This window comes from Phycodurus eques, chromosome 9 (genome assembly GCF_024500275.1).
Source record: "Phycodurus eques isolate BA_2022a chromosome 9, UOR_Pequ_1.1, whole genome shotgun sequence".
Taxonomy (NCBI): Eukaryota; Metazoa; Chordata; class Actinopteri; order Syngnathiformes; family Syngnathidae; genus Phycodurus; species Phycodurus eques.
Window position 1 is genome coordinate 206264 of NC_084533.1, and position 288358 is coordinate 494621.

At 44.0% G+C, this 288358-nt stretch overlaps 7 protein-coding genes and 1 long non-coding RNA gene across 28 annotated transcripts; 2 read left to right on the plus strand and 6 right to left on the minus strand.

Annotated features, from left to right (window-relative positions):
• Positions 1-4308: 4308 nt before the first annotated feature.
• On the minus strand, positions 4309-34459 carry atoh8 (atonal bHLH transcription factor 8). The gene is made up of 4 exons (XM_061685701.1): positions 32917-34459; positions 32561-32716; positions 29248-29439; positions 4309-4888 (listed from the first exon to the last, which is right to left on the minus strand). Exons 1-4 carry the CDS (start codon positions 33556-33558, stop codon positions 4862-4864), a joined length of 1017 nt encoding a protein of 338 aa, XP_061541685.1. The 5' UTR covers positions 33559-34459; the 3' UTR covers positions 4309-4861.
• A 4017-nt stretch (positions 34460-38476) lies between these two features.
• rnf103 (ring finger protein 103) lies at positions 38477-47856 on the minus strand. 4 transcript variants are annotated; one of them, XM_061686203.1, is made up of 7 exons: positions 47297-47856; positions 43825-43973; positions 43383-43498; positions 41896-42318; positions 41678-41810; positions 41493-41579; positions 38477-39888 (listed from the first exon to the last, which is right to left on the minus strand). In XM_061686203.1, exons 1-7 carry the CDS (start codon positions 47520-47522, stop codon positions 39070-39072), a joined length of 1953 nt encoding a protein of 650 aa, XP_061542187.1. In that variant the 5' UTR covers positions 47523-47856; the 3' UTR covers positions 38477-39069. The 4 variants fall into 4 exon arrangements, with proteins under 4 accessions (XP_061542187.1, XP_061542189.1, XP_061542190.1 ...); XM_061686205.1 differs by lacking the exons at positions 41493-41579; positions 41678-41810; positions 41896-42318 and adding an exon at positions 42767-42813 and having other exon boundaries at positions 39864-39888; XM_061686204.1 differs by lacking the exons at positions 38477-39888; positions 41493-41579; positions 41678-41810; positions 41896-42318 and adding an exon at positions 42899-43286.
• A 1631-nt stretch (positions 47857-49487) lies between these two features.
• On the minus strand, positions 49488-67161 carry abhd18 (abhydrolase domain containing 18). 11 transcript variants are annotated; one of them, XM_061685443.1, is made up of 14 exons: positions 67036-67161; positions 66367-66527; positions 65337-65421; positions 65141-65241; positions 60446-60521; positions 60278-60364; positions 59913-59938; positions 58744-58882; positions 54551-54640; positions 54185-54286; positions 53853-54091; positions 53577-53713; positions 52946-53108; positions 49488-50000 (listed from the first exon to the last, which is right to left on the minus strand). In XM_061685443.1, exons 2-14 carry the CDS (start codon positions 66456-66458, stop codon positions 49841-49843), a joined length of 1497 nt encoding a protein of 498 aa, XP_061541427.1. In that variant the 5' UTR covers positions 66459-66527; positions 67036-67161; the 3' UTR covers positions 49488-49840. The 11 variants fall into 11 exon arrangements, with proteins under 11 accessions (XP_061541427.1, XP_061541433.1, XP_061541428.1 ...); XM_061685445.1 differs by having other exon boundaries at positions 49863-50004; XM_061685449.1 differs by lacking the exon at positions 66367-66527 and having other exon boundaries at positions 65141-65237.
• Positions 67162-68609: 1448 nt separating this feature from the next.
• igbp1 (immunoglobulin (CD79A) binding protein 1) lies at positions 68610-73605 on the minus strand. The gene is made up of 3 exons (XM_061686005.1): positions 73119-73605; positions 70243-70572; positions 68610-69383 (listed from the first exon to the last, which is right to left on the minus strand). Exons 1-3 carry the CDS (start codon positions 73593-73595, stop codon positions 69111-69113), a joined length of 1080 nt encoding a protein of 359 aa, XP_061541989.1. The 5' UTR covers positions 73596-73605; the 3' UTR covers positions 68610-69110.
• Positions 73606-74669: 1064 nt separating this feature from the next.
• Positions 74670-100287, minus strand: ccdc142 (coiled-coil domain containing 142). Of its 5 annotated transcripts, none has more exons than XM_061685087.1 (17): positions 100203-100287; positions 99857-99931; positions 97520-97744; positions 96534-96748; positions 95869-96096; positions 94295-95421; positions 91344-91633; positions 90738-90824; positions 90044-90226; positions 88707-88873; positions 87695-87847; positions 87333-87447; positions 86626-86803; positions 86425-86535; positions 79465-79565; positions 76177-76345; positions 74670-75585 (listed from the first exon to the last, which is right to left on the minus strand). In XM_061685087.1, exons 2-17 carry the CDS (start codon positions 99912-99914, stop codon positions 75477-75479), a joined length of 3516 nt encoding a protein of 1171 aa, XP_061541071.1. In that variant the 5' UTR covers positions 99915-99931; positions 100203-100287; the 3' UTR covers positions 74670-75476. The 5 variants fall into 5 exon arrangements, with proteins under 5 accessions (XP_061541071.1, XP_061541073.1, XP_061541075.1 ...); XM_061685089.1 differs by lacking the exon at positions 100203-100287 and having other exon boundaries at positions 97520-97565; positions 97710-97744; positions 99857-99942; XM_061685091.1 differs by lacking the exon at positions 100203-100287 and having other exon boundaries at positions 97710-97744; positions 99857-99948.
• Positions 100288-104311: 4024 nt separating this feature from the next.
• On the plus strand, positions 104312-112474 carry slbp (stem-loop histone mRNA binding protein). 3 transcript variants are annotated; one of them, XM_061686454.1, is made up of 8 exons: positions 104312-104551; positions 106255-106374; positions 109577-109690; positions 110410-110481; positions 110679-110801; positions 110894-111049; positions 111130-111238; positions 111959-112474. In XM_061686454.1, the coding sequence occupies exons 1-8, from the start codon at positions 104493-104495 to the stop codon at positions 112028-112030; spliced, it is 825 nt and encodes a 274-aa protein (XP_061542438.1). In that variant the 5' UTR covers positions 104312-104492; the 3' UTR covers positions 112031-112474. The 3 variants fall into 3 exon arrangements, with proteins under 3 accessions (XP_061542438.1, XP_061542440.1, XP_061542439.1); XM_061686456.1 differs by having other exon boundaries at positions 111130-111200; XM_061686455.1 differs by having other exon boundaries at positions 110416-110481.
• A 2806-nt stretch (positions 112475-115280) lies between these two features.
• immt (inner membrane protein, mitochondrial (mitofilin)) lies at positions 115281-139557 on the plus strand. Of its 2 annotated transcripts, XM_061685276.1 has the most exons (15): positions 115281-115498; positions 115758-115825; positions 115898-116087; positions 117918-118059; positions 119993-120013; positions 123030-123122; positions 123263-123427; positions 123525-123658; positions 127439-127542; positions 128648-128783; positions 130218-130347; positions 134023-134246; positions 134331-134462; positions 136572-136701; positions 138572-139557. In XM_061685276.1, exons 1-15 carry the CDS (start codon positions 115457-115459, stop codon positions 139177-139179), a joined length of 2319 nt encoding a protein of 772 aa, XP_061541260.1. In that variant the 5' UTR covers positions 115281-115456; the 3' UTR covers positions 139180-139557. The 2 variants fall into 2 exon arrangements, with proteins under 2 accessions (XP_061541260.1, XP_061541261.1); XM_061685277.1 differs by lacking the exon at positions 119993-120013 and having other exon boundaries at positions 115299-115498.
• Positions 139558-188582: 49025 nt separating this feature from the next.
• On the minus strand, positions 188583-203567 carry LOC133407999 (uncharacterized). Its single transcript, XR_009769235.1, has 3 exons — positions 203373-203567; positions 189817-189991; positions 188583-189011 (listed from the first exon to the last, which is right to left on the minus strand). It is a non-coding gene; the product is annotated as an uncharacterized LOC133407999 (long non-coding RNA).
• Positions 203568-288358: the final 84791 nt, after the last annotated feature.

Below are 288358 nucleotides of genomic sequence, written 5' to 3' on the forward strand. Positions count from 1 at the left end.
AAGAGGGAAGAAGCTGTTGGAATGTCTGCTGGTTTTAGTTTGCATTGATCGGTAGCGCCTACCTGAGGGAAGGAGCCGGAAGAGCCGGTGACCGGGATGCGGCGGGTCCGAGAGGATTCTGCACGCTCTTGTCTTAGTTCTGGCAGCGTGCAAGTCCTCAAGGCTGGGTAGGGGGGTACCGACAATCCTTTCAGCAGTTTGGATTGCCCTTCGCAGTCGGAGTTTGTCCTTTGTTGTAGCAGCACCAAACCAGACTGTGATGGAAGAACGCAGGACCGATTCGATGACCGCTGTGTAGAACTGCCTCAGCGGCTCCCGTGGCAGGCTGTGCTTCCTCTGAAGCTGCAGGAAGTACATCCTCTGCTGGGCCTTTTTGAGGATGGGGTTGATGTCGATCGCCCACTTCAGGTCCTGAGAGACTGTAATTCCCAGGAACTCGAAGGTCTCGACGGTTGACACAAGGCAGCTGGACGACATGAGGGGCAGCTGTGGCGAGGGATGCCTCCTGAAGTCCACGATCATCTCTACCGTCTTGAGCGTGTTCAGCTTTGGTGTGTCGGCCACACCAAAGCTCCAGCCGCTCCGCTTCCTGTCGTTATGCGGACTCGTCACCGTCCTTGCCGCTTCCATGCAGTGATTTCTCCAGATTCTCTGAACCTTTTGATGATATTATGGACCGTATATGATGAAGTCCCTCAATTCCTTGCGATTGTACGTTGAGGAACATTGTCCTTAAACTGTTGGACTATTTTCTCACGCACTTGTTCACAAAGAGGTGAAGCTCGCCCCATCTTTGCTTGTGAATGACAATTCACAAGCAAAGATGGGAAGCTCCTTTTCTACCCAATCCTGGCACCCACCTGTTCCCACCTGTGGGATGTTCCAAACAGGTGTTTGATGAGCATTCCTCAGCTTTCTCAGTATTTTGTGCCACCTGTCCCAGCTTTTTTGGAATGTGTTGCAGCCATAAAATTCTAAGTTCATGATTATTTGCTAAAAACAATCACGTTTATCCATGTGATTGTAAAAGGTGGGATGCGGTGGTATCGGAATATATGTCGTGTCGTGTTGCCGCTGTCTGCCCGAGATACGCCAAGATTTGATGGCAGTAGTCTGACATAGTGCAATCGTGAAAGACCAAATTTGTCTTGTAGTCTGATCCAGGCGTAAGTATGTTACAAGCAGAGGCGGGTAGGAAGGTGGTACATTGACTCCGTTACATTTACTCAAGTAGCATTTTGGATCAATTGTACTTGTCAGAGTAGTTTTAATCTAGCATACTTTTTACTTTTGCTCGGGTATTTATGTCAAGAAGAAACAGTACGTTTACTTTGTTACAATAATCTACATTTAGCTCGCCACTTTTATTTGTCAATTATTGCACGCGCGATCTAGTTTTAGACTTCACCTTCGACTTCCGCATTGGCCGCTGTTGCGCCAATCCAACGAGATCACTAGTCTCATTTGAATCCAGTTCCCCAATCAAACGGCACAAGGCAGCGACGACCGCACACGTCGTCTTCCTTCTATCGGGCTTCGCGGACATCGGTATGAACACTAGATATGCCAGCCAGGCTAATCGACATGCTAAAGTGGTGGCCATGTTGGGAAGGTCGTCATTCCCATAGAAGGCAATGGCGCGCAACTGTCTTGGCATTTCAGATGACAAAAACAACCGCTTTCATCATTGTATTATTTGCCTGACACTGTCTGTCCAAACGTGGCTATTCCAGCCCACTTCTTAGTTGACACACACACACACACACTGCACATTCACATTTTATGAAGTTGCGGTTTTAGTTGTATTTTATTTGACGTTCATGCTCTGACAAATCAGAAGTTACTCACCATTTACTCAGTACTGAGTACTTTCTTACACAAGTAATTTTTGGGAGGACTACTTTCTTTTACTTGAGTCATATTACTTTCAAGTAACAGTACTCATACTTGAGTACAGTGTTTGGCTACTCTACCCTCCTCTGGTTACAAGACACGCAAGGAATTTTGTAACTTTTGTAATTTTGTAGTTGGAGCCACTCTAGTACAACAACAAACAGCCACGATGACGAAATATACATTTCGGACATCAAAGACACGAGTGTGGAGAGTCATTGAGCAATGAAGGTGTACCACTAGTGTAGTGGTGCTGATATAAGGGCATTTGTGCAAATGATCCAGAGTCCTCAAGCAATTAATGATTAATGTGACTAATAGTGCAATGATCTGCCAGTGACAATTGTGCAAATGGTGCAGAGAGTTCTCGAATGAGTGGCCAGTAGTCATCAACAACAGTGTGCAAATAGTACAGCGTGATAAAACAGTGAGTGTATGAATGATATAGAGGTGTCCCGACAGGGATGTGCAAAATGCTGCAATTAAACTGTAAGCTAACTGTTTAAGAAGTTAATGGCAAGAGGGAAGACGCTGTTGGAATGTCTGCGTGTTTTAGTTTGCATTGTTTGATAGCGCCTACCTGAGGGACGAAGCTGGAAGGTGGTGACCGGGATGTGAGGGTCCAAGAGGGTTTTGCGTGCAAGTTCTCAAGAGTGGGTAGCTGGGTACCGATAACTTCTTTTGGCAGCCTGTCCATTGCGGTCTGATTTTGACCTTCTTTGTGGCAGCACCAAACCAGAGTGTGATGGATGAACACAGAATTGATTCAATGACTGCTGTGTAGAACTGCCTTAACAGCTCCTGTGGCAGGCCGTGCTTCCTCAGAAGACATAGGAAGTACATCCTCTGCTCGGCCTTTTTGAGGATGCAGTTGATGTTGGTGTCCCGTTTCAGGTCCTGATAAACGAATTCCCTGGAACTTGGTTTCGACAGTTTCCACAACGTGAGGGGCAGCTGTAGCGAAGGCTGTTTCCTGAAGTCCACGATCATCTCTAGAGTCTTTAGCATGTTCAACTCCAGGTTGTGTTGACTGCACCGAAGCTCCAGCCACTCCACGTCCTGGGTGCCATTATCGGGGGTCCTTAGCTAAACCGATGCACATACCGGAACTATATACCTACTGGGGGCGTGCCTTTAGCGTCCTCTGTCACGCACACCCTTTAACGTCCGCATGCTGTCCTCAGTCACGTCCGCCTTCCTCTGTATAAGCAGCGTGTCGGCAGGAAATGCTCCCAGTCGGTCAAGCGGAGCTCTCATCGAAGTCACACAACAACGTTTTCAGATTTTGGAACGCGGCGCATTATAAGGCGCCCCGTCCATTTTGGAGAAAATGGAAGACTTTTAAGTGCGCCTTATGGTCGTGAAAATACGGGAAAAATAAATATACGAAAAACAAAACTAAAAATCACAACATATTGCACAGGCCCGGTGTTAATGTGAAGCTGTTGTAAATGTATAAACACGAGACAGTATGTCAACATGAGACTATATAAACATGACTCTGTCAAAAGCGGTCTTAAAGTGCATTAGATCAACTTAGCAGCATTTAACATGGTAATGGCAGAAGGATATAAACTGTTTCTTAATCTGTTTGTTTTAGTCTGTATGGACCGGAAACATCTGCCTGAGGAGGCGTTCAAATAGTTTGTGTCCAGGGTGTGATGGATCCTGGAGAATCTTGACATTCTCAAGGCAACAGGAACTGTGCAGATCTTCAAGTTAAGGGAGAGGGCAGCCGACTATCTGCTGGGCGACCTGTACGACACTGTGGAGCTCTCTTTCCTTTGTGCTACTGTGCAGATGGTGAACCAGACAAAGACAGTAGGCCAGGATGCTCTCCACTGTGCAGCGGGAGAAGTACACCAGCAGTTTCTTACGGATGTTCTTCCTGAGAACCCTCAGGAAGAAGAATGTCTTTTGGGCCTTCTTCACTCAGCTCAGCAGTGTGTGTTCTCCAGGTCAGGTCCTCCCTGATGTTGACTCCCAGGAAGTCCGAGACCCTCTCCGCATTTGACATCGTCTTCGCCGTTCCACTCTTTGTCCTCCCTTCGTGACACTTGTAAGAAGCATGTTAAGATGTATACAGTTGCTTATTCGCGACCATGGAGGCAGTGATCATTGACTTACAATACGTCAACACCAGACGCAAAGAGAACTTTCACCTCCACAGCTTCGCAGGTGGGGGTCGTAATAAAATAGCGTGCACCAAGCAGCTGTTGAATATGGATGCGCTGGTCATGCCAGACTGGATTTTCTATCCCCCCCCCCCCCCCCAATATCCTGAACAATGACTGTTACAGCCGTGATGAGTCAATGTTCAGTGATTTCCTTAACAAAATAATGATGTTTTGTAACATTTGAGAGCTCTGGAATACTAATGGGCAATAATTCCCATTGAAACAAACAACTGTTTTGTTTTATTTTTTTATTATTTGCTTTGCAGTCGAGTTAATATAGTGTAAAATACTGCCTTTTGTTGTGAGGCTAGATTCCAATTGAAAAATTCATCCTTTTAATTTACATGAGGAACGAGGATGTTTTCTTTAAGTAGTGCATAACAAAGGGGAAAATGAAACATCATCTATGAAATATTTGTTTTCTGTTATGTTAATGTTTATATACAAGTAGAAAACAATGTTGACGCTGCTAGCTTAAGTACAGTAATTGATGTTGTGATGTTGGGACAAAGCTTTCCACAGAAAAAAAGTATTTTATATCGTCATCATCACCAGCTACCAGAACATACAATCAAAATATAAAAACAGAAAAATATTACACATAACTGAAAACAATGTTGTCAGATCTCTTTTCTCGAGAACTGTTGTGACTTAAATAAAAATTCTTTGAAAATATTCAGCTCATGCATGATTAAAACTGCCAGTTGATACTGCAGATGGCTCTGTTCACATACAGCAGTAATCAAACTGTGCCTTACAGTCTGCATGAAGGAGAGAAGCTTCTTATGTCTTCAAACGTCCTCTGGCAACCTTCCAACCTGTCGGGATAAAAATCACAGAAATAAATGGAAACATGGGAACAAATGACCCACACTCATTTCGACACACAACGCAATAAGCGCCGACAAAGTGTTTTGAGATCATTCTTTCTGGTATATTTATGGTTCAAACTATGAATATAGGTCATTATAATCACTTTTAGGGGAGTGGAATTACTCAGGGAAATTGGCTACGCGCAGTCAAGCTCAATCCCTATCCCTTGTGAATGGCGGAGATCCACTGTACTTGCGCAACTCGTAAGGCAGGCGCGTCAAACTCATTTTCGTCACGGATCACACCGTCGTTACGGGTTTTCCTCAAAGGGCCTTATGATCGGTCCCCTTCGCAAATTCTTAGATTTTGGCATAGTTTCCCCACTTTGTTTAAGCGAATCAAACAAATGTAAATATCAGACAAATATAACCCAAGTGAACTTCAAATTCTGTTTTTAAATGGGGATATTTATTCAGGAAAAAAAAACTATTAAAAGTTACCTGGCGCTGTGGGGGAAAGGTAATTACCCCCTTGTTAAATCATGATATAATTGTGGCTAATCACAAGTTTTGGTTATTTTTCACCGATCACACCCAAGCCTGACTACCTCAAGACCTGTTCAATCAAGAAACCACTTCAACAGAATCTGTCCCGACAAAATCAGGTCGGACAAAAGATGTAAATAAGCTCCTACAAAATGACACCATCCAAAGAAATTCCAGAACAGTTGAAAAAGAAAGTAATTGACATCCATCAGTCTGGAAAGCGTTACTAAAGCTTTAGGATTCCAGCGAACCTGAGGGAGAGCCATTATCCTCACATGGAGAAAACATGGAACAGTGGTGAACCTTCCAGAAGATTAGCCCAAGAAAACAACAATGACTCATCCAGGAGGCCACAAAGGAACTCAGGGCAACTGAAGAACTGCAGGCCTCGTGACACAACAATCAGGAAGAGACTGTGCAAAAATGGCATTCATGGTACAGTGACAAGGCGAAAGCCACCGCTGACCAAAAAGAACATAAAGACGCATCTTACTTTTGCAAAAAAAAAACATCTGAATGATTTCTGAAAGACTTTTGGGGTAATATTGTATGGACTGACGAGATGAAAATTGAGCTTTTTGGGAGGTCTGTGTCTTGTTACATCTGGCGTAAATGTAGCACAGCATTTCTGAAAAAGAACATCATGCAAACAGTCAATCATGGTGCTAGTGTGATTATCTTCGGCTGCTTCTCCCCTTCAGAGCCTGGACAACATGCTGTGATTGATGGAATCACGAATTCTGCTCTTTAACAGAAAATCCTGAAGGAGAATGTTGTGTGAACGCACTTCGGTTTGGCAGCAGGATAACGATTCAAAACAAACCAGCAAGTCAACTTCTGAATGGCTTAAAAATACAAAATTAAGGTTTTGGAGTGGCCTCATCAAAGTCCAGACTTGAATCCGATTAAAAAGGCCGTTCACGCTCGAAAACACTCCATTTTTGCTGAATTCAAACAATTATACAAGCAAGAGTGGGCCAGAATATTTCCACAGAGATGTGAAAGACTCATTGCCAGGTAAGGGGCCTTTGCTTATTTATTTTTTTCCCTCTTAATAAATGAAATCACCATTTAAAAATAACATTTTAAGTTTACTTGGGTTATATTTGCCCATTTACATGTGTTTAATGATCTTAAAACAAAGTGGGGAAACTATGCAAAAATAGAATTTGAGAAGGGGGCCAATACTTTTTCACAGCACTGTAAGTAAATGTTAATTCCTCCTGTAGGCGTCACCTTATCGTGGTGGAGGGGTTGATGTTTCCCAATGATCCTAGAAGCTAAGTTGTCTAGGGGCATAAAGCCCTAGACAACTTAACTTGGGTGACCCTGTCCATGGGTGACCCTGTCAGGGGTCACCCATGGCAAACAGGTCCTAGGTGAGTGTCCAGACTGAGTGTCCAGACAAAGCACAGCTCAAAGAACCCCTAGGAAGAAAACAACTTTCGAAACACGTTTTCCCTTGCCCGGACACGGGTCACCGGGGCCCCCCTCTGGAGCCAGGACAGTAGACGGGGCTCACTGGCGAGCAACTGGTGGCTGTGCCTGTACCTATGGGGGCCGGCTGGGCACAGCCCGAAAAGGCAACGTGGATTACCCTTCCCACGGGCTCACCACCTGTGGGAAGGGCCAAGGTGGTCAGGTGCTGTGTGAGCTGGGCGGCAGTCTTGGCGGCTACAGAAGCTGGCTTTCGGGATGTGGAAATGCACCTCTCTGGCAGGGAAAGAGTCTGAGCTGGTTGGGTGTGTGAGGTCGAGCATTTCCGACTGGATATAGTCAGGCTGACCTCAACACACAACTTGGGCTCTGGTACCAGTCTTCTCGAGAGGGATTGGACTCTCTTCCACTCTGGAGTTTCCCACAGTGAGAGGGGCCGAGCAGGTGTAGATATACTGATTGCCCCCCAACTCAGTGCCTGTATGTATGTTGGGGTTCACCCCAGTCGACGAAAGGATAGCTTTCCTCAGCCTTCGGGTGGGGAGACGGTCCTGAATGTTGTTTTTGCCTCTGCACCAAACAGCAGCTCAGAGTGCCCACCCTTTTTTGAGTTCTTAGAGGGTTTTCTGGAGAGTGCTCCTGCTGGGGACTCCCTCGTTCTACTGGAGAACTTCAACGCTCACGTGGGCAATGACAGTGAGACTTGGAAGGATGTGATTGGGAAGAAGGTTGGATCATAAGACTTGCGGGCGCATGTCTTTGACACTCAGGTGAAGAGAGGGGCGAAGCTTTCAACCGATCACCACCTGGTGGTGAGTTGGCTCCGATGGTGGGGAAGATGCTGGTCTGACATGGTAGACCCAAATGTATTGTGAGGGTCTGCTGGGAACGTCTGGCAGAGTCCCCTGTCAGAAGGTGCTTCAACTCCCACCTCCAGCAGAACTTCGCCCACGTTCCAGGAGAGGCGGGGGGCACTGAGACTGTGCGGATCATGCTCCGTGCCTCCATTGTTGAGGCGGCCGACCGGAGCTGTGGCCGTGAGGTTGTCGGTGCCTGTCGTGGCGGCAATCCCCGAACCCGTTCGTTGACACCAGTGGTAAGGGATGCTGTCAAGCTGAAGAATGAGTCCTCTCGGGCCTTTTTGGCATGTGGGACTCCGGAGCAGGTGATGGGTACTGGCTCGCCAAGCGGAAAGCTGCTTTGGTGGTCGCTGAAGCAAAAACCCGGGCATGGGAGGAATTCGGCAAGGCTATGGAAAACGGCAGACGGCGTAAGGAAATTCTGGTCTACCGTCCGACGTCTCAGGAGAGGGAAGCGGTGCACCATCAACACTGTGTATAGTGGGCAAGAGGCACTGCTGACCTCATTTTGGGACGTTGTGAGTTGGTGAGCCGAATCATTCAAAGACCTCCTCAATTCTACCGACACGCCTTCCATTGAGGAAGCAGAGTCTGGGGACTCTGAGGCAGGTTTCCCTATCTCTGGGGTTGAAGTCACCGAGGTGGTTAAAAAGCTCCTTGGTGGCAAGGCCCCAAGGGGTGGATGAGATCCGCCCAGAGTTTCTGAAGGCTCTGGATGTTGTAGGGCTGTACTGGTTGACATGCCTCTGCAACAACGCTTGGACATCGGGAATAGCGCCTCTGGATTGACAGACCAGGGTGGTGGTCCCCCTTTTTAAGAAGGGGGACCGTAGGCTGTGTTCCAACAATAGAGGGATCACACTCCTCAGCCTCCCTGATAAGGTCTATTCAGGGGTTCTGGAGAGGAGAGACCAGTAGGAAGTCAAATCTGAGATTCATGAGGAGCAGTGTGGTTTTTGTCCTGGACGTGGAACAGTGGACCACCTCGACACCCTTGGCAGGGTCATCGAGGGTGCACGGGAGTTCGCCCAACCAGTCTACATGGTCTATCGGACCCCCTGATACTGTTCGGTCCCTGTCACTGGTGTGAGAGTTTGGCCCGCATTGCCGGCAGCAAGTCAAATACAATTCCAGTGAGGGTTGGACTCTGCCAAGGCTGCCCTTTGCCACCTGGACCCCTCCCCGGTGAGGTGTTCCGGGCACATCGCTCCGGGAGGAGGCCCCATGGACGACTCCGGACACGCTGGAGAGACTACGTCTCGCGGCTGGCCTGGGAACGCCTTGGGATCTCCCCGTAAAAGCTGGACAAAGTGGCTGGGGTGAGGGAAGTATGGGCTTCCCTGCTTCAGCTTCTGCTCCCACAACCTGACTTTGGATAAGCAGATAAGAAGATGGATGGATCCATCCATCCATTTTCTGAGCCGCTTCTCCTCACTAGGGTCGCGGGCCTGCTGGAGCCTATCCCAGCTGGTTGCCAGCCAATCGCAGGGCACATACAAACAAACAACCATTTGCACTCACATTCACACCTACGGGCAATTTCGAGTTGTCAATCAACGTACCATGCATGTTTTTGGGATGTGGGAGGAAACCGGAGTGCCCGGAGGAAAGCCACGCAGGCGCGGGGAGAACACGCAAACTCCACACAGGCGGGGCCGGGGATTGAACCCCGCTCCTCAGAACTGTGAGGCAGACGCTCTCACCATTGTTTTGCTGAAATAAGCAGGGGCGTCCATGAAAAAGACGTTGCTTGGATGGCAGCATATGTTGCTCCAAAACCTGTATCTATCTTTCAGCATGAATGGTGCCTTCACAAATGTGCAAGTTAACCATGGCATGGGCACTCACACACCTCCATACCATCACAGATGTTGGATTTTGAACTGTGCTGATAACAATCCGGCTGGTCCTTTTCCTCTTTGGCCCAGAGGACCTGACTTTTTTCAGCATTCCTCAACTTTCCAAGTCTTTTGTTGCCCCTGTCCCAGCTTCTTTAAATTTGTTGCAGGCTTTAAATTCAATGTTTATTTGGAGAGGAAAAAAAAAAAAACAATCACTCCATCAGTTTCAACATTAAATATCCTCTTTGTCGTGTATTCAATTGAATATAGGTTAAAAAGGATTTGCAAATCCTTTTATTCTGTTTTATTTACATTTTACACAACATCCCAACTTAATTGGAATTGGGGTTTGTACATATTACAATTTAAAATTTTGGTACAGATTTTTAGCAAGAATCATAGAAGTAGATGCATACTATTTGCCTTCGCAGGCCACATAAAATGATGAGACCAGACCAGAGCTGGCCTCCAAGCCTTGAGTTTGACACCTGTGTTGTAATGTGACCAATGACCGAGTCCTTAAGATGCATATGGGCCATTTTCATATTATTTGATCAATAATAGTCAGGAGAAGAAAAAAATCTCATTTAGCAATTTTTTTATGCCACCTTAGTTTTTATATGAGTAAATGCTTGAAGTCCTGTTTTCACAAAGTTATTGATGATTGAAAACGTGAGGCATTCCTACTAAAGGTTATCCTTATTGACAGAGCAAATGGTGGGGGCCCACTAAAATACACTTCTCGCACAATGGTGAAGATATAAAAAGCTTCATAAAAATCGTGTGAGTTGCACAATTTACGTGTTGCTCTTCAAACGCTGCGAATACAAGTGCATAAACGATCCTAACTACTCATTAAAGGCATGACACTTTTTTCTTCCAATCCTAAACGTAATAGTGGTAAAGACGCAATAGTTCCGACAGTTTCACAAACACATACATATTCATTTGTATCTCAGAAAGAACGTGTATTTTGCGGTCTGCTTTTGTGGGAATGCAAAATGTCTGCCTTATCCTGGCACTTCAGCTCATGATGCGCTCTCCAGTGGCATTACCGTTGAAGACAGATTGAGGGACAGAGAAGAGTTAAAAAAAAAAGAGAACTTTGAAGACATTAAATGCATTTGTGTTAGCTTTCATGGAAAAGGCATATTAAGCAATTGGAGAAATTCCTATTGTAACGGTTTAGCTGTTGCAATGTTGTGTTTGCATGTTCCTATGTTGACCGTTAGCACCCTCCAGTGGTGAAATGTGTGGTGTACATCAGATTGTCTTGAGTTGACTGATGTCAGTGTTCAACGACATGTCCAAAGAGCAACACTAACTGGTGAACTCTTGGCCCACGTAAGGCTGTAAGTGACAATTTGTGACAAAACGCGAAATTCGCTGGAAGCTATAATGTGTTTACAAGTAAATCCATATGTTTTTGAGGATGCAAATGTTGCAAAAAACGTGTTAAAAACTAGTTATTTAAGACGTTCGCACTTGTTAGCATCTTATGCTAGCGGACCTGTGTTGTGCTAATTAGGCTAACGATGCTAGCGTACCTTTGTTGTACTATTCACTTGAATTCAGAATGCATGTTTTATAAGGAAATTCACGTTTTGTTGTTGTTCAATTTAGAGTCTCCCATTAATGCATGTTTTTGGGATGTGGGATAAAGGTTGGAAATCACTGCTCTCGTCAGGTCATGTATTCTAATCAGTCAGGTCAAACCAACATGACAGAAATAATGGGTGCTAACTTACTGTAATTAAATGACTTCACCCATACCGAAACTTTAGAGGATGATTTGACAGAACGGCAGCATGTTTACGCACAACCGTTAGTGCCCGCACTAGCTTCCTGGCTACGTAACGTTTTGTTAGCTGCTTGCGGGCCGTATCGTATTCAAAGTAAGGGAACATACCTCAAGCAAGCCTTAAACGAATGTCCTCTCCTGAGCACAGGTGACCACCAACACACGTTTTTTTGCCCATTTTGTTCTGATAATACAGTCGACGCGATCCACTCTTGTTGTCTTCGCCACGGTAACGAGTGTATCCGGTCGCATTTGAGTTGACAAGATAAAGCCCAATGATAGTAAAAAAACGGGATGCGGTGGTATCGGAATACAAGATTTTATTGCAGTAGTCTGACATAGTGCAATCATGAAAGAGCACATTTGTCTTGTAGTCTGATCCGGGCATTTGGTGTTGTCTGTCACACACCACCGACATGTTTTTTTTTTTTTTGTAATAAATCAGAATTATCTTTATTTGTCAAGTATTTCCAAAAAACACACAAGGAATTTGTCTCCGGTAGTTGGAGCCGCTCTAGTACGACAACAGACAGTCAATTGACAGAGAACACTTTTGAGACATAAAGACATTGCCAAAAAACAGTCACTGAGCAGTAAAGGGTTAATAGTTATCTGGTAATGCCGGTAAATTATTATTATTATTATTTTTTTTACATTTGTGCAAAAAGATGCAGAGTCCTCTTGCACTTAGAGCAGTTCGAAAGACTGCTATTGCAATAGTCCGGTGCAATGACCATTGTGCAAAGGGCGCCGCGGCTTCAATAACTTCATTGGCCGTCAGATATTTACAGTATTGCGTCAAAAGACACGCGACAAGGCTAAACATAATCTAGCTTTTGGATTAAAATATACTGTGCACGATGGCGATGTGGAGTAAATGTTTTTTTGCCTAGCCGATCAATGGGCGAATTATGTAACATTAAAGCCGATCAGCATAAAATGCTAAATATTGGCCAGGCCGATCAGATCGGTGTAAAGTCTATTTAGAAGTCATGCAGTCCCAAAAGCATCAACAGAGCTACATGTCTGATCCCAGTGTTCTGCCTATTCAAAATACTCTTCAAGGTCCTCTGCAAGCGTAGCAGCTTTCAAAGCGCGAGCCAAAACTGCACAAGCGCAGTTGGCCTATGCAGAAAAGGAAGCTGGAATTATGAGACAACAAGCTCAAATGCAGGCTCAGCTACACGCCTTAAAAGAAAAGAAAGAACCGGTGGCTTTGTCTTTATGTCTCCAAAGTGTTCTCTGTCAAATTGACTGTCTGTTGTCATGCTAGAGTGGCTCCAACTACCGGAGACTAATTCCTTGTGTGTTTTTGGGACATACTTGGCAAATAAAGATGATTCTGACTCTAAGCAAAAGGTTCAAGATTACATTGACCATCAGCTACTATTACAAGACAATCAAGAGCTGACACAGCCGCAAATAACCAACACAGACCCACTCTCCCCACTGTACCAAGGTGAAATCAAGTGCTGACCTACCATTGCCTTGCAATAATCCTGCAATCAAACAGGAAAACCCACAGCAAATTCAACAAGTACAAGTCTACAACTACACATCAACACCCCCAGCCTAATATAACCTATCAAGTTCCTGACCTACAGCATCATTACAGTTCATCATATGCTCATCCTCAGCAGATGTCTTCAGTAAGTTATGTATTTAAATACTTCATAAGACGTGAACTCGTGTCAGCTACTCTGACTCTAACCCACAAAATTATCGTAGCAGGAAATCCTCCGTTCTGAATACCACTAAAGACTTGACTTTGTCTCCTAAGGAAGAGCTGGATCTTCTTATAAAATGGCATGGCCCAAAATCAACCGAACAAGCAAAGAGAATTAGTGGAGCTCAAATAAATGATGTCCCTGCAGCACTCAAACTGATTTGGAAACGCTTGGAAGGAAGCGACGGAGCTCCTGAGATAATTGAACATACTCTTTTTTTAAAAGGTGGAAAACTTTCCCAAAATCACAGCGAGAGACTCAATGAATTAACCTCTTACTTGAACTACAATTAGCTAAAACAGAGGGTTATTTTCTGGGGCGAGCCTTTCTAAATACAGCTCGTGGTGTTAATCCCATAGTGGAGAAGCACCCTTATTCTTTGCAAGACAAATGGATTTCTCGGAATCCAGATACAAAGAGCAGTTTATTGTCACATTTTCTAGCTTTGTACCGGAACAAGCATGCATAAGAAATGATCCTAGCTTCTCCTTCTTGTCAGCAGCTCAGACTAAATTTGACAAACCTGTTAAAAGTAGTACTCGCCGTATGATTTCAGTAAAAAGAGTAGTAGTAGTAGCTCAAAGTATAGAGCCAGCAGATGACATGGAGGATCCTGAAAAACAATGTCCGCTGCATGAAAATGCCGCAGTTTCCATAGTAAGCCTGTAGAAAAGAGAAAACCATATCTGAAAGATAAAAACATATGCTTGAAATATTGTGCATCAACTAAGCACCAAGCCAAAAACTGTCAACTCAAAGTCACATGCAAAGAATGTGAGAGCGGCTTCTCTGCATCCAGGCCCACCCTCTCCAAACGACAATGCACCATCGGCAGAGGTGGAACGGCACGGCGAGGAACGCAAACTCACCACACCATCAATCTCTGCTACAACAATGTGCACTGAGGTATGTGGCAAACAACGTGGCCTACGGTCTTGTGCTAAAATGTGCTTGGCCAAAGCTTATCCAATGGGGCAGAGGGATAAAGCCATAAATGATCATGCAGTTCGGGATGAGCAGAGTAATCGGTCTCTTGTACACTCAAGACTTTTTTGATCACTTCAGTGTTAAAGGAAGCACAGAGGTGTATACCTTAAAGACATGTTCAGTTGTTTTAGAAGTGAGAGGAAGAACTTCATTATTGAGTCTATGGATGGTAACATAACAGTGCCACTGCCTCCAATGTTAGAAAGTGATATGATACCAGAGTCCGAGATGCCCTCACCGGAGATTGCGTAGTCCCGCCCTCATTTAAAGGCACTGTCTCACAAGATACATCCCATTGATCCAAATGCACAAGTTCTGCTGCTCTTCGGTACGGACATCCTGAGTTTGCACAAAGTGAGAGAGCAGCGCAATGGCCCCAACAATGCACCCTTTGCCCAGCGCTTCGACCTTGGCTGGGTCATCGTGGGTAACGTGTGTTTAAAACCAGTTTCAGTTACGACCGACAAAACTAACACGTTGATGAACGGTCATCCATCGTATCTCAGTCCATGCACCAATGTCCTGCAGATAAAAGAAAATGCAGTAAAGCAAATAAAGGACATTAAAGACTCCACAGACAGTTACCAAGCAATACAAACACAACCTTGGTGACGCAGTCTTTATCAAGAGTATGAATGATGAAAACCTCGCACCCTCACAGCAAAATGAACAGGTTCTCACTATAATGCAAAATTAAATGGTTTAGGATGAGACAAACAGCTGGGTTCCATCCCTTTTCCTTCATTACTCCCAGACAGCGCTTACCAAACAATAGAGAGCAGTCTTTAAAGAGACTGAATACACTCAAACGAAGTCTAGACAAAAAACCTGGTATGAAAGAACACTTTGTGCAGTTCATGCAAAAAAATCCTTGACAATCAGTAAGCAGAAGTTGCACCCCCTCTAAAGCATGAAGAGGAGTGTTGGTATCTCCCAATGTTTGGGGTGTACCATCCACGAAAACCTAATCAGATTCGCGTGGTTTTTGACTCAAGCGTCAAACATGAGGGTATGGTACTCCTCTGAAGCGGCCCAGATCTCAACGTCTTGCTCGGGGTACTCATAAAATTCCGCCGAGAGCCTATTACAATAACTGCTGATGTGGAACAAATGTTCTACTGTTTCACAGTTAGAGAAGATCATTGCAATTTTCTGCGTTTCCTTTGGTACAGGGACAATGACATTACAAAAGAAATTATAGAGTACCGCATAACAGTTCATGTGTTTGGAAATTGACCATCTCCCTCTGTTGCAATCTACGGGCTTCACAAAGTAGCTTAAGTTGGAGAAGAGGAATACGGCCAAGACGCAGTGCAGTTTGTTACCAGGAACTTTCATGTGCACAATGGTCCAAGCTCTCTTCTGACCAAACCAGAAGCAAATGAACCTCTACGAAAAACATAAAACATGTCAAATCTCCGCTTGCACAAAATTTCCTCAAACAGTGGCAAAGTCATGGAAGCCTTTCCAGTCAATTAATTCACAAAAGATATGAAAGCCTATTCAGAGAAGTTTAGGCATCAGCTGGAGTCTGGAATCAGATATTTCACTTTTCAAGTGTCTAAAGAGCAAAAACTGTTCACCAAATGAGGCGTATTATCCACTGTTAATAGTTTGTACGACCCCTTGGGTGTTGTCGCAGCCATAACTGTACAAGGAAAGGCACTCGTAAGGGAACTCACCTGTGAAACATGCGACTGGGACGACCCCCCCCTACCGGCAGTTAAAGAAAGATTATGGTCAGCGTAGAAAGATTCCATCCAAGAAGTAGAACAAATACACATCCACAGTCCTTACATTCCAATGTCTCTCTCTTCAACTCGACATATAAAGAGCTTTGTGTTTTCAGTGATGCTTCATCCACAGCGATAGCAGCAGTCGCTTACCTGCGAGTTATCAATGACAGTGGACAGTGCCTTACTGGATTTATCATGGGAAAGGCCAAATTAGTACCAAGGCCAGCTCACACAATCCCGCGGCTCGAGCTATGTGCCGCTGTCCTTGCATTAGAATTGGCAGACCTCATATGCCAAGAAATCGACCTTGAGTTCCACACTGTAAAGTACTATACAGACAGTAAGATTGTATTAGGTTACATCTACAACACCTCAAGAAGATTTTGTGTGTCAAACGAAATCTCTCCAATTGGAAAATCTTCTGTTCCCTCTCAGTGGAGTCATGTCCCTTCAGAAAACAACCCAGCAGACATTGCTCCTCGTGCAATAACAGCTAGTCTATTGCCACAAACTTACTGGTTCACAGGACCCCCATTCCTGACACAAGGACTGTCAAAAATGCCCAGCTGCAGCTGACAGCAACGAGTCTGAACTTATTGAACCAGAGCACGATCCAGAGATTCAACCAGAAGTCAACGTGTTCGCCACAAAAGTCAGCATCACACCTCTCAACCCACAACGATTCGAAGGATTCTCATCGTGGAAACATCTCATTTAAAGTATGTCACAATTGCTGGTGTTATGAGTTGTGACATACCTCGAATGAGATGTCCGAGTCCAGAGCGTCAGCGCAAAACACTACAAGGCCTCAAGCACAAGCTAAACTGGCCGTTGTCTCAAGTGTTCAGCGATATGCTTTCGGAGGGGACATTAAAACAATTGTGGAAAGGAGATCAAATCTCAAAGAAAAGCCCCTTGTGGATTTTGAACCCCTTTATTGACTCAGATGGACTGTTAAGGGCGGGAGGTCGAATGTCACTATCACTAGTTCATATGACTTCGTCATATGAACTATCTTTCATATGACGAAAGACACCCACTACTACTCCCAAAAAAACATCACGTGTCAACTCTGTTAGTGAGGCATTATCACTGAGCTGTTGCTCACCAAGGTCGCCACCTTACTGAAGGAGCGTTCCGATCTGCAGGTGTTTGGATAGTTGGAGCCAGAAAATTTGTCTCAAGTATTAGCTATCAGTGTGTCACTTGTCGCAAGCTTAGCGGTAGACCCTTGGAACAAAAGATGGCCAACCTACTTGAGGACCGACATAGAGAGCCCATTCACCCGAGTTGGTTTGGATGTTGTTGGGCCCTGGAGTGTAGTCACTCGTGAGACCAGGGGTGGTGCCACAGAAAACAAACGTTGGCCTGTTTTATTCAGTTCCTTCGGAACTTGTGCAGTTCACGTTGAATTTATTGAGTCAATGTCCACCTCATGCTTCATAAATGCGCTCAGAAGGTTTTTCGCCAGTAAGGCCTCTTTATACTCCTGCGCTCGCGTGGCCGACAACGCCCACACTGCATCACGTGACCGACGAATTGGTCCGCGCGGCCCCCCTGCGTAGCTTGACGCGCACGTGGCAAAAGTTGTTGCTGCGCCTCAAACGCCGCGGACATCATCTCTCGTGATTGGGCCGTTTTAGTCACATGCTGTGATGACGTACTCAGCGTTCCCCTTGGTTCAACATACCATCTACGCCGCTGCCTTCTCGATCGAATTTGCAGCATCATTAAACGCATCGTTTGGTCATCTAGGTCCATTTGTTCGAGCAGACTCTGTTCCACTGTTGCCATTGTTGTTGCTTTGTTCCTTGTTACTGAAAGAAAAGTTAAAAGCGGCTACCGGAAATGGCCCCAAAAATGCAGAGGAAACTCCACCCTGTGGTGTCCTAGCCAACACCAGCCGTAGCGACACGCCCGACTTGGAGGTGAACTGCAGTACATTTTCAAAACTCCGCGCGTGGGTTGCGCTCAAGTATGAAGGCAAACTACGTGCGAGACAGCCGCAGTGACGTCACCGCGCGAGTTTAAAGAAGCCTTTAGAGGGCCTTCCAAAGTTTTCGGGTCAGATCATGGCACCAATTTTATCGGGGCATGCAGTGTTAAAGTTTTAACAGACAATTCTGACATTTAAAATTACCTCGACAATGAAGGCTGCACATGGACATTTAACACGCCACACTCATCACACACAGGTGGCTCTTGGGAAAGAATGATAGGCACGGCACGCCACATTCTAGATGGAATGTTATTGCAGTCAGGTCCTACACGTCACACACGTGAAGTTCTCACAACGCTAATGGCTGAAGTTATGGCGATCATCAATGCTCGGCATGCTCATGTCCAGATTCACCCACTGTGTTGACACCCTCTATGCTTCTAACGCAAAAAGCAACGTCTATTGTCAGCTCCAGAAGGAACATTTGACATAAAGGATATGTACAAAAAGCAATGGCAACACATTCGAAGTCTCACAGACAGATTTGGGTTCAACAGATTCAAGAAGGTGATGTTGTCTTGTTAAAAGATGACCAAGCTAAACGTAATATATGGCTGATTGGGCTCATTAATAAAAGCAACCTGAGCGAAGACAAGAAGATCAGAAAGGTAGAGGTGAAAGTTGTCAAGCAGGGTATTCCACATTTCTACTTGCGTCCTGTCACTCAGCTTGTTCTCCTGCTTCCTCGAAATATTCACAAAGGACTGGTTTGTAATGAATAGTGGTATAAAAGTTTTCATACCAGGCGGGGAGTGTAATGGTTTAGTTGTTGTAATGTTGTGTTTGCATTTTATTATGTTGACCGTTAGCACCCTCCAGTGGTGAAATGTGTGGTGTACATCAGATTGTCTTGAGTTGACTGATGTCAGTGTTCAACGACATGTCCAAAGAGCAACACTACCTGGTGAACTCTTGGTCCACGTAAGGCTGTAAGTGACAATTTGTGATAAAACGCGGAATTCTCTGGAAGCTAAAATGTGTTTACAAGTAAATCCATATGTTTTTGAGGATGCAAATGTTGCTAGAAATGTGTTAAAAACTAGTTATTGAAGACGTTCGCACTTGTTAGCATCCGATGCTAGCGGACCTGTGTTGTGCTAATTAGGCTAACTATGTTAGCGTACCTTTATTGTACTATTTACTTGAATTCAGAATGCATGTTTTATAAGGAAATTCATGTTTAAACAATGCACTTTATAGTGTGATGATTTGTACTTTATTTCTTTACATCTTGACATGGATGTATGCTAGGGTAGCTAGAAAACAATGTTAGGCAGAAATTTTGATCACTTCTAATGTTGTACTGTATTTCTCGCTTTTACAATTGGTACAAAAAGAAAAGAAAATTAAGGGATTCTTAAATGGACTCTCAAGGCCATAACAAACATCTCGTCTGTTAACTGCCTGTCGCGCTGGATAAAGCAGTCAAACATCTAGTGAGGCCAGAACATCTATATATCCAACAATGTAATTAGCATTTTCAGAAAACATGTTGCAAATCATAAAACTTCATTTCTACACATAAGGGTAAAGACATTTCGGCATAAAAAGTTTGAGAAATATTACTTTAAAGTTTTTTTTCCAGAGTAACAATTATGACCTTTTGATGGATAACAACTGACAATAATTAAAATAACTGTACTCATAACAGTCAAATTAATTCTTTCCAAAAGGAAATTCATTGGGTCATGCCTTTACTGTTACTGATCAAATTTGATGAAAATGACCCATATACAGGTCAACTAAAAACACACAATAGTTGTTTTCACCAAGAACCATTGCGCCTTGAAGTTTGAAAAAGCTTGAGGGAACTTGTGAGGCAGCAGAGCATGTACAGGTTTGACATTTGACCAAAAGCCACTTTGCCCATCTTTCAGTGGATACCATTAAAAATGAGTAGGGATCATTATTAAATGAAGAATGAAAAGCCTTTCATTCTTGAAGAGACTGTGGCATCCTCTAGTGGTCTGACAAACGTCTGTGGTCCAGTGCTAAATCCAATGCAGTCCTACATGTATGTATTTTGATTTTGTATTGCGTGTAAATAAAAAATCTTAAATTGAATATGGAGGGTGAAAAAAAACAAGTTGAGACAGCTGTCAATCATTGACTGTGTCATACAATGTCAGAACTAAATTGCACAAGCCCTAAAGTAGGAAAATATAAGTGTCATTTTTCCAAGTTAACCAATAACAGGAAAGACATATCCTATTGAATTACATTTTGAAAATCAATAAATTTCACTGATTAGTTTGTTTTTCTCATAAAAGTTAAATACATTTGCATTGTACTGCCATGAAATTTGTGTATTTACCTCTTGATTGTCTTTACTACTCTGACCTAAAATTTTAAATCATCAACTTTGAAAACAGTACTTAAAGCATGGCTGTTTCCGCATAGAAAACATACATATAAAATCAAGGCGGCATGACAAAAATTGTTAAATTAGAAAAAAAAAAATTATTCATCCAATTATATGAAAATACCCCAGAGGGATAAAAAAAAGAATTAACTGGCCATTAAAAAACACACACACATAATTGACCTCGGGGGTGCTATGGAAATGATGTTGCTTTTTATTCAATGAAAATAACCACACACTACATACAGTCCTTAGTATATACTGTAAACTGTTCTAATTCCTCGTGTCAATGATTGCGTGAAATCAAAAAAGAAACAAACGTGTTTTTCCTGCTCGCCGTGTCCGTAGACTTCGAGTCTCTGAGAACATTTGAAAAAACATTTAATTCTTGCCAGACACTCACTCAACTCCTCATCACACGCGCACACGCACACACCTCTTCCTCCTCTTTCCACCAGCTGCTGCTGTCTGACAAACTGATGATGACTGTGTTTTTCCTCTCCTTGTTTCAAAGTATGCTGGAGCAGATGGCTCGGAGAGGCAGAGTGGGGGAATGTGTTGGAAAGGCTGCTGGGGAATGTGCCAAGTGTGTGTGTGTGGTTTCAGTTCGCGTGCCTTTTCACTGCCCTCTGCCCTTCATGGCGCCAGCTCCACTTCCCTTCCACTCTAAACATCTGGTGTCTGGGACTTTGAGAACGCACATACATGTGCTCACTCTCTCACACACACACTCATTGGCATGCACGCCGATAGACAGCCCTCAGAGTTTTCGTCTTGCGTAAAATATGAAGCTTGATGCTAGAGTTGTACTATTTGATAGATTATTGTAATTTTGTGACCGATATGGGTTGATTTTCACATAATTTGATCTATAGTGGTAAAGGCATGGCCCACTGAATTTCCTTATGACAATCAATCAATTTCACTATGAGTATTTGAATTAACGACAGTCGTTATCCATCAGAAAGCGTTGCTACAAAAAAAAAAAAAAAAAACATTCTAAAGTAATATTTTTCAAACTTGTAATGCAAAAAAAAATGTATTCACTGTTAGGTGTCTGAAATTAAGTTTCATGATTTGGAGTGTTTTCTGATGATGCTAAGTACATATGTGGAGACAGGCTTTTTCTCGCTTTGCTTCATATGCCGTTCCCATGAAAACGAACATAAATGCCTCTTAGTGTCTTCAGACTTCCTTTTTTGTTTCTTTTGCAAAACGGTCCTTCTTTGTCACTCAAGCTGTGTTTTCTGTTCACGCCACTGGAGAGAGCCTCATTATGTTGTTGCAATACACCAGAGGGATCTGTGAGCTGAAGTGCCTGGATGAAACAGTCATTTTGCATTCACACAATCGCAGACAGCAAAATAAAGGGTATTTCGGAGATATGAATGAATTAAGATTTTTTTTGAAAGTGTCGGAACTATTGCATGTCTTTACCGTTATTACGAATGTATAAAGACAAGCGTATAATGAGTTTAAGTAGTAGTTAGGATCATTTATGCACTTGTATCTGCAGTGTTTGAAGGGCAACACACACACACACACACACACGTATATTTAGGGTTATATATATATATATATATATATATATATATATATATATATATATATACATACACCGTAGCGGCTGAAATAAGTATTTAACATGTCACCATTTTTCTCACTAAATATACTTCCAAAGGTGCTATTGACCTGAACATTTCACCAGATGTTGAGAACAACCCAAGTAATCCACACATACAAAGAAAGTACAACAAATAAGATCGGAAAATAAGTTTTGTAAAAATGTGGAATGACACAGGGAAAACGTATTGAACACGTGAAGGGAGGTGCAAAAACGCATGGAAACCCAAGAAAACCCCTCAAGTCTATCAATAATCAAACAGCAACCCAGCGCCTTGTTAGTGCAAATGAATATCAGCTGGTTCAATCCTACTTGATGGCCTTCAAAAAGGTCTCATTGCCAAGGTGTGAGTCAGGACACATCTCATGATGGGTAAGAGCAGAGAGCTGTTTCAAGACCATTGCAAACAAATTGTTTGCGAAACATAACGATGGCATTGGTTACAGGCACATATCTTAGCTTCTGGACGGTTGGGGCCATAATACGCAAGCGGAAACCCAATCATACCACCATAAATTTGCCTCGAGCTCGTGCTCCTCGCAAGATTCCTGACACGAGTGCAAAGAATAATCAGAAGTTCTTCAAGAGCCAAAGACCACCTGTTGAGAGCTTCAAAAAGATCTGGAATTAGCAGGTACTGTTCTCACAAGGAAAACGGTGAGTCATGTACTCCGCCGCCACGGCCTGCATTCACATTCACCACGCGAGACCCCATTGCTGTAAATAAAGCATGGCAAAGGTCGTTTAAAGTTTGCTGACCAAGATTTCGACAAGCCAGTTAAATACTGGGAGAATATAGTCTGGTCGGATGAGAGCAAAATTGAACTGTTTGGATGCCATCATGCACACCACGTTTGGAGGAGAAATTGCACTCCACATCACCCTAAAAACAGCATTCTAACAGTGAGGTTCGGAGGTAGGAACATGATGGTGTGGGGCTGCTCATAACAAATGGTACTGGTAAACCACATGATTGAAGGAAGGAAGAATGGGAAAATGTACTGAGACATTCTTGACAAAAATCTGCTGCCATCTACGAGGATGAGGAAAATGAAATGAGGGTGGACATTTGAGCAGGATAATGATCCAAAAGCCAATCGTCTGACTTGAATCTAATCGGAAATCTATGGCAAGAACTGAAACTCGAGGTCCCTCAAAGAAGCCCACGGAACCTTCAAGATTTGAAGACTGCTTGTGTGGAGGAATGGGCCAAAAAAAATCACACCAGCGCAATGCATGCGACTAGTTTCTCCATCTTGAAGCAGTCATTGCACAAAGTATTACATAAATACCAGTTGGTGTGTTCAATACTTTTCCCCTGTGTCATTTCACCTTATTCCACACTTAATTTCTGAGCTTATTGGTTCTACTTTCTTTGTATATAGGAACTACTTGGGGCGGCACGGTGGACGACTGGTTTGAGCGTCTGCCTCACAGTTCTGAGGACCGGGGTTCAATCCCCGACCCCGCCTGTGTGGAGTTTGCATGTTCTCCCCGTGCCTGCGTGGCTTTTCTCCGGGCACTCCGGTTTCCTCCCACATCCCAAAAACATCCGTGGTAGGTTAATTGAAAACTCAAAATTGCCCTTAGATGTGAATGTGAGTGTGAATGGTTGTTTGTTTGTATGTGCCCTGCGATTGGCTGGCAACCAGGTCAGGGTGTACCCCGCCTCCTGCCCAAAGATAGGTGGGATAGGCTCCAGCACGGCCACGACCCTTGTGAGGAAATGGATGGATGGATGGATGGGTGAATTACTTGGGTTGTTCCCAACATCTGGTGAAATTTTCTGGTGAAAGCACCATTGGAAATATAGTTAATGAGAAAAATGGTGACGTGTCAAATACGTATTTGTACGTATTTCATCCGCTGTATATGTATGATTCCCAAGACTTTTGGGAAAATCTGCCGAGATGAAAGTTGAGCTTTTTGGAAGGTGTGTGTCTCGTCGCATCTGGCATAAACGTCGCACAGCATTTCAGAAAAAGAGCATCACAGTAACAGTCAAACATGGTGGTGGTCGTGCGATGGTCAAAAATAACCCCAAGAGCACAGTGATGACTCATCCAGGAGGTCAAAAAGGAACACAGGAAAACACGGAAAGAACGGCAGGCCTCCCTCGCCTCAGTTAAAGGTCCCATATTTGGACTATTTTAGACCTTGATCGACTTTCTATGAAAGTGTACATTTCATTTGAAAAAACACGTTTTTGTCGTAGGAGGAAACGCCCCTCGAGCATCGACTTCTGTTTGACCCAGGTTTGTATCTGTGTTGTCCATATTTGGCTAAGACCGCTGTGGAAAAGACCCACTTGTGAGACCACAAGTGTTGGTTATGTTAACAGCGCTGGCTCGGGAGCGGAGAGGTAGGCGGAGATCTTCGCTCGTGATGTAGATCAGCTGGAGAAATTCAAATGACCTGATTTGAAGCCTCTCAGCAGAAGAAAAAAAAAGTCTCGAACTCCTGAATGCGTGGACGATTTTAATTAATATTTCACGTTTACTGAGGCACCATAGAGCCAATATTACATCCCAAATACTAGAAAAAGCTGGTTTGGTCAAATATGGCACCTTTAACGTCAGTGTTCATGACTCAACCCTAAGGAAGAGACTGGGCAAAAATGGTTTTGGTTTGATTTCTGTGTCTTCGCACACAGGTACGCAGTGACAGATGTTTGAATTGTGTCGGTACAGTTTCGTCGTTCTTCACGACAGCCACTTTGTCCTCATGTTGTGTCTTTGCCACGACATCCAACGTTTCTCGATACTCTGCCAACTTTTTAGCACATGTAAGGAGATCGGACTATTTATAAAATATCTGATATTAACTGATTGCGGTTAGACAGAAAGTCAAAGGAACGAAAATGAACAAAGGTCAGTTTAGTAGACCTACAATTTAACTATTTTAAAAAGCCTCAATTTCATGTTGAAGAATGATGACGAAAACTGCTGTGATAGTCCATCATTTGTTTTGTTGCACTGTATGAGATATGATAATCATTACACAGTGCTGTCACTGCATTAGACCAAGACATTGATATTGCAGTGGTAGTAAAACGCATAATTGGATAAATATTTTAGAAATTAGTGCTCATTTATACCCTGATAGTACAATTTGAATTGTTTTAAACGTAGGGGTTTTTAGAGGCTCTACTCAGCTGAAGTAGCTTTGCTGGAGTAGAGCTATTCTGGGAATTTGATTGGAGCTGAGCTGGCTACATTTTTCGTGTTGGGTAGGTTCAGTGGAGTTCATCTACACTGAATGTTGAATAGCTTGCAGCTTAAGCTAACCAAATTTTCCAAGTAGCTTGCCCAACACTGCTTGTTTGACAGTTAAGACTATTTAAATGTTACTTAAAATATTAAATGTACAGTTAACCCATTATTGGGCTTTTGCCCTATTTTATAACTTCAATTCAAGTGGAAATGGATGCTACAAATGGTGAAATTTGTCTTAGTGAAAAGAGTGGTTGAAAAAGTATAATATTTGTGTAGTATTCATAAAGAAACGATAATATTAAGTCTAGCAATGTATTACAATCATTTATGGAGATACACATTTTTGTTTCATATTCTGAGTGCCCCACCCATGTTTAATACAAGTTTTATGATGAAAAGTTGACCCCTTGATATATATATATATATATATATATATATATATATATATATATATATATATATATATATATATATATAAAATCATAAAACCTCATAATTTTATGTGGCCCACGTAAGCAAATCATGCTCGTCAACTTCCGTGATTTTTGCTCAAATCTGATTCCAAATTGTCATAATAATAAACAATAATGTCGAGATATTGCATTTCTCTGTTACCAAACAACCTTAAACAATACTTGAACAAACTATTATCCTTGTCTTCTGATTTCAAGACGAGTTATCCCTCAATTTGTTGTGTCATGGTAATATGTTTTGGTGATGAGTAAACATTTGTATGGTTTCACTGTTCTAACGGCCCTCTGAGGGAAATCATAACGACGATGCGGCCCGAGACAAAAATATGGTTTGACACCCCTGCCTTCGAGGTTCCACTGCAAATGAAAACAACTGGAAATAGTGTGCAGTGGTTGTGTATGTGCCATGCAATAGTCCGAAGGTCCCCTTTGTGTCAACGCATTTTCAACGTAAATTAGAATATCATGGAGAAGTTCATTTATTTCCATAATTCCATTCAAAAAGTTAAACTTTCATAGATTATAGATTCAGGGCCCACAATTTCAACAGTGTCAAGTATTTATTTGTTTATTTTTACAGAATTTGGGTTTGCAGCTCATAAAACCCACAAAATCAGGAATTTAAAAAATGTAAATGCTGTGAAGAAATCAGCCCAACTTTGGCAGGCCATAAATCTTATGTATGGAGCGTGTCACACTCATCATCTACTAAACTCAAAGCGCCTGCACAGTTTTCCCCGGGTGTCATTCAATTGCTTCACTTTGGTTCGACTGTCTCGGCTGGGTGCAATATGGGGAAGACTGCGGACTTGACAACAGGCCAGAAGACCGTCATCGATACCCTCCATAGGATGGGTCAACCGCAAAAGTTCATAGCCGAGGAGGCCGGCTGCTCACGGAGTGCCGTGTCCGAGCTCATCGATGCCGAGTCGAGCGGAAGGACAGAATGTGGCAGGAGAACACGCACCAGAAAAAGAGATGACCGTGGGCGTCAGCGGATTAGCAAACAGAGAAGATTCAAGAATCTAGCGGAGATCCCGAAAGAGTGGATTGAGGCGGGAGTCACAGCTTCAAAAAGCACTCCATTCGGACGCATCCGGGAGACGGGCTACAACTGTCGGGTTCCTCGGGTCAAGCCGCTTCCGAGTCTGAGCCAACGCAGGAAGCGTCTCAACTGGGCCGAGGACGAGGACTGGACTGTCGGCCAGTGGTCCAAGGTCCTCTTTTCTGGTGAAAGTAAAGAGTGCCTTTCGTTCGGAAATCAAGGTCCAAGGGTTTGGAGGAAGGCGGGTGAAGAACAGAACCCAAGCTCCTTGAGGTCCGGTGTGAAATATCTACAGTCAGTCATGATTTGGAGTGCACTGTCCAGTGCAGGTGTTGGTAAACCTGTCCCAGCTAGCATCTGGCGGGAGGCGGGATACACCCTGAACTGGTCGCCAGCCAATCGCAATCCCAACCAAGTATTGAAGATTAACATATCGTTTTGAAAGTACCCTATTTTGATTGATTTAATGTGACCCTCATTTCTTTAAATGGTGATTTCTTCACAGCATTCATATTTTTTGAATTCCTGATTTCGTGGGTTTTATGAGCTGGAAGCCCAAATGAACAAATTGTCAAAATAAACAAATAAATACTTGAAATTGTTTAAATTGTTGGCCCTGAATCTATAATCGATGAAAGTTTAGCTTCTTGAATTCTGGAAATAAATAAACTTTTCCAAGATATTCCAATTTTTGGAAAGTGTCTGTATACTGGAACCACTTCACAGGTGTGTTGAAGAATGGCATGATTTCATCCTGCTTGTCTGATGCTTGCTGACAGACCACTTGGTCTTTTGAGATTGATATTGTTCATCTCAAACGGTACCCGGGGGTCTGGAGCACTTCAATGTGTTCACCCAGACTGTGTTACAGTTGCACCCGCAAGGTTGACGAGATTATTCTTACAACCTGCTCTCAGTCTTTGATATCATAAACGGCACCATTTGAGAGTGTGATGGTGACACCAACGAAGAGGAACTTCGACGATGAGAATAACCTCAGTCCCAGAAAGCAACTGGCTTATGAAGCATCATTCAGTTGGTCACATGGGCTCATGGAGCTTGAAAATGGTGAAGATGAGCTCCACTGTACAGTTTTGAAAAAAGGGACCAGGTGTTCAGTTCACATAATATATGAAAATGCCCACGGGGCTTCAAGATCGATATCTAGGCCTCTATTTTCGTGAATGGGGTAAATCCTGCATGATGGGCGGGGCAACTGTGCGCCAGAGACGGATGCGACGCGTTGGTCATTTTATGGACCAGCGCAGGCCGGCGGGTCTGAGGGTGGCGGGCTGCGACACTGTGGGAGTGTTTCCAGCCAACTTCAGTCGGCGCCTATCAAAGCAGCTCCTCTCGTATTCTTCAAATGTGGCGCAACTGACTGACGGAGACACGGCGCCGTTCTCTGTGCAGAAGAGGACGATGCGTAATCACAGAGATCGGTATATGAGTGGAGCGTTGTCAATGCTCTTGCCATGGTGTTGTCATGGGTGTGTGTTCCGAAAATTTAAATACAAATAAAAAAAGAAATGAAATCAACCGAAAATTCCAACGAAGTTGGGGCGTTGCATTAAATGGAAAAAAAAAAAAAATAATACAATGATTTGCAAATCCTTTTCAACCTATCGTCAGTTGAATACACTACAAAGAAAAGATATTTAATGTTCCTACTGATTAATGTGATTGTTGGTTGTTCTTTTTTGCAAATATTCTCTCATTTTGAATTTGATGCCTGCAACAACTTCCAAAAAAGCTGGGACGGGCAACAAAAGACTGGGAAAGTTGGGGAATGCTAAAAAAAAACAACAACAACAAAAACAAAAAGAGAAACATGGCATGAACAGTTTCTACATGCTGACATCCATGTTTAATTAATATGAAAGTGATTATCATAGAAAGCCAAGGATTTGTTTTCTTCCTGTTCCAATCTTATGTTCAACTAACACAGAAGTGACAATTCTCTGACAACAGCAAGCAACGTCTTGAGTTCAACACAAGCAAACCCAACAGCACTGCTATTATCAGTGGTCCAAAAAAGGGGTTTCAATGGAAACCAAGAAAGAGATGTATCACATCGGAATTGAACCGAATGGTACTAACCCTTAGAGGCTGTATACCAATATGGTTCTGGTCCCCCGCTGCCCAAAGACAAAAGTGTGATACAAAGTACTCCCGTTCGCTCAAACAACACACACGTCAGGGCAGCGGCGGAGGACACGTGATGGCAGCGGACCTGGTATAAGTATCAGAAGAAACACTACACTGCAGCCAAGAGGTTGCTGATCCAGGATGAGGCGCAAGTGGTAATCAAGGAAGAATGAGTCAGCTGGAATGCTGCAACCTGGACAGGAAGTGAACAGGCACGAGCAAAGATTCACACGGGCCAAGGTTTGGCCATTGAGTAAAGGTTTGTGTTCATTCTTATCCATTATTATTATTCAGCAATTAGCCCCCTTTTAACGGGTAAATGCTGAAATACCACCTTATCCTGAGTCCAAAAAAAAAAACAATTAGGTTGCTAGATTGTGCATGGCACAGCGTTCATTCTCTCATGAGCCCATGCCTGTTAAAGTGTCGTGATTATTTGTGATTTCTTTTGTCGATACTTAAAAAAAACCATTCCACCAACCGACCAATAAAAACCAGCATCATCCAAAAACATTTAGTTTTCAGGATGTGAGACTCCAGAAAACTGAGAATATAAATCCTCACCTTCCTCTTCTTGCTCCTGCCCTCAGCCTGCAGGGTCCTAGTGCACTGCTCCACACACTGGGAGAAGCTTTGACTACCAAGGTCAGGGCTGTAGTCCAGCTCAGCCAGTTGAGCCAGGGACAGGATGTAGTTGCATGCTATTCGTAATATGGCCAACTTGGACAGCTTCTGCCCATAGGAATAGCAAGGCACCTGGAATTAAATAATGGGAGAGGAGTAGAATAAGAGATTTCCACATTTACAATACACAAAAATGGTAAGTGAACTCATTAGAAGTGAGGACAAGTTGCAACCTGGAGAATCCTGATTAAAACCATAGACGCTAATAACTTGTTTATCGCGGAGGTTACGTTCCAGAAAATCCCTGCAAAAGATGAAATCTGCAAAGTACCAACCATTTATTTGATTATTTCTATACATTTTAAAGCTTCATACATGCAATTCAAAGTCAATAAGTGACACCTCTGAGCGGTGCTGGTAGGCCTGTCACGATAATTACTATATCAACTGGACACGATGGTTTTTTTTCGGAATCGCTAAGTTGTCACAGTTGCGGTGAGCCAGCGTGCGGATCACTCGGTGAGCTGAGAGAGTCGGACGGCTGCGTCGTTAGGCACGAGCGGGCTCATGGAACGCCTGCCGGTGTTGGAATGGTCCGGTCCTCCGCAGCCTTGCCCCATGTGCAGCGCGTAGATTCGCACAACAGAGACACGCAAGGGAAAGTGAACTGTTTCTTCGCAGGCTAACGAGCTAGCGAGTTAAGGAGCTAAACGGCTCGCTCCGCCGCGCCGATGTCGTTGAAAACAGCAGCGCTTCGTTCCGGGTTGTTGCGTGTGTTCGTCCCAATTAACACAAACGCAGGAAAGTTAACCGTTTCTACGCCATAACCTCAGTGGCACACGTTATTCAGCCAGTAGTTGACTCCAGCGAGCGTCGACGTATATTTGATTGACAGGTGAAGGGTTCGTTTTCAGCTGACCGACCACACAGTAGCTGGGTTTAGATGGAGACCTTTTTGTCATCGTCATGCTTGAAATCATTCGGATTGAAGATCCCCGGTCACCTGTTTACATGTGATTTGTCCTATTTCGATTGGGTGAATACGTGTGCGCTACGTTTAATCGGAACAGCCGTATGACACGCGCTCTTCGTCGTGAACGTCACGTCATTTATTAAGATGGAGGTCCGTCGTCTATTCAGCGCAGTCGTCGGGATTGTTGTTGTGTATTTATTAACGGTACGTACCAAGCTGAGTACATTCAAATGAATGGAGTCGGCGAGACTCCTTTTAAAATATCCACACTCGCTTTTATTCTCACCCACGTCCTCTCTCTTTAGCAACCCGCTTCTTCCTTAACGATGACTCTATCTTTTTATGGTTTCATAAATGTGATAAAGTACAGCATCAGACGCCTATACGGGCTCTCTGTTCAGGGAGTCATTATATCCAATCGCTCAATGTGCGGGAGTGCGTTGGCAACTCTTATTTTTATGCGGTGGTTCGGTCCAATCAGGTTGGACCGCGTCGCGCAGTGTGCAGCAGGCCTGATCTACCAAATGTAAATTGAAATGACAAAGTAAGGTTCTTTCTTCTGCAAAGAAAAAGAGCGATGTTGCGCGTCATTGCTACCACGTTGTGATCAAAAAGTCAATCATGCTCTCTGTACCAGAGACGTACAGGTGAGTAACTGGACTACACTGATCCATGTTTAAACTTTAAATTTTTTTGTAGAGACAGTCGGTTGTTGCTATATTCCAATATTTTCTGATGCTCTCTCACCATTAGGTGAGCGCGGCCTGCTCAGTAGCACAAGCCTGCTATGAGTAACAAGACCAGCAATCAAGATGCCTCCCTTTTCCACTGACTGCTGCAGAGGATGTCAATCCCGGAAATGAAAATCCACCACGTGGGAGAAAAAAAGGACGCGAGTCAATGCAAAACATTGACATCAGACTTACAAATAGATTTGAGCCACTTTTACAAGGCCCTGGCCAAGAATGCTCATCCCCCAGCCACCCGTGAAAGGTATGAAACTAAATCATGCAAGAAAAAAATGGCACCCCAAACATTAATAGTTGGTGATGGAGCTGTCAAGGATGGGAAACGTTTTTGCAGTGAGAAGAACACCAATGTGCTGTGTTTCGCCCATGACATGGTGCCAAAACAAAAAAGAGATCCCTAATTGGCACACAACTGTGAAATGTGTCATTATACACACTGGGGCCCTGGATGTTCTCAAGCAGCAATCACAAGTACTGAAGCGAGATTTCCTTGATCTCCTAACAAAAGTGCAATGTTTGGTTGCTGAGGTTTTTATTCGTGGATCTCTCCAACTTCTACGATTTGGAGATGAACGTTTCTCTAGGCTCAGTCAATTAAATAGGCGAAGAATTTATTTAATTGAAAAAGAATTGAACAGCTTTTGCCACATTTTTGGCTTCACTTCAATGGACATTGTGCTGCTCCATTGTGCCTTGGCCACCTGCGGGCAGAGACAGTCCACAGTCAACTGCAGCTATATTCGCCCTTTTCAGAGAGGATAAAGAATATTTGCCTGGGAGTATTGTTATACTGTCTGTCAAGATGTGTAGCTGCACCCTTTGTTGTCAAATAGCCATAACCACAACACCGATGCTATTCGTTAGCCAGTCGGTATCGTTTTGTATGGTTTGTTAGCATTGAGCTAAACAAACTTACCAAAAGCAAAGCTGTGTGATTTATTATTTTTTAAATACACAATGCGCAATTCTCTTTGATTTAGGTTTAATTTAACAGGAAACTTTCAATTTGGAAAAATTGCCCCTTTAACTCCGGTAAAATAAATTGTAAGTTTCCCACCCGGATTGCTCTTGCATGCGGTTTAAGTATTTAGAGTCGAATGCTTTACCACTGCGGAAGATTCAATTCACTGATACTTTGCTTCATTTGCATGACTAAATGACATGTATTGCTCAGGATAAACATGCACATCCTCCCCGTTACAATCACGTTCATACAGTTGAGCAAAGTCCAGGTTTTCGGATGTAAAAAAGGGACACCACGAGAAATCATTTCAAAAGGAATCATTTGAAAAAGACTCTGAACTCTAACCTGTCCAAAGCCTGCTTGTGCCAGTATTATTTTTCCTCAACTAGAACTTGTGAATACTTCCAAATACCAGCCACATTTTTTCGTGTTAAAATCATTCATTGAGATTTGATTTGTATTTTTGCGGGGGAAATGTGGTTTAATAGGTGCGTGTTCCCGTTCGGCATTCACTCGAAGACCCCGTATGAGCGTTTGTGTGTTTCCAATATGCACTCTTAATCTCACCTGTTTCCTCAGGGCCTCAAATGCAGCACTGATCGTGTGGACGCGGGTTCTCTCACGGGCATTAGCTAGGAGCCTCCTTGTCTGCTGGACGGCTTTGACCTCCGGAAGACGTCCGGTTCCGTCGACGCCCATTCCGACCCTCTTCCTAGAAGACTCCTGGCGTGAGGGGGCGAGAGAAGATCACGGGAGATGGTCCAGCCCTACTATTTAGCAATCTGGTCAAAACTAGCATCAGCAGGCCCATGCACACATACTGTAGCTCTTTTGTGGTGCTCAAGCACCTGCCTTCTTGCTGCAGCAAAAAAAAAAAAATCACACTACAGAAATAATATAGACATTCAAGCTTTTTACCGTACCTTAGGCGAGTGGCCCTGATGCTCTACATGTTCACGGCCTTGAGAGTTCAGAGGGGTTTGCGAGACGGGCCGAGGTGTAGCTTGGCCTGACATCGATGGGTCCGCGGAGAAGGTTTGGTGGTTGGGTGAAAGGCTGAGAACGTTGCCGGATGACATCGTTACGGGGAAGGTGGAGCGGGGGCCCGCTCTGAATCGGTTTGAGAGGGGCTGAGATATCGCCGCGGGCCAGTGGACGATCTCTCGATTGGGCAACGAAGAGCTGGCTAACTGAGACAGTTCGGAAGTGACGGCGCTCCCGATCCTCATGTCTAAAGCGCCGCTCTGCGGCGGCGCTAGCATGACACCCGGTACACCCGATAGGATCCCGGTGGCACTCTCCTCATGTGACACCGCGAGGTGTCGGTGGAGCGGAGCCGACCTGCTGACATTACGAGGCTCCGTACGAGAGTCCTCCGGCGTGTCCCCATCTGATGTGGCCACTGTGTACGCTTTCAACCTTTCAGGTTCAAAGCCACTGAAAAGTTTTTTAGGCTCGCGAGACTTTCTCTTGAACTTTTTGTGAGAGCCTTGCATCGGGATAATCACTGGGTCCTTGCAGGGGGATTTAATCCAGTTATTGGCAAGTGGATGGGGGTCCTTCATTTCTCAACCAATTACCGTAATGACCCAAGAAAAGCGTAATCAACGCCAAATGCGACACTTGCTTTGTCTTTTATGGAGCTCCTGGTAACACCGTGAGCTGCGCCGCGCTGACAGTCGTGTGTTACTTGGACTTTGCCAGCAGGTTTCGTGTGGCTCCGCTCTGTCTGCATAGCAGCATCCTGAACAAGCCAGCCTCGTACACAAAGCTGTGGAACATATGCGATTCGCCTGCGAGCACAGCGTGGAGAAAGAGAGACATAGCTCTCTCGTCAGTGTGAGGCGTGCTTTCTTTTTGTTTCTCTCTGGGAAAGCAGTCCGGGCGATCACACACACACACACACACAAACTAGAGCTACAGTGAAGTTGTCTGAGTGTGGCTCCAGCCAGTCTGCATAGCAGCACTGTGAATAACCCACACAGTTGCGTGCGCACACACACACACACACACACACACACACACACTCATACACAGGAGCCGTAGTCAAGCTGCAGCTGCTGGCCCGAATAGAAATCAGTGCAGCAACACTTTTCGAGAAAGTTGATTTTCTTAGTCAAACCACTGAAATTACAAATGAAGAAACTAAACTGCATTCAGTCATGCAAATCCCATGACGGTGTCATCACCAGTGACAGGTCGGAGTGGTGTGACACCATTCAAGTGAACTTAGCTCCATACGGCGTCATCCGGCACACGAGGCACTGGGTCTACGTCCCCTGTGGATGGTCACCGACGACAAATCCGTTAATAGCGCCGCTGCCTTGAAGCCGACTATCCAAGTGGTCCACGTAGGTAGAAGCCCACCATGAGAAGAGCAGCATGTGAGCAGCGGTCGTGCAAACATTGAACCTGAGGCTGCCTTGGCGTCTGACTGACTGGCGGGCCTGGCTGCAGCTCTCTCTCTCTCTCTCTCTCTCTCGCTCGCTCGCTCTCATATTTTTTCCTGAAGACCTTCCACCAGGACGTCACTCCTACTTCCGGGTGGCAAAAGCCAGAGCTTCCTCCATGGCACCGTTCGTAAACAAACCCTTACATGCAGTGGGCATTCAATCAAAGTGTGAATAATGTCCATGCCTGTTTCTGATCGGGAAAAACTGTCAGCACACGCGGAGTCGTGTATCTAGTACATATAGTATAGTACATGTTATTATTATTATATTGTCTGGACCAGGGGATCCAGACCTTTTCCTCCGAGGGCCCCATACAGAAAACACACAGTTGTGCTCATATGTTTGATTACCCAGGCAGAATTTGTAAGATGGGTACAATTACAAAAACATAACCATAAAGAAATTAATGATGGTTGTTGTTGAGTCATCAGTCGTATTAAAAAAGCAATTTTTCACAAATTCTGCCGGGGTATGTAAACTTATGAGCACAACTGTACATATATGCAGTCATACATACCCTTGTCATATTGGAATGAAAGTGACGGCTCCACATTTTTCCTAGGCTCGAGGTGGCGGTGGCATATTAGAATGAAAGTGTACACCTCTCATAACCTCTTGGTGGCGATGACATTTTGGAATGAAAGTGTACAGCTTTTTCATAACCTCTAGATGGCGGCATTCATTTATAAAATGTGAACGTTTTTTTTGCCTTTTTTTTTTACCTACACCCTAGCCAATGTGACGCCCTAGGCGAGGTTTTATACGGCGCCACCATCCATCAGTCTAATTCCAATATTTTTAACATTGCCTTTCATTTCTATGATAACCTGCCACACAATTTCATCCATCCATCCGTCCGTCTTCTGAGCCGCTTCTCCTCACTCGGCAAGCTGGAGCCTATCCCAGCTGTCAACGGGCAGGAGGCGGGGTACACCCTGAACTGGTTGCCAGCCAATCGCAGGGCACATATCAACAAGCAAACATGTTTTTGGGATGTGGGCCGCCACACAATTTAAAATATAAAATAGAACATTTTCTTCATTCGATTATCGTTACTGCCAAACAAATCAAGCGAGTAATGGCTGTTACGACAGCTAATGGGACAAACCGAAAGTTGCAAAAACTTGACTGTTCATTCTCCCCTTCCCCCCTTTTTGTCTTCTTCTTTCCTGTGTTCTGGACAGTTGTGGTCGTTTTGACGTTTGCAGAGTTCTCTGGAGTGACCAGTGTACCGATAAGCCAGAGGAGAGAGTATTTGCTATTATCATTTGTCATCATATGAATTGGGCATTTCTTGACATTTGAATCTATGTTGTCTGTTTTTTCCACGTTAAAAGTTACGGCAAATAAGTGGCGCTTCCCCACTCGAGAGAGATTGATTCAGCGATGGAAGATTTCGTCTGCATATTCCTCAATGACCAAGAAACATTTTCCTTTTGTCTCATTTTAATTTCGTTCAGTTCCTCAAGAAGTTTCATTCCTTACATTTGTCTCTCGCAATGAGCTGCTTGTAAGTCAGTGCATCTGCATTTTAATTCTATTTAGGACTTTGAGAAATAGCTACAAAAATACGAGAACATGTTCTTGTGAATAAGTCGTTACGCGAGAGAGAGATATTCCACAAATTTGTAATTTGATATTTTGACTTGTTTTCCTCCTTCACTTTTCGTCTTTTGCGGAACTGTGCGCCCGAGGGCTTAGCTGTCCTTTTCACGATGGAAAAAAATTGCCCATAAAATCTCCTGCCCCGTTCCGACTGATCGCTCGTTCGCCGACTTGAGATGCGCCACCCACGTCATGTGACGTGACTTGCCGAGTGACAAAAGCAGATTGGCGCCCTCGGCGACCGCCTACGTCACCTTCCCCCCCGGGGCCCGCTAGAATCGAGGCGCCCTTGCATCGAGTTGCTCTCCGCATTCGGAAGCAAAACGAGAGCAATCTGAAATAAGCTGACATTTTTCTCGGATCAATAATTGGACCTCGACAAGGAGCAGAAAGTGGAGGAAACCTTTTTTGCTTATTATCTCTGCGAAGAGAAAGTTTGTTCCTATTTTAGTTGTAAATACCAGTCGTTCCTTTCCTTTGATGTGCGAGACGATCATTAGCCGCAGAGCATAGAAAGCATGAGTCATGATCAACTGACTGTCGCCATATCAATAAAAAAGACTTTTTTCTTTATGTTTGTGTGAATTGTCAGTCATCCGGGTAATGGTGAGCCACAAAGGCTGAATCTGGGTAATTACTCTTGTTGTTTGTTGACTGTCGTCGTTTTATTATTATTTTCGCAAAATGTTAAAAACGATTGATTATTTACGCTTTGCACTGGGTTTCGGTCTTGATTTGGTTGGCGCGTTCATCGTTTGCTCAACAAATCCCTGTGCTCACCTGGTCGCGTCAGTGTGTTTCGTGCTCAGCCTATGGGCTCGCTCCAATCCTCACGTCCAGGTCTGATCACGTTTACTCGTCGGTCTGTATTTCCATTATATTGTCTTCTGTCACATGTTCGTTAAAAAGCGAGCAATCAATAAGATTGACAATTGCCAGAAAATGTACTACATGTACCCTTTGACTTCTCTGTATGAATGTATAAATTGGTCCGAAAAAGTGATCTAATCATCTAAATCGCCAAATACAATCTTCTTAAACTAATATGTCGGAAACCATCACGTTTCCGTGTTTTTATTAGCGACGCCATGGAAACGTTAAGAGTGCAGGTGGGAAACGCACGCGAACACCTTGGCGAATGCCTTCTCAAAGAGGTCATCGGGGTCAAGTGTCCGCCAACCTCGAGTCCAATCAATGTGACGAGATGAGGGCCCGCAAAAAAAAAAAAAAAAAATATATATATATACATATATATATATATATATATTTTTTTTTTTTTTTAGGCTGATGCTGATTCCGATATTTGGCAGAATAAAAGTCACATAGGAGATTCATAAATTTAAAAAAAAACAAAAACATTTTTGGGGGCTTACAATAAAGTAAAAGAAACGTGCTAATATGAGCCGGTCGGGCCTATTTTTCCTACAGTTTCTTGTAACCGTTTTTCACGGTTTCTGTGGACTCCGTCTCCGCTCATTGTCATATGGCCTGTGTGGTCTTTTGTAAATCCGTCCCCCCGTGGAGTTTCGTGCTCATAGAATCGGTTTTCTGCTCTCCACTACATTCGCTTTGTTAAAAAAAGATATAAAATACTTTCTCCTGCCTTGCCTGCGCTCGGGTCCACCTGACGATTCGCGGCGTCACGCTGACATTTCTTTCTTGTCGGCAAGCATCTGAACTGATCTGTAGTCTTAGCTTTATAGTCAACTGTCATTTTTTTTTTTTTTTTTTTAACTAGAGTCCGTAACAGCACGCGCGAGATTCCTCTCAGATCATTTTGAATCCAAAACCGTCTGCCTTTCTCTCGATCGAGCAAAAAAAAACTCTCATACTGTAAGAGAGTTTGCCAAAAACGTTTTTATTGCGTCTCGTAGTTTTTTTGTTTTTTGTTATAGTACTTCACTTTTAATGACCAATGGTGGGGGCTACTGCCATCTCGTGGGGTTTGTGCAGCACTGCACTGCATAAAAAAAGAACACCCATCCCGTACCAATAAACCTAAAACATTGTCATTAAAAAAACAGACACTTGAGTGGTCTTGTATGTTCAAGGTCCCCCAAATGTTCGACGCCTTTTGCAAAGGCGGATTTTTTTTTCACACTTGCATCGGCTCGCCGAATTGTGAAAGTGTACCCAAGTGTGTTACATTTGTGATAATTCTTTTGAATTTCATTTGCATCCAGGCGCTCCATTTCAGGAATTAGATGTCGCCCATACCCGACTTGATTGGATTTTTCGGAATGTTTATCGTCGGCCATCTTGACTCGCCGCTCACCACGCGTAGCACCACCCGCACTCTCCGTTCCGGCACTTTTATTAGCCTCTTTGGCTCGATCGTGTCGATTTCCTGCCCCAAACGACTTACCTCGATCATCCCAATATCCTTTCACAAGTTCGTGAGGGATACTAAACATTACCACTGTCACAGTTAGTTGTTTATCTGTTTTGTTTTTATTGTACTTATTGGTGGTATTCACAATGTTCAGCACAGAAATGGAAACAAGCAAATCGGTAGTTGCGACCACCGCTCCGGTCGCACAGACAACGCTAACTTTGGCAGGTCTCATCTTGACCCCAAGCAAGTTACGCTCCACACTTCTTGCGCCAGTGAATCAAAAAAAATCCCGATTACTCTGCAAAACATGCAAAATCCTCCCAATCGACCGTATTTCGAGAGAAAACATAGATAGCACTGTACCTCTTTTAAGACAGTTTTGACTTTTTTCCCCGAAAGACAAAACGACTTGTTTTAAGATAACAACTTGGTTTGGAAATCCGATCAATATCAAGTCAACTCATCGTCCCGCTCCACTGGTAAGATTTTTTTCAAACGAGACTTTTTGTCCCTACAAGAAGGGGAAACATCTTAAATTGTTAAAGTCAGTCTTTTTGCCACGCTGACCTTTTTGAAATCAAGTCAAAGCGGCCTGAACATCAGATCAATTCACTCGGTGAGACTTTGCGTTTTTGCAACGCCGAGATGAGAAAGACACGGAGATAAGGGAGGCAGGCTCCTTTTCACGAAGTGTCCCAACCGTGCACGTACGGCTGCCGCTTCTTCTTGTAGCTGGGCCAGCGACACACCGGGCAGCAATGTCGCCCCGCGTCCAGCCACACCACGATGCACTGCCGGTGGAAGGCGTGGCCGCAGGGCAGACCCATCAGCGGTTCTTCGCTCGCAAAGTTCTCCAGGCATACGACGCACTCCGAGCACCGCAGAATGTCACGGGGCCATCCCGACCGCCGAGCGAGGCTTTCCGGCACCCGGTGGGCCGATGGGGCGTCGCCGTCCCGGTCGTACGATGCGCCCTCCCGCCGCTCACCGCTTCGTGAAGGGCGGTCGCTTGACTCGCTGCCGTCCGTATCAGAGCGAGAACTATCGAGCTCCTCTTCCGGCTCGTCCGCGCCGCCGCGGCCGAACTTCCACGCGGGCAAAGCTTCGATGTAATCCGTGCTCACTAACGGACGGAGCCAGAGGTCAGGGAAAGCCAAACGGTCAAAAAGGAAGTTGGGGTCATCCTCCCAGTCTGACGGCACCCGTTGTAGCGACGCAATCGGGCGGAGCAGATAGGATGTGTACCACTCCCACAAACTGGCCAGCCACTCCAAGTTAGTGCTGCTGTCCTCTCGGCTCCCATTTCCACAGCGACGTTTTTTCTCAAAATAATCGACCAGCAGGCCGTGGGCCAGGTAGGTGGACAGAAAGAGAGCCGGGTGGGAAGAATAGAAGGTCCAGTCGGCTCTCACCACGCTAGCCAGTGCGGTGGTGTCGGCGTAGCGGAGAGCCTTCAGGCTGTAACCGTAGAGACCGTCCAGGTAGGACAGCTGCAGGAGAGCCTTGGCGGAAAGAGGGGACCAAATATGAAATGAAATGTCAACTCCGGGGTCGCTTTCATACCATTTGATCGAGAACGGTAAACGCATGGCCCGCTGGATTTCCTTTGGAAAATCCCTTCATTTTTATTACTTGAGCGTTTGTTTGAACGACCGGCAGGAAAACGGCATCGTTGTTTTCCGACATCGAGTCGGGGTTTTTTTTTTTCTCCCACTTTTACTGCCAAAACATCTTTACCATATGACGTTACCATATGTTTTCTGAAGATGACATTTTTGGAGACAGGATGTTTCTTCTCTTGGTTGATATGCCCTCTGTCCAAGAAAACTAACGCAAATCTGCATCTTGGGCAATGTTCACACTTGCGGGTCAATTCGATTTTGGATTTTTTTTTATGGATCTGAATTTTTCATGTCAACGCGAACAGTACAATTCCCGTTTTTTCCCCTATCCGACTCGGGCCTCTTTGGTACGTGGATCGATACAGATAAGGAGCCGACGCGAGTGCAGTGCGGATGCTCACGTCGCGCTCATCCAACCTATACATCGAGGGTGTCAAACTCATTTTTTGCCACGGGCCGCATCGTAGTGATGACAACTGTGAACCCATATCAATGAAAGATGACCTCCTATACTGGAATCCCATTCGGTAGACACAATAGTCAGTTTTGACATCAGAAGCCTATAAAGGCATGTTTTTCCAACTATTACCTCTCTTTTCAAAGGGGGATCGGTCACAAAAAAAAAAAAAAAAAAAAAAAAACGCTTGCAAATATCTCAATTGGTATTACACCACAACACAATGAGCAATTTCGATCTGCTTTCGCGGGCCACATCACAGGATGTGGCGGGCCGGATCTGGCCCCCGGGCCACCAGTTTGACACCCGGGCTGCACATCGTCAAAAACGATTCAACAAAACCGACACGGCGCGAAAGCAATAGCGGACGAAGGAGTCGAAAACGGTCAGCGGCGACGAGAAGATGCTGAGAAATTAGAAGAAACGGCAAAGTTAGCGGCGAGTTGCAGAAAACGCGCGAAATTGCTGCAAACGCGTCATGACGAGAAGCGCGCGAGGGGCCACGCTTGCTTCTGGAAACGGGTCGCCCGGTGTTCGCGCACACGTGCAGTGTGACACACGCGTGCGACGTCACAGACTCAATCCGTCCACGGTAGAAGTGGCTTGTGTTTCGGTAACGCGGACGACGACAGCAAATGATCCGATTGAACCGACATTACGAATGGGCGTGAACGTAGCCTACGTGCATCGAGAGGGGGCCTTTCTTTGTCACCGACCATCGCGTTCCTTTCAATTTCACGTATCAAAAGTACGAGCGGGATGGGCGAGCACTCGAGAGCGAATACTGGTACCGGTGCGGGGGGAAAACAACATGGTATCGAACACCCCCAAGGGGGTCCCGTGGTTTTTGGCCAGGCCCGTTTCGTTCAGTGTGTTGTTTAATCGATGGCTTTCGTCAGTTTCAAATGATTTCAGCGACCATTGCGGGTTTTGTCTTTCACACGCGTGTACCCGTCATCGAAGTAGAAGCCGTGAAGGGGCTACGAATGCGCAACGAGGGGCTTTTTCGAATAATACATTTTCCTACCAGAAACGGAAGCCAAGACACCAGCAGGATGGAGTTATAGGTCCCGAGTGTTCGGATCAGAACGACAAACCGTTTCACCGTTGCTCCCTGCGCACAAAGGTTTTCACCGTGAATGCACACATAATCGATCGATCGAAACAGATGGCGTGCTAGGATCACGTATTGTGGAGCAGAGGTCCGTCTACCTGAGTAATAAAGAGATCCAGCCAAGCCAACAGGTTGATGAGGACAAGACTGAGGACGAAAAGGTCATTGACCTCCGGCTGGACCGAACGCAGGAAGGTGTCCATGGCCGCCACAGACAAGAACTCGCCGGTGCTGCCGAGAACCGACGGACAAACCAAAACATGAAAGAGGAACAGCGACGTCTTTTTTGTCTCAACCGCGTCATAGGATCGATCACCTGTTGCCATAGTGATATACGCCCTCCGGCATCTGCAGGATGTAGGCGGGGCTCCGCGTCACGCCAATCTCCAATAGGCTGCTGCGGTTGTCCCAGTGACTTACGTCCACAAATATAAACTCGATCCTGCCGGTGAACTTGACAGACAGCGAGGAGAAGAAAACCGGCGGCTGCGGCAGCGGCGCGAACAGAAACATCTTTAACGGGTGCAGCGGGTCAGGGCGCCACTCCTCCAGCAGCTTCTCCGAACGGCACAGCGTCTTCATGTGGTGAGACATATGCGAGGTCATCCAACGGAAGATGTGCTCGGGTTCAACGCGGCGGCCGTTGTATTCTTTCAGAACGACTTTGCCCTTCGATGCCGACGTCTGCGGAACGGACATGACGAGCGTGGAGCGTTGCCAGCCGCGTCTGACACACGACCTTGCGGGAAGAGCAGAGAAGAGTTATCGCGCTCGGAAATTCCTCTTTGCGATTCGACGTGCGGAGAGGAGACGGGGCGCTCCGCAGTTACCCGTCTGACAACCGAGACGCGTGCGGCGGATGGAATTTGGGGAAACGGAAAACACTAAGCCGATGTTTAGGGACGGGCGACTACCGCCGATACCCGCTACCAATACTTGAGGCGAAAATATTTGGACATTAAGTCCTCCTCGCCGCCACACTGCAGCGGTTCGACACGTCGACAAATCCTAATTTGTTTTGGGGTTTTTTTTTTTTTTCCAACTGATTTCGGACAATTTTGCATCGCCGAATCCGAAAATGACGTCCGTTTCTCTTGTTCGGGTCAGCTTTTCACGCCAAGTTGCAAACGGTTTATCGATCAAAGGTTACAAACTTTGCTTCCTGTAAACTGAATAGCAGAGAGTACCTTTAAATTGAATGTTACGTCACCATCGATCCGCTGTTTATTTGAACCTGGAAAGCAAAAAAACGCGTTCAAAAGTAAACTTGATTGGATTCAGCACATCAAAACTGTCCTCGATCGGCTAAAAAAAAAAAAAAAAAAATCTTCGGCAGTTTTTTTTTTTTTTTTTTAGTTGAACACTGTAAGACTTCAAATGCCTCTGGAACACTCCATAATTCTATTCCAAATCAATGCCAAGAAAAGGAAAAATAGCAGTGTCTGCAATTGTCTTTTCAATGCAAAAAGTGAAGAACTAATGCTTTCCTGTGAATCACCGTCCTGAGATTTTCTTGGGATTGCATTGAGTCGACCGGCTCCTCACCAAAAAAATGTCCTGTTGTGTGGTTCATGTTTTGAGTTGCTAAAGTATAATGAGACACATCTTTTCTTTTTTTAGTCTGATCCCGAGTCATCGCCAAAGAAGCGTCTATTGCTTCAACGTGTGAATTCTGAATTGTTCGGTTCCGATAACCATGATTCATTTCTGAGGAAAAAAAGTAAGAATGAATCAAACATCGGAAAGAAGAAATGACATCGCGCTCTTGAACGTTCGCCCTCGTCGTAACGCCGCGGTTCCCACCTGCGGTCGTGGGAGCAGTTGAACGTTCCAGTTCGGATTCCGAACTGTGACACTTTCTGGACCATCTTCCCCCAGTTGGACTTACTGAGCAGAGCCTCTCGGTCCTGAGCGATGACCTGCACAGACACGCGACCGTATTTCAAAACAGAGTCAGCACGGTGGCGTACGCAGGGCATCCGAACGGGTGCGGGCGGCCCGCCGAACCCCCCCCCCCCCCGATGGCGAACGCGTTCCGATGGGGAAACATTTTCCTCAGCGCCCCTTGCACAGTACACAACAACGAAAGGTCGCGCGGTCCGACCCTTGCCCGGCAACGGACCCTCCGTACGCGCCACGTCAGAGGTGGCACCTCGTCGCGCGCCTTCTCCCCCGCGCGCACATAATACCGGACCGGCATTCGTCGAGCAATGTGCAGTCAAACAATTTCAATCATTCGGTTTACCTGAACCAACCAGATGCCGTCTTTAGTGTCCTCCACTAATTCATAGAAGTGCATCTCTCCACTGAAATGCGTGCCGCTGCCAGCGCCTCCCTCGGTTTGCTCGGTCTCCTTCTTGATGGCGGAATACAACTCCCCGTGTGTCAGCTCTCCTGTGGTTTGGAGAACAACTTCTTTTCTCATCAAATGCTGTGGAGCTCAACGATGCGTGACAATTCAACAATGGACGCAATAACTGGTTGTCATCATTTTGTCTCCCGACCAGAAGCAAATCAGCAGGCCTATTGTAGAAAAGTTTGGATTTTTAACAACAAGAAAGAATCTAAAATGGAAAATGAAAAAACAACCTCTTTCGGTTGTTTTTTGTGGAGGACACCCCCGAGGGTCCGCTTTAGTAAGAAAATACACGCTCTGTCGGGTTTACGTCTGGCGATTGACCCGGCCGGTTTAAAACAACTTTTGCGCCCGATGCCTCGGCCTGGCCTCTGGCTCGGAGGGGCATGGACCTCTTCTGATGGGGCCCTCCTCCTCTTCCCGTTATGCTGTGCCGGCTGCATCCCTGTTGGGGGGGGGGGGGGGGTTACTGGTTCTGGGGGCATCGGGTGGGGCATTGCTCTGCCCTGCTTGCAACGCAGTTTTCATACATTACTTATTTTCTGGAGTGGGGCTCAGAGGGTGCAAGCAGTGTCCTGCAGCCTTCTTACCCGACTCCCACGGGCTTTTCCTGGCACCTTTGCACTGAACTAGACTTGGGAGTCCAGTGGTCGAACGTACGCGTTGAAATGACAACCGATCTCCGACTTTGGACCATCAGTAGACAACAAGCACTGAAACTCTGAAGATCAGTATTAAACTGTACCTGTGAGGAAGCTGACAAGGAACACCTAACACGGGCTTTCTGACCTTTGTCCTTTGTGACTGGAACTCAAACACGTCAGAGATCATTTACAAACATTTTCTTCATAAGATTGTGACACAAAAGAACAATTCCTGAAGGTTTAAAGAGGAGCTCATTCCTGGATGAAACTGTAACAAGTAGGAAGAGACTTGTAAACTAAAATAAAACTACTCTGCCATTACATATCGTTTCACAGCTATGGTTTGAAGTAATGTGTGTGTGTGTGTAGTGTATAATAATGTGACTCCCGCCTCAATCCACTCTTTCGGGATCTCCGCTAGATTCTTGAATCTTCTCTGTTTGCTAATCCGCTGACGCCCACGGTCATCTCTTTTTCTGGTGCGTGTTCTCCTGCCACATTCTGTCCTTCCGCTCGACTCGGCATCGATGAGCTCGGACACGGCACTCCGTGAGCAGCCGGCCTCCTCGGCTATGAACTTTTGCGGTTGACCCATCCTATGGAGGGTATCGATGACGGTCTTCTGGCCTGTTGTCAAGTCCGCAGTCTTCCCCATATTGCACCCAGCCGAGACAGTCGAACCAAACTGAAGCAATTGAATGACACCCGGGGAAAACTGTGCAGGTGCTTTGAGTTTAGTAGATGATGAGTGTGACACGCTCCATACATAAGATTTATGGCCTGCCAAAGTTGGGCTGATTTCTTCACAGCATTTACATTTTTTGAATTCCTGATTTTGTGGGAAGCCCCAATTATGTAAAAAAAAAATAAGCAATACTTATAAGCAAATTGTTTAAATTGTGGGCCCTGAATGTATCACCCATGAAAGTTTCACTTTGTGAATGGAATTCAGGTCATTCCAATTTCTCAAGCTTATCTTTCCGCTCCCGAGCCAGCGCTGTCAACATTGCAAACGCGTGCTCTCACAAGTGGGTCTTCTCGACGGACGCAACAGATCGGAGGAAAGCCAAATATGGACAAAGCACATACAAAACTGGGTCAAACAGAAGTAGCTGTCAAAGGGGTCTTTTCTGGACACTCGTATGACAAAACCAATTCAACGAAAGTGCCACTTTTATACGACGTCCATGTTAGCGAGTCACTAAATAGCCAAAATTTAAGTTTCCATTTTTGGTCGATGGTGATCATCATCTCTCGTTTTTGTGTCGCGCGAAATGTGGAGGCTCCGTTTGTTTTGCCACGTCTAGTTCTGTCGCATTTTGAAGCTTCAAACCTGGAGGGCTTCAGCTGCCCCCTGCTCCAGTGTGTCCACTAACGTGTATGTGTTCACTGTGATGGGTTCAAATGCAGAGAACAAATTTCGTGTGCATGCATGCGTGCGTGTTCATGATAATAAAAGGTGATTCTTCTTCTTCTTCTTCTTCTTCTTCTTGTAATGTGGTTTGGGGTTGTCTTGCTGAAATAAGCTGGGGCGTCCACGAAAAAGACGTCGCTTGGATGGCAGCGTATGTTTCTCCAAAACCTGTATGTACCTTTCGGCATTAATGGTGCCTTCACAGGTGCGCAAGTTACCCATGCCATTGGCATTAACACCCCCCCCCGTACCATCACAGATGCTGGCTTCGGAACTTTGCGTCCATAACATTCCGGATGGTTCTTTTCTTCTTTGGACGCAATTTCCAAAAACAATTCGAAATGTGGACTCGTCGGACCACAGAACACTTTTCATCAGTCCATCTCAGATGAGCTCGGGCCCAGAGAAGCCGGCGGCGTTTCTGGGTGTTGTTGATAAATGGCTTTTGCTTTGCATAGTAGAGTTTCAAGTTGCACTTCCGGATGTCGCGCCGAACTGTATTTACTGACGTCGGTTTTCTGAAGTGTTCCTGAGCCCACGCGGTGATGTCCTTTCCACATCGATGTCGGTTTTTGACGCAGTGCCGCCCGAGGGATCGAAGGTCACGGGCATTCAATGTCGCTTTTCGGCCTCGCCGCTTCCGTGCAGCGATTTCTCCAGATTCTCTCAACCTTTTGATGATATTATGGACCGTAGATGATGAAACCCCTAAATTCCTTGCAATCGTACGTTGAGGAGCATTGTCCTTAAACCGTTCCGCTATTTTCTCACGCTCGCCCCATCTTTGCTTGCGAATGACTGAGCAATTCCGGGAAGCAATCGTGGCCCCCGCCTGTTCCCAATTCGCCTGGTCACCTGTGGGATGTTCCAAACAGGTGCTTGATGAGCATTCCTCAACTTTTTTTGCCGTTTGTCCCAGCTTTTCGGGAACACGCCGTAGCCATCAAATTCTAACATAATCGTTATTTGCTCAAAACAATCAAGTTGATCAGTTTGAACATGACATATCTTGTTGAACACGATTCGCAAATGATTGTATTGTGTTTTTTATTTCTGTTTAACACAACGTCGCAACTTCATTGGAATTGGGGTTGGTACGGCAGGGCTGGACCGCGAATAGCCAAAATCTGCAGATAACTGACGCCCGTCATAATTGCAATGATTTTTTTTTTTTTTTACCCAAACAAGGGCTTGAATAATCCGGGATAAACCGCCAATAAGCATGTTCGAAAGAAAGAAAAAAAAGGTGGCGACCCTTCCCCAAGCCTCAAGGAGGCTGCAGCGCACTTCGCGCAACGCGTACCTGATTTGTGGAGCAGCTGGCTGACGTCCTTCTTCTCGGCCAGGCCGGCGTAGCCCAGGCCTCGACACTCCAAGATGGTCTTGAGCTTCTTGACGCTCAGCGAAAGCGGGTCGACCAGCTGCGTGGCGAACACTCCGGCCTCATACCAGACCGCCGCCTCGAATATCCGCGCGAGCGTAAACAGAAGCACGAAATACAAGAGCAAGAAGAACAACTTGAGCCACATCGTGCGGCTGGACCGGGCCGCGGCGCAACTCCTCCGTCGGGCGCGGCGCACGTCCGCACATGGGCTTCGCGAATCGGCCGGAGCCGCCGCTTTCTCGGAAGGAACTCCTCGCGCCCTGCCCCTTAGCTTAGCATTAGCACTTAGCCGCTCGCGGGCCTCGACGGCGGATTCTCGCGTCGGCTCGCGCGGCGCCCGACCAGCGACGCGAGCGCACTCAAGACGGGGACGCAACCGAGTCCGGCGCGCGCATCCTCCAATCAATCGCAACGCAAAACCAACGCAATTGCACGCGTGGACTCGCTCCGATCAGCTGACGTCGGGGCACCGGCGTCACTTCCGGCCGCGGCATCGCATAAAGGCCCTTTCAAAATAAAAGGTCGGGGCCCGCCACGAAAACCAAGTGGTTGTTCGTATTTCGGCAGGCAGAAAAGCCACTGCACCAACATTGAGCATTGGCGAGGAGGGCAAATCTTTCGGGGACCTTTGCGGTTTCCCCCCCAAATCATGTTGCCATTTGTTCCAAGTGTCCTGGACGAAACAGTGGCAGAAGAGCATGATGAAAACAATTGTAATTGTAATTGTAATTGTAATCTGTGGTTTCTGGCCACAACTTGCGCCTCTCATGTGATTTGCAAGAAAGAGTTTGGCAAAAAACTCTTTGGCTCCATAAGAGCATTGAAGATGGAACGTAGCACGACAATGACCCCGAGCCCGTAGCCTGGGCAACCGGGGTTACGGCTGCAGCCTCGAATGCTGTGGGAACAATCGGGGGCGTCGAGCAGGGAGGGGAAAGGGTCCGACTCTCCCGGGGGGCCCCGGCTGTCCGGAGGGCCGACGACCGGAAATGAAAGTCACTGACAAAAACCAGAACGACAATGTGGTCCATGTCGCCCCTGAGACTGTTGTTGGATTCCAAAATGGAAAGGGGGGGGGGGGGAACCAAACCAAAACAAAACACTCATTAGCCAAAAGAACAGGAAGTCCAGACTGGAATTTGATTTCAAAATGAAAGTAGCGGTAACTGTAGAGAGTCGCGCGGTTCAAAAACTTCTTTTACAATCGGATAACCAAAAAAGGACGTGATGGAGAATATGTTTGGATAAAACAAGCTTCAGCAAGTTATTGAGAAACCAGTGGCTGTGAGACAGCTATAAGGCAATAAATATAAAGATGAATCTTTTTTTTTTTTAAATGGTATTTTAATACGGCCAACTGGTTAGAGCGTCCGCCTCACAGTTCTGAGGACCGGGGTTCAAATCCCGGCCCCGCCTGTGTGCAGTTTGCGTGTTCACCCCGTGCCTGCGTGGCTTTTCTCCGGATTCGGAAAATGAACAGAAAATGAAATTTAATTCAAATGATTTGGTTTTTTGTGATTTCCCCAGTCGGGTGAACAACATCCTCACGAACAACAAATCCTACCAGCAGCTCGATGGACGAGCGAGTCATAAATCGGAACGTCTTTCGATAGTCGACTCGGTCCACCGTAGCGCCAAAGGGCAGCACCACTCCCGAAACAAACGTGAACACGTTCCCGTGGATTCAATTCGCAAATTTGAAATGACGAGTCACGTTAGGGCAAGATGAGGATTGGCGCACTGCAATTACACTGAGAGCCGCTGTACAGGAACAGCACGTTTGTCGTCGAGTGGGAGAACAAACAAATACGTTTGGAACACGCAAAATCTTGAACAGAGGGTACCGAACAACAGTCGTTTCCGGCCTATGCCGCGATGACAAGGATTAGCCTTTAACAACAGACGAAAGAGGTAGTAGCATGGTATTCCACTTAGGGACGGTACCAAAAAAACAAATGCCATCAATTGTAGTAAAATAGCTTTGGACTTCTCAAATTTCTATGGTTTCCAAATGAGTGAGGGTCAAATTCAGACCCTGACTGAAGAATGTTTTTGTTTTTCCTCAAATTTAGTACAGACTCCAAAAAAAGCGGGTACTTCAGGTGATGGTTTAAAAAATGTGATTTATAGAAATGCAATTTCAAATACTTAAAAAAAAGGAAATAAGTACATTACATATAGCCCCTGCAGGATAAACTATTGGGACTGGTATGCAAATACGGACCTTAGGGGTAATGGTATACTAATCCTAAATGGGTGTGATTACAAATGGGCTTGAGGCTCAACAAGAAAGTGTTGGGGGGGGGGGGACATTCCCATCAGTTGCCATACAAGTTACACATCAACAATACAGTCAATAAAAAGAAACATGATGCAGTCATTTACATGTGTATTCCGAATCAAATGTTTTAAAAAAAGCCAAGGAAGCCATGTTTTTTTCAGTTGGCAAAAAAAGCTGCACAATCACATTTCCCTTCTACAGGCTGAGAGAGGAGTTGCACACGGACGGACACACACGCGCAGCGCAAGTTGCTGTCGCAGGAGGGTGAGGGCGTCGACACTGCCACGGCTAGAGGAGGTGGGGATACTTCCGGCAGAATCGGTTGAATGCATCATAGATAGCCTGTCTAGAAAAGAGAAGCGAGTCATCCATTAGAATACCACAAACAAGTAGTGACTATTAGTAATTCGCAAGAGAAGCGTAAAAATGGAATTTGTTCAACACCATTCCATTTAAAAGGAGCACCTACTCCATAGCTCTGGACGCAGCAGAAACCCCCCCCCCCCCCAAAATAGACTCCGTAGGTGTGAAGGTGAGTGGGAATGCTTGCTCGCTTGTATGTATGTATGTGCCCTGCGATTGGCTGGCGACCAGTTCAGGGTGGACCCCGCCTCTCGCCCGCAGATAGCTGGGAATGGCTCCAGCACGCCCCCGCGACCCGAGTGAGGAGAAGCGGTACAGAAAATGGATGGATAGACTCTGTCGTCATTTTAGGCTCGTTTTCTGATGACATTGGATTTTCAGCGATAGTTTCACCCCGGCCACATTTAGGTCCAAAACTGCGCGAGCCTGCGGGCATCAGTAACCGTGATAAGAGCACATTTCCTTCTTCAACTAGTACGTAATTGCCATGTATATCGAAAGTCTGGATTGTGTATTTAAGACAATAACGAGCGAAAATCGTGAAGTTTGACAGTACAATTGAGTCGGCTTGTTTTGTTGAAATCCATCGTTATAATGCTTCGTTGCAGAAGGAGGGCAGCCTGAATGAGGTAAATGCATGGAGATTCATTTCCGCATAAACACACACACGCGTTTTGTCGGCTCAATTATGAATCGATTGCTTTGCTCACCTTTGAAAAAGAGTTTGTGAAGAGGACGTGACACAGGCATTTGCTTTTGTGAACTTAAAAAGGTTTTTTGTCCGGTGGTAGTGTTGTGTGACCACGGCTGACTTTGACGCGCAAGGCAGGCTGGCGATATGTTTGTACCATTTCAATCAATTACACCGTAATGAATTAGCATATTAAATTAGCGATTGAGCATAATTTTTGGAGTGACGTGTCGATGTGAGTGTGCAATGGTACAGTGGGTACGGAAGGTTTTCAGACCCCCTTAAATTTTTCACTCTTCGTTATATTGCAGCCATTTGTCAAAATCATTTAAGTTCCCCCCCCCACACACACACAGCACCCCATATTGACAGGGAAAAAAATGTAATTGCTTACATTTTTGCTGATTTATTAAAAAAGAAAAACTGAAATACCACACAGCCATAAGTATTCAGGTCGGGCGTTGTCCATTTCTTCTGATCTTCCTTAAAATGGCTCAACACCTTCATTGGAGTCCAGCTGTGTTTGATTCTACTGATTGGCCTTGATTAGGAAAGCCACACACCTGTCTATAGAAGACCTTACAGCTCACAGTGCATGCCGGAGCAAATGAGAAGCATGAGGTCAAAGGAACTGCCTGAAGAGCTCAGACACAGAAGTGTCAAAAAAACCAAAAACAAAACAATAACCCAAAGCACAGAGCTAAAATACCGAATGAGTGGCATCAGAACAACTCTGTGACTGTTTCTGAATGGCCCAGCCAGAGCCCTGACTTAAACCCAATTGAGCATCTCTGGAAAGACCTGAAAAGACCCATTTGCACATTCTGTTCATAACTTTTATGGACAGAATTTCAAGGCGCAGCCGAGGCGTAGAGGGGGTCCGGTTTGGCAGCAGAGTGTGAAGCGGCTGGGACGACAATCAGCACCTCCAAATCTGAGAGCGTGGTCCTCGGTCGGAAAAGGGTGGCGTGCCCTCTCCGGGTCGGGGACGAGATCCTGCCCCAAGTGGAGGAGTTCAAGTACCTCGGGGTCTCGTTCACAAGTGAGGGAAGAACGGAACGGGAGATCGACAGGCGGATCGGTGCGGCGTCCGCAGCGATGCGGACTTTGTATCGGTCCGTTGTGGTGAAGGAGGAGCTAAGCCGAAAGGCGACGCTCTCTAGTTACCCGTCGATCTACGCTCCTACCCTCACCGATGGAAAGAACAAGATCCCGGATACGAGCGGCCAAAATGAGTTTCCTCCGTAGGGTGTCCGGGCTCTCCCTTAGGGTGAGAAGCTCGGTCATCCGGGAGGATCTCAGAGTAGAGCCGCTGCTCCTCCGCATCGAGAGGAGCCAGATGAGGTGGCCGGGGCATCTGATTCGGATGCCACCCGGGCGCCTCCCCGGCGAGGTGTTCCGGGCACGTCCCGCCGGGAGGAGACCCCGGCGACGACCCGGGACACGCCGGAGAGACTACGTCTCTCGGCTTGCCCGGGAACGCCTCGGGTTCCCCCCGGAAGAGCTGGATGAGGTGGCTGGGGAGAGGGAAGTCTGGGCGTCCCTGCTAAAGCTACTGCCCCCGCGACCCGACCTCGGATAAGCGGTAGAAAATGGATGGATGGATGGATGGATGACTGCTTTCTGTCCCCACTGTATATGATAGCAATAGAAGGTATCATATCAACCAACCTCAAGCAATGTTTGGAAACTTTAGCAAGTTGTTTTTTTGTGTTTTTATCCTGGAAAGCTGTCATTTTGGAGCCACTTCAGAGTAGAGTACATTCCTTTGTCCACGCCAGCCGTGTAGTGAATTTACTCCCCAGTTCTGTCACTGGCGTCACCCCCAAGAGAGGGTGGCGGAATGTAAAAGGGGCGTTTCCAGGGCAATTCGTTATTGACAGATCGCTATTATTGAAACGTCCTGCCAGTTTCATTTTCTTGAGCGAAATTACATCAAGAGAAATTGTTAGTGAAATATAGACTATCTGGATGCCATAGGCCCTTTAAAGGGAGCATATTATGGGAAATGGCCTCCCGTTTCGGACACGGTTCCATTCCTCACCTGAATGTGCATGCGATTCGGAACGTAATCGCCAACAATGTCGTGAAGTCATAATTACAATAGATATTTGTTGAAAACACTTCGAGGCCATGAATATAAAAGAAAGGAAAAACACTCAGGTCGGTGCTAACATGCAATTGACCTGACCTTACACTTCATTTGATTTTCTTTGAGTTCGTCAAGTGTTACCTGAAGACGTTCTGTTTAAATAGATAAGCGCTGATATGTCCTCCATTTAGATAACGGACTTCACACCCAGGCCAAATCTCCTGCAGACTCAGGACCCCTGCACGAGGGATATAGGCATCTTCCTTGGCCTGCACCACGATGATCAGACTGGTGTCAACAGGGACTAGGAGGGAGAGAAACGGAAAGAGCATTTGGCAGTTGTGACAACGGGATGAAATCTTGTTGAAGTCAAAGTGTGGCACGCAGGCTCCTTCCGGCGGAGCGGCAAATAGTCACGTCGGTGGTATTAAAATGCAAATGCGCTGCATTGTACCGAAACGTTCGGCTTCGGGAACGGTTTGGTTTTACGCACGAAGCGATACTGAAAAAGATGCCCTCTATCGCGGCCAGCCGGCCTAAGGCGCACCTGTGCAATAATCAGCACCTTGACGTGCCACACCTGTGCGGTGGGATGGATTTTCTCGACAAAGGAGAAATGCTCACCATCACAGATTTAGATCGATTTGTGAATCATATTTGAGGGAAACGGCCTTTTGCGTGTGGAGAAAAAGTTTGCGATCTCGGGAGTTCAGCTCACGGGAAACGGGAGCAAAAACTGTCTGTGTTGCACCGTACGCACCTCGACACTAACCAGAGAAGTTGGCCATGTGTGTACACTCGTCCATCACTCCCTTCATGAAGCTTATCGACTCGCCGTGTAATGACGGCCGGCGGATTTCGGCGGAATCTTCCTTCTTGCCAGTCAGCGATTTGTTTGCTTGGAAGCCACTGATTTAAAACAAAAGGGTTGAGAGAAAACCGAATAAACTACAGCAACGATGCATTCCAGCGGTACACCGTTCAACATCCTGGATCATCACGGTTGACTCCAACTGACAATAAAATCACATGAGCAACAAGCGATCACCTCGGTGAGGGGTCGAAACGCGTCTTGGCGTTGTCCACCGATAACGACGTGTCCAGTTCGTGTGCAGCCACGCCCTCTCCGAGCCACAGGCCGGGCCCAGTTGCGGCCTTTCCTCCCGCCCTCGAGTAGCAGCCCATTGACACTCCGTCTCCTCTTGGCTGGTCTCGTAGATGGTCGAAAGAATCCCCTCTCCCCGAAGAGGGTTTTACAAATTCTTGAGCCATCCTGAAGGAGTCAGCCTAACAGATGAACACACACCTGATTATCTTCCGTGTCTATATATTAATTACTCAATCGTTATTGGATAATCTGGGGGGGGGGAATAAACAAACCCCACAATACTCCAACAGCTTAACGATCTCTTCTTCATACACCGAATTAATGGCATATTGCTTCTCCAGCTCCGACCAATTCACTGCTTTACTTAGCACACCCTATACGAGCACGAAACACACAAAAAGGTTGAACAGTTTTTCAAAATGTATTTGCATTTGGCTTCCCAGGAAAAGATCATGACTTCAATATCTCAAAACTCTTTAATACCGTACATGTAAACGAACCTTTCAAGAGTGACTTCAGCATATTGATAAAATGTCAAAAGAAATTATTCTGCGGCACGGGAACGAGTGCATCAAAACTGAATAATCCATGAATAGCGTCAATGTTTCCACCTTTGCTCATCAGGGTGTGCGGATTACCGTGGTGAAGACACTCGAGGCGGTGGACCACGACAGGCAGGGAATCAGAGGGATCGGCTTCGGCCAATTAGTCGCTGCTAAAGACGACATCTTGAGACAAACAAACACAATTATCTTTCAAATATAAGCATTTGTATGTGGAGTACTATGTGATATTGCACACGCCATTAGAGAAGTGGAGAAATAAATCCTGGTCTCATTTGTCCGATGCTTCCCAAACAAACGGAAGGTTTCGTCTCGGTGGTTTTCCTTAAGCTGCTGCCCAACTTTTTCGTCACGATCCTATTGAGTCATTTTCGCACCGGGCATGTGGATATGCTCAAACTATTAAACGTACCTGTACGGTCATGACTCAAAGTATCAGCACCCCACGGGTGCCAATGTTTTGGACCATCAAAAGACACAAGAGGCCCCCCCCCCGACTGTCTCACATGAAATTAGACTCAACTTTTCCTGGTTAGGTCCATTAGGATTACCCAAATTATTTCGATTTGCTAAATGCCAGAATAATGGGAGGATTTTTTATTTATTTTTTTTAAACACACACACATCATCATCATCATCATCTATCCACCGCAGTATGAAGGCCTCTTCACGTTTACAACTACAACCCCAATTCCAAGAAAGTTGGGACGTTGTGTTAAACATCGATAAAAACAGAATACAATGATTTGCAAATGTCAATCAACGTAGTCTGTTTCTATCGATGTTTAACACAACGTCCCAACTTCCTCGGAATTGGGGTTGTACGACGACATTTTGTAATTTGTTGCTAGTGTATTCGGGTACGTTTAATGATTTCATCTACACATCTACTTTTAGGTCTTGGGCGTGGTCGCTTTGTGTCCAGTGGTATCCAGTTGACAGTTTCTGTGGTCCGCCTCTTGTCGGCTCTTCGGGCAACGTGGCCAGCCCATTTCCATTTAAGGCTTTTTATTTTTTGAATGACGTCGGTAACTCGCGTCTTATCCGACCGCATCGTTTCTTGTCGCGAATGCTTATTTTCGACATTTGGTGTTCCATGTTCCTTTGGGTCACACGTCGTCTTTGTATAACTTTGGCATTCGTGGTCGAGGTTTCACCACCGTGAGTGAGGGCCGGGAAAATACATCGATGGAAACCTTTTCTTTTCAAGCAAATGGGAAGATTGTTCTTGAGTATAACGCGAAGCCTTCCATAAGCCTGCCGGACGAGCTTTCTTCAGTGCTTGTATTTCCATCCATTGTCACAAGTTGGCCTCCACAGATGTAGTTGTCGACGGCGTCGAGGACGTAGTCCTCCATTTTGATATCTTTTTGTGGACGGTAACGATTGAACATGACCTTCGTTTTGCTCTCGTTCATGTTCAGACCTGAGCGACGGCTTTCCAACTCTGATTCCCGAATGCGACGCCGTAGTTGTTCGGCATCGTCGGAGAAGAAAACGACGAAAGGAAGATGGCTCAAATAAGCGCCGTTCATTTTGAGTCCTCCTTTTCCCCAATGGAGATTTTGAAGTATTTCTTCCAGGCGCGCTGTAAATCGCTTCGGAGACAGTTTGGCGCCTTGCCTGACCCCTTTGCACTCTTTCATCGTCAGTTCGTATTGAACCTGAAGAATCGCCGTCTCCTGATCGTAGAACGTTGCTGTAGGTCGGCTCTGTCCCCCGATTTACTAGCGCCTGCAGTTTGGGAGTGGCGGTGACTGAGTCAAACGCTTTTTCATAGTCGATGAAGGCCACACACAGGGGCATTTCGTACTCGTCGTGTCGTTGGGTTATTTGTCGAACTGTCTGTGTGTGGTCCATAGTACTAAAACCGCTACCAAAACCCGCTTGTTCTGTCGGCTGTGCTCCGCCGAGTTTGATTCCAATTCGTTTGTCCAATATCTTTGCAAAGGCTTCAGAAATCGTTGAGAGCAGGCTTATTGGGCGATCATTTCTTCGGTCCAGTTTATCGCCCGATTTATGTAGCAAAACGATTTCTACGTCTTTCCATGTCGCCGGTAGTCCGAGCAGCGTTGAAATAGTTTTATAAGGTTTGTTGCCTCCTGCTTTAAGCATCCATCCATCCATCCATTTTCTTGACCGCTTCTCCTCACTAGGGTCGCGGGTATGCTGGAGCCTATCCCGGCTAACTGCAGGCGGGATAGGCGTGGTACACCCTGAACCGGTCGTTCTCCTCTTTCGTCTTTTAATCCAATTCCGTAGGATCCAATTGATTGAGTCCAGAGTTAAGGCCAATGTTGGCATTAAAGTCAACCGTGACTCTTAAAAATGTGTGCTTCGATTGACTATAAAGACGGGATAAATCTTCGTAAAACGCTGCCACGTCATCGTCGCTGTGGCTGATGATCGGCACATATTTGCATCAATTAACGTGAGTGACGCTTTCTAATAGAGACGGTACATGTGGCGATTCTGTCGGAAATACGTTTGACGCGGGTAGCGTAATTGGGGGGACGTTTATTTATAATGAAACCAACTCCACCATTGCGTCCGCTTTCTGATCCTCTGTAATAAAATGGATGTCCGTTATCGAGAGTCAACATAGCTTCATCTTTCCGACGTCCAATCACCAAGTCCAATTCCATCCCATTTGATGGCTTCTCGCTCATGTTTTAGCTCTTTTAGTTGAAAATCGTTCGTTTAGCGTTCGCATGTTGAGCGTCCCAAAAATAAGATTTTGTGCGTGTCTCTCTTGTTTCTTTCTCGCTACTTCCAAAGATTGTCCTTTGGTTTGACTTGTAATGTTTGGAGTACCCGTAATTCTGGGTCTAGCACAGCCAAGTCCGTTGTCCGTAAGCAGCCATAATTAACCCGGTGATTCTTGGCACCCTCCGTCGCCAAGCTTGTCGACCCGCTGCCGTAGGCAGAGGCTCTTTGGCCTCTGGGGAATGATGGCCATCTTTTTTTGTTGTACTGCCATGAAGAAGGTAAGAGCCCCTAATCTGCCATGCTGGCCCAATCCGTGTTTGACAGAGATATTACACATACACACACACACACACACACACACTGAGCACACAACAGCAAGGTCAATTCCTTCGTTTTTGTTGTATACTGAAGACATTTGCGTTTCAGCTCAAAAGATGAATATGAGACACAAGTTCAGAATTCCAGCTTTCCTTTCATGGTATTTGCATCTGGATGTGATAAACAACTCAGGACGCAGCACCGTTTGTTTGAAGCCACCCACTTTTCAAGTGAGCAAAGGTATTGGAACAGACATGATTAAATGAACTTCGAGTGAATAACATTTCATATTTGGTGGCATAACCCTTACTTGCAATAACTGCATCAAGCCTGCGACCCATTGACTTGACCAGACTGTTGCGTTCTTCATTTGAAAAGCTTTTCCAGGCCTTTTTCTGCAGCCTCTTTCAGTTCTTGTTTGTTTCTGGGTTGTTTTTCCTTTCAGTCTCCTCTTCGGGAGGTCAAATGGATGCTCTATTGGGTTAAGGTCCGGTGATTGACTTGGCCAGTCTAAGACCTTCCGCTTTTTCCCCCCGATGAAGTCCTTTGTTGTGTTGGCAGTGTTTTTTGGGTCATTGTCTTGCATGACTCACAGAATGAGTCGTACCGTTGATGTTTTGTATTACACGTCAAGTGGAGCTTCAATAAAACGGACCCCGATATCACGGATATCGGCGTGTCCAAAAATGGTTTCCATTTTTCACTTAAACTGCCGTTGACAAAGTCTGTTAGTTCCAGAATTGGCCGCTGTTGTTCACTGGCGCTGTGGCGCAATGCAGGCAGAGAATGGGACTAACGTGTTTCCGGGTCACAGATATCCCAAAAATAAAAGATCCAATTCCAAAAGACATGCCTCCCGTGCAGGCTACGTGGAATGTTGGCCACTGACAGAGCGGCCACGTCACGATGGATATATCTACTGTCTATTGTACATAGACTCGCAGAGTCTATGTACAATACAATAACAATAACTACCGTACCGTACTGAGCGTTTTAGGCCACGGAAAAAAAAAAAAAACCTACAGAATAATTTTGTACTGTACCGTAATATGGGTGCATACGGCCTAAAAAAAGTGCTTCCACGTAGCAGACAATCGGCTACATCGGACGACCCCCCCCCCCGTCCATTAGTAGTTCCAATGTAGTTGTATAAATGTCATTTCATCAAATGGTTAGTAAAACAAAAGGAAATGATCTTCACCGATTCCAATGACAGAATGTGGAATGATTCTGTCACTTACATATCCCCCCATGGAAATACCGGTCATTCCAACAGGTGAGTACCCCTCAGTCTCCAGCCAATGGAGAAGCACGGAGGACTCCAAGATCAGAGCTCCACCCATCACAAACAGGTCTGACACATTCTTTAGACAGGATCGTCTGTAAAAAAAAAGAGAAGCAGAGATCATGTGGTTCTCTATGAGCATAAACATCCATTCGAGTCTTTGTCTTAGAAAAAACTAAAATACAGTGAGTAGCCAATTCAAATATCTCATTCACTGCCATGGACAATTATGTTCATCAACTGGAAACCGACTATTTATAGGCTCGGGGTGTTAAGAGGGTCTTCGCCCATCTTGTCTGCGAAATGCAGGTTTGCAGACCACTGTAATGACTGACAGATCCCTATAGATGGCGGTGTTGCAGCGATTTCAAGTTCAGAACAGCACAGCTTTTAGTAGGCTCAGCGCTCGCCTAATCGATCAGTCAATTATTTGGGAGAGAAATGCCAACAGGTTGGCAGTCAGACCAGTTTAGGTACATGACACTTGAACAGAGTACGTGTATCTAGGGTATAAACAGGGGATGCGTTTCAATTGTGAGAAAAGATGATGCAGTGGCTAATACAATGTACAAAATAGAACACTGATGTTCAACTTGAGCAATGGGTGTGTCAGCATCACTCACAGTGCATTTCTTAGCTGCATGTGTGTAATTTTTTGTATTTTTCCATCACAAGCCCTTTTTCAATCTTGTTTCGTTGATTCATTGCTTGAGGTGTCACAAAAGCAAAAAAAAAAATAAAAAAATATATGAACGTCAAAGTCACTGTTCTGCTTGTTTCTTTTCACACAAAAAAAAGCGCATTTCCTCAGCTTGGTGAGAAACCAGTATTTTTGATGAAACCAACCCATGTTCGGCTGCTGATTAGAACAAAGCAAAAACAGAACAAGCTGGAAACAAACTTCTTTTTTTTGTGAAAGAAGAGAGTCTACCCTTTTTTTGGGTAGGTTCACTGCTTGTATTGCCACAGAACACAATATTTGGGTCTTGAAAGATCAGTCCAAAAACTCCAACGGCACAATATGGCGATCTAAATTATGCCCACACTGCATTGCTAACTGGCAATAGAGGTGTGAATGTGTACGGACGGTTGTCTGTTTCAGTGAGTGAAGAGGTTGAAACTTACAACTGGTCTTTAGGTTTTCGATAGCCATGTGAAAGGGGGAGTCAAAGGATAACCTTTTTGGAGGCGGAAAGACAACGGGACAAAGACACACGACCAGCAGAAAGAATTCAGATGGGGTGATCACATTCACACCTACGGGCAATTTAAAGTCCTCAATGAACCTACCGTGCATGTTTCTGGGATGTGGGAGGAAACCGGAGTACCCGGAGGGAAAAAACATACAAGCTCCACACAGGCAAGAGCGGATTTGAACCCGGGTCCTCAGAAGTGTGAGGCGGATGTGCTAACCAGTCGTCTACCGTGCCGCCTCGCGTTATCATGAGGTTACTAAAAACGTTGCCAGTGTGCAAAAACAACAGAAGGATATAATAAGGGTTCTCCAAAAGCAGGGAAGCCATTCCTGCTTCTTTGACCATGGGCCTGGCCATCAGGGTCCTTCGGCGCCAGAAGAACTACAATGAGCAGATCAGGTTCAAATGACATGAAAGCGTATGGGCATTTGTACAAGTCGATTCAAAAATAAAGGCGCTTACATGGTCCCCGGTGCCGGCCAAGTGAATACATACTGGTCTGTTGCTTTGCCATCGTTTAGGAACTATAAACTGGAACCTGAAAATGCGCACAAGCATCAGTGGAAGGAAGAGTGAATTCGAGAACATCCGTCCGTCCATTTTCTGTACCGCTTCGCCTCACCAGGGTCGCGGGCGTGCCGGAGCACATCCCAGCTATCTTCGGGCGAGAGGCGGGGTACACCCGGAACCGGTCGCCAGCCAATCGCAGGGCACATAGAAACAAACAAACAATCGTTCGTTCGCACTCACATTCACACCTACGGGCAATTTAGAGTCTTCAATCAACTTACCATGCATGTCTTTGGGATGTGGGAGGAAACCGGAGTGCCCGGAGAAAACCCACGCATTGTAAGCATATTCAAGAAAAAGAAAGAAAGAAAAAAAGAGGAGAAAGAAAGTCACATCTATCAGTCTTCATGACTTACCAAAAATGGCATCCAGTTCCAAGGCAAAAACCACTGCTGACCAAAAAGAACAAAGTTCTTGTCTTACTTATGCGCAAAAAAAAAAAAATAAAAAAAAAAAATAAAAATCGGAGTGATTCCGAAGATCTTTATATCGAATATTATGGACTGACAACACAAAAGTGGAACTTTTTGGAAGGCGTGTATGTCTATATATATATATATATATATATGCGTATACATCTGGCGTAAATTTAACACAGCATTTGAGAAAAAGAACATCCTACCAACGGTCACACACGGCGGTCCTTCGGGACGGACCACCGTGTTCGTCGTGCTCTCACGAATTACTGTGATTGACTGAACCGTGAATTCTGTTCTTTACCGGAAAATCCCGAAGGAGAATGTTTTGGCCGTCAGCTCGTGTCTTCAAGCTGAAGCGCACTTGGTGTTCCGCACCAGGAAGAGGATCCAGAACACACAAGCAGGCCAACGTATGAATGTCTTACGAGAGAGAAAAAAAATTAAATAAAAAAAATAAATGAAAAATGAAGGTTTTGGAGGGGCTGAGTCAAAGTCCGGACTTGCATCTGATTGAAAGGCTTTGGCATGACCTGAAAAAGGCCGTTCATGCTCGAAACCCCTCCAGTGTGGCTGGGTTGGAACAATTCTGCAAGGAGGAGTTGGCCAAAATATCTCCCAAGAGACGTGAAAGACTCATTGCCAGTTCGAGAAAACGCTGTTTTCAATTTCAGTTGCTGCTGCTGAGGGTGGCCCAAGCAGTTATTGGGTTTCGGGGGCCATTACTTTTTGCACAAGGGCCAGGAAGTTTGGAATGGATTTTTCCTGAACACATAAAATCACCATTTCAAAATGTTGACTCGGGTTATCTTTGTCTGACATTTGAATTTGTTTGATGATCTGAAACATGAAATGACGATGTATTTTCCACAGTGTTTGATAAACATTTCTGGTCTGTACTCGACCCACAATTTCTCAGAACGGCGACAGAGATAAAAGACGAAGGCCTCATCGGAAGCCATATGAACAGAGCCGTAATACAACTGCGACCGAAACCGGGGAAAGACCCCACTGAGCCACCTCGTGAACGACCGCTGTCACTAATTCATTCATACGCATTTCAAAATTACTTCGCAGGCTTTAGCCAACAGACGACAAAAAAAAATAAAATAATTCGCCCGTCGATAATGCATTGTGACCAAACAGGTTTCATTGAAGGTCTGCGCGCCACCGACAATGTCAGGTGACTGATAAACCTAATCAGGATGTCTCAGCGTAATAATCCGAAAGCAATTGGTCTCGATGGTCTTGGGTTTGCAACACTTCACAAATTTGGCTTCGGCGATTCATATGTTCACCGGATCGCAACGTGGTACAACTGCCGCCACGAGTGGGGTCACGTCACAGATGTTCACTTGACTCCCTGGACGCCCAACTCTCACCCCTGCTATTCGTACCATCGATCGAACCACTGGCAGTAACGATCCGGCGGAACACTAGTATGAAAAGGTATCTGCTCTTCTGTGTCCAAACACAAAATCAATGATCTCCTCCTTTATTTCCAAGAACACAAGTCATCACTTCAAACAGTTTTTGAGCTCATTGAGACATTTTCACAATTATCAGAATATGCCATCAACCCGTCAAAATCAACCACACTTCCGATAACGACGAACTCACAAGAGTCCTGCGGACCAAAATCCATACTTTCCAAGTACTACGGGGAATATCAAATAGCTACGCATTAATATCTCAGATCATCGAAATCACAGACCTCCAACGGTAAAAAAATGACGACTTAAAACGTCGGAACAGCTTCCGCATCTCACTTCCGAGGGTGTATTGCTACGGTAAAAAGGAAAACCGTACCTCAAATTAACCGTTTATTTTCAATGATCCCATTCAAACCCGCGTTAAAGCGGTTCCAAAAGCTAGACTCTGCCATTTTACATTTTTCACTCTCAAAATTTCAAAAGTAGAATAGAATTAGCCTATGTACCCTTCAGAAAAGTAAAACCGAACTGGGACTTGAAGCACCTCACTTCAAGCACAAATACCTCATGAAACGGTTAGGTTCAAATGTTGAACAACAATCTTGGCTGGAACGAGAACAGGTAAGACTGCAATAGCGCCAAATTTTCAGACCTCCCATTTAACAGCACAAGCCTCAAACGCCACAATTGTTTGAACAATCAGATTATTGCAGCCACTTCGTCGGGTTTGGTGGAAAAGTCTCGAAACCACACAATCTCAGTCCGCGCCACGTCGTTCCTCCCCAATCCTGATTTTGAGGTGAACAAAATGCCCGTTTACTGCAAAACATCGGAACTCGGGGGAATTGACCGCCGACGTCGCTTATTCAAAAATAATCCATTCATGTCCTGTGAAAGACGATTCCAAGGATTTCTAATTAGACGCGGTAACGTCCGTCAACACGACAACGTAAGGACAGCAATCCTAAAAAGATTCCCAACACACGTGAATACGTTAGTAGAACATCCCGTTTTTGTTCAGAAAATGGTGGCACTCGTGCCACAAAGCAAAAATAACTAATTAGACAAATTAATCAAAGCAAACAAACGCAAATGTATTTATATAGCGCATTTCATACACGAGGTAACGCAATGAACTTTACATGATGAAAGGAATGGAAAGAAAAACAGCCTATAAACATTGAAAACAAAGAGAGGAAGAAAAAAAAATACAATTAAAACAGCGTACAGTGCAAGAAAGATCATTTCAAAGCGGAAAATGCTCTAAATAGCATGAGAGGGGGGGATATGGTTTTTAACACGGACTCAAAAACATGCACACTTGGGGGCCGACGCCACTTCTGTTGGCAACCTCGCCCGTTCGTGTGCAGCATCGTGCGTTGGCTTGGACCCGAGCGAGCGAGTCTGTCGATGACAAAGCCCTTCTGGGTTGATATTCCGTGAGCGTTTCTTTCATGTCTTGGGGGCCGCAACCATTTTGTGATTCATAGACCAGTGTGAGAACTTTCAAATCGATTTTCAAACTGACTGGGAGCCAGTGTCAAGACTTTGCAATTGGAGTAACATGCTGTGACTTCGCAAAATGAGAAAAAGACAGAAACTCTCGTCAGTTTTGAATCGGAGGATTCCAATTTCTCTATCGGGTGATTTCAAAGGTATCGATCGCTCTTCCAAATAAACATGCTCGACCAATACTTGGAATTTTAGCACTCGCTAAAAAAACAAACAAAACAAAAAAACAAGCAATATTGTTCAACTGGAAAGATAAACTATCAACATTAACCAATGGTAAAATCTTTGAGGGTGCTGGGGGGGGGGGATTAGCAGCTAAAGGAGGGCCGCCCCCCCTTTTCACCGGGATCTTCCAGCCGGTCAGGCCTGGCAAGGCCTGCAGGAGTCTCGCCTCTTACTTCACACACACACACACACACCGCACATTTGTAGTACTCGCACTGAACATATTCGGCAAACTGGGCACATTCGCATCTCATTCCGATATGATGATGTGGACACCGGGCCGGGTCCCGGATTCTTTTCCGTTGAAAAGAAAGCTCCCACTCTCCGCCCCTGCATTGACGTCCGGGGACTCAACGACATCGCTGTGAAAAATAAATCCCCGCTCCCCCTTACTGACCCTTCATTTGAACCCCTCTGCGACACCCCCATATTCACCAAACTGGATCTAGGCAATGCATACCATCTCATCCGCATTAGAGAGGGGGACGAATGGAAAACTGGTTTCAATACCCCCCCCCGGCCATTTGGAATATCTTGTCACGCCGTTTTCTGTCCTCTCCCGGCGGGACCCCAATCCGAGAAACTACATCCTTGTACCTTTTTTTCCCCGTCGAACGAGATGAGGCGGCTCGGGCGTCTGATTCGGACGCCTCCCCGGTGACGTGTTCCGGGCACGTCCCGCCGGGAGGAGACCCCGGGGACACGCCGGCGAGACGCCGTCTCCCGGGCCGGCCTGGGAACGCCACGGGATTCCCCCGGAAGAGCTGGATGAAGTGGCTGGGGAGAGGGAAGTCTGGGCGTCCCTGCTAAAGCTACTGCCCCCCCTGACCCGACCTCGGATAAGCGGAAGAAAATGGATAGATAGAGGGATGGATGAATTTAGAACTTGATGTTTCGCTGTATTTTTGCATATTGCAATATACATCGCTACATTCGCCAGGGAAAAAACATATTGCAGTGTTCTTTTTTTTGGTCCGATACGGCGCAGCGCTACGGAATACCTTGCTTTCACAGCCTCCGTCGGCAGGATTCCAGGAACCAAGTGCTCCAGAGGTGAAGTGAAGACACCGTCATGGATGAAACAATCCGTGTGCGCCTCTGTCTGGGCGCAAATGCAAAGAACACCCTCATAGCTCCAGTGAAGGCAACACATGCGCCACAGTTGCAGAGTGCTTGAAGTGAACAAAGCCGGAGTACCTTGTCTATGTGCACCGGATAGTCCTTGGCCACCAGAGACTTGCATCGCTCTCTGTCAGCAATGATCTTACGGAACTCAAAGATTCTGCAAGCACGACCCCACAAGTTTAACATCAGTCCAAATCGATCGGCTCCATTCCTGATGATCAGTAACATCTCCAGAGAACTCATTCGGTGTGTGTAACATTGTAGGTTCGTTAAGAAATGGGTACATTTGTGGAACTAATAAAGGTTAGCGGCGTCATCCCGGCACGTGGCCTTGTCATTTCTCATCAAAGTTAGGAAACTATTGACTGTTTTTACTTCGGGGCGTAGCTAACGTTCCCAATTTGGTTCGGACTGCTGCGGGGAACCTCCGACAATGATATTTACGGGGGGCTGGCGATGTATTTTGGTCCTAGCCCATCCAGTGCTTTCGAAACAAGGACTTTGAAGGCACTTGCGAATGTGAAACCCACGTAGTGCGGCCAAAACCGCACCGATGTGCTCGCTCCTCTTGGTTCGCGTGAACAACCCAACGGCAGTTTCGTGCGGCGGTCGTTCGATGACTTTCCGTCTGACGACGTCACCAGGCGGCAACGTGTTTAACGGCGATAATAAGGGACCGAGACGACGCCTCATGACAGTCGTTTTCACAGAAAAGGCCTATCGAGCAGCGGGAGGAAAATCCTACGTATGCAAAAACGGAATCGCCATCGTCACAAAACGGGTTGCAAATCATCAAATTCTTTTCAGACACATAACAGTCGAGACATTTCTGCATTAACAATTTGAAAAAGACGACTATTTTTTTTCTTACCATTTGAACGATAGCACCTGCCAAGAATTCAAATACTCACGTCAGTCAAATGAATTGAAAATGGACAAATTGTCAATTTCAGTGCGCTACGTCTTTCGCCAATATTGCTCCGACGAGATGAAAATGCCTCGCGTCATTCTCGTCCGACCCACTTTGAAAGCAAATCGGGGTGAATGTTTGCCAGGCGTGGTGCGGTTAGGGTTCGCGACGGCGGAGAGGGGCCTTCGCTACCTCTTGAGGTCTTCGGGCCTTCCCCAACCCCCGATGAAGAGTTTGCCGAGGAGCAGCCTTCTGTAAAACGCGTCCAGTCGACTCGCACCCATGGACCAGCGGCGGGCATCTCCACACACAAACACACAAACCCGCAAATGTTTGCTGACTCCGGGCCACTTCTATATGGGTGAGCCGAAACACAAACAAACAAACAAACAAACACAATCATCAGTAGCCTCATCACCGAACAAAACCCTTAGACGCCCTTTTTCTTTCGTGGCCAAGTGGCCACCTTGAATCTTGTCCCCTCCAAGGTCAAGGCAAATACCGGGTGGGTGACCTTTGATCGCCAGTTCGTGCAACTACCGTAACTAGGCAAACATTTGCGCAACGACAATCTATCTGCACTCCGTGTCTTTAAAGAGGAAAATGCTCGGCAAACGCACTCGCAAGTGTGGCCGCTACTTGGAAAAAGGTTATCTCGTCGCAAAAAAAAAAGAAAAAAAAGAAAAAAAGAACGCTCGCACATAATCGCCACGTCAGGTGCAAATATGCTCCTTGGCCAAAGTTTCATTTTTTTCAGTTAGCACTAGCTTAGTTAGCATTGCTCATTCATTCTTGACGCTTTTCGCTCGGATAAACAAACACGCTCCTACACTTCGAGTACGAAGTGACAATTAACATTACCTCACTCTGTGCGCGAACGGTGCTGTCTTTGCTGTGAACCGATTGACAGTAACCCTAAAGATAGATAAGATGTCATCCGTCTTATATTCACAGTTACTAGCTTGGCCTCTGTGTCGTACGTCAACGTCGCCGCCATGTTGGATGTGGTCATGTGGAGAAATTAGCTGCTGGGAGACGTACCAACTATTTTGCTCTCGGACAGAACCAGTGTTGGCCAGCAACTAATTACATGTAACAAGATGACGTATTTTCATGACAAAATTGATGTAATTGCAAGCCATTACGAAACCTGTGCGGTCATATTATATAGTAGCGGAAAAAGGGCACTCGTAGGACACAGTTGTTCTACTAGTGCATGTGCATCCTAGTTGCTCTCCAAGTGCATTGATGTATCTTTCTGGTGATGACAAAGCGCCGACTAATTGTAGGACAACTGGTCCTCAAAAGTGCAAAACCAAGGAATAGGACAACTGGTCCTCAAGGTTACAACTTTCAGACATTTTGATTTCATGAAATTTCACCTTTGAAATTCGAAATTGTTTTAAAAGAAAAAAAAAGTGATTTCTTAAATTTGCAAAAAGAACGAAGTGTCGAAAATGTATCGCGAGGACTCGTTGTCCACATTTCCGAGGACCAGAATGCACTTTTGAGGACCGGTTTTCCGTCCACTGAGCATACTCGTGCATCGACCTTACGCTGGGTCTCAAGTATATTGAATAGATGCTTCAAAAGCTTTCCATGACATTGCCCCGAACGACTGTGTCCTTAGTCGCTTCGCTCACGTTTCTCACACGATCGAGGTTTCCCGAGGAGAAAAAGGGTTGAGGAAACGGGCAGCTGTCATAAGAAAAGGCTTTTCAGCTCGTCATTCTCCGGTGATTGCCTTTATTTGTATACGTTGCTATGAATCATGAAACATTTCAAATCAAGAGATAAGAAGTTCAAGAGTGTTTAGGTCAGTCTTTATGGGCAGCTCTGACACATCCAATGTGGCGGACGCGCTGACGTACACAGAAGGCGGGGTCGATGAAATATGATGTGTATCGCGCTCAGGCCACACCGTTGGAGGACTTTCACTTGTCTCTTTTTTTCTTTTTTTTTTTCCCCCTGAGCAGCTAACGTTACATTACTGCCATCTTCGGGTGTTACTCCAAAACTGCACTGTGCATTCTGACCCCGAAATGTCAGAATTACAGCAAATATTCGAATGAAAAACACTTCATGTAATAGTAAGAAATGCAAATGTAACCGATGGTCAAGTCGAACATCCACACCTCAAAGTATCAACGCTTGAGGCACCTTTCTCACAATTCGCAAGAGCGGCGATCGGTGAAACACGCAACTCTTATGTCGACACATTTGGTGCGACCCCAAGCCAACTCATCGCAATTCCAATGATAATAAAATCGCCTTCACTTCACTTTGTGTCGCATACCATCGACGCAGATTTACATTTCTCTTTCTAAAAATGTTAAAATGGGACTTTTTTTTTTTTGTACGCATGTGTGACAGGGTCTATAAAACCAGTGTTGCATACAAGAGCCGTGAAGCAATTCAGATACAATACATCGAGTTGACTGCATTTATTCTCATTTTAACAGAACACATTTTGGCACAATTTCATCGTGAATGTGACAAATCAAAATAAAAGCATTTCATGTTTTGGTTGGACATATCTGCTAGTGTTCTCACATCATTGTTAAGTGCCTCACTTGGAGGTATTCTGGAGTCTGCTCTGCACCCACACAATCTTAATGTAACGGAGCTGCTGACGGTGTCTCACTGAGGGCTTTGAACTTTGTGGCAAGACCATGGTACACATTTGACAAAGTTAGGTTCCATTCAGTCAAGCCAAAAAGTGCAGTTTAAGACACGTCTATAATTGAACAAAAGTCCTTTAAAAGGACCAAAACCGGAAAGTGTCGCATGAATAACTCAGCGGCACATCTCGCAATCCCTTAAACAAACCATGCACGATCCGTTTCGGCGATCCATAAATAGCAAGAGTTCTTCCGAGAGTTTACGATGCGTGCCCACAGACCAAGGGGCGTTTGGCCACTCGGCGTCGGGACCGATCAGCCCATGTTTTGGCGGTTTCCAGAGCCTCTGCGATGATCGTCTTTCCAGTCGTCCCACTTCCTGGCTTTCATCAACGACTCCTGCTCATCCTTTTCAGCCCGTTTCTCTTCTCCTTCTTCTTCGCTCTCCTTCGCGTCCGTGTCCTCCTCCACTGCGACCCTTCTGGGAACTCCCTGATCTGGCAGGACTGCGTGTTTCTTGTGCTGATCATACCAGTCATCCACCGTCATGGTGGCGAGGCTAGGATAACCGGCCCCAAACACCTGAGCCTGTGGAACGGACAAATACGGTAATAACATACAGCGTGCTATGAAATCAGCTGCAAGTGATCCTGTTATTTTAGCCGCATCACAAAAATATGGCTCATTTTCATGTAATTTCATTGATAACGGTAAAGACGTGCCCCACGGAATTTCCTTTTGAAAATCAATGAATTTTACTGACACGAGTCTTGGAATGATTGGCACTTATCCATCAAAAAGGTCATCGTTGTTTCTAAGAAAACAACATTACAAATGGATATTTTCAACCTTTTCAAGCCAAAATGTCTTCCGTTAGGTATCCGAAACGAAGTTCCATGATTTTCACGTTTTCTGACAATGCTAATTCCATTTTTTTGAAACACTCTATAGGATTTAGATCCTATCCAATAGCTTAATGTGCCTTTTCCATAAAAACTAAAAGGTGTCTTCAGAGTTCCTTTTTTTGGTAAACAGTCCATCTTTGTCATTCAAGCTGTCTTTACCGTTAATGCCACTGGAGACAATAGCAGAGAGCCAAATGAACGGTGCTATTTTTGAGACACGAATACATGAATGTGTCAAAGTGAAGGAACTATTGCATATCTTGACTGCTATTGTGAATGTATAAAGACAAGAGCGTAATGAGCAGTTCGGATCATTTCTGCGTTTGAAGGGCAAATTGTGCAACTCACACAATTCTTATGACGCCGTTTGTCTCGACCGTGATAAAAACTATTTCAATAAGTAGCCGTCTGTACCCAATTATTTGTGGCTTCAAAGCCTACTGCGCAGTTAATGCCCGTTTGTGACCGCATCATTCAAGATGCTAACACCAAGTGTCAAGTGTCACGCTGTTATTTTTGGATCGCTCCACACCCAAACTAACCTGCAGAGCATCCTTGGTGAGGATGAAAGGCTTCATGGGGGGCCTGCTCGGTCTCGCAGGCTGCGGCGCACTAAGCTGCATCTGATCCATACTCTTCAGTATTTCCATCTCCTGGTCGATGCTCTGTACTTCATCCAGGCACAGAATCACCCATTTCCGGACATTCAGCAAGTAAAAATCTCTGCTGGTTTCATCATCGGCCCGTCCGCTCTCCACAGATGTCCGCACATCCGACAGTCTGGCCTCCAGCTTTTTCTTCTGACTGTATCGCTCAATTTTAGTTTGTCTTTGTGCGGCCATGGCAACCAAATTCGATGTACTGGGCATAGGCTGGGGGAAAATACATTGCATATTAGTTCATCAAAATACAGCTGAATAAATGAATCACTTTATGATAATTGATCACTGAAAACCGGCCCGTTACAAATCAAAGTAAGCCAGCTGAAACGTGTCTTGATAAAACGCAGTGGTGAAACAACATCAGGCCCAGGAAGGCCTTCTCTGCTGGCCGAAGCACGATGAGAAGCATTTACAACCTGAATTCGTTTTGTTCCATGTAATTGGATCAATTTATTCCCAGCAGTCGATTCTCTTCATTTTGGTGATGTTTGTCTTTGCTGCAGTTTTTGTCCAATCAGATTTCAGCCTCTATGTGCCGTCATGTTAAGCTAATCGACCCCGAGGCCTTTTGAAACAGTAAAGTCCCGGAGAGGGCACGCCACCCTTTTCCGACTGAGGACCACGGTCTCAGATTTGGATTTGCTGATTCTCATCCCAGCCGCTTCACACTCTGCTGCGAACCGCTCCGGTGAGAGTTGGAGGTCACGGCTCGATGAAGCCAACAGAACCACATCGTCTGCAAAAAGCAGAGATGCAATACTGAGGCCCCCAAACCGGACCCCCTCTACGCCTCGGCTGCACGTAGAAATTCTGTCCATAAAAGTTATGAACAGAATGGGTGACAAAGGGCAGCCACGGCCAGCCTTCACCAGAAACGAGTCCGACTTACTGCCGGATATGCGGACCAAACACCGACTCCGGTCGTACGGGGACCGAACAGCCCGTGTCAGGGGGTTCGGTACCCCGTGCCCCCGAAGCACCCCCCACAGGACCCCCCGAGGGACACGGTCGAACGCCTTCTCCAAGTCCGCAAAACACACGTAGACTGGTTGGGCCATCAGCTGCCTCAGGAGTCCCACATGCCAAATAGGCCCGATAGGACTCCTTCTTCAGCTTGACTGCATCCCTCACCAACGGGTTCGGGGATTGCCGCCGACCACCTTACGGCCACATCTCCGGTCGGCCGCCTCGGCAATGGAGACGCGGAACATGGTCTACTCTGACTCGATGTCCCCCGCCTTCCCCCGGAACGTGAGCAGAGTTCTGTCGGAGGTGGGAGTTGAAACTCTTTCTGACAGGGGATTCCGCCAGACATTCCCAGCAGACTCTCACAATACGTTTGGGCCCGCCACGTCGGACCGGCATCTTCCCCCACCATCGGAGCCAACTCACCGCCGGGTGGTGATCAGTTGACAGCTCCGCCCCTCTCTTCACCCCAGCAGAATGACGGAGTCCCCAGCGGGAGCACTCTCCAGCACCCCCTCCAAGGATTGCAAAAAGGGTGGGTACTCTGAACTGCTGTTTGGTGCATAAGCAGAAACAACAGTCAGGACCCGTCCCCCTCACCCGAAGGCGGAGGGAGGCTACCCTCTCGTCCACCGGGGTGAACCCCAACGTCCGGGCGCCGAGCCGGGGGGCAATAAGTATACCCACGCCTGCTCGGCGCCTCTCACCGTGGGCAACTCCAGAGTGGAAGAGAGTCCGACCCCTCTCGAGGGGACCGGTACCAGAGCCCAAGCTGCGCGTGGAGGCGAGTCGGACTATATCTAGTCGGAACTTCTCGACCTCACACATCAGCTCGGGCTCCTTCCCTGCCAGAGAGGTGACATTCCACGTCCCTCGAGCCAGCTTCTGTAGCCGGGGATCGGGTCGCCAAGGTCCCCGCCTTCGCCCTGTTTGCCATGGGTGACCCTGCCAGGGGCATAAAGCCCCAGACAACTTAGCTCCAAGGATCATTGGGACACACAAACCCCTCCACCACGATGAGGTGACGGCTCAAGGAGGGGTATAGAAGTTTATTCCCTTATGATGAATATTAATATTATGAAATCAAAAGCTTTAATAATCGAATTAGAGACATAGTGTGAACGATACCTATGTGTACGTAAAAACATTTAATCTTCATTGCCATTTATTTTAAATATGTGTCCTTGTTTTGATTCGCTCGACTTTAACATTCAACATTAGCCGTAAGCTTGAAGAAACGGCTGCTGGTGAAAGCTATCCCCGCGAGGACGTCAGGACTTGCGGTTCAAATCACTCACGAGTACGTTCATTGCGTACGACGTCGTTCCTTGCGCCTGGACATCGCTCCTTAGCGGATCGCAAACGAAAACGAATGACTCTTCGGTTCCTCAGTATACCAGTTTACTGAACGAATCACTCAGTTGACGTAAGTCCCTCCCCCACCTGCACGGCGCTGCCTGACGCTGGCTGCTCATTGGTCATTCACCAAAGCCGAAGATTCAGAAGCGAGTGACGGAACGCTTCAGCGGTTCCGTTTCCGCTCCCAGCCGACTCGCCTGGCGGCGGGTGGCGGCCGACATAAAAAAAAAAAAAAGACCCCAATCATTTCATAAACCGATTCGGTTCAGTTCGTTCACGACAAAGATTCGCTCTTCTGAACAACACTATTTACGAGTGGAGGCTGGCTTGACCGCACTCCGATGCTGTACTTTGAATACGACGGCGCATTCATCAGCGTGTAGTTTACGGATACAAGCCCCCTTCTGTCCCCAATGGTTTCCCCCACTTACCACACAGGCGGAGCGGGCATTGTCTGTTGCTTCGTCAGGAACTGTGCTGTCATCCACGGATTCCGGCAGACTAAACCGCGATATGTTGTAGTCTTTACATCTGTTGAGGAAATCCATAAAGTAAGCCCGGGCTGTTTGGACGATCTCCAATCGTTTGTCTCGACCTGAGAGTTTCATGGTGAGGGCTCCTAAGAGAGCGGGGCTCAGCAGATATTTGAGGTCTGCAGTGGCGATCTCCTCCAACTCTTCATTGGGACTGAACAAGTCCAGCTGAGCAGCCATTCGGGAGCTTTCTTCTAACATACTGATAGCACGTTTAACTCGTACCTGAACACTGTTCGAAGCAAGAGGATCGTTTGTATTATCTACCTCATCAAATATCTTCCAGCCACGGTCAAATAAATCCGACAATTTGGGCGCTTCAGCATCTGAATGCGAGTCCTGTTTATCACTGCCGCTTGTTTCGCATTCCGCCATGTTGGTACGATTTCCGGTATGTCTTCTTCGTTTCATGGGCAGCTATTCAAAGGATAATACTGCCACCTATCGGTCCAAACGCATCATGTTCCACGAGCACCGAAATTAGTGTGCTGCGGCCTACCTACTGCTTTACGCGTCACAAAAGAAGAATGCAAAAGTTCGGTGTCGCGTCGTGTTCAAGCAGTTGAAGTCTTATTGACGTTATTCAGTGTTAAGGAGTAACTCATGACACGTAACGACATTATGCATTCGAATTACTACATGGAATTGTAATCCATTCGACGAATGGGAGAAAATGCATCCATCCAATTTCTGTACCGCTTCGCCGAAGGCGTGCTGGAGCCGAACCGAGCTATCTTCGGGCTCGATGCCGGGCACGCCCCGAACCAGCCAATCGCAGAGCACACAGAAATAACCAACCATTCACACATACGGGCAATTTACAGTCTTCAATCAACCTACCATGCATGTTGAATTAAATTACAATTGTTTTTTGAAATTCCCATGATTACAATGTTATATACATTTGAAAAATAGCTGCCAAAGCTCTTCATTTGTTTTCATATCACTTCCTCCGAAAGCCGACGCTTGTGATTGGCTCGCTGTGGTCATGAGCCAGTCGGCTCTCGTCTCGAGCATGACATATATTTCTAAAAATGACCTCGAAGCACCACCTTGCCGTGCAATCTAATTAGTTTGTCTGACATTTTGAATAGGTCGTATGGAGCGCTATTGTCTAAATTGTGCACATTTGTCATTAGGTCAACATGGCATGGTGGTTTTCCACATGCTGTACACATAACACAACAAAGCCTTTTTTTATCATGTATTTACATTTTACCATGTTTTGTTATCAGTTTATTATTTGTGTCAAAAACGCATATGTTAATTCCAAAATAATAATCTATGGTTTTAATGCACTTTTTGGAGCAGGGGTGTCAAACTCTTCTTTTTTTTGTCTCGGGCCGCATTGTTGTTACGATTTCCCTCAGTGATACCATATAAATGTTTAATCATCACCATTAGACAACAAATTGGAGAAGAATTGAAATCAGAAGACAAGGATAATAGTTTGTTCAAATATTGTTTAAGTTACTGTAGAAGAAGGGTTTGGGAGCAGAAAAATGCAAATCTCAACATTATTGTTTATTATGATGACAATTTAGAATTTGGGTCCAGATTTGAGCAAAAATCACAGAAGTTGACCACCATGATTGGGCCTTGAGTTTGACACCTATGTTTTGGAGGAAACATCCAAAGGTCCCCATTAATTCAATATTCAGAAAAGTCAGACTCTATTCTTTCTATTCCAAATCCTGGTACTTGTGAAAATGTGCTGTTTTGTCATGCATTATCCTGATCTCCTAAGTTCTGGATCTGATCCAGCTGTGAATCCATGTACCTAAAACAATGTTCCTCTCTGGCCATAAATGTGTCTTTTGGATGTCAAAACCAAATGTGTTTGGTCGAGAGCAATTTTGTTCCAATACGTCTGGAGGAAAACAATTTTACATTCCCAGACAATCTAATTTACTGTAGGCCCTCGACACAAAGGCAATGCTGATTGGGCAGCATGCAACACACAATTTTAATAATTGGATTACTAGAAATTTGATGAGTTTTTTTATTGGATTTTCTTGAGTGGACCTGAACAAAATACGAGAAAGAAAATTGATGGGTGGGTGGATTTCACAACACAGAGCGACTGGTTTCAAATATGTATTCATGGCTCAGAGAAACCCAACTTGTGTGATGACTCGATCAACTCATTATTTCAAAATAACTTTCAAAACAGTGCTATTGCTGATCAAATAGAGTGTCCCATTCAATGAGTCGGTTCTCTTTGTGAAACCAGAGAATGAGTTCAATGTTTGTTGATTAGGGTTCAGACTTGGAAAGACACCGCAGTCCCGGGAACCTCCAGCGGCGAGAACTGGTACGGATCCTCAAGTCCAACCAGTCCTGTTGAGAAGCACCCAGAGCTAAACTGGACGTCCAAAAGGGAAAGCACAACATGTATTTTAGTAGCTCGAAACACCGGTACTATGAGAAAATGCAAATCTGCAAGTCATTGACACCCACCATAAAATGTTTGTAATTATCTGCAGATGGCACAAGATAGAGACAAAGCACTTTTTTCTCGTCGACCCTTAAGGCGCAGGAAATCGTTGATAAATAAGCAATAATTGAGAATTTTGGTTGGATCTAGTTATATTGTACATCTGTGACCAGGAAGTACGCGTGTCCCAGTCTCTGCCTATATTGCGCCACAGCATCAGTAAACAACAGTGGCTAATTCTGGAACTAACAGACTTTGTCAATGATCGTTTAAGTGACAACTGGAAACTATTTTTCGACACATGTTCTGTCCAGACGGTCCGTTACTTCTGATATCCATTCAATCAGGGTCTGTTAAATTGAGGTTCCACTGTATTCAAATCGCTTCAATGCATAATATGGAAGTTTGGCATCATAAGAGAAAGCCTTGTCTGTCTGGACATTGGGGACCACCTTGGTAAAAATGTTATATTTTTCAAACGATAAAACATTCAACATGTTAATAACATTGAAAGTGTACCTTGGCGCAAGGTAGGGCTCTCCTGGGATAAACGGGTCTACTGAAGGGATGTCAGTGCTTCCAACAGAAGGATTAGACTGAGTCATGTAGTCCCCTTCCATACCCCTCAGGTTGGTTATACTGCTCCCCACCGCTGCATGTAAGCTGTCTCCGCTGCTCTTAGTGGGACCTGGAAATATGTACACACACACACACACACTGGTTCATCCCATTAATATCTGGTAGTGCAAACTACCAGATATTATTTAAACTACGTCAAATATTCCAGCGTTTTGTATGCAGTACAGTATATTGCGAAACTCTGGAAATTACAGACACCAATCCTCAAGATACAGTATGCCCCTTCATCATTGAGCCTCAAAATCAAAACCTTGACAAAAGCCAAAAGAATTCAATGTGATTTGTTCGAATAATACCGCATGTGGCCAAAGAAACGATGACTGAATAAAAAAGAAAGTGCTATTCTAGTAAATAGGCTACCACACGTTCAGGGCTTGTCTACCTTTCAGGTCAGGGTGCAAAGATTTTATGGGTTCGGTTCAAATTCGTATTTGCATTGTTAAAGTTGCGTAATGGTCCAGCACACCCACGACCCTAGTGGGGATAAGCAGTACAGAAAATGGATGGATGGATGTTTTGTGATACATACACATTTCCAGCAAGTTGTCAACCTGAACATTCGTGATTCTGAGACGTCCTGGGTGCAGTTACTCTTTCCACCGCAAGGACTACCCGAATTGATCTAATGCTTGTCATTTAATAACGTGCTACGCTTGCATTCAATGGGTGAGGACGTTGGGGAATTAGAGCAGGATGAGGATTTCAACACAAATTTGCCGACTGGAAGTAGACTTGTCGTCAAACCCTACGTTTAAGCCCATCAGGAGGTCGGAGCCTGACTTTGATGATGGCTCGTGACTACTTAACAGCCACAAAAGTCTGACGTTGAAAGGTGGTCACGACTGAGTCGATGCGACGGAGGACACTGGAAAAGGGGGCGCAATATCACGTGGAGTACATTTGAAATACAGACTGCCAGAGCAGGATCTCATCCCCACCCTGGAGAGGGTACTTCCAGCCTTTTTCGACTGAGGACCAGGGTATCAGATTTGGAGGTGCTGAAATTCATTCCAACCAAACCGCTCCAGTGAGACTTGATGAAGCCAACAGAAGCACCTCAGCAAAAAGCAGAGATGCAATACTGAGGCCACCAAACCGGACTCCCTCCACGCCTCGGCTGTGCCTAGAAATTCTGTCCATAAAAGTTATGAACAGAATCGGTGACAAAGGGCAGCCTTGGCGGAGTCCAACCCTCACCGGAAACGAGTCCGACTTACTGCCGGATATGCGGACCAAACTCTGACTCCGGTCGTATAGGGACCGAACAGCCCGTATCAGGGGGTTCGGTACCCCATACTCCCGAAGCATCCCCCACAGGACTCCCCGAGGGACACGGTCGAACGCCTTCTTCAAGTCTACAAAACACACGTAGACCGGTTGGGCGAACTCCCAGGCACCCTTGAGGACCCTGTCGAGGGTGTAGAGCTGGTCCACAGTTCCACGGCCAGAACGAAAACCACACTGCTCCTCCTGAATCAGTGATTCGACTTCCCGACGGACCCTCCTCTACAGCACCCATGAATAGACCTTACCAGGGAGGCTGAGGAGTGTGATTGATTCCCTTGTAGTTGGAACACACCCTCCGGTCCCCCTTCTTAAAAAGGAAGACCACCACCCCAGTCTGCTAATCCAGAGGCACTGTCCCCGATGTCCACACGATGTTGCAGAGGCGTGTCAACCAGGACAGCCCCACAACATCCAGAGCCTTTAGGAACTCCGGGCGAATCTCATCCACCCCCGGGGCCTTGCCACCGAGGAGCTTTTTAACCACCTCGCCGACCTTAACCCCAGAGATCAGAGACCCCGCCTCAGAGATCCCAGACTCTGCTTTCTCATGGGAAGGCGTGTCGCTACAATTGAGGAGCTCTTCAAAGTATTCTCCCCACTGACTCACAACATCCCGAGTTGAGGTCAGCAGCGCGCCATCTCCACTATACACCGTGTTGATGGCGCACTGCTTCCCTCTCCTGAGACGCCATATATTGGACCAGAAATTCCTCGAAGCCGTCCGGAAGTCGTTCTCCATGGCCTCATCGAACTCCTCTCACACCCGAGTTTTTGCTTCAGCGACCACCAAAGCTGCATTCCGCTTGGCCAGCTGGTACCCATTAGCTGCCTCAGGAGTCCCAGTCAGAGATCAGTTGACAGCTCCACCCCTCTCTTCACCAGAGTGTCCAAGACATGCGGCCGCAAGTCCGATGTCACGACCACGGCCTAGGGTGTCCTAGTGCAAATATGGACACCCTTATTTTTGAAAATGGTGTTTGTTATGAACAATACGTGATGAGCACAGAAGTCAAATAACAACTCCGCTCGGGTTCTGATCAGGGTCACCTTCCAGGTCTCACAGTCATTACTCACGTGAGCATTGAAGTCCCCCAGCAGAACGATTGAGTCCCCAGCTGGAGCGCTCTCCAGCACTCCCTCCAAGGACTCCAAAAAGGGTGGGTACTCTGAACTGCTGTTTGGTGCATAGGCACAAACTACAGTCAGGACCCTCTCCTCCACCTTTCTAGGCAGTCACAGATGTGCATCTTCCCGCCGATTGACTTTCACAGATCAACTAGTCATGTATCCCTTGGAAAGCTAAAGAAGCTCTTGCCACTGCCCGCATCATTAGTACAACCAGCTGCCACACAATAAAACTTTGTGAAATAGCAAAACACACGGCAATAAACCAAACAATAACGTGTGTGCGTGTGTTAACGACCAGAGAGGTTGGTTGCTGTCACATCACAGCCGAAAATTGCTGATGATAGCTGAAGACGGGAAGGAGCTAGATTCAAAATGCAGACGACACATCCTGAGTTATATTAACACTTAAACTGCTATATACGTAACTAATCACCTCAAAATGGCAGTTATGGTTTGTAAAGGGGTTCTGGAGCTACCAAGAGGAATGTTTAAATCTTTGCACCTTAAACCTCAAGATATTCAATGCACTGTAAAACAGTACTCTTATTCACCCACTGATTCCACAGCACACGAAAGAGGAACTGGAGGTTCAATATCTTGCTCAAGGACACGTTGGTCACTGGAGGACTGGGGATTGGACCTGCAACCACTGGGTTGTGAAACGGCCGAGTCTAGCCGCCCCACCCAGTTTGTGTTATCAAAGCATGTATGATCTCACGTCCTCATCAATTGACTTCACAGTACACAACTCACAGCAGCGTGTGAAAGGCTCCCATGCTCTCCTTTGCAGATACGGTCTGACTTGCGGCTGCTGAAGCAAGCATAATACTGCAGAGTCCACCTGTTGAAATACTCTGGAAAAAGACAAGGGAAATAACCACGCTGCTCATCAAAACTGTTACAGAAACAATATCAGTCAAGTTTCATATTATATTATGATTTACCGCATATATGTGGCGTTTATATATCTGTTACTTCAAGTGAGACAAGGAATAAGCCTTGGAGCAGACGTCAAGAATTTTTTTCTGGCTCCCAGAATCAATTTAAAATCAGCGTGACATTGACCCCCACAACGGCATCAGCCAGACGTCCACGTAATTCCATGAGCATATATATATATATATATATATATATATATATATATATATATATATATATATATATATAACACTGATATTTAATTAATATGTATACATTATGGCGGCACGGTGGGTGACTGGTTAGAGCGTCAGCCTCACAGTTGTGAGGACCTGGGTTCAATCCCCGGCCCCGCCTGTGTGGAGTTTGCATGTTCTCCCCGTGCCTGCGTTTTCTCCGGGCACTCCGGTTTCCTCCCACATCCCAAAAACACGCATGGTAGGTGAAATGACAAGTCTAAATTGCCCGTAGGTGTGAATGTGAGTGTGAATGGTTGTTTGTTTGTATGTATGTGCCCTGCGATTGGCTGGCAACCAGTTCAGGGTGTACCCCGCCTCCTGCCCGATGACAGCTGGGATAGGCTCCAGCACGCCCGCGACCCTAGTGAGGAGAAGCGGCTCAGAAAATGGATGGATGGATGTGTACATTATATACCGCATTTATAAATTTCATATTTGAAAATCCATAATTAATCAAAACTGTAGCGAATATCCAACCTCCACATGAACAAAAATACAACTATTCCTTTGGACAAGACCCTCATGTCACTGGATATCTGTGTCAAGTCACATTGACATTTTCGGTCTTTCCCCCTCGTAAAACCTAAGAAGGCCAAGGACACTGTAGAGACACGCAGTATGACCTAGAAGGTCTGCAAGTCTCCTCATGACTCCCACAACGCGACTGGGGGAACAAATTAATTGCTGACTCTTGAACAATGGAACATGGTCACTTACTCCTCATTAGTGGAACATGATCACCCCCCCAATGGTGACACTGCCACTTGGACTCCACGTGATGGTGTACCATGTGGTGGGAATGGACAATAAAATGACATTGAAGAAATCCCACGTTTGCACCAAACAAAAACAAACCATGAATATTCTAAATGTATACCTTGTTTTCTGTGTCAATGTGTTGATTCCACAGTTCTGACTACGAGACTACTTGAGAAGAACTGTGCCTCTCGGTTTGAAGCCAAACAGTACGAAATGATGTTGTATTGAATAATAAGTAGTTGATTTGCCAGAACTAAAGTTGAAACAATCATTTTGTATGCTTGATCGCTGCGTGAGACAGTTTCAAAGTTGGCAATCGTTTATTTGAAAGCATGCTGAGTTTCAACCTCTGCTTCGGGGGTGACTCACGCATATAGAATGAAATTGAGCAGGGAAACCCGAGTCGATGGGTGTGGTCTCCTTCTCTGCCTCAGGGGTCTGACCGGTCTTCAATGCCGTAAATATGACTGATATACACGAATATAGCCCTTGAACCCCTCCCATCCCCTAAAAAGGTTACGGCACTGGACGGGCGACTCATCTCCCCTGTTACCCACCAGATGGCACCACTCACCCTTCTCATCTCAGGAAATCAGAGTGAAACCCTCCAGCTGTTTATCATTCCCTCCCCGGAGACTCCATTAGTCCTTGGTATCCTTTGGCTTAAGAAACACAACCATGCCATAGATTGGACCCACCTGTCAATCACCGGTTTGAGTCACTTCTGCCACTCCCAGTGTCTTCTTTCGGCCGTCCTGACCTCCAGCAAACCTCAGCCACCTGTTCCTCCAATCGATTCCTCCTGGGTCCCAGAAGAATAGACCTTTCCACTGTTTTCAGTTAGGATCTTGGCATTTCTTTCCCCCCCCCACCACCCCTATGACTGCGCCACTGACCTCCTGCCGGGAGCCCCTCCAGTCGCCTATTGAACCTTTCCCATCCTGAAAAGAGTGCTATGGAAAACTATATCCGTGACTCCCTTGGCTCTGGACTTATTCGGCCCTTCTTTCCCCCCCTTGGGGCTGGGTTCTTCTTTGTCGAGAAGAAGGATACTACTCTCCGCCCCTGCATTGAGTTCCGTGGTCTCAATGAGATCACTGTTAAGAACAAAGCCCCACTGCCTCTCATTGACCCCTCGTTAGAGCCCCTCTGCGACGCCCAGATCTTCATAAAGTTGGACCTGCGCAACGCATATCATCTTATCCACATTAAAGAGGGGGACGAATGGAAATCTGTGTTTAATACTCCCCTTGGACACTTCGAGGATCTGGTCATGCCCTTTGGATTAACCAACGCCCCCACAGTTTTTCAAAGATTCATCAATGACGTCCTCCATGATATGTCGTCTAAGTAGACAAAGACAAAACTGAACCGGTTTGTCTTTGTCTACTTAGACGACATCATCATCTTCTCCCGCTCACTGGAAGATCATCATCAACATGTCCGCCAAGTCCTTCAGCGCCTACAAGAGAACCGCCCGTTTGTGAAAGCAGAAAAGTTTGAATTCCACCTCCCTTCTGAGCACTTTCTGTGATACATCATTGCCAAAGGACAACTACAACCGGACCCGGCAAAAAGTCTCACCTCCACCAGCTCCCCATTCCATTGGACCGCCGCTGCATCTCAAGCATTCGAACGCCTTAAGGAACTATTCACCAGAGCCCCCCCATCTTGAGACACCCCGACCCCTCCCTCCAGTTCGTTGTCGAGGTTGACGCCTCAGATACGGGAGCTGGGGCCGTCCACTCCCAGTGGGATCCCGAAACCCAGAAACTACATCCCTGTGCCTTCTTCTCCCGTCGCCTGTCACCATCCGAACGCAATTACAATGTAGGAAATCGGGAGCTGCTGACCATCGTTTGGGCTTTGGGGGAATTAAGGCACTGGCTGGAGGGTACCGGAACTCGTCACATATAGACAGACCACAAGGACCTTGCCCATCTCCACTCTGCTAGGCACCTTAACCCCAGGCAGGCTCGTAGGGCCTTATCCCTCAGCTGATTCAACTTGAGTCTTTCCTTCCGCCCTGGGTCTCATAACAGCTAGTCTGACGCCCTCTCTTGCCTCTATTCACCCCCCTCCAGCTCTGTTGAACCGGATCCCATCCTTCCCTCCTCCTACTTCGTGGTTAACAAGGCTCAAAGATCCCAACTTGACGCCAAGACCGGACCTCCAGACCGACTCTTCCCATCCAATTCAGCCCGCTCTGAAGTGGGCTCATAACTCCCAGCTCAACTGTCATCCCAGAATCACCCGAACCATCCAATTCATCCCACAACACTTCTGGTGGCCTATCCTGGCTACAGACACCCGTGAGTTCGTGAGTCTGTGCCCGAAGAAAAACTTTGCATCTGTTACCCATAACGATACGCCCCTGATCCCACATTGCTTTGGACTTTGTCACCGGCCTACCCCACTCTGAAGGTAACTGTCATTCTTACCGTAATAGAAAGTTTTTCCAAGTGTGTCCACTACGTACGCCTTCCTAAGTTACCCTCTGCCTTCAAGACCGCTAACCTTCTAGTCCTTCACGTGTTCAAACTTCACAGTATCCCCATAGACTTTGTCTTCGCTGCATTGCCGCATGCAATCCCCCCTCCTGGAGCACCTTTCTCCCGTGGGTCGAAAATGCCCTCAACTCCCTCACCAGCTCCGCCACAGGTATGTTTCCCTTCATGGCATGCTATGGTTTCCAACCCCCACTGTTTAAGGAACCGGAGCATCAGGTGGCGGTGAGGGAGCACCTGAGGCTGATCCAAACTATTTGGAAAGACGCCAGGGCAACACTCAATTGGTCGGCCGAAAGAAACAAGCGGTTGGCGGATCTTCATTGCTCTCCTACACTGGAATACAAGGTGTGTCAGATGGTGTGGCTCTCCTCCCGTGACCTCCCTCTTCAAACCAAATCACGTAAGCTCACGCCACGTTTCACTGGACCTTTTCCTTGTACAGTAGAAGCTTCCCCAATCTCTCAAGCTCCATCCCACATTTCATGTATCGCTGCTCAAGCCCGTCTCCACCAGGACTCTTCGGGGATGCGGCGCCAGGGTATTCTCGCTCCCACGCGGTACAATGGCCTACGCGGTACAATGGCCTCCTCAACATTAAGATTGATTTGCTGACTCCCGTGCTTGAACGTACTCCTTGTTGTTCCTCCTCCTTCAGTGCCCTTCAGTGTTTCCTGCCACGACGCTCACTCCGGCCGCTTTGCCAAGTTCTCTCACCTGCTCACACCCCACCCCTGCTCCGAATGACCACAATCATGCCTTGGAATTCCTGACGTCGCGCTTATCCCAAATAAACCATTCCCAACTGCTTCTTCTGCCTCCATCTGCTTTTGGGTCCAGTCCAAAAAACGTTTGATACAAAACATGACAGCTGAGCTCATTCACTTATAGTCATCACTGGATAATAATAATAATAATAGTAAACACTCCTACACCCATAATGGTGTTTTTAGGGTGATGTGCAGTGCCATTTCTCCTCCAAACGTGGTGTGCATTATGGCATCCAAAGAGTTCCATTTTGCTCTCATCCGACCAGACTATATTCTCCCAGTATTTAACTGGCTTGTCCAAATGTTGTTCAGCAAACATTAAATGAGCTTTGACATGCTTTTTTTTCCAGCAATGGGGTCTTGCGTGATGAGCGTGCATACAGGCCATGGCAGCGGAGTGCATTACTCACTGTTTTTTAACAGTACCTGCTAATTCCAGGTCTTTTTGAAACTCTCCACAGGTGGTCCTTGGCTCTTGGAAAACTCTTCTAATTATTCTATGCACTCCTCTGTCAGAAATCTTGCGAGGAGCACCTGATTGAGGGAAATCTATGGTGGTGTGATTGGCTTTCCACTTACGTATTATGGCCCCAAACGTGCTGTTTGGAAATATATGCAGTGAGAAAAATGGTGATGTGTTAAATACTTATTTCAGCTGCTGTATGATACTAATGAGGACACGGGAAACAATTCTGTATGCATTTACTGTATCTCTCTTCTGAATGTGACGAACGAATGCATGTTGCAACCGATTACACTTGGGAGGAGGGGGGAGAAACAGCATTATTGAAGGGATAAACTTCAGGTGTGTACAACAGCGCATTTTGCTTAAACTAATGCATTCAAATATAGAAGTACTCATGCATATGTGGCGGCACGGTGAACAACTGGTTAGCACATCTGGCTCACAGTTCTGAGGAATGGGGTTCAAATCCGGCCTCGCCTGTGTGGAGTTTCCATGTTCTCCCCGTGTCTGTGTATGGTTTCTCCGGGTACTTCAGTTTCCTCCCACATTCCCAAAACATGCATGGTAGGTGGACTGAAGACTCTAAATTGCCCATAGGTGTGCATGCGAGTGTGAATGATTGTTTGTCTATGTGTGCCCTGCGATTGGCTGGAGATCAGCTCAGGGCGTATCCTGCCTCTCGCCCAGAGTCAGCTGAGGTAAGTGCCGGCACGTCTGAGACAATAATGAGGAGAAACTTCATGTCCGGCTGGACTATTGCTCAATACTACAGTGAATTTAAACAGGTAGACTTTATACAAATGACTCCATATTCAGCTACCAGCCCGTAGAAATTCCTTTCCAGAACTATTTGTCCAAATTTGTCTGAATTTCCACATTTTCAAAATTTTGTCAAGAACATTACCGCGTGACAGTCATAATAATAATCATTAATAAATTATGGCTTCAATATGTCATTTTAATGTTTCTATTACATCAACCTTGTAATGGTGGATACAGTTGGAGCCTGAATCAAAGTACCAGTATATGAGACTTCAACGTTCCATCAAAAATATCGGTGTCTATGGATTAATTCACTTTTGACTATTCTGTCTACAACCCTGGTAGTAAAAAAAAAAAAAAAAAAAAAAAAAAGTCTATTAAAGCAGATCTCAAACGTCAAAATTCAAACGCGCACGTTACATGCAAGAAGAAGAAATGTAATTACGTCTTCTCTTGCATGCTATTTGTACTACATATTTATATTTCCTATATCCACAATTGCTGCTGAAACGATGCAAATGTCCCCATTGTGGGACTAATAAAATGTTATCTTATATTACAAATATTTGTTCATCATAATAATATACTTTTAACCTGCCTATGTTCAGAAGTGACGTGTGCAGTGACGTACTAATTCATTAAAAAGCGGTTCCAGTCGACCAACGTGACAAGTGTGTTGTTTTACCAAATCAACACGATAGCTTAGCAATTAGCATGGCTTTGACATCGTCTTCGCCTAGCCACTCCACGTCCTCCCCTTCGTGACACTTGTAAGAAGCGTGGTAAGAAGAGTAGCTTATTTGCTACTATGGCGGTGATGATCAGTGAATTACAATGCGTTGAAACCGGACACAAAGAGAACTTTCGCCTCCGCGGGTTGTCAGGCGGGCAATAAACTTGCGTGCACCAAGCAAACTGTTTAATGTGTACGCGCTTGCAATGTCAGACATATTTTCCCAATATCCGGAACAATCAGTGTTACAGTCGTAACGAGTCAACGTACAGCGCTTTCCGTAACAAAATGTGGACGTTCTGGAACATTTGGCAGCTCTGCATATATCTTTGCGCTCTGCTGAGCACAGTTTTTGTAGAGAGGGGGGAAAAAAAAGAAATGTGTGCTGGTTTTCACGTTAGGTGTATGTTATCCTGTATTTTTTTAACATCGCAATATATATCGCAGGGTTAACGAAAATCCCAATGTTATTTTTTTCCCCAATATGCACGCAGCCCAACTTCATATCATTACAGACTGAGTTGGTTAAGATGTAAGATACACCAGGGCATGACGACACCTGAGGCTGAGGAGACGCTGAAGGAGTTCCTCTGGTAGGCCATATCTGTCAGAGCAGATAAATTCTCTGACCGAATCAAAGTCCTGCTTCAGTTGGAGCGCTCCCTGCACGCTGAGGAGGAAGCACAAGAGACAATAGATATTCTATAAGTTATCTATCTATTATATTAATGTTACTCACTTCTTTGTTGCAGGAATATACCTGAATTTTATCCGTTGTTTCAGGATGTGCTCCATCCACGCCTCCATGAAAGCAGTCAGGGTTAAACTAAGAGCCTGGATGCGGATCTCATCAGACAGTAATGCCACACCATCCAAAACCTGACCAATCACATTCTGTGCAGCGAGTGACGCATACTCGCTGGGACTGATAGGAATGCCTGAAAAAACAGTTGATCAAAAATAAACGCATTACAACCAGCAAAAGCTCATTTGGAGAGATCAATATTGGATGAAATGGAATTGATGGAAATTACAACCGCCAAAGTGGTCTTGAAAAAGGCACCAAGACCGACTCGGAATCATGACGTATCCTCCCAGTAATGAAGGTTTTAAATGTATGCAAATGTGCTGTATAACAGCAAAGGTTTTTATTTCATATACGTGGCTGCTCTCGAATGATATAAACTATTTTGACTGAGGGGGAACAGACGAAAAAAATAGATATTGTGCCAGACAGCCAATCGAAAAGGTCTGAGGCATGATGCCATGACAGTACTTGACAATGAGAGCAATTCAAATTTGATCAAAACAAACATTGCACTTTTGAATTTTCTGGATCGCATCACCTGTGGGTTTAATTGGAGAAAATTATATTCTGTAGTATGAACATTGTGTCAAATCCTATGAACATGTTTCTGAACAAAGAGGACGGTTGTATCAATTTGCAGTCATACTGAAGTACAGCACCTGGCCTGGGGTTGAGTCTCCAGTGTGCAGCAGAGGGCATGGTCTGCTCGAAAAGAGCCGCAGACATCCTTTTGCAGTCATCAGAAAAGGTTTTTAGCACCAGAGAAGAAAAAGCCTGATCAAAAGAAATCAATCAATCAATCAATCAATCAATCAATCAATAACAGACATCAATGTCTACATTGTGCGGTTTGCTTATCGCCATCCATTTACACTAGAAAAATCTCACGACACACCACCAAACAAAAATGTCTCAAAAAGTAGGACTACTGGAAGAATAAGGCTTGTTAAGGATGCCATTCATTTCATGTTCCGAAGAAGAAACGCTTTGCATGGAAACTCCAGAGGATCAAGCATGTCACCTGGAGCTCAGAGGAAGCTGCATCAACCTTTTGGAGCTGCTGCTTCAGTACAAGTGGATGATGGCTATGAGGAGTGCAAAGACAATTACTGTACGAGTTCATCAGCAAAGATTTCGTCCGCTGCACCATTTTGTCCGACGACTCGCTCAGCACCTGTAGAGAATCAAGAATTGCCTTCTTATTCTAAGTCAGGATTGAAATCTCATCGCCATTTCACGATATGCACATACAGGCTGAATAAGGACAGCAGCGAGAGAGACACACGCCTTAATGACCCAATCAGGTACCGCGGTTGACCCCTTCACAGGTGTCAAATGCTAGGCCTGCGGCAAATCCAGGCCGCCGGCCGCAACACATTTTGTGGCCCAATAAAGAAGATAAAGTGTGTCTACTTCGTGTTTCTTGCCAAATGGATTTGCTCTTTTTTTATTTTGACATCAGTTCTGGACAAAAAGTTCAACATTTTCGTCAATTTCTACAGGTATTGCAAGCATTTTTGACCCCTCCTCCCACCAAATCCCTTCTTAACATACATTGAACAACAGTATTACGATTGGGTCGTCGGACATTTCCGTGACTCAGGACTTCAGACTAAATATGCTGTTAATAATATATATTATGTACATTATAATAATACAGATATGGCAATCATGTATAGGTAATGACGAGGTGATTATACATTTGCAGTATGTGACTTTCAGTCAGAGTGCCCCTCTGAGGGAAGCTGTAATTACAATGTGGCCCGTGAGGAGAAGGAATTTGTCACCTCATCTTCATGCTTTCAGTACAACGAGGCCTTTTGGAAAACGACCGTGCAGAACTCTAATTGCACCCCATCTTTTGGACGAACAACAATGCAGAAAGAGTCAGGTCCTCTCATCCAACATCAGTGAACCGGGCCCTCGCAATTTTTTCTCTGGAGCACTGTTTTCACAGGACTTCCCGTTAAAGTATTGTATATTGTTCTACAGTGTTGTATCGGGGTTTTTTTTTTTTTCGTTTAACGGCTTACTTTGAGGTCTCCTTGTGTGATGAGTAAGAACTTGTTGAGGCTCCACGAGGAGAGGAACTGGCAGGACTTGGACATGACCCAGACTGTAGACAATTGCACTGTAGCTAACGTCAAGCTAAGAGTCCATCTGTGAAAAGCGGTCCGAGATGGGAAAAGGCTCAAAGAACCTGAAACAGAAAAGGTACTAAAAACTGTGCTGCCATCGATGGAATTCAACAAGCCAGAGTGATTGATTTTTGTTTTGCAGAGTAACATCATCAAAGTTCTTAAAGGTCAGAAAATACAAATTTACCAATTCTCTTGCAATTATATAACTGTGACAAATGGGATTTGTTTTCCTATACTAAAGTTCTTTACAAGGTGACGAACTCAGACTGGCTCTTCTGTTGGATGTACCAAACCTTATTGTATTCCTGCAATTACAGTAATCCCTCAGTGTATCACGGTTCATTTATTGCAGATTTGTTTTTAAATTGATCAGATTCAATATAGTAATCTTTGGGGAAAAAAAAGAAACTTTGCTGATTAATTTCATCCTACATTTGGTTGCTCGAGGAGGCAGTGAACATGACTCGATGCCACTGTTGAACACACGAGCCGCAGTAGAGAGACGCATTCAATACATTCATAAATACCAAACTCGCCTGACGAATAGCGAGCTCATGGACACACTCAGAACAATTGCAAATATAGAGCGACGTTTAGCTTGATTTTCTACAACTACAACACTGTAGTTATAAACATCACCACAAAGAATTCTGGAAAGCAGCAGGATCTGCTGGCCCGACTTCCCATAATGCTTTTGGCTGACTATATCGCCTAAACAATAGCACGTCGACAACACGTTTGCATGGATTGATATTCAAGGTCACTAAAGCAAGGCACATCCTCCTGTACTCGTGGAACATGTGAGGACGGTGACCCCCAAGTGGACAAAATAAGTGTTATTTATTGACATTGAACTGCATATATGAAACTTTTACCGATCGCTGAGCAATCCGGCCTTCCAGTGTGGTGTTTGCATGGTTAAGCGAGAGAATCCATTGAGAATGGATGGATAAATAATACAATAATTGGTCGATATTTCACAGATTGCATCTATTGCGGGGGTTTTCGGGACCGTAACCCCTGCGATATGAAAAAGAAAACTGACAAGAGTCCATGCTTTGGTTCACACTTCTGTTGAAGTTGCTTGTTCGGTTGAAACGTTTGAAGTGTTCCCTGGCGAAGATTTAAGAAATCTGACCTGAAGTCATTTCAATGAAACCAACCAATACAACAAATCCTTCAGCAACGGTAACAGGCTGCCACACTGGTATTAACAGCATTATGTTTACCTGGTGCTTTGCAGTGAGACAGAGAGGACAGTAGAGGAGGAGTCAGCTGTAGCAAGTACTCTGCGGTCACAGACATCATCACACCGTCGTCTTGATTTGATGACGGCGCCATCGACCTGCTGTGTGGGTTTCGCTCCGTCAGACACTTGTCTTTCAAAGCTGCACCCAGACCTCTGCAGACCACTGACAAAAGAGTGGAGACCGAGGACTGCGTGAGGTGATGGTACAATATACAGTTTTTATCCCCCAAACTATTCTTGAGGTATGCAACGCGCCTTTCCTTTTCGACTTGCACCTCACGTTCCTGATTTCCTCGATGTATTGTTGCAATCAACAGCGCCTACTGTTGGGCTTTTGAGATAATCCACTTCGACCAGAGAATCTTTGAAAAAAAGCTGTTCCTCAATCAAAAAGAAGGATCATTACCCTCAACATGATTGTGAACGAGGACAACCACAGACAGGGCCCTCCTTTCACCAATATTCAAGGATGCACCTGAGGATCTTCAGCAAGTATGATTGATTTACCACCCATAGTCAAGTAAAAAGTGACAGTCAAACATAGCCCCGTCCAGGGCTTTGCTCTAACCTCATAACATGGGATAAAATGGTGGAAAGTATACATTCCCTCTGTTTGAATTGCTAATGAAAGTTAAGGTTGCATGAGTGTTTGTTCATTTGTATTAGACACTAACCATAGTCCCACTGAGCATGTGCTGCACTGACTAACATACTGAGACTGAACTCCTCCAGCATGGCTTTGCACTCCCTCGGAAGTCGATCTGCAATCAACAAAATGTCACTTAGACACAACAACAAAATCGGCTTCTGAATGTAAAATCATTCTTGGTTTATGAGGAAGAAACATTGAACAAAATAAAATTTTTCTAGCGACTTTCATCATTCTTTACAGTATTAGACAGGTGTACAAAGATCCATTTGTTGACCTATTCGAATACTCGGCGTACGGACGTACTTGTCTCAATCCATTCTTCTTGGACATAATAAATCAGAAATGCAGAGTCTCTCTGGATTTAATTCAAATATTTTAAAGAGTAAATTACAACACATACTCCTTTTTAAGCATGCTTTAATGGCTACGTGTCTACAATCAACACAACACAACTGGGCAACTTTTGACTCTCAACACTCACGCGATATGAATTCAAAATGACACACAACAGCTAGTTTGAACAGTTTTTAGTTTGGACCGTTCTCTCCAAAGTCACATCATCTGACACATTTCAGAATGTCTGTCGCAGTGCACTATGCTACGTGCGGCACAGAAGTTATCGTTTCACCTGTCTCCGAGGCCTGGTTGATTATCTGAAGGACTTGGAACCTCCTGTGGTTGTCGAGGAGGTTGACGCTCCCTGTACTTCTGGCTCTGTGTGGCACACGCATCTGCAGCCAGAGGGCTTTGCTGCAGTGAGCCCACAGCAGCGTACGGTACTGTCCCAACAGATCATCGAACAGCGACGACCGGCCGAGGTCCAGCCACTGAACAGACCGAGGCCGCTGAACGCATTCATCCTCAGCTTTTTGAACATCTCCTACAGCCTCACCGGGACCTTGCTGACCAGCACCTGAGCTTTATATAAAAAAAAAAAAAGGCACAGACAGAAAACCACTGTCACGCAATAGTTCAACAGTATGTTGTGGTGTGTGAGGGCAATTGGCATATTTGATCTTGTGCCACTTTACATATGTTTGAATGAAAAGAGTCACGGCGCGCATGAATGAAAACATCTCCCAAATGGAGGGCAGACAAGCTGTACACTACGACACTTACACTACAGAAAAGTCCTATTTCACTGACTTTTTCCTCCGTCATGGGAATCTTTACATTTTATTTTCAATAAAAAATATGAAAACAAACAGTATCATCGTTTGGGGGGGGTATTAGTTTAAGCTAGTGGTGTCCAGAGTTTTTCTTCCAAGAACAGCGTACAGAAAACTCTAAGGATGCAAGGGCCACATTTATGTTCTTAAATGTATTAAATACTCTCAAACCAAACCACTAGTGTAGTGTTGGTAAAAGATATGCAAAGAAATTATATATCCATCCATTTTCTACACCGCTTATCCTCACTAGGGTCACGGGTATGCTGGAGCCTATCCCGGCCAATCGCAGGGCACATACAAACAAACTCACATTCACACCTACGGGCAATTTAGAGTCTTCGATTAACCTTCCGTGCATGTTTTTGGGGTGTGGGAGGAAACCGGAGTGCCCGGAGAAAAGCCACACAGGCACGGGGCCGGGGATTGAACCCCGCTCCTCAGAACTGTGAGGCCGACGCTCTAACCGGTCGGCCACCGTGCCGCCTTTATTTCATTTTTTTTTTTTTTTTAAATACGACTGATGACTGAACCACCACCACCATTAATTTCTTTACGGTTATGTTTTGTTTCATGATAATGCTTTTCTGAAATGCTTGACAGTTCAATTTGAATCCCATGAAAATAAAATTAAATGGGTTTCGTTTGGTCCTTCATGTTTTCTTTAAATAATTGTACCCATCTTGCGAAATTCTGCTTGGGTAATCAAACATGAGCACAACTGTGTGTTTTCTCATTGACTAAATAAAAGAAAGTATTGCGTGTTCAAATAAAATGCTTAACTTCAGGGTAATTATTTGAAACAACCAACAAAATACAAATAATACGTAATACGTTTTGATCATATGGGTAAAAGCAAAATCACGCACTGTAAAAATGCATTCTACATAGGTCGAAGGATTTTTTGGGGCCGTGCGTATGATACATGAAAAATGACAATCCTCACATTGAATATTTAAATACATCCTTTTAGAAATCGCCAGCTTATGCTATAAATCCATGGAAAAGTCTACTGACGGGCTAGCTAATATTAGCATTAGATCACAGGTGGGATTTACCGTCAATATTCATATTTCTATATTTTCATTGCGACCCAGTGTACAAAGTGGTCAAAATGAATAGCGGCGTACGACTCGGGCCAAGTCAATCGTGAATGTCACTTCATGCAGCGGGCGGGCCGCTACAAAACGGACGACGGGCCGCAAACGGCCGCCACGCCGTCATTCGGGCATCGCTGGTTTGAGCGCTCTCTTGGTTTAGTCTTGTGATTTAGATGACGACCGGACCACATGACCAATTTATGCAAACATTTCAGAACTTCCAATGGGTTCGCATACTTCTTCCTCCGGCTGTTGATTAATTTAGCAACCTAAGACAAATCGTGACGCCTGATTTTGCATCTTAAACTACCACGTTCGAAGGGCACGTGCAAATAGCACAGCTGCCCACAACCACGATGAGGAGGCGGAGCCACAATGACAGGTGATGTGGAGGTTGGATCGTTCCCATCCATCCATTTTCTGTCCCGCTTTATCCTCACAAGGGTCGCGTGCGTGCTGGAGCCTGTTCCACAAAAATGATCTACTCAGCAATGCAATTTTGGAACTTCTGAGTGATCCAAGGGCTGACTTGGAGCCAGTTACAAGGAGTCATACCATATCACCTATGACAAAAACACTTTTAATTCTGCATTTCCTAGCACCTTGTTCATTCCAGCGCAGTGGCAACTGGTACTGGCCTATCCCAGAAGAATTTTTTGGGGTGTGCTGTTCAAGTTGGACTGATACATCCACACGGAGCTTGTTAAATCAAACAAAACATGGATTTTATGCGATTGTTGGCTTCCCCCAAATTATCGCATTTCTGTAACTCAGTTTGTTTGCCTCCTCCAGTAACACTTCCAGTCCTTTTGTGAAAACTTGAATGGCTTTCTACAACATTTAGGAGTGCTTTTTTTTTTTTAACAGTGCAGTGGTGAGGTCAGTGGTGATGTTTGACATAAGGATGTGGCTCACAACACCACTTTCATTTCATCCCAAAGCTGTTTGCTGAAGTCAAGGTTCGCGCTACGTGGGGGCCAGTCAAGCACTTCCATACCAAAAGCATTCTAATCATGCCTGCATTGCTCTTACTTTGAACACTGGGGATGGAAAAGAAAATAACCTTGCCCAAACTGTTGCTGGAACAAAAACTAAGATGTCTAGCCCAATGGACCGATCCATAATAAAGGTGTGTGTCTCACTACACATATAACTGATTTTTCGCCCCCATGGGAACCTGATAGAAAAAAACCGCATACAAAATTCAAAGGCCTCAAAGAGAGTTATTCTGATTCTCTCATCAGAAAGTAATAACATTTGAAAAGCATGATGATGGTGGATGGAACAATTAGCTGAGATTGACTGCTAACCTGGTGGTTATGTCCAGTTCAATAATCTGCTGGCAAGTACCCTCCGTATCGCAGTCCCTGACCCTGCGGTTTGAATCAGCCTTCCCATTTGGCGGTAGCGGGTCTATTGTTACAGAGGGCGGAAACATTTGTGTCGTCGGGGTCAATGGATGCGATACCGGTGGAGCTAGCAGGTCATTGGAGGCAACAAGCACATGCAAAAGTAGCTCAACTTTGGACTGGTCCTGTTGGAAAAAGCCTGACAGCGAGATGGTTGGGAAGGTGGCGGGTGGACTTGACTTCTGCAAATGCTGACAGTTTCTCAAAGGGCTGTTGTGGTCTCGAGCTGTCCGTACAGGAGCAGCGCTGTAAGTACGTGTTTGGCACTGAAAGGATAAGTTCCCCCTATTGGTATCGTGGATTGGGGAAAATGTTGCCTTTTCTAAAGTCGGGTGACGCTGACCATTTTCCTTGCTAGTGTTTTTCAAGTTAAGTTCAGGAGAGTGGCCGGTGTGAGAAGAGGAGGGGAACATAAAGAACTGATCCCGTAGCTGCTCCCAGGTTAAGGTCGAGGGGAATCTGGACCGCAAACTGGTAGGAATCCCCTGCTCGGTATGGAATTCGGATTTACACACACACCGCTGGCCGGTCCACGAATGGAGCCGATTAGCTGCCGAGTTTGCATGATGCGCTGCCAAACCATTCAGCAGGTCTTTCACTGAGACAACAACAGGATGGTGTCTCTGACTGTTTGTCAGTGTGGTAAAACAAATCTGTTTGAATATTTTAGTCCACGGATGGGTGTTGTTGTGCTGTACTCTCTGCTCCTCCAACACCTTGTTGTACAGGTCTGTACAAGCTACAATATCTGCCATGACTTCCCTTGGCATGTGGTCCAAATCAGACTGTCCCATGGCAAACAGAACAGCATGCACGTAACGTTCCGTTAAAACCAGACCCTGCAGGCCGAGCAACTTAAGAGTTTGTCTCATTTCTTCCAGCAACTTGTTCTGCCAGCCCAGAGCACGCCTGAGGTGGTGGTCGGACTGGACCTTTGCAGACAGACAAGACCAGTGATTGAGATGAATGCGGAACTCCTGGCACAGGGAGACAAGCTGGACCTTGGCTGAGGAGCAGAGGTGTGGGCTCTGCGGTGGACAGAAAAAAAGGAAAAGACAAATTCAGAATCTACCACCTCCAATATTCAAGTAAGCTTTTATATCTTGACAGCTTCATTACAATTATGCTCAGTTTTGATTGACGCTGATAAGACAATCGATTTCAACAATGTCTATTATTGTGGTTGGAAAATGTGTGCCCAATATTTTCCATTCTTGTGTAACTACAGGAAGTAAACAAAGTATGAGCAACAGCTCTCAGTATGGTATCGGACAGTTGCATTCCTATAAACTATAAAAGCAACCCATTGTTCAATAAATAGCGGTACGCGTTCTTTGGACACCATTTGTAAAAGCAGAACTTTTGACGCAGTTACAGAAATGCCCATAGAGTAATAACATGCAGCCAAGTATAGCCAGAGAACAAAACTGTGACAACCTAACAAGAACATTGCTCATTGCACATTCGGGACCTACTCGGCTGGATAGGAGGTGTGACTTCCTCAAGTGATCGTCAAGCAGGTGGGCCACTTTGGAGATGTACGCGGTCGTTGAGTGAACCCTCCTGGTGTACTCGTGGATGAAGAGCAGCAGTGACCTCTGCTCCACGAGTCTCCACAGAGACTGGTAGTGCTTATTCAAGAAGGGGGAAGCGGGCACAACGAGAAGACCGTCACCTGGCACAGTCCTGCCCTTGGCGCAGACCTTGACCAGGATCAGAGGCGAAAGCGAGGATTTTGACCATGTGGAAAAACAAGCTCTCGCCCCAACTTTAATTCCACATCCGTTTCATTAGTTTGACGTCTGTATTTATGAACATCTTTCACTTAAGGGTTTTATTTCATCACTATCCAGAAGAGCAGCCCCACAATAATGTGTTAAATTAGGAAAACATAGCAAGTCATCGGACGCCATTTATGGGTCGCAACCCCAACGGGTGCCTCGGACACCGATTTCGATCATCTGAAGCACGCTTGCGTTCATTTGTGCTTTGGGATCGGGATTGGCCGAGGCAGCAAGCAGATCAGGAAAAGAAAGTCTTTCCGTTAACGTTTGAAGAAAGGAAACCAAACGACGTCAAGGAGTGCGGTCCCGACCTTCGCACACACCAAATGACCGTGTGTCGGACTCCGGCAGCTCACCTCGGGAGAACCCCTTTGTGCCCCACCAACATGTTGCCACTGCACTGACACACGCCGAATAGGCGCCGACGGTCCGGACGCCAGGTCGCAGGCTCCGACAAAGTTTCTCTCTTCTTCCCCGTCATCATCTCGACTGTGACCGGGTAACAGCCGCTTCATACGGGGATTCAAGGTGTTTCTGAGTAAGCGAGAGATAGTCCTTTGTGACCAAGGACCTGAAAGCGCAAATAAGGAGGCGGAGAGGGAAAGAGGATTGTTCACAACTCAACACAAATAGCGCTTTTAAAAACACCAATAGGCTCAAACTAATCTACGTCAACAATTGCACTTCGAGGTTCTTCTTGCCATTTTTTTGTTCATCGGGGAAATGGCCTCTTCCCAGGAACCGTGTTTCAAAGGCCCGCCAAAGAGGCCCAAAAAAATGTCTGGGAAATTTGACACACTCGAGAGAAGTGTTTTTCAAAATCCTGCCAAAATTTGCAGCGGAGACGTCCAACTTGCCATCGGTGTGTGTCCCCACGACAGGAAACACAAAACAATTCAGAGATGATGTACTTTTCGGGTTGTAGACCTAGCTCGATGGCTAACTGCGCGATGTAGTCGTGGCGGAAATGGCTACGCTACGATGGCCGAGTAACTGGCCATTCTGGCAAATAGCCACAGTCGGTGCTCGCTCGTTACATAGCGGGGGGGCCGACTCACGGCGTTCCTTGGCGACGTAAGCGCGACCCCGTTTTAGCTCCGCCCCAAAAACTTGGCAAGCCGAGATGGCTGTCGCGCAATCATTCGGTACTACATTGCTGTCAGTCTTTGCACGTGTTCACCACTCACCTTCAAACCATATTTCATGTTCTCAGAAATGAAACACGACAATGACTTCGGGGGGGACTTTCAAGTGAGTCACTCCCAAAAAAGAAAATGAAAATGAAGAAATTGGACTCATGGTTCCTCTTAGCGAGTGTATGGAGCATACGTCCACACTGTACCGTTAGTGTTCAGATCTTCTTCTCCTGCACTGGATATGCACGTCTTCTGTAACATAGGGGAATTCAAAACGAGCGTCTCGTAGTACGTTGAGGTGTGTAACCCGACTGCTGACAACGAGGTATTGCACGCGAGACAGATATTCTGAAATGTCTTCTCTCTTTCGTTCTTTTTCAACAAAAGCCAACCAACCTTCTCCTCTTCTGGAGCGCATGATCCGGATTTTTCTGAAAATGAGAACAAAAGCAAACTGAAAACAAATCTTAAACAGGGTCCCCCCTATTTTACCAAAATAACCTTTTCGACTATTTAGAGGAGTGGCGGGCGTTTGTCTGCCGAGAGGCCTGGAATCATCATCACGTGCGCCCCCAAAATTCGATCCCGTATTAACAGCATCGTTACTGGTCAGTAGTGGAGGTTAGCGATTGTCTGTTTTTAGCCGGTTAAATTACAGCTTCGGATCTAACGAGCCCCGGATCGTCTCCGTGTGCAAAGAACTCAAGTTGATAACCCCCGTGCGTAGTAAAGTAAGGAAAAGTCCAAATCCGCCACACCTTTACGCCGGTGCACCTCTGGATTGTATGGCAACAATAGCGCGCGATGCATCGAAGTCGTATGTAACAGAAACGGACGGACTGGGACGGAACCGGGCCGGATGCGCCGGTGACCGCCGACGTACCCTCCGTGCCTGTGACGCCGCAGACGGGAGAGGAATCCTCCGAACGTGTGGCGCGCAGCGAACGCTTGTCCTTTCCTAGGTTTTAAAATCAGAAATTGAGTCATGAAACATGTCACGCTCTTTGATATGCCGGCACGCTTCTATTTGAATTCAAAAAAAGATCGCTTCCAAACTCGATACATTTATGCATGAACCTTTATGTCATTGGGATGAGTTGCGAGTTCTGAAAAATACACGGTATTTACCTCGGGGGTAATCCGAGTCAGCCCCCCGGGAGAGCGGCGTCACCCACGAACGGCATCGGCGGCCGTTCGCTCCTTTGTCTCTCGTCGTCCGCACCAGACGTGGGCGTGCCGGACGGGACGTGGGCGCGGACAGGGAGGGGTCGGCTACTCCTACGTGCGCGCTCAATTCCAAGTTGATCGGGACGCACGAAGGAAAGGCGCTCGGATTGGCGAGTACGCGCACTTTCATACATCTGGATATTTTGTACGTACGACATTTTCTGGATTTCGACGTACGCCATGTTTCAGTAGGAAATCCACGCAAGTCTCCGCACCCGAGGCCCCTGGGGTCCTTACGGAGCGAGTGATCCCAGTAAACTCTGATCGCAATCTCGGTAGTTCCTTTTAATAATCCTTTTTTCGTTCATATTGCACCGATGCCGCACGTTATGTTTGCAATAAGTGTCATTTGGTGTTCAATGGTTAGCATTAGACTTTTTGTTTTGGCCATCGATGGTACTTTGACCTCGCTGTAGTGCTATCACAAAAAAGCACAGCCATCGAATAAGCAAAAAAAAAAACAAACAAACAAACTGAGCTGAAGTCCAACGACATTTGTTGACATTTGACGTGATGATTATGTCCAATCTGTTTGACGATTGAGGTATATTTTTCCACAACATTTTGGTTGAAAATCTGACCTTTGCGTTTGGGAGTTTTCCTGTCGAACCCATTTGCGTTACCGTAGGCTCCTGAGGTGCTACTGTTTGTGACCTACTGTACATTATTTGTAATTGTGAAAATTATAAAACGCCTTCAAGTTCAAATAAGACCGCAAAAAGGTAGGAAGCGAAATGTGCATAAAAACGATGAATTTACTTCTCTTTTTGAAACGCAACAATTGTGTGTTAGCACATACAATATAGGCTAGAGCGCAGGTGTCAAACCGGTGGCCGGGGGGCCAGATCCGGCGCGCAACGTCATTTAAAGTGGCCCGCGAAAGCAAATCATGTGTGTCGACTTCACGTTTCTTGTGAAAATACCAAAATTGGTGTCTTTGCTTGTATAATGTTGAGATATTGCAAGCATTTTATGTTGCCAATCACCTTTTTGAAATAAATGTAATAATAGTCGATCTTTTTGTTGTATTGGCTTCTGATCTTGAAACTGGCTATCCATCAATTTGTTGGGTATATGTCATTATATGAGACAATATTTGATACGGGTTCACAGTCATCACGGCCCTCCGAGGGAAGCCGTAACTGCAACGTGGCCCGTGACAAAAATGGGTTTGACACCCTTGGACGAGGAGATCCCAGTTTACAGAATGCAAACAAGTCTATCGAGGGAAAGTCAGAATTACCGTAGATGTATCACAATTATAAAACGATGAAATGAGCACAGTATGTGCGTGCGTGAGTGAGTGTCAAGATCACCTGCTAGACCAGGCTTTCCAGCAGGGTCTTTCAGTATACAGAGTTTGTCTTCATCCATTGCAGTCTCAACTGTGTCTGAAAAGGAAGCACATCGATTGTGTTTTTCACGCAGTTTGATGATTGAAAAAAAGGAAAAGGTAAACGGTAAAACTACACGCAGGGCTTCAAACTTCAGTGGCCTTGATGAAAGCGAGTTCACGCAGCATGACAATTAGCAATGCATCCACCCAATTTCCGACGTTGAAAAGCAGGAACAATCCTTGTGAAAGATGTGATGTGATTCGATCGATGCTACAACGCATCCAACATCTGACATGAACAATGCGTATTGGACTCCCAACCTTACATCTTCCCGAATCGGCACCAGAAACTGCTTCCTTAGTTCCAAGTGTGGTACAACCTTGTGAGTCGCAGGACGCAGTGTTGGGCCCGCAAACATGTCTTCGTGGTGAAGTGAGCTAACGCCACAAGCAGATGACGCTCGTCGGACAGCGGAGAAACTCGCGGTACATTTCGAGAAAGCCACAAATGTCATCTTTTTATCTGTGCTAGTGAAACAAACCGCAATATTCCTTCAATAGCGTGTCGAACGATAGTCAAGCATTGTAAAATGTCCATCCATGTATTTGTTCATCCTCGCGGGTGTTAAAAATAGTTGTTTTGCTCGCGAGACTAACTCAGATCAATAGCCAATCCAAACAGGCGTTTGCTTCTCGGTTGTCATAGAAAGCACGAAGGCTTCCGTAGTTTCTTCTTCTTCTTCTCTTCTTCTTTCTTCTTCTTCTTCTCTTCGTCTTTCTTCTCTTCTTCTTCTTCTTCTTTTCTTCTTCTTGTTTTTCTTTCTTCTTCTTTTCTTCTTCTTCTTTTCTTCTTCTCTTCTTCTTTCTTCTTCTCTTCGTCTTTCTTCTTCTTCTTCTTCTCTTCTTCTTCTTTTCTTCTTCTTTCTTCTTCTCTTCTTCTTTCTTCTTCTTTTCTTCTTCTTTTCTTCTTCTCTTCTTCTTTCTTCTTCTTCTCTTCGTCTTTCTTCTCTTCTTCTTCTTTCTTCTTCTTTTCTTCTTCTTGTTTTTCTTTCTTCTCTTCTTCTTTCTTCTTATTCTCTTCGTCTTTCTTCTCTTCTTCTTTCTTCTTCTTTTCTTCTTCTTGTTTTTCTTTCTTCTTCTTTTCTTCTTCTTGTTTTTCTTTCTTCTTCTTTTCTTCTTCTTCTTTTCTTCTTCTCTTCTTCTTTCTTCTTCTTCTCTTCGTCTTTCTTCTTTCTTCTTCTTTTCTTCTTCTTCTTTTTCTTTCTTCTTCTTTTCTTCTTCGCTTCTTCTTTCTTCTTCTTCTCTTCGTCTTTCTTCTTCTTCTTTTCTTCTTCTTGTTTTTCTTTCTTCTTCTTTTCTTCTTGTTTTTCTTTCTTCTTCTCTTCTTCTTTCTTCTTCTTCTCTTCGTCTTTCTTCTCTTCTTTCTTCTTCTTTTCTTCTTCTTCTTTTCTTCTTCTCTTCTTCTTTATTCTTCTTCTTCTCTTCGTCTTTGTTCTTTCTTCTTCTTTTCTTCTTCTTCTTTTTCTTTCTTCTTTTCTTCTTCTCTTCTTCTTTCTTCTTCTTCTCTTCGTCTTTCTTCTCTTCTTCTTTCTTCTTCTTTTCTTCTTCTTGTTTTTCTTTCTTCTTCTTTTCTTCTTCTCTTCTTCTTTCTTCTTCTTCTCTTCGTCTTTCTTCTCTTCTTCTTCTTTCTTCTTCTTTTCTTCTTCTTGTTTTTCTTTCTTCTTCTCTTCTTCTTTCTTCTTCTTCTCTTCGTCTTTCTTCTTCTTTTCTTCTTCTTTCTTCTTCTTTTCTTCTTCTCTTCTTCTTTTCTTCTTCTTCTTTCTTCTTATTTTCTTCTTCTTTCTTCTTCTTTTCTTCTTCTTGTTTTTCTTTCTTCTTCTTTTCTTCTTCTTCTTCTCTTCGTCTTTCTTCTTTTCCTTTCTTCTTCTTCTCTTCTTTTCTTCTTCTTCTTTTCTTCTTCTTCTCTTCTTCTCTTCTTCTTTCTTCTTCTTCTTCTCTTCTTCTCTTCTTCTTCTCTTCTTCTTCTTTTCTTCTTCTTTTCTTCTTCTTTCTTCTTTTCTTCTTTTCTTCTTCTCTTCTTCTTCTCCTCTTCTTCTTCTTCTTTTCTTCTTCTTCTTCTTGAATGTGCCGGCTGCTGCACTGCTGCCATCTTATGGAGCCACGTAATTACTTCAACGTCTAACCCCTTTGTCATCAACATTTTAACCTTTATTTTAGAATCAAAAGGCACATGTCATCCACCATTCTCAATACCGCTTATCCTGTTCAGGGTTACGAGGCGCTGGAGCCCATCTCAGCCGACTTCTGATATATATATATATATTATATAATATATATATATATAATATATATATATATATTATATATATATATTATATATTATATTATATATATATATATTATATATATATATATATATATATATATATATATATATATATATATATATTATATATATATATATATATATATATATATATATATATATATATATATATATATATATTATAAAACGTGAAAATGGGAGATGGAAGGATATGTCACAGCCGCCAAGCAATTTTACGAGTTCAAGAACTTTATACCAACCTATACAGTGACCCTCACCGAATGATTACTGGAAAGCTAGAAGCAGACCCAGTTCCATGTATCCTGCATGAAGAGGTTGAAAATGCCATTAGTTCACTTAAGGCCGGAAAGGCTTGTGGTCTGGATGACATTTCTGTTGGAATGCTTAAAGCACCGGCACGGTTGACGACCGGTTAGCACATCTGCCTCACAGTTCTGGGGACCAGGGTTCAAATCCCGGCCCCGCCTGTGTGGAGTTCGACAGACGGTTCGACAAATAACCCAACGACACGACGAGTACGAAATGCCCCTGTGTGTGGCCTTCATCGACTATGAAAAAGCGTTTGACTCAGTCACCGCCACTCCCAAACTGCAGGCGCTAGTAAATCGGGGGACAGAGCCGACCTACAGCAACGTTCTACGATCAGGAGACGGCGATTCTTCAGGTTCAATACGAACTGACGATGAAAGAGTGCAAAGGGGTCAGGCAAGGCGCCAAACTGTCTCCGAAGCTATTTACAGCGCGCCTGGAAGAAATACTTCAAAATCTCCATTGGGGAAAAGGAGGACTCAAAATGAACGGCGCTTATTTGAGCCATCTTCCTTTCGCAGGCGACGTCGTTTTCTTCTCCGACGATGCCGAACAACTACGGCGTCGCATTCGGGAATCAGAGTTGGAAAGCCGTCGCTCAGGTCTGAACATGAACGAGAGCAAAACGAAGGTCATGTTCAATCGTTACCGTCCACAAAAAGATATCAAAATGGAGGACTACGTCCTCGACGCCGTCGACAACTACATCTGTGGAGGCCAACTTGTGACAATGGATGGAAATACAAGCACTGAAGAAAGCTCGTCCGGCAGGCTTATGGAAGGCTTCGCGTTATACTCAAGAACAATCTTCCCATTTGCTTGAAAAGAAAAGGTTTCCATCGATGTATTTTCCCGGCCCTCACTCACGGTGGTGAAACCTCGACCACGAACGCATATATATGCGCCGCATTGCATCGCTGGCATTGCACTGTGACGTGGTGCCCTCTGCTGCTGTGTTCCCTTTCTTCCCCACAAACCCCCGAAAAATACAGAATATCGTGGTGAAGTCTCCATTGTTGGATTGTTCTATTTTGAAAGCTATGTTCCTTTATCTCACAATTCAGTTCCGTTTCCAAAACACGAGGGTAATACATGTTGAAGTTTTGTTCTCCATGAGAATATGTCGAATGAAGAACGATGGCTTCAGGGTGACTCCCCCTTTTCTGATAACAGCCAAGGCCAGAGGTACCTTCTGCTCCACCTTTGATCAAAACCTTCTGCTGCACAGTCCTAACGAAACCTCCTGACGTGTACAAAAGGAGTTAGCTCAAATAAACGAGGTGTGTCGTTTCAGTGAACCTGCGCGAGACTCAGCCCTCTGGAGTCTTATTTCCCCCTCTCTTTTTGGACAAAGAAAACGAACACGCAAGGACGATTGAAGGTTCCGTGATCTTTTGAACATTGACATTATATTACGTCCTTAGCGCCATACATATAGACAAATGCACGAAAACAAAAATATGGAAAAGAAAGTGGCTCGAGATTATTTGATCGTCACCGCGTAGCACCTAAGAAGTATTTTGAAAGTGACCTCTGACACGGTTTTCAATTCAATATTTTCGAGGAAAAACGCCAAGTAGTTTGACAGTCTATAGCTTCATATAAGTTATTCCAATAGAAAAGTGTGTGTGGGGGGGGGGGGGGGGGGGGGCATCCCTCACACAACGATTGGAAGCTTCATCACACAATAGTGAACATTTATAACCGATGCTTTGTTCCTATCTATATGCTTTCACTTTAAAGAACGAGCTGTGACGCGAGACCCGCCCTTTCCGGTCATGTGACGTTTTGTACAGTTTGGCCGCGCGTCTACCAGTGTTGGCGGGTGTTTGTTGCCTGCCAGACCCGGGAAGCTTGCACTCACTGCTGGTTTCTGGTGGATCATTGACAACCGCATTCACTTCCGAAGAAGAAGAAGAAGAAGAAGAAGAAGAATTAGAAGAAGAAGACGAAAAAGAAGATGTCTGACTTGGCCAGAGGTGGAGGATGTGACGGGAACATTACCGAGCCAAGGGACAGGTAACTGTATCGGCTGGCCCTTTATCGGTGAAATTGAAACGACAAGATGGGCATCTCCAGTCCTTGTCGCCCAGTGACTTTCCGTGTCAGTGTGGTACACGTGTATTAGCCACACGTCCAACGGATCTTACTTTAATGGCCGTCTTTTCGGCCAGTTGGGCTCGCTGGTCCTTTTAGTCTCTGAACACATTTGCTCTTCGATTGAACATTCGTGGCCACTGAACACGGGCCGTTGTGGAATCGACTATGGCGAGTTGAGAGTAACAGTGCTTACCGACGGCGAGCACGGAAGGAAACGACTTGCGATGTGAGCAAATGCTCAACATGGCCGAACAGCAAGCCGGAAGTCCCGAGCAAATGGCGGGACAAACAAATGGCCGCTTGTTGTGTCCGACCAAACCAAGCGCGATGTACTATTTTCTTAACATCCTCGTATACAAATGCATGTGCTAAGAATTGGAGGGATTTCAAATGGTTTGAACCAACACGTGGCTTTTTCTGCAACTATGGCTTGTGCAGCTAGTGCCGTGGTATGTTGGCACCGAACTGCCATTGACCCCCCCCCCCCATTAATTATTCTCCCGTCAGCCAAGGAAAGTGTGTGGAGAATGGTTTACAAACGGCTGACATTGGAAGTACTATATATAGTGTAGAAAGTTAGATTTTCCATGCTCACTGTTTTGTCTCGTCTTAAAATTATTTTTAAAGCGTATTTTTTAAATAAATACATACACATCATCGTGAATGCATATTGCTCATAACATTAATTGGACAGGCATGGGGAAAGAATGATGACACCACCCTTATTTCTTCAGTTTCTTGTTCATTTTTAAAGCCTGGTACAACTAAAAGTGCATTTGTTTGGACAACTATGAGCGCAACAAAAAGCTCATAAGAGCTTTAATTTAAGAGATGATATCAAGCGTCCCCCCCCCCCATATGGTTTCCCTGATAATAACCAAAATCACTGGGAGTAAAATTAATCTTAAATCAAATAGACAAAGTATGATGGAATCAGCTGCATCTTTGTCACATTTATTGTATTCTTCAGGTAATGTACTTTTAGTGGTACCTGGCCTTTAAATTAAAAAGGAATTGAAGAATCAAAGGTGGTCTATGAATTTTGGACATGACTGTATATGATAAACATACAAGAATTACCCCCCCCCCCCCGACACACACACATACACACCTACCACATGCATATAATCTATTACTTCTTTGCAGGAAATTGTAACATGATTGGTAATTAACCACAGCTGTTGTACAAGCTTAAAATGGGTTAATTGTAAACCTTTATCAAAAGTTTCTGGATTTGAAATCCTAGCATTTGAATACTTGGCGATGAATAGTTTGGCGGTAGCTTCTTAAAGACGAAAACAATGCAGACCTTTTCACATAGGGCCAGATAAGTAAACTGAAACGTTTTCCCCTATAATAAGTAAAATCATCTTTTAGAAACTGCTTTTTGAATTTACCTGTTCTCTGTGAGATATTAAAATTGGCTTGATGATATGAAACAAGCGTTTTGGTCAATATGCAAAGAAACCAAGAAATAGGCAAAGACCTTTTAATGGCATGGTATCTTACCTCAGCATATTACTGCTTGTTTATTCATATGATTTTTCTACGGGTTGTAAATGTATATACGGTTGTGATATAGTGAGGGCAAACTTTTTTTTTTTTTTTTTTTTTTTTTTTAGGTCTCGTGGCTCATCACATTGGTCCCACTGCAGGAAACGAGGGATTGATGGAAGCTTGCGCTCTAGGAGCGATGATGTTAATGGTGAAGATGACACTGAAACGAACAACAGAAATGCCAGGTCAGCGTGTGTGTCTGCATTCTATAGGTATACTGTATATACAGTCCCTTCCAAAAGTATTGGAACGGCAAGGGCAATTCCTTTGTTTTTTTGTTGTATACTGAAAACATGGGTTACGGATCCAAAGATGAATATGAGAAAAAAAGTTCAGAATTCTGGCTTCATTTCATGGTATTTACATCCTGATGTGATAAACAACACTGGACAGAGTACCTTTTGATTGAAGCCACCCACTTTTCAAGTGAGCAAAATTATTGAAACAGACATGATTAAATTAACTGAAAGAAATTTGCATCGTTTCCAGAGCAATTGTGGATAGAGGAAATAAATATCTAAAATAAATAGCTTGCAAGCGAAGACGTAATTACATTTCTTCTTCCATGTACTTGTAGGCGTACAAGAAGTGCATCACACAAAATACAACTCCAATTCCAATGAAGTTGGGATGGTGTGTTAAACAAAAAAGAATACAATGATTTGCAAATCGTGTTCAACCTATATTTAATTGAATACACTACAAAGACGGCGGCACGGTGGACGACCGGTTAGAGCGTCAGCCTCACAGTTCTGAGGAGCGGGGTTCAATCCCCGGCCCCGCCTGTGTGGAGTTTGCATGTTCTCCCCGTGCCTGCGTGGCTTTTCTACGGGCACTCCGGTTTCCTCCCACATCCCAAAAACATGCATGGTAGGTTAATTGACAACTCTAAATTGCCCGTAGGTGTGACTGTGAGTGCGAATGGTTGTTTGTTTGTATGTGCCCTGCGATTGGCTGGCAACCGGTTCAGGGTGTATCCCGCCTCCTGCCCGATGATAGCTGGGATTGGCTCCAGCACGCCCGCAACCCTAGTGAGGTGAAGCGGCTCAGAAAATGGATGGATGGACACTACAAAGACAAAGATATTTAATGTTCAAACTGATAACCTTGATTGTTTTTAGCAAATAATCATTAACTTATAATTTTATGGCTGCAACACGTTCCAAAAAAGCTGGGACAGGTGGCAAAAAAGAGTGAGAATGTTGAAGAATGCTCATCAAACACGTGTTTGGAACTTCCCACAGGTGCACAGGCTCATTGGGAACAGGTGGGTGCCATGATTGGGTAGAAAAGGAGCTTCCCTGAATTGCTCAGTCATTCACAAGCAAAGATGGGGCGAGGTGCGCCTCTTTGTGAACAAGTGTGTGAGAGATGTTTGGAAATTGTGGATGTCGTGTCCTCTGAGCCAAAGGGGAAAAGAACTACCCGGAGTTTTATGGACGCAGAGTTCAAAACCCAGCATCTGCGATGGTATGGGGCTGTGTTAGTGCCAATGGCGTGGGTAACTTGCACATTTGTGAAGGCACCATTCATGCTGAAAGGTACATACAGGTTTTGGAGAAACACATGCTGCCATCCAGGCGACGTCTTTTTCACGGACGCCCTTGCTTATTTCAGCAAGACGATGCCAAACCACATTCTGCACGTGTTACAACAGCGGGGCTTCGTAGTAAAAGAGTGCGGGTACGAGACTGGCCTGCCTGCAGTCCAGACCCGTCTCCCATTGAAAATGTGTGACGCATTATGAAGTGTAAAATACGACAACGGAGACCCCGGACTGTTGAACAGCTGAAGCTGTACGTCGAGCAAGAATGGGAAAGAATTCCACCTACAAAGCTTCAACAATGAGTGTCCTCAGTTCCCAAACGTTTATTGAATGTTGTTCAAAGACAAGGTGACGTGACACAGTGGTAAACATGACCCTGTCTCAGCTTTTTTGGAATGATTCTAAGTTCATGATTTTTTGCTAAAAACGATAGTTTATCAGTTTGAACATTAAATATCTTGTCTTTGTAGTGTATTCAATTGAATATAGGTTGAACATGATTTGCAAATCGTTGTATTCTTTTTTTTATTTGCTTAATACAACGTCCCAACTTCATTGGAATTGGGGTTGTAGAAACCAAAACTATTGTGCATACAAACTATCCAATTCAGTCTATCAGCAATGTTGTTTTTTTGCAAAATAGAGTGCCGAGTTTTAATTTTGCCATTTGAGAGCTGATTACCGTATTTTCATGACCATAAGGCGCACCGTATTATTGGGCGCAGGCATGGTAAAACATACGCTAGCTTAAAACATACGGTAGCATGCATGCACGCTAAAACAATGTTTTTAAAAAGGCAGCGGGGGCAAAACTGAGTTCGGTTGTACTTTATTGAAGTATTTAACAATGTACTCGCGTTATTTTTTGATCCATCCTCATCCACAAATCCATCAAAGTCCTCATCTTCTGTATCCGAAATGAACAGCTGGGCAAGTTCTCCGTTCCCTCTCGTCATTGTCGGAGTCAGTCTCGTTGCCGCGCGGCTCCTCAGAAATGATGCCGGCTTTTACCAAAGCTCGAACAACAGTGCAAGCAGACACGCTAGCCCGAGCATCCACAATCCATTCACAAATTGTGGCGTAACTCGCCCGGCGCTGCCTCCTAGTCTTCGTAAAGCTGTGTTCGCCATCGCTCCCACGCCGCTCGCAACTTCACTTTGAACGTCCTGTTTACACCGATGTCCAGCGGTTCGTCAAGCCTCCCGGAATGACGGAAAGCGCCGAGGTATTGCCCTCAGTCGAATGGTGACTGTAGAGACGCTTCTCCCGGCTGTTCTTTGCTCATGAATCCGTCTGCCACCTCGCCTTGTTTCCGCGGAAACTCCGCTTCGTCTCGTTTTCCTGCTTCCTCCACTTGCGAACCGTGGATTCGTTGATCTCGAATTCTCTCGCGGCTGCTCGATTCCCATGTTCCTCCGCGTAACTGATAGCTTGCAGTTTAAACTGTTCTTCATAAGCGTGTCTCTTTGTAGGTGCCATTATCGGGGGTCCTTAGCTAAACCGATGCACATACCGGAACTATATACCTACTGGGGGCGTGCCTTTAGCGTCCTCTGTCACGCACACCCTTTAACGTCCGCATGCTGTCCTCAGTCACGGCCGCCTTCCTCTGTATCTGTATAAGCAGCGTGTCGGCAGGAAATGCTCCCAGTCGGTCAAGCGGAGCGCTCATCGAAGTCACACAACAACATTAACAGATTTTGGAACGCGGCGCACACACGAGGCGCGCCGTCCATTTTGGAGAAAATGGAAGACTTTTAAGTGCGCCTTATGGTCGTGAAAATACGGTAATCTGCTTTACTTGACTAGATGTTAATTTGTGCCTTCTTTTTCTTCTCTAGTTTTACAACTCCAGAAAGCAGAGGCCCAGTGTCTCGGTGTGCCCGGCGGGCTGACTGGGGCAGCCAGGTGGAGGATGATGAAATGAGGAGAGATGTGCAGAGAGACATGCAGCGGTAACATACTGCTTCTCTTATCTCTTGACTCATGTTTTGCAGGCCCGCTTGTGTGTATTTACATAACAAGTTCCAATTCCCTCTCCAGTTTTAAGGTGGATGACATGGTCCGTAAAGCAAATGTAGACTGACTTTTACTTAGGACCTCTCGTAGCTTTGCACAGTGTACCGGTACGATTAAAGTACTGCAATACCGCGCGGTCAAAAACGAAACGATACCACATATTTTTTAGTCCTGGTACTTCTGTGCAGTTGAATGTGACATAGCATAGAATTGGCAGATAGTGAACGGTCTCCCTCAAAAAAGTCTCCTTGCTTCTACCTTTTTATTAGTCCCTCCTATAAAATATGTCCAGTAATTGTATATAGATAGCGAGTGCGCTGCGGTCGACTTTAGTGTACGTTATTCAGCCCATGGAGCCCCACACAATAACAGCGCGGCAAGATTCTACTGCTCTTACTGATGTTTGAGCTTTTTCACATGGTATCGTATCCAGATACTTTATACAAGTTTAGTATTAAAGTCAGTATGTTGATATCGTAACAACACTTAACTCCTTGTTCCTTTATGAAATATAGCGCTTCCTTCAACTCCACTTGGATGGGTAATAATTGATGATCATTTTCAATGCTTGAGCTGCGCCATTATACATTGGACTGATTCAGCCGTCATGTTACACAGTCAGTCCTCTCTCACCCACTTTTTGTTTGCTGTTCAGTTACAGGAGGAGGATACTCGCTGCAGATGTCACTCAGAGAGAGAGAAAGACATCTTCTGGCTCTTCTGGCAGGTGTGTTACTCCTCCAATTTAGTTAACTTTTTTTCACTCGTTAAATTCACTATGAATGATTTCTGATGCATTTTTGTAATCTGAATTTGCAATCAGATTTGTGCTCGTGTCAACAGATAATTAAAACCTTTTTTGCTCGAATATGTATTTGGCCATGTCCATCCATCACGACTTAATGTTTCCTGACGATTCTGCAGCTGTGACTCCAAAGAGGGTGAAAACGTAGAAATGGATGAGACTGTGTTGCTCCGACGACAGAAACAGATCAACTACGGCAAGAACACATTGGCCTATGATCGATATATCAAAGAGGTTCCCAAGTAGGTCCATTTGAAAGACCCCCACTTTAAATGACACAGAAACTGCAGCTGCAACCTGGTATTACCGTAACTATTTTCTCTACCGTTACCAGGCACTTGCGACAGCCAGGTGTTCATCCAAAGACTCCCAATAAATTCAGGAAATACAGTCGGCGTTCCTGGGACCAGCAGATCAAACTGTGGAAGGTCAAACTGCATGCCTGGGACCCCCCAGCAGAAGAGGGAGGAGAAGCCGATGCCAATAACGTGTAAGCAAATGTTTTACTTTTAGGTTCCGAGCCAAAACTATTCGTATTCTTTTCTTACGCGTTCTACTTGACTCTCGCAGTGAGGAGCTCCTCCGTGAGGACGTGATGGACATCGAGCTGGACTTTCCGATATTATCAGATTCTGGGAATGGTACATGCTCTTTCACCACGCACAACCTGTCACTGGAGGTGAGATTCCGGCACCGTGCCGGAAACATGGCGCTTTCGTTTCTCTGCCCGTGGTCAGGGGCTGGGAAAAAATTCAGGAAGAGAGGTTCATTTTTGTAGAGGTGATTTTTTTTTTTTTTCTGTTAGCGGTATGAAGGGCTTAGTGACACAACTTTAGATTTCTTCAATATTTTTCAAGACTTCAACAATAATGGAGTTGAAAAATGAAACTATTAGACAATGTTTTATTAGTTGGCGAAAAGACTTAACTCGAGTGCTACGTGCATGTTTCTGTGATGTGGGAGGAAACCAGAGTACCCGGAGAAAGGCAAACTCCACACAGGTGAGGCCAGATTTGAACCCAGGTCCTCAGAACTGTGAGGCAGATATGCTAACCAGTTGTCCAGCGTGCCGCCTTAAAAGGATTATTGATTAAAAACAGAATTCAATGGACAATGTAGGGCACTAATATCAGCTCACTGACTGAAATATGCTAACCAACATGAGCCCATACAGTTCTGGTGCACACATCATTTCAAGTGTGCGTTACTGTTTGGGCAGAAGGCGACAAACAAATGTCTGAAAGCTTCAATTCTTCAGATGTTCTGAGTCCATTTGTTTTTGCGCTACCGTTTACATTTTGTTGGGCACAAGAACTGCTCATGTAGTTCATATTGATGATGAGTAGATGGCCATGGGTTCCTGTATGTGAAGGATTTCGTGTCGAATGTGTTGTTTCAGGAGGATGACTGCGCAGGAACTCCAGTCAAAATGCAGAAGACCGAAACCACAGCAGAGCTTGACATGGCCTAGCTAATTGCTCACCCTGTTGTTGAATGTTCATGCACATCTCAAATATTTTACTTTGACTCCCTACAACAGGAAAAACTGATATATTAAAAAAAATAATAATAAAAAAAAAAGCCTCTGTTCCAGGTAAGTTCTATTCGACATACACGTTGTGTTACAAATATACACATGACTCAGGGATTGTTTCTTTACAGTATTCTATCCATGTAATTGGTTGATATGTTGGTGTTCAAAGAAGCACTTGCAATGCATTCTGTTGTGGAATGTGGGGGAAGTTCAAAACAAATGTTTTCATTTTAATGGTTCATTATTGTCAAAATGTGTGAGTAGTGTACAATTTTAAAAGTGAAACGGCACTGGGCTGTTGTTTTTTTTAATAGAAATGTAACGTTTTGCGGTGTTTGTTTCTTTGTAAAGACTTTGAAATAAAAAAAAAAAAAAAACTTGTATGCTGTGCCATCTTTAATACAGTAGTTCAGAATCATCTTTATTTGCCAAGTATGTCAAAAACACCCTGATTTTGTTTCCGGGAGTCGGAGCCGCTCTAGTACGACGACAGACGGTCAATTGACAGAGCCGCAGGAAGTACGTCCTCTGCTGGGCCTTTTTGAGGATGGAGTTGATGTTGAGCTCCCACTTCAGGTCCTGAGAGATTTTAATTTTAGCAGGGGACCCGTGACGCTCTTGAAGCGGTCCAGCGCGAGATGTTCAAAGGACCTCATGACCACAGATGTCAAGGCGACAGGCCTGTAGTCATTGGGACCTGAGATTGTTGTTTTCTTGGGGACTGGGATGACGGCGGAGCGTTTGAAACAGGGTGGTACTTCGCACAGTTCCAGAGATCTGTTGATCTGTGTGAAGACTGGCACGAGCTGGTCCCCGCAGACTTTGAGGCAGGATGGGGACACAAGGTCTGGGCCTGCCGCTTTGTTAATATTTGGTTGTTTGAAGATGCGTCTCGCATCCTGTTCGTGGATGGTCAACGCAGACGTCGGAGGTGCGATGGTGGTCGGTGGCGTGGGGTGTGAAAGGGTCCTTTTCAAATCTGCAGTAGAAGGTGTTCCAAGTCTTCGGCTGGTGTGCTATTGTCAACTCGGGGCGGGGGGGGATCGTCGCTTGTAATTGGTTAGCGATTGGAATGCATGCCAGACTGATTTAGTTTTTGAATTACATCTGAGCACCACCGCCTCCGAAGTTGGAAGTCTTTTTCCAAGGTTTGTGGTAAATCACCCAGTATGATGTGAGGAGTAACATTTCTCTCTGGAGTTAGTCTCCACTATGTAGAGCAAACTATTGGTAGTAAAGAAGTACAATAGCCGTTTGGAACAGATATTCATTTGCAGTAGAAATTAGTTGTTAAAATTTTGAATAATGAAAACACCCAACACTTTGTTTTGATGTTTTTGAGCATGTTCATTAAATAGCTTTTCAAATTTGCATGAGTTTTCTTTTTTTAATCTTGCTGATATCTTTGTTTTAGAATTCTGACAAAAAGTGCAGAGAGCTCCCAGGCTCAGCAGCATGTCTTATGAAATGAAATGGAAACTTAAACCATAAATGGCTCCCTAAAGTTTTCTACAGTAAATACAGTTTTTAAAATTTCAATGTAACTCAAATAATCTCTCTCTTTTTTCTATATTCAAACAAAAAGTGCAAGGAGTTCCTATGAGGATCGGCAGCACCTCTCCTAAAGTTAACGGAAAATGGAAATGCAGGAAATTGTTCCCTGAAGTTTACCCAGTTTTAAATTGATCTCTTGGTCAGCTGTCGGTTAATTAACAAAATGCTGATATGCGGCAATAATTGATATATCCCTAGTTAATTGCGATTAAGCTGTGAAGTTATTAGGTTTGAGTCAAATAGCAACACAAAGGAATGAAAAAGTTGGCAAAAAAATACATCGTAGGGTTATTTAAACATAAATTAAGCAATCTGGAAGACTGAAGAGTACAATAAGGCAAAATCAACATTTTCTACATGCCAAAAAACATTTATTTGCACCGCTGATGTGCAAATGTAAGATTAAAATCAAATTTGCCTCATTTCTTTGCTTTTTTGTTTTGGCCTCCAACTTGAGCCCAGGCCCAGCTCCAGCTGTGCCACATGAATAGCATCCTCCTCTTTAAGCACTCTCATTCTGGAAAACAATGGACTCAAGTCATTGTCGGTTTCACTTCATTTTTCCACTATTACCAACTTCAAAGGCTAACCCCAAATGCATCCTCCAGGAAAATAGTAAATACAATATGTTTCTGTTTTTATTGTCCATTTCCATAAACTAATTAGATCATTGTCGGTGCGTTTCCTAATTAATACAAGATGCACTAGCAGATCAAGTCTTGTCGCCGATGTTACGTGTGCTTCGCGGTTCCGCCGGGACCGCAACCCGCAGCACCTCAAACGCGAAAATACAAAAGACCAGTGCAACAAATAATATCTGTTGAGAAAAAAATGCTGCTTAAACGTAAGAGTAGCAATCGAGGTGGGTAGGGTCGTCAAATGTACTCAAGAGGGCTGTTACTTGACAATAATGTGATAATGTGACTCAAGTGAAAGTAAAAAGTACTCCTCCAAAAAATGACTTGACTTAAAAAGTACACAGTGTAATAGTGACTAAAGTACTGTGTAAAGGACTACTTTACTTGTCCAAAAGTAGGTCCCGAGCGCTCAGGCCGATCCACTCGCATATATTAGTCCGCCGCGGAGTAGTATTCCCAATTACATCTGTGTGTGGTGCGGCACGTCGGACGACAGGTGAGCACATCTGCCTCACAGTTCTGAGGACCGGGGTTCAAATCCCGGCCTCGCCTGTGTGGAGTTTGCACGTTCTCCCCGTGCCTGCGTGGCTTTTCTCCGGTTTCCTCCAACAACAATATTAACTGCAATTTGACTACAGTACACTGCACTACTATTCCTTCACAGGGCAGCAGACCGGAGCTATTTTTTGTCCTATTGTATCTGTCTGCAGTGTGCGGCCTCTCCTGGTGGTTACGCCCACTCGTCTTGGTTACGCCCCCACGTGCCTGCGAGGCGGCCATGTTGGGAAGGAAAACATTTCCGAGTTTGGAATGACATTGTATGTCAGTAGCTGAATAATTGCTTCGAAAACCTTTTGAATTGGTGTCATTGACTTTGGATTTCTGGATCTGAGACTTTCAATCATTTTAATAATTTAATGTATCTGTAAATGCAAGAATAACAACAAAAACTGTGTTCCTATACGAATTCTTAACTAATTCGTTCGTCTCAGCAGAACCAATCGGAGCTCCAACCGCGCGGTGGCGCTCGTATCTTTTTGGCTCGCCAAATGACGTTTTCCTCAAGAAGAAGACGTGTCGACCCGGCGGCAGGCAAGGGGAAAAGGGAGAGTCACGGCTGCTGTGCAGGTTCAATTCAGTCCGACTTTAAGACGAAAGGTGATCGTGGACCATGCTGAGGGCTTGTGTCAGAGGTGCTCGTTCTACACTTGGGGTAAGACTTCGACGACAGCTGCGAATGCGCTACAAGGACGTTCCACAAATCGCAATAGTAGCATTAGCATGCTAGTAAGATTAGAAGTCATTCGGTGACCCACAGCCTGACTCACGAGGCCAACGCAGATGTACGATTTGTTATTCAATTTTAAATGTCCCAAAATTGTTCATTTCCGCATCAGCTGTTGTGCACGTTATACTTGCCGAGCACACACACGGAGCAATTTGAACCCAATTGTCTGCCTTTCGCTTCTTAGAAAAACTATGGAAGAAGCCCTCGAAACAGTCTGCCGTCCTCCAGACGCTACACAGCTGGGGGAAGCAGGTAACCGTCACACAAACAAATGCACATCCACTGCGCAGCAAAAACGCAACTCGAGTGTTTTTCGTCTGTCAGCGGGGCTGCCAAAGTGGTCACCGCTGCCCTGATGACAGTCGGCGGTGGCATCGGAGGAACGCTACTCTACGCCAAATGGGACCACAAGTTCCGAGAAACCGTGGAGAAAAATGTCCCCTATTCGGAGCGGCTGCTGGGGTTGGCATTGGGACCTGCTCCCCGAGAAGCTGGGCTTTCTGTCAAAAAACAGGTCAGGGCTTATTCAAAGAAACATTGGTGAAGATGTTTGAAAATACCAGGCTGTCAGAATACGTTCGGTCTGTGCTTCTCACACGTTAAGGACCATCAAGAATGTTTTTGCTTTGTTTCAAAATAGCCTCCGAAAACATCTACAGTATATTATATTTTTAAATGCCGTTTCAAATGTGTTTGCTACAGAGTAAACAAGTGGCTAGAGAACAAGAAAGTGACACTTTTCTTGTCACTTTCATGCTTTGTTCCTTATCGGAACTTGGTACTCCTGTACTGTACTGAAAAAAACAGAATAGGATTTACGTATGGTTTTTTTCACTAGCTGTATGTGACCCACACAAAATAGGTATTTGATTAGACTACACTTTACACCGATTTTATCGGTCGATATTTAGCATTTTATGCAGATCGGCTTTGTCATGATTCGTCATCGATCGGATCTGCAAAAGGCATTTACTCCGCGTCGCCGCGTGCACGGTATATTTGAATCCAAAAGCTAGTTTATTTTTAGCCTTGTTGCGTGTCTTTTGACGTAGTAGTGTAAATATCTGAGGGCCGATGAAGTTATTAAAAAAACAAAAAAAACATGTTGGCGGTGTGGGACAGACAACACGTCGGAGACAGGCAACACGTAATGCCCGGTTCAAAGTACAAGACAAATTTGCTCTTTCACGATTGCACTGTCAGACTACTGCAATAAAATTGTGTATCCCGATACCACCGCATCCCGTTTTTTACGATCATTGGGCTTTATCTTGTCAACTCAAATGCGACCGGATACACTCGTTACCGTGGCGACGACAAGAAGAGTGGAACGCGCCGACGGTATTATAAGGACACAGTGGGGAAAAACGTGTGTTGGTGGTGACAGGAGAGGATGTTCGTTTAAGGCTTGCTTGAGGCATGTTCACGTACTTGGAATACGATACGGCTCACAAGCAGGCAATAAAACGTGATGTAGCCTCGCAAGCTACTGCTAGCACGAACGGCCGGACGTAAACATGCCGCCGTTCTGTCGAATCATGCTCTAAGGTTTCGGTGTGGGCGAAGCCATTTAATTCAAAACAAAGTAATTTCATTACTGTAAGTTAGCACCCATTATTTCTGTCACGTTGTAATGTTGGTTTGGCCTGACCGATGAGAAAACACCATCTGACGAGAGCAGTGATTTCCAACCTTTATGGAGCCAAGGAACATCTTTTGCAATTGAAAAATCTCACGGCAGGCCAACAAACAAAAATGTCACAAAAAGTGCATACATTAATGACTGTATTTACTTCCTGCCTTCGAATAGAAGACCATTCGTTTGTTCTGTCTGTCACTATGCCTCACTGGCATAAATAGAAGAACAAAGATACATTATTTATTGGAACTATAATTTTTTTTTGAGCAATTAAGTACACAAATATATCCAGTAAATGAACAGGTCATTTAAACAGACACATTCCTCCATCTTGTGGTCGGATCGGTGATCGGTTATTGTTTTTTTTTTTTACACTCTCTGATCGGTATCGACTCCAAAAATCCTGATCGTGTAAAGCCCATTAGCTACACGTGCGGTTGAAGGTCCAGTACCTCTTTGTTTATATGTTGTAGTTTGGTGTTGAACTGCAGTGTATCTTACTGGAGATGCTTTTAATATTTGGTTTACCTTATTTAGCTACACGATCTATTAAAAATAATAAGTTAGAAACCGTTAACATCCATGTAAAGGAAGAATTGTTGATGCAGATTTCGTTGTGGAGCTCATTAGCTTGTGTTGCGTTTGTGTACCCTGGCACGTTTACAAATTCTCGGATCTTAAATGGCATCTCTTCTTCCTGCCAAGACCGAGTTGTCGCAATCTCCCTCAATGATGGAAAAAGTGATGAAACCATCTAAAGCCAAGCGAGAGAAGAAAGTGGAGTCTGTCGAGAGTCCCATCGAAGAGGCTAATCCACCCCCACTACAGCCTGCACAGAGCCTACAAGGTCAGTCTCAGGAATAATTAACGCCCTCAAGCAAAATTCTAAGTATGCATATGATTTGTTGTTGGTGGTGCTGTTGTTTTTATTATTATTATTAATTGTCACATTCTTAATGAACAGATTCATAACTATCAATACATTTTTTTTTCAGTGTCTGTTTGTAAAAAAGCAATGTGTCAGGTGATTGTGTTCAATAATAGATAAATTTCTTGTCGACAGTATAAAGTCAAAGTGTATATGGGATATAATTTGCAATCTGTGACTCATCTATCATAATGCTTCTCAAACATTTTACACCAAGTACCACTTTAGAAAAAAACCCCATTTCAAGTACCACCAGCGTCCTGGCTCACGGCGGCACACGAACATCACACAGACGGGGAATAAAGATCCTGACTCCCGTTACAACATATCCCTCTGTTATTCCCAAGAATGAAATAATCAAATAGGTCCACTCCATACAAAAATACAGACATCAATGCAAAATCATCTTGCATACTTCCCTCTCTTCTCTCCTCCTGCTTTCGCCTCTTTACTCCACCTGAACCCTTCTGCAATGAGTTTTCCCTTTGATATCGCAATAATTATACTGTGAGAAAACTGCACCGTGTGAGAGAGAGAGATTGTTACATCCCCACTAATCTAACTGGTCAGTAGTCGTCGCGCTTGTCATGATGGCATTAAAAGTTGCTTCTAAATATTTGAAACTGCTTCCATGCACACATGCTTTGAGGAGGAGTCGAAAACGGAGAACAAGCACAAATCTGTACACCAAAGTTTAGCTCGGTATTGCCAGAAGAATCGAACAAGAAAAGAGATGTAGAACTACTTTGAACTATGATTCAGATGGGCAGTCCAACAGTAGATTTTGTGAAACTTTCTCTGAAATGCTGCACACTATTGAATAATTTATTTCAGAAGTTCAGGTTTTTCAGTTTCAGGATTTAGTTATTTGTACGACACTTTCAGGACTGGTGTACCTCGCTACCTTGTCTAATGTTGAGTTTAAGTTTTGATGAGTCAAACACAGGGTTGGCACTGAAAACCTCTTAGCCATGAAACCTCTTAGCCAATGTGGCTAAACCGTATAAACATTTCCTAGCCGCACTTGTGTGTACTTAGCCACAGCATCATGTGTCTTTATCTGGCTAAAGCCTCAGCCACACTTAGCCAGTCCTCGTCACTGGGGAGCCGATAGGCTTGTAATGATGTGGGCCCAATCAGAACTCAATCAGTCATCAGTCGGGACTAGGGCTGAACAATTTGGGAAAATACTCAAATTGCAAGGTTGTTTTCATTTTTTATTTATTTATTTATTTATTTTTAAAACACATTGCAATTTCAATTTAGTTTACAACCAAATTTCGGATTAGCGGCTTGTGCATTGATGAAGGCAGTTAGTTCGCTGCGTAAGCTAATGTGGATTGCAGGGCACGTTGACCGCCAACATTGCAAACGTACATTGCGGTAATAAGCTTCGATTAGGTGCCGAGTGCCATCTGGTCTCATCTTCCTCCACGCGGCGCTCCCCGCAGCTGGGAAAGCCCCTGAGCCTGTCTGCTTAGTGAGCACCAGCCGGGCGGTGGCTCTCCCGGGTCCGCACTTGGTGACCAATTTGAGGCATTTTAGGAAGCGGAGTAAAAACGAAACCACTAACACCGTTAACAAACTTAACATACAGCAGAACGAGAGGGCTCAACTTCTAGCAGGAAGGGCTTTTGATGCGGGCGATGTTGATTCGTCAGCGTGGCGAACATGGACAATATCTGCTTCGCCACAGCCTTTAGCAGTTGGCAAGGTGGCGAACGGGCAGTGCCAACACTGAAACATGATTTGGATCCCAGACAATCTAAAAGGCAACCATGAGCCTCCAATGCAATGCTTCTATGTCAGAGATGTTTTAAATGTAAACATTCATTTGCTTTCTTTTTCCAAGCAATCACAGACATCTCTGAGGGTAAGCTGTCATCTGATGCTGTCGTGGAAACGGTCAATTTGGAAAATTGTTTTCCTGTTTAAGTTACTAAAAACATCAATAAAAACTGTATAACTGCTATACTCTTAGGTTGCCTGTAAATTGTGACTAGAGCAGTGATTTCCAACCTTTATGCAGCAAAGGCACATATTTTACAATTGAAAAAATCTCACGTCACACCAAACAAAAATGTAACAAGTGGCTACATCAATGACTTTATGTACTTCCTGTCATCTAATCAAATACCATTTATTTGTTCCGTCTGTCACGATGCCTCACTGACAGAAACGGATGAACAAAGATACATTATTTGTTGCAAATAAGTTTTTGAGCAATGATGTAAAATTGTATAATTTCCCATGGCACACCTGAAGAGCACACAATGGTTGAGAATCACTGGAATAGAGGCTCCATGCTGTAGTAGTTGTCGTAGTTCTTGTCAACATTTGGTAGAACGATTCTGTTCTCTGTCTTTATAAATACAGACAAACAACAGACGATCCACCTGTAATGATGTAATTGTAGCCCCGTGAAGCAGGTTTATTGTGGCAAGTCCAGAATTTCCAGTACGCGTTTTGATTCCATTGCAATAATCCTGTAATCTTGGACTAGGCATTGGATCATATTGTCTAAAGCGCTTGTGGGGAAAATGGTTGTTGGCTTAAATTTTGATCAATTAGTATTTTAAGTAGCAGTACTAGTAGTAGTAACATTTATTCCTGTTCCCACACCTTCATATACAGGGGGTCCTGTATTGCGATGACAATGGCGTGCAATGAACTAGTGCATCGTGGCGTAAACTTGACACAAGACTGTACTGGCTGAGTTACTGTTTTTACATATCATTGATTTCAATTCATGGCCTAGTATTAATATTCATGCTTACACTGTGTGCAGCATTAATAGGCAAGTCCCATTTTTGAGGATTATTTGTATTAATCAACCACAGTGCTTTAGGTTCATTCAAAATGTTACTAAACCTCAGACAAGAATTTGTAAGACAGTAAAAGTGAAGTTTAAGCTTTCGTAGGAGAGTATCAATATGTGGACAATTATTAAGCAGCTATTGTTGTGCAGAATTATTATACAACGAAATGAAAAACACATTTTCAAATCTCACTTTTTTATTTTCATTTGTTTAAGTGAGAATTATAAACAAATAACTCAAAACATTCTCATAGAAATTGATAAAAACGGATACACTAAATTGCCAGAAGTATTCACTCACCTGCTTTGACTCACATATAGAGTTGAGAACCGATTGGAACCGCGTTCCGGTTCTCCCGGAATTGTTCAAATTAAAAAAATTCGTTAGCAGTTTCGACGCCTACAGTCCGCCGACCCCAAAGAAGAAAGTGGCGAAAACCAATGAAGAAGAGGCGAAAACAAACGAAGAAGAACACGCACGAAGACGTGCTTGTGCCCAACGGCAGCAGCGAACAAAATTAACTATGTTCAAATAAATGACCAGTCACATTCTGTGCAACGCTTAGATTAAGATTATATTGTGCAAAGGAGGCTTTCACAATTTGTAGAAGTCTGACGCGCTCAGCCCACACCGTGCGGAACTTGAGTCAAGTAAATTGGTTGAGTGAAACAATAAAATGCGTCTATGACAACATTGAAGCAGCGAACAGGTTAAACGCTGGAGTGCACTCTTGCACCGATGGTTTTTAGCGTTGATTTTAGTCTTCAACCAACCAACCAACCAACCAACCATCTCAACCATACTCACATGATTTTAAGTGATATCCTATTCTAAATCCATATGGTTTGATATGATGCTGGTCTTCCCTTTGCATCCATAACAGTTTACACTCTGGCTTTCAACAAGGTTTAGGAATGAGTTTATTGTATTTTTTTTGTCCATTCTTGGAGGAGAAGGCTTGGCTCACTGTCCACTTGAAATCAACCCAAATGTGTTCTATCAGGTTGAGAGCAGGACTATGCAGGCCAGTCAAGTTCATCCACACGAAATTCTCTCATCCGTTTCTTTATGGACCTTGCTTTGTGCACTGATATTTTGGAACAGGAAAGGATAATCCTCAAACTGTTAGGTTGTCCAAAATCTCTTGGTATGCTGAAGCATTCAGAATTCCTTTAACTGGAGCTTCGCGGCTAATATTTTGGACATTTCCAATTTTGTGGAAACAGTTTGGAGATGGCGCCTTCCTGTTCCAATATGACTGTGTATCAGTGCACAAATCAAGGTTCATAAACCTACTGCTGCCTAACAGCCAAATTCCCCCTCACAGACTTCGCAGTCGCTTTGAAAAGTCAGATGGTATTGAGTCAAGACAGCTCATTGATGGTTTCTGCTGCTGAACCGTTTTCTCTACAGTTGTTTTGATCAACTGTATCAAATTCTGACATGGTAATAGAGTTTTTCGTGGGTGGCTTCAGATGTAGTATCGTTTTGCTGATTTGTGCAGATATTTAACCTGATGGATTGCATATTGCATAAATACATAGCCCCCGCTATGCTTAAATCCATTAAGCATTCAGGTTCATCCAGCTGGAAGCAAGGAAATATGCCTAAAAGTGGTGATATGGTCATTAGTGATTGTGGCTATACTACTCAGTTAGCGTACGTTACTATGGAACAAATGAGAAACCTGTGGTCAAAACCAGCAGCTGGGCGTCACAGCCAGACTATTCCTAGTGCCAGGCCCAACCCGGGGAAACAGTGATGTTGGTGTTTGGAAGGGCATCTGGCATAAAATATAGATTGAGATGGTTTGGAAATGCCAGCTATTGCCACGAAGGTCTTACTCAATGCCACATTTTTTTTTGCCTTAAGTATCGGTGGCTGGTATCGACAGCCCTCATGAGTGACCGATGCCTTAAAATAAGGCTGGTATCGGCCCCATATACTTGCCCATCCCTAGTTACTATGGCACGTTCTGCCACTGTGGCCCCCCTGCACTCAGAAATACTCTACGTGTAACAGGTTTTATACATGCAATCATATATTTTGTGGTCGTTTGTGTACATCCAGAAGCTTCAGCTGAAGCGACTCATATAATCTCAGCCATCAGTGAAGTACCATCAGTCCCTGCTCCATGCGACACGGAGGTGACACCAGTCAAAGGTAGCACCATCAAGCTTTATTTGTCCTCCATTTATACTGCATTTTATGTCTGAGAACAGTCAAGAGAACCATCCTATCAAATTAACTATATGTTCCATGATTATACGCTGTAGCCACCATAAGTGTCTGTGTCTGTCCAGAGGCGTGCAAAGAGTGTCATGACCATAGAGTAACTCCAGAGACAGCTGCAGTTTCCAATGAAATACGGACTGTAACGGCAGTAGAACCACTGAAAGAGCGTCCAGTAGAAGAGGTGACAGCTCGACTTGCTCAGCAAGACCGAGACGAAAAGGAAATGCTGGGATGTAAGCTAGCAGCACTGTTTAAACAAAATGAATGTTCAATTATGTCTCTATTATGCTCCACCTATACAGTATGTCTCGTGTGTGTCCTGTTTTTCAGCTGTCTCAGTAAATCTTGATGACTCATTGGCTAGCTCTGCTAAAGCCACACTGCAGGCCATGGGAGCTCAGGAAGCAGCCTTGCAGGCCATCTCGCAGCACACACTAAAACTGAGGGAAGCTATGGAAGCAGAGGTGCACTGTTCATAAGAATCTAGTGTAAATTACCCTCCTGGTGCAGGTGTTGCTTTTGTGCGTAAATCGGTGTTCAATTTATAAGATGAGCTTTATTGGAGTCTCTAAAATTTTAGGCACTTACCGTATTTTCACGACCATAAGGCGCACTTGGAAGTCGTAAATTTTCTCCAAAATGGATGGGGCACCTTATGATGCAGACTTCTTTCCCGGACTTGATAAATTTTCATTGTTGTGGTAACATCCAGCATGCCGCTCATGACCAGCCGCTTTTGGAACGGCTTTGGCTCCCTAGATGCACACAACTGGGACACTTGAGGGGAAGTTAACTATTTATTACATTTGTCCATTAACTATCTATCTAGCTAGCTAAGGAGCTAAACAGCTAGCTCTGGCTCACTCGATTGTGGCAACCTCGTTTAAAATAGAGGTAACTAACTGGTAGACCGCGGTCCGCGTCCGGACTCAGAAGCAGTCCCATACGGACACACACCATATCAAAAAAAAAGAGAGTTTATGTTTCAAGACATGAGGTGCGCTTCTATTTTAAGCGGCACAATATATTACAGGCTTTATGATAGTGATGAACCGTACTGACCAATCACATGCTCGTTCAACCATCCTCTTCAGCCAATGAAATCTGCATATCTGGTCGTAATCACTGATTGCGTGCAGTCCAGACAGATGAGGAGAAATGTGGGAGAGGAGAGAAACAAACTCCGAATGGAAGTTGAGTTAAAGATGGAGAAAGATCAGAAAATGAAAGTTAAAGGAAGAGAACATTTGGAACGAATGGCGCTTAAAATGGAATGGCCAGAGTCATTTTTGTTTGTACTTCTCAGTGGGAAATTCCCACTGGGAGCACTTATTAAACGTGCATATATGTGCAACGCCATTATGAGAGAAAACAAACATTTTGAAGAATCAACCACAAAAACGGTTCAGTTGTTAAATTAAAATACAGGGGAACCTCAATAAAACTGACCCCAATATAACAGATATTGGGTAAAACAGACCGTTAGGATGTGGCCAAAAATAGTTTCCATTTTTCACTTAAAATGCCGTTGACAAAATCTGTCAGTTCCAGAATTGGCCGTTGTTGTTTACTAGCACAGGTTATATCTATTGTCTATTGTGCAGAGAGCGAGCGGCATGGCTCTGAGGAATACAAAACACAAGTTTTTGGAGTCTCGAACATGCTATTTGGAGTCTGGAACACGCTATTTTTGGTACAGTAACTTTTTTTGTCAAGCTGTTTGCCATTGGCGACGGATTTGGAACTAGGAAGCACACTAATTCCTCATGGCTCATGAAAGTGACTCGCCTATGATGAGTACTGTACGTCACCATGACCAACCACACTGGCGTGCCAAGTTTGGATAATTTTTTTCCCATGCTTTTTTTTAATATTTACAATAACTTTGTACTGTAGTGCGAATTTTAGGCCACAAAAAAGTACAGTAATATGGGTGCCTGTGGCCTAAAAAAAGTGCTTCAATGTAACGGAGAATCGACTATATCGGACGTCTTTTGAACATGTACAGTGGGTACGGAAAGTATTCAGACCCCCTTAAAATGTTCACTCTTTGTTATATTGCAGCCATTTGCTGAAGTTATTTAAGTACATTTTTTTCCCTCAATGTACACACAGCACCCCATATTGACAGAAATAAACAGAATTGTTGAAATCTTTGCAGATTTATTAAAAAAGAAAAACTGATCACAGCCATAAGTATTCAGACCCTTTGCTGTGACACTCAGATATTTAACTCTGGTGCTGTCCATTTCTTCTGATCATCCTTGAGATGGTTCTACACCTTGAGATGGTTCTACACCTTCATTGGAGTCCAGCTGTGAAAGAGGAATGCGGCCAAGTACGAGAATATCCTGGACGAAAACCTTCTCCAGAGTGCTCAGGACCACAGACTGGGCCGAAGGTTTACCTTCTAACAAAACAATGACCCTAAGCACACAGCTAAAATAACAAAGCAGTGGCTTCAGAACAACTCTGTGACTGTTCTTGGATGGCCCAGCCAGAGCCCTGACTTAAAACCAATTGAGCATCTCTGGAGAGACCTGAAAATATCTGTCCACCAACAGTCAACATCCAACCTGACGGAACTGTAGAGAATCTGCTCGGAGGAATGGCAGAGGATCCCCAAATCCACGTGTGAAAATTTGTTGTATCATTCCCAAAAAAGACTCATATTAGCTCAAAAGGGTACTTCTACAAAATTTTGAGCAAAGGGTCTGAATACCCATGGCTATGTGATATTTCAGTTTTTCTTTTCTAATCTGCAAAAATTTCAACAATTCTGTTTTTTTCAATATGGGGTGCTGTGTGTACATTTAATGAGGGGAAAAAAAAGAACTTAAATGATTTTTGCAAATAGCTGCAATATAACAAAAAGTGAAAAATTAATGGCGTCTGAATACTTTCCGTACCCACTGTATAACTTTCTCTTTTTATTTACTTGCTCTTATTGTGAAACACATCCCATGTTTTATCTAGTACATGAGAGAACATTACATAGTTATCCTCATGTTTTTGATTACCGGGGCAGAATTTGTAAGATTTGTAGAGTTTTTTTTATTATGCTCTAATATCGGTGGCATAAAAAAAAAAGATCCATCAATGATACTATCGTTTATCGGGAAGGTTTTTGGGAAAATATATTGTTCTAAAAGATTTGCTATCGTGTCAGGCCTAAACAGTATATTGAGAGAGAGCAATAGATGACACAAAAATATTGCACAAACAGTATAATACAGTAACAACTGTAATAAAAATCGACAATATTGTGGGACCGCGGCGAGAGAACAGTAATATAGCGGCGGATTACTGTATCTGTATTGTGTGACGTTAAGTTTCAGGGACTCATTGTTCCAGGGCTGGGACTCATTCTTTTCATGACATGTGCATCCCGGGACTCACACAGTCATTCCATCTATTGTCCATACTGCTGATACTCGGGTTGCGGGCGTGCTGGATCCTATCCCAGCTGACTCTGAGGGAGAGGTACACCGCGAACTGGTCGCCAGCCAATTGCAGGGCACATATAAATGCTCTTGCATTCACACCTACGGACAATTTGGAGTCTTCAGTCAACCAACCATGCGCGTTTTTGTGATGTGTACCCGGAGAAAACCCAGGCAGGCACGGGGAGAACATTCAAACCTCACACAGATGAGGCCTGATTTGAAACCAAGTCCTCAGAACTGTGAGGCAGATGTGCTAACCTGTCACCGTGCCACCGACTCACATAGTCTAAAAGGTAAAATGATCAATGTGCATTAACACATTACGAAATAAGACAAAGATAATGACCTTCAAACAAGCATTCCCCCAGAAAATCTGCAAAAAAAAAAAAAAAAAGTTATAAAATTACTAAAGGACAAAGTATCGTGAAACAGTCGAATGTTCTGCCTTTAATTCATGTCGTTGTTCCAAGCGTTAAGGGAGCAAAAAAGTTATTTTTATATATATATTTTTAAATTAATTGGCTAATTCATCGGGAATCGAAATTTCATACTTACACATATCGGAATTGGCATCAGCCTAAAAAAAAAAAAAATCCATGTTGGTTGAATAGGGTCCGCCCTAATTAAGATTCTTATCTTTACAAGGACTTTAAAAATTCACTGTCTCCAAAAATATATCTGTTTGTGATTTAGGACTGCAGATTTCATTTTTGCGGGTGTGTAACTGGTGTGCTGTCCCTAAATAAGAAATCTTTTGAAGCTCCGAAACATCACAGTCACAGGTTTTCTCCAATCCAGGTTCCATCTCAGGAGAAGTCAGCCCAGTGGAAGGATGTAGAAGCTTGTCTTTCAAATAGAGTGGCTGCTGTAAACGAGGCAGGCACAGCGCTAATGAAAGCCAAGTAAGCCATATTGTTTGTACAAAGCTACCTGTATTTGGAAAACCACGGCTACAATTTACTTTCTTCCAAAACTCACTTTTTTTGGCTTTTGTCATTCATAGGGAAAAGTCACTAATTCTCCTTATGTGAACTGATTTAATTTTTATTGTATGCATTTTTTGTTTGTTGTTTTGTTTACTTGATATTCAGGTGTGACACAATTAATCCTTGTTAATCATTTGTGGTCATCGTAGGGCTTAAAACGAAACAAAAAAGTCTTCCATCTGAGAATGCATGATGTTACAGTTCTATCCTGTACATTATATTAACATTAAAAAGCTGTAAAAACCCCTTTAAAAAAACTATCACTGTGCTGGTGCGTGCATTCCGGGCGGGGGGGTATTGGGGATATTGGGGAGGTTCACTGTATTCATATTGTGCAATCTTTTTATTTTATCTTTCAATTTTAACGACCTCTCTAGTTGATTAAATCGTAAATTACCAACTTTTCCATTAGTTAGCTTTAGGGCTGAAAGTAGCGGTTTTAATAATTGATTAATCTGTCAATTTGTTTTCTTTTATTAATCAATAAATCAGAATTTTTAGTTTTAGTTTTGTTCTTTAAAATTTCTATCGCCTTAAAAAAACAGCACATTTCAAACTGACAGTGTGGAAAATGCACAAACATAAATTTATTCTGATTCAGTCACTGGTTTGGTCTGTAACGTCAGAAAATATCGATCAATGTAAAAGCAAATGTTTGCAAATGTCTTATTTTGATTCAACACATCTGCTTTCATGGAAGACGACAGAAACGTGAATATTTACTGTTGAGAGGCTGAAATTCTGAGGATTTGGGCTGTTTTAAGTTCAACAAAGGGCTCTAAACAATCAGTTATCAAAATAATTGTTGATTAATCAATTAATTGTTGTTGTAGTGAGTATGATTACCATAATTATTCTTCGAGTATTTGAATGTATCATGAAATTGAATAGATGTGTAGCGGGATACTTTGGGGTCGTTTGCAACTATTCATTTCTCGGTACCCTTTTATATTTGAATTTAATAATGGTTAAAGTTATGTTTGTGTAATGTACCAGTCTTGGCATCCCTCTCTCACCACAGTGAGGCCTTGGACAACCTCAAGTCTGTCATTGACAAATCCAAGGGGCTGAATGTTCCTGCTGTCCGACCACTCGTGTTAGCAGCAGAGGAGAATCTCCATAAAATGGTCGTAGACTTGGATAAAGTGATCAACAAGGTAAGGAGGTTTGTGTAGATTTAAAAAAATAAAATAAATAAATAATCTTGAAAATAGTTGATGGTTAGAATTACTGTAATTTCTCGTGTATAATGTGCACCCATGTATAATACGCCCCCCCAAAGTTGACCTCAAAATTCTGGAAAACCCTTCTACCTATGTATAATACATTCTTACAATGCATGATTTTGCTTCTACCCATATGATCAAAACATTAAGTGTTACCTGTATTTTTAGTTTTTTTTTCAAATTATTACTATGAAGTTAAGCACTTGATTTGAACATTTATTTATTTACTTGCTCTTTTGAAATTCCCATCCCTACTTTTATTTCGTAAACGGGGAAACCCACAGTTGTGCTCATATGTTTGATTATCCAGACAAAATTTGTAAGATGGGTGCATTTCTTAAAAAAAAAAAAAAAAACATGAACGACTAGGTGAAACACAATTCATTTTATTGGGATTAAAATTAAATAGTTAAGCATTTCAGGTAAGCACTATCATTAAACAAAACATAACCATAAAGAAATTAATGATAGTTGTTGTTCAGTCATATTTATAAAAAAAAAAAAAAACTTTCACAAATTCTGCCAGGATATGTAAATTTATTAGAACAACTGTACATATGGAGTCATATTGGAATGAAAGTGTAGGCTACACCTTTTTTATAACCACTAGGTCGCGGTGACATCTTGGAATGGAAGTGTACAGCTTTTTCATGACCACTAAATGGCGTCATACATTGATAAAATATGTGATTTTTTTTCCCATTTGCCCCTATACCCAGGTATAAAGCGCACTACAGACTTTTGACAACTTTGGTGGGGGGATGTGCGTTATACACGAGAAATTACGGTATATGGACAAGTGCAATTCCAAAATGCACACTTTATTGGAATTACAATTAAGACCCCCCATTTTTCAATACTAAAATACATGCAGAATATTACAACTAACATGCACTTGTAGGAGCCTAATCCCAGCCAATTCTAGTGGATTTAAAATGTGAGGCGGGTTAAAACCTGGACAGACAGATAAATCATTCACCTCAAATGCACAGTTTTGGACTGCGGGAAGAAGCCAACACAGATTTAAAAAATGAAATGTATGACAAATACAGCTTTCTTGTCCAATTTCCATTTTTAATTGAAAAATATCGACCCATATTCACCTATTTTAGTTCAATGGACAACTTGAAGTGTTTTTCTGAATGGTAATAAAATAGAATTGAAATAGCAATATCAACTAATAAGTTGAGGCATCCCAATACTGAATGTCTAGTTTACTGCATGTTCCCTCATTCTTCCCTGGAAAGGAAACTCTTTTTATTATTGTACTGTATTCATCTTGCCAATCCCACTGGTCATTTTCACTTCTACTCTTAGTGCCAAAAGCCAACAAAGCTACTTGTGTGTCTTTGTGTAATGTGTTAGGTGCAGTCTGCAGAGTCAGAATCTAAGGTTGTCTCCCAGTACAGTGAACTGGTTAATGAGGCCAAAATACAGTTCCAAAGGGAAGTGAGCAGCCTAACTCCAGAGATTCAGGCCAACTGGAAAGGACTCGGTAAGACCACCCAATCAGATAAAGTTTTGTTTTTATTTAAATAAATTTGTCACAAAATGTGATCTGATCTTTGTCAAAGTCAAGGGTAACATCAAATACGGTGGGGCGAAAAAGTATTTAGTGAGCCACCAATTGTGCAAGATCTCCCACTTAAAAAGATGAGAGAGGCCTGTAATTTTCATCATAGGTATACCTCAGACAAAATGAGAGACAGGGACTGAAATCCTGCACTTCCTGTCAGAAGTGTCCCCCTGCTTAAGACGGTACATGTCAAGGCCCATCTGAAGTTTGCAAGAGAGGATTTGGATGATCCAGAAGAGGATTGGGAGAATGTCATATGGTCAGATGAAACCAAAATAGAACTTTTTGGTAAAAACTCAACTTGTCATGTTTGGAGGAGAAAGAATGCAGAATTGCATCCAAAGAACACCATACCTACTGTGGAGCATGGGGGTGGAAACATCATGGTTTGGGCTGTTTTTCTGCAAAGGGACCAGGACGACTGATCTGTGTAAAGGAAAGAATGAATGGGGCCATGTATCGTGAGATTTTGAGTGAAAACCTCCTTCCATCAGCAAGGGCATTGAAGATGAAAAATGGCTGGGTGTTTCAGCATAATAATGATCCCAAACACACCTCCCGGGCAACGAAGGAGTGGCTTTGTAAGAATGATTTCAAGGTCCTTGAGTGGCCCAGCCAGTCTCTAGAGCTCAACCCCATAGAAAATCTTTGGAGGGAGTTGAAGGTCTGTGTTGCCCAGCAACAGCCCCAAAACATCACTGCTCTAGAGGAGATCTGCATGGAGGAATGGGCCAAAGTACCAGCAACAGTGTGTGAAAACCTTGTGAAGACTTACAGAAAACGTTTGATCTCTGTCATTCCCAACAAAGTGTAGATAACAAAAGTATTGAGATCAACTTTTGTGATTGACCAAATACTTATTTTCTACCATAATTTGCTAATAGACAATGTGATTTTCTGGATTTTGTTTTCTCTCTCCTCATTTTGTCTCTCATCGGTGAGGTATACCTATGATGAAAATTACAAAACTACATGTTTCGACATGTAGTTTTGGCGTCAATTAGAGTTATGGTTATTCCATGATTTTGATTTATCATTGGATTGGCGTTGCTGGTTACGAGGACCATTAACATACGTGGGCTGAGATTGGTTGTTGGGATTAAATGACCCCTTCAGGTTGTCTGGTTCAACATCGCCAGAACGTTCTGTGACAGTCGCATGCGTGTTGCACGTAGCTCCCTCTAATTCCATCTGTGGTGGTGCGTTTGTGAAGAAGACATCCGAGTCTTGTGCTTTAGAGGCAGGGTGTTTTTGTTGAGCGAAACCTTTGGCACCCAGTTCACGCACTTGGGAGCTGGACAGTGTGCGTGGGCCTCGGAATGTTGCTGGGTTGAGGGAGAGTCAAAAAGGGAAGCTGCGACTGGTGGGGCTCCCACCCGTGAGGAGGACACACGGCCCCCTGAAAGTGGGTTCCGGCCCAAAGGTTGGAGATGTTTTGTAGGGCTCTGTGACACTTCTGGTGAGGGCGGACACCTGGCTGTCTGTAGCAGGGGCCAGAGCGATGGGATGAGTCAGATAGTCTGCAGAGAGCTGTCGAGCTAATTATAGCTCATACCTGACATGGGCTAACTCATCCTCTTGGTCCCGAAGCTGTTGCTGGAGGCGGAACAGCTCTGTCTGCAGGACTGCCATCTGTGTCTTGAGCTCGTCTCACTGTTCCATCTCTTTGGAGCGTTCTGCTTTGAGCGTTTCAGTATGTTCAGTGAGCCGCTGGATGTCACGGGCAGCTTGACGCTCGCTGATGTTCGACCCGTAAATCAAGCACTTGGTCATTAGACGGTCGGTCGGCTAATTCTACCAATTTAGCTTTTAAGTGAGCAATCTCGGCATAAGCGTTGTTTCGCTATTTTTGTTGATCTCTGGAAGTTAGTTCGCTAGAGATAGGGGCCTGGGTTGATTTATCATCACCGCAGTTTAATTTGCAGCCGTCTTTTAGACGTCAACTGTGCAGCCTCAGCTGCAGCAGTGAGGTCGGCTCTCCGAGCCTCAGCATCATCGCGTTGCATTTCAACATCAAGGATGCGGGTTTCAGCAAAGTTTAAACGTGTGATGGTTTCTGTCAATTGTGCAGTTAACTGGACTTGTTTATGCTGTTCAGCTCGAGAGCCCAAGATGGTGCCTACCAGTGTGGTCGCCTCGGTTACGCGCTCTCTAGTATTGTTTTTGTGTTTTTCGTTCGTGTTTGGAGACATCACACGACTCACTTACGCAAGGGGAGACTTGCTAACCATCAAGGAGGCTACTCTGGACTTTCTTTCACCAACTTTCACAAATCCGCTCAGTTTTTTCCCGAGTTACTCACCGCAGCGGCGTCTGCGGTTTTCGGCGCATGGAGGCGAAGGGGACGCCACAGAGGGAAGCGAGCTGGCATCCAGGTGAAACTCTGCAAGAGAGGATACAGATTGGCGTTCCCGTCAATCCACCTCGCGAATGTACGCTCTCTACCCAACAAAATGGACGAGCTTCATCTTCTGATAAAGACCAGTAAAGACTTCGGACGTTCCGACGCCATGTGCTTTACGGAGACTTGGCTTTGTGAGGCTGTACCCGACGGCGCCGTCATGCTTCCGGGTTTTCATCTTCACCGAGCAGACCGCATCACGGAGTTATCGGGGAAAACAAAAGCCGGCGGGATGTGCTTATATATCAACGAAAAATGGTGTACGGACGTCACGGAGCTCAGCACACACTGCAGCCCGCATTTGGCGTCGCTGTTTTTGAACTGTAAGCCATTCTACTTGCCGCGTGAGTTTGCATCATTCATCCTCGCTGGAGTGTCCTTCCCGCCTCAAGCTAACACGAACGCCGCACTGCTAACGCTCGCCGAACAAGTCAACGAAATTGGGGGGAAAAAAAACACCCGGACTCACCCCTCATTATTCTCGGGGACTTTAACAAAGCTAAACTCAACCACGAACTCCCTAAACACAAGCAGCACATCGACTGTCCTACCAGGGAAAATAATACTTTAGACCACTGCTACACTACGGTAAAAAACGCATACCGTGCTATACCTCGTGCAGCCCTGAGCTCGTCTGATCACTGCTTAATTCGCTTAATACCGACGTACAGGCAAGAACTTAAATGCGCGAAGCCTACAGTGAAAACAGCGAAAAAGTGGACCAATGAAGCCAAGATGGAACTCCAAAGCTGCACAGTCTTTGAAAATTCAGCTGGCAGCCTGGATGAATATACGGACACTGTCACATCCTATATAACTCTCACGAACGTCTTGCAACACTGCTGCATCCTTAAAATTACCCCCCCCCACAGTACATAATACCTACACACCATCAATTCTCTCAACTTTATTACAATATTGTAATGAGAAGTTTAAAATGTTACGATCAAAACACGATGATGGTACGTGATGCTGTTTGTAAATGACATTTTAATCCTCGACCTGGATTTTCAAAAAAAAAAAAATGGTTACTCTCTTCATTAAATTGTAAATTATGGTTTGCTGCTGTGAGATCAATAGTCTTCGTCTTCACAATTTTACTACTCATATCACTGCTTGTACTAATTGTCTACTCTTATCTTGTTTTGGTTATACACAGTAAAAGGAAAAGTTGTTTGTTTTGTTTTCGTTAGCTGGTAAGCTGTCAACAGATGACCTGAATGCCCTTATTGCACATGCACACCGTCGCATTGACCAGCTAAACCGAGAGCTGGCGGAGCAGAGAGTCAGGGAGCAGGTCCATATTAATGCTGCTCTAGAGCAGCAGAAGTTGGAGCACCTGAAAGCCCAAGAGACGGCTATTAACACGTCCCTGCAGCACATCAAGGAGGACGCGCGGCTGGAGCAGGAGAGAAAGGTAACCAAGAGACTGCCTCTGCGTTATTTCTTTGACATCTACAGAAACGGAATCTTGATGCAGTGCTGTAAATTTTGTGTTTAGCTGTCTGAATTGAGGGAAGTGATGGAGGCAGAGATGAGGACTCAACTCCGACGTCAGGCGGCTGCTCACACAGACCATGTCCAAGATGTCCTCAAAGTGCAGGAGCAGGAATTGAAAGCTGAAGCTGAGCAGGTCATTTAGCTCTACATCACGTGTATAATTACAGAGGATGCGTAAATTACAGCGGATATAAAAAGTCTACACACCCCTGTTAAAATGCCAGCGTTTTGTGGTACAGTGCTGTGGAAAAGCTATTGGCCCCCTTCTCAAATTCTTATATTTTTGCTTAGTTTCCACACTCATCTAACAAATGTAAATAGACAAATATAACCCAAGTGAACTTTAAATACTGATGATTTCATTTATGGAGGAAAAAAACTATGTGAACAAGTAATTACCCCCTTTGTTAAATCATGACTTAATTGTTGCTAAACACAATCTTTGGTTAATTTTCAATGATCACACCCAAACCTAATTACCTGTTCAATCAAGAAATCAGCAAGATTCTGAAGAATCTGTCCCGACAAAATCAAGTCGGACAGAAGATCTAAAGCTGCAACAAAATGACATGGTCCAAAAAAAGTTCGAAGAAAGAGCTGTCAAAGGACACCAGAAACAAAATTGTAGACCTGCACCAGGCTGGGGAGACTGAATCTGCAATAGGTAAGCAGCTTGGTGTGAAGAAATCAACTGTGGGATCAAGTATTAGAAAATGGAAGACATACAAGACCACTGATAATCTGTCTCGATCTAGGGCTGCACGCAAGAGTTCAACCCGTGGGGTCAAAATGATCCACAAGAACGGTGAGCAAAAATCCCAGAACCACACGGGGGGACGGGGGGGGGGGGGGGGGGGGGGGGACCTAGTGAATGACCTGCAGAGAGCTGGGACCAAAGTAACAGAGGCTACCATCAGTAACACACTACGCCACCAGGGACTCTGCAGTGCCAGACGTCTGTCCCCTGCTTAAGCCAGTACATGTCCAGGCCCGTCTGAAGTTTGCTAGAGGATTTGGATGATCCAGAAGAGGGTTGGGGGAATGTCATATGGTCAGATTTAAACCAAAATAAAAGTTTTTGGTAAAAACTCAACTTGTTGTGTTTGGACGAGAAAGAATGCTGAGTTGCATCCAAAGAACACCATAACTACTATGAAGCACAGGGTGGAAACCTCATGCTTTGGGGCTGTTTTTCTGCAAAGGGACAAAGGACGACTCATCCGTGTAAAGGAAAGAATGAATGGGCCCATGTATCGTGAGATTTTGAGTGAAAACCTCCTTCCATCAGCAAGGGCATTGAAGATAAAACGTGGCTGGGTTTTTCAGCATGACAATGATCCCAAACACACCGCCCGGGCATCGAAGGAGTGGCTTCGTAAGAAGCATTTCAGGGTCCTGGAGAGGCCTAGCCAGTCTCCAGATCTCAACCCCATAGAAAATCTTTGGAGCGAGTTGAGACTTTGTGTTGCCCAGCGACAGCCCCAAAACATCACTGCTCTAGAGATCTGCATGGAGGAATGGGCCAAAATACCAGCAACAGTGTGAAGACTTAGAGAAAACATTTGACCTCTGTCATTGTCAACAACGGGTATATAACCAAGTATTGTGATGAACTTCTTGACCAAATACTTATTTTCCACCATAATGTGCTAATTAATTATTTAAAAATCAGACTGTTTTCTGGATTTTTGTCTGGCATGGTGAGGTATGCCTATGATGAAAATGACAGGCCTCTGTCATCTTTTTAAGTGGGAGAACTTGCACAATTGGTGGCTGACTAAATACTTTACATTCTTTTTGTGCTTCTTTTTTGGTCGGCACGAACGACATGCTCATTAGAATCTTGCATGGAAGAGTCTTTCATCTGAAGCGGGAAATATATATTGTTTGGGGAAAAAAGCTTGTACTAGTTTCAAATATACTGTATGTTATAGAAGTGGGTGCTTACCGCTTACCTTGGATTTCACAGCCTTAGTGAGCTTACACCGATGAAAATCGTCTTCGAAATCATTTGAGACGATTTATACAGCAATTTTAAGGGCTTTAATTTTCTAATCTTGCATTCTCCACTGCTCTAATCTCTAAGTATGGTGTTCAAATGGAAAACAGAGGCCAAAGAGATGAGGGCGGATTGTGAGATTTGGAGTATGAGTTGTTTAAGCGAATGAGGCTCCTTGGCTCCGTGTCACTCAGGGCCTGTCCAACATCCTTTATTCCTAAAACTCCTGTGCTGTCTCTTTAGATCCTAAGCAGTAAGCAGTTGGAACAAGAAACCCGATATCGTCAACTGAGCCAGGAGCAGCTGGATAAGTTCACTTTGGATATGAACACTGCCTATGCGAGACTAAAGGGAGTGGAGGAGGCCATAGACAGTAAGATTCTTACAATTTTGCTTATTCAATGCTAATTAGAAAACTGTTGCATTAAGGAATCAGGGCCTTCAAGATTCTTCGTTTTACTTAATTTCACCTCGCAGGATTCATGAATAATGCAGTATCTGTTTAAAAATACCCATCAACACTCACAGGTCTGTCATTGAACAAAAGGAAATTTGCCCACATAAGATGTCATTTGTCTGCAATTAAAAACACCCAAAATATATATATATATATGTGTGAGGTGCGTTCAGGGACACTGCGTAGATGGGACTTTTGTTCTTTTGTAATACAGCACAGAATTGTAAAAGTGAATTACTAGGAAAATTATTTGTATCTGAATGCTGTAGTTAAACACTGAACGGTCACAGTGTGATGATATGGTATTTATTTTGTTAGTATAGTCGGCCAGAGCTGCGAGGAATGCAAAGTTATCAGTGTCCTTTCAACCTCTTTCCTGTTCTAGAGTTGCATGTTTTTGTTTGCAACAAAGGACAAAAGTCCTGTTTTTGTTTGAATTCCTCATTTAAAAAAAAAAAAAAAAAAACGTTTTTCCTCATGTTTTTGAGATTGTAGGGTGAATGCTATTAGTGTGGACTGAATGAGTGGCAACAGTATGGAAATGAAATGCCAGTATTTTGAGGGTAATAGCCCATCAGCAACATTTTGGGGAAAAATAATAACTATGAACTAGTTAGTTTTTTACACTGGTGAACTTAGTTCCAGCGGTGAGGAATGCCATCAAGCTGGAGAAGTAAGTCCGATCGGGCATTTTCGGCCTGTGGCACTCCTGAGGCAGCTGAAGGGTACTGGGTGGCCAAGCAGAATGCAGCTTCGGTGGTCGCTCAGGCAAAAACGTGGGAGGAGTTCCGGATGGCTTCGAGGAAATTCTGGACCACCATCCGCCATCTCAGGAGGGGGAAGCAGTGCACAATCAACACTGTGTATAGTGGGTATGGGGCGCTGCTGACCCCGACTCGGGACGTCGTGAGTCGGTGGGGAGAATACTTTGAAGACCTCTTCAATTCTACCGGCATGTTCTCCCCGTGCCTGCGTGGGTTTTCTCCGGGCTCTCCGGTTTCCTCCCACATCCCAAAAACATGCGTTAATTGGAGACTCTAAATTGCCCGTCGGTGTGACTGTGAGTGCAAATGGTTGTTTGTTTGTATGTGGCTGGCGACCAGTTCAGGGTGTACCCCGCCTCCTGCCCGATGACTGCTGGGATTGGCTCCAGCACGCCCGCGACCCGCGGGAGGAGAAGCGGCTCAGAAAATGGATGGATGGATGATTAAATGTGAAAGAGCTCGGTTTTGCAAAGGATTGTGCCTAGCTCTTTAACAATTTTTGCACCACTTCCATGGCTTATTCACAGAAATTCAGCGATGTCATCAACTGTGACGCTGTGATCTTCTCTGATCCGTGCCTCGACCTTGGCACTATTCCCAGGATTAACCACTAAAGAGGTCACTCTAAGCATGCGTCTTTCATCCTGGACATCCACTTTATGATTGTGCTGTAGCCTATTGCAGCGTCCCCCCCCCCCCACACATTCTGCAAACTTGAAAATGTTTCGTAATGGAGAAGAATTCAATCACAACTTCCAGCTTCTGACGGGCACCCAACAATGACCTAATTTCCAAAATGTCTGACAGAACGAGGACAAGCTTAAACAAAACAATTTTTTTGAAATGAACCTTCAAAGAAGTATTTAAACTCCAAATCATGAACATTTCAGAAAAAAAGATCACATAAATAGTTCAAACTCAATTGGGCTCCTTACTTTTAGACTGCCCCTCGTACGTCATCGCGTTCAAGGGGTCTCTGATGTGCTTAGTGACGACAGCTCTAACGGCGCTCATCTCTGCAGGCCACGTGGTAGCGGAGGAGGAGGCTCGAAAAGCTCACCAGCTGTGGCTCTCCGTGGAGGCCCTCAACTACACCTTGAAGACCGCTGATGCCGGTTCACCTACCAAGCCACTGGAAGGCGCCGCTCAGGCCGTGCGAGACAGCTGCCGTGACAACGAATTTGCCTTGGCTCTGGCAACAGCTCTTCCAGAAGAATCGCTACAACGCGGCGTGTACAGCGAGGCCTCACTCCGAGCCCGCTTCTATTCTCTGCGCTCGCTAGTTCGGAGGGTTGCCCTTATCGATGAGTCTCACAACTCCTTGTACCAGTATTTCCTATCCTACCTGCAAGCCACACTGCTTTTTGATGCAAAACAGGAAGCCCCGCCCGCCCAGCTAAGCGGGGACGATTTAGACCCGTTCAAGCTCCTTTCGTTTGCCACCTACTGCTTAGAGCATGGTGATCTGGAGTTAGCAGCTAAACTGGTGAACCAGCTGACAGGAGAGGCCCGGAGAGTGGTGGAGGACTGGCTGGACGAAGCCAGGCTCACGCTGGAAACCAGGCAGGTGGTCGGTTTGTTGTCTGCTTATGCAAATGCTGTCGGCTTAGGAACCACTCAAGCTCCATAGGCTCACCCTCTGACTACAGGCTCATCAAATACTTTCCTTTTCCATGCTTTAAAAGGTAGCTGATGAATAGTTTGCGTTTTGCTGAGGTGACAGATTTTCAGTGGTGTAAGCAGACGTAAACCTAGTGATGGTGGTCCGCTCGTCTGTTGTTTAAAAGCACTGTGTCACAATAGATAACTAATAACTGCTTTATACCCAATCAGTCTGGTGTTATCTGTTGAGGCCCACTTCAACCAGGTATTTATTCATCTTTTCTGCCCAGGAAATTGTAAGTAAAAGAATATTGTACAAGGAATGTCTTTCTGCATTTTATTTTTGTCAATAATGCACTTCACAATAAATCACGAATAAGAAGGTGGAACTTGTTTTTCTTTTTGTCTTTCTCCCCCCGCCCCCCTCCCTAAATTTTCATTCAACCATTAGGACCTTTCAAGATATAATAGGCTCAAATAAATTACAATTGTTTGTTTTGTTTTGATCAAACTATTAATTCAACTACTGTATATGTGTCTTATTGAAGATCTAGTTTGCGCTGCTACTGAGAGGTTTGTCTATTTTGTTTTTGTGAACTAAAGCATGCATTGTTTTCAGTCTTAAAGGAATACAAAGAAATTCAAATTAAATCCTGAATAATCAGCTTGACTAGAAAATGTAAGAAAGCGTAATAAAGACCCTTGCTGCAGTCACAGCAAAACAGAGTAAACCTTGGGTGTTTCATGTGTAAAAAAAAAATAAAATAAAATAAATAAATAAAAAAAAATAGCTGTCCTTTTACATATGATACAATCAATATGATTCTTGGTCACTGATGGTAGAGCGCAGGGGTCACCCTGAGGACCACTTGAGCCTATCCCAGCTGTCTTCGGGCGGGAGGTGAGCTACACCCTGAACTGGTCGCCAGCCAATCCTAGGGCACACATAAACAAACAACCATTGGCACTCACATAGCCACCGACGGGCAATTTAGAGTCTTCAACCTACCGCGCACGTTTTTGGGATGTGGGAGGAAACCGGAGTGCTCGGAGAAAACCCACGCAGGCACGGGGACAACACGCAAACTCCACACAGGCGGGGTCGGGGATTGAACCCCGCTCCTCAGAACTCTGAGGCAGACGCTCTAACCAGTCGGCACCGTGCTGCCCAACAATACAATAATAGAAAAATATAAAAAATGCAGTCCTTCATTTTAGTCTAATCCTTGCTGCTATTTTTATGTACAGTGTTCTCTTTATTTTAAATTGTGTAACTAGATTACAATTGCAACCAGTTGAGGGTGTACCCCGCCTCCTGCCCGATGATCGCTGGGATGGGCTCCAGCGCGCCCGTGAGAAGTGGCTCAGAAAATGAATGGATGGATGGATGGATAGATTACAATTGGAATTTATTTGTTTATAAATATGACATTCATATTTAATTACATCCTCACATTACCTATATGCTCCTAAAAGCAAAACATTTTTTCAAACAAAACGTCTGGATTTTTAATGGGCTGGTCTTTTATTAAACAGGAAACCTTACAAGCATGTGAAAACAATGTAGAGGAATATCACTGAGCAAATCAGAGGAACATAATACCAAAAAATAATAATAATACAGTGCGTCAGCTACTTGCAGCACCAGGTTTGTGTATCATGCCCTCTTGAGGGGTAAAGTGTACATCACAGCCTGGAATTCAGTACATATTTTGAAATTTCAAAAACAATTTTATTTGGCAACATTGTACATATACAGCAGGTAGGGAAAGTATTCAGACCCCCCCCTTACATTTTTCACGTTATGTTGCAGCCATTTGCTAAAATAATTTGTTCATTTCCCCCCCCCCCCCTCAATGTACACACAGCAGCCCAGATTGACAGAAAAAAATTGAATTGTTGAACTTTTTGCAGATTTATTGAAGAAAAGCTTAAATATCACGCAGCCATAAGTATCCAGACCCTTTGCTCTGTATTTAGTAGAAGCACCCTTTTGAGCTAATACAGCCATGAGTTTTTTGGGGAATTTTTCACAACTGGATTTGGGAAGCCTCTGCTATTCCTCCTCGCAGATCCTCTCCAGTTCTGTGAGGTTGGATGGTTAACGTTGGTGGGCAGCCATTTTCAGGTCTCTCCAGAGATGCTCAATTGGGTTTAAGTCAGGGTAGATAGATACTGTAGATGCCGATTGTGGTCCATGAAGGAAACAACTGTGTGTGTGTGTGTGTGTGTGTGTGTGTGTGTGTGTGTGTGTGCGTGGATATTGGGCGTAAACACACACACACACACACGTTAGAAAGTACTGGCTGCACGCTTACACAACACTGCATACACTTTTGTTTGGTACATCCCATTACAGATGCATATCCAGATATCCTTCTAAACGTATAATTGCATTACACTTAGTCGCACCGACACGACAAACGCGCAACATATCATTATAGGGTGCGTTGGGAAGTTCACTCCGGGTGTGCTACCTGCACCCAGGAACCTTCGGTAACTCAGCGCTCCATTAGTGTGTGCGCCACTCGATACAAGTAAAACTGACACATTCAATATGGGGGATGTACTGACGCATCCCTAGCAATAGCCAACACGGGGCGCGATGGGACATAATAATATTCATATGTAATAAATAGTAATGAACTATTGTAAGCATGTTTGCCTCCAAACCCCTTTTACAGTTACTTGAACAATCGTTGAACAAACCATTATCCTTGACCTCTCATTTCAAATCACAATTTGTTGTCTATGTGTAATAATATGATGAGGCGATGAAATGATATGGTTTTACAATCATAATGGCCCTCTGAGGAAAAGCGTATCTACAATGTGGTCCGTGACAAAAATGAGTTTGACACCCCTGCACTAGGGTGAAGCTACGATTGGTCCGCGACTGCATCACCTCCTAATCGCTTTGTTGTTTTTCTTGAATAAGGAGCGGTCTCCTGCTCCGCCGCCTGCCCCAACCACACCCGCTCCCGCGGAGCACCCTCACGCCTTGGGATTCTAGACCTCGCGCTACCCCCAATAAAACCTCGACCAACTGCTTCCTCTGTCTCACAGACATGCAAACATCAAAGGCATGAAAAAGGTGACCAAGAAAAAAAAAAAAAAAAAAAACACATTTTAGGACGGATCTGGGGGGATCCCCTGAGACCCAACAGAGAATGTTTTTGATTTTAACATGAATTAAGACATCTAGAAGACTCTAAAGAGTACAATAAGGCAAAAAGTAATAAGAAGAATTCTTCACATAGAAAAACTTATTTACACCGCTCAAGTACATGTTGATGTACAACCCCAATTCCAATGAAGTTGGGACGTTGTGTTAAACATAAATAAAAAGAGAATACAATGATTTGCAAATCATGTTCAACCTATATTTCATCGAATACACGACAAAGACGAGCCATTTCATGTTCAAACTGATTAACTTGATTGTTTTTAGCAAATAATCATGAACTTAGAATTTGATGGCTGCAACACATTCCCAAAAAGCTGGGACAGGTGGCCAAAAAGACGGAGAAAGTCGAGGAATGCTCATCAAACTCCTGTTTGGAACATCCCACAGGTGCACAGGCTCATTGGGAACAGGTGGCTGCCATGATTGGGTAGAAAAGGAGCTTCCCGGAATTGCTCAGTCGTTCACAAGCAAAGATGGGGCGAGGTTCACCTCTTTGTGAACAAGTGCGTGAGAAAATAGTCCAACAGTTTAAGGACAATGTTCTTGAACGTACAATAGAAGAAGAAGAAGAAGAAGAATGGCCTTTATTGTCATGAACATGCATAAATGCATGCACATGAAATGTGTTCTCTGCATTTTACCCATCACAGTGAACACATACACATGTGAGCGGAACACACTGGAGCAGGGTGCAGCCGAAGCGCCCGGGGAGCATTTCGGGGTATCGGTGTCTTGCTCAAGGACACCCCAGCCGTGAGTCCGGGGGATGTTGGCGGATGGTCCGGTCGGGGTCTTGAACCTAGGTCCCCCACGGTGGCGGGCGATGCTCTTAACCATTGGGCCACAGCTGCCCAATGGTTGCTATAGCAAGCAATTCAGGGATTTCATCATCTCCATAATATCAGGGTTCAGAGAATCTGGCGAAATCACTGCATGTAAGCGGCAAGGACGAAAACCGACATTGAATGCCCGTGACCTTCGATCCCTCGGGCGGCACTGCATCAAAAACCGACATCGATGTGCAAAGGATATCACCACAGGGGCTCAGGAACACTTCAGAAAACCAACGGCAGTAAATACAGTTCGGCGCGACATCCGTAAGTGCAACTTAAAAATTCTACTCAGCAAAGCAAAAGTAATTTATCAGCCACACCCAGAAACGCCGCCGTCTAAGATGGACTGAGTGAAGGAAGAATGGAACGGGAGGTCGACAGGCGGATCGGTGCAGCGTCTGCACCAATTAACGTCCCAACTTCATTGGAATTGGGGTTGCACATTTATTATTAATTTACATTTCTTTTTAATGTGTGTGCTTGTTTTCATGTGCTTGACTGATTCAACATGAGCCGTTAGCTTGGAGAAATGGCTGCTCGTGAAAGCTATCCCCCGGATGACGTCAGGACTTGCGGTTAAAATCACTCATGAGTACGTTCACCGCATAGTACGTCGATTGTTGCACAAACGAATCACTCATCGTACAAGTACATCGCTCCTTAGCGGATCGCGAAGGTCGACGAACGAATCACTCGGGGCTAACGGATCGCGAACGAAGAGCAACGAACGAATCGGTCTTAGGCTCTTCAGTACATTCAGTTCAATCCAGTCCCTCTCCCGAACGAATCACTCTTCAGTACTTCAGTAAAGTCAGTTCAATTAAGTCCCTCCCCCCGCCTGCAAGACACTGCCTGACGGTGGCTGCTAATTGGTCATTCGCCGAAGTGAGTGACAACGATGGCGAATCGCAAATCACATGGCAGTAAGTTTAATGAAGTCCCGCGCCCACCTGCATGCCGGCTGCTCACTGGTCATTCGTCGAAGATTCAGAAGTGAGTTTACGTTTCCGAAATGATTCGAAGAACGAATCATTTCATAAACTGAATCAGTTACAAGGTACAAGGTAGAAGGTACTTTTATTGTCCATTCTTCAATATGCGTCGCACATACAAAGAATTGAAATTACGATTCAGATTCCTAACAGCCTGATGTATAAAACTGTCTTTGAGTCGGCTAGTCCTGGCCCGCAGACTGAAGAGGCTGCGTGACGGTCGGGTGGCATCCCCCGCTATGCGGAGGGCTTTGCGGGCGAAGCGGATGCTGTCAATGTCCTGCGGGGAGGGAAGAGAGGTTCCGATGATCTTCCCAGCTGCCCTCGCTATGCGATGGAGAGTCTTGCGGCAGGGTGCGGTGCAGGCGCCGTACCACACAGTGATGCAGTTGGTCAAGATGCTTTCTATGGTCCCTCTGGAGAACGAGCACATGATGGGGGTCGGGGCTCTGGCTCTTCTCAGCTTGCGAGGGGAGGAGGGAGGCTGGTGAGCTTTCTTGGCCAGTGATGAGGTGTTGCTGGTCCAGGAGAAGTCCTCGGTGATGTGCGCTCCCAGGAACTTGGTGCTTACAGCTCAGTCACTAAAGTGAAAAACCTCAGACCAGGCCAGAAATCTGGGTGTTGTCATGGATTCAGAGTTGGATTTTTATAAACAATTACAAAGTCGGCTCACCTTAATCGGGACAAGCGATGTCGAAAAACCAAAACGAGCAAACAAACATAACGGTCCTTTTGTTATTTCCAGCTAAAATATATTAACTATAGGTTGTTAACCCCCCCCCCCCCCCCCCCCCCGAAAAAAAATATGGCACTGGGTTTGTATAATTTAATATTTATTAAACATGAAATAAACATGTTTTAAATGAACTTATTCTATGGGATTTTCTGTAAATAGTAGTAATGTATCATAGTTGAGCTTCAGTATTTGTTTTCCTCAATATGCCTCTCCTCTCTGCCTGCTTTCCTCCTCTCGCGCCAAGCCAGCATTGAAGCCATGTCAGCTCACCCCGAAAACCTTAAACACGATTAGCTGAATACAAAACGGATAGATGGACTTCCCGACTCCATTTTTTTTTTTTCGAGTCTGCTGCATTTCTGTCTGAACGCAACCTGTTACGAGTATCGTCAGACATTTTACACAGTCGGTAGTATCGTACGAATTGGAGTGTACCAAAAACCTATCTACCTACCTATCTACCTACCTAATCTAATCTAATCTATCTAGTGAATTTGTTGAGCAAGGGCCTCAGTACTGCGCTGTTGCCATACACTGCAGTGATATTCCTTGACCTGAAGGGGGCAATGTTGCTCTATAAGACAATGTATATCCAGTTGGTGGCATTGAACAAAATGAACCCTAATGATCCCGCAGGAGAAAGTGAAAGCTGATAAGGAACGAAATTGTCTCATTTGTGGCAAAACAGATAAGTAAGCAGGTTAGAGACATTACATGTATTACAAGATGAAGGGAAATTAGGAACTGAGGCGACTGTGGTCTTCTGAGAAAGAGGCCGCTTGACTGGTGGTGTTGGCGCCATTGTCTATTCCCTCCATATCTAATAAGGCGCGACTAAGATGAACGGAATCTTGCATTTGGATATTTAAGATTCTCACTATAAATGGAGGATGAAGAGATGCTGGTTGGCTCTCAGCCATCTCACTGAGTGAGTTGTTAACCTCTCTGCTCCGCTGCTGTTACTACAAAACAGCAGTGTGTACACAAATTGCCAGTTGGTTTCGCGCTTGAAACTTCGAGACTGGGGGTCCCCGACCTTTTTGAATCAGAGCCATGCGAAGGGCTCTCTCGGTTTTAAAGTGAATTCAGAGATTTGTTTTTAAATAAGCATAGCCTACACACGTTTGACTTTAATTGCTGAAAATGTGAAGACTGAGAACTATGTAGTCCTGAATTGTGGAGGTTTTTACCATTTCGGTTTTCCTGACTTTTGGCCGTAGCTAAAACGGCGCAGCGTGACACACTTTCGAGTCAGGCATTGAGTCCACTATTTAAGACTTGAGCAGTTTTGTTTGCATCAGTGGTTATCTGGCATAATTGCGAGTTAATTAGTTATAGTTACTTGGTCCATTTCTACTCCTACAGCTTGCAGTTAGCAAGCTAGTTATGCCTACACCCCAAAAATCCACAGTATCTCCCTGGTTGCCACAATTTACAGAACATCTCTGTGTTGTTATTTAAATTTCCAAGTGTTCGTATTTTGTCGGCGGCACGGTGGACGGCTGGTTAGCACACCTGCCTCACGATTCCGAGGACCGCGCCTGGGTGGGTTTTCTCCAGGTACTACGGTTTCCTCCCACATCCCCAAAACATGCACGGTAGGTTGATTGAAGACTAAATTGTCCGTAGGTGTGAATGGGAGTGCGAATGGTTGTTTGTTTCTGTGTGCCCTGCGATTGGCTGGCGACCAGTTCGGGGTGCGCCCCGCCTCTCGCCCGAAGATAGCTGGGATAGGCTCCAGCACGCCCTCGGCGACCCGCGTGAGGAGAAGCGGTACAGACAGTGGATGGATCGGATTTTGTATTATTCGGGCCACCATAATATGTTTGGAACTCAAAGCATTAACTCGCAGGAAGTATGTAGGCCTACTCTAATGTCTGTCATTTAGTGCGAGCCATCGGCTGATATGTGCCGCCACTTTTAATAAATGGTTAACTTTCCCTAAAGTGTCTCTGTTATGAGGACCCCCACGCTGACAGAACACCAAGCAAGGAGGCGATGCCACAGATGAGCCCGCCGAGCGGAGCCCCGGTTGGATCGCGAGCTAGCTGGTGACGAGTGCCTCTCAGCCACCAGAGCCTTTAAACAGGTATATTTTCATGCCTCAAACGTAGGGATGTGGAAGCATAAGTGGTATTCATTGACGATTGAAAGGTGTGAGGTTGAGCACACTGAACCCACTAAATAAATGAAGACAAAATCTGAACTTATTCCACACAAACCGCATTGCTTTGTAAGCTATACATATCACACGTACGTACGGTGCCGCCTCCTTTGGTGTGCGTGGCTTAGCCCGGTGGTGGCAGTAGTGAGATGCAGGTAGAGTTGATTCATGATGTCACGAAGAAGTAGACAGTCAGCAAACTAAACTACAACTAAAGCTAGACTCCACCAGTTCTATTTGTTTATACAGAGCAGAGAATATACCCTATATCTGAGTTTTGTTGGATGTTCTTTTTGCATGTTTTGTTCATGCGAAAGTAATAGTTATTTGATATTTTAAATTGACCTCTATCGCAATGTTCATTTTTATTAGCCAGTCTATGGTGGTTCCCAATTTAATTTAGCATTAAGCTCGTGGACATTCATTCATTCATTCATCTTCCTTACCGCTTATCCCCACTCGGGTCGCGGGTGTGCCGGAGCCTATTCCAGCTGACTCTGGGTGACAGGCGGGGTACACCCTGAACTGGTCGCCAGCCAATTGCGGGGCACATATAAACAAACAAACAAACATTCACACCCTGCGGGCAATTTAGAGTCTTCAATCAACCTACCATGCATGTTTTGGGGATGTGGGAGGAAACCGGAGTACCTGGCGAAAACCCAGGCAGGCACGGGGAGAACACAGGCGAGGCCGGATTTGAACCCGGGTCCACAGAATTGTGAGGCAGATGTTATTCATTCATTGACCGTAATTTCTCATGTATAATGTGCAATTTCCCCCCCCCCCCCCCCCAAAATGGTCAAAAGTCAATAGTGCGCATTATACATAGGTATAGGGGCAAATGGAAAAAAACTTTCACATTTTATAAATGTATGCCGCCATCTAGTCGTTATGAAAAAGCTGTACACGCTCATTCCAAAATGCCATCGCCACCTAGAGGTTATAAAAAAGGTGTAGCCTACACTTTCATTCCGATATGACAGGGGTACGTATGACTGCATATATGTACAGTTGTGCTCATAAGTTTACATACCCTGGCAGAATTTGTGAAATATTATTATTATTATTATTTTTTTTTTAAATATGACTGATGACTAAACTACAACCATCATTATTTTTTATGGCTATGTTTTGTTTAATGATAATGCTTTTCTGAAATGCTTAACCATTTCATTTGAATCCCATTAAAATAAAATTCAATGTGGTTCGCCTGGTCCTTCATGTTTTCTTGTACTCATCTTACAAATTCAACCTGAGTAATCAAACATATGAGCACAACTGTATGTTTTCTAATTTACTAAATAAAAGTTGGGCTGTGAATTTCCAAATAAGAGCAAGTAAATAAAAGTATTATGCGTTCAAATAAAGTGCTTAACTTCAGAATCATTCTTTAAAAAAACCTAACAAAATACAGATAATACTTCATGTTTTGATCATATGGGTAGAAGCTAAATCATGCATTGTAAAAATGCATTATACATAGGTAGAAGGTTTTCCAGAATTTTTAGGGCAACTTTGGGGGTACGTATTATACATGGGAGCGCATTATACACGAGAAATTATGGTATAAATTGATTTTATATTGTTATTTTTATATGTATTTATCTGTCTATTTTTATCATCCTACATCAACCCCCTTGGTCTGAGTTGAGCAAGCTGGGTTCTTGCATTGCCTGGGGCTTCACTGTTTTTTGTTTTGTTTTGTATGATATATGATCATGATGTTTGGGGTGCACTGTGTTCTACTCTGTCAGAGCAAGGGGCTATACAAATAAAGTTTATTATTATTATTATTATTATTACTATTATTGAATGTTTACAGAAAAGAAGACATTCAACCTCTCATTCAGGAAACGTTAAACAGAAGTGCACACGCAAGGAAGTTTTAATTCTTATAACCTTCGATGATTGTTGGTGTTAGTTGTGTTGGTCTATTTTTGGGGATTTCAGGAATGCATGTTGTAGACGATGACAAGATCTAGAATTGTTTACCCGAATAGGTAATTGTTGTGTTGTCATTCAAATGCAATTAAGTGCAGTATATGCAGTCAGTCATTTCACATTACTTGCATTATTTTCAAATAGTTAATTGCCTAATAATTATTCGATAAATTATTTTATTCAAATGCATCTTAATAAATCGGAATATCACAGAAAATAATTGTAGTGACTCTGACCCAGTTGCCAAAACCTCGCCCACAACTTGATAAGCTGCTTTCTTCCAAGCGGCCCTGCTGTGCGAGACAACCACTAGAAGACGCCTACTGGACCGTAACCTAATTAGCAGCTTCCCCTAATGTGCTTGAAAACAGTTACACTTATTACAACCTGCAGTTTGTGGCAGGTCACTTTTATTTTTTCAAAAAGAATTGAGGTTTGTATTCATTACAATGTGTGAAATAAACTGCAACGGACTCTGAAAACAAAATGTGTATGTATGTCCTGTTTTGTATTTGGGGGGGGGGGGGGGGGGCTCAAACATTTCTTATGAACCAAAGGGGGGCCCAGCAGAGAAAGTTTGTGAACCACTGAATTAACCTAACATGCAGGTTTTTGGAATGTGGGAGGAAGCCGGAGTACCTGGAGAAAACGCAGCTGAGATTCGAACACTGAACCTCAGAACTGTGAGGCAGACGTGCTAGCCACTCTCCCCTGCGCTGCAAATACAAAGTACGTCTCAGACGTAGAGTGCAGAAATACAAAATTCCAATGGCACACGCATTCCATCTTGCTGTGTGTCTTTATGACATTAGTCATTGTTTGCGCTAATGTGGTCTTTTCGGTGTTAACGCTGAAAATCCTGTTAATCCCGAGTCTCCCAGTCTTTCTGGTGACTTGCAGACAGCCAGAGAAAGACAACGAGAAAATCTCTTTGAAAAATATACGAGGAAAGCACAAGCAGAGTCACAAAGCTTGTTTCCTCAACAGCTCCAGACAACTTGTTTACATGTTTGTTACCCACTTGTGTACCCGCTCACCTGCCTCAACGTGCTCAAAATAAACATCGTAAATAAGAGCCCCTTTCCAATAACGAGTATCTGATGTTGTACTGTTACCTCCAGCAACCCATGGCACACATCTGAGGAGTTTGCGAGATAGCACACATTGCTCCTCTGGATGACGGAAGAAGGGAAACATAACAGCTGAAATCAGATGGGGGCGAAAGCGTCTCAGTTCTGGTTATTTGTTGTCTGTCGGCAACCTGCGGTGTTTCTTTATTATGAGCTCGAATGACCCAGAAAACACACAAACAGCACAGGAGATTCGCACACCCTTTGTAATAAACAGGAGCTGTTCCTTTATGTGGATCTACTGAAACAGCATCATGGAGCTTTTCATCCATTACAGTACACTGTGGAAATATACTCCCCCCGGGCCTGTTCTAGCTTTGTTCCATGTCTTGTTTGATTTACCTGCCAGGGCTACATTAATGTGGCATATTGTGGTAATGCGCAAATGGGAATAATGCTTGGATTTCAGTTTGCGCAGCTAACATGCTGCGTTTAGACCGTCGCTCCCAAAAACAACATGATAGATAAAAGCACTTAGAAAATTGCGTGTATGTAGAAGTATAGCATTATTCGGCATTAAGATTGTTTCTCTTTGTCAGAGCACAAAATGATCAACATTTTCTTCATTTTGAACTGTAACAGTGTTTCATGAGACATTAAGGGCCAATCCCAATTTTACAACTTAGCCCTTCCCGTTCCTTAGGGATAAGTGGCCCCAGGAATTGGGATGACACGTCAACAACCCTTACCTCCTGCTGGCTGTGTCGTAGGCAGATGCGGCAGTTGTTTACATTTCCAAGATGCCATGTTGTGTCAAATGAATGTTACTATACAGTACATTGCTTTTTTAAATTTAAATGTGTCTGTTTATGCAGTTTCTAAAGGTGACTGGTAGAGCTGTTCTTCAAGCTCGGGTCCTCCTGGGAGCTTGAGGCTTCCGTGCTGGATATGAGGTGTTCCCAACATATATTTATACACACACACACACACACACACACAAAAGTAGCTTCCATTTGTCACTTAAACTGCTGTTGACAAAGTCTGTTAATTCCAGAATTGGCCGTTGTTGTTTAGCACAATGCAGGCAGAGAATGGGACTGACTTACTTCCAGGTCACAGATGTACAAAAACAAAAATAGATCCAATTCCGAAAAACGTGCCTTCCGTGCCTACGTGGCACTGGTCATTGACGTGGCGGCCATGTGATGATGGTTATATCTATTGTCTATTTCGCCGTAGAGTAAACGCAAAGAGACACAGGGAGAGAGAGCGAGAGAGTGAGCGAAAGAGAGGCATGGCGCCATTGTTAACTCTGAAGAATACAAAACAGTCTCTGGAGTCTAGAACATGCTATATTTGGTACAGTAATTTTTTTTTTGTCAAGCCGTTCGCCTTTGGCAATGGATTTGGAACCAGGGAGCACATGAATTCCTCGCGGCTCATGAAAGCGACTCGCCTACGATTAGTTTTGTACGTCAACAATCTTTCCATGACCAAGCACACTGGTGTGGTAAGTTTGGATAAAATGTGAAACGTTCAAAGATTGTCAAGCTTTTTAAAAATATTTATTGATAATAACTTTGAACTGTACAATAATATGGGTGAATATGGCCTCAAAAGCTAAAGTGCTTCAATGTAATGGACAATCGGTTATATCGGACAACACCCCCTCCCTAGTAGTGCGTATTCACACCCCTTCATGTTTTCCACATTTTGATGTTACAGACCTATAATAAAGCTGATTTGAGTATAGTTTTCTTTAAAAAAATAAATCTACATAAAATATCCTGCAACGACAAAGTAAAAACACATTTTCAGACATTTGTGTAAATTTATAAAACATTTACATTCAAACAAAATATGCACATAAGTATTCACACCCTTTGCTATGACACTCCATCTTAAGATCAGGTGCATCTGATTTCCACCGATCATACTTGAGATGGTTCTACAACTTGAAAGGAGTCTAAATGTGGTAAATTCAATTGATTGAACATCATTTGGAATGGCACACACCTGCCTATGTAAGTTCTCATAGTTGGCAGTGTATATCAGAGCAGAAACCAAGCAATGAAGTCTAAGGAATTGTCTGCAGAGCTCCAAGACCAGATTGTGTCAAGGCAATAATCTGGGGAAGGATACAAAAGAATATCAGCAGCATTGAAGGTCCCGAAAAGCACCGTGGTCTTGATTAGTCGGAAATGGAAGAAGTTTGGAACCACCAGGACCCTTCCAAGATCTGGCTGTCCGACCAACCTGAGTAACCGGGAAAAGAAGAGAGGTGAACAACAACCCTATGGTCACTAAGGCGGAGCTCCAGTGTTCCCTTGCGAAGATAGGAGAACCATCCAGAAGGTCAACCATTGCTAACGCACTCCACCAATCAGGCCTTTATGGTAGAGTGGCCAGACGGAAGCCACTTCTCACTAAAAGGCACATGGCAGCCCACTTGGACTTTACCAAAAGGCACCTTTAGGATTCTCAAACCTGCAGAAACTAAATTCTCTGGTCTGATGAAACCAAAATAGAACTTTTAGGCCAGAATTGCTAGTGTCATATGTGGAGAAAAAGAGGCACTGCTCATCACCTGGCGAATACCATCCCTACTGTGAAGCAAGGTGGTGGCACCATCATGCTGTGGGGCTCTTTTTCTGCTCCAGGAACTAGGCGACTAGTCCGCATAGAGGGTAAGATGACAGCGGCCAAACAGAGAGAAATTCTTCAAGAGAACCTCCTCCGGAGTGCTCTGGAACTCACACAGGGCGTCGATTCACCTTCCAACACGACAATGACCCAAAGCGCACGGCCAAGATAACAAAGGAGTGGCTTCAGGAGCAGCCTGTGAATGTCCTTGAGTGGCCCAGCCACAGCCCGGACTTGAATCCAATTGAACATCTCTGGAAAGACCGAAAAATGGCTGTCCACCGACGCTGCCCATCCAACCTGAGCGACCGTGAGAGGATTTGCAGAGAAGAATGGGAGAAAATGCCCCAAAACAGGTGTGCCAAGCTCGTTGAGACATACCCAAGAAAACTTGAGGCTGTGATTGCTGCCGAAGGTGCTTCAACAAAATATTAAGCCAAGGGTGTGAATACTTATGTACCTATTATGTTGAAATGTTTAGATATTTTATACATTTACACAAATGTCTGAAAATATGGTTTTACTTTGTCATTATGGGATATTTTATGTAGACTATTTTAAAGAAATAGCGGCACGGTGGCCGACTGGTTAGAGCGTCAGCCTCACAGTTTTGAGCACCGGGGTTCAATCCCCGGCCTCGCCTGCGTGGAGTTTGCATCTTCTCAACGTGCCTCCGTGGGTTTTCTCCGGGCACTCCGGTTTCCTCCCACATCCCAAAAACACGCATGGTAGGTTGATTGACAACTCCAAATTGCCCGTAGATGTGAATGTGAGTGCGAATGGTTGTTTGTTTATGTGTGCCCTGCGATTGGCTAGCAACCGGTTCAGGGTGTACCCCGCCTCTCGTACGAAGAAAAGCTGGGATAGGCTCCAGCACGCCCCCCGACCCTTGTGAGGAGAAGCGGCTCAGAAAATTGTATTTAACACTTCACCACTTTTCTCATGAAATATTTTTACAAAGGTGCTATTGACATGAACATTTCACCAGATGTTGGAAACAACCCAAGTAATCCATACATACGAAGAAAGAACAAATAAGATCAGAAATTACGTTGTGTGTAATAAAGCATGTGAAATGACACAGGGAAAAAGTATTGAACACACCAACTGGTATTTATGTAATACTTTGTACAAAAGCCTTTGTTTGCAATGACAGCTTCAAGATGGAAAAACTAGTCGCATGCAGTGCGCTGGTATGATTTTTGGCCCATTCCTCCACTCAAGCAGTCTTCAAATCTTGACGGTTCCGTGAGGCTTCTTTGAGGGACCTCGAGTTTCAGTTCTTTCCGTCGATTTTCGATTGGATTCCAGTCAGGTGATTGGCTGGGCCATTCTAGCAGCTTTATTTTTGTTTTCTTTGAAGCCAATTGAGAGTTTCCTCGGCAGTATGTTTCGGATCGTTATCCTGCTGAAATGTCCACCCTCGTTTCATTTTCATTTTTTATGTAAATCAGTGAGGGACAGCCCAGGCCAACTAAATGCTAAGTAAGGTTTAATATTTGTTTTATTTATACATTATATTATTTCTAATTATGTATTTATATGTACTAACCCCTCCAAGATTGGTGTAGTTATTTTCATGCAATTTGGGCATCTGCACATGCGTGCTATGAAATGTATTCCGTGAATGTAAACACAGCCATATCAGACATGTGCCACTTCAAATGTACTTGAAAAGAGACAGTCAAATATACTGTAAATATATATATATATATATATATATATATATATATATATATATATATATATATACATTTTTATTGTATTTTATTTTATTTTATTATTATTTTTTTTTTATACGAGGAGTGGGACATGAGGGTTTATCTCAACAAGCAGCTCCGGTTCCCCACAGAGATCCCAGCTTGATCTCCCCATCCTGACATGGATGGAGAGATCTCGTCTACCGGTCAAGCGGTACACAAAATGGATGGATGAATTCATTGATTAAATGTAAACCCATGCTCATAATGCTACTGCGATACAATTGATTGTCGTCAAAATGTCTGTTGCGGACCTGGTATAAAAGAGCAGAAGAGCGGTTCAAAAATTTTGCACAGTACTCCCAATGAATATCAATTGTATTTCATTCGCATAACTAAAAATAATCTTGTACACTAAAACCACAGTCATGAAAACATTGTCCACAATTCTCACACAGTCATCCGAAAGCGTAATGGCCAAATTGTATCGTTTCGATTTCGAATAGTGCGCTTGTGTATTTGATGCGGCTCATTCGTGAATATCATATAGGACAATGAAACATTTAGGAATATCAAATATGTACGGTATATTAGAGCACAGTCGACTAAACGCTCCATGCAAAGTGCACACATTGGGTGTTTGCGTCAGTCATGTCCGCTTTTGCGTTTCCACACACTGTCCCTCAAATCTTCCTGTTAAAGGTTAATCTTTGGCTGCTAATGACATTTCAATTAGATCAGACGGTCCCCGCTGCGCGCGCGTACGTGTGCACAGTACGTGTTTGTGCGTACGCAATGCGCTTGGGACTGTTTGGAGTAAGCGCATGCTAACAGAGGCTGACAGCCTGTATGAAAGGGAGCCGTTTAATTTTGTCGAATGCTCACGCCCCGAATTCACAGATCAAATTGTGCAACCTTGCGCTGTCACAGCTCATCCCTCTCGGCCAGCCATGCGCTTTTTTCAACAGTCACTAAAGCGGCGTTAAAAGCATCTGATGGGTGCAGTCGGCCTTATGGTCTTTGATTTTGAATTGCTGTGAAAAGGGTAGAGGAAGTGAACCCAGATCGGGATCCAGGGTGAAGAAAAGAGAGGGTGTGAAAGTGTTGCAAAGCAATGCATCTGATTGGTTCCGATCCAGCGAGTAGCGGCGCCTGAGCTCGATCGAGCCGATGCCTCGGAAAAAGCAATTCCCCTATTTTCTTTGCAATAGCTCCCATTCTACTCACCGTTAGCGAATGGGCACATATATTATGGGCACTTGTGCCCACTGAGATCATTAATTTGCCTTCAGGACAGAATCAAGATTTTTGCTGTGTGGACAGTTTGGACAGTAACAGTACAGCACGTATTCACTCGATAAAGGCCAACTCACCAAGACATGAGTAAAAGCGGAAGCAAGTGGGTTCATAATGTCTCGTGTTGTAATACATAGAGCTCATCAGTTGCGCAATCACACTTGACCTGTTTCAGTCTGTTTACCGCTAAAGTGGAGCCTTCAAAGTCGAAAGTGCTAAAGGTCCGGGCACGTCCCGCCGGGAGGAGACCCCGGGGACGACCCGGGACACGCCGGAGAGACTACGTCTCCCGGCTGGCCCGGGAACGCCTCGGGATCCCCCCGGAAGAGCTGGGTGAAGTGGCTGGGGAAGGCCAAATGAAAGAATTTAGACCGTTTTTCTCCTTCGGCACAGCCCCTTCCCTTTGAAAATCGGCCAGGGCGTTTGGGCCAGGGCCGCCTCTAACAGCTACAATGCTATACTGCAATAAACTCCCCACCCGAGTAGACCCCTGGTCCCCTTGGCATTTGAGTCAATTAAAAGCATCCTACCCTTACGAGAATAAAGAAGGTATGCTACTTTTAATAGGGTGAGTGAAGTTTGCGTGAAAGGTGTGCCATGGCACGAAACGGGAACTTATTCACTGTCCATCTGGTGTTATGGAGTTGGACTTCTGACAGAGCCCGTCAAAATGTCAAATTCTCTACGAACCTCCCCTGTTCCTGTGTCAAGTGTGAGGATCCTCTCATGTGTCGAGTTAGCAAACAGCGTGTCTGTGGCATTGTGACTGCCCCTTTGACATCTTCAGTGTCAGCTGCAACGGAAAAATGCTAATCCGTCCTTACTGCTGACAACTGTTACAAAGGGCCTTCTACGATTTTCAGACCAAATACAAATAGAAATATAGTAGGGGCAAAAAGTGGCGTCTGGCTTATTTTATAGCGTGGGGACCATATACTTCATAAAGCTGCATTTGAGCAAAAGTGATCAGTAAAGGTCATCTTTTTTTTTTTTTTTTTATATATATATAAAGCTAGCCGTTCAACGAAAGACAACTGTTGGCCCAGGGCTAGAAAACAAGTGGGCTTTCATAACAACAGATGACCCTGAATGCACTACAGCTCTGACAGCTTGTGGTCTTTTTCACCCTTGGTGTAAGAAAACAAAACATCGCAGCTTATCTGAAACCTTTTAACAATGCTATTTACATAAATCTAAACTACATGAATGAATTCATGACATTACATTACTTTGGCAACTATTTCTATGAGTCTGTGTTTGAGTGGGCTGGCTCCTAGGTCGTGAATTTCTCGCTTTAAAAGATTATCAAGTAGAGGATTCATTTCAACCACGGTCAGTGGTAGAAAAAGGTTAGATCATAAGTGGATAATAAGCACATTTTATAATATCTGCACAGCGACAACTATTTTTCTTACCTCTGTTCACTCAGTGAGACACTCAACCATGTTTTCACCTCCTTTTACAGGTTTGGTTTAACTTCAGTTGTGGTCCCTCGAAGCCACTCTTTCACATGTGAGAGCCATGACAAGAGAGCCGTGCTTTGATTTGAACTGTTAGGGAAAATCAACGATAAAGTCACCCAAACATTCGGCCTGCTTCCACAGCATGTTCATAAGAATTGAACGATAAGGATACAACGGCACTTCAATCCTATAATATCAAACAACTGTACAATCACATACAATTCAGTCCCAAAAATATTTTGCTCAATCAGAACACACTTGTAGTAAACGTGTACAAGTATTCTGCTAATGAATGTCACTGTAAATAAGTGGGATGTAACAACAACTTTGGAAGAATGGCACATACAGGGGTTAGGTGTCTTGAATGGATTGAGACTGCACCCAAGAGCAGGCGGAGGCTAAGAGGTTGTGATGAACAGTTTACTGAAAAGGGAAACGGAGACGCGCTGGCGGGTTGTTGAGGCCGAGAATGCGTGGGAGGCAGTGATGAGGACAGGCGGCAGAAATCCACTTGGCGAGGGACACGGAGGAAACAGTGAGCACAAGGAAAAACACTGAGGTCAGAACGATGACTAGGAATTGCGTAGTTTACTTGGAGACTGGGGAGCTGTGGTACCGCTGGAGAAGCGGGCTCGAATGCGGGCGGGAACAAGGGTTGATCGGTGACGGCTGCGCGGCCGAGGAAGTGCTGGAAAGAGAGAGGGGAGGGGAGGGGAGAGGGAGAGAGGGCGCAAAGAGAGGCCTAGTACTTGCAGGGCAGCTCATGACAGTTAGGGTTATGTGATCAATTGATGTCATCAATAATGACTCTATGATCTTCTCTGATCAATGCCTCGATATTCCCAGGATTAACCGCTGAAGATGGTCTGCCGCTCCTTTGCTCGTCACAGAGGTCACTTAAAGCAGGCACTTGTTGTTCGCCTTTGATCCCGGACACCCACCTTTTCCCTGTGCTCTAGCCTATTGCAGCTTCCCCAGACACATTTGCAACCTTTTGACAATGTTTAGTGGTAATTCCCCTTGCAAAGCAAGAAAGAGTATTCAATGAACCTAACATGTTTTTGAAATGTTTGAGCAAGTCGGCGTACTGGGACAAAATTCACTTCTACAAAGGGAGAACATGCAAACGCCGCACGGGAGGGCCTGCAGAAAGATTTGAAACCAGAACCTCTCGACTTTGAGGCAGACAATCTATCCACTACTATATTGCTGCCATTAAGCAATTCATTCATTCGCATTAGGTGAATCGTTACGATCGCCACCGCCACCCCCGGCAGAAGAATGTGGGCAAAAGCTGGCGAGGGTGCAGTGACAGAGCGTCTACCGCCAAGCCCAGGTAAAGCAAAAAGATATGTTCATGTGTAGAAACACAGGGAATTTGTATTGTGATGCCAATGCCACGCTTTGTGACAGACAGTTTGAGCTTGAGTGAAGGGAAGGATAGCCATGACTAATAAGGTAAATACAGGTAAATACTTTGGGATTGACAGCAAAATCTGGGGGAATGCAATCGACTGAGCTTAAAGGCTCAGGTCTTCTCAGCGAACAATTTGCACAGTGCAATGGTGTTAAACAGTTAAACATTCGTGTATCTACTGAATATCACTAAAGTGTGTGCGGGTGTCCTTGCTCATCGAAACTCAAGCCAAGTAGGTATTCTCTGAAGAAACATAAGATGTGAGCACCTCCGACGCATTCCCCTTCAACTTCTTGTCATGCTTGGAGATGAACATTTGTGGAGATTCTCAGTCATCCGGGTCATAGCAGGGACCTCGCTAGGTTTGGACGTTTGGGTGGCCTAGTCCTCCCCCAAGAATTTTTTTAAATTTTTTTTTAACATTTACAATGAGTTGATTGTCATGATATACACTGAAACACCAGTTGTTCATGTGATGCAGGTCCAGGTGATTTCTTTTTTGAATCACTTCCATTCCTATTTATCGCTTCCTTTTATGATGTGTTGTTTTGTAGGTTTTATTGCCGATAGCGCGTTGGCGTCAGCAGGGGTGAGCGAACTATAAAGAGTAAAAACAATTGGAATGTGAAGGTGTGTATGGAGCCAGTGGTAACGTAGCTTCAACGTGAATGAATGGTCAGAGCATTTCAAAAAAGAATTCTACAAATAAATAAAAATAAAGTTTGACCACTGTCATTCAAGTCACTAACCCTAACTGAACAGACCCAATGTGACCGCGTAGCAATCCAGACTATGAATAGTCAACCCACAATGCATTGTGCGCTTAACACGGCAGGCAAATATTACAGCGTAATTCTGTTCTTAATGTGGAATGAAAAAAAAGCAACAAAAATCCTCAAATTGAATATTTAGAACCCTTTTAACACGTTCTACGAAGTGACAAAATGACAAAAATAGTTTGGCAACTGTGAAGCTGCACACTTCCCAGAATTTGGATTTCATGAAACCCTGACTGTGGGTTGTATGATTCCGTTAACAATGGACTCTTTGTCATGCTTACTGTATTGGAACAGATTTGGTGGCTCTCTTACTTATCTGGAGATAGTAATGGCTTACATTACTCATTTCTCAAAAAAGTAGTTTGAGTAATGCATTGCTCGCATCACTGCTCCGTTCGCTCTGCTACAATATATGTATTTCAGCTAGCCCCCTTCCCCAAACTTGAAGCAAGAAAAGTTACCTCGACTTCCTCGGCAGGAAATGTATTTTTAAAACCTCAGAGTTCACAAAGTAACTCAGAGCAAAAACCAAGCCATGAATGAAGTCAAAGGAACTGTTTTAAGAGCCAGGATTGTCGAAAGGCATAAATTACATCTGGGCAAAGATATGAAGAATTCTGATGCACTTAATATTCTTTCCAATTCTTCAATGGGAAAACTTTCTTGAGCTGGTTCTCAAACTGAGCCTCGGTGAAAGAAGGAACTGTGTGGCACAGGTGAAAGTTTCACTCGTACTGATGAATTTAGTTTTGTTTTCATGTAATATGAAAACCCACAGGTGGCACGGTGGACGACTGCTTAGCACATCTGCCTCACAGTTCTGAGGTGCGGGGTTCTATCCCCGACCCCGCCTGTGTGGAGTTTGCATGTTCTCCCCGTGTCTGCGTGGCTTTTCTCCGGGCACTCCGCTTTCCTCCCACATCCCAAAAACATGCATGCTAGGTTGATTGAAGATTCTAAATTGCCCTTAGGTGTGAATGTGAGTGCGAATGGTTGTTTGTTTAAATGTGCCCTGCGATGGGCTGGCGACCAGTTCAGGGTGTACCCCGCCTCTCGCTCGAAGATAGCTGTGACGGGCTCCGGCACGCCCGCGACCCTAGTGAGGAGAAGCGGTACAGAAAATCCATGGATGGATGAAAACCCACGGTGTGCAGGAACCCACAAAATAGTGTCAACCAGGGGTCTGTGGACCCCGAGTGGTCTATGGTGTAATAGCAAGGGGTCCTTGAAAATAAAATACCTTTTTTTAAAAAGATCCGATGACATTTATAGAGATGAGAGGTGATTTTAATCAAATGTGACTGAGGTCTTTATCGACCTAAACTACAGAGTGTACAGGACATCTCCCCCCCCCCCCCCCCCCCCCCCTAAATTTCATCTGTCTCAAAAGTGTCATTTATTGCATTTCACTAAGGTGTCTCGCCCCCATTTGCAACGTTGAAGTCAGGGGGCACTCAGTGTCAATTAAAGATTTGCAGGTGGTACTGGACTCTGAGGAGGTTGAGAGCCACTGCCATAAAAGACTTCAAAGTAGATGGAGGATGCCTTGTGTCCAACAGTGAAAGCTATCAAAATGATTCATTACAGGTCATATCTTAAAGAAGCATTATTTTACTGACTTACTAGTAGCAGCAAAAGTAATAATAGTTAAGCAAATTGGTCTACATGAATAGTGGCAGTAAGCATGGGGCCCAAACATAACACTGCTACAATGGTTTAATTATTACAATTATAACAAACAGACACAGTGTATAGTGTTTAAGATGAATGGGGGAACATTATAATGAAAACATTTAAGCATTCAAATTGTCCCCGTGAAGACGGACGGCAGCACAGCCTCGGAGCAGAGAGAGGAGATTGATTTCCTATAGCAACACATGAATCCTCCTCATTGCTTGCAGAGTACTCATCGAATATACTTAGATTTTCAGACTATTCTGCGATGTATAATGAGGATCAGAGTTGTTGCCATCGTATTAGTTTGAATGTGGCATTTCAAATCACGTCAGCCCCATATTTCAGGGCTGATTACACTGATTATGTATGCCTCTCTCCCAAGGAGAAGGGGTTTAAAGCCAAATCTGCCCTTTTGGACTTTGAGGGAAAAGACTGAAAGGGCACAGAGGAAAGACTAACATGCAATAAAGGTCTCCTCCCAAAGACTTGATGGAAACCTGACTGCACTGTAATCATTTGATCGTAGAATACCTCCTCCCATCTTGTGTACTCAATTCGTAGCTGCAATAATTGTGTAATGAGCAGTTATCCAATTATCCAGGGTGAGCAACATTTGAAAGAAACCCTGTGTTGTTGTACACAAGCCAACATGATTAATTTCATGGCTATATTTATAACAATGACGGCCTCTAAAAATGATGATGTGCGGAAGTTTCCCATGCCTAATGGTGAAGGATACACAGCATATGGTGATGAATCATTACAGCATCATTCTTTCTGTGGTAATGGATTATGCAATTAAGTGACAGTAATGCTCGATGGATTTTGGTGGTGCTGTTTGGCTTCTGGGCAAATGGACATTAGTAATCATTACAAGACGCGTGAGCCGTCTGCGGCTCTGTGAACCTTGCGCAGGTGGTGCGGTCATGGCTGACTGGAAGCCCGGTAAACAGCACCTCGTCGTACAAAACCCCGCAGGTCTGCTGTGCTGTTGGAACGTGAAGCTAAGCTCATTACCGCCAACTCAGTACAGCAGAATTTGGATCGCCGCCATGTTCGCAGGTGTACAGTGTTTTAATGCTGAGAACGTTTGTCTCCACTATTTATAGCGGCCGTAGTTCGTCATAATTGTTGTGTAAGGTAAATGTGATTGCTATTTGTCAGTGCTGAGTTTTAGAAGCTTTTATATGCTGATTTGTAATAAGTTGGTGTGTGTATTTGGGGGATAGTCAGCAAATAGGAACACAGCATGGGACACATCTTTTTCCTTGTTCACCATCACCGTTATTGTGTCGTATACTGTACAGTAGACGGTCAACCTCTGCACGATTCGGCATTTGCGAATTTGCCTATTTGTGGATTTTTGGGGGGGGAACTGATCCTCCATTATTTTCTGAAAAACTCACCTATTTGCAGTTTTGCTGCTTACTCCAAAGAAATAACAGTAGTCCTTTGCCACCATCTTGTGGCATCTTAGGCAAATACAAACCTTTTTTGGGGGATGTCAATGACTTGCAGATATTCTCTATTGACATCAGGGATCTGTAGAGGTGGGAAATCCGTTGTTTTGCAAGTCACAAGTCTCAAGTCTTTGCCCTCAAGTCCCGAGTCTAGTTGTAAGTCCTACACTTCAAATTTCGAGTACCTTTGAGTTCTTTCACCAACGAAAAAAAAAAAAAAAAAAAAAAAAAAAATATATATATATATATATATATATATATATATATACCCGCAACCCTGACCAGGATAAGCGGTGTAGAAAATGGATGGATGGATGGATATATATATATAGAAAACCAACAGGGTGGCGGTGGAAATTCAGCTACTGTGGGTCGAAGACGAAGAAGAGGTGGAAAGCGGGTTCTTCGGCAGAAAGAGAAGAGGAAAGCACAGAGCCTAGAACTGAATGTGGGGACTTTGAATGTTGGGACTATGACAGGAAAATTTCGGGAGTTGGTTGACATGATGATCAGGAGAAAGGTTGATATATTGTGTGTCCAGGAGACCAGGTGGAAAGGCAGTAAGGCTAGAAGTTTAGGGGCAGGGTTGAAATGATTTTACCATGGTGTAGATGGGAAGAGAAATGGAGTCGGGGTTATTTTAAAAGAAGAGTTGGCTAAGAATGTCTTTGAGGTGAAAAGAGTATCAGATGGAGTGATGAGGCTGAAACTTTAAATTGAGGGTGTTGTGTATGATGTGATTAGTGGCTATGCCCCACAGGTAGGATGTGACCTAGACGTGAAAGAGAAATTCTGTAAAGAGCTTGACGAAGTAGTTTTGAGCATCCCAGACAAAGAGAGAGTCGTGATTTGTGCTGGTGATGTTGGTGAAGGAAACAGGAGTGATGAAGAAGTGATGGGTAAGTTCGGCATCCAAGAAAGGAACTTGGAGGGACAGATGGTGGTAGACTTTGCCAAAAGGATGGAAATGGCTGTAGTGAACACTTTTTTTCCCAGAAGAGGCAAGAACATAAAGTAACCTACAAGAGCAGAGGTTGAAGCACGCAGATGCATTACATCTTGTGCAGACGACATAAGCTGAAGGAGGTTACTGACTGTGAGGTAGTGGTAGGGTAGAGTGTGGCTAGATAGCATAGGATGGTGGTGTGTAAGATGACTCTGGTGGCGGGGAAGAAGATTAAAAAGACAAAGGCAGAGCAGAGAACCCCGTGGTGGAAGCTGAAAAAGGAAAAGTGTTGTGCAGCTTTTCGGGAAGAGGTGAGAACGGCTCTCGGTGGACAGGAGGAGCTTCCAGAAGACTGGACCACTGCAGCCAAGGTGATCAGAGAGGCAGGCAGGAGAGTACTTGGTGTATCTTCTGGCAGGAAAGGAGAGAAGAAGACTTGGTGGTGGAACCTCACAGTACAGGAAATCCTACAAGGAAAAAGGTTCGCTAAGAAGAAGTGGGACACTGAGAGGACCGAGGAGAGGCGAAAGGAATACATTGAGATGCAACACAGGGCAAATGTAGAGTAGAGAGCGAAGGGAGAGTAGAAGAGGCAAGTGTGGTGGACCAGGAAGTGGCAATGATTAGTAAGGGGGAAGTTAGAAAGGCATTAAAGAGGATGAGAAATGGAAAGGCAGTTGGTCCTGATGACATTCCTGTGGAGGTATGGAAGCATCTAGGAGAGGTGGCTGTGGAGTTTTAGACCAGCTAGTTCAACAGAATTCTAGCGGGTGAGAAGATGCCTGAGGAATGGAGGAAAAGTGTACTGGTGTCCATTTTTAAGAACAAGGGTGATGCGCAGAGCTGTGGGAACTATAGAGGAAAAAAGTTGATGAGTCACAAAATGAAGTTGTGGGAAAGAGTCGTGGAGGCTAGACTCAGGACAGAAGTGAGTATTTGCGAGCAACAGTATGGCTTCATGCCTAGAAAGAGTACCACAGATGCATTATTTGCCTTGCGGATGTTGATGGAAAGGTACAGAGAAAGTCAGAAGGAGCTACATTGTGTCCTTGTAGATCGAGAGAAAGCCTATGACAGAGTACCCAGAGAGGAACTGTGGTACTGCATGCGGAAGTCTGGAGTGGCAGAGAAGTATGTTAGAATAATACAGGACATGTACGAGGGCAGCAGAACAGCGCTGAGGTGTGCTGTAGGTGTGACAGACAAATTTAAGGTGGATGTGGGACTGCATCAGGGATCAGCCCTGAGCCCCTTCCTGTTTGCAGTGGTGATGGATAGGCTGACAGATGAGGTTAGACTGGAATCCCCGTGGACCATGATGTTTGCAGATGACATTGTGATCTGCAGTGAAAGCAGGGAGCAGGGGGAGGAACGATTAGAAAGGTGGAGGCAGTGGCAGTAGAGACAGTGGCACTGAAGAGGCAACAGGAAGCAGAGCTGGAAGTGGCGGAAATGAAGATGTTGAGGTTCGCTCTCGGAATAAACAGGTTGGATAAAATTAGAAATGAGCTCATTAGAGGGACTGCCAAGGTTCGATGTTTTGGAGACAAAGTTAGAGAGAGCAGACTCGGATGGTTTGGACACGTCCAGAGGAGAAATAGTGAGTATATTGGTAGAAGGATGATGAGGATGGAGCTGCCAGGCAAGAGAGCGAGAGGAAGACCAAAGAGAAGGTTGATGGATGTCGTGAGGGAAGACATGAGGGCAGTTGGGGTTCGAGAGGAGCATGCAGGAGATAGGCTTACATGGAAAAGGATGACATGCTGTGGTGACCCCTAACGGGACAAGCCCAAAGGAAAAGAAGAAGATGCAAAGACTCCATAACTGTTTCACAACAATGACCGATTCACATGAAATGTTATAGGGCTGTTGCACATCCGTCAAGGCCTTGTTTTCCATTTTCGCTGTCACAGTTGAGCAGTGGAGTCGGGTGGGACAGAGACACGCCTGATTCAGAAGATGGTGCTGTGGTGAAAAAAACAACTGTATTCCGCTGTTCCCGCTACAGTTAGAGAAGAAAAACCTGTAATCAGAATACAGGCACATTTTGTAGGAATTTGTATTATTTCGCGGGATTACAATTTTAATGTCGACGAGTGGTCGATCAACACGGCCAAAAACATCCAATAAACTGAACCTTCTGCTTTTGTCTCCACACACCACTCTTCTCCCCGAAGGCAAGTTCCAAGGCGACATCCTGCTGGCCGTGGCTCTGCTAGTGATCAGGGTGGTTAGGCACGCCCGACATTTTCCACAAAGCGCCTACAGTAATGGGCCTCGTCCCCGGTGGGCGGTGGGAAGCCCTCCTGCTGGCGCCGGTGGAGCTCGGCCACCTCAGCTCGCCGCTGCACGGGCCGCGGGCGCCCAACCGCAGGCATCCTTAGATTTTTAAGGCCGATTATCACTGCACTCATCTTTGCTCATCTAATGAGATTGTAAAATGTATATTATTATAAATATAATATATAATATACATAATATAAATCATTCAAATACATAGCACATGTAAATAGCTTGTAGGAGTCCATTATTAGATACATGCACGCTAAAACAATGTTTTTAAAAAGGCATCGGCGGCAAAACTGAGTTTGGTTGTACTTTATTGAAGTGTTTCAGTATTTGTGCTCGTGTTATTTTTTGCTCTTTCCTCATCCACAAATCCATCAAAGTCCTCCTCTTCTGTATCCGAAATGAACAGCTGGGCAAGTTGTCCATCAAACGCGCCAGGTTCGAGTCAGTCTCGTTGCCGTGCGAAAGCTCGAACAGGCCTCCACAATCCATTCACAAATTGTGGCGTAACTCGCCCGGCGCTGCCTCCTCGTCTTCGTAAAGCTGTGTTCGCCATCTGTCATCCATGGCTCCCACGCCGCTCACTTCACTTTGAACGCCCCGTTTTCACAAATGTCCAGCGGTTCGTCAAGCCTCCCGGAACGCCGGCAAGCCCCGAGTTATTGCACTCGGTCGAATGGTGACTTGAGACGCTTCTCCCGGCTGTTCTTTGCTCATTAATCCATTGCTCGAGTTGGTCTCCCAACTCGGGCCACCTCACCTTGTTTTCGCGTTTTTGTCGTCCCCCCGGAAACTCGTTTTTCCCGCTTCCTCCACTTGCGAACCATGGATTCGTTGATCTTGATGGATTCTCTCGCGGCCGCTCGATTCCCATGTTCCTCCGCGTAACTGATAGCTTGCAGTTTAAACTGTGCTTCGTAAGCGTGTCTCTAGCAAGGTGCCATTTTCGGGGGTCCTTAGCCAAACCGGTGTTGTTTTGCACAATGCACACCCCGGAAATAAAAACAGCGGGGGCGTGGCTTTAGCGTCCTACTTCACGCACCCTCCCCTGTCCTCAGCCACGTCCGCTTTTCCTCTGTGTAACCAGCGTGTCGGCAGGAAATGCTCCAAAAAAATGTTTTTTAAAAAGTTAAGCGGAGCGCTCATCACACAACAACATTTATAGATGTTGGAACGCGGCGCACACATAAGGCGTGCCGCATTATAAGGCGCCCCGTCCATTTTGGAGAAAATTTCAGACTTTTAAGTGCGCCTTATGGTCGTGACAATACGGTAATTGTTTTTGTTAGGTTTACAGCTATAGACAACAAAGTAATTGTAGTATTCAGAGTCAGCCCACATTTCCTTTTTGTTCCCCCTTACGTGAATATCAGAATGATTCATGGTAGCCGCAGTAAGCTTTGGCTGCAAAAAGGATTTTAAAGTCGTCGCAGGTCGAACCAATAATTACACATCCCACACAAACAACACACTCCTGATTGCAGCCTGCGGAGAAAACGGAATTCCAGGATTGGGGGTGCAGCCATGTGTGATTCATGATAATTGAACAGAAGTACATATGATGAAAATTTAATTCGCTCTGACAGGTGGCAGCTGTGCTTGAATGCTGCCGTCCACTTGACCTTTGCCCTTTGCGGGTAGACAAGCAGCCACTGAGAGAGAGAGACATCTGTTGAGATATTTTACCCTTGGTTCGATTCCAAAAACAGTCCATCTCTTGTCCAATGAACAGGTGGGCTCAGGCCCAGACAAATTCTATTCATATTTCCCCTCTATTCCTCCCTGGCAGTGGTGGAAATCAAAACAATTACTTGCGACATGTCCCGGGTGTTTCGGTGTGGAACTTGTGATTTCACCTCTGGAGTTGTGAAAGACACAGTTGCAGCTTGTGAAGCCTCATTAGGATTCAGACAGGTGGAATTTTCTTCCTTCTCTCCCCAAGGTAAAGAGCCTTGTTATTCCTCTTCATCTTGTCATTTATTTGTTTGTTATTCAGAATACAGGGCACAAGGTGTTGGCTATAGTTTAAAAAAAAAAGACCATATGCTTCTAGAATAAAAAAACAAACAAACACATTTGTATAATTTCCATACTTGTAGAGGTTACGTGAAAGTTAGAATTTCTTTGAGGATTTTATATATATATATATATATATATATATATATATATATATAAAAATGTGCTTCACAACCTCTACCTTCCTTTGTGCCACCAATAGTTGAACTTTTTTTTTTTTTTTTTTTTTTTTGAGCAATGCATTCTTACTGCTCCCCTAATTGCTTTTAAAGGCATATTCATGGCTCATTCATCAAGAAAAGTTCAGCGTGTTTGTAAGTTTTCTAATTTCCCCACACAGAAGTAGTTTGTCATATGCGTGTTACGCAATTTGAATTCATGACAACCACTGGCAAAAACAACGCGAGCGATACAACCTGATGCAAATGATCGTGACTTGAATCCAGTTTGGGTCCTCACCACTTTTGAGCATGTTTATTTCAAAGGAAAACAAATGTGTTGAATGTTGGTTAGAATGTCTCATGTTTAGATATTCTTCGTTCACTGTTTCTCTTGGCAGCAGTTCTTTTTGTTCATGTGTTTTGTTAACATTTAAAGTGATACAGTATATACAGTAAGCACTTTCTTCAAATAGTCTCGTCTATAGTGAAACTTTGATTTGTACTACAAAATATTAATACATTCATTGATCGCTATGTATTTCATAGGGAGTACAACATATTCAGTCCGCTTTCTAGGCTTCAAACAACAGGGCAACAACTCCATTGTCCCGTTGGGTGAAAATGCAATATATTCAAGCACGTAATTTCCTTCAAAATGATCCACTTACAAAAACATTACCAATCCATTCCATAGAATCGACAGTGGGTGGGACGGGTCCTGACTGTTGTTTGTGCCTATGCAATAAATGGGGAGTGCGGTTCGTTCTGGTGCGCTGAGATCATTTCTGATGCGATTTGGTGCTATGTTAATATCATGGTTTTGATTATTTAATAGATTGGTAAAATGTTGTTTTTCGCTGTAATCACATTGTATTTTTTAATCATAATTATTACTATTATGAGTTAGGATTTTCATGATTATATTTGTGTAGCAAGTCACTGATGGTGTCGCGGTGCACTCGCCTGACTTTGGTGCGGGCAGCGTGGGTTCAGTTCCCACTCAGTGACGCTGTGAATGTGAGTGCGAATGTGCCCTGCGACTGACTGGCGACCAGTTCAGGGTGTGGTCCGCCTTTCGCCCGAAGTCAGCTGGGATAGGCTCCGGCGACCCTAACCAGGATAAGCCGTGTTGAAAATGGATGGATATATTTGTATAGCTACAACTGCACTGTTTGACTATGACTACACTTAAGGTCGGACTTTAAAGAGAGATATTTCTTCCCAAAATATGTTTAATGTTAATATTAAAATAATATAAATCTATATTATTATGAATTATGATATGTTTTCACTGTTTGATTATTTCCTATGTTTTCAAGTTTCCAATATACATTGAAAAATGAACCCAAAACAACCCATAGTGTTAATCACAGTTTCCAACATGTCACAGCTCCAATTTATCCTATTTAAATGAATTCTTCTTTGTGGATTTAACAATTAAAGGCCTTCCAGTCACAGTCCATTTTTCAGTCTGTTTCCATCACTTGATTAATATTTTTTTTTCTTTTGACTACGAATACTTGCACTGCAGACTAACATTGTGGTATCATCCGGCTTTAATGTATTTCATAGGGAGTCGTACCCAATCTTTTACATGCCTGTTTGAAAAAAGTCAAAGTACATTTGGCAGATTTGCTGAATAATTTAACATCCCTAATTATCCAAGCAGAATGAAACATTAAGTTGTATTATGCATGTAAATTGGAGTAGTTTGCAAAGAGGCTTCTTTATTTGAAGTGCCTACCTGCCACATCGGGAACACAATGGCACATTTTATCTCTGGTAACGCATATTTGCATTGAATAAATTGCCTCTTATTTCAGTCAGTTTGACCAAGGTCACCAGTTGCCCACCTGGCCCAAGACATTGAATTCCGAAGAATGCGTGAGTTTATGTTGCGTTTTTATTTTTGATTGATTGATTTTTTTGAAACTGTCCTAAAGGTGTACGGCACTGGGAACAAAAGCAGGATAGTAATCACCATGAAGGGATCAGCTACATTATCACGAATAAAACCGTACAGGCCAGCAGCTGAATATAAATGTCAAATTACCTGGGAGGATCGAATCAGGCTTATTGTGCACTATATGACTCCAAACTGTTGAGAATTGGAATATTTCTGAGAAGTGGCAATATTGGCCCTGTGCCTTTGGGGTTGAGAAAATGTAATACTGGCAGAGCATTGTCATTCTGTAAAATAGAAAAGCATGAAGCATTTTCACATTGTTATTTGTTTAAATGAACAATTGAACACTTTACAATCTAATTTAGTGTTATTGGTTTCAAGTCATTGCATTGAAATCTTCGACCCTTCTGAATTGCTCCCAGAATCTTATGGCAGAATCTTTGACTACATGAGAACCCCCAAGTAATGTTCAGAGCCATGGTGTGATGATTGTTGTCTTGTTATATTCTCTTCTAATTAAAGCTGAACTGTTGAAGGGATTGTCTGCACAGGAGGAAGTCTGCAGAGCATGTTGCTATGTTTTTCAGGCAGGATGTGAATTACTTTCTGACAACACAGTATAATCAGGGGTGCACGTAAGCAAACATTTGGTCTGGGAGTACATGAGATTGTTGCTTAATACACATTTTTTTTTACAACCAACTCACCTCACTTGCTGATCTTAAAAACTTACAGTATGGAACCGTGCGATCACCTGATTTGGCGCAGTTCTTGAGGGCAACGATCTCCAACCTTGTTTCACCACAAGTAATTTGCAAATAACAAAACACTACTCGAGCCTAAAAAAACAAAAAAAAATTGTTTTTGTTTAGTCTCTGTGTCTACGTTATGAAATGATACAGGTAGCATAATACAGACGTGAAAACTAGCACACATTTCTCTTTTTCCCTCTCTGATTTATTGTTAGGACAGTTTATAATAGCTTTAGTATAAAGCTGAGCAAAGCCCAATGCAAAACGTACTCGCTACTAGCCTAAATGCCCTGTTAGGTGTGACGGACAGGATGAAGGCTATTGTAAATATTGGAATCCAGTGCACACCACGCCAAGATCTTCCTCCCACCCCCCCTCGGATAAAACCACCGTCCACTAAAATGCGACGGGCCCCTCTTCCATCCATAAAGAATCTTATCTGCAAATCTGACTGATATCTGCGGGGTCCTTTCCAGAATAAGTCAGACCCCTGTGGAGATCAGGGATTTTCATCGCTGCAATTACAAGGGACAGAAAGGTGGCCAAAGAAATATGGTACCGACAGTCTTTTCAGCAGTTGTGATTGCCCGTTGCAGTCGGAGTTTGTCTTTTTTTGGAGCAGCGTCAAATCAGACTGTGATGGAAGAACACAGGACTGATTCGATGACTGCTGTGTAGAACTACCTCAACAACTCCCGTGGCAGGCCGTGCTTCCTCAGAAGCCGCAGGAAGTACATCCTCCTCTGGGCCTTTTTGAGGATGGAGTTGATGTTTATTATCCACTTCAGGTCCTGAGAGACTGTAATTCCCAGGAACTTGAAGGTCTCGACGGTTGACGCAGTGCAGTTGGACAGCGTGAGGGGCAGCTGGAGCGAAAGATGCCTCCTGAAGTCCACGATCATCTCTACAGTCTTGAGCGTGTTCAGCTCCAGGTTGTGTTGGCCGCACCACATACCGAGTCTTTTGTATGACGTCAAACTGTATTTAAATGTCCTGTGGTAATGATCAGGTTGGTAGTTCTAGCCAGACTTCCAGATAAAATTATTTATTTACATGCCCGGTTAAATTTCAAATTGGACCAGTCTGTTATTTTATACTGTACATATCTTTTACCATAATATGAACACTTAATATTTTTAGTGTGCATGCACACCTGCACCCCATTTATGGCTATAATACACTTCAGGTGCACAACAATGACAAAGTACTTTACTGGAATCTGTTTAAACATGAATGCAATCTCTTCAGTTCCAAGTTATTTGCATATTCCACCTAATCCCTATTGTCAGTTGTTTGTACAATAATGTAGCTGCAAGTGATAAACCACCATAATGTACATAGCGCGTTGAATGTCGTCCATCCATCCATTTGCCCTCCCGCTTATCCCCACGAGGGTATCCCAGCTTACTCTGGGCCTGAGGTGGGAAACTGAACCCTCAGTTGCTCTCGGTGCTGCGTCATTCGTATGTGAACGAGTTGTTCATCACCTGGTGGAATTGTTTTTACGCTGCGATTTCCTTTTTTTCTATAGGGGGGGTTTGTAAAGCGGTTCGCGCTAAAAATAACAGCAACATTTTGTCACATTTAGCTTCAGTATTTAAAAAACTGCCGTGAGTTTTTGAGTCACTTTTTCTGCACTTTTAACACACTTAAATAATTAAATCCAAATATCAAATGTTACATGGAAAGTTTCAATTTAAATGTTAATTATATATTTAAACACAAATGTTATATCTAAATGCTAAATATATACTAACTCTTTCATGTAAATTTAAAAGTAAATGTTAAATATCTAAATGTTGAATATACAGTATTTTTAATTAATGTCACATGTAAATGTAACATATCTTAAATATATATCTATGTTAAATACATCAACATATAAATGTTTGAATCTAAATGTAAACTTAAATCTAGTCAAAATCTTAAATGTAAATATAAATATTAAATATAGAGGAAATGTTTCAGATGGAACTAAATATTTAGCTAACACGCAAATTCAAACTGCTGATAACCATAAGTACCAAAATAAGTGTTTTTTTTCCGTGTCAAAGAATGTTTTATAAAAAACATCTTACCCAGTGCAATGGACTCTTGGACAAAGATTTTAATGATAATAATGACCTGAAATAACAAACACGTTTGGAGAAACATCTTGACAAGTACTTCGAGTTGTTAGTGTCTTTTTTCTTGTTTTTTTTGTACTTTCAAATATTGGCATATTTGCATATTATTAAACATTTTGAGTTAACATTTATATTTAGATGAAACATTTTGATACATAGTCGCTGATGGTGTAGCGGTACACTTGCCTGACTTTGGAGCAGGCATCGTGGGTTCAGTTCCCACTCAGTGACGGTGTGAATGTGAGTGCGAATGGTTGTCCGTGTGTGTATATGTGCCCTGTGACTGACTGGTGACCAGTTCAGGGTGTAGTCTGCCTTGTGTCTTAAGTCAGCTGGGATAGGCTCCAGCGCCCTGTGACCCTAACCAGGATAAGCAGTGTTGAAAATGGATGGATTTTAATATATATTTAGGTTTAGATAGACATTGAACATTTCCAGTGTACTTAACATTTATCTCCAGTATATAGAGGGATCTCGTTTGATGTACGTCCCACATCTGAGACGCACAAAAATGAGCAGGGACACATAAAACATGATCATTCTGCGTCCGTCGAAGCATAAACGCACAGCATTGCTTACGTGTGTGTTTGTATGTTTTTGTGAGTTGTCGCAGGTGTGGTGCATTGGAGTTACTCAGCAGCTGTATTCCATGCCCAATTAGCTGCCCAATTTAAAATGGCCTAGGACGACGCCACGCCGCCAGATTATCTACTACCTACGTCAAATTCATAATCTTTTCTTGGACCCTTTATACCCTTGAGACTTTTAGGGATTATTCTGATATATAAATATATATATAAATATAAATAATAAATACAAACATATATATATATATATATATATATATATATATATATTTTGTTTTGTTTTTGTTTTTGTTTTTGTTTGTTTGTTTTGCTACTAGCACTAGCACTGACTGCTATTCAAGTATAAATTTGAGCTGCTAGGGTTATTGTCGCACTAAATGAGCCCACCAGGGCTTGTTTTTCCAAAGTACCTCATTCCAAACGCACACTGCTGCGTTTACGGAGCGGGACAAATCTCCTGTGCTTCTCCATGCTGCTCATAGCACTGATTACAAAGTCAGGCCGACATTACCCAGAACTGTCAACCTATAGAAATTCACTTCCAGAACAATTTGTCCAAATTTGTCTGAATTTCTATATTTTCAGAATTTTGTCAAGAATATTACCCCGGAACAGTTATTGCAGTATATTATGGAATAGGATAGAAATATTTCTGCACACTGTTCAACTTCACAACATAATCATTACTCTATAAGCATAATTGTTAATAAATTATGGCTTCAATATTTATTTTGTTTTTGTTGCATCCAGCTTGTAATGGAGGACGCAGTTGCAGCCTGAATCAAAGTATATTAGAGTTTGATGTGCCATCATCAAAAATATCTGTCTAGTAAATCAGATTAATCTGATCTCAAAAGTCAATAAAATGTCAGCACTCTATTTTGCAAACAAACAAATGTCATTGCTGATAGATTGAATTGGATAGTTTATGCATGGACAATAGTTTAGATTCCTATTTTGTGAATGTACTTGGATAGATGTCTTCTCTTGCATGCTTTTTATGTTACATATTTATATTTTCAATCTCCACTTTTGTGACTGAAATGATGGAAATTTCCCCATCATGAGACTAATTAAAGATATCTTACACTATATTACAAATATATGTTATTAATAATAATATAGTTTTGCAGCCCTATGGGGGGGGGGGGGGGGGGGGGGTGCACAAGCCAGTGCAAACCGTAGGCCGGTCCCAAGCCCGGATAAATGCAGAGGGTTGCGTCAGGAAGGGCATCCGGCTTAAGACTTTGCCAAACAAATATGAGCGTTCGTCCAAAAAATTCCATACCGGGTCGGTCGTGGCCCGGGTTGACAACATCCGCCGCCGACGCCGTCAACCTGTAGGGCGCCGGTGGAAATTCAGCTACTGTGGGTCGAAGAGGTGGAAAACGGGTTCTTCGGCAGAAAGAGAAGAGGAAAGCACAAGCCTAGAACTGAATGTGGGGACTTTGAATGTTGGGACTATGACAGGAAAATCTCGGTCGTTGGTTGACATGATGATTAGGAGAAAGGTTGATATATTGTGTGTCCTGGAGATCAGGTGGAAGGGCTAGAAGTTTAGAGGCAGGGTTTAAATTATTTTACCATGGTGTAGATGGGAATAGAAATGGAGTTGGGGTTATTTTAAAAGAAGAGTTGGCTACAGGGAGAAGAGATAGCAAGGGTGGAGGATTTTAAATACTTGGGGTCAACCGTCCAGAGCCATGGTGAGTGTGGTCAGGAAGTGAAGAAACGGGTCCAAGCCGGTTGGAACGAGTGGAGGAAGGTGTCAGGTGTGTTATGTGACAGAAGAGTCTCTGCTAGGATGAAGGGCAAAGTTTATAAAACAGTGGTGAGGTTAGCCATGATGGACGGATTAGAGACAGAGGCACTGAAGAGACGACAGGAAGCAGAGCCGGAGGTGGCGGAAATGAAGATGTTGAGGTTCGCTCTCGGAGTGACCAGGTTGGATACAATTAGAAGTTAGCTCATCAGAAGGACATCCGAGGTTCGATGTTTTGGAGACAAAATTAGAGAGAGCAGACTTGGATGGTTTGGACACGTCCAGAGGAGAAATAGTGAGTATATTGGTAGAAGGATGATGAGGATGGAGCTGCCAGGCAAGAGAGCGAGAGGAAGACCAAAGAGAAGGTTGATGGATGTCGTGAGGGAAGACATGATGGCAGTTGGTATTCGAGAGGAGGATGCAGGAGATAGGCTTACATGGAAAAGGATGAAGCGCTGTGGCGACCCCTAAAGGGACAAGCCCAAAGGAAAATAATAATATTAATAATAATAATAATAGTATCGTTTTAACCTGACGGCCTTCTGAGATGGCATCTCCAGTGACGTACTCATTCATTTCTGGTTCAGGGGGTGTCTTGTCAGGCTGTGAATTCTTTTACAATGATTTTCCAGACGTGTATTAATTGGCTTATTATTTTGTTGTTCAAACTTGGTTACGCTCTGCTCCAACGGGGGTCCAGCCAGGCCTATGTAACAAGTGCACTGTATCCCTCAATCACTTATTTCTGTGTTTTGGGACTTCATAACACAATAGTTTAGTAATTAGCATCATGCTTTTCCATCTTTCCCTCCCCACTCCTCACCCTTCCTTCGTGATAATGTAAATGATTTGTGTAAGAAGCAGGGTAATAAGTGTAGTTCATTCGCTACCATGGAGGCGATGATTAGTAACTTAAAATGCGTTGACACCGGTCGCATAGAGAACTTTCGTCTCTGCGGCTTGGCAGCTGGGGGGTAATAAAACAGCGTGCCCCCAAGCAGCTCCCCCCACCCCCGCCTCTTACTGTTTTTTTTTTTTTTTTTTTTTTTTAACAATAACTGTTTATTTCATCGAATTCATTTATGAAATTTGTGTCACTATACTTGCCAGTAATGTAGGACGCCGGATTCCCCTTCCCACCCTGGAGCTGGAACAATCAGGGTTACGGCCATAACAAGTCAGCGTTCAGTGATTTCTGGAACAAAATCCGGACGTTCTGTAACATTTGGCAGCTCCGTTCACTCCTTCAACGCTGACAAATGAGGCATGTTGTTTGTTTATTCCTCTGTCATTCTAGCAATATATTCTCAGTTTGCAGATCCTGTAAACAGTCAGACGCAATTCTACTGCTGCATAGTACCACTCTTCCAGCATTGACAAATGTTCATTCTTCTCACCATGATTCAAAATTGGTGCTGTAAACTGGTGAAACGAGACTTTGTCCCTCTAACCTGTATAGTTGCAGCCAAACACCGCTCTGTAATTCCCAATTTTTTTTTAACGTTGGCTATCAAAAATATCTATTCAAACACCGAATCAGCACCGGAACAAAACGGTGTGTAGGCAGACCTCCAGCTGTGTCCAGATGATGTCGTGTCCCAACCTCCGGCCGTGTCTCGTGATGTCTCGGGAGAAGGATCTATTGGCAGAATCATGCGTTAGTTGTCAAAAGATACAAACGTCTCTTCTTCTGTCAGGTTGGTCTGTCAATACTGGTACTGATTTGTGTTTGGAACAGAAAGATATGAAATACTTCCTTGAATTTTATGGTTTAGGCTAAAAGCTACACGAAACAAAATGTTACCATGACTCATTGAATTTGTTACTGTAAATGGCTGTTCATGACATATTCTAGACAGATCTCAAATATTGAGTGTTTGTGGCACACACATTCCTTAATTTCATAAACATAGCAAGCTAACCAAATATATTGAGGTTATTTTGTTTACTTTTAAGCTTCAGGTCAATAATTCTCATCTCACCCAAAGGACAAGCGATATAAAAAATGGTTCATGTACGGATTCAGTTAATCAAGACCATCTTATCATTAATAAGATCATTCTACCCCAATATTTCTTTTCTGTAAATGTTTTTCTACATGATCCATGGGTTCTGTAGACTCAATTATTTCTTTCTAGATCGCTGTTGAATGTAAAATTGTATTTTCATCGTTATTAATTGTGCCATTGTTTCCCAACTTTTATTGAGCCAAGGCACATTTTCAGCTGCAGTTGAAGGCAACCAGACAAGGCTAATTCACAGTGTAATATGATGAAACCTTTTCCTTTCAATGGGTACCTAAGATTTTAATCTAAAAAAATGAATGGTCTACTGCACATGGAAAGATCAGAATTCAGTGGGCAAAACATAAATACGTATACACTATGCATGTTTTAATAATCTATGAATCTGCCAAGTCAAGTTCATTTCAGGCCAAAGCCACTTACGGTCTCGCATCGCTATTCATTCATTCAGTCATTTCCCTTACCGCTTCTCCTCACACGGGTCGTGGGCGTGCTGGAGCCTATCCCAGCTGAATCTGGGCGAGAGGCGGGGTACACCCTGAACTGGTCGCCAGCCAATCGTATGGGCACATATAAACAAACAACCATTCACACTCACATTTACACCTACGGGCAATTTAGAGTCTTCAATTAACCTACCATGCATGTTTTTGGGATGTGGGAGGAAACCGGAGTGCCCGGAGAAAAGCCACGCAGGCGCGTGGAGAACATGCAAACTCCACACAGGCGGGGCCGGGGATTGAACCCGGGTCCTCAGAACTGTGCTCTAACCAGTCGCCCACCGTGGCGCCTTTTACTTCCAATACTTTAGTATATTTAATATGAGAGGAATACTTTTACATCCCCGCAGCCTCATGCTGACCTGCTACCTTGTTACCCCAGAAGAGCACCTTATCTGTAATGGAGTTATACTATCCCTTTAAGTATAGCAAATGTCAGATACTTCAAGACTTTTACTCAAGTAATATTCTACAAGGTGACTGAAATAAATTTATTTTCTGTTAAGATACTTGTAGTTTTACTCAAGTATCACTTTCAAGCACTTGATACAAGATAAGTTGGAAGTGTTTGGTGTGTAAGTACTTGTGAACCCTTACTTACACCCCATCAAGTACCGTTGGGGTTAAATTGAACAAATTATTTTTATATTTGTCCATATCTGGTGGTCAAGTGTATAGATACACATCTGTTTCGCAGCTCTTTCTCCAATCATCAAAAATAATCAGTAAAGACACAGGTTTGATCCCAGACTAATTATTTTCTCGTTCTGATCTAGCTTAGCCAATACAAGCGTGTGACAGTTTGTGTGTGTGTGTGTGTGTGTGTGTTTCCGTGTGCGTGCGTGTATGTTGACTGGGAGAAGGATTTGTGTGTACATGCTTGTTATCCTCTAGGATCTTTAATTAGACCCCAATTTCCATTTCTATTTGCATAGAAATAGACTAAATTATGCAGAGGCTGCCTCTCTTCACCAGATGATAAGGTTCATTTGATTATGGCTAAATGCATGAACGAATAAATATACAATGTAAAAATCACTTAATATTCTGCAGGACCAAGGTCTCTGTTGTTAAAGTAATGTGAAATAAAATGAGTTTCAGTTGTTGTTGGTTAGTTATCTGATTAGGAGATAATCTGCAATAAGAAATCCAGTGAGATACAGTCATTGGCTCACCTCTCAATAGTTCACGAGTTATCAATATGTGAGGCTGCTTGGAATACAAGCTTCATAAACTCGCTTTTGTTTTTCACAAGAACCACATCATCTTCAAAAATCAGAAAAGTAATACTGAGGCCACCAAAGCAGACCCCTTTAATGTCTCAGCAAGAAAATTCTGTCCATAAAGATTATGAACAGAATTGGTGACAAAGGGCAGCACTGGTGGAGTCCAACCCTCACCAGAAATGAATGACACCAATTTCCCGTAATCGGGGATCCTCTCAAGAAGCCCCGAATTTCCTTTATCAGAATCAGAATCAGAATCAGAATCATCTTTATTTGCCAAGTATGTCCAAAACACACAAGGAATTTGTCTCCAGTAGTTGGAGCCGCTCTAGTACAACAAACAGTCAATTTACAGAACACTTTGGGGACATAAAGACATTGACAAAAAACAATTGTGCAAAAAGATGCAGAGTCCTCTAGCACTTAGAGCAGTTCGAACCACTAATATTGCAATAGTCCGGTGCAATGACCATTGTGCAAAGGGCGCTGAGACTTCAAGGAGTGGATGCGGTTTAAAGTGACGAGTAGTGCGATCATCTGGGACAATGTTGGTTGTGCAAATGTTACAGATACTCCTCAATCAGTGTGCACATGGAACAGATGCTACTCTGGCATGAGTGGCCAGAATATGCAAATAGTGCAGCATGGCGAGACAACTACAGTGAGTGCACAAGTAATACATAATTGGCCCCACAGAAATGTGACAACGAACTCAAGTAAAAAAATTGCCAGCTTGTTGTGATGGAATTATAGGTTAGGTGTTTAAGAAGTTGATCGCAAGAGGAAAGAAGCTGTTGGAATGTCGACTAGAGTGTGCTCTCCCTGTAGTTGGAAAGGCTGACAACCACCCTTGATAATCCAGAGTCACTGCCCCTCAACGGCCGTCAACCGAGACCCCAAAGAATCCAGAGCCTTAACGAGCTCCGGGCAGATCACATCCACCTCCGATGCCCTGCCACCAAGGGGTTTGTCAAAAGTTCTGCTAAAGGTGGGAGTTTAAGTACCTTCTGACAGGGGAAGTTCCAAGCAAACAATACGTTTAGATCTGCCTGGTTGGACTGGCATCCTCCCCCACCATCGGAGCCAACACGATCAGTTGACAGCTTTGACCCTATCTATTCATGTAATCATTGTGTGTTAGACTATCAATCCATCCATTTTCCATACCGTTAATCCTCACTAGGGTCGTGGGCGTGCTGGAGCCTATCCCATCTGACTCTAGAATTGCATTTCATTTTAGTATAATTTGTGGTTTAAAACCAGTGGAATAAAATATTCATTATTGGATTTAAGATAACGAGACCATTTTCCCGCTTTGCATTGTCCCACACCCATCCTCTTTAATCCCTGTAACGAATGTTTCAAGTGTTATGTGATTGTTGAGAACACTGCAATATTTGCAATGTGGCATTTGTGTGGTGTGGAGTGAAACATTTCATCTGGTTCGGTTGACAACAGATTCGAGATCAGACATTCAAGTTTGCAGAAATACAGTCACTAGTGGCGTTCATGTAAAGTTCTTAAAATATTAGATCCCAGTCAAGTCCGGTAAAGACTGTGGTTAGTGAACCCGCGTTTGCAGTGGCGTTCCGTCGCCTGTGGCTGTCGCGAATACCCCGTCCATTGTCCAGTGGCAAGTGGCGCGATACGCAGCAGGGGGGAGCCGGCTCTCCGGGTTGGCTGGTGGTCGAAGTTAATTAATTTAGCGTTCTGGTGCAAATTCACTTAGCGTCTGTATGCGAAGTTGGATGTCGCCACTCCGTGGTCACCTACCTCGGCGGGGAGAGCGGCGGTAGCCCGAGACTGGGGTGGTGGGTGTCATCTTTTAATGGCGTGTCCGCTACAAATATAAATTACTGTCTGCAAGTACAGTAGTCAGCGGCCCATGACTTACAGGAGCACGAGAGAACAGTATGTGTAATTTGCGGTATTGAATTGGTCAGGCCCAAAGTGATTTTTTTCACAGAGCCCATGCCAGCACTGTGACAAATGCCTTCATACACCAGATGAAAAGCAAGGTTCGGGTTCAACCCCATAAAGCCTGATTGATCATCGAAGTTGATTGACACTAAAGCATTTAAGCACCTTTCCCCAATTAATATTTTTCAGGAAACTTCACATTGTGACCCTTTATTTGAGTGGCTTAGTTGCTTTCATTGTCTATTCCATTGCCCTCAATACTGTTTCAGTCTCATTTGAGTATCCATGAAATGAGTGTTTTTCTTTTTAATCTCTTTGATAAGTTCCCAGGCCTCCAGTGTGACTTTAACTGAGCTGTCTTCAGATATGAGTGTAAGAATATTAGCTTTGATTGTAATGTCACTGCACATTTGATTAGGGTGTATAGCGACCTTCCTAAATCATCGGAATGAGGAGGTGCATACTCCATTATAGTCCATTATATGCCAAGTTTAAAGTGTAAATGACTGCAACAGCAGTGAAGGAAAACTTCCTGTATCTAAACACAGAATTTTCAGATTTAAAGTCTATTTCACTACTAAGATCAGTTCATGGTCATCGGTAGATATTGTAAGATACAATGTAAACCCTGAAGTGACCTTTCTTTTATTTTTCTCTTAAAAGCCAACTGAATCCACAGTCTAGTTTTGCTCCAGATTTCTAAGAACTAGAGGGGCACTTTTATATATATATATATATATATATATATATATATATATATATATATATATATATATATTCAAAAAGCTGGACCCACACCTATGATATGATTAGACAAAGATTTAGTCTGTCTATATGAGCCCTGTGATTGACTAGCTCCCAGTCCAAGGTATTGGAAAAGACTCCAGTTACCCACGATTCCAATGAGTACAAGCGGCAAAAGAAATGGATTGAAGAATTGCCTGAGTCGGCTGCGAATAATATTTTTAAGACTACTATTAAGACTCACTGACCAAGTCAACAACAAATCGTTCTTTGACCCTCATTTCAAAACTTGCTTTCTTTAATGAGTAATCACTATCGCCCTTTATCTACGGCACGGCGGGCGACAGGTTAGCACATCTGCCTCACAGTTCTGAGGACCTGGGTTCAAATCCGGCCGCGACCACAGTGAGGATAAGCGGTACGGAAGATGGACGGATGGATACCCTTTGTCCCCACGTAGAGCCTTAACCCTTTCATTCTTAAATGTAAGACCCAGAACATGAAGGATTTTATGCTCACAAGGAAGTTAAGCCCCCATCATGGAAATGAGTAATAATGATGCAAATGAATCTCACACAATGGACAATTGTGTAATAAACCATTCACTGGATTATTTGGAATGTCACTTCAGTACACTAACTCAATAAATAAGCCTATTGCTTGATGCATTGCTCTATGCACGATTGCCCTTTGCAGCGAATCGCTTTCTGCATCCTAAACTTGTCAACATACTGTACAAATGGAAAAGAATTAACCCTAACCCTGTTCTTTGACCTATATTTTTTTCGAATCCAATCCAGAACATTTAAAGCGTTCCAATTGTATGTATGATGCATGTTTGATGCAAAGACAAAAGCTTTTCATGGTTAAGAAATTGATGACTAAGACTGCGGACTAAATGTTGTTTAAATTAGCTGAATTATCCAAATATGGTTATCACACACAAGGATGTGGTTCTGAATAGAGATGTTCTTGTAGTTTTACACAAGCAGACAATTATACACAATACAAATGGTGAGGGACTGTACTACAGTACGAAATGAATACAGCTATATATGTACATATTAATACAGATTAAAATTTCTTAAAGACCTAATTAACGTGAGTGAGAAGGGCATAATCATTTGCTAAGATAATTGTGATGATATTGCAGATGCTGAAGGAGGTTCTGCTGTCAAGTTGTTCTGTGACTAAAGAAATACTACATTTATTATGGTTTATGACAACCCATCCATCCATTTTCTGAGCCGCTTCTCCTCACTCGGGTCGCGGGCGTGCTGGAGCCTATCCCAGCTATCATCGGGCAGGAGGCGGGGTACACCCTCAACTGGTTGCCAGCCAATCGCAGGGCACATTCAAACAAACAACCATTCGCACTCACAGTCACACCTACGGGCAATTTAGAGTCTCCAATTAATGCATGTTTTTGGGATGTGGGAGGAAACCGGAGTGCCCGGAGAAAACCCACGCAGGCACGGGGAGAACATGCAATCTCCACACAGGCGGGGTCGGGGATTGAACCCCGGACCTCAGAACTGTGAGGCAGACGCTCTAACCATTCATCCACTGTGCCGTTTATGACAATCCCTCCCTCATAATATATGATACATAGATACAACATTACACACATCATACAATCTTTCATGTCAGAACCCAAAATATTGTACATAGTGGAGCTGCCAACATTTGTTGCTATTGTGCACAATTTTCCCATAAAGATCAATATTCAAATAATCCAATCCCGAGACAATAATAATAATCATAATACCTACATAAACTGTACAGACAATATTATGGGGAACATTTCAACATTTATGCGGATTGTTAATTAGAAATGTAAATTGAGCATTGATGATAACATGTTGAAATGATATTTTGTGGACTCATCCATACCATATCTTGATAATGCTGTGGTTGCTAAAACTTACCATGCTTGTTTTACTGTTAGGAACATTGTAAGGAGCTTTTGCCCAAGGTCTGAAATGTGGTTTTGTCAATTTGATGGGCAAACCCCTGACTGGCAAATATAAATGAAGTTGAACATTTGTTCCCAAATTAGTACATCATCAGATTATTTTCAGTCTCTTTCATAGAAAGAAATGCACATCAGCAGATCTGTGCCCAACTTCCAATAGGATCGATGGGGAAATGTGCATAGCACGACTGCAGCCCAATTCGTTATGGCAATGCATTGGTCCTGTCTTCAGCTTGGCTCTCTTGCAGCAGTTGCTGCTGCTAAATATCAAAAGTTGGACAGCTGGTGGACTCAACAATATCCGCATAATGTCATCTCAAGGAGATGGCAGTCAAAACCTCAAAGTGGCTAAAGATGAGCTGCGAGCAGGATCCAAATAATTAGAAGGGAACTAAACACTTGACAACTGGAGTTGGCTTATTTTAGGCTTTTTTCGGGTGGCTCTGTCTCATTCAGTGCACAAGCCCACATCCCCAAAAATAAGCGTGATAAGTTGAGTGAAGACTCTAAATCGCCCGTAGGTGTGAATGTGAGTGCGAATGGTTGTTTGTTTCCGTGTGCCCTGCGATTGGCTGGCGACCAGTTCATAATGGATAAATCTATGCTGGCATTTGTGTATGTTTATATCTGTCTGAAAAGTTCAAGAAAAAATATATTGAAAAAAGGGGACATGAGAGTGTGTTCCAACTAGAGGGGGTTCACACTCCTCGCCCACCCTGGTAAGGTCTATTGAGGGGTTCTTGGCCCTCATTTATCAGGCGTGCGTATGCCCAAGAGTGTGAAGCGTGCGTACGAACATTTCCACGCAAAGCATGGAATTTATCAAGTTGGACTTAAGCAAAGGGGGTAGGGTGGGTACAAGGCTCTACACTAACTTTTGCACTAATAGCATTGATGGTCGCACCAGCACATGATTTGATCGCACTCTTTTTTGAAGAGGTACAGCATGACCGTGGCATACCATAGTTTTTTTTTTTTTTTAATGAAGATTGACAGTAAGTCGAGATATGATACTTGCTAAATATTTCCTGTGAACAAGAAGTGTGTCTGCTACAAGCAGTGGCAGACAAAACAGGTCAATTAATTGAAAAAAGGCTTCATTTTTATTTGATCATTTGTTTGACTCAGAGGGGCCAGCAGCTCTTATAGTCAGGGCTCCTAACTCTCTTCCCATGGGAAAACCACTTATATTTGATACAAAACAAATTCATTATACATTAGTTTAGTTGGCTAGATTTTGTTTAATATTTGATTAATATAGAGCTTACCTCCAGCAGTCCTTGTCTTTCTGGGTTCATAGGGAAACGATGCATCCACACGCCCAGTCCGGGATGACTCAGTGAGTTTCAGAGTCAGTGAGTCACGCAACAAACCATCCATCCAATCCATGAGCTAAACTGCTTATCCTCATTGTTCTAAAAATTCACTTAAAAAAGGCCAAAAACTGACTAAGGCTTAACACAAGGCAGTGCCGTGATTGGGGACCCTGGTTGACAATATGGCATCCATAAACCGCGTGACATGCATTTAACCAATGACCGAGCAGTGTGGTGAGTTTAACGAGTGTCCAGACTTTGTTTTTTATGGCTTTTCCCTTTCTTTGCACTAAGGCTGCAGCCGGTTGTCATGACAATAAAAAACATACTCAGCATTGGCCCAGCAGTTCAAGGACAGGGTGAGCAGTAGCATGGGATGGAACCCCCCAAAAAACAGAATGTGACAAGTGGATGTTAAGTGCATCAGAGACCTTTTATAAGACACCTGGGTATTCTAAATTATGGAAAGTGTCTCTTAAATTCATCCCTGTAAGTTGAAAATCCTGTATAATTTTAAGATTGTTAATTTTTACAGTGTGGAGTGTGCAAAATGAGGAGATCGCAGTTGGAAAACCGAGTGTTTGCCTCGGTAACGAGCTGTCGAGTACGTAAGTAAGTACTACGTTTTTGTGTTTTTTGTTTGTCTTACTTACACAAGGGACGACTTGCTAAACATTAGGGACTCAATTCCGGACTTTCTTTCACCAATCTTCACAATTTACTTTCTTGGAGTTACTCACCGGTGGAGTGGCTGTGATCTATGGCGCATGGAGGCGATGCCACAGGGGGAAGCGAGCTGGAGTGCAGGTCAAGTTCCGAAAAGAGAGGATTCCGAATGTCGCTCCCACTGATTCACCTCACAAATCTACGCTCTCTACTCAACAAAATGGACAAGCTTCATCTTCTCACAAAGACCAGTAAAGACTTTGGACGTTCCACCGCCCTGTGCCTCACGAAAACATGGCTATGCAAATGCGTCCCTGATGGCGCTGAAATGCTTCAGGGCTTCCAACTACACCGAGCGGACTTCGTCACGGAGTTATCGGGGAAAAATAATGGTGGCGGAATATGCTTCTATATAAACAAAAAATGGTGTACCGACGTCTCGGAGCTCAACACACACTGGAGCCCAGACATGGAGTTGTTTTTTGTAACTGTAAGTCATTCTACTCCCCACGCGTGTTCGCCTCTTTCATCCTTGTCGGTGTCTACATTCCTCCCCAGCTCACGCTCGCTGAACAAGTAAACGAACTTGAGAAAAAAGCACCCCAATTGACCCATCACTATTCTTGGGGACGTTTAACAAAGCTCAACCCAACCACGAACTCCCTAAATACAAGCAGCACATTGACTGTCCTACCAGTGAAAACAACATTCTAGACCACTGCTACACCACGCTAAATGACGCATAACGTGCTACCCCACGTGCAGCTCTGGGCTTGTCTGATCACTGCTTAATCCATTTAATACTAACATATAGACACAAACTTAAATGTGCGAAGCCAATGAAGCAAAGATAAAACCTCAAGGCTGTTTAGACTGCACAGACTGCAGTGTCTTCGAAACTTCAACTGGCAGCCTGGATGAATATACGGATAGTGTCACATCCTATATCAGTTTCTGTGAAGATGTGTCTTCAACCACAAAGACATTTTGCACGTTCAATAACAGCTAGGTGTGATTCACTGCCAGGCTAAAGAGGACGCCTATCAAAGTGGGAACAGAGCCCTGTACAATTGCACTAGAAATCAGCTGACTAAAGAAATTAACATTGCAAAGAGAAATTATGCAGAAAAGATGAAAAAATAGTTTCCTGCCAATGACTTTAAGTCAGTCTGGCAAGGATTAAAATCGCTAACCAACTGCAAGCGACCATCCCCGCCAAGCAGAGAACAATAAAGGACTAGAGGACGACTTCAGCACTGTGTCAGATCTCGCTTACCCCAGGCTCCCTTGCACTCATGGCAGCAAAGGAGTCCTGACCTGTCAAGTGGGAGCATAATGTAACAATTATCACATCTAATCGACAGTATAAAATATGCCAAAATTGGGCACGATGTAATGAATGATGTTAATGATTGATGGTACAAATATAGCCAAATTGTTGATCGGATACATGTTCAGGAAACTATTATTGCGATTGATGAGAGATATTACAAATGTCCACCAGATGATGCCAGAAAAAAAGATACTACAAAAGTCCATCAGAGGGAGCCAGAAATAAACCACATGTATAACCACAAATTGCCCACAAGATGGAGCCAAGTAGAGGTTAAAAGGTCATGCAAATATTTTCTGCAAAGAAAAGCAAATACAGTCTTATCCTCTTTTGCTTGCTCAATCCATATTAGCAAACATATCTAACCTGTTCTGAAGACCCGGGTTTAAATCCGGCCTCGACTGTGTGGCGTTTGCATGTTGTCCCCGTGCCTGCGTGGGTTTTCTCCGGGTACTCTGGTTTCCTCCCACATCCCAAAAACATGCATGGTAGATTAATTGAAGACTCTAAATTGCCCGTAGGTGTGAATGTGTGTGCGAATGGTTGTTTGTTTACATGTGCCCTGCGATTGGCTGGCAACCAGTTCAGTTGGCAGGCTAAGACTGCCCCCTTTCCTCTGATTGGTTTACCAATTACCGAGGAATCCGGCTGGCCTGCGTTGCGTGCTTCTACAACCCCGAGAGAGCGGCTGTGGACGGTCGCTACAGTGAAGAGGACGCAAGTCAACGGAAAACATTGACATCAGACTTACAAATAGATTTGAGCCACTTTTACACGACCCTGGCCAAGAATGCTCATACCGCACCACCACTGAAAGGTATGAAACTATAAAGAGGATTGCTGTAAGTAAATACCTGGAGTCCTTCACTTGAAAACCCAAAGACCAAGTACGAAACCGTGGTGTACTGATAGATTCCGACCTGACTTTAAACAGTCATATCAAATCAATTACTAAAATTGCCTCCAGAGTGAAGGCTTGCATGTGTCAAGCAGACCAGGAGAAGCTTGCTTTTATCTCAAGTAGACTTGGCTATTGTAATGGTCTTCTGATTTGACAGCCCCAAAAGAGCATTAAACAGCTGCAGATCATTCAGAATGCTCCAGCTCGGGTTCTGACCAGAACAAAGTGGTCAGAGCATATTACTCCAATTCTACACTCTCGACACCGGCTCCCAGCAGCTTTAGAATAGATAAGTTCTGCTCCTGGTCTATAAATCACTAAATGGTTTAGGTCCTGAATACAAGAAAGAAAAACTAATGGAATATAAACCCTGTAGGGCTCTGGGATCTACAGACTCGGGTCAAATAGTGGAGCACAGAGTCCAAAGCAAACATGGTGAAGCAGCATTTAGCTATTAAGCTGCACACAAATTGAATAAGTTGCCAACAGAAGTGACGTGAAGTGGGAATGTTTTTAATTGCAGGTTTTTTCTCATGCTTTTTAGAGCAGTTCCACTTTTAAATGATATTTCTTGCACTGTACATTGTTTTAATTGTGCTTTTAGTTTTCTCTTTGTTTTAAGTGTTTATGAGCTGTTCTTTTCTTTGTTTTTATATGCTTTTAATCATGTAAAGCACATTGAGTTACCTTGTGTATGAAATGCGCTATATAAATGAATTTGCTTTGCTTTGCAATGGTTCCCTCCATGTAGAAGACCCACTTGTGAGACCACGCTGGGTCGGGAGCGGAGAGGTAGACGGAGATCTTTGCTAGTGACGTAGACAAGCTTGAGAAATTCAAATGAGCTGATTTCAGGCGTTTCAGCAGAAAAAAATTCAGGAATGCATGGACGATTTTAATTCATATTTCACGTTTACTGAGACACCATAGAGACAAATGTTACGGTTTGGGACGCGGGACAGGACCCAACAGCAGAAACGAGCAATGCAAGTTAATTTATAGGGCGTTTATGTAGGGGGAGTAGGGACTTCGGGTGATCCGTTTCGGCCAGACAAGGGGGTCCATGGGCAGGCAGATGTGCAAGCGAGGTTGCAGGCGTGGGGGAACTCCGCAGGAAGGCAGGTGTGCAGGCGAGGAGCCAGGCGTGGAGTCTCAGAGTGACAAGAGGAAAAAAGCTGATCAGTATTTCTTAGACCTAAGTGCGAATAGTTTTGCGAGTTAGAGGCGACTGACAGCACGACTACTCAAGACGATCTGGCGACGAGGTGGCGTTCGGGACCGGCTTAAGTAGACCGTTGATGAAGATGAATTGCAGCTGGTCCCAGCTCCAACTCGTCTCTCCACTCCTGCATATAGAAACACCTATGTGAAAAAGTGAACCATCATGGAAAATCCAAAATTATTATAACCCTGGTGCAAACACGCGAGGAGGCGGGGGCAACGGCAGGGGCGGGGACTGAAATGAGGCTAGATTCAAATCTTATTAGCTTTTGAAAAATTGCATGAACTCCTGTTCATTTTATAATGGTAAACATCAAACAAGATTTAAAAAGTAATGAAAATATATAAGACCCTTCGAATTTATTTTAGGCTTTTGCAACAAAATGTTGCAACAAAAAAGAATCACACACAGAGGATTATTATTTGTTGAAACATCTAAACTAATTGTTTTTTATTATAAATCACTCAAATAAAGAATCCCCCGTTTTTCCACAAACGCAGTCACAGACAATGACCGATCGCATTGTCTGCTTTGCTTCTGTGTAGAATTACCGCAGACAACCGCAATGAGGCTCCGAGGCCCTTACGTAACAAGTGGGAAGAGAATTGAACATGAGAGGAGCTGTATAAGGATGGAGGATGTAAGTGGGGTGATGAGGGGCCGGCTGGAATGGAAGGAGAGCTGTTGAAGGAGCTGGATGGCCTCTGGCAGGGATTTACAGGAAGAGACCTGCTCCATATTGGTTTGTTCCTTTCACAGTCTCAACTTTTGAACACTGTAAGAAAAAAGATGCTAACTGCTGCGGGTGATGTTTTTGACTTCCATTTTGTGCCACCTGAATTCTTCTGATGCAAAGCTAATCTACAATCAATTTTTTTCCTACAACGTTCTATGTTTTGAACCCACGTACAGAGAAATACACAATCTACCTCAGCAGGCCGTAAAATGAACGCCCTCTTTACATGGTCAACAGTCCTGTGGGCTCAGGCTCTTTGATGCAACGGTCCGGCCCTGTGTGCAGACAGTCTGGCAGATGGCAGCCTGGACAACCAGCTGCCCTCGCAGGTGTTGGCAACCTGTTAGGCCGCGGCTCTGTGGGGGAAGCTGGAGACCACGGGAGATGTAGGTCAGTGGTCAAGTGTGAATACTGGGGTCACTGTTGACTTGGCAGGATTGGCAACATCGTGAGGTTAGAGTGACCAAAGATTGATTTGAAAGCTTTCCAACCAGGCCCTGCACATACAGTCATTTACCATTTCAATTAAACATTTGTGTTTGTAGTTGCACAATAAAGACAACTCTAAATAATCCAACGAAACAGGACAGTTGCACTAATGCAGTGTTGCATCATGAAGTGATGACGCCTAAATGGACGAAAACCGCATGCTTAAAGAGCAGTGTGACTTTATCCTGAAAACGGATTTACAATTTGTGTTAAAAGTGCTGGACCAATTTCCTTCACATCCATTCTATTATTGTGCCCAATTATTCTGTGTTCACTGTGGAAACAAAGGAAGACAGATGTGCGCGCCGTGTGCGTGTGAGTGTATATGGGAGTCATAATGGGGGAGCTGGGCCTGTGGCTGATGGTTAAATGTATACTAATGCACTTTCCTCTGAAGTCATACGGTATTCATTAATATACATATTTAAAAAGGGAACATTATGCAAATCCTGCTCCAGATTAAATGGCAGAGCTGGTAATTTGGTTTAAAATATAATTCTGCACACATTAACGAGTCACCTAAGGCAAAACGCTACACTTCAACTTGATTTAATCTAATTATAGAGCAAACATTAAAACTCCATTTGGGTTTTCTCTGGGCAGAATTGTGGCCTGCGGTGCAGAGGAATGCTGAAACTCACACAACTCACACCACTTCAAGATGATTGCACTTCCATTTGTTCTGCTGTCAATTTGAATCCATGTGAAAATGTGTGTTGGGAATTAGTATCCCTATCCTAACCCTAAGACTAATTGTAGTTGATGAAACTCTTTGACCAACAAACAGTTACCTAGAGTCTGTATTCTGTACTACTCCATCTTTGAACAGCATGGCCATGAATATGCATGTGTTCTGCATTTTCATGGGCATCTCGTTTGCTTCAAATGGTGCGATTTAAAGCAGTACTCATTCCTCTACAATTCACTAATTCCCTTGGACGTCAACAATTAATGTCTACTTCCCTTTGTGAATGTATCGAAATGTTTGTTCAACATTTGTTCAACAAAATAAGAGTTGTAAATGACTGTTGACATCTGAGCTACTCCTGTGAGAGATTCTATCGAGGGGTTGGGGAGATCTGCTGCTTCAACAAATATCCACTACAGCGCTGTGTTTTTCCGGAAATGACTCAATTTGATCAATCCAACAATTCTACTTATCAAACTTTGTGTTCAGTGGTTCCAGTAAAGATGGGATTCTTCAGCCGGAAGTATGGACTAAACTTTAGACCAGGGTACCAACTGTTTATTCTTCACTTGGCTCTTGTGTCCTTTGTCTGTGACAGTAATTGTAGTGAGAAAGCTTCCTAACAAATAATGATAGATCTAATCAAAACTACTGCACAAAACAACAATAATAACAATATATTTTTTTCTATAACACATCAAACAAAAGATGTCAAAGTGCTACAGTGCAACAAAAAGAAACAATACTAGGAACTGAGGTACAATATAAAGGTCCCATATTTTGGCTGTTTAGACCTCCATAGAGTGACTGTCTAACATGGAGCTAGTTTAAAAGTTTCAGTTTAATTAAAAAAAAAAAAACAAATAAAAAAAACACATTAGTTTTGTCATACGAGTGTCCAGAAAAGACCCCCGACAGCTACAGGTACTTCTGTTTGGCCCAGTTTTGTATTTGCCCATATTTGGCGTAGACCCCCCCCACCCCCTCTGATGGTTTGCCTCCAGACCCAACCCTCACTCACTACTACTGAGAGCACAGTAGTCGTGAGAAAAAAAAAACACGTGTGAGAGCACACGTGTTTTTTTTTCCAGTGCTGGCTCGGTGCGGAGAGGTAGGCGGAGATCTTCGCTGGTGACGTAGATAAGCTCAAGAAATTCGAATGACCTGATTTCAATACGTGGATGATTCTAGTTCATATTTCACCAGAGCCAATACCACCTACTAGAAAAAGTTGATTTGGTAAAAGATGGCACGTTTAAAGAAACTACGGCGGCCTGGTGGTCGACTAGTAAGCGCATCTGTCTCACAGCTCTGAGGACCCGTGTTCAAATCCAGCCTCGTCTGTGTGGAGTTTGCATGTTCTCCCTGGGCCTATGTGAGTTTTCTCTGGGTACCCCGTTTTTCTCCCCAATTCCTAAAAATTGTTTATTTATAACCCATCAAACAAATGATGTGCTACATCATGTGCTTCTGCAGTGCAACAAAAAGAAACAATAACTGCCTGGGATTAGCTGGTGACCAGTTCAGGGTGTAAATTTTCAAAAATACATACGATTACTAGAGAAAACTTTTTATTGATGATGTTTTTTGCAAGGGTAAAAAAAAACACATTACTTTTCTTTGTCACAATCCTAAAAGACGCGATCCAGTCAGAGTTCACTCGTGACGATTCCGGATCCCATTTACTCCAATCCTGGTTGGCCGAGAGCATCTCGCCATAAACTGGCATTTTCAGTGATAGATTTGCGACAAAGGGATCGGCTCGGAGCGTCATCCTTTATTCCCCGGAATGATCTAAGGCGTCATTCGGTCGCAGGGATACTTTTTTTGCCTTGGTGCGAAAAATTTCTAATACCGAAAGCTATTTTTTAGATTTTTTTCATTTTGTCTTCTCTCTTTTCTGGGATTATGCTTGCCTCTTTCATCGTCTCCTCGTCCTTCTTCCTCTTCTTCAATCTGAGGGAGGGACGTTCACCTCAATACATTGTTGCTAGGGTTGGGCATCGAGAATCGAGAACTGATTGGAACCGGGGCTAACGTTCCGGTTCTCCCGGAATTGTTCAAATTAAAACATTTCGGTTCCCAGTTTCAATGTCAACAGTCCGTCCACCCTGCAGAAGTGCCGAAAACCAAAGCAAGAAGAATGCGCACGAAGACGTGCTTGTGCCCAACGGCGGTAGTGGCGAACAAAAGTGTGTCTTCACTTTGCTCAAATGAATGACCAGTTGCTTCACTGCAACACTTGGAATAAGATTATATTGTGCAAAGAAGGCTTTCAAAATGTGTAGCGTCTGACGCGCTCCGAGCCTCACCCTACACCGCGCGGAGCTTCAGTGAAGTCAACTCTCAGTCAACTGGGTGAGTGAAACAATAAAATACTTCAAAAATACTTCGAATTCAAAGAATACACAAAAAAGGTCAGTAATAGCCATATCCTTAATGTCAATCTATAGAATTTCAACATCCTTAGAGATGACCAGGTCTAAGATGTGACCTTGATTGTGGGATGGTTGGTTCTTAATATGGTGAGAGAGGTCAAATGTGGCTCGTATAGCAGAGTGTTCTTTAGATTTTTTCCCCATGTTTTTGTCAACATGAATGTTAACGACTCCCGTTATGACAAAATAGTTGTCGTTAGTACAAATAACTGACAGCAGTTCTGAAAAATCCTTCATAATTTTTTTATTGTGTATTGGAGGTCTATAAATTATTAAAACAATAACTTTTGGGTCTCCTTTAAAACAGAGCTATTCAAAAGAGCTAAAATCCATCCATCCATTTTCTGAGCCGCTTCTCCTCACTAGGGTCGCGGGCGTGCCGGAGCCTATCCCAGCTGTCATCGGGCAGGAGGTGGGGTACACCCTGAACTGGTTGCCAGCCAATCGCAGGGCACATACAAACAAACAAGCATTCGCACTCACATTCACACCTACGGGCAATTTAGAGTCTCCAATTAATGCATGTTTTTGGGATGTGGGAGGAAACCGGAGTGCCCGGAGAAAACCCACGCAGGCACGGGGAGAACATGCAAACTCCATACAGGCGGGGCCGGAGATTGAACCCGGGTCCTCAGAACTGTGAGGCTGACGCTCTAACCAGTCGTCCACCGTGCCGCCAGAGCTAAAATCATCCAGTATAATTTCTTTACATTGAAATAATGACTTAAAAATAACAGCCATACCACCGCCTCGACACTTGTTAATAACATTTTTATTTGCTGGTGTTGCCTCATTTAAAATGGTATTAGTTACTTTCTATTAACCACGTTTCATTTCATCACAAAAAGTCCAGATCATACGTTGTAATGATGTAATTAATCAACATTGATTTATTACCCAGTGACCTAATATTGAAAAGAGCTAGTCTCGCAGAGATAACTGATAAGATTAAGATTTCTGATGCAGGAGAGGACCCAACAGCAAAGATGAGCAAAACAAGTAAACGTCTTAGCGTTTATTTCTACGCAACAGGCAAACAAGGGGGGATGACACCCAGGTAGGAGTAGCAAGGACTTCGGACACTGAGTCTCAGCCAGACAAGGGAATCCACAGCCAGGCAGGTGCGCAGGCGAGGAAGCAGAAGTGGAGGTTCTGGGTGACAAGAAAAAATGCTGATCAGGATTTTTATAGACTATGTAGTTAGACTCTGTGTGTTTCCCTATAGATCCTTTGTAGATGCCATTAAATTGTCTATAAAATTCCACTCCTTGTTGTGCTTTGAGTTTAATAGGGAGACCTCTGTCATCTAGGACTCATATTTCATAAAATGTAGCAACCTCTAAATTATGAGACTGATAACAGGTTTGTCTTTGCTTTTCCTAAGTTTTATACATAGTATAAAAAGGGTCATGGTCCCCTTTTCGAGACGAAATAGCTTGGTTTATAACATTAAGCGTCAAATCACGCTAATCCGGAAGCAACGCAGGCGTCGCTGCTTCGGCGAATTCATTTCTTAAATGAATTACGTTTTAGCCAAACGCCAATATGCAATATCCTAAGAAAGTAGAATAAATACATTCATAAATTAAGTTGTGTAAAAATCTGAAATGACACAGGGAAAAAGTATTGAACACATGAAGAAAGGGAGGTGCAAAAAGGCACGGAAAGCCAAGACAACACCTAATATCAATAATCAAACAGTAATCCAGCCCCTTGTCAGTGCAAGTGAATATCAGCTGGTTCAGTCCTAATTGATGACTGACAAAAAGTTTTTTTTGCTAAGGTGTAAATCAAGACACATCTCATGATGGGTAAGAGCAGAGAGCTGTCTCAAGCCCGTAACTGTTGCAAAACTTAATAATGTCATTGGTTAGAGGCGCATATCTAAGCTTTTAAACGTTCCAGTGAGCACGGTTGGGGCCATAATAAGTAAATGGAAAGCCAATCATACCACCATAAATCAGGTGCGCCTTGCAAGATTTCTGACAGAGGAGTGCGAAGCATAATCAGAGTTGTCCAGAGAGCCAAGGACCACCTGTGGAGAGGTTAAAAAAGACCTGGAATTAGGAGGTACTGTTGTCACAAGGAAAACAGTGAGTAATGCACTCCGTCGCCATGGCCTATATGCACGCTCACCACACAAGACCCCATTGCTGAAAAAAAAAAAAAGCATGTCAAAGCTCGTTTAAAGTTTGCTGAACAACATTTGGACAAGCCAGTTAAATACTGGGAAAATATCGTCTGGTCGGATGAGAGCAAATTTGAACTTTTTGGATGCCATTATGCACACCACGTTTCGAGGAGAAATGGCACTACACATCACCCTAAAAACACCCTACCAACAGTGGGAACATGATGGTGTGGGTCTGCTTTTCAGCACATGGTAATGGTAAACTTCACATTATTGAAGGAAGGATGAATGGGCAAATGTACCGAGACATTCTTGACAAAAATTTGCTGCCATCTACAAGGATGATGAAAATGAAACGAGGGTGGACATTGGTGGACATTTCGGCAGGGTAATGATCCAAAACATACTGCCAAGGAAACTCTCAATTGGTTTCAAATTAAATAAATAAAGCTGCTGGAATGGCCAAGTCAATCACCTCACTTGAATCCAATTGAAAATATTTGTAAAGAACTGAAATTCAAAGTCCGTAAAAGAAGCCCACAGACCCTTCAAGATTTGATGACTGCTTGTGTGGATGAATGGGCCCAACTAGTTTCTCCATACAGGAGGCTTCTTGAAGCTGTCATTGCAAACAAAGGCTTTTGTACAAAGTATTAAATAAATATCAGTTGGTGTGTTCAATACTTTTTCCCTGTGCCATTTCACATGATTAGACACAACTTAATTTCTGAGTTTATTTGTTCTACCTTCCTTGTATGTGTGGATTACTTGGGTTGTACCCAACATCTGGTGAAATGTTCATGTCAATAGCACCTTTGGAAATATATTTAATGAGAAAAGTGGTGATCTGTTAAATATTTATTTCAGCCACTGTAGGAGCAGATATTGGATGTGGATGTCCTGGGCTGGTGTGGTTACACATGATCTGAGGTTGTGAGGCCAGTTGGATGTACTGCCAAATTCTTTCAAACATCTTTGGAAATGACTTATTGAAGAGAAATGAATATTCAATTCACAGGAAATAGCTGTGGTGGACATTCCTGCAGTCAGCGTGCCAGATGCACACTCCCTCAAAACTTGTGACCTCAGTGGCATTGTGCTGTGCGGAGTGACCTTTTAGCCTGGGCAGCCAAAGGCACACCTGCACAATAATCATGCTGTCAAATCAGCATCTTGGTATGGTACACATGTGAGATGGATGGATTAGGGTTAGTGGGCAAAATTTGAGAGAAATACATATTTTGTGTACATAAAAAAGGTTGGCGGCACAGTGGATGACTTTTTAGAGCGTCTGCCTCACAGTTCTGAGGAGCAGAGTTCAATCCCCGGCCCCGCCTGTGTGGAGTTTGCAAGTTCTCCCCGTGCCTGCGTGGGTTTTCTCCGGGCCCTCCGGTTCCTCCCACATCCCAAAAACATGCATGCTAGGTTAAGTGACAACTCTAAATTGCCCGTAGTTGTGAATGTGAGTGCGAATGGTTGTTTGTTTGTATGTGCCTTGCGATTGGCTGGCAACCAGTTCAGGGTGTACCTACCCCGCCTCCTGCCCGAAGATAGCTGGGATTGGCTCCAGCAAGCCCGCGACCCTAGTGAGGAGAAGTGGCTCAGAAAATGGATGGATGGTTAAAAAAGGTTTTGGGAGAAAAATAGGAGCAAACACAAAAGTATTGCTTTTTTAAAAAAAAAAAAAAGTTTTTTATTTAGTATATTTACTGTGACACCAGTGTTGAGAGAGAGAGAGACCTTGTGAGGTTTTATTAGGTTTTGGCCAATGATCGGCTGGCCAGTGTCATTTGCCATGACCTTTTGCCTTTACTTCAAAGAACGGCCAGCAGGAACTTTATCGTGTTCCAATGTAGAGCAACTGTAGTACAACTGAAAATGTAGTGTTTCTATTATTGGCCAGTGTTTAAACATTCCTTGCAGATGTTTAGTGGTATTGGTTTCCCTGACAAGAGTCAGAAGCAAGTAGCCTATTTTCACTTCCATTGTTCAAAGTCCTCTGGAGCATGTTGATAAGAAGGTGTGTCCTACTTTAACCATTGCTGCTCACTGAGGAAATATGCAAAGGCCGAGCCTGCATAAATGTTTCAAAAACAAATTCCTTTGGGACCAAATTTCTTTCAGAGGTAGACTCTGAAATGAGTGTCTCGTGCTTAAAGCACAGACTCACTTCAGGATCTGTGATGCTTGAGAGAGGCTCAGAGCGAAGCAGGGCTTTGAGGACAACATATGCCTTCCAGCTCTATTTTTATTATTGAAGGATTTAGATGTTTAGAGGAAGGAGGAGGAAATGATGCAGGCACAGTTGAAAGTTTTCTTTTTCGCCCTTAACAGTAAGTCATCAGGAATGTGAGATGAGGTTGTGTTGTAGCTTGTGGCAAAGACCTGAGTGAACAACAATTTCCCAGATGAAAACGTATTTTCTCTTTTTAATCTCTCTCTCCTTCCTATAACAAACCAGTGAAGCACCTCAAGATTATTCTGAATTGTATGTGTGTTTGTATGTGTGGGCACAGAACCTTTCCATGGGAAAAAGCTCTTTGTAGAGGTCAAGAGACAGGAGCCAATTCCTGAGTTTTGCAGTGTCACCCAATTCCGATAAGCTAACCAAAAGTAAATACTGCTCAAAACTTGAAATGATTCATGGCTGCTGGATGAGTACAATATACAGTATGTATGAACTTGTGCATGATTCCAGAATCCGATTCAGACTCCCACTTTTGTAAATTGTTTTTTAATGCTGTTGCCAGTAAATTACTGTAAAAAGCCTATGAAATGTCTAACAATGTGTGGGAGAAGAGAAACAGGTCTGTAATTTGTAAAAAGGTGTTTGTCTCTAGTTTTAAATAGAGGAATGATTCATATTTCTGATTTCATATTATTGGGAAATTGACCCTTTTGCAATGATAGATTAAAAATGTACAGTATGTTAGTGGCTTGGTTATCCCGTGTACGTATTACCTTTTTACCGTTTTTATGTCTACTGAATTTCATTATAACCAGTGGATGTCTTGGTTTTGCATTATATACTATATGTTATCTATACCCTTTCCTCAGCCGTCTTAATAAACATTGTCATAGGGTTTCTAGCTATTAATTTTCCATTTTGAGTTGCTAGTTCTTAGATTTTTTTCAGCTAGTTTCAGTCCAATATTTACAAAATATTTATTGAATTGATTCACTATATCACCCAAAATATATGTTTACCATTCTCTATGAAATGCTACCGTGTTTTCACGACCATAATGAGCACTTAAAAGTCTTACATTTTCTCCAAAATGGACGGGGCGCCTTATAATGCGGCACGCCTTATGTGTGCACAAGTTCCAAAATCTATAAATGTTGTGTGATGAGCGCTCCGCTTGACTGACTGAGAGCATTTCCTGCCGACACGCTGCTTATACAGAGGAAAAGCGGACGTGGCTGAGGACAGCATGCGGACGTAAAGGGGGAAGGGTGTGCGTGAAGGAGAATGCTAAAGCCACGCCCACAGTAGGTATATAGCGCCGGTGTGTGCATTGTGCAAAACAACATTGGTTGGGCTAAGTACCCCTGAAAATGGCACCGACGAGGAGACACGCTTACGAAACACAGTTTAAACTGCAAGCTGTCAGTTACGCGGAGGAACATGGGAATCGAGCAGCCGCGTGAGAATTCAAGATCAATGAATGGAGGAAGCAGGAAAATGAGCTTCGCCAAGTCAAGAAGACGAAGCTGAGTTTTCACGGAAAAAAGCGAGGTGGCCCGAGTTGGAAGACCAACTCGAGCAATGGATAAATGAGCAAAGAACAGCCGGGAGAAGTGTCTCTACAGTCACCATTCGACTGAGGGCAATAACGCTTGCAGAAGAAATGAAAATCGAACATTTTCAAGGAGGACCGTCTTGGTGCTTTCGTTTTATGAAACGGTGCCATCTATCCATCCGGGCAGGGACTACCGTGGCGCAGCAACTTCTGGCGGATTACAAGGAAAAGCTGGCCATCTTCCGCTCCTTCTGCAGTAAAAAGATTGCCGACAAACACATCCAGCCCAACCACATAACCAACATGGACGTGGTGCTGCTCACTTTTGACATCCCGGTGAACCACACTGTAAAGAAGAAGGGGACCACCACGGTAGTGATACGCTGTAAAGAAGAAGGGGACCACCACGGTAGTGATACGCTCAACAGGTCACGAGAAGTCGGCTTTTACCGTTGTGCTTGGTTGCCTTGGTAATGGACAGAAACTGCCACCTATAGTAATTTTTAAGAGGAAGACGCTCCCGAAAGAAAGGTTTCCAGCCGAAGTCATCGTTAAGGTCAATCAAAAGGGCTGGATGGACAAGGAGAAAATGAGAGAGTGGCTGAGTGAGGTGTACGTAAAGAGACCAGATGTTTTTTCTCACGTGTCACCCTGTTGATCTGTGACTCCTTTCCTCCAAGCTTCTCCAACTCAACGTCTCGCCTGCCATCTGCTAGTCGATTTACAGCTTCCTGACGGGCAGGACACAGCAGGTGAGGCTGGGTGAGGCCACCACCATCAGCACTGGGGCGCCCCAAGGTTGTGTCCTCTCTCCGCTGCTCTTCTCTCTCTACACGAACGACTGCACCTCAACGCACCCGGGTGTCAAACTCCTGAAGTTTGCAGATGACACCACTGTCTTCGGCCTCATCAAGGACGGTGACAAGTCTGCATAGTGACAGGAAGTGGAGCGGCTGGAGCTGCGGTGCGGCCGACACAACCTGGAGCTGAACACGCTCAAGACTGTAGAGGTGATCGTGGACTTCAGGAGGCATCGCTCGCCACAGCTGCCCCTCATGTTGTCCAGCTGCCTTATGTCAACCGTTGAGACCTTCAAGTTCCTGGGAATTACAGTCTCTCAGGACGTGAAGTAGGCGATCAACATCAACCCCATCCTCAAAAAGGCCCAGCAGAGGATGTACTTCCTGCGGCTTCTGAGAAAGCACGGCCTGCCACGGGAGCTGCTGAGGCAGTTCTACACAGCGGTCATCGAATCAGTCCTGTGTTCTTCCATCTCAATCTGGTTTGGTGCTGCTACAAAAAACGACAAACGACAACTGCAACGGATAATCAAAGCTGCTGAAAAGATTGTCGATACCCTCCTACCCACCCTTGAGGACTTGCACGCTGCCAGAACTAAGACAAGCGCGTGCAAAATCCTGTCGGAACCTCCACATCCCGGTAAGTGGCTCTTCCAGCTCCTTCCCTCAGGTAGACGCTACCGATCAATGAAAAATAGAACAAGCAGACACTCCAACAGCTTCTTCCCTCTTGCAATCAACTTCTGAAACAGCTAAACTATAATTCCATTGCAACATGCTGTCAATATTTTATTTTTTATTTTTTTTGTCGTGAGTTTGTTGTCACATTTCTGTCGGGCCAATTATATATTACTCGTGCGCTCACTGTCGTAGTCTCGCCACGCTGCACTATTTGCATATCTGTTGTTGACCAATACTGGCCACTCATGCCAGAGAAGCATCCGCTCCATTTGCACACTGACTGAGGAGTATCTGCAACATTTGCACAATCAACATTGTCCCAGATTATTGCACTACTCGTCACTTTAAACTGCATCCACTCCTTGAAGTCTCGGCGCCCTTTGCACAATGGTCATTGCACCAGACTATTGCTATATTAGTCATTCAAACTTCTCTAAGTGCTAGAGGACTCTGTAAAACAAAATAATAATAATTTTGTACCGGCATTACCAGATAACGAGCCACCCTTTATTGCGCAGTGATTGTTTTTTGTCAATGTCTTTATGTCTCAACAGTGTTCTCTGTCAATTGACTGTCTGTTGTCGTACGAGAGCGGCTCCAACTACCGGAGACAAATTCCTTGTGTGTTTCTTGGACATACTTGGCAAAATAATAATAATAATACTGTCAGGTTCCACCACCAAGTCACCACCGAGTCTCCTTCTCTCCTTTCCTGCCAGAAGATACACCAAGTACTCTCCTGCCTGCATCTCTGATTAACTTGGCTCTTTCACGTCGAGGCCACATCCTACCTGTGGGTCATAGCCACTCATCACATTGTACATAACACCCTCAATTTCAAGTTTTAGCCTCATCACTCGATCTGATACTCTCTTCACCTCCAAGACATTCTTAGCAAACTCTTCTTTTAAAATAACCCTGACTCCATTTCCCTTCCCATCTACACCGTGGTAAAATAATTTCAACCCTGCCCCTAAACTTCTAGCCTTACTGCCTTTCCACCTGGTCTCCTGGACACACAATATATCAACCTTTCTCCTAATCATCATGTCAACCAACACCCGAGATTTTCCTGTCATAGTCCCAACATTCAAAGTCCCCACATTCAATTCTAGGCTCTGTGCTTTCCTCTTCTCTTTCTGCCGAAGAACCCACTTTCCACCTCTTCTTCTTCGACTTTGACCCACGGTAGCTGAATTTCCAACGGCGCCCTGCAGGTTGACGGCGGCGGTGGCGGACGTCGTTAACCCGGGCCACGACCGACCCGGTATGGAATTCTTTGGATCAATGCTCATATTTGTTTGGCAAAGTTTTAAGCCGGATGCACTTCCTGACGCAACTTCCTCTGCATTTATCCGGGCTTGAGACCGGCCTACAGTTTGCACTGGCTTGTGCCCCCCACAGGGCTGCATTACACAATTTCCAATAACAATCAATATTAAAATACACAATTTATAGTAACAATCGCTACTCAAGGCTGAACCCTTCCTTCTCCCGTGGGAGCAGATTACTGGAAACACCAAAACAGTGTGCTGTGCTGATACGTTGTTTTATTTATTTTATAGTTCTAGGCTCTGTCCTTTCCTCTTCTCTTTCTGCCGAAGAACCCGCTTTCCACCTCTTCTTCTTCGACTTTGACCCACGGTAGCTGAATTTCCAACGGCGCCCTGCAGGTTGACGGCGGCGGTGGCGGACGTCGTTAACCCGGGCCACGACCGACCCGGTATGGAATTCTTTGGATCAACGCTCATATTTGTTTGGCAAAGTTTTAAGCCGGATGCACTTCCTGACGCAACTTCCTCTGCATTTATCCGGGCTTGAGACCGGCCTACAGTTTGCACTGGCTTGTGCCCCCCACAGGGCTGCATTACACAATTTCCAATAACAATCAATATTAAAATACACAATTTATAGTAACAATCGCTACTCAAGGCTGAACCCTTCCTTCTCCAGTGGGAGCAGATTACTGGAAACACCAAAACAGTGTGCTGTGCTGATACGTTGTTTTATTTTGTTCCTTTTTTAAAATGTTTTTTAATTATTATTTTTTTTTTTTTGGCTTGAGCCGCGTCGCCTCGGCTCAAGCCATATAAATAGTACGTAAAGCATCAAATGTTGTTTAATATCAATGCTAAACTATACTCATAGTGTATAATGTGTCTGTGGATGAAAAATCATAGCTTGTGACCAGAATGTATGCAAGGTAGATCCTTTGCTCGGTGTGTTCAAAAATGAATGGAGCTAGCAGATTCTTCGCCAATATCCACACTTTCCTTTGAATTCTCGCCAGCCTCCTCTCTCTTTAACAACCTGCTTCTTCCTTAACTCTTAATCTATCTTTTTATGGTTTAAGAAATGTGATCAAGTACAACATATTGTATATAAAGCATCAAACGCTGACACAGGCTCGCTGTTCAGGGTGTCCATATATCCAATTGCTAATTGGGATCGGGACCATCATTTATCTGATGGTGTGCTACATATGAAAAGTTTGTTAACGCATAGGACATACAATATGCCTTTGTAAGATCTGAAAGCAAAGCATATGTTTGTTGATAATATAAGGGTAGTAATACAATATATATACAGTATATGTGATGGAAGAAAAAAGTAAATAAGGACGTGAGGTGTGGGAGTAAGCTAGTATGGGTGTGTTACAAATGCTCCTAGCTGGCAAAAAGCTGGAGAGAGCTGGAAAACTTGATTGCGATTACTATCTTAACTCCAAAAGATGAATGCATCAACTCACGAGCACGAGTAAATTACAAGCTGAACTGACCGGAGGCGGGGTGGTTTTCCGGCACAGGAGGCGCGCAGGGCTTGTGTGAGCTGGTCATTTGTAGTTATTGGATCATGTCTGGTGGAGGATGTTTGTGACAGTGGGGGAAAGGCAACTCCCATTGCTTTCTTCTGGAAACCCTCCCCATGTTGACTTAGTCAATGTAGAATTCACAGATATAGTCCTTTAAAGTTCAAACAATAAGCTCTCGAATGTCTCGACACAAGAAAGGGGGCAAAGTTGATGTTGAGTATTACGAGACACAGTTCAAGGCAAGCCTTTGTCACACTTTCTTTGTCTCTTGCCGAGCTTTTCTTTGTTCCAAAGCTCAGCAGTCGTCAAGGCACACGACGACGGGGGATAAGCAAAGCAAAGCAAACTTATTTATATAGCGCATTTCATACACAGGGTAACTCAATTTGCTTTACATGATTAAAGGCATTTAAAAACAAAGGCAGCTTATAAACATTTAAAACAAAGAGAAAAATAAAAGTACAATTAAAACGGCGTACAGTGCAAGAAATATCATTTAAAAGTGGAAATGCTCTAAAAAGCATGAGAAAAAAAGAAGAATAGTTTTGAAATAAACAAGAGTCCGCTCATCTGCTGATGGGGCCGCAATTGGCAGTTGGGGTCCTTTCATCTCGAAGCTGATGGAGGGGATGACCAGATTTATTGCTTGTTGGTCACTTTGCAGGGTTGCAGTCAGACCAGGACAGAAGAGGCTTTTTAAACGATAGGAAGTCTTTCACTTCAATGTTCAAAAATGATTCCTGTAAATCCAGCCATTACCCTCGTTATTACCACCACAGAGTTGACCACTGTTGGAGACGTGTGAGCAGCAGAGTCACAAGCTGGTCATCATCAGCAGCATCATAGATTCCATCAATTTGCATTGTGTCGCTGAAAAAGCACGCACCAGTTTATTGTGCAGTGTGAAAATTACAGTTGGCTCGTATTGCACTCGCTCTGTACCGTACACTGGCTGACGATGGCTTTCGAACACTGCGGGACGTCCGATTAAAAACAAGGTGCATGTCGACTTAAAAAGTTTTACTTTCCTCTTCATGGCGTACGCCACATCCAGCAATACAGAAATTCCAAGAAAAGTGTGCATCTGTAATTGTCATAAACAATATACAAACGACATAAGTCTGCATTTATTACACAGTAAAAAAGGTTACAGACAATAAAGGCAACTTTAACAAGTCATTAAATCTCTGAGTGCCTGAGAATAACTATGACAGGTTATCACACAGCAATAGCAAATGGTTTGACACAACACAACAAATGGCAAATAAGCAGATATCCACTAGGTAGTCGAGGTGCAGCTAAAAAGAGCAACAGTCCGCACGCACAGTAAACGTGTCATGCGACACTAGCAAAGAAAAGGATACTTAAACAGCGATAATATGCCCAATAACAATTGCGTACTGACTTTAAAGAAGGCACACACCAATTGCAACCAGCCCCTATCCAATTTTTAGGCGCCCGTGGCATAGACTCAAATAAACATTTGACGCGGCCCGTGTCGTTTGCCTGCATTCTACTACCGTACTTACTTTCTGCGCTTGGTTACAAGGCAGGACGAGAAGAAGTTCCTTCCCATCCCTCACGTTGTTATTTTTCACATATCTTTTGATTAAATAGGACGCCAAGATCAGCTTCGTAGCGAATGCTCCTTTTTTGCTTCGAAATGTGGAGGTGGGATTCTGCTGCTGCTCAGTTCATGGGTGCAGCTATTCGAGTGGGATATTGGACCGCAGGCCACCCCTAAATAGTTGAGTTTTTGCTTTATTATCAAGAGTAGCTGTTTTTATTTTGAAATATACACTATCAAAATAAATATACGGTATTACTGTTTCACATAGCTTGACCAGCAATTATGGATGGGTTTAGTGTGGTGTGTGAAAAGGTTTGGACACCCCTCCTTTAGAATAAACTCCGTGAACCACTTGCTCTCAACTTGTCTCAGTGCAGAAAGAGAAAAGGAGTGAAGAAAGGGAGGGCCACGTGCCAAAGAGTTCATCTGACTGGCCTCTTGATTGACAGTGGGAAAACGAGGGTTGGGCATCGAGAATCGAGAACCGATTGGAAACGGACGGGACTAGCGTTCCGGTTCTCCCGGAACCGTTCAGATTTAAAACTTTCGGTTCCCGGGTTCGATGCCGACGGTCCTCCCACCACGGAGAAGAAGTGGCGAAAACCAACAAAGAAGAACACGCACTAAGACGTGCTTATGCCCAACGGCTGCGACAAACAAAAGTGTGTCTTAACTTTGTTAAAATTAATCACCAGTCGCCTCAGTGCAACACTTGGAATAAGATTATATTGTGCAAAGATGGCTTTCACGATGTGTGACGCGCGGAGCTTCAGCGAAGTCAACTCTCAGTCAGTTGGGTGGGTGAAACAATAAAATACGTCTGTGCCAACATTGAGACAGATAACAAGGTAAAGGGTTGGTTGCACCTTTGCACTGATGGTTTTTAGGGTTTATTTTTGTCTTCAAACCAACATAAGCGCCAATGACAAAAAACAACTTTGGGCTAAAACTTCACCGTAGCAACTTTACATCACAATGAATTGGCACAAAAGTCACATAAACGTTGTCTCACATTATCACAAACACTAATCTTGTGCCTCATCGGTGGGTCGGGAAAGGAATCAGCGCTTTATAGCATTTGGTTCCATCCATTTAAAAAAATAAAATAAAATAATAATCACTGGTGCCGTGCGAAGTTACTTTTCGTGGCAAAATGCTGAGTTCTGGTGCGTACCCTTCAGAATAAAAGGCTACTAGCTTACAACAGGAAGTCAAGTTAAAACTTGCACATATAAAACCAATTGACGTGATGAAACTGTCCCAAATAATTTTAACAATGCTATGTTTAACATTTGGCTGAAAAAATAGTGAATGAATTTTAAGTCAATTGGGTCAGATCCAATTCATTGCATTTTAGTTCATAGGTTTGAGACTGAGACTGGTTATAAAGAACCTCGAGTCAAATGTTCATTTTAGTCTATGCTGCGGGCTGCTAAGAAAATGGATGTTCATAATTTGGACACCCGTCATTTAAACCATGCAAATTTTTTGACCTAACCCAGAATCTGAATCGACAATCGTTTGAAACCGCAATCGGAATCGCTCAAATTCAAACGATGACCAACCCTAGGTAAAACTCAATAGAAGTTAGCAAACAACCCAGGCCCCATCCACGTGAAGTACATACATCTACAGTAGCTCCCTTTTTATTTCTGTCATGCTTGCATCCGAGACCCCCCCCCCCCCCCCCCCCCCCCAAAAAAAACAACAACAACTGTGGTCAACACTGCTATAACAGGAAAAATGTATTTGGTATCCATGGAGTTGAGTAATTGTGCTTTGCCAACAGACAGAGGGAAGCAGGAATCAGACTTATCTCCTCTCCCAGGATTAATTAAAAATATCCCTAGAGGCTAATCATTGTAACCATTTGTCATGTAATGCTCACTGGACCTGTAGTACAAGTATAAATGAGTCATATAGGCAGTGAAGACAACATGTCTGTCTGTAAACGTAATTATATACGCACAGCTGTGCGCCTATTCTCTCCCCTATTCGCTGGCTTGTTGCTTCATTTAAACCATCCGATTGTGTTTGGAAGGCACTAATGGGAAAAGGCAAGTGAGGTAAAGTGCTGTGGAACAAGCTGAAAAGCTCGGTATACAAACAAAATGACCGACTTTGCCATTTGCTGAAGTAATTTAGGTGTAACCCAAAACATTGAATTATGGATGACAATGTGAAGGGAATAGGACAAGAGTTTGCATGCCCTTTATTATCATAAAACATTTGAAACGTTGCTCCTCCATGTAAAATAAAATACATCTGATCAAACAAACGTACATAAAAACTATAAATATATAGAATAATAATAATTGTAATTCAAAATAATACAGTCACTATTGGCATTCTAAGGTTCAAGATTAAGTTTAGCAATGGTAAAAAGTGCGAATTTTGTAGTCGATGGATCTGAATCGCCTGCCACGTAAGCGAGAGTTCAAGAGCTGATTAATAAGACGAGAACAGTCCTGAATTATGTTATTTGCTGCTGGGCCTTTCTGGCGGCTGTTTTAGTTTTTGGTGTCAATGTGAGGTTACCGGTGATGTGGATGGTGAGAAGTCTTAATGAAATTACTCTCTCGATACTGACTCCATTGATGGTCCATGGTTGGCGGTTTGTTTGGTGTTGTCAAACATGTTTTTATGAGTTCTTTTGTATTTGTGGTGTTCAGTGTTAGATGAATCGAAAACCATGGATAGTTAGAGACTTGATTGTGGGGACAATGTCCAAGCACCAAGGCACAAAGTACCAGAAAAAGCTTCCTAAATGGAGGTGGTAGCAATGTACTGGCCCAGGCTCTGTGTGGCGACTGTCTGCCTCAGCTGGTCGGTTTGAGATCGAGAGGCAGCCTAGAGGGAAAGGGGGTAAATAGAGAGATGTAACCGGATAGAGGGGTCGAGCCACCATGGAGGGAAAAGAAAACAATGGGCAAAACAACAGCCGTATCGAAAACAGTAATAGTCCCATGATAACAACAACAGTGAAGATATTGGTCCGTCCCTGGCCTCACCGCTGCCAATAACAAGAAGATAAATGAGGTGGAAATGGCATCGCAGACAGTCGCGACTCCAGAAACCGTGACCACCAGCCACAGGGGGAGCAAGAGAAAGAGAAAGAAAAAAGAAGCAGGTTACACTGCAAAAAAAAAAAGGATTTTTAAGAAAACACAAATTTCCGCGTAAGTCGGATTTCACCGTTAAAGTCGAGATTTACGTCGAAATACTTCTGTTACGGGTATTGTCCCACGTGATTGTGACAGCAGGCCCAGTGTGTGTGGGCGTGTGCGTCGATGTGCGGGTGAGACGGGACTGCGCAGGCGTCGTCCGGCGGGACTGTGAAGGAGGAAGGAGTGCGCGCAAGTACGAGTGTCAACAGTGGCAAGTGTCGTGACGGCGACCGGGGGAGAGCAGCCATTAGCGGAGGACCGGTTGACGTTGAATGTGCAGAGGAGCGAATGAAGCCATTCAAGCAGCAAATCGCTGCTTCGTGCCTCCATTGCCGCTTTCGCAGCATCACAGGGGTCTTTTTGTTCAGGTATTAGTCAGAGGAAGTGTATACAAAAAAAAAAACTAAAACATGTACCAGTGTCATATCAAAACACGGGTGGAATTGATGACACTGAGGGTTTTTTTTTAATTTTTATTTTATTTTTTTTTTAATATTGATGAAGGAAGAAAATGTTTTTTTTCAAAAGGGCACTTTTTTCATCAATGACAAAAGGGCAGGTGCTTGAGCCACTTATGTGTGCACGACCCTATTGTATTTTGGACACATCAGTGACAGTGGAAGTTTTATGTTGCTGTTAATTGTTATCATGTTATCAATTTTTTTTGAACCTGAGAGCTACTTCTTGGGTACAGACTAATGCAAAGGGCGACCAGTTTCATACATACTTCTGAAATAAATTGCTCAAATTATTTTGAAAACATATTATAAATAATTAATTTATACAAAGACACTGATCATGTTCATGATGTCTCACAATAATTAGAAGACAGATAAAAAATTATTTGGCGATGGCACCTTCCTGTTCCAACATGACTGTGCATCACTTCACAAATCAAGGTTTATAAAGACATGGATGAGAGTGACCTGAACTGACCTAAACCCTATAGAACACTTGAATGAATTAGAGTGGCGAGTGAGAGGCAGGCCTTCTCGTCCTACATCATTTTGTAACCTCACAAATGCGCTTTTGTAAAAATGGTCAGAAATTCCCATAAACACGTTCCTAAACCTTGTGGAAAACCTTCCCAGAAAAGTTTAAGCAGTTACAACTGCAGAGGGGTGACCGATGTCACATTAAACCTTATGTGTTAAGAATGGGATGTCACTTAAATATATATCTGAATCAAGGCAAATGGCGAATACTTTCATAGATCATAGTGCCCCTGTCCTAGCATCGCTGCACTGGTTTCCTGTAAAATGTAGAATTTTATTTCAAATCCTCCGACTTACATACAAAGCAGTACATGGCCAGGCACCATTGTACCTTAAAGAGCTTACGGTGCCTTATCAACCGAGCAGAACGCGAGTCTCCCAGGTCTTACATTTACTTTTGATTCCAAAAATTGAATGGCCTTAGCCTTTAGCTCGGGCTCCTCTCGTGGGGAACCATTTTCCTGACTCAGTCTGGAGGGCAGGCGCCTTCTCTTTATTCAATAGTACTTGAAACTTTCCTTTTTGATAAAGCTTGTTCTGGCTCATCTCGTAGTTATGCTGTCATAGGCCGAGACTGCTGGGAGATCTCCCTGGATGCACCAAGCTTCCATTCCTCTTGTCTTTATTCTTCTTACCTCTATCACAACTTGTTTATTATAACAAACCAGCTATTATTATGGATACAGCTATTGTAAGCTATTGTTGTCTCATCACAATCCACGTATGCTACGACACTGAAAAAAATAAGCAACATTTCCTCAAATTTGGGAAAACTTTCTTATTTTGAGCCAACAAATCTGCCAATGGGGTGTGCAAAATTTGCTTGGCTAGAATTCTTAAAACAAGCTTATAAATCTGGCACCTTTAAAACAGCAACAAGTCTTAATTTTTTTAAAAAAAAGTATTATCATAAGCAAGAATTTTAAGAAATGTTTGCTTAAAATTGGTAGTATAGTTTCATGATTAAAGAATGTTTTACTTCATTTCAGAATTTGCATCTTGCTTATAACACGGAAGAAAAGTATGGTATGTAACAAATGTTTGCTTAAAATAAGTGGTATATTTACATGATGAAAGCATTTTTACTTAATTGAAGAATTTAAATCTTGTGAATTTTAATGAAAAGGCTTACAGTCAGACATATTTTGAAAACTAAACATTTTATTCCTCCTTTGAGCTGGTTCCTAGAAATCCAACCATAACTCAATTATTTTTTTGTTTATTAAAAAACTGCTATACTTAAAAACAAGCAATTTAGACTTCAATCAGGGCCCTTGAAGTATCCTTACACAAAAAATAATTATCCCAAAACGTCAACTTTAAGTTTTATAATTACGTAAGGTTTTTCTATGTAATTTGATTAGGTAAGTCCAAAGCACAATTCTCAAAGTGTTTTAACCATGTCAAATCATTGTGACTAAATTAAGTAAAAGTAATGCAATCATATGCATAAACTTTAAGGGTTTTGTTTCTTTTTTTTACCGTCAACTTCACAGGAAGGTGAACTTTTGAATTAACCTCGTGCACTCACTTACTTAAAGGTAACTTGACTATGCTTTAAAGTAGTTATTAGTAATGCATTTCAAATATGTTAACCCAGCAATAATAAAATAAAGCAATACATTCTGTATTTCTGAAAACTTTATTGGAAGAACTTCAACTTTAATAATAATAAAAAAAAAAAAAAATCACGTTCATTTTGAACATCCACAGTGTAGTTGTATTTGAGCTTTACAATGACTGATTCTTTAAATATGTGACATGAGAAATACTCACCCAACGTGGAAATTTCCCTGTGCGCGTCCCCAAACACCACAAATCCAGACAGGTGTCAATGAGTCTGAAACAAGCAGATGACCGTGTTCTACACGTTGTGATTACTGTGTTTAGCTGTGCTTTATGGTTCAAAATACTTTAGTTATCATTGTTAGTAGTAATCATTACTTACAAGTTGAATTAACTGTGGGTCCTAGTGTGTTGTTCTTGCTCTGTAATTGTGTTGAGAGGGCAAGAGAGGTAGAAGGGGTAGAGCAGGCACTTCCTGACTAAAAGTCAGCTGTTTCTGGCCCACAGACTCCGCAGTCCCCTCCCTGATGGCAGCAGACTGAAGAGGCTGTGAGATTGATGGGTGACATACCCCACTATGTGGAGGGCTTTGCAGGTGAGGTAGGTGCTGTAAATGTACTGCAGGGAGGGAAGAGAGGTTCCAATGATCTTCTCAGCTGCCCTCACTAAGCGATGGAGAGTCTTGCAGCAGGATGCGGTGCAGGCTCCGTACCACACAGTGATGCAGCTGGTAAGGATGCTCTCTAGGGTCCCTCTGTAGAACGAGCACATAATGGAGGTCGGAGCTCTGGCTCTTCTCAGCTTGCGCAGCAAGTACAGACACTGGTGAGTTTCTAGGCCAGTGATGAGATGTTGCTGGTCCAGGAGCGGTCCTCAGTGATGTGCACGCCCAGGAACTTGGTGCTGCGCACCCTCTCCACCACAGCACCGTTGATGTTCAGGGGAGCATGCTGGTAGTGCACTTTCCTGAATTCCACAACAATCTCCTCGGTTTTCTCCACGTCCAGGGAGATTGTAGATACTCGAAGTGTCTGAGAGGGGTATTGAAGGCGGTCTTCCATTCGTCCCCCCCTCGGATACGGTTGAGGTGGTAGGCGTTTCGTTGATCCGATTTGGTGTATACCTGGGCATCACAGAGGGGTTCAAACAAGGGGTCGATGAGGGGAAGCGGAGATTTATTCTTCACATTGATATCATTGAGACCACGGTAGTCGATACATGGGTGGGGAGTGGTGTCTTTCTTTTCAACAAAAAAGAAGCTGGCCTCGACTGGAGAAGAGGAAGGTCGAATGAGTCTGGAAGCCAGAGAGTCATGGATATAGTCCTCCATTGCCCCTTCTCAGGTCGGGAATGGTTGTAGAGACGGTTGGAGGGAAGAGGGGCCCCTGGGAGCAGATTAATTGCACATACGGTCATATGGGCGGTGGGGGTAGAAAAATGGCCAGGTCTTTACAAAACACCGGAGAGAGATCATGATATTCTTCAGTGTCAACGGGCGTGGAAGAGGGTGGCGGTTTACCAGAGGGAGGTATAGCTGAGAGCAGGCAGTGTGAGTGGCAGTGAGGGCTCCATCCGGTGATGGCTAAGTGTGTCCAGTCTATGGTGGGGTTATGTTTTTTGAGAAAGGGAATTCCAATGACTAATAGGGTATCAAGGGAAGGGATAACAAAAAGAGAGATGTTCTCACGGTGATTTCCTGAAAAAAGCAAGGTGAATGTTATCTGTTATCCAGACGGATGGAAAGGCCGATGAGATCCGTGAGAGAGTCGGGCTAATCCCAGACTGCTGGCTCATCCTTGAGCTGCTCGGAAAGGCCATGAGAAAAAATCCCCCTAAGTGTCGCGTCATCCCATCCACATTCACCCGCCAATATCTGGAACTCTATGGAATATTATGCTGCTGATTTATCGCCCTGCGTGAGCGTGAGGAGACGACTGGTGGCTTCTTTGCCCTCAACAGGGTGATCGAACACTTTACGGAGTTCGTTGGAAAAGGAATCGAATGAGTGGAGTACCGGGGAGGAGTTTTGCCATAAGGAAGTGGACCATTTAGCTGCTTTGCCGTGGAGGAGGTTAGTGACATAAGATACTTTGGATTGTTCGGTGGGATAACTGTATGGTTGAAGGTTGAAAACGAGTGAGTAATTGAGTAAAAACTGGCTACATGTACCTCGGTCCCCGGAGTAGGGCTCGGGCGGCGGGACATGAGGTTCTTTGTATAGGAGGCAAGGTGGCTCTGAGGCTGCGGGCTCGGAAAGCATACTTACAGGTGGGAGTTTGGATAGCAGCGTCGAGGAAAGGTTGGCGTTCCCGTCGATCCACCTCGCGAATGTACGCTCCCTAACAAAAAGGATGAGCTTCATCTTCTGTTAAAGACCAGTAAGGACTTCGGACGTTCCGCGGCCATGTGCTTCACGGAGACCTGGCTTTGCGACGCTGTACCCGATGGCGCCGTCATGCTTCCCGGCTTCAACATTCATCGAGCGGACCGCGACATGGAATCATCGGGGAAAACAAAGGGCGGCGGGATATGCCTCCATATCAACGAAAAATGGTGTACGGACGTCACGGTGCTCACCGTGCTACACCTCGTGCAGCCCTGGGCTCGTCTGATCACTGCTTAATTCACTTAATACCGACGTACAGGCAAGAACTTAAATGTGCGAAGCCTACAGTGAACAGTCAAAAAGTGGACCAATGAAGCCAAGATGGAACTTCAAAGCTGTTTAGACTGCACAGACTGGAGTGGCTTTGAAAATTCAGCTGGCAGCCTGGATGAATATACGGACACTGTCACATCCTATATCAGTTTCTGTGAAGAGGTTTGTGTACCAACAAAATAATTTCGCACATTCAACAACAACAAGCCGTGGTTCACTGATAAACTTAAGCAGCTTCGCCAAGCTAAGGAGAACGCATATCAGAGCGGGGACAGGGCCCTGTATAATCGAGCTAAAAACCAGCTTACTAAAGAAATTAACATTGCAAAGAGGATCTATGCAGCAAAGTTGGAAAGACAGTTTAGCGCAAACGACTCTAAATCAATCTGCCGTGCATTCCAATCGCTGACTAATTACAAGCGACAATCCCCCCAAGCTGAGAACAATAGCACACTAGCCAACGACTTGAATACCTTCTACTGCAGATTTGAAAAGGACAGTTTCACACCACACACCCACCCGGCCGCACCCGCGACCACAACCACACCTCTGACTTCTGCGTTAACCATCCATGAACAGGATGTGAGACGCATCTTCAAACAACAGAAGATTAACAAAGCGGCAGGCCCGGACCATGTGTCCCCATCCTGCCTCAAAGTCTGCGCGGACCAGCTCGCTCCAGTCTTCACTCAGATCTTCAACAGATCTTTGGAAATGTGCGAAGTTCCATCCTGTTTCAAACGCTCCACCATCATCCAAGTCCCCAAGAAACCTGCAATCTCTGGTCTGAATGACTACAGGCCTGTCGCTTTGACATCTGTGGTAATGAAGTCCTTTGAACGTCTCGTGCTGGACCACCTCAAGAGTGTCACAGGTCCCATGCTGGACCCCCTGCAGTTTGCCTACCAAGCGAACAGGTCTGCGGATGATGCAGTCAACATGGGACTGCACTTCATCCTAGAACACCTCGACAGTGCAGGGACCTACGCGAGGATCCTGTTCGTGGACTTCAGCTCAGCGTTCAACACCATCATCCCTGAACTCCTTTCAACCAAGCTTCTCCAGCTCAGCGTCTCACCTGCCATCTGCCAGTGGATTTACAGCTTTCTGACGGGCAGGACACAGCAGGTCAGGCTGGGGGAGGCCACCTCATCCACACGCAGCATCAGCACTGGGGCGCCCCAAGGTTGTGTCCTCTCTCCGCTGCTCTTCTCTCTCTACACGAACGACTGCACCTCAGCGAACCCGACTGTCAAGCTCCTGAAGTTTGCAGATGACACCACTGTCATCGGCCTCATCAAGGACGGTGACGAGTCTGCATATCGACAGGAAGCGGAGCGGCTGGAGCTGTGGTGCGGGCGACACAACCTGGAGCTGAACACGCTCAAGACGGTAGAGATGATCGTGGACTTCAGGAGGCATCCTTCGCCACAGCTGCCCCTCACGTTGTCCAGCTGCCTTGTGTCAACCGTTGAGACCTTCAAGTTCCTGGGAATTACAATCTCTCAGGACCTGAAGTGGGCGAACAACATCAACTCCGTCCTCAAAAAGGCCCAGCAGAGGATGTACTTCCTGCGGCTTCTGAGAAAGCACGGCCTGCCACCGGAGCTGCTGAGACAGTTCTACACAGCGGTCATCGAATCGGTCCTGTGTTCTTCCATCACAGTCTGGTTTGGTGCTGCTACAAAAAAGGACAAACTCCGACTGCAACGGACAATCAAAACTGCTGAAAGGATTGTCGGTACCCCCCTACCCACCATTGAGGACTTGCACGCTGCCAGAACTAAGACAAGGGCGTGCAAAATCCTCTCGGACCGTCTGCACCCCGGTCACCAGCTCTTCCAGCTCCTTCCCTCAGGTAGGCGCTACCGATCAACGCAAACTAGAACTAGTAGACATTCCAACAGCTTCTTCCCTCTTGCGATCAACTTCTTAAACACCTAACCTATAATTCCATTACAACAAGATGGCAATTTTTTGACTTGAGTTCGTTGTCACATTTCTGTGGGGCCAATTATTTATTACTTGTGCACTCACTGTAGTTGTCTCGCCATGCTGCACTATTTGCATATACTGGCCACTCATGCCGGAGTAGCATCTGCTCCATTTGCACACTGATTGAGGAGTATCTGTAACATTTGCACAACCGACATTGTCCCAGACTACTCGTCACTTTAAACCGCATACACTCCTTGAAGTCTCAGCGCCCTTTGCACAATGGTCATTGCACCGGACTATTGCAATATTAGTCGTTCGAACTGCTCTAAGTGCTAGAGGACTCTGCATCTTTTTGCACAATTGTTTTTTGTCAATGTCTTTATGTCCCCAAAGTGTTCTGTAAATTGACTGTTTGTTGTACTAGAGCGGCTCCAACTACCGGAGACAAATTCCTTGTGTGTTTTGGACATACTTGGCAAATAAAGATGATTCTGATTCTGATTCTGATTCTGATGAAGCGGAGCGGCTGGAGCTGTGGTGCGGCCGACACAACCTGGAGCTGAACACGCTCAAGACTGTAGAGATGATCGTGGACTTCAGGAGGCATCCTTCGCCACAGCTGCCCCTCACGTTGTCCAGCTGCCTTGTGTCAACCCGTCGAGACCTTCAAGTTCCTGGGAATTACAATCTCTCAGGACCTGAAGTGGGCGACCAACATCAACTCCGTCCTCAAAAAGGCCCAGCAGAGGATGTACTTCCTGCGGCTTCTGAGAAAGCACGGCCTGCCACCGGAGCTGCTGAGACAGTTATACACAGCGGTCATCGAATCAGTCCTGTGTTCTTCCATCACAGTCTGGTTTGGTGCTGCTACAAAAAAGGACAAACTCCGACTGCAACGGACAATCCAAACTGCTGAAAGGATTGTCGGTACCCCCCTACCCACCATTGAGGACTTGCACGCTGCCAGAACTAAGACAAGGGCGTGCAAAATCCTCTCGGACCGTCTGCACCCCGGTCACCAGCTCTTCCAGCTCCTTCCCTCAGGTAGGCACTACCGATCAACGCAAACTAGAACTAGTGGACATTCCAACAGCTTCTTCCCTCTTGCGATCAACTTCTTAAACACCTAACCTATAATTCCATTACAACAAGCTGGCAATTTTTTGACTTGAGTTCGTTGTCACATTTCTGTGGGGCCAATTATGTATTACTTGTGCACTCACTGTAGTTGTCTCGCCATGCTGCACTATTTGCATATACTGGCCACTCATGCCAGAGTATCATCTGCTCCATTTGCACACCGATTGAGGAGTATCTGTAACATTTGCACAACCAACATTGTCCCAGATGATCGCACTACTCGTCACTTTAAACCGCATACACTCCTTGAAGTCTCAGCGCCCTTTGCACAATGGTCATTGCACCGGACTATTGCAATATTAGTCATTCGAACTGCTCTAAGTGCTACAGGGCTCTGCATCTTTTTGCACAATTGTTTTTTGTCAATGTCTTTCTGTCTCCAAAGTGTTCTGTAAATTGACTGTCTGTTGTATTAGAGCGGCTCCAACTACCGGAGACAAATTCCTTGTGTGTTTTGGACATACTTGGCAAATAAAGATGATTCTGATTCTGATAGGGTTAGGGAAACCTTTTTCTTTTTTGATACTTAGTTGTTGTTTATTATATCACTCAGGAAAGATACCTTCATTATTTTGGGGGGCGGTGGGGGGTCTCTTGTGAATTGTCTCTCTGTGTAATCTGCAGCAAAACAATTAGACGAATCAGAATCAGAATCAGAATCATCTTTATTTGCCAAGTATGTCGAAAATTCAGTGATTAGTATTTGCTTATCATGTAATCTCTCAAACATAAAAACAGATCAGATCAACTACTGTATTTGTAGGTATTTGAATGCCATGTCACTCTGCATTTAAAAATGCAGTTAAACTTTAAACTTTCAGCAAATGAAGCATACTTATGAATATCTTTTAATATAGCAAGTTCTTTACTTGAGTTTGCACATATTTAATACCGTAACATGTCACAATGCAAGCATGGAAAAGGAACATGTCCAATTGAAAGATTGCAGGTGGTAACATCATGTCCCACAGAGCAGGACTCTTGAAATACATGACTAAACAGTTAACGCGCGATCAAAAAACAATCCCAAACCACTTTGTAACACACTCACAAACACTGTCGTATTAACATTTGACATGAGGTAGAGATTCAAATTCTACCGTACGCGTTTCTAACGTATAAACATTCCCATCCTATACTGATAAGAAAAGTGAATTGTTAACTGTTGATAGGGTAGAAAGAACATTCAAAATCAAAATCAATCTGTGCTTGTGTCTGTGTGAGGTATTGTTTCTTGCAGTACTTACAACGAGCTAATAAAATCGTTTCCTTATATGTTCTGGCCCACATTCACAGTCTCAACAATCATAGCTGGCTGGATGGGGAAGAGAAAAATGTGTATGTGAACAGTTACTTACTCTTATGCTATGTCCATTGCGTGAGTGTCGCTGGACAATATAGCCTCCATTTCAGCTCGAAGCTCAAGATAGCGGCTGTAAATCCATGGCAGCTCCACAAGTATGGGCAATTGGCCACCGTGCTAGCCCTTCCAAAGAGGTGAACGTGACTTGAATTTATTTTCCGCAGATAACATCCGACCCAGTCAGAAATCTCATCAGTTTCTGGAGACTTATTTCATCCAATCCTCTGATGTACTGATGCAAGAATTGCAAACTTTGGTTCTCTGCTGAAGTAGCTGGAAAAGCTGTTATCATCTTCATCACCTTTTGTGTTATCGGTTTAATGTCCTTATACGGCTTCTTCATATCCTCTACATTGGCTGAGTGTTGGTCCTGCAACCTCTGCAATATTAGCCAATGCATATTTTGGCAGGTGGATGATTTGCCTGTGGGCGACCTGGATAAGCACAGCTCTCAAGCTATCTTGTGTCGGTACTGTTCTTACGCCCATGCAATCCATAAGCTCAAGAAACTTCCTCATCATCGCCGACAACCGCTTCTTGCAAAGCAGTGGTCAAAAGATGACGCTCAGATTGACTAAGATACAACATCAGGGAGTCAAACAGTAAATCAGATGAAACATTGTGGGCTTTCTTTTTAGTTTAGTTTTTTTTCTTCTGAGTATTTTTTCTGACTAGTATTTTTTTTTGACTAATATTATTTTTTTCTCTGAGTTATCGGGACACATCAAACTCACACAAGAACCTGCAAACTGCTAGGGACTCTTCACGGACTCACTAATACGCGTTTACCTTACCGGTACAAGGTTTGTCTCATAATAAGTAACACACATTGGATGATACTCTAGTTAGTTTTGTTTTAGACTGCATACTATCCTTCCAATATAAGCTATATCTACTATATGGTTTTATGTAGCAAGCAAGTAATAGACGAACTCCAACGTCACATCGACATGATTTCAGTCAGTATTTTTATAATTGTGTTTGTAGGCAAAAGAGCACGTCACTGACGGTGTAGTGGTAAACTACTGCTTGAATAATGCCCCTGTGATGAGTCCGGGTGTCAAATACAAGTTGATAACTATTACTCATTCCTCCTGAAAACAAATTTCTAAAAATGAGACCTTCTTAATGAGGTTTGTAATTTATTGTTATTCAAAATGGTCCAAATGCATATTTATTGCCTTCAAGTAAAACGTTAGCTTATACGTTTTCTGTTTTCATTCGTCCTTTCTTTCTTGGTGACAGAATGAGGACATTGAAATTTGCTGCGGACCATTACTGGAGGAGGTTGAATGGATGAAAAGCCCTCAGGTTGGCAGCTGTGGACGCACAAGGAAAAGATGAAAGTGCATTTCGGAATTTTAATTCTCTTGTGACACAGTTGCTTTGAACATGTTCACACTCCACTACCCCTTCTTCTGCTTATCCGAGGTCGGGTCGCGGGGGCAATAGCTTTAATAGGGAAGCCCAGATTTCTCTCGCCCCAGTCACTTCACACCAGCTCTTCTGGGGGGATCCCAGGCCACGCTGGAGAGACCATGTCTTCCGACCATGTCATCCCCGGGGACTCCTCCTGGTGGGACGTGCCCGGAACACCTCACCAGGGAGGCCTCCAGGAGGCATCCTAATCAGATGCCCGAGCCACCTCATCTGGCTCCTCTCAATGCGGAGGAGTAGAGGCTATACACTGAGCCCCTCCTGGATGACAGAGCTTCTCACCCTTTCTCTAAGGGAGACCCCGGACACCCTGTGGAGGAAACTCATTTCGGCCGCTTGTATCCGTGATCTTGTTCTTTTGGTCACAGCTCGTGACCACAGGTGAGTGTAGGAATGTAGATCGACCAGTAAATTGAGAGCTTCGCTTTTCGGCTTAGCTCCTACTTCACCACAACGGGCCGATACAAAGTCGGCATCACTGCAGACACTGCCCCGATCCGCCTGTCGATGTCCCGTTCCATTCTTTCCTCACTTGTGAACAAGGCTCCAAGATACTTGAACTCATCCACTTGTGGCATGATCTCATCCCCGACCCAGAAAGGGCACTCCACCCTTTTCCGACTGAGGACCATGGTCTCAGATTTGCAGGTGCTAATTTTCATCCCAACCACTTCACTTCTGGACTGCGAACTGGTCCAGTGAGAGTTGGAGATCATGGCTTGATGAAGCCAACAGAACCACATCGTCTGCAAAAAGAAGAGATGCAATACAGAGGCCACCAAACCAGACCCCCTCTACGCCTCGGCTGAGCCTTGAAATTCTGTCCATAAAAGTTATGAACAGAATCTGTGACAAAGGGCAGCCTTGGCAGAGTCCAACCCTCACTGGAAACAAATCCGACTAACTGCGGGCAATGCGAAACAAACTCTGACACTGGTCGTACAGGGACCGAACAGCCGTTAACAAGGGGGTTCGGTACCCCATACTCCCGAATCACCCACCACAGAAATCCAAGAGGCACACGGTCGAACGCCTTTTCCAAGTCCACAAAACACTTTTTTGGGCGAACTCCCATGCACCCTCGAGGAACCTACTGAGGGTGTAGAATTGGTCCACTGTTCCACGGCCAGGACGGAAACCACACTGCTCCTCCTGAATCCGAAATTCGACTTCCCGATGGGGAAGCACCCCTGAATAGAGCTTACCAGGGAAGCTGAGGAGTGTGATCCCCCTGTATTGGAAACATACCCTCCAGACCCCCTTCTTAAAAATGGGGACCACCACCCCGGTCTCCCAATCCAAAGACACTCTCCCCGATGTCCATGCGATGTTGCAGAGGCGTGTTAACCAGGACATCCCGACAACATCCAGAGCCTTTGGGAGCTCTGGGCGGATATCGTCCACCCCGGGGACTTGCCACCGAGGAACGTTTTAACCACCTCGGTGACCTCAACCCCAGAGATAGGAGAGCCCGCCTCAGACACCCCAGACTCTGCTTCCTCATGGGAATGCGTGTTGGTGGAATTGAGGAAGTCTTCGAAGTATTCTCCCCACCTACTCACAACATCCTGAGTCGTGGTCAGTAGTGGCCCATTCCCACTATACACAGTGTTGATGGTGCACTGCTTCCTCTTCCTGAGACACCAGATGGTAGATCAGAATTTCTTCCGTCAGGAAGTCTTTTTCCATGGCCTCACCAAACTCTTCTCACGCTTGAGTTTTTGATTCAGCGACTACCAAAGCTGCATTCCGCTTGGCCAGCCGGTACCCATCAGCTGCCTCAGGAGTCCCACAGGCCAAAAAGGCCCAATAGGACTCCTTCTACAACTTGACGGCATGCCTCACCACCGGTGTCCACCAACGGGTATGGGGGTTGCTGCCACGACAGGCACTGACCACCTTACAGCCACAGCTCCAGTCAGCCGCCTCAGCAATGGAGGCGCGGAACATGGTCCGCTAGGACTCAATGTCCCTTGCCTCCCCTGGGAGGTAGTTTAAAAAATAAAAAACAAAATAAAAGCAGCTCCTCCAGCGCCGTGGTCAGATGTGCTTGAGTTATTTCATACTGAGGCGTTATTGTGATAGAGTTATATCTTAGGCCAACATTTGTACCGTCTAGCGCCTGTACGTATTATACCGTGCACCCGCACTCTGTACTACTGCAAAATATTTAGTATGCAAATGCACAGTAACACACTTGAATGCAGTGTGTTTTTAATATTTTCAGTGCGCTTGAGCACCTGCGCACCACTTACGTGCACCCCTGATTATGTTTCTATACAATACAGAGCTCATTTTATTTATTAAAAACTGTCCGATATTGAATGTTTGGCGCCGATACCGACGCAGAGGGCTAAAAAATATCCGATATATCAGTCAATATGTGATATTTTGGCGGTTAAGCAATAATCGCCTGAAAAATGAAATATGAACATTGACATTGGGGTTGGGCATTGAGAATCGAGAACCGATTGTAACTGGGAGTAACGTTCCGGTTCTCCCAGAATCGTTCAAAGTTAAAACATTTCAGTTCTCAGTTTCGATGCCTACAGTCCGCTGACCCCGAAGAAGAAAGTGGTGAAAACCAACGAAGAAGAACGCGCACAAAGACGTGCTTGTGCCTAACGGCTGCGGCGAACAAAGGTGTGTCTTAACTTTGTTAAAATTAATCACCAGTCGCCTCAGCGCAACGCTTGGAATAGGATTATAATTTGCGATGTGTAGAAGTCTGACGTGCTCCCTCCCACTCTGAGCCTCACCCTACACCGCGCACAACTTCAGTGAAATCAAATTGGATGAGTGAAACAATCAAATATGTCTATGCCAACACCGAGGCAGCTAACATGGTAAATGGTTAGTTGCACTTTTGCACTGATGGTCTTTAGCAGTCACGGCCTCCTACCCGATGAGAGCTGGGAGAGGCTCCAGCACCCCCGCGACCCTAGTGAGGAATAGCGGCTCAGAAAAAACTCCTTCGCATCGACAGTTTCCAGACAGCCCGTTCTCTCAGTTATGTGCTGTAATTTGTTGTAATTGTATGGACAGTATCAGTCAGAAACCCTTTTAACTGAAGTTTCTGATGTGCTAAAGGATAATTTTCATATAATTTTATCAGTAAAAAACAGTAAAAACATGGCCCACTGAATTCCATCCATCCATCCATCCGGAGGAGAGGCTCTCACTTGACTCGTAGAGGCTTTAGGTTCACTCGGAGACTCTTCTGCTGGAGGCGCTGATGGTGTAGTTGGGGTTTTACCTTGGAGAAAAAATGCTGATGGGTAGTTGTTGTCTTTGTTTTTTCTTTTGCTTCAAAATTCCCCTGTACAAGGACATAACGACGTCTGTTATTACGTGGAGTTACCACACGTTTTGATTCATTATTGAAGCAGTTTCGCGGATGTTTGCTTCCTCTTTCTTGATGTACCGCACTGTAGATTCATTCACGCCATAATGGCGTGCCACAGATGCATAACTTCTGCCATCTTTGATCAAATCTAAAAGTTTCAGTTTTTTGCTGTACTTCAATGGGGCACCACCATTTGCTCTCACAGTAAGGATTGCCTTTACTATTAATGCCTAAAATTTTAAATCATAAATAACTTTTTGAAAATAGGACTTTAAACATGGCTGTTTCAGCAAGGGAGACATTTACGCATACAAAACCAAGGTGGCATAAATTATCATTTTTTTTTAGGGTCGTTACTGTTATTGATCAAATTATATTAAAATAACTAAACTAACTAACCAAATAATCTTACTTGTCTAGTTGCGAAAATGACTTTTTCTGAACATGTCGATTTTGATATTTGGCAGTCACATGTTAAAGGTTTGTGTGCTACTACATTCCTTGTTATGTACTGAATACCTTGCACTCGTACTTGTTATCCATCCTGAAATGCAGTACATAAGAAATATAAAATGTGCTCTCCAAAGTGGTGCCTGGTTGTTACTATACACGGGAGGGGAAATAATCAGAATCAGAATCAGAATCAGAATCATCTTTATTTGCCAAGTATGTCCAAACACACAAGGAATTTGTCTCCGGTAGTTGGAGCCGCTCTAGTACAACAAACAGTCAATTTACAGAACACTATGGGGACATAAAGACATTGACAAAAAACAATTGTGCAAAAAGATGCAGAGTCCTCTAGCACTTAGAGCAGTTCGAACGACTAATATTGCAATAGTCCGGTGCAATGACCATTGTGCAAAGGGCGCTGAGACTTCAAGGAGTGTATGCGGTTTAAAGTGACGAGTAGTGCGATCATCTGGGACAGTGTCGGTTGTGCAAATGTTACAGATACTTCTCAATCAGTGTGCAAATGGAGCAGATGATACTCTGGCATGAGTGGCCAGTATATGCAAATAGTGCAGCATGGCGAGACAACTACAGTGAGTGCACAAGTAATACATAATTGGCCCCACAGAAATGTGACAACGAACTCAAGTCAAAAAATTGCCAGCTTGTTGTAATGGAATTATAGGTTAGGTGTTTAAGAAGTTGATCGCAAGAGGGAAGAAGCTGTTGGAATGTCCACTAGTTCTAGTTTGCGTTGATCGGTAGTGCCTACCTGAGGGAAGGAGCTGGAAGAGCTGGTGACCGGGGTGCAGACGGTCCGAGAGGATTTTGCACGCCCTTGTCTTAGTTCTGGCAGCGTGCAAGTCCTCAATGGTGCTTAGGGGGGTACCGACAATCCTTTCAGCAGTTTTGATTGTCCGTTGCAGTCGGAGTTTGTCCTTTTTTGTAGCAGCACCAAACCAGACTGTGATGGAAGAACACAGGACCGATTCGATGACCGCTGTGTAGAACTGTCTCAGCAGCTCCGGTGGCAGGCCGTGCTTTCTCAGAAGCCGCAGGAAGTACATCCTCTGCTGGGCCTTTTTGAGGACGGAGTTGATGTTGTTCGCCCACTTCAGGTCCTGAGAGATTGTAATTCCCAGGAACTTGAAGGTCTCGACGGTTGACACAAGGCAGCTGGACAACGTGAGGGGCAGCTGTGGCGAAGGATGCCTCCTGAAGTCCACGATCATCTCTACCGTCTTGAGCGTGTTCAGCTCCAGGTTGTGTCGCCCGCACCACAGCTCCAGCCGCTCCACTTCCTGTCGATATGCAGACTCGTCACCGTCCTTGATGAGGCCGATGACAGTGGTGTCATCTGCAAACTTCAGGAGCTTGACAGTCGGGTTCGCTAAGGTGCAGTCGTTCGTGTAGAGAGAGAAGAGCAGCGGAGAGAGGACACAACCTTGGGGCGCCCCAGTGCTGATGCTGCGTGTGGATGAGGTGGCCTCCCCCAGCCTGACCTGCTGTGTCCTGCCCGTCAGAAAGCTGTAAATCCACTGGCAGATGGCAGGTGAGACGCTGAGCTGGAGAAGCTTGGTTGAAAGGAGTTCAGGGATGATGGTGTTGAACGCTGAGCTGAAGTCCACGAACAGGATCCTCGCGTAGGTCCCTGCACTGTCGAGGTGTTCTAGGATGAAGTGCAGTCCCATGTTGACTGCATCATCCGCAGACCTGTTCGCTTGGTAGGCAAACTGCAGGGGGCCCAGCAGGGGACCTGTGACACTCTTGAGGTGGTCCAGCACGAGACGTTCAAAGGACTTCATGACCACAGATGTCAAAGCGACAGGCCTGTAGTCATTCAGACTAGAGATTGCAGGTTTCTTGGGGACTGGAATGATGGTGGAGCGTTTGAAGCAGGATGGAACTTCGCACATTTCCAAAGATCTGTTAAAGATCTGAGTGAAGACTGGAGCGAGCTGGTCCGCGCAGACTTTGAGGCAGGATGGGGACACATGGTCCGGTCCTGTTGCTTTGTTAATCTTCTGTTGTTTGAAGATGCGTCTCACATCCTGTTCATGGATGGTTAACGCAGAAGTCAGAGGTGTGGTTGTGGTCGCGGGTGCGGCCGGGTGGGTGTGTGGAGTGAAACTGTCCTTTTCAAATCTGCAATAGAAGGTATTCAAGTCGTTGGCTAGTGTGCTATTGTTCTCAGCTTGGGGGGATCGTCGCTTGTAATTAGTCAGCGATTGGAATGCACGCCAGACTGATTTCGAGTCGTTCGCGCTAAACTGTTTTTCCAACTTTGCTGCATAGATCCTCTTTGCAATGTTAATTTCTTTAGTAAGCTGGTTTCTAGCTCGATTATACAGGGCCCTGTCCCCGCTCTGATATGCATCTTCCTTAGCTTGGCGAAGCTGCTTAAGTTTAGCAGTGAACCACGGCTTGTTGTTGTTGAATGTCCGAAATGATTTTGTTGGTACACAAACCTCTTCACAGAAACTGATATAGGATGTGACAGTGTCCGTATATTCATCCAGGCTGCCAGCTGAATTTTCAAAGACACTCCAGTCTGTGCAGTCTAAACAGCTTTGAAGTTCCATCTTTGCTTCATTGGTCCACTTTTTGACTGTTTTCACTGTAGGCTTCGCACATTTAAGTTCTTGCTTGTACGTCGGTATTAAGTGAATTAAGCAGTGATCAGATGAGCCCAGGGCTGCACGAGGTATAGCACGGTATGCGTTTTTTACCGTAGTGTAGCAGTGGTCTAAAGTATTATTTTCCCTGGTAGGACAGTCGATGTGCTGCTTGTATTTAGGGAGTTCGTGGTTGAATTTAGCTTTGTTAAAGTCCCCGAGAATAATGAGGGGTGAGTCAGGGTGTTTTTTTTCAATTTCGTTGACCTGTTCGGCGAGCGTTAGCAATGCGGCGCTCGTGTTAGCTTGCGGTGTGATATAGACTCCAACCAGTATGAATGATGCAAACTCACGTGTTGAGTAAAATGGTTTACAGTTCAGAAACAGCGACTCCAAATGCGGGCTGCAGTGTGTGCTGAGCACCGTGACGTCCGTACACCATTTTTCGTTTATATGGAGGCATATCCCGCCGCCCTTCGTTTTTCCCGATGATTCCCTGTCGCGGTCCGCTCGATGAATGTTGAAGCCGGGAAGCGTGACGGCGCCATCGGGTACAGCGTCGCAAAGCCAGGTCTCCGTGAAGCACATGGCCGCGGAACGTCCGAAGTCTTTACTGGTCTTTAACAGAAGATGAAGCTCGTCCATTTTGTTGGGTAGGGAGCGTACATACGCGAGGTGGATCGACGGGAACGCCAATCTGTGTCCTCTCTTGCGGAGTTTCACCTGAATGCCGGCTCGTTTTCCTCTGTGGCGCCGCTTCCGCATCCATGCGCCGAAAACCGCGGACGCCGCTCCGGTGAGTAACTCGGGGAAAAAACTGAGCGGATTTTCGAAAGTTGGTGACAGAAAGTCCGGAGTAGCCTCCTTGATGGTTAGCAGGTCTCCCCTTGTGTAAGTGAGTCGTGTAAGGTCTCCAAAGACGGACGAAAAACACAAAAACAAAGACAATACTCGAGAGCGAGTTACCGAGGCGGCCACACTGGTAGGCGCCATCTTAAGAACTTTTTATCTGAAATTGTGTTACTTTGCAAAAAGCTCCAAACATAAGAGTCCTCTCAGGTGTCAATGACGGTAAGTAACTAGAAGCTCCTTGGAATTGTCTATTTAGTTACAGGCCACTGTAAGCTTTGCCATTTCATTATCATTATTAACATTGTCTATCAGCACTGAACTTGACATACTGGACTAATTAGTTTGCCGCCAGCGCAGTCAGAGCCATGTGATTTGAGGTCGCCCATCCATCACTCTTGATTCCTAAATGATCTTTCTCCAGCAATGTTTTTCTCCGTGATAATCCCCATTTTATCGTGCAGACAGTGCTCTGTTATCACGAATTCCAATGCACAGGCACATACTATCCTCAAATCTCAGCATGAAAGGTTGCGTTTGACATGTGGTATTAGCCATTGCTAAACAGATCATAGTGAGGCTCATTCCCATCAAGCCAATATCCCAACCCTCCCTCCTCTGATAGACACAATCCCGCCTTAGTTTTTCCCTCCATTACCGTTTTGATCATGTTTGCTCTGTCATCACACTCAAAGAGATTCCAGGGACAGCTGGTGCAGACACTGTGATTCAGTTTCAACTTCCAATGTGTGTGTGCGCATTCTTGAAGTCCCTTTTGTACTTTGCTTTAGATATCAAGTCGTTTCATGAAGATATTGAAGGACTCAGATTCACATCCCCCCCCCCCTCCCCTCCCCTCCCCTCCCCGAGGACTTCCTGTCTTTAAGTCAGTTTTTTAAAAAAACATTTCACAGAACGAGCAAATTAAAATTTCCGAAGTCCTCTTGTTCTTGTTAACCTTGAAGTTATCCGTGGCCGACACCCCCCTGGCGCCAATGTGATTTCTTACAACACTATGCAAAAGATGCAATTAAATAGCAAACAACCTGCTTTGGAATACAAAATAGGACAAGAGGCAGAAACAAGCTTTTCCTCCATCTGCCTCATATTAAAAGAGTGTGTGTAGAATAAATTAGTATAAGTGAACTCTATGTTTATCAGTACAGGAACTAAATTCAATTGGTCCTTGACTGAATTCCCTGATTAATGCACTTTATATGTACAACATTTCACCTTTAGTGTTTTCTAAACATGAGTTGTCAGTCAGGCATCAAGCCGCGTGTCTTCAGCTGAGCTGTCACTATGACGCGGATGCTTGAAGCTGAAGCTGCTTCTGTCATGTCTGTCCCGTCCTTCCCCTTGTCTTATCCTCACCTGCGCTTCATTCTCCCCGATGACCTTGTATTTAACCTCACGTCTCATTGCCAGTTTGTTGCACTTCATCATCAAGTTCCAGCACCCATCTTCAAGCCGCTGACTCGAGGAAGCCTTGACCAAGTTTGTTTTTTGACCTTGTGCTTTGCCTCACAATTTTGATACCCTTGATTGACCACCCGTGTAATGAACTCAATCTGTTATTAAAGTGTGTTTATCAAACTTTCTTTTGCCTCTGAGTCTTGACCAGGGCTCCTAGCCCTCATACTGTCCATGACAGAGTTAATCTCGTGAACTCTCCTTGCTAGGTGACTTCACCTTAGGTAATTCCAAGTCAATCAACCTCTTTAAGAAAATGCAGTTTTTTAAAATGTTTTTTAAACATTTGTAGCAGGGTTCGCAGGATCATGTTGAATTTGATTTTCAGGTGGACAGCCGATAGCGCCACCGGGACTATAGTCTTGGTCCTCATCGTCTGATATATTATATATATATATATATATATTTCTGACCAATTCTGTCACTAACTCTTTAAATGGCATCCGTTATGTTGTATATCTTGTTATGATACCTTGGATAAGAAAAGATGAGAATGAGAAGTGTCATTTTCTTTCTGAGTTATTTTTTTCTTCCTGTAAAATGGCTCTCACCTGTATTTTTCTTATTTCCTTTATGCCTGGATCAGAATACAAGACCACTTTGGTCTTTCCCGATTGTACTATGTCAGACTACTGGCATAAAATCTTGCCGTATCTCGGTCATACAGTGGCAACACTATCGGCGAGGCGGAACCAGAAAACGTGTCACCGGTCAATGTGACCGGTTACACTCGTTACCATGATGATGACAACAACGCGCCATGCCAATGTATTGTGGGGGGGGTCAAAAAAAAGACCGACCAAGTATGTTGACAACGGCAAGCACGGGGGACGAAGCCCCGGTCACAATCTGCAATCCTATTGGTCAAGGTGCGGTGTCGTAGAGTTGTCGTTGTCACACTACCCGGAAGATATCCCAAAAAATCGAACATGCTAGACTTTTCCTTTTGGTGTTTTAGGGCCATTGTAGGGCCAAATCGTTGGTCGTGGATTATGTCACACTACAAGAAGTTTTGTCGTTCCCAACAAAGTATGTCGGGCCCGATCTAGGAAATCTGCTGTGATAGATAATCGGGCCAATATCGGGGCGAAAATCCTGTAGTCCGATCTAGGCATTAGGAGGTGAGGAGAGCTGGGTCGCACACCTGGGAACTATTGCCAATAAGCTCTGTTACTGCTTTGGTGTCCAAGCTGTCTCAAATAACAGAATGATCCGTCCAGAGAAATGGAGGTGTCACGCTATTCATAAACCCATCCGTTTAGTGCTAAAGATGTATTCATAAGTTTTCAGTGCTTGTTTGTTTGTTTTGTTTTTTATCAATAAAATTGTAATTAAGGGTTTGGCGCAGGTCCACAATAAGTATCGAAGGCTTGGGAAGGATTTTAGTATGATCAATCGACACCAGATGGCATCAGTAGCTTTGATCAAAGCACGTCAGAGGAAGACCATGTGACGTGGCGGAGCATTGTAGGGCGTGGTTGAGAGAGAGAGAGACAGTGATCCACAGTTCGAGTGATAAACCATGGATAAATACAGACAGTTCACTCTGTTTTAGAGTTTTGCTCACGCCAAAAAAGAAAGGGATGCCACTTTGACAATGAACTGCGTGTAACTGTGGTCACGTCGAACGTTAGGATGCCACAGGGTGGAGTTTCTTCTGCATTTTTCTGGCCATTTCCGGTAGCCGTTTTTCCTTTCCTTTCCGAAACAAAGCAACAACAACGGCGACCGTGGAACAGTGTCTGCTAGAACAAATGGACCTAGATGATAGATGATACGTTTAATTATGCTGCAAAAACCGATCGAGAAGGCGCCGGCGTAGGTGGTATTGGAACCGAGAGGAACGCTGAGTACGTCATCACAGTATGTGACTAAAACGGACCAATCACGTGAGATGATCTCCGCGGCATTCTACGTGCAGCAACAATTTTTGCCGTATGCGCGTCAATTGACGCAGAAGGGGGTGCGCCGCCCAATGCGTCGGTCACGTGATGCAATGCGGGCGTATAAAGAGGCCTTGAGAACTTGCTAACGTCCATCGCCTGAGCGATTACTCCGTTTTACCATTTGTATCATGCAACGTGCACAAAGAAGCACGACAGTTTGTCGTAGGATACACGTTTACAAATCATGCATTTTATAGACAAAAACATGGATGAATTGGATAGAATTTTTTTTATTTTTTATTGTCGTTCTTTTATTTATTGCGTTCAACACCAGCATCGCCAAACTCCTCTCCTTCAAGTTTCTCCAGCTCAGCGTCTCGCCTGCCATCTGCCAGTGGATTTACAGCTTCCTGACGGGCAGGACACAGCAGGTGAGGCTGGGGGACACCACCTCATCCACAAGCACAACCAGCACCGGGGCGCCCCAAGGATGTGTCCTCTCTCCGCTGCCCTTCTCTCTGTACACGAACAACTGCACCTCAACACACCTAGCTGTCAAACTCCTGAAGTTTAAAGACAACACCACAGTTATCGGCCTCATCAAAGACGGTGACGAGTCTGCATATCGACAGGAAGTGGAGCGGCTGGAGCTGTGGTGCGGCCAACACAACTCGGAGCTGAACACGCGCAAGACTGTGGAGATGATCATGGACTTCAGGAAGCATCCTTCGCCACAGCTGCCCCTCACACTGTCAGACTGCCCTGTGCCAACTGTCGAGACCTTCAAGTTCCTGAGAAGTAGTCTCTCAGGACCTGAAGTTTGGAGACTGACATCCACCCTATCCTCAAAAAGGCCCAGCAGAGGATGCACTTCCTGCAGCTTCTGAGGAAGCACGGCCTTCCACAGGAGCTATTGAGGCAGTTTTACACAGCAGTCATCGAATCAGTCCTATGTTCTTCCATCACAGTCTGGTTTGGTGCTGCCGCAAAAATGGACAAATAAAAACAATCAATCAAAACTGCTAAAAAAAATTGTCAGTACCCACCTACCAACCCTTGACGACTTGCACGCTGCCAGAACTAAGACAGGAGTCTGCAAAGTCCACATCCCAGTCACCACCTCTTCAAGCTACTTCTCTCATGTAAGTGCTATCGAACAATGCAAACTAAAAGTAGCAGACATTCCAACAGCTTCTTCACTCTTGCCTTTACTTTCTTTAAATATCCCTCTTATCCATCCATTTTCTGAGCCGTTTCTCCTCACTTGGGTCGCGGGCGTGCTGGAGCCTATCCCAGCTGTTATTGGGCAGGAGGCGGGGTACACCCTGAACTGGTTGTCAGCCAATCGGAGGGCACATACAAACAAACAACCATTCGCGCTCACAGTCACACCTACGGGCAATTGTAGAGTCTCCAATTAATGCATGTTTTTGGGATGCCTGGAGAAAACCCACGCAGGCACGGGGAGAACATGCAAACTCCACACAGGCGGGGTCGGTGATTGAACCCGGGTCCTCAGAACTGTGAGGCTGACGCACTAACCAGTCGGCCACCGTGCCCTTTTTTAAATAGTTAACTTACAATTCCATTGTAACATGCTGCAAATGTTGTCTTGAGATTGTTGTCACATCTCTGCCGGGCCCCTTATAAATTATTCATGCACTCACTGTAGTATTCTCGTCACTCTGCACTATTTGCATATCTGTTGTTGACCAACACTGGCCACTCATGTGCTTGGGAAATATCTGGACCATTTGCACAATTGTCACTGTACCAGATTATCGACCGATTAGTCATTTCAAACTGCTCTAAATTGCTCGAGGACTGCATCATTTGCACAATTGTCTCAAAAAATGTTTTTATCAGCATTGCCGGTAACCTTTCATTGCTCAATGACCCTCCATACTGTGACTTATGTTTTTATGTCTCAAATGTATTTTCTGTCAAATGGCGGTCTGTTGTCATATTAGTGGTTCCAACTACTGGAGAAAAATTCCTTGTGAGCGTGATCATTCACAATAGTGATGCAGTACATTCTACTAGAATCTTGATTTGAGTATGTGGATGTGCACAAACACAAGCTTGTTTGTGAGTTAAGTATGATTCTGTTTGCTTATCAGTTGTCCGTGGGCCTTCCTTGCCTTCTGTGTCATGACCGTGGCCTGCTGACTCCAAATGTTGTCCATGGTCACTGGAGCAGAGTGTAGTTAAATCAATGTTGTTATTAATGGTCCAATCTCCCGCCATACTTTTATATCTTATCTTTTCTGATAAGGCAATGCCTCCCTTTATCAGCTTCACAGCATCCTTGCATGTGTAAAGTTTGGAGTGCATCGCCTCTGGAGCAGAGCATAAAAAGCACTTAGCTAAGTGTGGAAATAGGAAAAGGGTAGGACTGGTAATCCTTTACCCTTTATATGAATTTCATCTAAGTACAAAAGAGAATCGTGGTCAAAGTCTCACCTCAGCTGTCCTTATCCCCTCTTTGTTGTTCACACAGTTGAGAAATCTCGGTATTCTGGCATGATCGATAGAAAGCAGTAGGAAACAGAATTAGTGTGCCACACTGAAATTAGCTTCATATCTATCTTACACCCTTCCATTTTTTTTTACTGTCACTCATCTGAAAAGTCTTGTATCCATGAGAATCTATGATAGGGCCCTTTGTCTTAATTAGTAATACTGTATGTGGTGTCTGATCCTATTGTCTCACTTGGAAGGCACATAACCATAGAGATCAAGGAATACTTGAATTACCACATAGATGAAAGGTTTACTAAACTATGGTGCAAATTGATAAAATTCAAGGTTTCTCTCCCCCGTCTGACAATTGTATCAATTTAAACTTTCTTTTCTTTTTTGGATGTAAAACTGGTGCAGTAAAGAAAGTAAGCAATGAAAAAAAATAGTTTGGAGGGACAGTGTTTCGATTTAAACATACCATCAAATTACTTATTTAGCAAACTATCAACACAAGTCAACTAAGTCAACACATCAACAAAAGACAGCTGTTGATGCTGAATTGTTACTCTCGTTATAGTGATGTCCAGTTACGTCCAGTCTAGTGTTCAGCTGTGTAAAACCATAGCATTTGGTGTGCTAGACTTACTGCGATGGATTGTTTTTGTTTTATATGGATTATAGCAATGAATGTAAAAAATGTAATGGTGTATTTAGTACCAAGACCAGTCCCTATCCTGGACAAATCGTAGGGTTGCTTCAGAAAGGTTATCGAGATTAAAAACTGAGCCAAACAAATCACGGCAGTTGAACACACTGTGGCGATGTATAATGGTAAAAGCCAAAGACATTTATTGTTCAATGATTTATTGAACAATTTGATATTCGAGTGCAAGTTTTTTTTTGAAGTGCGGGACAGTTCTCCACTCAGCGAACATAAAACAGCGCAGCTTCCCCTACGATACCTACAGGCAAAAAGTTTTCAGGAATTTATGTTGAAGTTAACTATTTTAACAATTGCCAGCAGGCCGTGCTTCCTCAAAAGCCACAGGAAGTATATCCTCTGCTGGGCCTTTTTGAGGATGGAGTTGATGTTGATCTCCCACTTCAGGTCCTGAGAGACTGTAATTCCCAGGAACTTGAAGGTCTCGACGGTTGACACAGGACAGTTGGAGAATGTGAGGGGCAGCTGTGGCGAAGGACGCTTCCTGAAGTCCACGATCATCTCTACAGTCTTGAGCGTGTTCAGCTAACTAGTGCCATCCATCAGCATCCCCCACAGCCGTGGTGTCCCTGAGCAAGACACCGATCCACTGATACCACGGCGGTTATAGTAGCCCCCTGCTCCATTGTGTGCCACGTATGCCCCTTTTCCATTGTACCGGTTTGTGTGAGGGGTGCATCAGCAACTCCAGACTGTTAGACAATTCATAGAGTTTTTTAATTACCTAGTGATGTTAAAATGGGCGGCACGGTGGCCGACTGGTTAGAGCGTCAGCCTCACAGTTCTGAGGACCCGGGTTCAATCCCTGGCCCCGCCTGTGTGGAGTTTGCATGTTCTCCCCGTGCCTGCGTGGGTTTTCTCCGGGCACTCCGGTTTCCTCCCACATCCCAAAAACATGCATAAATTGGAGACTATAAATTGCCCGTAGGTGTGCATGTGAGTGCGAATGGTTGTCTGTTTGTATGTGCCCTGCGATTGGCTGGCAACCAGTTCAGGGTGTACCCCGCCTCCTGCCCGATGACAGCTGGGATAGGCTCCAGCACGCCCGCGACCCTAGTGAGGATAAGCGGCTCAGAAAATGGATGGATGGATGGATGTTAAAATGAACTCGAAGCCTCGACGCTTGTGTCAGACCTCCTGAATCACACTGCATCGAAATGGTGCTTCGGAGCTTGTATCATCCCCCAAATATCACATGACCATTTAAGTTTGAAACTTCATACATCACTACGCGTATCGACAGCTCGAACCGGATTGGTTGGTGTCATTTGATTTGACCTAGGTATCTGAAAGAGCCACCTCTGTTACGGGCAGAGGACCCTTAAAAATACTGGGCTACTCGAAAGAAACTGTGCACACACTTGTGGAAAGTGGCTCTAAAATACTTGTCAGTTCCATGTGAACGCATATTTTCCGAAGCTGGAGAAATGGTGAGCATGAAGAGGAGCCGCCCGAAAACTTCAATTGTGAAGAAATTGTTATTTTTGAATAAAAGCTTTTTTGTTTCTGTTCACACATCATCCCTTTATAATAAAAATGCACGTGTGACCAACATATTTACTTTGTGGAATCCATCCATCCATCCATTTTCTTCCGCTTATCCGAGGTCAGGTTACGGGGGCTGTAGCTTTAGCAGGCAAGCCCAGACTTCCCTCTCCATAGCCACTTCCTCCAGCGTGTCCTGTGTCGTCCCCGGGGTCTCCTCCCACTGGGACATGCCCGGAACACCTCACCAGGGAGGCGTCCTGGACAGATGCCCGAGCCACCTCACCTGGCTCCTCTCAATGTGGAGGAGCAGCGGCTCTACTCTGAGCCCCTCCTGGATGACGGAGCTTCTCACCCTATCTCTAAGGGAGAGCCCAGATGCACTGCGGAGGAAACTCATTTCGGCTTGTATCGGGATCTTGTTCTTTCGATCCTGACCGGTCGTGACCATAGGTGAGGGTAGGAACGTAGATCGATCGATAAATAAAGAGCTTCGTCTTTCAGCTTAGCTCCTTCTTAGACGCTGCACCGATCTGCCTGTCGATCTCCTGTTCCATTCTTCCCTCACTCGTGAACAAGACCCCAAGATATTTGAACTCCTCCACTTGGCCTCAGCGACTATATCTAGTCGGAACTTCTCAACCTCACACACCAGCTCGGGCTCCTTCCCTGCCAGAGAGGTGACATTCCACATCCCTAGAGCCAGTTTCTGTAGCCGGGGATCGATCGCCAAGGTCCCCGCCTTCGGCCACCGCCCAGCTCAAACTGCACCCGACCCCTATGGCCCCTCTCACAGGTGGTGAGCCCATGAGAACAGGGACCCACGTTACCCTTTCGGGCTGTGCCCGGCCGGGCCCCATGGGTGCAGGCCCGGCCACCAAACGCTTGCCTTCAAGCCCCACCTCCAGGCCTGGCTCCAGAGGGGGGCCCCAGTTACCCGTGTCCGGGCAAGGGAAACCTCTATCCATTAATTTTGTTTGTCATAGGGGTTTTTGGAGCCGTGCTTTGTCTGGTCCCTCACCAAGGACCTGTATGCCATGGGTGACCCTACCAGGGGCGTGATCCCCCAGACAACGTAGCTCTTAGGATCATTGGGACACACAAACCCCTCCACCACGATAAGGTGACGGCTCAAAGAGGGGACTTTGTGAAATCCAACTTTTTAATGCCAACTTTGTCTATTTAAATTAACACAAACAAACGTAAATAATACATCGACCAACATCGTATTTTATCTTTTATTGCTGAAAGATAATGAGAGAGTCTTGTTTCACACAGTTTAGTGACATAGGTTGCTGTGACTTCTTTCATGGCGGCACGGTGGACGACTGGTTAGAGCATCAGCCTCACAGTTCTGAGGACTGGGGTTCAATCCCTTTAAATTGCCCGTAGGTGTGAATGTGAGTGCGAATGATTGTTTGTTTATATGTGCCCTGCGATTGGCTGGCAACCAGTTCAGGGTGTACCCTGCCCAATGATAGCTGGGATAGGCTCCAGCATGCCCGCGACCCTAGTGAGGAGAAGCGGCTCAGAAAATGGATGGATGGACTTCTTTTATCCAACAGTCACTTATGTTGTTCTCACTGATACACCAAAGTTCCGAATCTGTTCCAGCACAAATTGAAAGAAAGCCTCAAAGCTTCATGAGGCTTCAGTCACACGTCACTAGAATTACGAATTCATTGCAGTGCTGATCAGTTACACAAGCTAAAATGCAGTTATTTTACCTTGTGGAAGAAGTAGGCCAGGTAATACTTACCTTAACATACAGCAGAACTGACCAGGATCTCAATCTATTGCACACAACCCACAGTCAGGGTTTCATGAAGAAAAAAGTAAAACATACATGTAACGCATATTTAAATAAGACACACATGCAACAAACTATGAATTACATAAACACATGGGTTCGACCAGATCGCACGAAAATCAGCAGCTTGCAATCTGAGACCATGGTGCTCAGTCGGAAAAGGGTATAGAGTGCCCACTCCAGGTCGGGGATGAGATCCTGCCCAAGTAGAGATTTCATGTATCTCAGGGTCTTGTTCATGAGTGAGGGAAGAATGGAACGGGAGATCCACAGGTGGATTGGTGCAGCATCTGCAGTGATGTGGACTTTGTATTGGTCCGTTGTGGTGAATGAGCTCAGGCGAAAGACAAAGCTCTCCATTTAACCAGTCGATCTACGTTGCTACCCTCACCTATAGTCATGAATGTGGGTCATGACCAAAAGAGCAAGATCCCGAATACAAGCGGCTGAGTTTCCTCCGCTTTATACTAGCTCTCCCTTTGAGATATGCTAGCTCTCCCTTTGAGATAGCGTGAAAAGCTCGGTCATGCGGGAGGGGTTCAGTGTAGAGCCGCTACTCCTCCGCATTAAGAAGAGCCAGATGAGTTGGCTGGGGCATCTGATTAGGAGGCCTCCCGGACGCCTTCCTGGTGAGCTGTTCCGGCCATGTCCCACCGGGAGGAGACTCTGGAGACGACCCAGGACACGCTGGAGAAACTATGTCTCCCGGCTGGCCTAGGAATGCCTCGGGATCCCCCGGAAGAGCTGGATGAAGTGGCTGTGGAGAGGAAAGTTTGGGCTTCCCCGCTAAAGCTACTGCTTCGTAACCCGATCTCGGATAAGTGGAAGAAAATTGATGGATCGATGGATGTACTGTGTGACAAAATAACCAAAGAACACATTCAATCCCATATACACTGTCACTGAACGCACCTCGGCACTCACACAGCTGTGACGTGCCTGCCTATTGTAAACATGAATGGCGGTTGCCAAATATGGTGTTTCTCCCCTGACATATGAAGGCTTCTATATAATGTGTTCAAGTGTGTTTTGTCCTGGGAGTGCCAAACAAAGCCTTTCACAGACGCCAAAATAAGTGTGTTCTCAATAACGTTCATGCGGCAGAAATGAACTAAATTCAGTTCACGTTTGCCCAAAATATGCACTAGTTCATGAGCTTTTGGTTCATTGAACTCGTTCAGGTACAACACTGGTTATAGAGACGGTAGAGGAAGGGGCTCAGCACACAGCGTTGTGGAAATCGGTGCGCAGCGTGCAGGTGGAAGAGAGGTGGGAGACGAGTCTCGCTCTCTGGGACCTGTTGGTAAGAAAGTCCTTTATCCAGGCACATGTGAGAGGAGGGAGGTAGAGAGTGTCCAGTTTGGCGATGAATATGCTCGGGATGATTGTATTAAAAGCTGAGCCGTAACCCACACAAAGCAACCTGGAGTAGCTTTGCTGCTTTTCCAGGTGGCTCAGCTAGTTTTCTCTTGTAGGAGCTTTGAAGGAACACCTGCAGCAGGTCACGGTCAAATTAAAGTAGATATTTCAATAATAAAAAAAAAAAATCTTGAACAATCTGTTTCCCTGACTGATTTCTAAATCTCCTAAGGCTTACATATTCACACCTACATCAGCAATGATAAAGTACAGTATAATCACATTACACTCCCTCTCATATTTCACTGTCATCCTTTTTGGCATGGTGTGATACCTGAGCTTTTTTTAAATTGTATAATATGAAGTAAAATGTATTCTTGTTTTTCAATATCAAACCCATCCATAAAGGAGTAGCTGCCAAATGCAGTGCAGTGCCATGGGCTGTATTGGACTTGCTTCCCCTGTTTTGATCAAGGGGGCTGGCAGCGTAGTTAAATTCTAACCTGTAATGCATCTCTTCTGATAATGAAGACATACTGTAAGAAAACACAGTATTCATAAAGCTCAATTTTAGACACAAGTATCGGGGCACATCCTACAGGCACTGAAAATACAACAAAATAAGGAGACTGCCACCTTTTTGCAGTCTCAAAAGATTTTTTAGTGTGCTGTTCTGTTCTAATTCATTGAGGTCAGGGCTTGTGCAGCCCAATAAAGTTCTTCCACACCAAACACATTCAAGCATGCATTTATAGGCAGTGGTTTGGCTCTGCAGTCACTATACATAAGTGAAAACTCATTCACTATTTATGTCCCTTCCTGTAGTACAGTTGGAACAAAAAAGGGACTAATTCTAACTCTCCCAACAAAGTTGGAAGCATTGTCAAAAGTGTCTTGGCATAAACAGTTACGGGTACTAAAAGGCCGAACCCAACTTTTTTTGATGAATTATGAACTTAATTTTATTTTTAGAATCTTTTGAGTCCTTTTATTGGGTTTGCAAGGTGATTTGGTTTGGAAATGCCCAAAATGTCTTTTTTTCCAAGCTATTCTAGTTGATCTTTTCTGTCTGGCATTTCAGACAGCTGGAATACTCATTAACATGCTCTGATTGGATCACTAATCTTCCCCGATTTAAATATGAAAAACATCTTGGCTCTGACTGTTACATATCATGGCATTTACTAGTGTCACTCTCGAAGCTTGGGCCTGCCAAGCTTTCATAGCGACAACCTCGTCCTTCGATGCTACGTTCAGACTCACGTGCCTCACACGAGTGTGATCGTGGGGTTATCTATACACACTGAATGCGCATTCGCTTCCTTTTGTGCTAAATTGATATGCTCCTCCCACCTCAGTCCTCTTCAGCGGAAGCTTGCCGACGACGGTGTGCTGTGAGCGGACCACTGCGAGGACGACAAGTCACCCCGGCTAGTTCCTTTTCTTTTCTTTTCTTCTTCCCAGTTCTACTATCCATTCCAGGCCAGGCTGCATTTTCAATAAACATCAGAATTACCCAAATTTAAATTGGGAGTATTTCAAACTCCCCTGTTGCACAGCAAAACTGTTCCAGCACAAAAGGCATACAGATCCACCATTCTGCAAAGCCATACAGCTGAAAAGGAGAGGTTAAAAAGGAAAAAAAAGGGGCTCACGTCACAAAGTTCACTTTACAAAGAGGAACTAGCCAAGGATGCCCACTCTCACCCCTGTTATTCGCATTATTTATCGAACCACTGGCAATAGCGATATGGCGGAACACTAGTATTAAAAGTATCTGCACTCCTGTGTCAGAACACAAAATCAATCTTTACACAAATGATATTGGTTCTGGCTGTTGGAATAGCCTTGATAATGAAAACGCTCCAAACAACTTATTTTCCTGCTCTTTGGCATGGCACGCCTGTACAGCATTTCTGGTCACTCATTACACAGAAACTCTCCTCAGTTTTGAACTGGAGGATTCAAATTTCTCCTAATCTTTGGCTATTGGGTGATTTGAAAAGTATATGTAGCTCTTCCAAATAAACATGCTCAGCCAATATTTGTAAATCTAGCCATCGCTAAAAAAACAATATTGTTAAACTGGAAAGATAAACAAGCTATCAACATTAACCAATGGCAAAATCTTGTCATAGAGTATATAACACAAGAAAATATCTCTGGTCAATGTAATAACCAAATGGATAACTTTTCATTAAAATGGTGAAGTGGGAAAGAATGTCATACATAAATGTAATGTAATGTAATATGACCAAATATCTTCTCATTTTAGACTCTTGTGCACGCCATAGAGTGACTTGCATGTATTTGAACCTTGTATCCTTCTGGATCTGTGGTGTGGGCCTCTGGGGATACTGGGCTTGTTTCATCCTCCTCCTTTTGGGTCTGGTTGTGTCCATGTTGCTCTCCTGGAGGGTGCCGATCCCGGGGTTCAGCATTAAGGGATTATCTGTAGGGTCGGTAGGGGCTGCCCAGTGTTGGGCCGGGGAGGGCACTCGGCCAGGTGTTCCGGCACTCCGGCCTGCTCTCTGGCCTACCATGCCTTTCCCTCGCAGATTTTTAATGCACCACATACATTCTCACATCCTTTGGGGATCTGGGTGGGTGGGTGTGACAGTTGTGGGTCATCATTGCCCTGTGACCATCTCACCTCACCCCCACCAGTTTATTGAATGACACCCCACCACACGCGATCACGGTACAGCAATAATGGTTGCCAGTGTGGGACCTTGTAAGAATAGTAATAGGGTGGGTGGTGGGTATTCACATTTTTTCATGGCTTGCCTCCCCCTTCGGTTGTCGTGCCACAGGGAGAAGGGGGTGCCCCCTCCCCCCTTTGAGTTCCCACCTTTCTCTCCCCTCTCCTGGCGCCCTTGCCCGTAATTGCTCGCAAGGGGCGCTTAACATGGGCTCGCTTTTGGTGCGCTGTGACCTTTTTCAGGTGGCAGCTGGCTCCTGCTTTGGGCCCTATTGGTGGGTGGTTCCCCATGCTCTTCAGGGGTGGTGAGGGTGGCGATGGGGCACGCTGGGCGGGGTGTGGGGGGCGGTGGTTCAGTACGCATGCCCGTCCCATTGGGACTGGTTGTGGCGCTTCGGTTGGGCTAGGGGACCACCCTGGGTGCGGAGTGGGTGGTGTCCCCCTGTCTGGGTCCCCCATGGCATTTATGGATGACAGAAAGCCACCTAGGATGGTGGGCTAGGAGAAGCGCTAGTCTGAGCCCCTCCCAGATTACCGAAGCTTTCACCTTATGTCTAAGGGACAGCCAGACACCTAGCATGGCAAACACGTTCCCGCCGCACTATAAATAAATATACTTTATAAATCAATTTGACTTGTCTTGCCTTGGTAGGTAGGTGCTTTAATTCACATTAGAGTGTTATAGCCTTCTTTTTGTCTTGTATTTGTATCAAAAACATGCAAAAATGCTTAAGAAAAAATACAGGTCTGGAGTTTTTCTCTTGATACTCACCGAACTGACCTCTGTAAGGTACGCTGAAGTCTCCCACAATACACCGATGCCTTACATGACGTAAGGCTATAATAAATTTTTTTTTTACAAAAATAAGCCAAAGAAAAGCGAGTCTTTGCAGAAGACTTTATCCGTAGGACAGCATGGAAGAGATGATTGGGCTTCACATGAATCGTGCTTTTCATACTGTATTGCACCTTTGAACTGCAACCTCATTCATCTAGTCACACAAAGATTGTGATCATGATAAGTAACACACTTAAGGGTTCTTGAGTCCCCTGAAAGGTGTTGAACTGTGAGGCAGATGTGCTAACCAGTTGTCCACTGGCTGCAGTTATTATTATTATTTTTTTTGTTTGATATAATAATAATAATAATATGCAGCACCAGGAGCAACAGGGGGTTCAGTATCTTGCGCAAGGATACTTCCACCGGGCCAATTTAGTCTAACGTATTATAAAGTATTTTAGGACATGTGTCTATAGATGTGATTCATCTGGTTAATGCTGTGTTCTTTCACATGAAACATCTACAGTTCCCTGAGCACATGATAGGTCACTAACTTCATTCTAGACAGAACACACAAATACACACTCTTTGGAAGCATTGCACCATGTGTTCCTTATGTTTTTGTGTGATCATGGCTGCACCCCGCTACTCTTTATGGGTGTAAAGTGAAAATAATTGGCTTTCTTGTCTTTAAGAGGTCAGTGAAATGGGGAATGAAAATGAGAGCGCGCTACGTGAGAAAGGTCATCGCGAGGGGGACTCAAAATGAGAGAAAGTGGAATATTTAAGACCAATGGAGTGTGGCTTCCCCCAGGAGAGACGAGAGACATGGATAGATGGACAAGGGGGTGAAAAGCAATCACTCTAAGACCTGTCGTTTTTCAGTTCAACTTCTTTTTATCAATGCTACATTTCTGAAAGGTTCTGAAACACCCCTTTCTCAAAACATACGTAAGCATAATGGACTGATTACACCTGTTTTTTTTTTTTTTACTAAATTATACTGTATTTTGTAGTGGCCAGAAAAAAATGTTGGTTGCAACATGGTGGCAACAGCACTCTCACTTTACAAGTAAAAGGTGTCAAGGTCCTGTGTGGTCAGGCTTTCTGACTGGATTATGCTTGTTGGAAGGTACACCGTTTTCCTACCACAGTACAATAACATATACAAGCTGTCCCAAAAAATGGAAATCATTTCAAATATGTGTGTATGTATATGTGAGTAACGAATACGATGCTATATCAGAGTAACTGCATGTCTGAGTCAAACTAAATTAAAAGAAAAAAAATAAGATTTAATAAATAAATCCAAAAGCATATCCATCCATGCATCTTCTGCTTATCTAGGATTGGGTTGCAGGGCAGCAGCTTGAAGGTCAGAGGATAAATATGTTATGGGGTCAGTTCAAATTCATATCCTTGAGCTAAAAATTTTTAAAATGTGCGTACTCCCCGAACATACCCGAAGCTCGAGAGGCCGGGTGTAGTTACTCTATCCACCGCAAAGGCTACCAGAAGTGACGCTGCAATTGCCAAACATAGCGCACTACACGCTATACGTGTCGGAATATGAGGAGGAGGAGGATTTCGACGTACAGGAGCACCCAACTGAATTTGGCTTCGTCAAACCGTACATGTTTGAGCCGATCAGGAGGTTGGAACCTGACAGTGACGACGACGAGCAACCAGGTAGCAGCTGGACAACAGAAAAAGAGAGTCCGTAATTTACTTGCTCCAGCATCCTCACTTGTCGATAGAAACATAGAGTCATGAATAAAATATAACAGGCATGCTCATGGGGTCAGACAGTTGAGGGAATTTTTTTTTTTTTTTTTATAGTCATGGCTAGAAATAATGGAACCCCAGGGATGCCATTATTTTTTAGCATGACTATACGTATTATATATTCATATATGTTTCAGTGACACGCCACAAGCTTTTACATAGTATGCAGTATTCCTATATACTGTGTGCACCTCGCTCAAGTAGCTTTATAACACGCCGCACAGAAAGTCTTTGGCGTGTGTCTCTTTGCTTGTCATACAGGCAAAAGTACAGACGACAGTACTGAAAAGTACTGCGTGAGTCGTAGCACGCCGTTTCATTCGCAATTACAGTCGAGTGGCGACTCCTCTCACCACCCTCACCTCCACCAGCACCCCTTTCCAGTGGACCATGGCCACATCCCAAGCCTTCGACCAGCTAAAGACCCTTTTCAACAGTGCTCCCATCCTACGACAACCTGACCCTTCCCTCCAGTTTGTGGTGGAGGTTGTGGCCTCGGACACTGGGGCGGGGGTCGTCCTCTCCCCACTTTCCAGAAACTTCATCCCTGTGCCTTTTTCACCAGTCGACTGTCCCCTGCCAAAAGAAAGTATGATGTTGGCAATGGAGAGCTGCTGGCTATCATTTGGGCTTTGGACGAGTGGAGGCTTTGGCTGGAGGGGGCTGAGTCTCCATTTATAATTTGGACCGATCACAAAAATCTTGCTTATCTCCGTTCTGCCAAACGTCTTAATCCCGACAAGCTCGCAGGCCCCTCTTCTTGAGTCGGTTCAGTTTCAGCCTCTCCTTCCGTCCTGGTTCCCGCAACAGCAAGCCTGATGCCCGTTCCCGCATGTACTCACCCCCTCAGCGCCCTGCTGAACATGAAAGCTCCTCCCCTCGTCCTGCTTCGTCGGGGCTGCTACATGGGAAATCGAGCAGATCGTGAAGGATGCCCAAGTGACCCAACCGGATCCCCAGACCGGCTGTTTGTACCCGACTCGGCATGATCTGACGTCCTTCAGTGGGCCCATAATACTAAACTCACCTGTCACCCCGGTATCACCCGCACAATCCAATTCGTGGAACCACACTTCTGGCAAAAGACACCTGTGAGTTAATCTTTCCCTGATCCATCTGTGCCCTAGGTAAAGCCTCCCATTAACCCCCAGCTGGCGTGCTGCGCCCTTTACCCATTCCGAGACGCCCCTGGTCCCACATTTCCCTGGACTTCATTACCGGCCTACCCCCGTCTGACGGTAACACCATCATAGATCGTTTTTCCAAGTGTGTCCATTATGTACCTCTTCTGTATCTTGTCTTTGTAGTGTATTCAATTAAATATAGGTCGTACATGATTTGCAAATGATTGTATTCTATTTTTATTTATGTTTAACACAACGTCCCAACTTCATTGGAATTGGGGTTGTACATCATAGGAGTCTGCTGAGCCGTGTTTAGTCTGCTCCCTCACCTAGGACCTGTTTGCCATGGGTGGCCCTCACAGGGGCTTAAAGCCCCAGACAACTTAGCTCATAGGATCATTGGGACACACAAACCCCTCCACCACAATATGGTGATGGCTCAAGGAGCTACTTTCTGTACAAGGTTGGCATATCTGCGATTTAACTAAACCAACGATGATGGCTGGGACGGGCTCCAGCACGCCCACGACCCTAGTGAGGAGAAGCGGCTCACAAAATGGATGGATGGATGAACATTTTAATTTTTTCTTTTTTAATTTTTATCTATTAATCATGCTTGCTGGCGGCACGGTGGCCGACTGGTTAGAGCGTCAGCTTCACAGTTCAATTCCCGGCCTACCCTGAATGGAGTTTGCATGTTCTCCCCGTGCCTGCGTGGGTTTTCTCCGGGCACTCCGCTTTCCTACTACATCCCAAAAACATGCATGAATTGGAGACTCTAAATTGTCCGTACGTGTGAATGTGAGTGTGAATGGTTGTTTGTTTGTATGTGGCCTGCGATTGGCTGGCAACCAGTTCAAGGTGTACCCCGCCTCCTGCCCGATGACAGCTGGGATAGGCTCCAGCACGCCCGCGACCCTAGTGAGGAGAAGCGGCTCAGAAAATGGATGGATGGATGGATGTATCTAAAGCAACATCAGTTGCTTTCCGACTCGGCATCCGCCTCTTATTAGCATTAAAACAATTTGAATGGAAATTCCCTGTGGATTTTTTCAGTGTGACTGAATTTAATCAAATGTGCCTATAGGGCCTTTACACTAATATAATGATGAGACTCCTCCGGTGTTGTTATTGATGTCGGGGGGTGGGGTTGGGGGGGGGGGGGGGTGGTGGTGGTCTGTTCATCCAGAGTGTTGACATTGGACACGGTGAAAAGCCATTTCTGAGTAAGAGTGAGGAAATAAAAGTCTTCAAGCAGTAGTTATTTGGAAACCAGGTCAATAAAACACACACACTCACTCACACCATGACAACATTGCTATTTACAGTACTGTATAGTTCATGGGAGGGCCCACGAAGATCAATAAGACCATCCATCTGCATTTTATGTGAAAAATGCTGAAATGGCTGAACAACAGGCACATGCACAGAAATTTTCAGAAGCAGGTGCTAAAGCCCAAAACAAGGGCACCCATCGCCAAAAACTGAAAGAGCAGAGCACGTCCGATGGGAGAACATTCGGTCGGTGTCGGGGGGCACATTTTATAACTCCAACCACCAATTGTTGTGGTCTGAAAATGTTTCTCACAGTGAAGAATGAATTGTCACATATTCCCGTGGAGGTGCCAAATGCAAGCCAAAATTTAAAAGGAGGCAGCTCACTGATGATCAGATGCTTGTATATGCTACTATGACAGGAACTGACATAACTACAGTATATGCAAATGTTCTTTTCTTAGTTTTTCTTATTTGTATTTTGTTTTGATTCTTTTTTTCATCTTTATCTCACTGTTAGTGACTAAAAGAAATCAATTTATACTTTGATTAAATCATACATAAAGATTGGCAGGAAGCGATTACCAATTTCAATATATCGGTACCTTATCAGGTGGAATGGTGGGCAACTGATTATCACATCTGCCTCACAGTTCTGAGGACCCGGGTTCAAATCCAGCCTCGCGTGTGTGAAGTTTGGTATTCCGGTTTCCTCTCACATCCCAAAAACATAGCATGGTAGGTGAATTGGAAATTCTAAATTGCCCGTAGGTGTGAAAGTAAGTGAAAATTTGTTTATATGTGCCGTGTGATTGGCAGGAGATCAGTTCAGTGTGTAGCCCGCCTCTCGTCAGTCAGTGGGATACGCTCCAGCTCGTCCACGACCCTAGTGAGGATAAGCGGTATGGAAAATGGATGGATGGATGGATGGATGGATGGACGGTACCACAGCAGGTGACGATGGGGGACAACAACTCATTTACACGCACCACCAGCACCGAGGTGCCTCAAGGATGTGTCTTCTCTCCGCTACTCTTGTCTCTCTACATTAAAGACTGCACCTCAACGCAACCGGCTGTCAAACACCTGAAGTTTGCAGATGAAACCACAGTCATCGGCCTCATCAAAGACAGTGACCAGTCTGCGTATCGACAGGAAGTGGAGCTGAACCTGGAGCTGAACACACTCAATACTGTAGAGATGATCGTGGACATCAGGAGGCATCTTTTGCCACAGCTGCCCCTCACGCTGTCCAACTGCCTTGTGTCAACCATCGAGACCTTCAAGTTCCTGGGAACTACAGTCTCTCAGGACCTGAAGCGGGAGACTTAACATCAACTCCATCCTCAAAAAGACCCAACAGAGGATGTACCTCCTGCGGCTTCTGAGGAAGCACGGCCTGCCACAGGAGCTGTTGAGGCAGTTCTGCACAGCAGTCATTGAGTCCGTCCTCTGTCTCAGTCTGGTTTGGTGCTGCGACAAAAAATGACAAACTTCGACTGCAATACACAGGCAAAACTGCTGAAAAGATTGTCTGTACCCCCTACCCACCCTTGAGGACTTGCACGCTGCCAGAACTAAGACAAGAGCATGCAAAATCCTCTCACCACCTCTTACAGCTCCTTTCCTCAGGAATCGAACAATGCAAACTAAAAACGAGCAGACATTGCAAAAGCTTCTTCCCTCTGTCGGGCCAATTATACATTATCTGTGCATTCACTCTAATAGTCTCGCCACTCAGCACTACTTGCATATCTGTTGTTGACCAATACTGGCCACTCATGTGATTCCAGATTATCGCACAACTACACTTTAAACTGTATACATTTCTTGAAGTCTCTGCACCATTTGCACAATGGTCACTTTACAAAACTATTGTTGTATTCATCATTTCAAACTGCTCTAAATTGTTAGAGGATTCAGAATTAATTGTTAAAAAAAAATAAAATAAAAATGTATCACCTTTTATTGCTCAGTGACTATGTTTTTATGTCTTAAAAGTGTTCTCTGTCAATTGACTGTCTATTGTCGTACTAGAGCGGCTCCAACTACTGGAGACAAATTCCTCATGTGTTTTTGACATTTGTCTCTTGTCAATGATGAATAAAGTTCTTGTTAGTGTAGCTTTTCAATGTCTTTTGTTGATAAGCTTGTGCAGGGAGTCAATGATGAGGCCAAAAAATAGGTTAAATTTTGTATTGAAACAAATACAGTAGCAGTCATACAGCGCGCTGGAGATCATTCAGCAAGTATCTCTTCCGGGCTCTGTCTTCCTTTATCACTTTGTCACTCTGTTCCCACAGAGTGTGGTGAGTTTCCATCTGTTATCTCGTGCGCAACTTCCAATCAGGAGGTGTGTAAATGCTTTGCTCAGCACACCTGCAACCTCTGATAGGACAATGTATGACAATAAATGAGCAGTGACAAAGTTACAATATCTTCCATTGGCACACAGTTGTTGTCCACGCATGTTTTTTGACATAATATTCTGGTGACGAAGCTTCGCTGCCCGTGTTTCTCCCTGCCATTCTGTGTATAGTCCTGGTGCTTCTGGTATAAATCTTTTAAGGCTAGTGGTGTTCTGACTAGACGAAGCTAGTGACAACAGGCTAACCCCAATGTTCATGGCCTTAATTTCCAGAAATGCATGTGTTAGTCATGGTTTTTCCTTGCATAATAACAACATCCTGTTTCAACTGAGTTGTTTCTCTGATGAAAGTCTTTCGGTCTGAAATCGAAAATGCACCTTTGGGTCATTTTCAGCAGCCAAACATTTTCTGTGGTTGAATTTTCAGTGCATCCTTAGAAATTTGTACTGGCTCAATCGGCCCAACATAGGACCCTGCTGGCCTTCGGCCAACGTTGAAGTGGGACTCTGAGTCATCCATCCATCCATCCACTGCTTATCCTCACAAGGGTCGCAGGCGGGCTGGAGCCTAGCCCAGCTATCTCCGGGCGAGAGGCGGGGTACACCCTGAACTGGTCGCCAGCGAATCGCAGGGCACAGATAAACAAACAACCATTCACACTCATTTTCACACCTACAGCCAATTTAGAGTCTTCGATTAACCTGCCATGCATGTTTTTGGGATGTGGGAGGAAACCGGAGTACCCGGAGAAAACCCATGCAGGCACGGGTAGAACATGCACCTCCACACAGGCGGGGCCGGGGATTGAACCCCAGTCCTCAGAACTGTGAGGCAGATGAGCTAACCAGTTGGTCACCGTGCCGCTGACTCTGAGTGAGTGGTTCTTAATAAGCTAGCCGAAAGAGTGATTACAGTGAAAGAGTACAGGAGGAATGCATATTTTGTTCACATTATTTTTCACCATAACTCAAAATTCTCATGAGTTACTACATTTTCAAGTGGTGGAAAATGTTTACTATTCAATTTTATTATCCATTAGCCAGGTTAGTTAGTTAGTTAGAAAACAAACAAGTGCATACATTTTGTATGACAAGTCGGTGTTCTCTGATTTGTTTATTATATTAGGTGTATTTTAAATATATGGTAAATGGACTGCACTTACATAGCGCTTTATCTACATTATCAAAGTGCCCAAAGCACTTTACAAAGCCTCACATTCACCCATTCACACACACATTCATACACCATGGCTGCTGCCACGCAAGGCGCTGCCACGTCCACTGGGAGCAAATTAGGGTTCAATGTCTTGTCCAAGGACACCTTGACATGCGGACAGTCATTGAACCAGCTACCCTTCGGTCACTGGACGACCCACTCTACCTACTGAGCCACAGCCATACATTTTATTTTAATACTCTCAGTTGTTTTTCCATTAACTATTCTTGGTGTAAATATACTTTTTGTGTGATGATCAATGAAAAAGGCATGTTCATCCAAAGAATTCCACACCTGATCAGTCGTGCCCTGGGTTAACAACATCCGCTACTGTGGGTCGAAGATGAAGGAGAGGTGGAAAGCGGGTTCTTGGGCATAAAGAGAAGAGGAAAGCACTGAGAAAGTGCCAAGAACTAAATGTGGGGACTTTGAATGTTGGGACAATGACAGGAAAAGTTCAGGAGTTGGCTGACATGAAGAGTTGGAGAAAGTTTGATAGGAGAGCAGGTGGAAATGCAGTAAGGCTAGAAGTTTAGTGGCAGGATTCAAATAATTTTACCATGGTGTAGATGGGAAGAGAAATGGAGTCGGGGTTATTTTAAAGGAAGCGTTAGCTAAGAATGTCTTGGAGGTTAAAAGAGTATCAGATCGAGTGATGAGGCTGAAACTTGAAATTGAGGGTGTCATATATAATGTAATTAGTGGTTGTGCCCCACAGGTAGGATGTGACCTAGACGTGAAAGAGAAACTCTGGAAGGAGCTCGACGAAGTAGTTCTGAGCATCACAGACAGAGAGAGAGCCGTGATTTGCGCAGATTGTAATGGACATGTTGGTGAAGGAAATAGAGGTGATGAAGAAGTGATGGGTAAGTACGGTATCCAGGAAAGAAACTTGGAGGGACAGATGGTGGTAGACTTTGCAAAAAGGATGCAAATGACTGTAGTGAACACTTTTTTCCAGAGGAGGCAGGAACATAGGGTGACCCACAAGAGCGGAGGTAGAAGCACGCAGGTGGATTACATTTTGTGCAGACGATGTAATCTGAAGGAGGTTACTGACTGTAAGGTAGTAGTAGGGGAGAGTGTGGCTAGACAGTATAGGATGGTGGTGTGTAAGATGACTCTGGTGGTGGGGTGGAAGATTAGGAAGACAAAGGCAGAGCAGACAACCATGTGGTGGAAGCTGAGACAGGACGAGTGTTGTGCGGCTTTTCGGGAAGAGGTGAGACAGGCTCTCGGTGGAAAGGAGGAGCTTCCAGAAGACTGGACGACTACAGCTAAGGTGATCAGAGGAGGGGAAGTACTTACAGTACTTACTTACTTGCTATCCTGTTCTCAATTTTTTTCCACCCAAAAAAAAAGCTCTCCAAATATCACCATGAGCAACATTAAAATTCAGTAGCACAGAAGGTCCATCAAAAACAAGACAGATGTTTTATTCATAAAAAGTATATTTAATATTATTGTAAGCCACTGTAATATTATGCACTGTGCTTAAATACTGGCAAATAAAAGTCTGTTTTAAAATAATGATTCATCCATTGTCTGTACCGCTTTATCCTCACAAGGGTCGGGCTTTAGTTGTTTAAAACGTTTGTAGCTACCACGACATCAATGCTAACCTTGTTAGCCTGTCTATAGCGTTTCCCATTATGAATTAGCTTTAATCTAGCAGACTTTCTTAAGGTAATGTTCGGTTAAATACATAACATGTAATTCTCTTTGTTTTATTATGATAGAAGCAAATTATTTTTGTTTAAAATCAAACAGTCCTTAAAGTTGTTTCAATTTAAATATATGTAACTTAAAAGTTGAGTACAGTTTAGTTACTGAGCTGTACTTGGGCAGTGATTATTTTGCATACCACTAGAGGGAGCGCAACCACACTTTGAAAATCACTAAACCAGTTCCTTATGCGTCGTTTGAACCTTGAAACCTCATGTGTCGGAAACGTCATAAACCGAGTACCCCGTGAATTCAAAAAAGGTGTGTGACATGAATTACCTGGGTGTTTTTAAATTAACAACGTTTGACTTATTTTAACACATATATTCCCGTTAAGAACATTCAAAACATTGCCTACACCGTTAATGTCGGTTTTACGATGGATGCTGAGCTCCATGTGTTTTCCTCATCTTCTGGCTCCTCTAAGCAAACATTGCTGCTTCAACAACATCTCTCACGTGACCCTTCCCCTTCCCCTGCGAGAGTACTTGGTGTATCTTCTGGTAGGAAAGGGGAAAAGTGGTGGTGGAACCTCAAAGTACAGGAAATCATACAAGGAAAGAGGTTAGCTAAGATGTGGGACACTGAGAGGATGAAGAAGCGGAGAAAGGAATACATGGAGATGCGACATAGGGCGAAGGTAGATGTGGCAAAGGCCAAACAAGCATAAGCTGACGTATGCCAGGTTGGACACTAAAGAAGGAGAAAAGGATCTATACAGGTTGGCCAGACAGAGCGATAGAGATGGGAAGGATGTGCAGCAGGTTAGGGCGATGAAGGACAGAGATGGGAATGTGTTGACTGGTGCCAGTAGTGTGCTGGATTGATGGAAAGAATACTAAGAAAATGAGAGAGAAGGAAGAGTAGAAGAGGTAAGTGTGGTCAACCACAAAGTAGCAAGGAGTAGTAAGGGGGAAGTTAGAAAGGCACTAAAGAGGATGAAAGATGAAAAGACAGATGGTCCTGATGACATACCTGTGGAGGTATGGAAGTATCTAGGAGAGGTGGCTGTGGAGTTTCTGCCAGGTTGTTCAACAGAATTCTAGCAGATGAGAAGATGCTTGAGGAATGGAGGAAAAGTGTGCTGGTGCCCATTTTTTAAGAACAAGAGTGTTGTGGGAACTTTAGAGGCTAGACTCAGGACAGAAGTGAGTATTTGCGAGCAACAGTTTGGTTTCATGCCTAGAAAGAGTACAACAGGTGCATTATTTGCTTTGATACATATAATGTAGAGTAGTACATCAAGGTCTTAGCAAAATTGATACTTTTTGAGTTATCTAAAGCCGGAACTAGTTTAAAATTGAAAATTAAATTAACTAATGGTAAAATATTACTTCCAACACTATTACCAACACCTGGATATTCTCTGCTATGCTGAAAAGCTTCTGCCAATGACCTATGCCTCTGCATTGGGGGTCTGGCAGCGGAGCCATGGGGTGGTGCTTGGGGGGATTTTTCTCCTCCTCCACTTCCCCTTCTCCTCCTTCTCTCCATTTGTTTTGTTTCATGTGGTTTTTCATGTGATTGTACACATTTGTGGCGTTGCCACTGTACCATACATCCCTTTTGCAAAATTGTGCAGGTTGCTGTTGTGTCATTTTCAACCTGAAAATATAACCACACGGCGCTTCTCTTCCTCCCTGCCATTCTTCTGCTCACAATGCTGTGGATGGCATGGATTGTGTGTGCGTGTGTGTGCTCGTGGGCAGACGGAGACAGCGGCTTGCTTGCATGCTAGCGCCGCTAGGTCACATGAGAGCACAACATCGAAACACAAGAGGGAGGTCATTCGCGGGGGTGCCCACTCGAGTATTCACCACTCACAGTTCGGCGCTGACTGCTGCTAAGTCATGTGACGGCACGACATCGAAACATAAGAGGGGAGATGAGGAGCAAAGCTCCACGCTGAGACAGAAACTGCCAGTCTGGCGTCGCCTATTTGATAAAACCAAAACAATGCATGCAAGAGTGAACCTGAAACTTCAATATCAATATTTTCACGCTAGTATCGATCTGATCCAATACTGACTTGGTATCAATATTAGCGATATTTTGGATCGATTCTCCCACCAATACCTTGAATGAATTTCCTCTCCTGAGCACCACGCGTTTTTTTCCTCGTGATGTTTTCTTTTTTTTCGCCCACACAATACATTAGCGTGATCCATTGTTGTTGTTTTTTGGTTCCACCTCTACGACAGTGTTTGTTTTGACAAGTTAAACCCAGTGATCGTGAAAGATGGAATACGGTGGTTTCGGAATACACGTCGTGAAGTGTTGCCACTGTCTGACCAAGATACGGCAAGATTTTATGTATACATGACATCATGGACAGCTCTTAGTCAGTTCTTTAATACAGCAGTGTGAAGTATTTGGTATCTGTAAATGTGTTTGCATTAAAAAAAACAGACTGTATGTTGCAAATATTCATCTGTAAACAAAACAAACACAGACGAAAGCCAGGCTTCATTTCCTTGTCTTGCACTATGGAAAACGTGGCATTTTTCCACAGGCTGGAGGAAGTCCTGCCTGGGAAGGTTTTTAGTTTTTTTCCCCCCCCGCGAATGACTGGATTGGACCATCAGAGTGTCCCAGCCTCACGCCGGTGTTCGTCTCCTCTGGCCCAGCACACGCCCGCTCGGACTCGGACCTCCGCTACTTAGCGGGATCTCCCGGTGCCGGACTCGGTGGTGAAGTCTGGAGTAGGCTCACCCGACTTTGGCCCGGTAACGTAAGCTCGGCGAGCACATAGTTTGTCCATCCTGTTCCGTGTCCACCAAGTGCGGCTCAGCTGGAAAACGTAAAGATCGGTATTTGGAGGTTTTTTCTTTTGAATGTATTTTAATCCTCTTATTTCGAGCCTTGTGTAACGCCGTGCAATGGCTGCTCTGTGAATGAAAAAGTGAATGCCTACAGAGGTCTGTCAACCAGTTAACATTCGTGAAAAGAGCCCGCCCCCTCAAAGAGTTCCTGGTAGCTCTCTGAAGACCCTACCCGCCTTGAGGAACAAAATAATCCAGGGCTAACCTTCCATAACCTGGCAATTTTATTCATCAGCTAGCAATTAACTTGCATACTGCGATAAATTGCCACAAAAAGTAGGTGATGGTGCGTTTTGTCTGCCTTTGTTTTAGGAATAGTTCCTTCTAACTAATTTCATGTGCATTCCCAAAATTAAATCACACTCCTGTTCGGCAAATACATCAGCAATCGGGTTACTTCGCATTGACCGAATATGTCCGATCTGTGCATTCGCATTGGTACATATCCAATATGTATCATATCATTTTTATCCACATTTGGAAGGGGCCTAAATTCAATCTGAGGATATCTGATTCCATGCATTTTTTTTTTTTTTTTTTTTGACTTTAAGCTGCCATGAGACATCCGAATTGTGTCAAAAACATCACAACTGTGTCACTTGAACCACGCAGTCCAAATCCAGCCAGGGAAACAGCATCACCATGAGGACTGACCCTGTTGCCAGTCACAGGGAACAGAATCTTTATCAAGAGCACTTTGCTAAACTGAGTGCTTTCACTGAGTTCTTTATTATTTACCATCCAGATGGTTCAATCCTGTAAGCAAGCCACTTTCCTATAGGGAATATCTAAAAGACAACACCCTCACTTGTGTAACATTGGTGATGTGCCATCATCATAATCAAAACACCTTAAGGTGGAAAAGCTTATGGAAGAAAGCTGATTTTCCCTCAGTAATGGTTCACTGTAGAATCTACTGAGGGCTAAGAACAGGTGGAACAATCAAAAGGTTTTTCTTTTTTTAATCACCAATTACCACCTGCACCTTTTGGCATTGAATCTTTGTGCACTAGTTCTTGTTGTTGATGCATTATTCTCATTCACATTGTATAGTTGTGTCTACAAAAGACTTTAACAATCAACCAAGATTCAGTTTGGGTCCAAAACATTCTCAAACGTTCCAATTCTCAAAAACGTATTCTAGTAACCTTTTGAAAGATGCACATGTCGCGGGGTTATTTTGAACCTCCTCAAAAACCAATGGCTTGGTCAAGATATATCACAAGTGTATTATATTGACAACAACATCCAAATTTAGGCCAACGCAACAAGCAAATACAATTGAACTGTTTCCGTTATTTTGTTTTTGACGACAACTCCTCCACCAGGTCATACATGCACCTTCATTTCTCAGTGGTTTACCTAAAAAAATAATAAGAGGGTGCACCCACACGCCCACCCATTTGAGGGAGAAAAAAAAAATAAAAAGCTCTCCAACTTTTAAAGCAGACACACCCATCGTGGATTCTAAATCAGTGGTAGTGTAGGACGGGACCCCCCTCTGATTGGCTGTGTGCGTGTGTGTATGTGCGTGCGTTTGCATACAGAGAGAGCTGCTAGAATACTCAAAGCTAAGTTTTCAGACGGTTGTAGCTGTACAATTATAGAAAGTTGAGTGACATGCATTGACTTAGGGACAAAATCCATTTAAAACACAACCATCCCAGCCAATTTCTTCAGCTGGAAACAAAAAACACAGCAGGACATTTCCCGTCAGCTTGCAATTATGGAAGCCTTTGTCCAACAATGCAAACAGTGTTTGACAGTGTATGTGGCGCACGTACATTCACATATACAGTATAGCTATTGCTGAAAAAGCAGCATTTAAAGAAATGCTGCAGACTTTTGATAAGCAGTACGATTCTTGATGCAAAACGGGTTGCTTTGATTGACTTGTGCTTTTATTAATATTCTTAGTCTTTGCACTTTTTCTTAACTTGGACAGTATATTGCCTGTAATGGTATTAATGACTCCTTTTACTTCTGTGTGAAGTGTTTAATATTTAATGGCAATATTTGTGAACCTGAGTCTGTTTTATTTTTTCCATTTATCGAAGATATTTTATTTATTGTTCTACATTTCCATGTCAGTGTTCCCTATTCTTGAGAATTAAAAGTTAATTGTCCTTAAAATGGTATAGTTGAATTATTATGCTATAATTGTCATGATCTGTGCCCTGCAGTTCCTCCATATGAGGTCCCTCAAGGGTCAGTTCTTCCCCCTGTTCAGCCTGTACATTCTACCCTTGGGTCAAATTCTTCAGAACTTTAAATTTGACTATCATAGCTATGCAGATGACACACAGTTATATCTAGCAGTGTCTCCAGAGGACTGCAGTTCAATTGAGGTTTTGTGTCACTGTCTAAAACAGATAAATATCTGGATGAGCCAAACTTTTCTTCAGTTAAACCACAACAAAACTGAGATAATTGTTTTTGGCAATAAAGAAAAGAGAATTGCTGTTAGTAAATACCTGGAGTCACTCTCTTTAAAAACCAAAGACCAAGTCCGAAACCTTGGTGTTCTGATATATTCCGACCTGACTTTCAACAGTCATATCAAATCAATTACTAAAACTGCCTTTTACAATCTGAAGAACATATCCAGAGTGAAGGCTTGCATGTGTCAAGCAGACCAGGAGAAGCTCATCCATGCTTTTATCTCAAGTAGACTTCACAATTGTAATGGTCTTCTGACTGGACTCCCTAAAAAGAGCATTAAACAGCTACAGCTCATTCAGAATTCTGCGGCTCAAGTTCTGGCTAGAACATAGAGGTCAGAGCATATTAGTCCAATTATAAAGTTTTACACTGGCTTCCAGTCAGCTTTAGAACAGATTTTAAAGTTGCCAACAGAAGTGTCTTCAGCCACAAGTGTGAATGATTTTATGTCCAGGTTAAAAATGTCCAGGTTTTTCTCATGCTTTTTACAGCATTTCCACTTTTAAATGTTATATGAAATGCGCTATATCAATAAATTTGCTTTGCTTAGGAGCTTGTGTGGCGCTTTGCGCCCTGCCTCTCTCTCTCTCGCTCCCTCACCCTCCCCAGCAATAAGCATCACCTTGGCCGCGCACCTGTCTTCAATCAGAACTCATCATTGCCTGCATATAAACCTGCCAGATCTAGGATTCCACCGCCAGAGTATTATTATTCAATTGTGGTACACAGGCCGAATCTCGCACTCTTGTAGTAAGTTACTCGCCTTCCTGCAATCGCACTGAACTCGTTGTGTTCTACTTCGTCTCCAATGCTCCTTCCATGCCCCCCGCCTCGCTGTCTGCTCCAGCCACGCCGCCAAGCTCTCCCACCAGCTCACGCCGCCCCCCTTCCTGCATGTTCTTGTCCCGCCGGTCCACCACCATGCCTTGGAGATACTTACCCTGAACTGGATTATAATAAACCATTCTCCATTACTTCTCCGTCTGCTTCTGGGTCCAGTCAACATTGATACGATTGTATCGTGACAATAATATCATTATATTAGCGGCACAGAAAAACAACAACATCAAAGATGCTATCGCTGATTGTGATCGTTTCTGGAAAAATATAGTATCCTAATAAATGTGTTATATAGTGAGAGCCGGGCCGTGAGGCATTTGTTACCAGGCCGCAGAGAAAGAATGACCAATTTATATAATTTCTGTTGTATTGCAATTCGCGTGTCAATGTGTTTTATTTTGAAAATTGACCGCTTCTTCTCCGCCACAACAGCTGCGCGTCTCAATTGACACGTCGAGACTGCACAAAACGCTTCCGTTTCCGGTGCCAGCCGGCTCGAACGCTTCTATTTCTGGTCCGAGAGGGCTGACTAAGGCGGCAGAGCTCAAAGAATTAAATCATTTCATAAACTAATTCAGCTCATGGCGGAACGGTGGACGACTGGTTAGAGCGTCTGCCTCACAGTTCTGAGAACCCGGGGTTCAATCCGAGTAGTGGCGTTTGCATGTTCTCCCCGTGCCTGGGTGGGTTTTCTCCGGGCACTCCGGTTTCCTCTCACATCCCAAAAACATGCATGATACGTTAATTGATGATTGATCTGGTCTGGCTGCCTACAATAACTCTGACCCCCAATCCTGCATCGCACCCACAATGGACGCACCATGAACGGTGAAGGAGGAAGCAGGAGCGAGGCAAGCGTGGGAGTGCGTGTGTGTGTGTATGTGTGTGTGTGTGTGTGTGTGTGTGTGTATATGTATGTATGTTAAACATAAATAAAAACAGAATACATCCATCCATCCATCCATTTTCTGAGCCGCTTATCCTGACAAGGGAGTGCTGGAGCCTACCCCAGCTGTCATCGGGTAGGTACAGGTGCACCCTGAACTGGTTGCCAGCCAATCGCAGGGCACATAGAAACACACGACCATTCATACTCACATTCACACCTACGGGCGCTTTAAAGTCTTCAATTAACCTACCATGCGTGTTTTTGGGATGTGGGAGGAAACCGGCGTGCCCGGAGAAAACCCACGCAGGCACGTTGAGAAGATGCAAACTCCACAAAGGCAGGGCCGGAGATTGAACCCCGGTCCTCAGCCTGTGAGGCAGACGCGCTAACCCGTCGTTCACCGTGCCGCCATCTGCCTATAATATAGTCAATTTGTTCCAGCCCGTATGGTGCCCAAACCCATATACTTTCATAATTTTTCGCTTTACACCCCCCTTGCGTCATGGGCTAGCCCATGCGCCTCATGAATTAGCTGACCCAAAAAGGTCCGGGGATGCCACTTTGAGACCCTCCTGATTTCTCCCCAGTCCAGTGGAGTCTTGGCACGCTCCTCTAACAACCCGCAGCTGCTTGTAATGTTTTACCCCTCAGTCGTACTGTAACTTAAATTTGCCTTAATTTTCACACCGTTCCCCTTTTAGTCCCGTACATCTTATAGACGCTAGATGATTTGCAAATCATGTCCAACCTATATTTAATTGAATACACTACAAAGACAATATATTTAATGTTCAAACTGACAAACTTGATTGTTTTTACCAAATAATCATGAACTTCGAATTTTATGGCTGCAACACATTCCAAAAAAGCTGGGACAGGTGGCAAAAGAAGACTGAGAAAGTTGAGGAATGCTTATCAAACACCTGTTTGGAACATCCCACAGGTGAACAGGCTAATTAGGAACAGGCGGGTGCCATGATTGGGTATAAAAGGGGCTTCCCTGAATTGCTGAATTTCATTCACATAAAAAGATGGGGCGAGGTTCACCTCTATGTGAACAAGTGCGTGAGAAAATAGTCGAACAGTTTCAGGACAATGTTCCTCAATGTACAAGTGCAAGGAATTTAGGGATTTCATCATCTATGGTCCATAATATCATCAAAAGGTTCAGAGAATCTGGAGAAATCATTGCATTTTAGCGGCAAGGCCGAAAACCAACCAACTTTTACTTCCTGCACGGAGGATAAAGTAAGCATGCAGTGAGTGAGAATGTGGCCCTCTTCGGATTCTGGTATTTGCATAGAGAACTTTCTTTGGCTGTCCGAGCCAGATGACTGAAGTACTGAGAGGAAAGTTGTTTGAATTCTACAAATGCCTGGTAAAGGTGCCTCGATGTTGCTCTGTCACACACACATTCTGATATGCACATTTTATGCAGTAATAGATAATGGAAATTAAGTTATCACTCTGCATGCTGAATCCATGTATGATTTGTTCTTTCCATTTTCAATTAGCAATTGAAAATCAAAACATTAAAATGTATTTTATTTGTTTTCTAATCTAATACAAACATTAAAATCTAATACAAACATTAAAAGGGCCTGATTTTTCGCATTTTTGGCTCCTATCAAAAATAAAAAATGCAAAATGGGCCACAGCGCTAAATTTGATTTAAATATTTAATTGGTCTGGTTTGGTAACGAGCATTGGCAAAGACATGTTCGCTTGTTAGCTGCCACAGTGAGCCCAGATTACAAATCAGTTTCATGCATTACGTCTAACAAGGAAGGGATGCATTCACTGCTTTTTGTCAGTCCAACCACATCAACTCTTTCATGTGCACATAGACATGACGACTAGTAGAGCTGGGGCAAATCACTCCAAAAACAGTTATTTTCATTGTTCTTTCAACCCTTTTGCAATGATATGTAAGGAACTGTGTATTTGTCGCAGGTTAAATGATTGTGTTGGTAAAAAAGCTCCCACATTTTGACTAATAGCCATTGCAAAATTTCCGTGTCACCTAAACACAGCCAATTGATAACATTTCCCAGCAGCTTTCCCACTACATTACGATTCATCTTCATACACAGAGACACATGCCTGACAAATCTTCATACCTCTCATCCTAGACTCTCATTTTGGCAGGCTCTCTCCATCGTTTACTCAGATCTATTCCACTGATTGATGCAGCAGCTCAAGTCAAGTGCTGCCATTATTTCAGGTTTGGTGCCCGCAAAATTTCATCAGTCGGCTTATTTCCTCCGTCACTGATTGATCCCTAAGACAAATATCACTCTGCAGTTGGCAGCAAGTCAAGGATCTCACTACAGAAGGGGTTTTGTTCTCTAAGACCTGCTTGATGTAGACTGTTTTGTCGCCAAATCTGGTTTGTGTCATTCCTAAAGACTCTGAAGTGGGTTTACACAGATGAGTTGTAACAGGGGTCATTATCTCCACTTTTAACCTCAGAGTGCCTCTAGTTTGCTTTGTGTCTGACAGTTGGTGACTTTGTTTGAAGATAAATCACACATGAAAAGAAAGGGGACAAAAAGAGAAGGAAAGTACTGGATGTTTGTTGACAAGTAGAGTCCATAATTTTCTCTGTGTTCCTCAAAATCTGTCTCAGTAAACCTGGGGGAACAATGCAAATCCACTGTCCTCTTAAGTTGATCAACAGTGCATATATATATATATATATATATATATATATATATATATGTTGCCTGATCTTAAAAAAGGTGTGATGTTATTGTAATATACATAATTTCATACAGTTTTATGTTGTATAAGATACAATTAAAAAAAAGTCATTGGATGAACATGATTTTATCTTAGTACCCAAATTCCATCTAAACCATGTAAATTTTTTGAACAGAGAATACTTTAGGAGGCATGGCAATCTTAACATTTTCATTCAGTTTCTCTCTTTTCCATTAAATTAACATTTGTACTTACTTATTCTCGTCAAATTAAATCTAATTTAGTTTATGTTGGTGAATTTACCTAGTCTTGTCAACTTTAATCTAATTATTTAACATTGGTAAAACAAAATTCTCCTCTATTTGTGAGCAAAGTGCTCCAGCCTTTTCAGGTTTGAAGGGTATCTTCTCCAGATTGTATTTTTCAGCTTCTTTAACAGATGTCCAATAGTATTTATATCAGCACTCTTCAGAATAGCAATAGAACCTTTTGTTCTTCCTCTACACGAATGACTGCACCTCAACGCACCCAGCTGTCAAACTCCTGAAGTTTGCAGAAGACACCACAGTCATCGGCCTCATCAAAGACGGTGACGAGTCTGCATAGCGACAGGAAGTGGAGCGGCTGGAGCTGAACACGCTCAAGACTGTAGAGATGATCGTGGACTTCAGGAGGCATCCTTCGCCACAGCTGCCAATCACACTGTACAACTGCCCTGTGTCAACCGTCGAGACCTTCAAGTTCCTGGGAATTACAATCTCTCAGGACCTGAAGTGGGCGACCAACATCAACTCCATCCTCAAAAATGCCCAGCAGAGGATGTACTTCCTGCGGCTTCTGAGAAAGCACGGCCTGCCACCGGAGCTGCTGAGACAGTTCTACACAGCGATCATCGAATCAGTCCTGTGTTCTTCCATCACAGTCTGGTTTGATGCTGCTACAAAAAAGGACAAACTCCGACTGGGACGGACAATCAAAACTGCTGAAAGGATTGTCGGTACCCCCCTACCCACCTTTGAGGACTTACACGCTGCCAGAACTAAGACAAGAGCGTGCAAAATCCTCTCGGACCCTCCACATCCCGGTCACCGGCTCTTCCGGCTCCTTCAGGTAGGCGCTACCGATCAATGCAAACCAGAACTTGCAGACATTCCAACAGCTTCTTCCCTCTTGCAATCAACTTCTTAAACAGCTAACCTACAATTCTATTGCAACATGCTGGCAATTTTTTTGTCTTGAGTTTTTTGTCACATTTCTGTGGGGCCAATTATATATTACTCGTGCCCTCACTGTAGTTGTCTCGCCACGCTGCACTATTTGCATATCTGTTGTTGACCAACGCTGGCCACTCATGCCAGAGTAGCATTTGCCCCACTTGCACACTGACTGAGGAGTATCTGCAACATTTGCACAATCAGCATTGTCCCAGATTATCGCGCTACTCGTCACTTTAAACTGCATACACTCCTTGAAGTCTCGGCGCCCTTTGCACACTGGTCATTGCACCGGACTATTGCTAGATCAGTCATTCAAACTGCTCTAAGTGCAAGAGAACTCTGCATCTTTTTGCAAAAAAAAAAAGAAATTGTCTGGGCATAACTAGCAACCCTTTATTGCGCAGTGTCTGTTTTTCTCAATGTCTTTATGTCTCAAAAGTGTTCCCTGTCAATTGACTGTCTGTTGTCATACTAGAGCGGCTCCAACTACCAGAGACAAATTCCTTGTGTGTTTTTTTTGGACAAATAAAGATGATTCTGATTCTTGTTTTTTATTAGGTGTGCATTTGTGTCTTTATCCTGTACCCATGACCTGCTAGCTTTCTGATACTGGGCAGCACATTTCGCTCCAGAATGATTTCATTCTCTTCAGCTGAATTTTTGTGGACACCCTTTATTATTGACCTTTATGGAAAGAACAATGCCCCCAAAAAAGATAACAGTCATAATTAATGTTTATCACCATAGAACTCATTGTACTTTTTTGTTGTTTTCCACAAACTCAAAAAGTAACTATTTCTTTTTAAGCCACACACTGAAAGAAGATCAAGGTAAACAGTGAAGAACAGGCAATGATGTAATATGAATACAGATATCGTGTGGAAATACCATATACTTGTTCATCCATCAATTTTCTGTACCTCTTATCCTCATCAGGGTCAAAGGTGAGCTGGAGCCCATCCCAGCTGAACACAGAAACGGCAAAGTAAATTTGTCCAGCAATACAGAGGGTTTCAATGCCGTAATAGTGGATGACCAAATAGAAATGTCAGTTTTGTTGAGCGATGTTTGCCACTATTTTTGTTCCTTCTATTGCTCCATGGTTCTTCAGCATCAAGCAGCTTTGTGTGGACAAAGTACAGTCTGTGAGTGGTGTTGGGCATTTGGGCTGTGAGTGGTGTTGGGCATTTGGGCTGGATTTGTTTGCACTTGCTGTATTAGCTTTTCATTGTGTTATGTGACATATGCTTGTCACTTATGGTCAACAAGCAGAGTGCGTTACATGTCATTTTATACATATCGCTGGTGTCGGGCAGAATCCCCGTGTCTACAAAATCATCACTATTCAGAAAACCAAAAAGAAAAAGAAAAAAAAAACAGCATGTTTGTTGAGCCATTAACATGGCATCATCAAAGAGAGCAAGCCATTTTTAACACTTTATATTGGTCAATAATTTGAAAAATTAACATACCCATGTGGGGACTTACCAATTGTGTTGATTTGGGAAAAAATGTAGAATTGATAAAATTTTAACATGTGAAGCTTTGGCCCGACAGCAGCGATATGTAATAATTATTACCCTTCATCAATTGTCATTAAATTAAAAGAATGTTAAAAGCGTGCCTTTTGTTTTTGATGGATTACTGGTATTAATAGCTTGGTTAACAAACTGTACATCTGCTTGTACTTGACTGCTATCCTTGACAATTACAGTAGTAATGTTAAAATGCTACTTAAACTGTTACTCTACAGTTAATAAAGGTTTTATAACGATGACAGTCCAAACTTTTGAACAAATTATTCGTAATATATTTAATTTTAAATTTTGGAAATTTTGTTTTGAAGTCACCACTATAATTACCGCAATCTTAATAATAATACTTAATACTTGAAATTACTGCATGGATTTTGATACATGAATCAGCGCAACCATGCAAGCGCTGCTGACATTTTTCTGCAGCTTGTAAGAAAATAACATATTTCTGGAAATAATGGGAAGGCAAGTGGCTAGACTGTGTCTGATCCAAAGGAAGGCAATTACAATGGCCAAATAATTAGCCTCCAATAGCCTTTGCAATTGGATTTGCTAACATTAAAATCGTTACTGTAATTTCTTGTGTATAATGCGCACTCATGTATAGTACGCACCCCCAAAAGTTGACCTCAAAATTATGGAAAACCCTTCAACCTATGTATAATGCCTTTTTACAATGCAAGATTTTGCTTCTACCAATATGATCAAAACATGAAGTATTTTTTAAGTTAAGCACTTTATTTGAACACATAATACACATAATACTTGCTCTTATTTTGAAATTCACAGCCGTACTTTCATTTATAAATGAGAAAACACACAGTTGTGCTCATATGTTCAATTACCCAGGCAGAATTTTTAAGATGGGTACAATTGTTCAAATAAAACATGAAGGGTCAGGTGATACACATTTAATTTTATTTTAATGTGATTCAAATTAAATTGTTAAGCATTTCAGAAAAGCATTATCATTAAACAAAACATAACCATAAAGAAATTCATGATGGTTGTTGTTCGGGCATCAGTCGTATTTAAAAAGAAATATATATTTCACAAATTCTGCCTGGGTATGTAAACTTATGAGCACAATTGTACATATATGCAGTCATATGTACCCGTCATATTGGAATGAAAGTGTAGGCTCCACCTTTGCCATAACTTCTCGGTGGCATACTAGAATGAAAGTGTACAAGTTTTTCATAACCTCTAGGGGGCGGTGGAATATTGGAATGAAAGTGTGCAGCTTTTTCATAACCACTAGATGGCGGCATACATTTATAAAATGTAAAAGTCTTTTTCATTTTCTCCTATACCTATTTATCATGTGCATTATTGACTTCTGACAATTATGGGGGAGGGGGGAAATGCGCATTATACACAAGATTGGAAACAGAGACAGACTTGAATGGGGAATAAACCACTCCAAAAAAAAAAAATTACCCTTGATCCAGATGTCTAAGCCAGATGTTTTAGCCAGACAAATATCCAGTCTTCCATCTCTGTCTGAGATTGTCAAGAAAGCAGTTTCCAAACATTTGCATGACTTTCTACAAAACAAAAAGTTGAGGACTTTCAATCTGGATTGAGAATGCATCACTCCTCAGTACTGACACAGCGCGAGTAAACAGTGCCTTTGACAACAGCCCCATCACCATACTTGTCCTGTTATACCTTCGTGCAGCCTATGACACACTTGACCATCACATGGAGGATATCAGTTTTTACAGAGGTTTGAGCATATCATTAGTATGAAAGAAACTGTCCTAAATAAGTTTAAATAGTGAGATCCCTTCGAGTTTGTAAATATCGGTAACAAAGACTCTACAGGTGCATCTCATGTCTCTTAATTGCAAATTGCAACCATGCTTTGTCCATAACCCGGAAGTCGTACTCATGCCACCATATTATCGAGGATCTCCACTGTCTTAAATGCGTATCAAGAAGCGAGATCGAGGAAGCTCCACGGTGGAGCTATAATCAAGGAAACACTGTTTCCTTTGCGGAAGTCTTTCATCTCTTCAGTGATTTATCATAGTTGCTTATCCCAGATGGATTGTAAATGGAGTAGGATATCACAGCAAATTGGCGGCACAGGGACCGACTTGTTAGCACATCTGCCTCACAGTTCTGAGGACCGAGGTTCAAATCCCCCGCCTGAGTGGAGTTTGCATGTTCTCACCGTGCCTGCGTGGGTTTTCTCCGGGCACTCTGGTTTCCTCCCACATCCCAAAAACATGCATGCTAGGTTGATTGAAGACTCTAAATTGCCCTTAGGTGTGAATGTGTGAGCGAATGGTTGTTTGTTTATACGTGTCCTGCGATTGGCTGGCAACCAGTTCAGGGTGTACCCCACCTCTCGCCCGAAGATAGCTGACATAGGCTCCAGCACGCGCGTGACCCTAGTGAGGATAAAGCGGTACAGAAAATGGATGGATATAGCAAGTTCATTTAACCACATTAAGAAAATGAAAAACATTTCCCGAAAGAAAGTTTTGATTATTGTACACTGTTTTGTAATACGATTTTTATACAGAAAGAAGGGGTTGTGTCAGGGTTTGCGACGTGTTGGACCCCAAAGCTGCAAAGCAAGACGAATCTCAAAAAACGTTTATTTTCAAAAACTCGAAAGAGGCAAGGAAGCCCGAGGGAAAACTAAATACTAAATGATCAAAAGTCTCAAAAGAAGGTTCAAAGGAACAAAGAAACACCCAGGCGTAAACTGACCCTGGCATAAAACCAAACATGATGAGAGAAGTACGTGAGATGAGCCATTAAGAGGCATCAAGAGCCATTAAGAGGCATCAATGAAATTGAGGAAAAGCTAGGGCGTTAGAAGGTGAGGAACTGTATTTCCTTGCGGACATGTCTCAGTGGTGGAACACAAGAGACTGTTGTTAGCAACAGCTGTCCTTCAAGCTCGTTTGTTCTGTTGGAAGGAACGGTTCAAATCTCCTAGTTTTCCCTTTTGATCCTCTTGCTAACTTTGATGAAAGCACTCTTCCCTTGCTAAGTCTTTTCCATATTTCCTACAGACACGTCGTCACGGCTGTCGGTGAGAGTCGCAGACATCGTGGACCGCGTTGTAAACAAGCGCTAAATCAACGAAGCTCCTGCAGATGGCTGCCAAACTCACTGGCACATCTTTGACGATAGCTACCAGTACTTTGTGGTTCAACATTGTTAGTTATGTCGAAAGTATCTCAAGAAGTATTTTCCTTGCCCCCCCAGACTGAGATTGTTATTTTAGTGAGGGAACATGCCATGTCATCATAAAGTCAAACATATTTTGCTGAGTGATCTTACCAAAACACCAGCCCCCAGAACAGGTGTTGGATGCTGTTACCTGCCGTCATGCGAGCTCTCCCTCCATTCCTCTGGCCACCTCTAGGAGCTACGACATGCTGACTGCAGCACCTGAGGGCAATTAGCACTCTCAGGGCGCTTCACACATGGCACATAATTTTTCTTTTTGTCTAAACCTTTGCTTGTTTTTCCACAGCTGCCCTACTCCATGCATGATTAGTTTGCTGGTACTTTTCTCATGTTATTTATTGTTTTAGTTCGGATTCCTGACCACCTATAGCCCACGTCTTTTGTAATTTCTTTAATTTGGGTTTTTGTGTTCTCTTGTGTTAGAAGTTCAGCACTGGATACGACGACATGTAGTTTGATTGGTCCAGTGCTGACCCCAATTATTTCCTTTAGGTTGAGGTCTCAGTCCTTTTTGTTTGTTTATTTATTTGTTTGTTTAACATTATTGTTTTTCGTGGGCAAAATCAAGCTTGTGGGTTTTTACCTCACTTTTTTTGTCTCAGGTGTCCTTTTCTAAGTTGCAATTGACAGTCTTGAACTTGCCTGTCGTCAATTTCCCCTCTGATGCACTAACAAGGGATTGTTTTGGACTCCTTTCTATTTCCACAACCTTCCGCCACTCCTCAACCTCTTGCCTGCTCCACCCTGCTGCCAGCCAATCCCTTATTATTCTGTTTGTTATTTTTGTCTCTGTTGCTTTCACGCCAGCCTAATGAAGTGTGGTTTAGCACTATGGTGACTGCACTGCATTTATCATTGACTTTGAGTTTAGTTTGCAGAGCTCTGAATAATTTATTATGTATGAAGAGGGGTTTAGAGTCTATCACACTTTGATAATGTATTCCTCCTTGAAGCCCCCCCTGAATCTTGATGAGGCAAGTTGGGCCTCGACACACATACATCTCTAAACACATGCATGCACAGTGCATGAGCAGCGCTGATGTGCTTGGCATGCGTTGGGAAGCAGTTATATGCACTGATTCCTTATCCCATAGCTTTAGGGGAAATGTTTTTCTTCACTGATCTGAAAAATATTTGGCAGATATTGTAACATACAAGGACCGATACAAAGTTTAAAATGTGCTCATGACTTATAATTAACTCTTAAGTCTTGCTATATTCACCTGTTTTGGTGGTCTATAACGTTTCCTTCATCATGAGCCTGTCCTAATTTTGAAAGTATTTTTAAATCTATTTATAAATTAACCTTCAATACATTGACAAATTCTGAATCGATTTGGATGCCACAGTAATTACTTTGAATATGATGAAACAATGCTCATCACAAGACAAGTTATGTAGAAGGGAGGAAAGACAAAAAAAAACAAATAAAAGGGAAGAATGGGATTCTCATTGTATATTCTTTTCAGATCGTTTCTGCCATATTGAATCAGAATCAGAATCACTTTGGAGACAGAAAGACATTGACAAAAAACAATTGTGCAAAAAGATGCAGAGTCCTCTAGCACTTAGAGCAGTTCGAATGACTAATATTGCAATAGTCCGGTGCAATGAGCATTGTCCAAAGGGCGGCGAGACTTCAAGGAGTGTATGCGGTTTAAAGTGACGAGTAGTGCGATCATCTGGGACAATGTTGGTTGTGCAAATGTTACAGATACTCCTCAATCGGTGTGCAAATGGAGCAGATGCTACTCTGGCATGAGTGGCCAGTATATGCAAATAGTGCAGCATGGCGAGACAACTACAGTGAGTGCACGAGTAACACATAATTGGCCCCACAGAAATGTGACAACAAACTCAAGTCAAAAAAATTGCCAGCTTGTTGTAATGGAATTATAGGTTAGGTGTTTAAGAAGTTGATCGCAAGAGGGAAGAAGCTGTTGGAATGTCTACTAGTTCTAGTTTGCATTGATCGGTAGCGCCTACCTGAGGGAAGGAGCCGGAAGAGCTGGTGACCGGGGTGCGGAGGGTCCGAGAGGATTTTGCACGCCCTTGTCTTAGTTCTGGCAGCGTGTAAGTCCTCAAAGGTGGGTAGGGGGGTACCGACAATCCTTTCAGCAGTTTTGATTGTCCGTTGCAGTCGGAGTTTGTCCTTTTTTGTAGCAGCACCAAACCAGACTGTGATGGAAGAACACAGGACCGATTCGATGACCGCTGTGTAGAACTGCCTCAGCAGCTCCCGTGGCAGGCCGTGCTTTCTCAGAAGCCACAGGAAGTACGTCCACTGCTGGGCCGTTTTGAGGACGGAGTTTATGTTGGTCGCCCACTTCAGGTCCTGAGAGATTGTAATTCCCAGGAACTTGAAGGTCTCGACGGTTGACACAAGGCAGCTGGACAACGTGAGGGGCAGCTGTGGCGAAGGATGCCTCCTGAAGTCCACGATCATCTCTACAGTGCATGTGATGGATGGATTATGTGCAAATGCGTAGGCCGTGAAACAAAGTTTGGAAGCCTCTGGTCTTCAGTACCGGTAAGTGATTAGCATACTGACCCTGAGGAGGATAAGCAGTGGAGAATTAACATATTAATGTGAACCTGAGCTATCACACAAGTTACATAAATTTAAAAAATAGAGCGCAGATAATTCTTTTTACATTTTAGAAAATTCACTGACTCTGACTTGGTACCAACTCAGTAAAGCGACCCACCTTTAATTGTGGTAAACCGTTACATTAATCAGTCTTATCCACGTTAAATTATGTTACCCCATCCTTTATAACCTTTATATGAGGTTGACCAAATTACCATGATTGCTTGATAGAATGTCAAATCTGAAATGCCCAGTGACATTTGGACTGGAACGCAACCCTTGTTTAATGTAAAGATTTTTTATATTTTTCGAAGGTTTGTTAATAAGACAGTAGTGTACAGGAACTTACGGTCACGGTGTTACTCTTAATTGAAAAACTCTATGACAAAACATTTAGCATTATTCTTTCATTCTGTTATTTTCCTAGTGGGAATGGATATCTCTTTTCCAAGTGTAATTACTACTTTTTTTCTGCCAGGTAATTATAGTGTTCGTTTTCATTATAAATATACCCCTTCTGGCAAAGAAGTGAAAGCATGCGAGTCTTATGCCACCAGTTTATTTGAGGTAATTAACGCTATGCTCCTTGGCTACTTGAATTTACATTTAACCTAGATATATTACCTGTCACATTTTCTTAACCACACCAATAACATTTGGGCGATAAAATTATGAGTTGTAAGATTAACAATTCACAGTCATGGATTAGTCTGCAGGTTTTGACTGAAGGTGGAAGTGTCCGATTCAAATTATATTGTTTTAAATTATATCAATAATTTATGTTACAATACAATATATTGTAATATATTGTCTATTTACATTTTGAAAATAACACATCAGATATCACTGTGTTTGTACTTCATACAACATAACAACCAAGAACATGTACAGTATGAATTGATGTTTTATGTCCTTATGTTTTGTTTTCTGGTATTGTTTTTGTGACATTGGCCTTTTGGGAAAGTAATTTCGTTCCTCTGTATGTTCCACATATACTGAGGCCAAACAATATAATGCTACCTTACCATGTACTGAACACCCGAAACAATCTGCATATACAGTAAATGCTGAAAATAAACAACTGCATAAGTATCAACCCTGAGCACCAACCACACAAAAGAAAACAATAATAAACACTAAAAATAACCAGTGCAATATTAAACTGTGCAATTATGTTCATTTAAATACAATACATAATACAGTACCACTCTAATGTACGACATTTACATAATATTCAATGGTCTATGTTTTTGCTGTAGTTTGGGTTCAAGAGCCGATGTTAATGATGTCGGTGACGTTTAGGTCAAGTGTATTATATTTGTGTTGTTTTGAGCGATGCAGTTGTATATACTGTACATCAGTGGTTCCCAACCTTTTTTGTCTTGTGTACCCCCTGAACTTTTTTGTCATTCTGTGAGTACCCCCTCACTCATAGGTGTTGATGATTCTCCAAACATACCGGTAGAACTTAACGCAACTGCTTCTTGAATCAAAATCATTTTATTTCATCCATCCGTCCATTTTCTTCGCAGGGCACATAGAAACAAACGAACATCCGCACTCACATTCACACCTACGGGCAATTTAGAGTCTTCAATCAACCCACCACGCATGTTTTGGGGATGTGGGAAGAAACCGGAGTGCCCGGAGAAAACCCACCCAGGCACGGGGAGAACATGCAAACTCCACACAGGCGGGGCCGGGGATTGACGGACGTTCCCCGTCTCAACGACCCTCCATTACGCCTCGGAGTTCCAATTCCCAATTTCTTTTCAATAACTATTCACCACAAACTTCTCAGCCTCTGCTTGCTTCTGGGTCCAGTTACATCGGATACCTTCGTATCGTGACAATATAACTGTTATAACGTTTACAGAGTGTTATATGAACCCTCTCCTGAATCCAGAGCAAATGGACCTTTCAGCCATTTAGCCATATTAGACTGTACACGGCTGTTTTGATTTTGGTGAGACTCTGCCACAGGTTGTTGTCTTCCCGTGTAAACTAGTAGAAGTGCAGAGTGCACACACACCATTTTATTGACGGCCTGATCAAATAACTGAGAATATTTACTTACCATCTTTGATGGGACCAAGTCATTGCTTTGCAAGTCACAAGTCTCAAGTCTTTACCCTGAAGTCCCAAGTCAAGACAGGCAAGTCCCGAGTCAAGTCGTAAGTCTTACACTTTCAGTTTTGAGTTCTTTTGAGTGACTTTAACAACAAAGTAAAATATCCATTCATCCATTTTCTGAGCCGCTTCTCCTCACTAGGTCGCGGGCGTGCTGGAGCCTATCCCAGCTGTCATCGGGCAGGAGGCGGGGTCCACCCTGAACTGGTTGCCAGCCAATCGCAGGGCACATACAAACAAACAACCATTTACACTCACAGTCACACCTACGGGCAATTTAGAGTCTCCAATTAATGCATGTTTTTGGGATGTGGGAGGAAACCGGAGTGCCCGGAGAAAACCCACGCAGGCACGGGGAGAACATGCAAACTCCACACAGGCGGGGACGGGGATTGAACCCCGCACCTCAGAACTGTGAGGCTGACGCTCTAACCAGTCGGCCACCATGCCGCCCAAAGTAAAATATATATTTTTTATTTAAATTTATATATTTAATTTGTATATTTGATAGATATAATTAACATATATAATATTTGTGACGGCACAGTGGATGACTGATTAGCCCATCTGCCTCACAGTTCTAAGGACCAGGGTTCAAATCTCAGCCCCGGCTATGAGAAGTTTTCATGTTCTCCCTGTGCCTGTGTGGGTTTTCTCCTGGTACTCCAGTTTCCTCCCACATCCCCAAAACATGCATGGTAGGTTAATTGACAACTCTAAATTGCCCGTAGGTGTGAATGTGAGTGCCAATGGTTGTTTGTTTATATGTGCCCTGCGATGGGCTGGCGACCAGTTCAAGGTGTATCCCGCCTCTCGTCCGCAGTTTGCTGGGATAGGCTCCAGCAATCTTTTTTAACCTTGTCCTTGCCTCACGTCTTTTTGGATACTGTTGCCTTGTTGGATTTACTACCTGTGTGCCAAACTCTGCCCGTAATAATTGATTTTGCCTCTTACAGACTGTGTCTTAGTCTTTGTGTCCTACCCGGCCTGTGTCAGGAACCGTGTTCAAGACAGGCTCTCGGTAGACAGGAGCTTCGAGAAAACTGGACCAGTACAGCCAAGGTGATCGGAGAGAGAGGCAGGACAGTACTTGGTGTATCTTCTGGTAGGAAAGGGGAGGCAACTTGATGGTAGTACCTCAAAGTACAAGAAATCATAAAAAGAAGGACGTGAGCTAAGAAGAAGTGAGACACTGAGAGGACTGAGAAGAGGAGAAAGGAATACATGGAGATGCGACGTGGGGCAAAGTAGAGGTGGCAAAGAGGTAAAAAAAAAAAGAGGTATATGGTGATATGTATGCCAGGTTGGACACTAAATAAGGAGAAAAAGATCTATACAGGTTGGCCAGACAGAGGGATAGAGATGGGAAGGATGTGCAGCAGGTTAGGGTGATTAAGGATAGAGATGGAAATGCACTGACTGGTACCAGTAGTGTGCTGGATGGATCAAAATAATATTTTGAGGAGTTGCTGAATGAGGAAAATAAGAGAGAAGGAAGACTAGAAGAGACGGTGGACCAGGAATGATTCGTAAGGGGGAAGTTAGAAATCAGAATCAGGATCAGAATCAGAATCAGAATCATTATTTGCCAAGTATGTCCAAAAAACACACAAGGAATTTGTCTCTGGTAGTTGGAGCCGCTCTAGTACGACAACAGACAGTCAATTGACAGAGAACACTTTGGAGACATAAAGACATTGACAAAAAACAGTCACTGAGCAATAAAGGATTGCTAGTTATCTGGTAATGCCGGTAATTAAAAAAAAATTTTTTTTATTGACAATTGTGCAAAAAGATGCAGAGTCCGCTACCACTTAGAGCAGTTCGAAAGACTAATATTGCAATAGTCCGGTGCAATGACCAGGCACAAAAGAGGATGAAAAATGGAAAGGCAGTTGGTCCTGATGACATACCTGTGGTGGTATGGAGGTTTCTAGGAGAGGTGGCTGCGTAGTTTTTGTCCAGCTTGTTCTAGCAGGTGAGAAGATGCCTGAGGAATGGAGAAAAAGTGGGCTGGTGCCCATTTTTAAGAGCAAGGGTGATGTGGAGAGCTGTAGGAACTATCGAGGAATAAAGTTGATGAGCCACACAATGTAGTTATGGGAAAGAGTATTGGAGGCTAGACTCATAACAGAAGTGAGTATTTGCGAGCAACAGTATGGTTTAATGCCTAGAAAGAGTACCACAGATGCATTATTTAGGTTGATAGCTGTCGTGAGGGAAGACATGAGGGCAGTTGGTGTTTGAGAGGAGGATGCAGGGATAGGCTTACATGGAAAAGGATCACATGGTGTGGTGACTCCTAACCGGACAAGCCGAAAGGAACAAAAAAAGAGTCAGCGAAAGAATGCAAGGAATGCAAAATTATCAATGTCCTTTCGCCATTGTTTCTGTCATACTGTGTTGCGTGTTTTTGTTTTCACATTCGGACAAAAGCCCAGTTTTTGTTTCATTTCCTCATTAAAAAAAGAAGACCATTCAAGCAACAAGTTTTTCCTCATGTTTTGAGATTGTAGGGTGAAAGCTACAGCTGGCTACTGGTGTGGACTGAATGGGGAGCATTAGGGTGAAATGAGATGTCAGTATTTGAGGGTAATAACCCATCAGCAACATATTGAGAAAAAAAAAAAAAGAACTGAGCTACTTCACTTTGGGAATGGTGAAGTTGGTTAAAAAGGTTTCATTATGAACTAGGAACTAGCTGAACTAATTTTTTCATTTTTTCATCAATGGTGAATTGATTTTATTTTTATTTTTTTTAACTAGTTTGCAGAGAAAAAGAACTTTCCCAGCACTGATGTTACAACCATTAGAGGGTGGTTAAAGGTTTTGCTCAATGTAGTCACTGTGTGACATACGGTCAGCATACTACCATCTGATCTGAAAGTGGGTCCACTTTGAGTCATGTCAGTGAAAAACGTGGCAAATGTGGTCTGAGAGGAATAACGGGTGAAATGGGTTATGTCGCCAAACAGAAGAGGGTTTTGGAGGACACTCGAGTACTAAAATATTCAGATGATAGCTGCAGCCCTACATTCACTGCCCCTATTATATTGTCATATTTTTATTGTTTAATAAAATCCCTGCTTCGGTTCCCTTTGCGATAAACCTGCAAAACTTAAAAGGAGTACGTTGCTCTTCAAATGAAGAAATGATCAGAAAAACTTACCCGAGTGAGGATAAGTGGTGAAGAAAATGGATGGATGGATGGATCAGCAAAACTGCTCCTCAAAGAAACAATATTATTTCGAGCCTCGCCAAAAATTTGAATTTGCATCCAGTAGTGCTGCAATTAGTAAACGAGTATCCTACTGAAAATTCTATCGAATAATCAAGTAATCGGATAAAATTTAGTTTTGTTTAGTTAAAGAGCAATTATGAATACACTCGAGAAAATGAGACATTTCACTTAACAATAAACGACCAATTGGTTTCTTCTTTTAGATAACTATTTTTCTTAATTTCACATTGGGTATATCACAGGAAACTGCATTTTCTTGTCTGCAAGCATTTCTCGTGAGGCAATTTCATGCACAAACATGCAAGTAAAATTCAGTTTAAACTTGGCATTTTTTGTAAGTATCAAAAAATAAGGCATTAATTAAAAAAAAAAGAAAAAAAGAGGAGCACAAGTTTTTCATCGTGTTATACTGGCACAATTTTACTGGCTTCATAACAACGTTTTTAAAAGCTTTCCACATGAGCCAGACACTGTGTTTGTTATAATGAGGGAAATGGAAAAAAAGAGGACAAATTAAGGTTTACACAACCGTACGCACGCACACATTCGTAATTATGATACAAGACGACCATACGTGACGTTACCGCAGGTAAACCTTTTTTATAACCGGTGACAGGTTCAGCAGTGGTAATACGGTTTTTAAATTGTAAAGCAGTGAGTGGTTTGTGACGGGGTAATCAAATGTTTACTTAAAACATAGCTGCAGCCTCTCGATTGGGTGGGATGGGGTCCTCAGCCCCCGTGGTGCAGGTACAGCAATTACAGGACACTTCTGACGGTTATTGTGCATGCGAAACGGTAAAGCGAAACGGTAAAGCGAGCATAGTAGGAATTAAAAGGATTTGTGCTGGCTTTTCTCTTAACCTCGTAACCATGGGCATACCGTTGTAAGTTCTATTTCATTTTTGCTGTTTTTGTTTTCAAAGCTTTAACTATTCCATCTTAGTGTTTTATTTACATAGGTATATATTTCCTGTGTTCCACTTTGTTCTCACTTTGTTCAAAAACTTGACGTGATAAAGAAAAACTAATCACCTACAACAACTATTTAACAATGTTTTTAGGACACGTGATGAACTGTTCCAAGAATTCCAAATAACAGACGGAAACTTTCTTCAATACAATAAATTAAAAGCAGCAATATATTAAAAAAAAGAATACCAACACTCCAGAGCACCAACGAACTGCCGGAGTTTGTCAAGCAAATAGTGAAGCTTCTTCTGCAAAGTATAAGAAATCTCTCAAAAGTTTATAAATTAATTTCATCCACTAAATCAATGCACTTACCAATCACTAAATGGGAAGAAGACCTCTCGCCATGTGCGCTGACTGGAACTACTGGATACAGATTTGTAACAATACGTTTAGAATGACAAAAAAACACAAATTTATAGCTTATACAATATAAAGTGCTCCACACTTTACTCATTACACTATGCATAAAATGGGCTTCTCTCTAATATATGCATGCAATCCACCAAAAATACCCCAGACACCTATTTTTATGCTATATGGGAATGCGCACCAATTCAATGCTTTTGGTCTTTGGTTACACATAAACTCTCTTATATTTTGGATTTCAGCATTCCACTTTCCGCAAGATTGTGCAAACTTGGCGACTTCAGCATAATCGACCTCCCTAATAAATATTCACAATCATTACGTGTCGCGTTCGTTACTGCTAAGAAAACAATTCTATTAAACTGGTAAAACAAACAAGCTATTAACATCAATCAGTAGCTAAATCTCATCATAGAATATATTGCGTTGGAAAAAATATCAGCAGAACGAAAAACTCAATTACATATATACGTAGATAGCTGGTCACCCTTCCTTTGCATACTAAATCTAGACTCTTGATTCCTTTGCCTGGATAGTGTGCCATCTGACAATAACAAGACTATTTTATTTTTAAGTGTAAAAGTAAACTCTTGACTTCAATATTCTTTGTTGTCAAGGTTGTTGTTGCTGTCTTATTATTATTCTATTTATTTGTTTTTCCCCCCCCTTTTTTTTTTTGTCTTTCTCGCATTTTAGATCGACTTGCACGGTAAGAGGACACATGCATGGAGTGGGGATCTTCTCCTCTTGTCTCTGTGTTTGTAGTTCCGGCCTCTGTGGGAACGGGACTTTCTTCTTCAGGAGGAGGGGGGGCACTGGGGTGACCTCCTGGGGAGCATTGATGTTGTGAGGGTGACTTGCCCATGTTCCGTGGGTGCTGTGGCGGTGGCAGCTGGCGCCCACGCGTGTCCCCCGCTGTGGCTGCTGGTGGGGGCGGTGGGGACCCCATATCGCTCCTTGGGCCTGCTTCCTGCTCTTCTCTCCATTCCTTGCGTCCCGCTGCTCTTCCTCTTCTCGTGGAAGGGCAGTGGGGCTTGCTGTGGAGTTGTCGTACCTGCCTGGTTTGGGGGGGGTGTGTGTGTGTGTGTGGGGGAGGGGTCCACCTCCCACACTTGGGGACGGGTAGTGGGTGTTGGCCGGAATGTGGGGAGGGGGTGACAGGGGTCGGTGCTGCGGGGCTGGGTGGGGCAGCCCTCTCCGTCAGTGGTTGTCCTGGCTGATGGGCCTGACCTGCAGGAGCGATGCCTCTTAATCACTCACTTAGCACACACTCATTGTATATATTTTTCTTCACATCTGGGCACACATACATATCCAGGGGTTCCTGGGGGACTGGTATGGGTCAGGAGGGTGCGGGTGTCGGACCGGGTTTCATCACGTCTGTCCTGTTTCCCTGTCCGGGTGCCCTGCCCCTCTGCCCTGCCTGCCCCCCTGGATTTTAATGCATCACACATACTCATTCCCAGGTTGGGGAGGGGGTGGCGTCTGGCTCTCCTGGGGGTAGGGGGGGTGTGGTGGGGCGTGTCGGGCAGTAGGGTTTTTGGGTGGCATTGGGTCCCTACGGCCTACTTCGCGTGGCCGGTTGTTGGGGCACCTCGGTAGGGCCGGCGGACCGCCCTGGGTCCCTCGGTGTGGGATGTGTCCCGTCTGCCGGGCTGCTCTCGGGTGGACCCCTGGGCCCGATCCCACCCCTCGATTGATTGGTTGGGGTCCTCAGCCTCTGCGGTGTGGGCACAGCAATTACAGGACACTTCTGTCAGTCTTTGTGCATGCGAAACAGTGTCAATTCACTTGCATGTTTCCACAGGCACACACATCTGGGACTCTTTCGCTGGGTGTGGGGCCACTCACTTATTGCGAGAAATAACTCATGAATATCCAAATTTGCGACCCGCAAAGAACTGCAACGTTTCCTTGGATTCGTCAATTGCTACCGCCGATTCATCTGTAATTACAGCAAGGTCGCTATTCTTGTCTTTATGTCTCAAAAGTGTTCTCTGTCAATTGACTCTCTGTTGTCGTAGTAGTGAGGCTCCAACTACCGGAGACAAATTCCTTGTGTGTTCCCCCCGTCGCCTATCTTCAGCAGAAAGAAATTATGAAATCAGAAACCGCGAGCTGCTGGCCATAATATGGGCCCTGGAAGAATGGAGGCACTGGCTGGAGGGGTCTAAACAACCATTTATCATTTTGACTGACAAAAACTCGCTTACCTCCATACCGCTAAACGTCTCAACCCACGACAAGCACGCTGGGCACTCTGTTCCGGTTCCTGTAACACTAAGGCAGTTGCCCTCTCCCGTATTCACTCACCACCTTCGAGCACAGCAGAACCCGAATCCATCCTTCCGGCCTCCTGTTTCGTTGGAGCGGCCAAGTGGGAGATCGAGCATGTGGTCAAGGAGGCCCAAAAGACCCAACCTGATCCCAAGATCGGGCCTCCTGACCACCTGTTCATCCCGGATTCAGCACGTTCGGAAGTCTTGCAGTGGGCACACAACTCTAAATGAACTTGTCACCCTGGCATCACCCGTACTACCCAGTTCATTCAACAGCACTTCTGGTGGCCCAGCCTCATCAAAGACACCCGAGGGTTTGTTCAAGCCTACTCCCGAAGCACCCTCCACAGGACTCCCCGAGGGACACGGTCAAACGCCTTCTCCAAGTCCACAAAACACATGTAGACTGGTTGGGTGAACTCCCATGCACCCTCGAGGACCCTGCCGAGGGTGTAGAGCTGCTCCACTGTTCCACGGTTAGGACGAAAACCACACTTCTCCTCCTGAATCTGAGATTCGACTTCCCGACGGACCCTCCTCTCCAGCATCCCTGAATAGACCTTACCAGGGAGGCTGAGGACTGTGATCCCCCCTGTAGTTGGAACAGAACCTCCCTTCTTAAAAAGGGGGACCACCACCCCAGTCTGCCAATCCAGAGGCACTGTCCCCGATGTCCACGCGATGTTGCAGAGGTGTGTCAACCAGGACAGCCCCATAACATCCAGAGCCTTTAGGAACTCGGGCGAATCTCATCCACCCCCGGGGCCTAACCCTCATGGGAAGGCGTGTCGGTGGAATTGAGGAGGTCTTCGAAGTATTCTCCCCACCTACTCACAACGTCCCGAGTCATGGTCAGTAGCGCCCCATCCCCAGGGTATACAGTGTTGGTGGTGCAGGCCCGGCCACCAGGCGCTAGGCTTCGAGCCCCACTACCAGGCCTGGCTCCAGTGGGGGGCCCCGGTGACTCGCGTCCGGGCAAGGGTAAACCAAGTCCATCGTTTGTCGTCATCATAAGGGGTCTTTGAGCCGCGCGTTGTCTGGTCCCTCACCTCGGACCCGTTTGTCATGGGTGACCCTGCCAGGGGCATAAAGCCCCAGACAACTTAGCTCCTAGGATCATTGGGACAATACATCGTCAATACATAACTACTTGATTTTTATACAGTTCAAAGTATGATGCTACAATCCAACAATACTGAAAAGTTGTATCATTAATATTTCACTCATCCAATAGTTCATTCATTCATTCATCTTCCATTCCACTTCTCCTCACTAGGGTCGGGGGCGTGCTGGTGCCTATCCCAGCTATCTTCGGGCAAGAGGCGGGATACAACCCAAACTGGTCGCCAGCCAATCGCAGGGCACATATAAAAAAAAAAAAAACATTTGCACTCAAATTCACACCTACGGGCAATTTATAGTTTTCAATTAACCTACCCTGCATGATTTTGGGATGTGGGAGGAAACCGGAGTACCTGGAGGAAACCCACGCAGGCACGGGGAGAACATGCAAACTCCACACAGGCAGGGACCAGTTTTTCCTCCGTGCCGCTCATACAACAGTTTTTTTATTCATAAATACACCTCAGGCACAGTTCTTAACTCAAATTAAATGAATGACAGTTGATCGTATTGTGTGTGATTATTTATTCCCATTGTTGCTCTACCTTTTGTCAGAGAGAAATACCAATACTGTCTTTGTAATTTCAGGATAATGACCATCTGACATTAAAACCAACAGCGCAATCCACAAAGACCCATGCATAATGACCTTCACATTAAAAGGACTGCTCTAAAATAGTACATTTTTATTGGAAATTTCACCTTCCATCTGTCCATCAACAATTGGGTTTCAAGCAGAGTACACCCTGGACCATCAATCAATCACAGGACTGAGACATAGAGACAAGTCAAGTAAACAAGAGGAGGGAGGAGGAGAGAGTAACACACATAGCATATGAAAATGAACAAGTAGCAATAAAGAGGAGGCTCGAGGAGCTGGGAGCATAATAGGTGATCCCCCAGCAGTTTAGGTAAATGCCAACTTAACTCAGCAGCAATGATGTAGTAATATGCAATTGAGCTCTAGAATCAATACTAATTACTTCGACTAATACTTTTATGACTTCATACGCACAGACAACAATTCACAACTACAAGAAATTTTGTGTCTCAAATTAAGGTAGCATACATGTTTCTGAACTGTGGGAGGAACCTGGTGTACCTGCAGTAAAGAACATTTGCAAGAATATGCAAACTGCACCATAGCCCAGGATCGAACCTGTGACCTTCTTGCAACGAGGCAACAGAACTAGCTACTCAATACTGTGCTGCTCACATTTTCAGCAATTATATATGTGTATAATTTGTACTTTTTTATTGTGTATATTTTGAGACAATATGCAGATGATGGTAGGTCAATCTACATTGATCACGATTTAGTTTGTGAGCCATGTTTTGCTCGCTATAGGCTTGAATTGCTTGTGCTGGGACCACTAATAACAACACAGGTTATACTAACATATCAACTCACAGGTTCTTACAGGTGTTTCGACACGAAAAAAGAATCCCCCCACACCACTCGTCAGTTGCACTGCCTTGCTCATTTCCCACATCCTGTCCTGGCCTTTTCTGTCCTCTCTCATCTTGTTCTCTTGAAGTTAGTTATTGTATGTCCTGACTGGGTGTGTCCCCAATCCACAAATAAGAACATGATTTGACTGTGGTAATGTGATTTGTGCTCAAATATCTAGACTGTCTAACTGCTGTGGTTTGCACCCCTATTCCCCTTGTCCACTCTGTCCCTCTGTCTGTCCCCTAAGACCCTTTTCTGTCTGGCTGTATTTTCAATAAACATCGGAATAATTAAAACATAAAAATATAAGCAGAGGGAGTATTTCAAACTCCCCCGATACACAGCAAAACTGTTCCAGCACAAAAGGCATACAGATCCACCATTCTGCAAGGCCATGCAGCTGAACAGGACAGGTGTGTTGCAAAATGTATGTTTTATATATACCAAATATTACTTCGATTAGTTTTATACAACATTCACAGGCTTTATTATTATGTTGTGACTACTAGCTCTCTCCCGGTCATACTGTGCATACTAATTGTCCCTAGCTATGTTGTGACTACTAGCTGCTATTCGGTAAAGATAAGTTGAGTGCAGCTGGACAAAGATAGTTGTTTTTTTTTCTTGCTCTGTCTCTCTCACTTCGATATAACAAAGGGTATTTTTGTCTCGGCTTCAGTAAGGGGTGACAAGTGGTAAGACTTGTACCTTTTCCTCTCTTTGCAAAGACTTTTCTTTTTTGTAATAAAAACCCACAAAGACAAGATTGCTTCCTTTCTTATTCTGTCAGAAAAAGATTTGCCAAAACACAGGTTTAAAAAAAAAAAAAAAAAAAAAGTACAGGTTGTCAACTCATGCATTTATTCATCGTATCCCGGCAGGAGAAACAGAGGGGTTACTATTACGATTAGTTATCCATCCGCCGTCACACAGATTTATATTTACATTTTTTTGCAGAACACAGGTTACAGTTTTATTTGGATCATGTTAAAATGATGTGTTTGTAACAGTAGGCCAACTTGAGATCTTAACATGGGCCCAACTTGGCCTCTCACCCTCTATAGAAAGGAGAGAGAAAATCTTCAGCCATTTAAGTGGTGTCTGGAACAAAAATCGATCACCATATAACAGCGTGTTGAACATATTTTTAAGAGTGACAGTATTTTTACATGACAGAATATAGAAATAAGTCTTCCTTCTTGCTTCTATGGGGATCGCACTTCACGTGTTCCTATCGCTCTGAATTCAGAATGACAAAAAAAATAGAAAGACAGGTTTGTACCTGGTATGAATTGGAATGTAACCTCACCAAAGCAGATGCTGTTCTATTCATGTAACAAATACCGTAACTCTCAATGTACTGCTCTGAAAGTAGGTATGCCTGCATATTTGATGTCTTCCGGTTGCCATGGAGACAGAGCCATAGGAAAAGCCATTGTTCCTTTGTTTGAACAAGAACATGGACAACTATTTTGCAGCATATGTAAAAAAACAATAAAATAAAAACATCCACGTTAGCACTCAAATACAGTGTATGGCTCATTTTCATATAATTTCATCACCTGTTAAAAAAAAATATATATATTTAATATGTCAATTTCTTTATGATGCCTTGGTTTTACATGAGTAAAAGTCTTACATTGTCGGGTGTGTGCAGTTTGGAGGAAATCAAAATCATCTTTATTTACCAAGTATGTCAAAAACACAAGTAATTTGCCTCCGGTAGTTGGAGCCGCTCTAATACGACAACAGACAGCCATTTGACAGAAAATACTTTTGCGACATAACATAAAAACACAGTACGGAGGGTTCCTGAGCAATGAAAGGTTACCGGTCATGTGGTAATGGCGATACAACTTTATTTATTTTTTTGACTATTGTGCAAATGATGCAGAGTCCTCTCGCAATGTAGAACAGTTCGAAATTACGAATCGAGCAATAATCTGGTACAGTGACCATTGTGCAAATGGCGCAGAGACTTCAAGAAATTTAAGCAGTTTAAAGTGCCTAGGAGTGCGATAAACTGGAAGAGTGTCAATTGTGCTAATGGTGCAGATACTTCACAAGCACATTAGAGGCCAGTATTAGTCAACAACAGATATGCTAGTAGCGCAGCTTGCCGAGACTAGAGCAAAGCAAAGCAAATTTATTTACAGTGGGTACGGAAAGTATTCAGATCGCCTTAAATTTTTCACTCTTTGTTATATTGCAGCCATTTGCTAAAATCATTTCTTTTTTTCCCTCAATGTACACACAGTACCCCATATTGACAGAAAAAAAACAGAATTGTAGATTTTTTTGGGCAGATTTATTCAAAAAGAAAAACTGAAATATCACATAGCCATAGGTATTCAGACCCTTTGCTGTGCCACACATATATTTAACTCGGATGCTGTCCATTTCTTCTGATCATCCTTGAGATGGTTCTACACCTTCATTGGAGTCCAGCTGTGTTTGATTATACTGATTGGACTTGATTAGGAAAGCCACACATCTGTCTATAAAAGCATGTATAGAGGGCATGTCAGAGCAAATGAGAAACATGAGGTCAGGGGAACTGCCTAAAGAGCTCAGAGACAGAATTCTGGCAAGGCACAGATCTGGCCAAGGTTACAAAAAAAAAAATAATCTGCTGCATTTAAGGTTCCTAAGAGCACAGTGGCCTCCATAATCCTTAAATGAAAGACGTTTAGGATGACCAGAAACCTTCCTAGAGCTGGCCGTCCAGCCAAACTGAGCAATCGGGGAGTAGAGCCTTGGTAAGAGAGGTAAAGAAGAATCCAAAGATCACTGTGGCTGAGCTCCAGAGATGCAGTCGGGAGATGGGAGAAAGTTCTAGAAAGTCAACCATCACTGCATCGACGGCAGGGAGGGGGTAAGCATGCTGTGACAACGTGAGAGATTGCGTGATTTCCGAAGACAAAAAACCTCCACCATGTTTGCTTTGTACTCCACTATTTGACCTGAGTCTGTTGATCTCAGAGCCCTACTGGGTTTATATTCCATAAGCATTTATTTCATGTATTAAGGACCTAAACCATTTAGTGATTTATAGACCAGCAGCAGAACTTTAAAATCTATTCTAAAGCTGCAAGGGTATCATATACAGGCTGAACAGGAGGTGTCCAAGAACTGACCCTTGAGCTTTTCCTGGGTGGCTTCTGATGTAGTATAATTTTATCATTTTGCTGATATTTAATCTGATGGATTGTATTTTTTCACTAAAATAAGCAAATTCATTGCATTTATCAGCTGTTAGGAGTTCTGGAGCGATCTGATTAGGGAGGCGGTTGAGGGTTGTGAGCTTGTCAACCACAGCAAACAGAGTGCAAGTATTGTTGAAGTTCTTACTAATGATTTCAGAAAAGTGTTGCAGTCTAGCCCTGACTAACTCTTGGTTAAAATGACAAAGACTTTGTCTGTAGAGGTCATAGCCAATTTGGAATTTAGTCTTTCTCCACTTACGTTCTGCTTTCCTACACTTTGATTTCGAGGTCTTTACCATCGTTGTGCTCCTCCACGGTGTTCTAGGTCGCCTCCAGATTGTCTTAGTTTTAATAGGAGCGACAGCATTCATGACATTTGATATTTTCCAGGTGAAATGATCCAAATGTTCATCAACTGTCTCAGCATTCACAGTTTGTGGCACAGCTATGGTCTCCAGAAACTTAGTGGCGGTACTCTCATTGATGTACCTTTTCTTAATAGACATACAGGTTGTCTGAACTTTTGGAAGAATCTGTATTTAAAAAAATACACAAAAATGGTCAGAAATAGCCGTATCCTGAATGTCAATTGATAGAATTTCAACATCCTTAGAGATGACCAGGTCTAAGATGTGACCTGGAGTGTGGGTTGGGCTCTTAATATGTTGAGAGAAGGCAAATGTGTCGAGTATAGGAGAGAGCTCTTTAGATTTTTTCCCCCCATGCTATTGTCAACATGAATGTTAAAGTCTACCGTTATGACAAAATAGTTGTAGTCAGTACAAATAACTGACAGCAGCAAAATCCTACATACATTTTCTATTGTATCTTGGAGGTCGAAAAAAATTATTAAAACAATAACCTTTGGGTCACCTTTAAAAGCAGAGATATTCAAAAAAAGCTAAAATCACCCAGCATAATTTCTTTACACTGAAATAATGACTTAAAAATACCAGCAATACCACCTCCTTTTCCCCCTATTCGACACTTGTTCATAAAATTTGCTGGTGTTGCCTCATTTAAAATGGAGTTACAGCTACTTTCTGTTAAACATGTTTCATTTAGTAACAAAAAGTCAAGATCATAGGTTGTAATGAATGAGGATTAATCAACATTGATTTATTACCCAGTGACCTGATATTGAAAAGAGCTACTCTCACAGAGATAACTGGAGACAATGGTTTGATAGATTTACATTTTATCCTCACTAAGTTTGTCGTTCTACTTTTTTTGTGCCATATTTCTTTGACCAACTTTCTGTCCCTTGTAATTACAGGGATGAAAAATGCCTGATCTCCACAGGGGTCTGACTTATTCTGGAGAAGACCACGCAGATATCAGTTAGATTCGCAGATAAGATTCTTCATGGGTGGAGGAGGGGCCCTTCGCATCTTACTGGATGGTGGTTTCAGGTGAGGGGGGATGGGAGGAAGATCTTGGCGTCGTGTGCGCTGGACTCCAATATTGACAATAGCCATCACCCTGTTCGTCAGACCTAACATGGCATTTAGGCTAGTAGAGAATGAGTTTTGCATTGGGCTTTGCTCCAATGGGGCAGGGAGGGGTGTGGGAGATTGAAAGTGCTGCCTCATCTCATTTCGTTCTTCCGGATTGGTTGAGTGACGCTGATAAATCCATCTGCGCCTCATGTCGCCTTTTGTCTCTTGTTCCTCCGATTTTTTGGGAACAACGACTACCACAGTGAGTGCACAAATTATGTATAATTGGCAAGACAGAGATGTGACAAAAATTTCATGACAAAATTGGTGACGTTACAAACAGTTAACTGTTTAAGAAGTTAATTGCAAGAGGGAGGAAGCTGTTGGAATGTCTGCTCGTTTTAGTTTGCATTATTTGATAGCGCCTACCTGAGGGAATTAGCTGGAAGAGGCGGTGACCAGGATGTGGAGGGTCCAAGAGGATTTTGCCTGCTCTTGTCTTAGTTCTGTCAGTGTGCAAGTTCTCAAGGGTGGGTAGGGGGCTACCGGCAATTTTTATTCGCAGTTTTGATTGTCCGTTGGAGTCAGAGTGGACGGACCCAAGTGCAGGGAAGCAGGGAGGCCAGGCAGGAGTGCAGGAATTACAAAATATTATTTATTTAAAAATACAGGCAACCAAAGCACATGGAAAAATCTAACTAAACAATGTAAAAAATGGCAGGTTTCGGAAGTAACGCATTACTATCTGTAACTAGCAGCGTGATAAGTGGCCGCCATCTTTGCAGAATTTTCTAAAAAACATGGACTGACCACGTCAAACACCTCTAAAATCCTCCATAACAAATATATTCAGCAAAAAACTATTGCTTACTAATTGCACAACCTATTCTACTACCCATACTGCTTTTCTCACTAATAGTGCACTATTCTTAAGGGGGTTTTAGGGCAACAGACGCCATTCGAAATATCACGGTAATTTTGATGTCGACTTGGAGAACTCCTCAGAATTTTGGCCCGTACCAGTTTATTGGTGAAGCAAAAACCCGGGCATGGGAGGAGTTCGGTAAGGCCAGGGAGATAGACTTCCGGATGGCTTCGAGGAAATTCTGGTCCACCATCCGGCCTCTCAGGAGGGGGAAGCAGTGCACCATCAACACTGTGTATAGTGGGGATGGGGCGCTGCTGACCTCGACTCGGGACGTTGTGAGTCGGTGGGGAGAATACTTCGAAGACCTCCTCAATTCCAATGATACGCCTTCCCATGAGGGAGCAGAGTCTGAGTTCTCTGAGGCGTGCTCTCCTATCTCTGGGGTTGAGGTCACCGAGGTGGTTAAAAAGCTCCTCGGTGGCAAGGCCCCGAGGGTGGATGAGATTCGCCCGGAGTTCCTCAAGGCTCTGGACGTTGTAGGGCTGTCCTGGTTAACACACCTCTGCAACATCGTGTGGACATCGGGGACAGTGCCTCTGGATTGTCAGACTGGCGTGGTGGTCCCCCTTTTTAAGAAGGAGGACTGGAGGGTGTGTTCCAACTACAGGGGGATCACACTCCTCAGCCTCCCTGGTAAGGTCTATTCAGGGCTGCTGGAGAGGAGGGTCCGTCGGGAAATTGAATCTCAGATTCAGGAGGAGCAGTGCGGTGGATTCAGGAGGAGCAGTGCGATGGATGGATGGATGGAAGAATCCAACAGACTGTTATTTGTCTCACATTTATTCCAAATATTTTACACATTTACATATTTTACACATTTATTCCAAATACTCAAAATAGTAATATGGATTTTCTTTTGTGTCTTTTGTGTCACACCAGCCTTTAATTTGTTATATATCGTGACTCTTTACGAGAATATTAACTTTTTGGGTCACTGCTCATATTTATGTCTTGAGCCAATTTGCCTCATTAGAGCTGGCCCATTTCTCTTCTCACGCACATTCACACACATTCATACTTTATATGATGATAATCTCAGCATTTTGATGACAAATCACAGAGACATGTACAGTAGAATCGGCTGATGATAAGTGGCCAATTTCTCGTCTTGCACGTACAAATCCATGCATATGTTCTATGATGATAATGAAGGAATTCAAGTGGCAAATCAAAGAGGCGTGAAGACAATATATTTCAATGAAACAGTGGTATTCAAAGCAGCCACAGTGATCCGATTTTGCACACAAAACGTCATTTTCGAGAGCCTGAATTTGTGTTGTCAGTGCTGCATTTTCTTTATCCTGAAGCAAAATGAAAATAAAGCTAAACATTATATGAAATGCTTAGTCTTCCTTTAAGCTTAATTTAGTCTATTACTGTTGTCTGAAGACATTACTGAACCCTCAAAACATCAATGTTTTTCAAGCTGCTTTACTTTACATGCTTTAAGGTGTAATAAAATGGATTAAACTCATTGATCTGTAATATTTCAATCCTCGAGGGAACAGTTTTTTTAAACATTAAGCAATACTTAACCGATGTAAAAAGTAAATGTACAGTGAGCTATAGGGATCCAACAGGTTTGACAGGTTCCGGATTAGTGCAGTTAAGCATTATAACAGAGAATGCAAAACTGTAGCTTAGTGGATAATTCTGGTTTCTGGCCCAAATGTTGGAGATATTTTGTAGGGCTCTGTGACACTTCTGGCGAGGGAGGGCCCCCACTTACCAACATGGCAACGCAATAGGCTCCTCACATCGGGGCGAAAACCGGTCAAACACCGCGATCTAATCATTACCTACGACCATCTAGTTCAAACAACATGCACGTCTACTGGAAGAAAGTCCGAGGTCACTCTCGCATTCCGGGACCTGATGAATTTTTTAACGACTTTACTGACTCTTTGGCAAAGCAAGGTGCACTTCATAGTACCCCAGTTTGACGCCTCATGGGTTCCTCTCCCACCCGACCCATCGGTGACTGTAATCGCACGCCATCGGCCGCCTCCGTCACACCTGCCGTCACTCGGCCGCGTAGTGACACTTCCAATGATTTTGCCAACCCAATACCTTGCCCGCCTGCGTCTCATGACTTTGACTTGACGGCCCAACAATCCGGTGCCCCGGGACTCGCCAAACTCTCCGATTGGCTCTCCAACTCTGACGAAAACCCAGTCTCTCTCGACAACCTGGCCGCCAACCAAGACCTTGCGGACTTGTGGCTAATAAGGGACAAGCCGTGTCTTGTCAAAGGCCTACTAGTTTATGTCCCAGAGGACCACTCCCTATCCAG

Bases quoted from the DNA above. Each gene is read 5' to 3' on its own strand.
- immt (XM_061685276.1), top strand. From the start codon at position 115,457: ATGCTGAGGGCTTGTGTCAGAGGTGCTCGTTCTACACTTGGG. The intron at 127,543-128,647 runs GTAAGCCATATT...CTCTCACCACAG, and splicing joins ACAGCGCTAATGAAAGCCAA to TGAGGCCTTGGACAACCTCA. The intron at 134,463-136,571 runs GTCATTTAGCTC...CTGTCTCTTTAG, and splicing joins TGAAAGCTGAAGCTGAGCAG to ATCCTAAGCAGTAAGCAGTT.
- slbp (XM_061686454.1), top strand. From the start codon at position 104,493: ATGTCTGACTTGGCCAGAGGTGGAGGATGTGACGGGAACATTACCGAG. The intron at 104,552-106,254 runs GTAACTGTATCG...TTTTTTTTTTAG, and splicing joins ATTACCGAGCCAAGGGACAG to GTCTCGTGGCTCATCACATT. The intron at 109,691-110,409 runs GTAACATACTGC...TTTGCTGTTCAG, and splicing joins GTGCAGAGAGACATGCAGCG to TTACAGGAGGAGGATACTCG.
- ccdc142 (XM_061685087.1), bottom strand. From the start codon at position 99,914: ATGGATGAAGACAAACTCTGTATACTGAAAGACCCTGCTGGAAAGCCT. The intron at 86,804-87,332 runs GTGCTGTACTTC...CTGTTTTTTCAG, and splicing joins GAGACTCAACCCCAGGCCAG to GCATTCCTATCAGTCCCAGC. The intron at 75,586-76,176 runs GTACACTTTCAA...TTGGACGTCCAG, and splicing joins GAGCCCTACCTTGCGCCAAG to TTTAGCTCTGGGTGCTTCTC.
- igbp1 (XM_061686005.1), bottom strand. From the start codon at position 73,595: ATGGCGGAATGCGAAACAAGCGGCAGTGATAAACAGGACTCGCATTCA. The intron at 70,573-73,118 runs GTAAGTGGGGGA...ATTTTCCCCCAG, and splicing joins ATGCCCGCTCCGCCTGTGTG to CCTATGCCCAGTACATCGAA. The intron at 69,384-70,242 runs GTTAGTTTGGGT...TCCGTTCCACAG, and splicing joins TCACCAAGGATGCTCTGCAG to GCTCAGGTGTTTGGGGCCGG.
- abhd18 (XM_061685443.1), bottom strand. From the start codon at position 66,458: ATGGGTGCGAGTCGACTGGACGCGTTTTACAGAAGGCTGCTCCTCGGC. The intron at 65,422-66,366 runs GTAGCGAAGGCC...TCGTGCTTGCAG, and splicing joins AGGCCCGAAGACCTCAAGAG to AATCTTTGAGTTCCGTAAGA. The intron at 58,883-59,912 runs GTAAGTTTCAAC...TTTTTTTTACAG, and splicing joins CGAAAACCTAAAGACCAGTT to ACGATCCTGTCTAAAGAATG.
- rnf103 (XM_061686203.1), bottom strand. From the start codon at position 47,522: ATGTGGCTCAAGTTGTTCTTCTTGCTCTTGTATTTCGTGCTTCTGTTT. The intron at 42,319-43,382 runs GTGGGAACCGCG...TCTTCCCGCAAG, and splicing joins AACTGCTCCCACGACCGCAG to GTCGTGTGTCAGACGCGGCT. The intron at 41,811-41,895 runs GTGATCGATCCT...GGTTCTCGGCAG, and splicing joins GTATATCACTATGGCAACAG to CACCGGCGAGTTCTTGTCTG.
- atoh8 (XM_061685701.1), bottom strand. From the start codon at position 33,558: ATGAAGGACCCCCATCCACTTGCCAATAACTGGATTAAATCCCCCTGC. The intron at 32,717-32,916 runs GTACGGTAAAAA...CCCTCACGCCAG, and splicing joins ATCAGGGCCACTCGCCTAAG to GAGTCTTCTAGGAAGAGGGT. The intron at 4,889-29,247 runs GTGAGGATTTAT...TTATCCCGACAG, and splicing joins GCAGGAGCAAGAAGAGGAAG to GTTGGAAGGTTGCCAGAGGA.